Here is a 288,358-nt window from a genome sequence, read left to right on the forward strand (position 1 = left end):
CTGCATGTCTGTAGAGAATTCAGAAATAATAATTTTAAAAAAAGCTATTGAAAGTTGCCTACATTTTTACCATCTCCATGTAATGGCAATTCTAAGCAGTATCTCCCATTCAAAAAAGTCATTTGTTGGTCTAAATTCTAAATAACTTAGATGCACGTGGACTTGCATTTGTTTTGAGATTAAATTTATAATGGTTTTGAATCAATTAAATCAGTTTTGGATGGAGTTTATGTCTCCAATCCTTGTGGTATTACCCGTTCTTATGTTTAGATATAAGAAGTAGATTTGAAATGAACAGCTTTGCACTGATCCTAAAGATGATGAGATAGTTTTTCACTGGTGAAATGGAGATTCATTCACTTAGCAAATATTTAGTAACAGTAAGCTAAATACAAGGCACTGTTCTAGATGTTTGTGATACATTAATGTACTAAACAAAAAATCTTTGTCCTAATGCAATGTTGACTTTGTAGACAAGTGCAAGGGCCAAAATAAAAAGTATTTCAAGGTGTTGGGAATGAAACGGAAGAGTTGTAACTTTAAATAGGTGTTTAGGGAAAGCTGCATCACAAAAGTAAAATTAGTTTAAAGGTGCTTTAAAAGATGAGGTAAGTTAAAAAGTGGTCTGCCCAACTCTGACATATAGCAGTGAAGCAAAGATATGCTCTACATGTTTGTTTGCAGGCTACAATGAGGTCAAGCCTATGTATCAGTGACTATTAATTGTGACCTGTTAATAAGTTCCAGAATCAAAAATAATTAAACAATTAGAGAATTAAGGCCCTAACTATTATTTACTGTTTGTTTTATTTCCCAAAAGGTTATATTTAGTATAGTTTGATGTATGGAGAAATTAAAGAAAAGAGAGGAACTGAGTTCCTTCTATAGGAAAATCTTATTTAATTTTTAAGTCATCTGATCATGTATGCAGGGGTGGAATGGAGGAAGTGTGAGTAGAAGAGGGAGAATGCGTGCACATTCTGGAGATACATATGCACGTGCTAAATATCAATTCACTGTAATTTATAGTAAAGAGTTCAGTAATTAGAAGCAAATGAGAAAGGTGCTAAATTACTTTATGAGTAATTCTTAGGTTCACTGAACTGAAAAGAAAAATACAATTTTGAACCACCAAATAAATCTCTGAGCTTTTTTATATGAATTATGCATTGTCTGTAGGGCTTCATCTGATGTGTTATGCATTTATTCCTTCTGGACATTTCCATAAGACCTTTTATGAATGAAGAATTGCATGCCTTCCAAAGAAAAAAATTAATAAGAAATAATTCATTAAATATAAATGTTTCACAAGAGAAAGAGTTAAGCCCAAAGTATATTAGTTACAAGAAAACATGTTATATTTTGAACTTTGAGCATTTTATCAAAAAAGCTCTGAAATATCATTAACCAATAATTTGGATAGGTAACTAATCACCAGAAATATTAATATGATACAAAAAGCAAAAGAAGTTATTGTTCTTTGGATGCAGCAAGTGATTTTGAAGTAAAAGCAGTAAAGGTAGTGATTCACAGTTTTATTTAACAGATAGAATTATGTTTTTAACTGTATTTAATCAATTTTATTTATTACAATATAAATTACTTGTAATTTCTAAGAATTATGAAACATTATAAAATACCATGTAGAACAGAATTTTATACATACATAGATCGATATGTTGCAATTATATTTAAATTACTAATATAATCAGATTTTCTCCTTCTTTACCAACCCTGTTTTCTTTGTCCTCAGAAATCATTAATGTAAATATTAGTTGGAAGAAACATCTTTGATTAAATCATTGAAAATGTATGTGCCTTTAATTCAGCTGTCCTCATATTCATGTTTCCTTTTTTCTTGGTGACTTTTGGAAGAACTTAACAGCTTTCACAAAATTTGTAGCGTTACCAAAACCAGCCAGAGAGTCTTCATACCTGATAAGTGGCTAAGTATTTCATTTGGAAAAATACAAAGGAACTAGCCAAAAGATTATGTATTCTGTAGAACAGATTTTGAACAGAACTTGGTATCTAGGAAAAAAGGCTCTGGAGCTATATGCTTGCACTAAACAGGATCCTTCCTTCTCAGTTATATACTGTTCGCTAAAGCTCAATGAGAGAGATCAGATTTCCATGTCTGAAATGAAATATTCTCTCCTTAAAGAGCCTGCTTTCATCAAAATTGTGCGACAGAGCGGAGTACTGGTATCCAAATCTGCAGGATGCTATGCACGGCCAGAAAAGACTAGCCAGAGAGAGACTCTGAATGTGAATGACAATTGTCTAGAAATACCCTAGACTCAAGTGGTTTCTATCAGGTTCACAAAGTGACCAGCAGTACTGATTGTTCAGCTGTAACTGAAAGTCTACCCAGAGACAAGTACCAAAAGCATGAAAATACCGAAGCACTTAAAGAATGGAAATTGGGAAGCATTGCCTGCACCACCTTGAAATAATGTCATTGACTCACCTATGCTGCCAAAACTTTTCATAAATTTAAAATGATATTTATCTCATTTTTATATTAATGGAATTGCAACACATAAAAAACTGTTGACCTCTGGTATCTTGGAGGTTGCCTTAATAGACAATCACAAGAATTTTTATTTTTATTCATCTCTGTCTCTTCAAAGATGCAATTCTCTTGAATCTCTAAAATTCATATGCATGTTTGCGTGTATGTACATTTGTGGGTATAGGTATGTGTGTATGTATCTAAAAGAAATTTTCTTCTATCAAAATAAAATTGAAAATCCAAAAGTAAAAAAGCACTGAGAAGTAGCATGGTGTAACATGCAAGCTTGGATTATTAAACTCAAATGGAATTTTATTTCCAGCTCTTCCTGTGGCTATTAGTGTAAAGTTAAGGATGTCTCTTTGATTGAATTTCATATTGCTGTTATGGAAATGAGGAAAAATAAAACATTCTTCATAGGAATGTTTTGAGAATCAATGAAAGTATTAAAAAATGCTAGGTATTCTGCCTCAGTTTCCTTTCTTTTTTATTCTCCCCTAAGGACATTTTCTATATAGTTCTTAGATTCTCCTTCAATTCACATAGTGAGAATTCTTCACTCCAACAACAGCACAGACAGTCTGAAAGGAGGCATTTAAAATTGTCATTCATGATTATCTCTCAAAGAAACATTTTGAGATAGGTGTGTGGGGAATTGAGGGATGGGGGTAGAGGCTCAGTGCAGAGGTGGGCTTGCATTGTAGCCTTATAGAGTTTGGTTTTTCTGTCAAGCATGCAGTCATATATTTGGCCAATTTTGAATGAATTAACATCTTGGACAAAAATATGGAAAGTATCTTAAATATTACTTCAAACAATCCTTTGGACAACTCTATAGAGTATAATGTCACAAACAAAAAAAGTCCTTTAAGATCTTTATTTTCAAATTGGGTATAGAATTCTGTTTTGTTTTCCTGGTAAAAACAGTGTCTTACAAATTTAACTGGATCGTTAATGCAGTCTTTCTCATTTAGTTAGCAAGACGACCAAAATACCTGCTGAAACAGTTTCAGTTCAGTGGTCTTTTTGCCTACCTATGGTTTTATGATTTGGTCACTGATCAAAGTGACAGGTCTCGGACGGTCATTATTCAGAAAACAATGAAATGGCAAAAGGGAAGAGCTGTGAGATGAGAACTTGAAAAGCCATTTAAACTACCAAATATTAGTCAGTTCTTGAGATACAAAGAATGGCTAGTAGTTGAACTATCAGGAGTTAGTGATCATTTGCTATAAGCTGCTAGATAGTATATTTAAAAAACCTTCATCGATTGTTCTCGCTAGCTATTGCACTGAGAACAGTGCTAAACAAGACAAAAATCATTCCTTCGTTAAGCCTTCTAATGTAATAACAAGAAGCTTGCTTGTAAAAAGCATGCAAATTAAAAAATGAAAGTGCAATTAAATAACTAGATGTTTACGATAACATAAAAAACACTGATTCTTTTTGAGTTCTTTATGTCAGATGCTATGTTAAATGCATTACCTAGGTTACTTTAAAACAAAATCCTTTCAGCCACGCTATGAGACTGACACCTTTATTATCCCCCATTCTTACAGCAGGAAAATACAACTTTGAGAAGTTTCAGAATTTGCCCAAAGTTATGTGACCAATAATTGGAAAAGAGAAACAAGAGCACAGTGATGTCTGATGGCCAAGACTGAGGTGATGTGTACATTTTGGGGAAAACCAAGTAAAAAATAAAAATAAATAATAAACAATCAAACAGAATATGATGCTAGAATTGGTTTTGATGATTTTTTGAAGTTCTAAATATACTTATAAGACTGCTACTCCCCTGAACACAGCAAGCTATTAGAAAAAGTCCAATAAAAATATAATATAGATTCTAAAACAAGGTTATATACCCAAGTAATTGAATGATATTCCAACATATTGTTCCATTGCAAATTTAGTTTTATATAGATAAATATTTCAACATATATTAACAGTTATATACAATACTATTTTTAATATCATTGTACATCAGTAAATATTCAGCTTTTTGCTTTTGGGATAAACACTATCAGATTGGCAGCTTTCTCCTTTACTTGATTATTATTCATTCTTTCGGTAAATTGGATCTGTGAAAAAAATGATACCCTTGAACAGTCAGGCATAATTAAACTTATGATATTCTTTCATGACTATTATACTTATTATCACTGCTTTGCTGACTGTAGCAGCTGCCACAATTTACTGATTTCTTAGGCTATAGTTAGAAAATAATTGCTTCTTTCTGCATTATAAATCTAGATTAGCATTATATTTGAATTAAGAATATGCATGTTCCAAGTATTTAAATTTAAACTCTAGAGAAAATACATTTTTAAGGATATATTCTATAAAAGATTAGCTTTATGGTTTTTGAATTAATAAACACTAATAAGTAAAGGTGATTTGAGAGAAAACAAGGGTTTCAAAAGGTTACATATGAATCAGATGGTCTATCCTGAGTTATTAAGAATAAGAAAATGTGGTAATTCTTTTATTTTTCTTTAAGACTGAGGACTCTGACCTCAGAATTTTAACTGAACTCTTCAACTGAAATATTGGCCTCATGAACAGAGCCCTGGCAGAAAGAAGCAGCAAAACCTAAGACATTTTTCTGACCAGATTAGAAGCTGTTAGTATATAAACCATGCAATAACTTATTTTTCTACGGACTCCCAAAAGATTAAAACAATTTAAGAAAGTAAACATCAGAAGAACATGTTTTTCCTTTAAAGTTTCATAAGTATATAGAGAATGATTTTATGCCATGACAACTCCCAGTGTATAGGAAAGTAAGGCAAAACTGCAAAAGCAAAACTTATGATGAGCTAAGCGAAATAGTAGAGATACTGAAATTCAAATAGTAGAGATCTCAGGTAACATATTAATGGCTATTGCCAATTTCTGAGGATAAGTGATAGGTGTTAAACCTGAGGTCGTATAGCCAAGAGTTCCTAACTAATAGAAAATATGATAAGAGACAAAAGATTGTGGAAACCCGCAAAGGAAGAACAGCAGTAATTACTAGGGCAAATCCTTAAGAAAAAAATTCATGGCTACACCATTATAGAATGGGGTGGAATTGACCCAGGTCAGAGTGACTTAACGTGCTAGGAGAAGATGGATTAAACTGACAATTGTGAAGATAAGTAGAGGAGTAGGTGGAAGGAGAAAAAACACTTCTAGTTGCAGAGATTCTTCTATGTTGGGGCAAATTTGAGTTGACGCTCCAAAGACCATTTTAGGGAGTGATGATGAGCAGAGAATGAATCAAACATAGGAGAGGCACAGATACTATAAGGAGAGCTCATTGCACACTTGGTATTTGTGCAACAGCAACAGGTTTGCCAGGTCAAAGCATTAGACGTTTCTGATGGAATTTAGGGCTGTAGGTTAAAAATGTGATTTGTAACCGAACTGTATGAGGATTCTTTCTACAAACATGTCTTTAAGCGTATTGTTAATAAGTGTGTAATTTACTGTAGTGCTATGCTGGAAATTAAGGACAAACTAATTTAGTAATGGTATTGAATCAGTGGCTCTGCCATGTTACTCAAATTACTTTAGGCAGCTAAAATTGGATGCTTACATTTTTACTGCAAATTGACACTTTAGGAAAGCCCAGAATTTAGTCATTACTTAGTGTCATGGCTTGTATCACTCACAATAATTTCTCTCGTATTTTGAAAATGGTTTATTGTACTCTTTTCTTAAAGACTCGGAGACATTGGAGATATGGGAATCAAATCAAATCAAGCAAATGGAGACACTGAAGAGAGTGTAGAGATTTACCAATTTCAGATTATAATTTTATTTAAAAGGAAGGGCAATTTAACAGAGATAAAATAAGTAAACTGCCCAGAATGAATAGCAAGCTAATAAAAGTGGCAAGGAAAAGGCAAAATACACATGTCTCTAGAGTTCAATCTAGCAACTCTTCTGACGGATTTTAGGGAAAAGTAAGAGAATGATGACTAAACCTGCAGCTATTGGCTTTAGACAATGTTTGCAAAAGCAAATTTTTATGGATAGGAATGCAAAGCAGAGAACTGTGATATGTATCTTGCTGTCAGATCTCACCAGGTTCCTAATTATACCCCCTTAAAACCAGTGGCTATAAGGGAGACCCTGGCAGTCAGTTGATTTCCTAGAGGAGTCATTAATTTCACCTCCCTTGACAGCTGTTTTGATCCCTAGGGATATGAAATTAATCTGTTTTGGGTCCTGGCCTTGGAAGAACTGATGAGGTGGGAAGGAACAGTGTCTTCACTTCCTTCCTTGAAATTGACCTCACGGTGTCCACTTTTCAGTCTTCAAAATGATTGGAACACACAAGTGGGTAGGGAGGTTTTATTTTCTGTAAACTGTTTCCTCTACTTAGATGAAACAGTTGATCTTGAAAGCCGTCTTAAAAATGCTTCTGAATCTCAAAACAAAAATAAAACCATAAGAAAAAGCATAGCAAAGGGCGATATGACGGTGGCTCAGTGGAAGAGCTCTCACCTGCCATGCCAGAGACCCGAGTTCGATTCTTGATGCCTGCTCATGCAAAGGGAAAAAAAAAATTAAGAAAAATTCCTCCAAATCTCAAATTTCTTTGTATAGTAAACCCATTTTTTATACTTACCTCAAGAGGCTCTTCTGATTATCAAGAGAACTCATTTGCATAAAGGAATTGCAAACTGAAAGAAAAAGCCTGTAAAGACATATTTTCTGAGTAAAGTTCTATTAAGAGTTAATTATGCTTTTAAAAATTATAAAACATAAAAAAATGGTATGTTCTTACCTACTAAATATACTTCTAATAATTCATAAAATGAATGAGGAAGAGTGAGAATTAAAATATAGATTACCAGTTAAAGAATGGGGAGTAGATGCTTAATATGTACAGAATTTCTATATAGATTGATTGAAAAAGTTTGGAAATGAATGGTGGTGATGGTAGCACAGAATTGTAACTGTGATGAACAGCACTGAATTGTGTAGGTGAATCTGGTTAATAGGGGAAACCATAGAGTATATATAGCACAGTGAGCCCCATTATAGATGATGAAATATGATTAATAGCTCAAGTATAAGCATGTTATTTCATGGATTATAACAAATGTGCAACACTAATATAATAAGTGGTATATGGGAAAAATATATCCAATGTAAAGTATAGATGATAGTTAATAGTACTATTTTAATAATCTTTCATCATTTTTAACAAAGGTAATAACTGTAAGAAATAATACAATTACAAAAAAATACAATCATCAATTGTAAGAAATGTTCCACACGCATGCGAGGTAATGGTTGAGGGGTAGTGTATAGGAATCCTCTATGTTATGCATGATTGTTCTGTAAACCCACAACCTTTCTAATTAAAAAGAAATGAAATTCGTACGGCAAAGTGAAAGAACCCAGTCTGAAAGATGACATATTTCCAACCACATGACATTCTGGAAAAGGCAAAGCTATAGAGAAAGTACAAAGATCAGTGGTTGCCAGCAGTTCAGGGGAAAGGGAGAGGGAAGGATATGTGAAGCACAGGACATTTTTAGGGCAGAGAAACTATTGTGTATAATATTCTGTAATGGTGGATATATGATATGTATTTTTCAAAAGCCATAAAACTGTGCAAAATGAAAAGTAAGCCTTAATATAAACTATTGACTTTAGTTAATAATAATGCATAACTATTCATTCACAAATTATAACAAATACAGTATTCTAATGAAAGATCTTATTAGAGGGGGAGGTATGTTGGTAAATGGCATCTCTCTGTAATGTTTGCACAATATTTCTGGGAAACCTAAGTACTCTAAAAAATAAAGTATATTAAAATTTAAAAAGTTATTTTTTTTAAAAGTTATAAAACATGAATAAATCATATATTCTTACCATAGTAAACATACTGTTAATAATTCATAAATATATATAAGAGGATTCTGTAAGGAATGATTTAAAGTATTTACTATAAAAATTTGAAATTCAGTGGATGCTAGGGTAGTTCAGTGGTAGAATTCTCGCCTGTCATGCAGGAGACCCGGGTTTGATTCCCGGACCATACACTTCTCCAAAACAAACAAACAAACAAAAATTCAACAAATGGTACTGCAATAATGGGATATTCACATGGAAAAATACTGAAATGTGGCCCCACCATACGGCATATAAAAAAATTGGAATTCATCTCAAGATTTTTAACGATCATGGGCATGAAATGTTTTAGGTTTTAAATGAACTACATGAAATTTAAAATACATTTCATTCACACTTCCAGCATGACCCTTTGCTAGGCACTGTTGTAAATAAATAGAAGAAGTATTTGAAGGCAGAAAAGTACATAAGTCTGCTAAGGGCTATGCCCAAGGTACCATCAGCATGCTTGGTAGAATGCAAAAGATAGACATATTTTAAAAAAAAGAATAATTTGGGAAACTGAATAATTTGAGATATGGCATGAAGAACAAACAGACTTCTAAAGAAAGTGAGAAACTGAGTGAGTTAGAAAAGCAGTTAATCTTTAATGTTGCTAATTAGCCAAAGACCTTGTTCCTACCTTATATTTTCCCTCTGCCAGTGAATTTCCAATTGCTCTCTTCCGCACCACACTTCTGAAGTGCACCTCTTCCACTCTCCCCATCCATGCAGAGCTCCTCAGTTGAGCCAGTCGGTTGCCATGACACAGCTTAAATATAGACTCTTCTGCACTAACTTGTGACTGGCTTAGTGCCATCTCACAAAACAGATTTCAGCACTAGGGTGTTATGCTTTTAAATTTCATATTTCTTTTGCTTAAATTGAATTCTCCTTTTAGCACATCAACAGGATAGTTTTCATGGCAAATCTTCTTTCCTACTCCCCGGTGCAGAAATTTTAAAGATGAATATTACTTCACAGATGTTATAGAATAGTTGGTAATTGACAGAAAACAGCAAAATTAACCTGCTATATATGTTCTCATTTTATTGCAAGCGGACTGCATTTCTAAATAATGTATTTGAACTGGGCTCATTACCTACGTTAGGGTGTAGAGATCATCCTTTTAGAATATTTTAAAAAGTTAGTACTATAAAAATACTTTGTCAGGAGGTGGAATCTCTCTTTAGCACTAACATGGAAAATGTAGGTGGGTCTTCCAAAAATGATTTCTTTCCTTGGCAGAACAAATTATGATCATGAGTCTGTCTTCTCTGAAATGATTATGCCACTCTATTTTCAAACTGTATGAAGAAAATTAAAATACTTTATAGCTGTATTTTTTTCAGTTTGCCACAGGGCACTAACCTATTTAAGTAAAATCTGCATTTCTGAAAGTGCTTTGTTAAGTTGCTAGTAGGAGGTATGGTTATAAACTGCTACTGCACACTGTAAGGAAAGCAAAAGGTTTACTCTATAGCATCATCTCCAGGGCCACAAAATACAGTAAGTATTTGGAAACAAAAATATCCTAATTTTATATTTTCCATAGAGTTAAAAGAGTATTAAACATATCAATTGTTTTACGTGCCAAAATGCAATGTACCAGAAATGGGTTAGTGTTTCCAATCTGGATTTATTAGCTAACAAATTTACAGTTCTAAGTCCATGAAAATGTCCAAATCAAGGCATCATCAAGATAATGCTTGGACTCTGAAGACAGGCTACTGGGGATTCTCAGCGCCTCTGGCACATGTCAGGGCATTTGGTGGGTCTGCTGATCTCTCTTCTCCCAGTTTTCATTGTTTTCAGCTTCTGGCTTCTCCATCTGTGGCGTTCTTTCTCAACTTTGGTGATTGTTTCTCTTAGCTTCTCTGTCTTTCTCTCTGTTTCTCAACCTCTTATAAAGGATTCTAGCAAGGGGATTAAGATCACCTGAGTCATGCCTCAACTTAAACAACCTAATCAAAAAATCCTCCCCACAATAGTTCTCCACCCACAGAAATGAATCAGTTTTAAGAACATGATCTTTTCTGGGATTCATAACATCATATCAGTCAAAACCAGAAATTTGATTTAGAAAATGTCTTCATTCTATAGGCTACTTATCACAAATTAAATAATGTGATTACTCTTCTTACACTTGTTACTATCAGAAAGATAACTATTGTTTCTAATGGTAGTGATTCTTTTTATACTGTGCGTGATTTCTGCCAGCATGCCAAGAGCTCAGAAACAAGAGGTCTGGCCAAGGTTAATACCTAGATTATATAGTCTGTGTGAAAGCTATTTCATATGCGCTCTACAACCACAGACATTCCCGTTAACTTCACCTGCTTGAAACTATCAAAACCTATCAGAGAGTATCATTCATTGCAATCTTCCTACCATGGGCTGGTTGCTGCCAATGCAGAGGGGGAAAAAATGAAAACATAAAGGAAAGAGAAAACAGGAAAGCAAGTGGAGGCAGAAAGAAAAATGTGAGCCCAGATTGTGGGGTTCTCAAAATGGAAGGAAATAGAAAGGTAGACACAAGTTGATTGTCTCTGTAGAAAAACAATCGAAAGTCAGGTGTGATTTTTTCAGCTGCTGCTGAGTTGCCCACTGGGGCTTCACTGAACTTCTCCATTTGCATAGGATTGTCTCAAAACTCCAAATCCAAAGGAATGGAGTAACCTAAGCCTCTCAGGAATGTCTTCTTTTTTCAGGATTTTGTACCTACTACCATTGACTCACTTTTATTCTGCCTTTATTAGGAAAGAGGAAAAGAAAGAAGGAGAAAAGGAAGAATGAAGGAAGCCAAGAGGTTAAGATCAGTAGAGAACTAAAGACATCTCTGATCTTGTGATATGCGAGCAGTGATTGGAAGGAAATAATGGAGTGAAATTTATGGCTACGGGGGGCAAGAGAATTGTATCCAAAGAAAGAAGCAGTGAATGCAGAGGCTCTGAGACACTGCACCTGTTTTTGTGCCCTGTTATTGAGCTGTTAGAGGATTAGGAGTGGCATTTGAGAGAAAAAGAAGAGTCTAGGCTATCTCAAAAAATTTTCTTACAAGCAAATGATAGGATGATGGTAATTTCCACTGAGGTGCAGAAAACCAAGAAGGAAACTACTTTATAAAGGAGTATGGAATCAAAACCAAGAAGTTGGTTTTGTATGTCTTAAGATTGAAATCTTGACTACTGTTTAGGTAGCCCCATGAATTGTATAAGATTTTGTCTCGAGCTTTAAGGAGAGGTCCAGGCTATAGATTTAATTTGAGAGTCCTTAGCATGTAGATCACACATAAAGCCATGGGACGAAAAAGTGCATTTAGAGTAAGTTTAGCTACAGGAGACTGAGCCCTGAGATTCTGTGATATATAAAGTTAGGGAATATAAGGAGGATATAACAAAATAAACAAGAAGACAAGGTAAATAACATAACATGAGCATTAAGAGAGAATGGTATCAGAAGGGCATATGAAGAAAGTGTTTTAGAAATAAAGTGTGAAAAATGTTATTAAATGCTGCCTTGTATGTAGACTAGGAGGTCTGAAAATTACCATTTTATTTAGAAATAAAATAATGGATGTCCTTGGTGAAAGAAGTATCAATAGAGATTAAATTTTGTAGTTGGTAGAGAATGGAAGAAGAGAGCAAGTGGCTCAAGGGAAAAATGTCTAATAAAAACTGGATTCTTCATTGTTTAATGGCATTTCCAGAAGATCACAAAATAGAGAAGACTGGAGTCTTCCAAAGTGGAAAGAATACTTTTGCAACAGAACAAATGCTCCAGCTGCAGACAGTTTCATTCTTCATTATGTGTTTCCTTTATCCTTCCTCTACCGGTCTTTAGAAAGTATTGGTTACTTGTCATGCTGGAAGGGGCTGATATTGATAACACAATGGGAAATCTGACTGATTATATTTTCACAAAATCTTCCCTCCCTGAGTAAAATTTGAACCAAGACATTGTATTCAACTTTAGTGAATGATGGGCTATGTATTAATAAAAATGTTAACTAGTGCCTGGTTGGCAGTGGTGCTAGCTGAGCCCTGATTCCAGTTCATTAATCCTGAAACTGGAAAAATTTAGACACTAGAGGGCCAGTAGGAACAAATAATAAAGTTTATTAAAGAAAAGGAGAGAGAGTACACTTAAGGGAGGTTAATGTGGACTTGCCCAAGGGAGGGACATGCACTGAGGAGTGGGCCAGCTTGTTTAATAGGAAAACGTTTTTGGTAGCAGGTATCCATAGTTACGTTTGAATACTAGGCGTCTTCTTTGTTCTAGTAGGAGAAAGGCTAACAACACTCATGTTTTTTTTGTTTTGTTTTTGTCACATATCTAAAATTTGTCTTTTGGCAAATGGTTAACAATCTTTACTACCCTCTGCTTCCTGTCATTAACTAAGAGCTTGTTTTGGGTCCAGAATTTTATGAGCTTTTATGGTTTCCATGATTTGGGGAGATTTCAGGATTTAAGGGAAATTTTTGTCCCAGGAAGTTTGCAGCTCTGTCTCAGTTTCTTTGGTGCTATACAAGAAACAAGGGACTTGCAGTTGTCTGTTAACTCTTTCAGAGCTGAATGGGAAACCAGGGACTTATAGTTGCCCTAATTTATCCTGCTTCAGAAAACGGCTGATTTTGACAACACAATGGGAAAATCTGGCTGATTATTTTTCCTAAAATCTGTTCTCCTTGAGTAAACCTTGAGCCAAGACATTGTGTGGCACCCATAATTGAATGATGGACTATATATCAATAAAAATGATCCTAATGTTTTACTGGCAAAATGTCTCAGTCCCCATGACTTTTGAAGACATGACTATGGAAAGGGTTATTTCTAAAACATGTAAGTATTTGTTGAATTGGGCATTAGAGGTTTGAAATTCCAATAAATTAATTTAATTAATATATTTATTATATAATTTTTTAAATTAATTTATTAGAATTTCAAACCTCTAATACCCAATCAAGAATGTTTGGTTTGTAATCATCTTGACAATTCATCAGGATTTCCATATGCCATATGTTTAGATATAGGAGCATCAAAATAAATACATAGCCCTGTTCTACCTTTAGAGTTTGTTATTCTTAAGATTAGTCAATTCTAAGCAATTCATATCTTAGGGTTGAGTATTGTATATAAATCAAAGCTCATACAAAATTGACCTCTTTTAAAGCAGCCTTATTTGGTAACTCTCCTGATTTTCTTCTTTTAGAAAATAAGCCTCCTTTGAGTGTTGTTAGTTTTAAAATTTGGAAAGCAGATAAATCTTCACTTTTTTAAAATTGTTACCTAAATCTGTTAAAACAGTTAAGAAAAACTGATGTAATACAGGTACATTTGACAAATGTCTCTGGGTTTAGTAAATTAGATGACTTACCAAAAAAGGAACAAATTTAAGGTTAAAATAATTATAATGACTGCAATGCATTGAAATGTTTGTCTATAAGTTCCTAATATAATAAATATAAACAAAAATGAAAAAAGAGAAAATACATTGCTAGCATTCATCTACAGAGATCAACCATTATTCAAGCCATAAAACTAAAGTCACAATTTTTAATGCCATGAATAGAGAATGACTCATCAGCTGCTTGTGAACCAGAAAGAAAAACAAAATGCAAAATCAGTAGAGAAGATGGAAAAATTATTAAAGAAACACAGTATCATTCAAGTTCTATTGTTCTTTGGAATTCACTCTGGGAACCAAGATAAAATATTCTTAGATTAAGCAATTCAAAGATTCCATTTCTCCAGTAGTGCACAGAAAGTGGGTCTATCAGATAAGTCCATGTGAGCATTTTAGTAGGATCTCTGAAACTTCTTTAGATTAATTTTCAGAAAGATAAAACAATAACTGTCATGCAAACATCAAATAAAAACCTGTCAAATATTTTATTTATCCCATTAATTAAGGGGATCAGTTAGATGTCAAAAAAAATTCTAATGTTTGGCTTATAGAAGTATATATTCTCTACCAGACAAACATAATTTTCATTTGCTAATAGAAATCATTTACATTGCCTTGGAAGGTAATACTTGCATAATCAGTTTTTTACAACTTAAATTCCATTTCTTCAAGATCTTTAAATATCAAAGTCTTTCAAAAGTGCACTGTCCTAGAAGATCAGTTAGTCTCTGGAGGATCCATTAGACATCACCCAGCGTTCCGATGAAAAAATGCTCAGTAATCTTGTTTTTGCACATTCACAATTGTTCAGTGATATTTCCTGAAAAGGGCATTATGAAGAGGTTAAACCCATCCAACAGACATTTAATTGCTGTGTCAGACACATATTCTTTAGAAGAAAAATGTTTCAAAGGATTGTGTATCTTTACACATCCCAAAAGTTAACTCTGTATTCCACAGCTTGTCTCAATATTGATGTTGAAAAGATATGCAAGTAAAAAGTCCTCTGTACTTATTTTAGATAGTGTTTGCTGGGCCTAGACAAAATAAAAGTGTGACCTTGGCTATGTGGCTCAGAAATTCAGTTACCTGTTCAGTGTACACGCTTCTTTACTACAGTAACAGAAGTTCTATAATTACGGCGGTGGTAATCTGCCCAGATAATAAATCATGTTTTTGCCAGCTATTTGGCAGATTGGGGTAGCCAATGAGATGTAACTAGGGACAATTTCTTGAGACCCCAAGAAAATATTACAGACGTGAGACTCCCTCAGCTAGAAGATATTTTTGTCCATAAACATTCCTCCTTCTTCCTGCGTAGAGTGTGGACTTGATGGCTGAAGTAGGAATATGAAGGGCATGGGGACAATGTAATGACAGAGGAGCAACCATGCCATTTTTAGGCTGCCTATCTCTGAATTACATGACAGGAAAATGCATATTTGCATTATTTAAGATAGTGTTAGTTTGACTCCCTATTAGCAGCCTTCAAATATAATTACTAACTCATCCCATCTTATATTCCATAAGGTCCGAGTCATCTATACTGAGCCATTTTTCATGTACCAACCACATTTTACAATAGAAATTCTGTCTTATTCTAATATGAAAATCATTGAATGCAAAAAACTGAACAGATGGGTAGGAGAAATGATAGATATTTGGAACTGATACTGAATGGAAATTGGCTGTGTTACATTTGTAAATATGTTTTATCACTTTCTCACAGGAATGTTGGCTAGTCCTTGGGCTCCCACTGTGCAGATGTTCTTTCCTTTCTTACTGAATTAATCTTTGGTGCAAAAGGAAATCCTATGTCCTACAGTCATTATATGAGAATGAATGCTAACCAGAAACTTTTCAAAATCTCTCATCTATGGACTTCCTAGGATGACTTAATTTTCCCCACTATTATTTTGTCATTAAAAACTCATAATTATGGAAACTTTTAAACATAGAGAAAATAACAAAAGAACCACCATATTGCCAATATTAATTTATTTGTGCCCTTCTCTTCTTCCTCTCTCCCGAGTCACTTTGAAGAAAATTCCTGAAATCATTTTATTTCATCCATACATCTTTTTTTTTTTTTTTGCATGGGCAGGCTCTGGGAATTGAACCTGGGTCTCCAGCATGGCAGGCAAGAATTCTGCCACTGAACCATCATTGCACTGTCCTCATCTGCACACTTTTAGCATGCTTTTATTTGTATGCACAGGCACCAGGAATCAAACCCGGGTCTCCTGCATGGCAGGCAAGAACACTGCCTGCTGAGCCACCGTGGCCTGCCCAGTATGTTTGAAAGGTAAAAATTTTCTTTTTCTAAAGTTTACCACAGTTTCATGTTCCCATCTAACATTTTAACCAGTAATTCCCTAATATTCCTTTATTATTTTTTTCAAACATTTTATATGTTGTAAAAATGGTGTGTATCCAATAGATGTTCTCAAAGTCTGGATATTGGTAATTAAATTCACTTGGTGGTGGTTTCATATGTTCCTTCTGTTTCAGTGTTTTTTGTAAATTGGTAATAAAATTTAGAGTTTACATCGCATTCAGATTTTATTTTTTGACAGGCTACATCATAGGCAATGTCTTAAATTTCATTAGAAAGCACACAGTATTTGTTGTTGCTTTTTCTATTATGTTAGCAAATAATGATCACTCTACCATTACATCCATCATTTTATTAGAAGTAGAAAATTAGTTATATTACAATTCTAGCATTCAATATTCACTTATAAGCTAGAATACTTCTATAAAGGAAATGTCTTTGTTCAACATTTGGTAAATTTGTGGTAGTATTCACTTGTTAAAGCAAGATAAATGCTTAATACTTTCTACTTATTATTATCATTATTATTATTTTAGTTTTCAAAAGAAGCGACTTGACAACTTATTAAAGCAAGGATCAGCAAACTTCTGTAACTGGTCATGTGGTCATAGTTCATATTTATCACTATCTTCTTTTACTACCCATTCCATGTTTCCTTTACCCTCAGCAAACACCTCAGCTGGCCATGGTTCTTTGCTAGGTGGGGTGACCCAGAACATAATTCCTGAAGTTTCTGGGCCATTGGTAGTCCTGCTTATCCTGGGTTGTTGCAGTATTCCATTGACTTTAATCACAGGGCATGATAGTACTAAGATCTTAGGGGATCTCCGGTATTCCAGGAAAACTCTTCTTTACCTCCATTGTGTAGTTGCAGTTCTATTTTCCCTTGATAATCAGGATCAATCACTCTAGACAGAACAATAATCCCCTTTTGTTCCTGTTGATTCAGTGACATGAGAAGCCCAAGTGGCCTGGTGGCAGTCTTAACTTCCAGTTCAATGCAATCGTTGCTGTGTCTCCTGGTAGGAGCATTCCTCCATTTGGAACTAAGACCTGTAGACAAGCACAGCTTAAAGTTTCAGGGACAGGAAGCAAACATTTTCAGAGGATCACTAGGGGTAACAGTGAGTGGTGCCACTCCTATTTCCACTCCTTCATTCCTGGACCCATGAATCCTGGCTATGGGAGAAATAGCACCGAACAGCGCACACTGATTCAGAGCATCTGCAGCCACCTGGGAACATTGCCACAGTCCTGCAAGGTATTGCCACTTAGTTGGCACCTTAATTGCATCTTAAATGGCCATTCCACCAGTCTATCAACCGAGCTGCCACTTGATGATGGGTACAGTGGTAAGACCAGAGAATTTCATGAGCATGTACCCATTCCCACACTTCACTTGCTATGAAGTGGGTTCCTTGATCAGAAGCAATGCTGTGTGGAATAACATCACAGTGAATAAGGTATTCCATAAATCCATGGATGCAGTTTCTGAAGAAGCATCACATGCAGGGATGGGAAACCCGTATCCAGATTTTCCAAATAATCTGGATATGGGTTTCAAGTTAAAACAAATCACTGACCCTTCCATGATGGAAGCGGTCCAATGTAAGCAAACTGCCACCAAGCAGCAGACTGATTACCTCAAGGAATGGGGCCATATAGGGGACTGAGTGTGGGTCTCTGCTGCTGGCAGATAGGGAACTAAGCAGTGGCCAAAGCCAGGTCAACCTTGGTGAGTAAAATCCATATTGCTGAACCCATACATAATCTCCATTCCTACCACCATGACCACTTTGTTCATGCTGAAGACACCCTCTGGTAAACATTCATATGGGACACAAATATCTTTATGTTCTTTGCCCACTCAGAAAGGTCTATCCATATACCTCTTCTCCAGACTTCTTTGTCACCAATTTTCCAATCATGCTCCTTCCAAGTCCCTGACCATCTAGCCAAACCATTAGCAACAAGCCCATAAGTCACTATACAAATGCAACTCTGGCCACTTCTCCTTCTAAGCAAAATAAACAACCAGGTGCACAGCTCTAAGTTCCACTCACTGGGAGGATTTCCCCTCACCATTTTCCTTTAAGTACACCCAGAAAAAGTTTGTAGTGCTACAGCTGTCCACTTCTGGGTGTTCCCTGCATGTTGTGCAGAACCATCTGCAAACCAGGCCCAACTTTTCTCTTCCTCAGTCAATTGACTGAAAGGAACTCCTCAAGAGGCCATAGCTCTGGTCTCTGAAAGAGAAGGTAATGTAGCAGTAGTGGGGGCCATGGGCATTTGCACAATTTCCTCATGTAACTTACTTGTGCCTTCTAAACCTGTTTGAGCCTATCTCTTTATACCATTTCCATTTTATGATGCAGTGCTGCTGTGCATGACCAACTTCATGGCTTGGTGGGTCAGACAACACTCAGCTCATAATAGGCAACTCAGGTCTCATGCAAACTTGGTGACCCATGGTTAAGTATTCAGTTTCTACAAAGGCCCAGTAGCAGGCCAAAAGCTGTTTCTCAAAAGGAGAGTCATTATCTGCAGTGAATGGTAAGGTTTTTCTCCAAAAGCCCAAGGGTCTGCATTGTAATTCTCCAACAGAAGCCTGAAAAAGGCTCCAGACAGCACTCCTATTTACAATGGAGAATTCTAGCACCATTGGATCTACTGCTTCCTATGACATAAGTTGCAGAGCAGCTTGTACAGCAGACTGGACCTGTCTCGTAGCCTCCTCTTCTACCTGTCCCCATTCAAAGCTAGCATCTTTTCTGGTCACTCAGTAAATGGGCATACCTTAATTGAGTCTTAAGTGGCCATTACACCATTCTATCAACCGAGCTGCCACTTGATGATGGGAACAGTGGTAAGGCCAGAGAATTTCATGAGTATGTACCCATTCCCACACTTCATTTGCTATGAAGTGGGTCCCTTGATCAGAAGCAATGCTGTGTGGAATAACATCACAGTGAATAAGGTATTCCATAAGTCCATGGATGTAGTTTCTGAAGAAGCATTGCATGCAGGCAAGGGGAACCCATATCCAGATGAAGAATCTGTTGTCTCCCAAATCCAATGAGGCTAACTAGGTGTTGTGCCTCTTTTTGGTCATAGGTGGGGTAAAAGGCAAGAAAGTGTCCTTCACCTTAGAAAGGGTATCTCAACATACCCCACACCACAGGAGACATAGAAATTTCACTGAGATGGAAGGCCTCTGTATTTTTGTTGAATTTATCTCCCAACCCCTGACAAGAAAATGTGTTACCATTAGTCTTGAGTAATTTCTGATTCTTGCTCACTAGGTCCAAACAACATGATATCATCAATATAATGGACCAGTGTGATGTTTTTTGGGAGGGAGAAATGATCAAGTTTGCTGTGGACAAGACTGTAACATAGGGCTGGAGAATTGACATACCCCTGAGACAGGAGAGTTAAGGTATACTGCTGGCCTTTCCAGCTGAATGCAAAGTGTTTCTGGAGGTCCTTACAGAAAACTATTGAGCAAAGGCATTTGCTAGATCATTATCATACCAGGTATCAGGCAATGTGCTGATTTGCTCAAGCAATGATACCATATCTGGAACAGCAGCCTCAATTGGACTTATCACCTGGTTAAATTTCTGTTAATCCTTTGTCATCCTCCAATCCTCATCTGTTTTCTTCAAAGGCCAAATAAGAGAGTTGAATGGGAATGTGGTGGGAATCACCATCCCTGCATCCTTCAAGTCCTTAAGAGTGGCACTAATCTCTGCAATCCATCCAGGAATATGATATTGCTTCTGATTCACAATTTTGCTAGATGAAGGCAGTTCTAGTGGCTTCCACTTGGCCCTTCCTAACATAATAGCCCTCACTCCATGAGTCAGAGAACCAATATGGGGCTTCTACCAGTTTCTGAGTGTGTTGTTTCCAATTATGCAGCTAGAAACTTGGGAAATGACAATAGAATGGGCCCAGAGACCCACTAGACCCATTATGAGATGGACCTGAGCTGAAACTCCATCAATCACCTGACTTCCATAAGCCCCTACTCTGAGTGGTGGACCAGAGTGATGTTTTGGGTTTCCTGGTATTAGTATCACTTCTGAGCCACTGTCTAGTAATCCCCCAAATAGCTGATCATTTCCTTTTCCACCGTGCACAGTCACCCTAGTAAAAGGCCATGGATGTCCTTGGGGAAGGCTGGGAGGAAGGTTAGCAGTGTAAATTTTGGGCTCTGTGAAAGGGCCCTTCCCCAAGGCTACCTGGCCCTCCCTTCATTCAATGATATCTGTGTCTGTAAACTGTCTCGAGTCTGGGAGTTGATTAAGGATCCATGACTCTGTTTTTGTAATTCAACTTAAACTTCTGTTCACTGGACCTAGAATTTTTTTTGCTTATACAGCTTGTTCTAGTTTGCTAGCTGCCGGAATGCAACACACCAGAGATGGATTGGCTTTTAATAAATGGGGATTTATTTTGTTGGTTCTTCAGAGGAAAGGCAGCTAACTTTCCACTGAGGTTCTTTCTTACATGGAAGGCACAGGATGGTCTCTGCTGGTCTTCTCTCCAGGCCCCTGGGTTCCAACAACTTTCCCCGGGGTGATTTCTTTCTCCATCTCCAAAGGCCTGGGCTGAGCTGCAAGTGCTGAGATGAGGAATGCCAAGCTGCTAGCAGTGCTACCTTGCAATCTCCCATTTAAGCACCAGCCAATTAAGTCAGACGTCACTCATTGCAGCAGACACGCCTCCTAGCTGACTGCAGATGTAATTGGCAACAGATGAGGTTCACGCACCATTGGCTTATGTCCTCAGCAACAAGACTAGGTATGCTCACCTGGCCAAGTTGACAACTGAATCTAACTAACACATGTCCACCCCTTGACAACTTGGCAACTTCAAGCATCACCTTAAACAGATGTAAAAAATTCTCTTGCTGTGGACCTGTGAATCTCAAAACAAGCCCAGTGCCAATAAGCAAAGGAGAATATTCACAGGATACAGATTTTCATTTCCATAGGGAGAAATTGGAAGAAACACAGATGTAAAACCTGCAGGGCAAGCGCCGTGGGATTTCAAAGTCCGAAAGTCATTCATCCTTGGGCTATAGGAAGTGGCAGTCCCACCCCTTCCAAGGGCCTATGCAGTGGCCGGCCTCTTTCCAAATCAACCTCGGGGAACATCAAGGAGACCACCTCTGGGCTCCACTCTCTCCAGGCATCAGGGCCACTCCTGGGCTTTCTGCCATTTCTGGGGCACACGCTCAACCCCTCCACATGGTGGCAGCCAGGCTCTCCCAGTCCCCCCAAGGAGCGTGCTACGCCTTTTCCAAGGCCCGAGGCTGCACAACTATTCCACTGCAATGAGAGGGGAGACTCATCCTCGCCCTTCAGGGTAAACTCACCCTCTCCACACATACAGGTGGGTCCACTCTCCTGGCCGAGGTTTCTTGGCTTCAGACCCGAACTTCCACGGTTCTCACTCTGCAAACTCCAATCTCTCCCTTTTGTGTCCTCCTTTGTCAAGATTGGCAGTGGTTCCATTTACACCAACAGTCTCTTCAAGCCCTCCAGGACTTCTCCATCAATCTCTTCACAGTTCCTCCAGAGTCTTCCCCTTAGCCATCCCAAACACAGTTCCAACAGAGCTGGCATTTGCAAACCGCAGCAGCACCCCACTCTCCGGTACCAACTCTGTTCTAGTTTGCTAGCTGCCGGAATGCAACACACCAGAGATGGATTGGCTTTTAATAAATGGGGATTTATTTTGTTGGTTCTTCAGAGGAAAGGCAGCTAACTTTCCACTGAGCTTCTTTCTTACGTGGAAGGCACAGGATGGTCTCTGCTGGTCTTCTCTCCAGGCCCCTGGGTTCCAACAACTTTCCCCGGGGTGATTTCTTTCTCCATCTCCAAAGGCCTGGGCTGAGCTGCAAGTGCTGAGATGAGGGATGCCAAGCTGCTAGCAGTGCTATCTTGCAATCTCCCATTTAAGCACCAGCCAATTAAGTCAGACGTCACTCATTGCAGCAGACACGCCTCCTAGCTGACTGCAGATGTAATTGGCAACAGATGAGGTTCACGCACCATTGGCTTATGTCCTCAGCAACAAGACTAGGTATGCTCACCTGGCCAAGTTGACAACTGAATCTAACTAACACACAGCTCAAACAAGAATTTTGTACTTTAGGTACCCCATGATCTACTAGCAAATGCCACACGCTTCTGGAAGCCAGATTATTTTGACTGCTGCTTTGAATCTGCTGTCCATTATGGTGGCTACACCCACATTGTCTATGGTGATTATCTGTCACCACATGACTTCTGCCAACTTGGGATTCAATCATTCACATTTTGTTTAAGGATTCCAGCTCAGTAACAGCAAGTTCCACAGTAATATCTGATCTACAGGAAAGGGTGACCACAGAGTTCTTCAGGGATGATGGAGCTAGTCTCACAAAATTATTTTTCAAGGTTCTGGTGGAAGATGTGACCTCAGGACATTCTTGGGTTGTGTGAGCAGGTCTTCCTTGATAAATTCACTCTAACATTCCAATCTCTCTAAGCTTCTGAATCCCCTCATCTACATTATACCAGGGAAGTTCCAGTATTTTGACCTCAGGTAATATTGTCCACCTTTCAATCCACCTTTCAGCTAATATTCAAACAAACTTTTAATGCCCTTTCTAACCCCTTCACCAACAACACTGAAAGCAGAATCTCTGTTTACTGGGCCCACATCTATAAATTCAGCTTGATACAACTTCATATTCCTTCCACCATTATTCCACACCCTTCATATCCATTCCCACACATAGTCCCAAGATTTCTTTCTATATAGATTGGAAAACTCATGCAGTTCTTTTGGAGTATCATGTACCTCCTCATGGGTCACAGTTTGTACCTCACCTTTCAGGGCTTGTTGGGACTTTAGTATAGTTATGGTCTTAAAGAAAAGAAGGGTTGTGCAGGTGGGTCATGAAAAGAAATAGAAATGTCTTTAAAGCCAATTCCCTCAGGGCATTCCATTGCACTTACATCTTGTGAAACAGGATTAGTCACTCCAAACAGAGGAGAGAGGGCTGTTTCCCCAGGGGAGGTGGTTAAAGCATCAGCAGGCACTGAAGGGTTACTCTGTTTAAGTGGAGGTTGGATGGCAGACTCCTCAAGACAGGCTGGAGCATGGAAGCTATTTCTTCAAGGCCTGCGGGAGGCCAGGAAGCTTTCCTCAGGGCAGTTCACTACAGGTCTATCAGCCACAGATACAATCAACTGACTGATGATTAATACACCAGACTTCCGGTTTATCAACCAGCCATGAAATATTTTCGAATTAACCTTCAGGCCAGTGCTTGCCTGACTAGACAACTGGGAATCATCACTTGGCAAAGTTCACACCAGAACCTAACCAGCACACATGATATAATAAAATTACATGTAAAAATCTTAAAATATTAATATCATCATTGTCACCAATGAAATGATTGTCTGCTTTTAACCAGACTGACAAAGAAAAAAGGAGAAAAGAAGAAAATAACTAAAATCAGAAAAGAAAATGTTGAGAACCGTAAAAAGGATTATAGGAGAACACTATGAACAACTGTACACCAAAAATTTAGATAATCTAGATGAAATGGAAAAATCTCTGGAAATACACAATTTACCTAAAATGATTTAAAGAAGGAATTGATAAATCAAACAAACCTATAACTAGGGTAGAAAGATTGATAATAATAAGAAATCTTCACCGAAAATAGAAGGCTAGGATCAGACAGCTTCATTGGTGAATTCTACCAAATATTTAAAGAAGAATTAACACTAATTCTTTTCAAACTTTTCTAAATAATTGAATAGGAAAGAACACATCACAATTCATTCTTGAGGCTAGCATTACCCTGATATCAAATTCAGAAAAAGATATGGTGAGAAAAGAAAATTACAGGCAAATTTCCTTATAAATATAGATGCAAAAATCCTTTAAAAATATACCAGAAAATCAGTGAACAGCATATTAAAAAGTTTATTCACTATGACAAGGTAGGATTTATCTCAAGAATACAATGATGGGCCAGCATACAAAAATGAATTAATATAATAGATAACATGAAAAAAATGAAGGGGAAAACCCCATATTCTTATCTCAATAGATGCCAGAAAAATATTCGTCAAATCCAACACACTTAATTGATAAGAACAAATGGAAGTCTAGGAATAAAAGGGAATTTTCTCAACATGATAAAGACATTTATAAAAAGCACACAACTAACATACTCAGTGCTGAGAAACCTAAATCCTTCCCCCTAAGAGCAGGAACATGACTATGATGTCTGATTTAACTACTGATATTCAATATCGTATGAGACATTCTAGCCAGAACTGTTAGACAAGAAAAAGAAATAAAAAGAATCCAAATTGGAAAGGAAGAATTAAGCTATCTGTATTTGAAGATGACATGATCTTGTATATAGAAATTAGATTTCAAAAGTGGCAGGGTTATAAGATCAGCACACAAAAATCAGTCACATTTCTATACACTTACAATGAACAATCAAAAAGAGGAAATTAAGGGAACAATTCTATTTGCAATAGCATCTAACACAATAAAATATCTAGAAATAAATATAACCAAGGATGTAAAAGACTCAGACACATTAAACATAAAACATTGCTAAAAGAAATTAAATACCTAAATCAATGGCAACACATACCATGTTCATGGATTAGAAAACTTAATAAACTTCACATTAGGATGTCAGTATTACCCAAGCAATCTACAAAGTCAGTGCAATCTTGTAAAAATTCCAACAAACTTTTTTAATAAATGAAGATGTGAACCTTAAAATTCATATGGAATTGAAAGAGATAACAATAGACAAAATATTTCAAAAATAACTTTTTCTTCCACAAAAAATTAAATATAAAATTATCATATGACCCAGCAAATTCCACTCCTAAGTATATACCTGTCCTGGTTTACGAGCTGCCAGAATGCAAAATACCAGAAATGGAGTGGCTTTTAAAGATGGGAATTTAATAAGTTGCTAGTTTACAGTTCTAAAGCTGTGAAAAATGAGCAAATTAAAACAAGGCTATAGAAATGTCTGATATAAGGAATCCAGGGAAAGATACCTTGGTTCAAGTAGGTATTGGTGTTCAGAGTTTCCCTCTAGGCTGGAAGGGCACATGGCAATGTGTGCTAGCTTTGTCTTCCAGCTTGTTTAATGAAGCTCTCTCCAGGCATATTTCTTCTTCATCTCTAAAGGTCTCTGGTTGTATGGGCTCAGGCTCTTATCATTCTTTTGGCTCTAAAAAGAAACTCTCCAAAATGTTTACTCTTTTAAAGGATTCTAGCAAACTAATGAAGACCCACCTGGAATAGGTGGAGTCACATCTCCCTCTAATCAAAAGTTTATAGCAGCGTTATTTACAATTGCAAAGAGATGGAAACAGCCAAATGTCCATCAACAGAAGAATGGCTAAACAAACTGTGGTATATACATACGATGGAATATTATGCAGCTTTAAGACAAGATAAACTTATGAACCATGTAATAACATGGATGGACCTAGAGAACATTATGCTGAGTGAGTCTAGCCAAAAACTAAAGGACAAATACTGTATGGTCCCACTGATGTGAACGGACATTCGAGAATAAACTTGGAATATGTCATTGATAACAAAGTCCAGCAGGAGTTAGAAACAGGGTAAGATAATGGGTAATTGGAGCTGAAGGGATACAGACTGTGCAACAGGACTAGATACAAAAACTCAAAAATGGACAGCACAATAATACCTAATTGTAAAGTAATCATGTTAAAACACTGAATGAAACTGCATCTGAGCTATAGGTTTTTTTTTTTTTAACTATTATTATTACTTTTATTTCTTTTCTCTATATTAACATTCTATATCTTTTTCTGTTGTGTTGCTAGTTCTTCTAAACCGATGCAAATGTACTAAGAAACGATGATCATGCACCTATGTGATGATGTTAAGAATTACTGATTGCATATGTAGAATGGTATGATTTCTAAATGTTAGGTTAATTTCTTTTTTTCCGTTAATTAATAAAAAAAAAAAAATTTGGCCATCTGGCATTCAGCCAAAAAAAAAAAAAAGTTAATGCACACTGTCATGGTGAGGCTCATGTGTCAACTTGGCCAGGTGGTGGTACATGTTTGTCTGGTTGGGCAAGTGCTGGCCTGTCTTTTGTTATGAAGACATTTCATAGGATTAAATCAAGATCATGTCAGCTACATCCACAGTTGATTCCATTTGTAATCAGCCGAAGGGAATGTCTTCTTTGATGAGTGATACTTAATCTAATCACTGGAAATCTTTTAGGGAGAATTAAAAAAATACAGACTCTCTTCCTGCTTTGGCCAGCGAACCTCTCCTGTGGTGTTCACCCATACCCTCCACTGGAATAATCACCTTCACAGTCTGCCCTAAGATTTTGTACTCTATGTTTCTCCAGTTATGTGAGGCACTTTTATGAATTTTATATTTATGAATATTTCCTGTTGATTCTGTTTCTCTAGAGAACCCTAACTAATGCAACGTAGTACCAGAAGTGGTTCTTAAGAAACAGAATCTTAAAAATGCTTTTTTATGAATGGTTTTCTACTCTGACTGGACTCAAAGGCACTGAAGATTCTGATTCCTATAATCAGAATGACGTTGTAAATCCATGGAGTGAGTTAGCAAAAGAGATAGTCAAAATATCACCGTTTGATTCTTCTTATCTGTTGCTTGTATGAAGCCAGGCTCTGGGGGATAATGTTTTTGGCATCTTTATGGAGTTTTGTGGAAGTGGGAAGTATAGAGAAGTTGGCTGGTTGTTGCTAGATACACTGTACATATTAATGAGTGAAAGGGATGGGCTTACGGCTTCAAATGAGAAGCTTAAGCAATGTCTGATATAGACATTTCTGTGAGTGTCCTGAAAGAAAACCTTATTTCCTGTAGCCATAGACTTGAGATCTCTTCAAATCAGACTCAGAATCTTATTGTTAGAGTAGCAACTTTACAACACAAACTGAAATCTCAATCTTGCATGGTGTCTGCCATTAAAGTGAGGGCATTGACTGGAAAGGAATGGGACCCTGAAAAATGGGATGGCAACATATCGATTGATAATGATGTCAGGGGAGAGGTTGAAGCCCTAGGTCATGCTGAGTCTTCTCTAGATAACCCTGTAATAGTCTGCCCTGAGGACATAGCTGCTCCACCTCCAGTCTGCCTTGAGGAGTTGGCCACCCAACCTCTATCTGAAGGGATTAACCCTAGAGTGATTAATTCTGTTTCACCAGTTGAAACTGCAAATGAATGCCTTGAAGCAAATGGCTTGGAAAATACTTCTAATTCTTTTCATGACCCATCCCCACCACCCCTCACTTCTTCCATACCAACAGGCCCCTAAAGGTGAGGTACAAAGTATCACACGTGAGGAGGTACATTACACTCCAAAAGAACTGTGTGAGTTTTCCAATTTATATAGACAGAAATCAGGGGAATATGTGTGGCAATGGATTTTAAGGGTGTGGGATAATGGTGGGAGGAATATAAGGCTGGATCAGGCTGAATTTATTGATATGGGTCAACTAAGCAGAGATTCTGCATTCAATGTCACAGCTCAAGGGGTTAGAAAAGGTATTAACAGTTTGTTAACAGTTTGTTTGGATGGTTGCCTGAAACATGGATCAAAAGGTGGCCAACATTAACTGAGATTGAAATGCCAGAACTGCCCTGGTATAATGTAGATGAGGAGATGGAGAGGCTTAGAGAAATTGGAATGTTAGAGTGGATTTATCATGCAAAGCCTGCTCTTACACCCCAGGAATGTCTAGAGGATGCACCTTTCACCAGAACAGTGAAAAATAAATTTGCAAGACTAGCACCATCATCCCTGAAGAGCTCTGTAGTTGCACTTCTATGTAGGTCAGATATTACTGTGGGAACTGCTGTCACTGAGCTGGAATCCTTAAACACAATGGGGATGACTGGATCCTGAGTTGGTGGAAACCAGGTAACAGCACTTAATTTCCCAAAGACAGAGTGGATATGGCTATTATAACAGACACAAACTCAAAGCAGGAGTCAAAATAATCTGACTTGCAGAGATTTGTGGTGTTGGCTAGTAAATCATGGGGTACCTAGAAATGCAATAGATAAGCGGTCTACTAAATTTTTATTTGAGCTGTGTAAACAAAACAGTTCTAGGTAAAGTGAACAGAAGTCTAACCTGAATTACAAAAACACAGAATGCTATTCCTCACAGCATTGCTTCTGATCAAGGAACACACTTCACAGCAAATGAAGTGTGGGAATGGGCACATGTTCATGGAATCCACTGGTCTTACCATGTTTCCCATCTTCCAGAGGCACCTGGATTGATAGAATGATGGAATGGCTTTTTGAAAACTCAATTACAGTGCCAATTAGGTAGAAATACCTCCAAGTGGTTGTGTATGCTCTGAATCAGTATTGTATGGTGCTGTTTCTCTGATAGTCAGGATCCAGGAACCAAGGGATGGAAATGGGAGTGGCACCATTCACTATTACCCCTAATGATCCACTAGGACAATTTTTGCTTCCTGTCCCTGTGACATTGAGCTCTGTTGGTCTACAGGTTTTAGTTCCAGAAGGGGGAGTGTGTTCACCAGGAAAAACAACAATGATTCAATTGAGCTTGAATCTAAGACTGCTACCTGGTCACTTTGGGTTACTCATGCCCCTGAATCAACAAGTCAAGGGGATTACATTAATGGCTGGTGTGATTGACCTTGACTGTCAGGGGGAAGTAGGACTGCAACTACACGAAGGAGGTATAGTAGAGTTTTCCTGGAATATAGGAGCTCCCCTAAGGTGTCTTTTAGTACTGCTGTGTCCTGTGATTAAAATCAATGTAAAACTGCAACAACCAAATCCAGTCAGGACTACCAATGGTCCTGAAAGTTCAGGAATGAAAGTTTGGGTCACCTAACCAGACAAAGAACAAGTGATTGCTGAGGGTAAAGGGAGCATGGGATGGGTAGTGGAAGAAGGTAATGATATATATGAATTACAACCATGTGATCAGTTACAGAAATGAGGACTGTAATGCTGTTTTGCTCATGTTATAGTATTTAAATTGTAAGATGTCAAGTTTAAGAATGAATTTTACTCAAGGACTTGCACCCTATTCTGGAGAGATTTAATGTGTTTCTGGTTATCTGCAGGACAGTTGGGTATTGTTAGGTGAGGAAAAAAATGTGTCTTTTATTGTTTTCTATTTACAAATTAGGTATGGTTTAAGTTGGTGAGTATAGCTGCCAAGTTGACAATGGGTGGGCTGTCATGGTCAGGTTCATGTGTCAACTTGGCCAGGTGGTGGTACCTGTTTGTCTGGTTGGGCAAGTGCTGGTCTGTCTTTTGTTATGAGGACATTTCATAGAATTAAATCATGATCATGTCAGCTGCATCCACAGCTGATTCCATTTGTAATCAACCAAAGGGGAGTGTCTTCTTTAATGAGTGATACTTAATCTAATCACTAGAAGTCTTTTAGTGAGAATTCAAAAGAGACAGTCCCTCTTCCTGCTTCAGCCATCAAGGCTCTCCTGTGGAGTTCATCCAGATCCTCCATTGGAATCGTTGGCTTCACAGCCTGCCCTACAGATTTTGGACTCTACGTTCCCATGGTTATGTGAGTTACACTTACAACTTTTATATTTACATGTATTTCCTGTTGATTCTGTTTCTCTAGAGAACCCTAACTAATACACCTACAACTGGGTGAGTCACATCTCCATGGGAACACTCAAAAAGCTCCCAGCCAGCAATATTGAATGAGGATCAAAGGACATGGCTTTTCCAGTGTCCACCACAGATTCAAACCAGCACAATACCTGAAGAAAGTGAAAACAGGTCTTAAACAAATACTTGTGTACCATTATTTATAGAAGCATCATTCACAATAGCCCAAAGGTGGAAAAAACATAAGTGGCCATCAAATGAATGGATAAGCAAAATGTGGCACATGAACATACTGGAATATTATTTTTCAATAAGAAAAAATAAAGTTCTGAAACATGCTGCAATATGGAAGAACGCTGAAAACGTGCTAAGCTGAGTGAAATAAGCAAGACGTAATAAGGATAAATGTTGTATGATGCCACACAGGGACAGAAAGTAGATTAATAGTCACCAGGGGATGTGGGGAGGGTGGTAATGAGAGTACATGTTTGGTGTGGATATGGAGTCTGTATAAATATAATTCATTAAAAAAATGTGGTCGTCTTTTGTGAACTTCTCTTTATAGTCTTTTTATAATTTACAGATGAAAAAATTACTATGTTTATAATATTAAAATTATTTTAATTTTACATTAATTAAAGATTTAAGATCAAAGATTTAGGTCTGATTCCAGACAATTCAGACTAATCATTGCACTATACTTATACTTTAGATGAAAATTCCAGAGAACTAGAGAAATAGAGAACTAGGATCCCCTTTGAGTCAAAACAAAGAAGAGGTAGTTTCAAGTTTCCTGAAGTTCATTGGTGTTTACTTGCTTTTGATATTTAGGATCCATGAGGTATATACCTTAATTCATGAGACACATTTTCTTCATGTGCCAATTTGAACTATGAAAAACTACCACCCAGTGTGCTATATGAGATAACACATGTATGATAGCTAAAATAGTTTATGTCATACTGTTTTCCAAATGCAATGAATCAGGACAGGATGAAAACCTGTTTATCAGGATATCTTCTCATAACTAAGACCCTCTTTTCTTTTTCTTTCATTTTTTTGTTTTCCTATTTTTTTTTTTAATTTCTAAAACCTTCTTTGAGCTTGTTTCACAAGCAGCCAAACTTGACAACTAGCTATATAACTTGTGCATGTACAAAGCACAGGCTCTTGTCCTTTAGGAGACTTTTGTCCTTTAGGAGACTTTTGAGACACCAAGAACAAACGTTTCCTCCCTTGGAACCAAGATTATGAGGATAAGGAGACATCAGAAATAAATCAAATAAGAAAGGTCCTTCATTAAGGAAAATGTTGCCTAAAATCAACTGTCTCACATATAGACAATTTTATAATTAACCAACTGGGCTATACCAAGTCAAACCTCCACATTTCTGTCCCCACTCCCACCTCCCATTTCCATAATACTTCCCTGAGTTTCTCAGGTTGGAGAGACAGGTTTGAACCTTATCTCCTTTCTCTTTACCAGTGGACCTCACAACAAAACTCTTTTCCTTTTACAAAATCCTGATGATGTAGAATTGATCTCTGTGCATATGTCATGCAGTGAGCCCTAGTCTGGTAACAAGTAACTGGTAGCCATATTAAGATCCATTAGATTGCCTGGTTTCTCCTTCGACCTGGACTTTAAATGAAAGGGGTCTATCATATTAGTTTTGAGATTTACAACCTAATATCATAGTAGACAAAGGAGTCTGATTTTTTCCTACTCTGAGTGCTATTTCACAGTATGGTGATTTAAACTGTGTTAAGGTAGACAGAAATACAAATGTAAAAGAAATATTTTAGAGTCTGTTCTTGTCAGCTGGGTCCCTTCCAGCTGCGAGACCAAAGAAAGCACTAGACATGGACTGAGGCATGAACTTTATCATAGGAATTTACATACAGGAGTGAAAGAAGGAAGTCAATCAGGGAATTGAGCTACTCTGATGGCAGCTGGTACAGAGCTCAGTGTGAAAATATTCTGGAATTGAAGGGGAATCTACAGGGTCAGTTATAGGGGCCTGAGACAAAGACAGCAGAAGGGTCTCATGAAAAAGATTATAGGTTAACAGTGAATCTGATTCCAGGAAAGGAGTGTAGATTATAGATTAACATCTTGCAAAGAGAGTGGTCTGGTTTCTTGGGTAAATTGATCAGCTGCACTTTCTTCCTTTGTAAAGAGGTTAGCTTAAAGCACTAACTGACCCAGGTCATGCAAACAGCTACATGCTCTAGAATTTCACAAAGATTCAGAGAATGGCTCCACCCTAGGCTTCCACAGAGTTTTTGACAGATTTTCCCAGTGTGTAAGTGCTTTTCCCAGTGTAAGTTGTGTTGAGAGCAGTAAACAGTCAGGTATTTTCTCAGGGATGCCAGCACTCTTTGTTCTTTTGAGTAGTAGCCTGCCATTTTGACATCTCCTCAGTAAACCTAGATAAATTTGCTACTTTATGACACACATATACACATGTATGATTATGGCTGAGAGTTGAAGTTCTGGAACAAAATCCACTACAAGATTCCCATCACTGAATAAGAAAGCACATGTTAAGAAGCCATTAATAGACAATGGACCTCATGCAGACTTTCTAGATACATATAAAACTTCATCAAAGCAACTATAATTTTATATCAAAGGTTCATGTATGTCATGATTCTGCAAATGAGGTAGTTCATAATTTTTTACTCTTGAGAATAAAAGGTAATGTAAAATAGTAAGCAAACTTATCCTCAAATTAAAGTAAAATATTCAATACGGTAATTCAGTGGTTTTATGTTATGGCTCCTAATAGCTTATATAATTCTTACCAATATGTTTACCACATAGCAGCAAGGCCATAAAAGTAGCAGTTAGTTGTAAAAGGTATTTTCCCAGGAAATCAGCTATAAATGCTACCATTTAACAAGCAGATGTTCATAGCTCTGATATCTGTTGTGCTAATAATCCAAGTGGCTAAACTTGATTTGCAAATGGAATGCTTCTCACACCTGGCTACCTGTCCTTGTTTCCTATAGGACTCCCCTACAAGTATTTTCCATGGGGAAATTAAGTTAACACATCATTCTGAAACTCAGTTGTTTATGACTCTGCTAGGAAAAAAAAAGCAACATTGACTCTGGAGACAATAATCAAACAGTATAAACATTATAGACATCTAGTATGCAATTAGACTCAATTACTTTTAGGCATTCTCTGAGTGAAGGATTCTCTACTCTCTATTCTCTTTTCTACATACATAACAGTAAAGTTTTTAGCTATATGATACTTTCCTCCTGTGAAATCTGAAGTGGAAACCCAATATACAAAAAGATGAAAAATTATCTCTTTGAGCCAGAAGTAGGGAGAATACAGTTACCCATATATTTTCAATCTCTCTTCCTGTGTAAAAATTTGAGTGGTCTGTGTGTATGTGTACAAGTTTTGGCAATTATGAAGAATGCTGATATTGCAGGCAATGAAGGGACATTTGCACACTGGTATTTATGGTGGCAGTGTTGGACAATTGTAGTGGATGGAGGTGACCTAAGGGTGCGTTGATGAAGAACAGGGTGGGACACTGGTTTATACACACAATGGACTATTGAGTGACTGTAAGAAGGAATGAAGGCATGAAGCATGCAACTATGTGAATGAAACTTGAGGGCAATATGTTGTAAGAAATAAGCCAGAAAGTAAAAGACAAATATTATTATACCTCACTAATATAGACAACTCTAATATGCAAACTCTGAGAATTGAATTCGAGAGCATAGGTTATTGGAGGAAGGCTTAGAGTAAAGATTCTTAGATTGTAAACTCTTACAGCAGTCACATCTATTCCTGAGTTGTAACTGCTATTTCTAAATTCTGAGATATTGAACTCTTTGAGTGTAACCTGGTCATTCCCTGGAACTTCAGGTATTTGTGAGACACCTGAGACTCAGAGCTAGAGTTCTGCTACTACGAAGGTCTGAATTACCCCATGCGGCAACTGCTAAAAACACCAAAAAAGAGATCAAACTTCAATCACAGAAGTAGATGAAGCTGTTCCAAGTAGGACTAAGGTGAAGCAGACCAAATGGTAAATTTTAAAACTTCAACTTCTATGTGTGACCAAAGAAAGAGGTGCTTATTCGGTACAAAATTTATATCTATCTAATTTGTATGAGCACCATAATTACATGGAAACTTGAATAGGGAGTGAGATCTTGTTGCTTTGTACAGGTTGGTGTGATGCCTTGATAGATCTTAGAGTAATCTGGGCAGAAGATTAAAAAGTATTTGTAAAGTCCTTTGGTGGACTGGGGTAAAGGGCAGAAATACTAAACTTCCCCACCTAGGGAAGATCTGATATTTTTGCAAGCATTGGGGACTACCTATTTGATGGGATATGCCCTCAATATTGGGGCTTGCCCTTATGAAACATATTCCTACAAAGAATAAGCTAAGCTTACTTATGATGATACCTAAGAATCACCTCCAGAGAACCTCTTTTTTTGCTCAGATTTAGCCTCTCTTAGTCAACTCCACAGGTGGACACACTTCCCTCCCCCTTATGTGAGACGTGACTCCAAGGGGGGTAAATCTCCCTAGCAAGATGGGACATGACTCCAGGGGATGAGCCTAACCCTGGCATTGTGGGAGTTGAGAAAGTGTTTTTAACCAAAAAGGGAAGAGAAATGAAAGAAAATAAAGTTTCAGTGGCTGAGAGATTTCAAATAGAGCTGAGAGATCATTCGGGAGATTATTCTTATGCAGTACATAGATATACCCTTTCAGTTTCATGTGTATTGGAATAGCTAGAGAGAAATACTTGAAACTGTTGAACTATAATCCAGTAGCCTAGATTCTTGAGGATGACTGAATAACTATAGAGTTTTTATTGTTTGGCCATGTGACTGTGAAAACCTTGTGACTAGTACTCCCTTTATCTAGTATATAGACAGATAAGGAAGAAAGAAAAAGACCCTAAGTAAATAAATAACAGGAGCAGGGGGGAAATGGGATGTCTTGGGTGTTCTTTACACTTGCATTTTTATTTTCATTCTTATTTCCATTTTTTTAATAATGAAAATATACAAATTTACTTGTGATAATGAATGTATGGCTATATGATGATACTTTGATCTATTCATTGTACACTTTGGATGATTATATGCTATGTGAATATAAAATATATCTCAATATAATTGCATTAAAAAGAATTCTGATTTTGGAGTTAGACTTATCTTTTAATCTTTTCTTCAGATCGTATTGTGTATTGTCTTAAAATTATTTAGGTTACAGAAACCTCAATTTTGTCATCTGTAAAAATGTGAATAATGCAATTTAGAGCAAAGGGTTTTTAAGATGATTAAATGGGTATTTCATCAAAATATCTGACAATATAATAATTTTAATTAGTGGATTTTCTTTTAACTCAATGATTTTTAACTGTTAGAGAGTTAACTATATATATAAATTGATAAATTACTAAATGATGTGATTGTTTCAAATATTTTTGTCCTATAACTTTAGACTCATAGTTTAAGAAAAAAAACAAGAATTGAGAAATGAGGAATAAGATTTGAGAAACAAAGTGAAGGAAAAGATGGGGTTAAGGTTTGCCTATTAACACAATATGGACAAAGGTAAAGTGAAGGCAATGCCAGTGGGCCAGGACTGTGTACTACAGTTAAATTCAACATATAATAATTTTAAATTGTTCTGCTGATTATGAATATAAAATTGACTATTTCCAAAGAGTTTAGAATCAAATAAGGAAAACATATACGAAAAGGTACGATGTTCCTATAATGTAGTAAGTGCTATGATAGAAATTAATGCACTGTGTTAGAACAGCATGACTTTCTGGGGAGGACTGCACATAAAAGGTAATCAAATAAGTTATTAAATTATTGAATGAGATGAATTATTACCTTAGCCAAATTTTAAAGGACAGACACGGCAATCAGGGTCCTTATGCTAAGAATGCAATCCCCGTTAGATTGTTCAAAGAGTGATGGTTTTATAATAGGCCATTAAATGCTATTTAATCATTGGGAACACTGAAGGAATGGACTCTTGTATAAGCTACCAAGAACAATTCCCAAATCACACTACAGTACTGGATTTTTAATAGAGTTGTTATACCTGCCATCACCAGGATGCCATGCACTAATCTGAGTAATTATCGCTACCGATCTCAGCTTTAGAACTATGTTCTGTTATAATCAGGAAGCTGCTGCTTCCATGCAACATTTGTTTCCATGTTTCACATGCTGACTTTCCCACTGTATCTAGTTAATTACCTTCTAAACTGAAGATCTGCATGTTTGCAGGACTTATATGAGTGGCAAGGGATTTAGAAAAAATTCACTTAAGTTTTCTAACTTCTGCAACTTAGGAAGTCATAACAGAGAGACGTTGGCATAGATGATAAGCAATCATATGCACAGGAAATAGTCTGAAGAAGGAAACAGTCAGAAGGAACATCACGCAAAGGTATTGGCATGGACTAGGATGGAGTGTCTGAAAAATACTAGCATGGATATCACGACATTAAGTACAACAAAGGAAATGAAGGAATAAGTAAGTAGAAGCTACAATGCAGAAGGTCTGTACTACCAAACCAAATGTTTCATTCCATGGTTCATAGGAGTGTTCTCCTTAAGAATGGATGGTGAATTCGGACACTGTGTTCCTGTATGCCTGGTATTATGATTGGAAAAAAATATTTCCTCTTCAGCGACATTTTTCACACACTCTTTGCCTAAAGATGTTTTCTACTTACTTGTAGGTGATACCAAGAGTGTAAGAGATTAAAGGAGAAACCGTGGTTTTGTTTTTGGAAACAGCCACATTTAGAGTTTACAAACATGTAAGTCTTTTTTTTTTTTTTTTCTAATTTTGGCCCTTCTAGTTCTTTGTCTACTTATATAAAATTCATACTTATAAAACTGTCTATTTATAAAAAATATCCTCCTTGATTGGGTTGAATCTATTGGTAAGTTTTGGGAAAATAGATTTTTTCACAAAGTTGAGTTTTGCAATCAGGAACTTGGTATGCCTCTCCATTTATTTAGGTGTTCCTTTATTTCTTTAATTAATGCCTTGTACATTTCAGCATTTTTAGTTCTACTACCATTTAGTACATTCTTGGGCATTTTTTATGAAGACAATCATATCATCTGTAAACACAAACTGGTTTATATCTTAACACCAAACATATGTGACTTTCACTTATGTTTCTTATCCAATTATACTGGTTAGGACCACCTGTACAATGCTGAGTAGAGCATAAAGAGACGATATCCTTGTTTTGTAGTCCATCTTAGGGGAGAAACAATTCAACATTTCACCCTCCACTATAATATTAGCTGTAGATTTTTTTGTGGATGATCTTCATCAAGTTTAGAAGGAGTTTTTAATCACCACTATAGAAAAACAAGAATAAACTGGGACTGACCCATGTAAATATATTTAACCACCCTACTGATAAAGTGAAAGCTAAAAATGGACAATTAGATTTAAAAATGTGAAAGTAAATGGTGTTTTGACAAAAGCATTTTTAGTGGAGTGATAGAACAGCCTGATTTAAGTTGGTTTTAGATAAGAGGTATTAGAGAGAGTAAGTTGAGGCATATTTTTAAGGGTTTTTTTTTTTTTTTTTTTTTTGTAAATGGAAGAGGAAGCAGGGAAATTGGTTTAAGAGAAATGAAACAAACTAAAATGGAGAGATGATGACAGATCTCTGGCTATGATCTGGAAAAAAGAGAAATTGTGGTGATGTAGGAGAAACAGGAAAGAATTACTGAAGCAATGATCATTTGTGGGCAAGAGGGAATGGTGGGGTGAAATTTCAATAGACCATATACAATTGACCTGAAATAATAGATATGAAACTAGAGAATAGAGGTATGAGAAGTAGGTATAGATTTGGGAGATTGTGGAAGTTCTCTTCTAATTGCATTAGTTTCCCACTGGAATAGATAAAAGTAAAATCATTTATGGATAATGAGAATGTGAAAAGAGGTTTCTGAGGTTGGAAGGAACAGGATAAGACAGGAAATAGATATCTGAGAGATGGAGAAAGGAAAATGGCTTGAGGAAATGTGGTATAATGAACTATCATAAAGGACAATTGGCAGTTCATTATTATGAATTGAAATTGAAGAAAATAAGGGTTTATTTTTCTTTATACACATTCACATGTAGCAAAGAATAGGTAGAAATTTGGATTTAATAAGGGTTGGGATTTTGCCAAGAGAGTATTAACAAATCAAGAGGAATTCAGGAGAGTTAAGAGTGAATTCAAATGATTGATTAGAGTTACTGATTATGAATTAGGTTGAGTGAGTAGGGAAGGATGCAATCTGAGGTGGTAGTGAAAACGTAATAAGATCAGTGGATTGGAGGTTTTGCTGTGATAGAAGTTTTAGAATTCTGCCCTCCATTTCTCTTTATGTCTGTCATTAACAGAACTCCTGACCCCCTGGGGGTCATTCATTGTATCAATATACTATGAAGAGTGAGGTGAGTGAAGCAGGGTATTGTGCAATTGAGATTTTAAAGTGTCATAGATATTGTTAATGACCATGGATTTATTGTCATAATGTGGAAATGAATGATGCAGGTAATGTGATTGACATGATCTTTGGAGTAGAGGAGTCCATGAAACCAAGAGACAGTATTAGGAAAATCATCTAGAGGGTGTTGAAAGCCCAAATAATCTAGGTAGGGGTGGCAGGAGCCAGGAACTAAAATCATCAAGAAAATGAAGAAGGTCAGTAAATGACAGTGACAGTGAATGGTGCTGGATGATAAAATCTTATGAATGACATCTGACTCAGATATGAATGGGAGAATGTTACAGTTTGAAAGAAAAAAATGGTGTGGAATTGACAATGGTTTGAGGGCTATAGGACAAAGTAGCACTTGAGAAGACAGCAGAGAAGCATGTCTGCATGGGGGAAACAAGTTTCAATTAGAATAAAAAAGTAAAAGAACCACTTAGACGACAGGTTGGGAGCATACTGGAATTTGCAGTTGATAAGCCATCAATTCTGTACTGCCTGGTAGATAACACCTGCCATTGGGAGTCATTGTAGAAAGGAATTGCATAGGCAATGCATAGAGTCTTAAGGCACTTAATGCAGAGAGGAGTGACCCAGGGCATCAGGGGTTCTGTTAATGGCTGACATAATGAGAAGTGGAAGGTAGAATGAAATTAACCCTGGTTATCTCATAGATAGTGGTAACCATGATGTGAGTGCTCAGGAGTAGGGTGGGGCTCCCTTCCAATCCTGCCTATGAAGGGCAAGGAAATAGAGGGTAAATACCCTCTTAGTTCCAGAGCCTGACCTTTCCCTCAGTCACTGTCAAATGAATTTTGTGAACTTCCCCTTGACCCCTGTTATGGATTTGAAGATATCTGGGGGAGGTGGTTGCTCCACAAAGTACTCTGTAAACTTGCTTCACATCCTGTCTTCCCAAATAAGTGACTGAGTTTATTACCATCAACTCAGTTCCACACTCCTCTGGTACCCACACGTATTTCATATGTTATGACCTGGTGCATCTTTTATTTCCTTATTTCTATGCTTTCTTTCAAGCCCTCAATTTATGTTGGAATTGTGCAGCCATCTCATAACTGCACTACCTGCCCCTTCAGACCAAACAAGGTTGTGAAATGCTCCTTGGAAATCTTTGAAAAGTCCAGTTTCTCTCCTACTCAGGTGCCTTTATTGGTTCCCCATTTTCTATTTAAAAAAAAATCCTTAGGAAGTTACACAAAATCATCCCTTCTCTTTAGTCAAATCCTCAAAAAATTTCTAGGCATTTTTGAAATGTACTAAGAAAGAACTCTTATCTATCCCTTCAAAACTGTACAATTTCACATCTCCGTGCATTTGGCCATGCTTTTCCTTCTGCATAGAATGTCACCTGGTCCTTGATATTTGTACTCATCCATCAAGATGCAGGATAAATATTATTTCCTCCATGAAGTCTCCCATGACTGTATTTCATAGCTGACTTCTGCATTCATCTGTGCTGAGCAGGAGGGACATTATTTATAAGTCTGTATAGCATTCATGTTATATTATCTATGTCATTTATGTTCTGGGCAATGAAATCCTAAGGGAAAGGGAAAGTGATTAATTAACCTTGGTATCCTCAATGACAAATAAGGGGTCCAGTATATATATTTCCAATTAAAATACACTTGAATAAAGGAGATAAGAAGGTGAAAAAGATATATTTCTAATTTATGGATGTTAGCTGTATTCTAATAATGCATTATATAGGAGATTTAAATTAAAAATGAAGAACCGTAATCAAGAAGAATTCATAAACTTTAATATTTATAAAATAACACATTTCTTTTGTCACATAAAATTCTCTATGATCTATTTTTTTATTTTTATTTTTTTACATGGGCAGGCACCAGGAAATGAATCCAGGTCTCCTGGCATGGCAGGCAAGAATTCTGCCACTGAACCACCATCACAGCACCTGAGATTTTCATGTTTAAGGGATAGCAGACTAATGTTATGACATCCTTGATTATACTTTTGGAAATAAGGGATTTTGAAAGTGGAAAGATCATTTGAATCACTAAACAGCAGTCTTGATATGCTTTAAATGGCATTCAAATATTGTAAAACAAATTAAAAAGAGAATTTTAGATATGTTATGAAGAAAATGGAAAAAGTAGTGTTTAATTTAATTTTCAAGGAGTACTAACGTTTTGACAATGCAGTGATATAATGTAAGTGCCCTGAAAATGATAACTTACTAAATGTTATTTGATAACATCGTAGGATCATTATAGCCCTGTAAAATGAGAAGCGTAATTCACATTCAACAATTGATGTTGATAACTTTATCTTTGTTGCCTGATATCTTTGTTTTTATTATACCATATATCCTAGTTAACCCTTGATAGAATTCAGTTTACATTTTTGAATCCAAGGAATAGCTTAGGCTTCCTGGAACCTGACTGATTCTTTGCACTTACACATGTGCATTTCCCTATTGGAATTGTCCAAATGTTTTTTGAGTAATAGTAGAGTACAGAATGGGACTGGAGTTCTCAAGCCAGTGTGAGTTTGATAACATACAAAAGGTAAAAAAGAAGAGGGAGAAATTACCACAAGGAGGAACAAGGAGAGTGGGAAATATATAGAAGGAAAATTATAGAGAGTAAAATATATAGGAAAGTGAATAGTAGTGGAACAAATTTGTCAGACACTTTAAAGGAAAGGAGAAAGACAAAATTAGTGCTTCTTTAGGAAAAAATGCCATTCTACTCCATGATAAGAGGAAATATTTGATGTCATGAGAAAGAATAATAGGGGACTTTCCAGAACCCCAACTTCACAGAGGAAGGCAGGGAGCAAACCTGTCTTACTGTATAGGTAACAAAAATAGACAATGAGTCTTTATAGATCAGAGCAAGATAATTTATTATTCATGGTACAATAAATGACCTGAGCAACAGCTTAATGGTCTTTTCCAAGACCTGGGAGTGGGTAGGAGTGGTATCTGGTGGGCCCAGTTGGGAAGCTATGCAAATGGTGGGTTTGCATTGCAGTTGAGCAGTCCCTGGTGCGCCATCCCAGTATTCTTTCTTGCAACCAGTAAGCAAGCCTTCTCTGTGTCTGAATGTGTCTGACCATTGTTAGGTCAGAATACTTGAGGAATCCATGCAGGACAGCAAGTCAAAACTTAAGAGATTTATTGATAGGAGGAAGTAGGAAGAAAAAAAGGTAGAAACCAGTGAAACCTGCCAATGAAAGGAAGGAAAGTGACTCTGGCTCTCTTTCTTTTTTTTTTTTTTTTTTTTTAAAGGAAAGACAGAGAGAAGGAAGGAAGGATAGAAGGAAGGAAGGAAGGAAGAAAGGGAAACATCTTTAAACATTTTCTTGTTTTATTGTATTCTGTTTCTCCGTTTTTGTTACATGGGCTGGGGCCGGGAATCGAACCGAGGTCCTCCGGCATAGCAGGCAAGCACTTTGCCCGCTGAGCCACCGCGGCCCGCCTCTGGCTCTCTTTCTGAGAGCTGAGTTTTTAAAGGAAAAAATGCACTGGGAGGTAAGGGTTATCAGGCAGAAACAGTCCTTGACTGCATGTCTGTTTCTTCTGATGGGTGTGATGCTTTCAGGTGGGTGCAATGCCTTCAGGTGGGTGCAGTGCCAGCATGCTTAGGGATCTTGCTGCCATATCTGATTCTACAAAAGAAACTGAGGGACCCCTGAGTCAAAAAGTCCTGTTATATTTCAAGTTTTTTTTTCTGGAACCTGATATTCCTGCCTTTTTCTTTTAATAAAATTGAATGAAGCTGGGGTTGGGGTTGGGTTAAGGCTTTAGCTTAGCTCAAAGCAATTTTTTAGCAGAAGCAGGGGTGCCACGTTCTTTCTTTAGCTACTTCCAGCCGAGCAAAGGGCATAGTTGTGTGTGGGGGGTGACGGGTGGGGAGATTACTTTGAGCCAAGCAGAGTCATTACTAACTGTGTTTCTGGGCATCTTCGGTTGGAATGGGCTGATAGCAATATTTTTATTGGGACACGGACCAGATTTTCAAATTTCTGTTGTAGCTGGAGTATGTTTTTAGAATTTTGCTGGTTGCTTATGGTTGCTATTGACCTGTGAACAAACTTAGTCAGACATCATAAGAGGCAGGGGGCTAGGCAGAAAATTGACAAAAGGATAATTAAGGGCCCAGTGAGGATGAACAGAATAGCTCATAGAGGGGTGGAGAAGAATGAAAGAAAATTTTAATGTTTTCTAGCCAAGATAAACCTTAATCTGCATTTACTAAGTTATTATTTATAATGGCCACATTTTCTTTTAGTATTTTAAAATTTTGTTCTACTTGACCTGTATTATTGATGTAAAGACCGCAAGTTTCATTTAGTATTGCACACGTCCCTCCACTGCTGTGGTTAAGACGTTCAGGGGTCTTCTAGTTTGTAAGACTATTTCAGCTAGGCTGTCTAAAGATTGTTCTTGTTCTTCTAAAGCTTGGATGGTAGCATTCCATGATTGCTGCATCGTTTGGGATATGTTTAAGATAGAGGCTTCTAGTAGGTGGATGCCAACAAACCAGAAAAAGCTTTGATATGTAGTATAACCTACCCCTGGGTTCTCTAAAATAGGGTTGTGGAATCCACAGTGGCTTAATGATGGGTTTTTATATAATTTCTTAGAGTTATGTTTTAAAAGTTTGTTGAGATGTTTTTCAAGAAAGGATCCAAGGTTGGGAATTTGTGCTGAGGAAGTCATTTTATTGAGGTATTAAGATTTGGGCTTCAAGGGTTAATGTAATGATAGCACAGGTTCCTGTCCAATCACCAGGTAGTAATAGGTGAGCTGTGTTTCCACATAGGAAATAATATCCCATGCTTATCATAGAAGGAGCTAAAGAGGCTTCTCTAAGTTGAATGTGTGGGGGGGGAGTTAATAGGGAGGAAGGCAGCTTGGGGGTTAAAATTTTTCCAGCCCATAGAAAGTTCATTGTCACATGCAGGGAATAGAAGGGCTTATAAGTCAGAGATGTCTCTTGTATTGGGCTTTGACACAGTATATTGTGGAGGAGGAGTTAATTGTTTCCTTTTGGTACTTCTGGGAATAAGGCATTAGCAGTTGGGTTGGTGGGACCTTCTATTGCACTACAGTTGGTAGCTTTTGAGGCATAGGAACAGGTAAGAATTGTGACTTGATGGGTTTTATCAGAAGGCTTTGAATATTGGACTGGTTTGATTTTCAGTGATATTATGACTGATTAGGTTGAAAAGTTGGCCTGAGCAGGTTCTTAGCTCATGTAATAGGGTATTATTTACAGAACTATGTAATAGGACTATATCTTCAGCATATTGGCCTCTAGAATGACCTAATTTGGTACCCAAAAATAGAATACTAGTTTGGCTAGTTAGCATGGTCAAATTTTTTAGGGTGTCATTTGTGGAGGATTGAGTTAAAAATTAGAGTATAATTGCAAAAGGAAGTATTAAGATGTCCTAAATTGGTAGTTTGGATTGGAAAAGTGGTGGGAGAAGGATAGGTAGGTTCTATCCACTAGCTGGGGTCCTATTTCAGTGGGACCTGGACCTTTTGGTTTGGTGTTTTTCTCTAACTTTAGTTCTTTCTTATGACGCTTCTGGGGTTTGGGTCAGCTTCCTGTATTAAATTCAACATTTTTAGGGAGCTATTTATTTGTATTAGTAACCTGTATAAAGTAATTTAAAGTTGGGTTGGTCACCTGCATAAAGTATTTTAAATCCATAGTATTGGGGAGTAATTGTAGACAGTGTTTATATGCTTACTGGAAAGGCTGAGATAGAGAGGGAAATAGAGTATATAGACTTTGACATATCTAGCAATTTGTTTTGTTAAAGTTTGTGGCAATACTTTGGATACTGGGTGCAAATGGATGCTGAAGTTGAGAAGATAGTTGTGTTATTGTAAGGAGGGATGTTGTAAGCTGGAAAAGTAACATGATGGAAAGATGCTAATCATGCAAGAGATTAGCTGTTATAAGGTGATTTGATCAGGGATGTCATCTTGCAAATCTCTCTGAAGCCTACACTCAGTAATGAATTCTAAAAGGGCTGCAGAGTGAGAGGACCTTCAAGGGATGACCAGGCTAGATTGTTAGAGATTATTTGCAAAAATGTGAAAGCAGAGGAAAAACCACTCATAAGGCTAGAGAATTGAATGTGCCATAGCATAGGAAAGAGGAAGAGGAGTTATTTTGTTGTGGATATTTCCACTACCAAATTTGGGTAAAGTTAGTTTCCAGGAAATAGCTAAAGAGGACTTCTTCTAGGAGAGCTTCTTCTTCCATCTGAAGAAGGAATGCAAATGCAAAGATAAAAAAATGCCAGGCTACAGATATGACAGGCCAAAGTAACCACCCTATGCTGGGGTTGGTCTTGGAGATCTTAAGTTTAAGTAAGCATGCATGGATATTGTTTGTTAAGGTCCCTCATCTGTCTGGTGAGGATGTCAGGGTCTGTTTCAGCTAGTTGTTGAGTCAGCTTAAGCCTGGAGAGATGAATCCAAAATGTTAACCCTGATAATTTAGCTGCTTTGGTGTGATGAGTAAAACTAGGTATGGTCTTGTCCAAGATGGGGCTAAAGATTTTGGTTGGAGATTTTTTTAAAGATATAATAGTCACCTGGGGATATGTGAGGATTGATGGGCATTGGGTAGGTTGAGGTAGGTTGATATTTGCATAATCCCTAAGTGTTGCCTGAATTTGAGTCAAAATGGAGAGGTAGTCTCAGTAGGAGGAGACTGGAGGAGGGAGGTTGCAAGTAATAAAGGCATTGCATTACATTATTTTAAAAAGGCTTACAAATGGGGCTTGTGTGGGGCATCTCAAATCTTGAGAAATGCAATTGGTAAAAGTTTAAGCCATGGTAGTTCAGGTTCTTAGTTTAGTTAAATGCATCTTAATTATGTCATTAATTCATTCTACTTTGTCCAATGATGGATCAGTATGGGGTATGTAATACCCAATGTACACCTAAGGCTTGAGACATTTGCTGCATAATTTTGGAAATAAAGGCAAGGCCATTGTCTGTTTGTATGGATGTAGGGAGATCAAACCTAGGAATAATACTTTATAATAAAACAGTGGTTACTTCAGAAGCCTTTTCTGAGGTGGTAGGGAAAGCTTCAACCCATCCTGAAAAAGTTTCTACAAGAACTGGGGAGTGTACAATGATAGTGACTAAATGTACAAGTTAAAAAATATTTTTGTATGAGGAGGAACAAAGAAATGTGAATATTGCAGGGTGTTGAAAATAGATGATAATTCATATTTTAAAACTTTAACTTATGTGTGAGACTAATGCAAAAAATGTTTATTTGGTACAAAATTTATATTTTGACTAGTGCATTTTCTAATATAACTTATGTTGACAGCTTAATTGAACACCATAACCATGGAACCATGAGTAGGGTGTGAGATTTTGTAGGTTTGTCCAGAGTGATGTCGCGATAAATCCCAGAGTAATTTGAACAGTGAATAAAAAAGTATTTGCAAAATTCCCTTGGGCGAATGGTGAGAAAGGGGGGACATTCAGCTTCCCCATGTGGAGAATTCCTGATGGTCTCACAAGCAGTAGGGACAACCAAGCAATAAGCTGATCCCTCAATCTTGGGGTTTGTTCATATGAAACTGTCCCAAAGGATAGGCTAAACCAACTTAAAATTAGGACTGAGTCATCCCCAGAGAAACTCTTTTGTTGCTCAGAGGTGGCTTCTCTCTCTCTCAGCCAACACAACAAGCAAACTCACTGCCCTCCCCCTCTCTATGAGAGACACGACTCCCAGGGGTGTAAATCTTCTTGGCAACATGGGGCAGAAATCCTAGAATGAGCTGGGACTCAGCATCAAGGGATTGAGAAAACCTTCTTGACCAAAAGGGGGAAGAGCGAAACGAGACAAAATAAAATGTCAATGGCTAAGAGATTTCAGAGTCAAGAGGGTATCCTGAAGGTTATTCTTGTGCATTATATGGATATTGCCTTTTTAGTTAAGGTATGCTGGAGAGGCTGGAGGGAAGTGCCTGAAAATGTAGAGCTGTGTCCCAGTAGCCATGGTTCTCAAAGATGAATGCATAATGATATAGCTTTCACAACGTGACTGTGTAATTGTGAAAACCTTGTGTCTGATGTTCCATTTATCTACGGTATGGACAGATTAAAAAAAATAAATAAATAATAGGGGGAACAAATGCTAAAATAAATTGAGTAGATTGAAATGCTAGTGATCAGTGAAAGGGAGTGGTAAGAGGTATAGAAAAAAAGGCTAAAATATATTGAGTAGATGGAAATGCTAGTGGTCAATGAAAGGGAGGGGTAAAGGGAATGGTATGTATGAGGTTTTTTCATTTTTTTCTTTTTATTTCTTTTTCTGAATTGATGCAAATGTTCTAAGAAATGATCATGGTGCTGAATATACAACTATGTGATGATAGTCTGAGTTATTGATTATATACCAAGAGTGGAATGATCATATGGTAAGAATGTTCATGTTTGTATGTTGTTGTGTCAATTTAAAAATTAAAAAAAGGAAACAAAAACTAGGAGGTATTTAAAGTTTTTAACTTGTGGAAGGTTAGTAAAGTCAGTTTGCCAGTCTTGCCCGGGGATTTATCCTCATTCTTGATGGAAAGTATAGGGAGCCAGTTTGAAATTGCCCTGAGGGGTGGAGTACTGACAGATGGAGCATATTTGAGTGATATGCTGGAGCTCTGAGTAAAGATTAAGATAACTTATGGTTTCGCATAAGAGAGAGGCTAGCAGCTTGGTGCCGATATGGAATTGGTCATGCAGGTCAGTTAAAATTTTCTGTGCATGCTGTTGAGGCAAGATTACTTTATCATTTAGGTAAAACCATCCCTCAGAGGTTTGGGCCTGTCTTTTTGCTTGTCATCCACTCTGTTATTACCTATTGAGATGCGGTCCTTTCCACTTTGATGACCTTTAAAGTGAATACTACTACCTGGGCAAGGGTTTGTTCAGCCTCAAGGAATTTAAGGATGAGGGTTTTATTAATAATTGGAGAATTTTTAGAAGTAAGATACCGTCTCTCTTTCCATATAGCTAGGTGTGAATGAATAATATGGAAAGCATATTTAGAGTCAGTATAAATGTTAGTAGGGGTACCTGCTGCTAAACTGAGAGCTCAGGTGAGCTTTGCCTGTTGGGAAGTGGTGCCAGGAGGTAAAGGTCTGGATTCAATTACCTCCTTGGCAGACACTATAGCATATCCGGCTTGCTTAGAGGGGTTTTTAAACACATTACCATCAATAAACCAAGCATCAGCTGAAGGAAGCAGATGGGAATCTTTTATGTTGGGAAACAGATGAAAGAAATGATCTATAGCTTTTATACAGTTATGCATATGTTTCTGATGTTTTAGAGGAGTAAGGAATTTTGTTGGGTTAGAAATTATAGGTGAATAATATTTTAACCTGGGGGTTATAAAGGAGCTGTACATGTAGAGATTGAATACGAGAGGGGGGGCACTAGAAATATTTGGTGAGTAAAAAGAGAAGGTAGGTTATGAGAAGAGAGGACAGATTATTGAGCATATGGCACAAGTCTGAGAGATACTTGTATGAGGAGTGTTGCAGAGGCTAAAGACCCTGAGACAACATGGCCACCCTAAGAAAGGGGAGTCTAAAGCTTTGGAGAAGTAAACAATTACACAGGTGTCTGGTCCACTTGTTTGGGTTAAAATTCCAAGAGCAAAGCCATTTTTGGTGCCTACATACAATGTAAAAGTCTTGCGAGGTTTGGAAGAGCTAAGGCAGGGGCCTGGGCAAAGGCTGTTTTGAGCCATTTAAATGAGTGTTGGATAGCTAAAGCATTGTCCAGTAGGTCCCAGAGGTCTCCTGTAGTGGCCTGATACAAGCTTTTAGCTACTAGCCCAAAATTAGGGATCCAGGTTCAGAAAAAATTGGCTAAACCAAGGAAGAAGAGAATTCTTGTTTGGTTTGGGGAAGAGGAATGTTTAAGATCATCTCTTCATGTTGAGTGGTAAAGCCTTTTTTAGTAGGGGAGAGAAAGAGTCCTAAGTAAGTGACCTGAGGCCTAGAAAACTACCCTTTATCTTTGGAGACTTAATATCCTTTAGCTATAAATAGTTAAAGAGGGTGACTGTGTGCTCTTGGGATAAGGCATCAGAGGGATTTCACAGTAGGAGATCACCTACATATTGAAGCAGTTTATTGGGATGTAAATTTAATGTTTATAAGTCCGAAGCTAATGCTAGTCCAAGTAAATGAGGGCTGTCTCTAAAACCTTATGGTAAAACTGTCCATGTCAATTGCTTAGAAATTCTGGTAATGGGGTCTGTCCAAGTGAAGGCAAACAGATCTTGAGAGTTGGTGTGAAATGGAATAGCAAAGAGAGCAACTTTAAGGTCTAAGACTGTTTAATGTGTAGTATTTGGGGGTATTTGGGAGAGTATAGGATATGGATTAGGATCCACAGGGGCAATAGACATGGAAGCTTGGCTTATTGCCATAAGATTCTGGACTAGCTGGTAGGAACCATTGGCTTCTCTACTCTAAGGTAAGAGTGTTGGCTGGGGAGACTGCTTCTCTGAGGAGCCTGGAGGTCAATAGCCTCTCTACTATGAGTTTTAGACCCATGAGCTCATGGGGTGATAGGATATGGAGGTTTGTTTGGGAATTCTCTGGGGTCTTTTGAGAGAAACTTGAACTGGAGCATGATGTTTAGCAATGGAAGGGTGGAGGTGTTCCATATCTGGGGATCTGCTTTTTCTAGCCACAGGGACAGAACTATTTCCTTAGAGGAAGAGAGTGTTTCTCCCACAGATAGGAGCAGGATGGCCCAAGGCAGTTTATTAGCATACTTTATTTCTGTTAATTGAAGGGTTGCTTTAAGTGTTGCTAAAAGATCTCACCCTAATAAAAGAGTAGGACAGCTAGGAATTATTAAAAAGCTATGAGAAAAGTTATAATTTTCTATACTGCAAGCTAGAGGTGATGTTTTAAGGGGAACTGAGCATTGACCTATAATACTTATGACTGAAACTGAGAATGGAATGAGCTGCCCCAAATGCTCAGGCAGGAAAGAGTATGTAGTGCCCACGTCTAAAATGAAAGAAATGGGCTTACCTGTCCCCTCTAAGGTGACCCTGGGTTCCGTGATGGTGGTGGTCACAGTGAAGGCTATGCTGGAACCCAGGCCTTGTCAGTTGTCTGTGGCTAGTCTGAGGAGATCACCCAGTTCTGGGGCTGGTGACATCTGTTTAGGAGGGGCAGGCCGCCCGAACCCATGGTTAGAGACCATGGGACAGTTGGCTTTCCAGTGGCCTCTCAGTGGCACCATGGGTAGGAGCCCAGCAGTGAGCCCCTCTCTAGATGCTGAGTGCAGTGTTTGGCCCAGTGGCTTGTTTTACCACAATGAAATCGTGGACAGGATAGTATTTTCTCACCCCCAAAAGTTTGGTTTCTATTACCAGTGCCCTGGGTTGTCACAAGATGTTGGCCAGGAGAAAATAATGGGCATCATCTCTCTCCTGTCTGACCATTCTTTGGGCTGCCTCCTTTTCTTCCCTTTCTTTTTTTTTTTTTTTCTTTATTTCTTTTTCCTGTTCTTTTTGCTTTTCTGCCTGTTCTCTTTCTTCCTGTCTATTGTTAAACACTTCAAAAGCTATTTTCTTAAGTTTTCTTTGAGGTGCCTGAGGACCTTGTTCTATTTTTTAAAGTTTCTTTCAAATGTCTTGGGCTGATTGGGTGATAAAGTGAGTACAAAAGTTCTCCTTCTTTAGAGGAAGGGTTAATATCTGTATGTTTTTAAAATAGCCTTGGTCAAATGATTTAGGAAGGAAGCTGGGTTTTCTTCTTTTCTCCTGAGTGATTTCTGAGATTTTATGATAATTAACAGCTTTGAAGCCTGCATTCCTCATTCCTTCAATAATACAAGCAAGAATATGTTCCATTCTCTTTTTATCTGGGGACTGGTCCTAATAGTTCCAAATTGGGTCTGCTGTGGGAACTGCATTTGTTCCTGGCATGCCATGGAAAGTAATAGGGTTATCTGCAAAAAGTTTCTTGGCATGGGCTGTAGCCACAGCCCAAATGTGATATTTTTCTTCTGGTGTTGTAGTGGAAGCTATAATAACATAAACATTCTGATAAGTTAAGTCATAAAACTGGTTGAATACTTTTTGTCAATTTATTTGGATCTGCTGAGAAAGACCTGAGCTGATTTTCAATTTGACCTAGGTCTGAGAGATAAAGGGGAACATAGACTTTTATTATGCCTTCCTGTCCTGCCACATCTTATAGGGGAAATAAACCCTTCAAAGGGGGATTACCTACATATGCCAGACCATGAGATCAAGTGAAAGGAGGTGAAAGAAGTTGGGGAGTTTGGGTAGAATCAGGGAGCGGGGGATAAAAAGTGGGTGTTAAAGTAGGAGAGGGCTTATTGGAGATGAGGAAGGTCTGGGAGGGGAAAGACTGAGGAAGAAGGAGGGGAGCAGAGGGATTGGGGAGGGCAGTGGAAGGGGGGCATATTCAGAAGGCGAATAGTCAGCAGGATCAAAGGAGGAGAAGTGATTGGAGGATTCCTCATTGTTAAGGGGGTCGGCGGCCTCCATAGAGGGAGAGGCAGCAGAAGACAGAAGGTTTTTCATGAAGGAGGAGGATTTGGTACGAAGTGACAGAATGGCACAGAGAAGGTTGAGGTCTGAGGGTCCAGAAAGCCTGAGAGAAGGGAGTTTCATACCATTTGCCATTGCTGCCAAATAAAATTATTAGATTTGGTGAAAGTATGCCAATTCAAAGTGCCATTTTCTGGCCAACATTTTTGTTGTTCTAAGGGGTATTGCAGCCAAATTGTATTGCAGAAAGAAAGAAGTTTCTTTGGTTTTATTTCCCCTTTTAATTGGAGTTCATTGAGATTACAGAGTAAACATTTGAGGGGAGTAGATTTAGGGGGTAGAATAGTTTTAGAGTTACTATGAAGTAACTGGGTGTTACCCATGATTATGTGAGGAAGGGAAGGTTTATGGAGGTCTGCTCATGGGAGGCTTATGGAATTTTGCTTATGGAAGGGTGATGAGTTACTGCTCCCTTGGAGGCTCTGGGAACACCCAAGATTTAGCTCAAGTGAGACTAACAACCTAGATCCATGATCCTTTGTGGTGACAAAGCCGGCATTCCCAGTTTGTTGTTGGGAACCTGGAAATTGCATGCAGTCTTTTGCTCAAGGCATCCCCAGAACTACTTTTGACTGCTGCAATGGGGAAAAATGCTCATGGAGTGTGGAGGGTTTTTTGACTGAGCACTCAAATTTTTTAGAATGATAGAGGTTGGGGGGGCTACATTAAAGCAGGTCTAGATGCCATGCTGGGGTGGGCCAGGGTGTCCCTGGGACACCTAACAAAACTCTCAAAGGTAGGATCTGGGCAGAAGACACCCCTTACCTAGCACCAAATCAGTTGTAGATGCTTGAGTGCCATGGAGGTGAGCTGGTGTTGTGTCAAGATGGTCTGAGTCAGTGGACTCAAGCCATCAAGTGCATGGAAACCTGAAGGACTGTGTGGAGTCAACTGGAAGATCCCAGGGGGAGGGCCAAGCATGAACAATGTTAAGATGGGATGAACCCAGAAGTCCAGTGAAGCTGAAGGGCATTGAAGAAGGATCTGGGGTGGAAAATAATGTTTGAAAGGTGAGCAGGTACACGTCATGCATGAACTGGTGAACCATATTAAGGATTTTTATCTTTATAATAAGATTAGTGGGAGCCATTGAAGGGCTTAAGATGTAAAGGTGGGACTATTTATTAGAATAATAAAATTACTCTTTAGGATTTTGACAATCAATAATAGTTTTTCAATTCTAATTAAGACTACGAAAAGATTATGTGTGGCTTAGATCATCTGCAACAGGCTTCCTGTTTTCTTTGAGAAATTTCTGATTAAGAAATAGTAGAAATTCTAATCAAATATTGTTAAAACAAAGTATAGTCTTTTCAGTTAACTGAAATTGACTATGTCTTTTTAAAAAAAAGGAACAGAAAAGAAGATGAATTATCCTATATACTTAGGCCTTGGCCCTCAACTACACCTTGTTCTATCTCACACTGCAAGCAAATTTTTTAGCAACCTACATCAGACTACAAACTGACCCAGAGTTTTGTTGCTCTGCTTTTACCTGTATAGAAATATAATCCTTATTTTTCTTCCAGGGGGACTCTACACTGCTTAAACTCATGGCAAGTTCTTAAAACACAGAATTTTACTAAGGAAATGATCGTCTCCTTTTAACGAATTAAGGTAGACTGGAATGCAAAACATATTTGAATTTTAAGGCAATGTCTGTTGCTTGAAAGCAAATGAGAATTTTCCTTAGTTAGATTTATTGTCATGATATTAGTGCTGATAGTACTTTGAAAGTTAAATATTTCTTAATGAAAGTACACAAATCTATTGTTTATAAATAAGTAGATGGTAGAGTCAGTCAAGTGTCAGAGAATAATGCCTAATATTGTGAATATCAATGGTAATGCATTTTTTTTCCTGGAGGGTTTGTCAGAAACTTCAGTTGAATTAGGTAAATATGAATATCAGTTTATACAGACAGCAACATATGCTATAGGATATGAAGTACATGGTAGATTATTATAGATTTAGAAAACATAGTCCTAACTGAAGAAATTTATTTCAGTCCTTAAATTTCTTAAATGCTTTTAAAATAAATGTGGTTTATTTTAGTTTTTAAATTATGAAATAGTAATCTCTGAATTCTTCCTATAAAATTATGTCAGCATAATAAAATTATTAGGAAAATATTTATGCTACTTTATTAAGGCATTTTCTGACACAGAAATTAGCTTCCCAGAAGACAAGGTTGAAAAGAATTGTGGGGAAGAAAATAATAAAGTTCTACCTCTTTCCCAAATACATTCAGACATTTCCCCCTCTTTTTCACTCCAAATATTCTCATATCACTCATGGTTTTCCCTTATTTTTCTTACATAGATGTAACCATCTATACCTTCCCATTAAAAAACTAAGAAAAGAGACCAAACATTAATGTTTCAAATGAGCACATTCCACCTCTGGATCACAAAAATCCAGGCTACATTTTCCACATTTAGTTCAGAAATTTCCTCATTTAAACATCCAAGCCCATTGTCTTCAAATTTTACCTTCCTTCTAACACCAGCACTCAATAAAGTGGCCAAATTCTCTGCCACTTTAAAACAAGGATCGCCTTCCTTCCAGCTTGCAATAACAAATGCATATTTCTATTTGAGGCCTGATGAAGCATCTTTGGTGTCATATTTCTACCAACAGTCTCTTCCAAGCAATCCAGGCCTTTCCTATTCACCTCCTCACAACTTTTCCAGAATCTTTCCCTTATCCATGTAAAAAAGGTGTTCCAACATATTTCATATTTGCAAACTGCAGCACCCCCCACTTCTCTGTTACCAAAATCTATTTTGGTCTGTTACTGCTGCTGGAATCCAATCTACAAGAAATGGACTGGATTTTATAAAAGGTATTCACTAATTTATGAGTCACAATTCTAAGGCAAAATATTCAAATTAAGGCATCAAGAAGAGGATACCTTCACTCAAGAAAGGCTGATCATGTGACATGGCCGATCTTGTCACATGGCAACATCTGTTGGCCCTTTGCTCCCAGGTTCCATTGTTTTCAGTTCTTGGTTCCAGCGGCCTCCTCTTTGAGCTGCTGTCTGTCTCCAAGCATCTCCAAACTTCTGTGTTTGGTTTCACCTCTCTGCTCTCTGTGTTCGGCTCTTTTAACAACTCCAGTAAACTAATTAAGACCACTTTCAATGGGCAGGGCCACATCTCCATGGAAATAACTGAATCAAAAGATTGCACTCACAATAAGTCTGTACCCACAAGATTGGACTAGAAGAACTTGGCTATTCTGGGTGTACATAACAGTTTCAAACTGTCACAGCAAACTACCTAGATGTTTCTGATCCCTCTGGATTTATGAAAATAAAATTCTAAATTCTCTATTATCTGCTTTCCCAGGCCCATCTAATTTGAGAGCTATTTTTGTGCCCCTTTCACTTTTAATGTCTTTCTTTATCTTCATCATTCTTTTGAAAGGTTTCCCTGCACGTAGTGTTCATGATAGACATTTTAAAGCCTAGAGAGTGAGAGAGAGAGAAAGAATTGGAAACAGAAAAATCAATCCAGTTTAAGGCATTTATGCAAATCTTCTTTTATAGATAATTATTTCCAGCTCCCATCTACTGGGCTTGACCCATACAATCCCAAGTTGGCAGGATATGGAGCGGTGGGGTGGGTTAGGAGTAGATTCCAAAGGAAAACATAAATGGTTCATAGTATAAGAAAAATTACCTATTTTTATGATCAATCCTACCAATCCAAAATAACAATCTGGCTCACGAAATATGTTTTCCCCACTTGGATCAATTTATTTGATCCAATCTATTAGACCACCTCACTCAGGCATGGAGGAGTTCAGAGAAACAAGGCAATGAGACACACCCTGACACTTCTCCAACGATGGCTTCCTATGTAATTACTTTGAGAGGAATGATTATGCTTATCATAGGAGCTGGGAGAGACAATGTGGCATTGCAGGTTCACCTCATTAGATTTTCAATCTGAAAAGAAATCCTTCATCAGTTTTATTTGGGTTGGAAATGATGGGGACCAACACTGCTCAGTTGTGCTCCAGAAGGGCTCATTAACTTGGTTATCAGAACCCATATACATTCAGAGGGGAAGCAAACTTAGACATAGGCAGAAGACTTCTAAACCCACGCTTCTCAAACTGTAACGTGCACATAACCACTTGGAATCCTGACAAAATGCAGGATCAGCAGGTCTGGAGTGGGCTAGACTGTCTGTATTACTAAAAAGCTTCCAGGAGATGTCAATACTGCTGGTTGGCTGGCTGCAATATGGGAAATAAAGTTCTTAGTGGATGGTGGTGTAATCTTTTTGTTTGTTTATTTCTCTCTTGGCTTCTTTTCCTGAAGTGAAATGAGATGAGCTATTCCATTTGTCTTAAACACGGAGCTGAACTAAGGAGAATGGGAACAGGCTGTCTGTAATTAGTTGGGAGTTCCTCCACATGGCTGAAACACTCCATGCCCCACTCGCTGGGCTGCAGTATGAAGATATAATTAACTTATTGTATAAACTTGGACTTCATAGTGGCAAATAGGGCACTTTTAATAATTACATTGGGTCAACAAATTGCTCAGGTATTCTAGTTTGCTAGTTGCCAGAATGCAATATCACCAGAAATGGAATGGATTTTCAAAAGGGGAATTTAATAAGTTGAAATGTAACAGTTTTTAGACAGTGGAAATGTCCCAATTAAAGCAAGTCTACAGAAATGTCCAATCTAAGGACATTTATGTCCAGGGGAAGATACCTTGATTCAAGAAGGCTGATGAAGTTCAGGTTTCTCTCTCAGGTGAGAAGGCACACGGCAAACACAGTCAGGGTTTCTCTCTCGGCTGGAAGGGCACATGGCAAACACGGTGTCATCTGCTAGGTTTCTCTCCTGGCTTCCTGTTTCATGATGCTCCCCCAGAAGGCATCGTCCTTCTTCATTTCCAAAGGTCTCTGGCTGGTGGGCTCTGCTTCAGGGTGTTGCAGCATTCTCTGCTCTCTGGTGGGCTCTGCTTCAGGGTGTTGCAGCATTCTCTGCTCTCTCTGAATCTCTCTTATTCTCCAAAAATGTTTCCTCTTTTATGGGATTCCAGTAAACTAATCGAGACCCACCCAAATGGGCAGAGACACACCTCCACCTAATCTAGCCGAACAACCACTCTTGATTGAGTCACATATCTAAGGAGATGATCTAATTAAAGTTTCAAACACACAGTGCTGAATAGGGATTAGAAGAAACAGCTGTCTTTACAAAATGGGATCAAGATGAACACATTTTCTAGGGTAGATACATTCTTTCAAACCAGCACATCAGGATGTATTTTCATCCTAGTTAGAATAACCCTGTGTGAAAGAAGCCTAGGTAGTTTATTTCAGCTTTACCATAGAGAAAATCAATTTATTTATTTATTTTACATGGACAGGCACCGGGAATCCCAGGTCCTCTGGCATGGCAGGCGAGCATTCTTGCCTGTTGAGCCACTGTGGCCCACCGAGAAAATCAATTTTATTTTAAGTGACCCACCTAACTGCTGTCCTTTCCCATTATAGCATGCTTATAAATACTGCTGCTTCCTTTCTTCATACATTTTTAAAAAGTCATCCTCGAAACAGAAGGGACTTTTTAAAAAACACATTCCTTTATAATTCCATTTTTCTGAAATCCACAGGCATGCTATAATTTTACCAAAGCTCCCATGAGATAATTAACATGAAATTATTTGATCTTCTCTAATAATTCATTGAATTGGTACTTTTCCTGATGTTTTGGGTTGAAACTTTTCTATATTTCTGCATCTACTAAGAAAAATGTGAATATTATTCTCCACATTCATACTGAGAAGCCATGTGTTTTGACGGACCATTGGCAGGTGTTCTGCAGCCCCAATTGTGATGTTATGATATGATGATAATGAATTGCTGTTGTCTTTTCTAAACAGGCAGGTAGATGGTATTCTGGTCATGTGTTTGGCATTAGTGATGCATTTAATATGTTTTATGGTCTGTCATGATGTTGTTTTATCCTGCATAAGGGGTATCTCTTAATTCCACAATAAATGTTGATTTACCTGCAACCAATTTTTAAAGCTTAGCCTTATAAATAAACTTCATATGCTCCTAGTTTGCCTTGTGCACCATGGGTTTCACTCTAAGTTCATGGCTCTTAAAAAGCCAATAAAAAGATTTGTTTAAAAATCATTTTCATTTTATCTCCAGTGATTTACTTTTAAATCGTCTGACTGAATTTTATGTTTATGCAATTGCTTTGCATCAGCTTTAATATCACACTATGATGCACATTTTAAAATCCTCTAAATCTTAAACACTGAAAACAAAATTCAATTACCTGCAGGTGGGTTGTCAGTATAAATGAGGCAATGGCTGTTGTTTTCCAGCGTAACTGAGTGGTTGAAAGCCAGCATACAAAAATTTGTCACCTGAAGATAACTCCTTTTTAATGCATTTTTAAAATATAAATTTTAGATGTTTCTTACAAGAAATTGGTAGTTCAATTTCCTTATTTTCTCCTTAACCCTTATTTTTTCTTAAGTTCACAACACCTAGTTTAAATAAAGAGTCATAGAATCCAGTTGCCCCAAATATGATATTCCTTCTCATCTTTATAGTGTTTTTTAAATAAGAAAATGAGTACTTAAAAATTTTTAGCTTGCTCTAAAATTGCCTGTCCTTTCCTTATAAGTTACAGTAAAAATATTTAAGTGGTATTTTGGGAAGATTTGAAATTTTTGTCCTTTAATTAGCAAAACAACTATATGTGTGAACATATTTAAATCATATATAAAAGTGTTTTAAAAAAATAATACTGTGAGATGGCTAGTTAACAATAGATTACCTTAACTCCCATGGCCTCATTAATTGACCAAAAATTTGCAGTTTTATTTAAACATCTTAAAAATATATGTTATCAATTATCTTCATTTTTCTCAAGCAATTTACATATAAAGCCCCTGAGATAAATTTTAAGTGTAAATCATGCTATTGAACTCTTTTTATCTAGATATTAACACAACCTCATTCCTAAATGCTTTTCTTTCTTGGACTATATCTCAGAAATAAAAAGTTCTTTGATGAAATTTATTTTACATGATGCAAAGTTGTTCAATTATTTGGTTTATTTAGGAAAATAGCTTGCCTTAATCTAAAATTCAGTGTTTTTTAAAAATTCTAGTTCTAAAAAGTTTTAAAAATATTGCAAAGGTTAAATATATTGTTTGTTTATTTGGTTAAATTTTCAAAAGCAAAAACAAGACAGGGATTTAAATTTATTAATTAGATATACTATTTTTCTCATCCCCACTTCAGTAATTTTGGCTTTATTTTTATTTCCTCCTTTGTACTTTCTTTTGGTTTATGTAAACATTTGTTTTCTTGTTTTTGAGATCCACATTAAATACATTTTTTATTTTTTCATATTAATTATTTAATATTAAATTTTACAGTTTATCTTAATTCCTTAATTTTTACTAAAAAGTGTTTACTGCTGTGAATTTTCCTCTGATCACTGCTTAAATATATACCATAAATACATGAAATTCAGATTTTTTTATTTTTCTTTTCGCCTAAGTTATTTGGTACAAGGTTTTAATTTCCTTTTTGGCTTGTATTTGGCTAATGACTTTCAATTTTGCCCTTGTAAACTATTTGATCTCTTTCCTTGTAAGCCTTTAGGATTTTTCTTCACTGTTCAAGTCAGAGTTTTGCTAGGATATTTCTAAGAATCAACCGCTTTGTTTAATTTTCTCAAAAACTTACTGGGCCCCTCCAATAACTATATTAAGATCTTCTGTTTCTCAAAAGTTGTCTTAGGTTATAGTTTTAAAGTTTCAATGTGTTCAATTGGTTTGTTCTTTTTCAGGGACAGCAGTTAATATCAATGTTACTCATTCTTTGTCAGTCTTCTATTTCACCACTTTTTCTCTGAACTTTTAGTTTTTACTTATCTCATATTCATTCTCGTGATTTTTTGCCTTTGTTCAATAATCTTATTATATTTTCATTTGAGTCTATTATGTCTTGGTAACTATGTACTTATAGTCATTACTTCTGAGATAATCTTTCCTTTGTTTTCCATGTTGTCCTTAAGTTAAATCAACTCATTTTCATTTCCTAACTTTTAATCATTTCTGGCTTTAATTTTTGAGTTTATGAGAAACTGTTTTTTTTTTTATGTTCCCCCAGTGCATATACCCAAATTGAGTATATTTATTTCAATTTATGTATTATCCTTAGTTTTTTTCTGCTTCCTGGTTGTTTTCTTGGAGGCAGGGGAGTGAAGGATCATTAACTGAAGGATGTTGAATCTCATTTTAAAAATTTTTATGACTTCGCATGGATTTTCTCTATTCATTTTAATGGATTTGAGGTGATTTTCAAAATAAATTACTCCATTGGAGACCTCTTTCTAAGTGTGGCAAGGTTTTTTAGTTGGGTTCTTTTTTTTTTTTTTTTTTTTTGGTAGTCAAGTAGGTTCTTTGTCCTCTGATTTTGTATTCTCTTTGGTCTTTTTGAACCCTAAACTTTTATTTTTGCTTCATACCCAGTTCCCAATGAACATGAACTCACTTTCTTTCTTCTTTACCTCCCCTCTTGAGAAGCCATACATGTCATACTTCAAAATCTGTGTACTTTCCAGCTCCTCCTTTGTCCCTTGTGCTCTCCACTACCAGGATATTTTGTGCTTTTCACACTTAGGGTCAATTTACTCTTTCTATAAATGCTACTATATCCACCCTGGTCTATGAATGCTGTTCTATCCACCTTAGTCCTGTTGCTGGATTCCCCTTCCTTCTTTCCTGCAAAATTCCTTAACCTGCCCTTTCGCTCTGCAAATATGTGGCAATGTAAGAGAGTGATCACTTGATGGGAGTTGGTGTGTTTTCATTTTATGCTTATTCTTATTTTGATGTTTGTGCATTCTTTTTCTTCACATTATACAGAGGGCATGCTTGAGTGTGTGTATGTATTTAAGTTGAGAGTATAAGCAAACTAAATTTCTTTTCACTGCTGTATTACCCTGAGAAATCTCAACAGCTAAACTTGGAAGTGAAATTTATTGTAAAAGTCTTGAACATGTTTCGTTCTAGAGTCAGACACAGTAAATTTATATCAACCATGTAAAATTGTGTTGCCTAAGGTAAGTTTTTCAACTTCTATCTTAATTTGCTCAACAAAATAAGAATAGTAATGTACCCACATCATGGGGTTGTTGATAAGATTAACAAAATAATGAAAATAAAGCAATTGAAACAGTCTCTGACATAAAATCATTGCTCACAAAAGTTCAGCCTTTCTGTTGATGTTGGAAGCATATTGGAAAAATATGTCCCCATTTCTACATCAACACAATGTTTCACACTCAGAATCCAGTTATTCTAAAATTTTTAAATATTGGAGTTTAATATTATTTTATTCCCTTCAGACTTGGAACTATAGTGTGGCCTTCTAATTACCCTGATTAGCTAGTATTGTTAAATAACTACTGTAAATTTTCATTAAATCACCTCTCATAAAGTAAAAAATCATAACTCTGCAGGGAGTGGTGGCTAACACGGATTTAAAACATAGAGGCATGCTGAGCTACTGCTGATTGTGTTGTTGCAAACTATTCTTCTCTATTCTGTAAATAAATCAATTCCCTTTAAGAACATTCAGTCAAGAAATAGTATCACAGGGTGGGCTGAGTAACAAAATGCATTCGACATGTATTTTTTAATGAAAATCCCTGCTGGAAGTTGGAAGAGTCAGAAGAAAGTGTTCCCAAAGAACTTTATTTTATTGGTTATTGTAAGCCTAAGGGATGGTTTCAGGTAGTATCTTATGGCAGAGAGATTTTTAAACTTTGTGTGTTTCAGAAAAGCTTTTTCAAAAGTCGCTGAAGAATATATCCTACTTGTAATAAGATTTTTTTTTTTTTAACAATGGCAGGCACCGGGAATTGAACCCAGGTCTCCGGCATGGCAGGCAAGAACTCTGCCACTGAGCCACTGTGGCCCAATAAGATTTTAAAAATAACAATTAGAACAATCCAAGTGGAATTTCCTGTCCCTGTAACTTATAATTACTCTTTCAATAGATTTACTTTTATTGAATGTGGCTTAGGGTGTGAAGAATTCAAAAGAACATGGTAGAATTATGAAGGAAATTATTTCAGTCGTTTGAATTTGTATGTATTTATTTAATAGATACTTAGTCATAAACAATATGCAAAGAATGCTATTATTATTGAAAAAAATGTAAACAAGCAAGTGTCTGGCATTTGGTGGAAGAAATGTGAGATATCCTCATAAACAACTAAGCTTCAATTCCAAACACAATGGAACCAGGACTCCAACAGGAATAAAAACAAATGGCAAAAGGACTCATGTGTGAACTTAGCTATGTCATGTTGCCCAGTTGTTTGTCAGGCAAGAACTGGCTTAATTGCTGCTATGAGGGTATTTTGCACATGGATTTGCATGTACAATAGGTTGATTGCATTTGTGGCTGATTGCATTTATAATCAGCAAAAAAGATTGCTGTCAGAAATGTGGCATCTCTTCACCCAATCAGTCGGAGGTCTTAAAAGCCAAAACTGAGGATTTCAGAATCAGAAAGAATAATTTCTGCCTTACCTTCAGTCAGCCATACTCTCTGGTGAATGTGGACTTACCAGCCTCCCAGGTCACTTTTACAAGAGTTTCCAGATTACAGCCTGCCTCAAAGGATTCAGACATGCCAACCCCCATGGTTTTATGAAGACAATTCACATAAAAATTCCCTTTACATATGTCCTGTGTGTTCTGTTTCTAAGGAGAACCTAGACTAATACATTCCTGATACGAGTTTGAATAATCCTGAACAAATTAAAAAACTTATGCCCTTAAAACCATTCTCTTTTTAAACAGTTTATAACCAAATGGTCTCAATCAAATGTCCTCAGAACTGCCAGAAGTAATCATGCCCTTTTGTGTTGGGGGCTGACACAAATTGATAGGCATAAACTGTTAACTTTAATTAGCATAAGACCTAAAGATCTGGCACTTCAAAGCATAAGTAATCAAATCATGTGTTATTAAATCACAATAATAAGTGTGGCAATTATTTTAACATTACCCTAAGAAAACATTTTGGGCTGGAGAATACTGTTATTGACATTTTTGGAATCATTAATTGTGGTGATAATGAAAGTGGGTTAATTTAGTTGGCATTTTTATGCTTTTACATTCACTTTAGACAGTTTACCCCATTATTGACTACACTTTGAGTAGATCAGGTCTCATCACCTCACCACCTCTTTGCCAATGTTGGAGTGTTCAAGGGATGCTGGATTTTATACACTGTGAATGGAGGTTCCTTAGAAGGGAGAAGCGGAAGATAACAGTTCTGCTTTGTTTTCTAAATAATCTTTAATCCAATGTCTAATAGACAATAAGAAATGACCTAACTATAAATAAATGATCTAAACAAGAAATGGTGTTTCTTGGGAACATGGCTCAGCACAACAAAGACTTTCAGCAAATGACCACATGATTGCTTACACACCATCAAAGTGTCCAACTGCCCGAGTTAGAATCAATGGATGATGGCCCTGCATGCTTCACTTTGCTTTGAAGATGAGAGGCACCTATACTGACTGAAAGTGGGGTATTTATACATCCCAGGGGGAGGAGACTCTGCTACTGAGCAAACAGCAAGATTTATGCTGTTCCCACCCTAGCAAGCAGCTGGGACTGCTTATTCCTGGTTTGGGGTCTAAGGTATGGACAGGCTTTCCATTAGATCTAATATTTAACCCAGTCTGTGGAATGAAAACATACCAAAACATATGTACCATATAAAAAGGTGAGGGCTAGAAGATGGCCAATAGATATGTCCATGACTTCCCCAGCACTGTACAATATTATATGACAACATTAAAGAGAATTAGAATAGAACTTAGATAGAAGAAACACACTACATACTGCCCAAATGGTATTATCACTACATATAGGCTAGAAAAGCATTTACAGACTGGAAAGTATAAAATTGTTTTGGAGTTGAGAAAGACCTTAGTAGAAATGCTAGAACTAAGAAATATAAATTATATTGATAGTTTAAGAGCGTATTAGGCAGAACTGAAAAGCAAATGAATGAACTGGAATGCAGATGAGAAGAAATAATCTAAAATAACACAGGAAGGTGAAAGGAGTAAACATAGGAAGTAAGATTCAAAGAAAACATAAAGTGCACTTCTAATATGTGTTTTATTGGAGTCTCAGAAAAAAAGACATAAACTGTGGCAGGACAAAATTTGAGCAGATGATATCAGAGACTTATTCAAAATGATGAAAACAAATCATAGAATCATCAAGCCTAAAAATTCCTGAAAGGACAAATAAAAAGAATGTACATGCAGATATATCATAATGAAACTATAGGAGACCAAAAACAAGGGGAAAAACCTTTAAATTAGCCAGAGGAAATATGGACATTAACTTTTGATAAGGGCAATGAAACTTACAGCTGATACCTAGATAGAATATTTTTAATGGTCTAAACAATATGAGTTTGCACCTAGATTTCTATTCCCCATGAAATGGTTTCAGGCATAAGATAAAAAATATGTATTTTCAGATAAACTTAATCTGGGTGAATTTACAACCAGGAGACTTAGTCTAAAGTAACTAATAAAAGGTACCTTTCAAGCAGAAGAAAAATTACTCCAGCTATAATGCAAGAAATAAGAGAGGAATAAAGGAAAGAAAGAAGGAGAAGGATAGGTAAATGTGTGGGTAAATTTAAATGAATATTGATTGTGTAAAGCTATCTCATGGTGTTGTATGATTAAATTATATTATTAAAATACCGTATGAAAAGGAGAAGTTTAAATGGAGTAAAATTATCGTAAGGCCCTTGCATCAGAAGTACCAATTACTATTGAAAAGTCAATATTATTTTGAAAAGTCAAGGAAGTATATTGTAATTTCTAGGGTGACAAGTAATGTATTATTTAAATATTAGCAAAAATGTCAATCTTTTATAAATATGAACAATAAAGATAAAATATTAAGAATAAATATTAATTTTTTATTTAAAAAAATTAAATTGAATTTTAAAATCCCAAAGAAGGCAATGATCATTTCTAAAGATGATGGTGTAAAAGCTTTTGAGAATTTCACTGTTCTAGAGTTAGAAAAATTAATATTCAATGCTACCAAAAAAAAGTAGGATGTGAAGGGCTAATATTTCCAAGTAAAGTGAGACTGAAATAACTACACAATTTCTGCATAATTCCAAGCTGCTCATACTTTGAGTGATAGGCTAAAATTTTCATCATACAGTTAACCAGTTTCACAACAATGGAAAAAAAATGGAATCTGAGACTCTTCAAAGAAGAGGATTGTTAATAACTACCTAAGATTTTCAAGAGAGATGCCAAGAGTATTTCCTAGGATAATGGGAAAACAAGCAATAGGTCAGCCGTCACAGGGCTGAAACCTACATGCTGAAACCTAAAAACTGATTGAATAAAGATTAACTTCCATTGATCTATCAATGTACCACAAAAAAAAAAAAAGAGTCCTCTGTGGATGTTAGCCAACTACAATCCTTTAAAATTGTTTTAAAGAGTAAATGTACAGCGTTCACTGTAAACTTTCCAAGCATGGCAAGGGAAAGGACCAAATTATAAAAAACAAGAGAACAAACACAACTGACACAATTCAAATGTGACTCAGATATTAGATTTATTAACATAAATTGAATAATGATTATGATAAAAAGAAGTTAAAGCTCTAAAAGATAGAGGACTTCCAGAGAATTTAAACTATAAAAATAATCAAATGTAAGCTGTCAAACTAACAAATGCAACAAAACAGATGAATAATTCAATAGATGTGTTACCATCACACTAGATACAAAGACTAAAGAATTCATAAATTAGAAGATCATTCAGTGGAGAACATCCATATAGAAGCATGTAGAAATAAAGGATGTAAAGCACATAAGAAAGACATAAAATATGTATAGGGAATTAAGCAAAGGTTTAAAACATAAATGTATCTTCCAGGAGAGAGAATGTGCAAAATAAATACTTAAAGATGTAATGGCGGACAACTGCAAAAAAGAAGAAAAAGAAAACATAGAAGACTCAAACATCTTAATCAAGAAGCTTTACAAAAAACAAGTAAGCTCAATACAAAGAAACTACCCCTAGGAACATCAGAGTGAAACTGCTGAAATGTTCTTGATGCTATTATTGAGACACAGGGGAATGAAATATATAGATTATGTTTAAACCCACCGAGTATGATTGGGCTGTGGCAATCATACAGTAAGGTGGTGAATTCCTGTTTGAATTAAAGATAGGGATCTGGGAAGTGATACTGAATGAAGGATCACTTTTCCCCAATATCCTGGATGTGTGGATGGTTGCTATATGCCTGAAACTGGGCAGTAAGTACAAGGGTACATTGAACAGTGAGAGCAACATGTGATTTTCTGCAGCTGGGTTTGTTGTCAATGGAGTGAAAAATTCTCTGGTGATCTATGAGCCCCTCTGAATCGGTAGTACCTGGCTAACATGGAGAGAAAGCATCTGATAAAAGCATCTTTAGATTAAAATTATATTGCATCCACTATTGCCTAAGAGTAAGGTTTATTTTTGTTCAATTTTCTGGACATTACACGTATTTCCAAGCTCTTAAAGGAAGCATTACTTCCAAAATGTGTAAGGTGTGATTCTTCACCAACCCAGGGAAATGTGAATTGGGATGCAGCACTGATTTAGAAAAATAATGTTAAATCTATTGCATCCCAGGGTTAAGGAGCAAATTTATGTTGTTACAGTCTACAATAACATTGTCCAATAGAAATACAGTGCAAGCCATATATAAATTTAAGTTTTCTGGTATCAGATATAGTGTAGGACAGATGCAAAAGTTCTCTTTGGTTCCTTATAGTCGCAATCTCCATTGTCCCATTTCAAGCTTCCCTTTCCAACATTAGACCCTACTAACTAACAGTGAACCCAGGGTCATGAGCAGATATTTTGCTGTGAATTCACAGACACTTTCATTCTATCAACATTCAACAAATTATTAAGTTAATTTTTACCATCTTATTATTTGTTTTCTAATAAAACAAATTTCATCCCTAAAGTATAGGTACCATTAGCAGTTCTGTCTGTGTAGGTAGTTAGAGCTTTAAAGTAGCTTTAAAAAAAAAAACTTTATTAGAGTAAATTTAAATATTACAAGTTGCATCTATTTTAACAGATCAGCTTGAATAGTTTTGTCAATTGTGTACACTTTATAACACTATATATCTATCAAGATTATATACATAAAGTATATATTTTTATATATCAAATATATTATATTATATATTAATATACTTTTTAATGTATTTAAATTAATATATTAAATATTATATCAATGTTCTCTTCCTGTGCATGACTCGTCCTTTTGTTTTAAGTGTTTCATAAAGAGGCAAATTGATAAGAAACAATTTGTCAATATTTTGCGTTTTATGATCCTTGTGTCTTCAGTAATAAATCTTTGTCCATCCAAATGTTGACAAGATATTCTCATATATTTTCTTTAAGATATCTTAGAGCTTTAGATTTAACATTTAGGTGTATGATACAATGTGAGTTAATATTTCTGCATAGCATGTGGCAGAGGGTTGAGGCTCATCTTTTGGTATATGGATATCCAGGTATTCCAGCACAATTTTTTGAAAAAACTCAGGTGTTCATATTCTATTTCCAGATTTTCTATTCTGTTTCCTTGATTCATGTGACCTTACTTATGCCAACATTTTACGAGATTAATTTCCATATTTTCATAGGAATGCATTAAATCAGGTCATTTCTTCTGCAAACTTCGTATTGCATCTTCAAAATCGATTTTACTATTTTGAGTTCTTTGGTTTTCCACACATATTAGAATCAGCTAGCCAATGTCTATAAAACAATCTCTGCTGTGATATTGAGATTTTATTGAATCATAGTTATGTTTAGGAGGAATTGGCATCTTGAGAAATATTAAGATTTTGAATCCATGAACTTGATATAACTGTACTTTTACTGAGAAAATCTTTAATTTCTCTTTATAGTGTTCTTTAGCTTTTAGTGTCTGTCACTACCAACTTTTGGTGGTAAGTGATAATACAATTTACTTCTCTTTTCTTTGTGTGGGCAGGCACAAGGAATCCAACCCAGGTCTGAATTCTGCCACTGAGCCACCATCGCACCACCCTACAATTTACTTTTGAATGCTGCCTCTGTATCTTAAGATATTGATAAATTCACTTATTGGCTCTCATAACTTTGCCTTGGATTCCTTAAAAGTTTCTGTGTAGCCATATGCACTATGAATAAAGTCAGTGTGATGTTTCCTCTCTTATATGCTTAAATTTTACTCTTTTTGTTGCCTCATTGCAAGGGTTAAGATTCCAATTATAAAGTTAAAACATGGTTGATATGTGATGATATTGTGATCCACTGATTGTATAATATGATTGGACTGTACATTGTGTGGGTATTTCTCAATAAAAATTTATATAAAAAAGAAATGGTTGGAACAGTCATCCCTTCTTGCTCAGTGTTTCATTAATAGATAGGAAGCTAACTATAGATGGTAGTTCAAGTTGTTTGGAATTTTTCTTTCTTTTATATGTTCAGTTATCTATTTATTTTGCCTATAAATTATTAATAGAGAAGTACTGAAATTTTCAATTCCATATTTAGATTTGTTTAGGAAAGACATTTTTATTAAATCTAAATCCCTATTCAGTTTCCTTTTGCTAATCCACTAGAAGCTTGCTTTCTTTGTATACTCTCTGAAAATAACATTAGCAGTTGAAGCCAGCTTACTATTATTCTGGCTCTATTGTAAAATATCTAAGGGGTCTTGTTCTTGTCTTCATCACTAAAAATAGATTTTTGCAATAATCTTTCAAATGATCATAGAAACCAGTGGCTCATTTTTATCTCTAATATTCAGCTCTCAGAAGTGTCAAATAAGAGACTCAAGGTTAATTTGCCTTTGGCATATGAGTGATGACTGTTCAATATGATTGACTACTTTTCTCCTGGATTTCAAGCCTTTAGATTTGTGTTTAGTAAGTGGTTTCACTGTGTATTTTTATCAGAGGTAGAGGAAAATATTAAATATTTATGAACACTCTCAAAATATAAGAATCATGCACTGTGTGTAAAATTCATGGTGGATTTTTGAATATTTGAAACAAATTCAAATATATAATTAATTAAAATTACATTGATTATATATTGAAATGATATTTTGGCTATGTTGAGTTAAAATATATTATTACAAATAATTTTGACTATTTTCTGACACTGAGCCACCTTTTCACCACCCTAAAATACATTGTTTTATTCAATTTTTAACTATCTATTTCTGTAACTATTTTGGAGGCTTTAATTGCTAATTCTAGCATATGGATTATCCTTGGGTCTGCCTCTATTGATTAATTTATGCATTAATTATCTGTCACTTTTTTTCTCCTTCTTATGCACAATAAATTATTTTTGTTAGGTTCAATTTGTAGAAAAATATTTTAGAGAGTTTGGTTTAAGTTATCTTCTTCTACAAATGGTTGAATTGTTCAGGATAGCAGTTAAATTGTGCAGATCCTGTCAAGTGTTGTGTTTAGGCCTTGTTAAATCATGCATCTTTCAGTTTTCATCTTCCTTTTAAAAGTAGTATTTTCTCCTAGAGCATAGCTGTAATTCCTAGGATGTAGCTATTTAGGCATCTGTCTTGAAAGTGCAATGTAATCTGGCTATGCCTGAAATCCAAAATTTTCTTGTGATCTCACCTTCCAGGAGTTCTACTCTGCCAATTCTCCATGTGTATAAGTACCATGTAGAAGTTGACTAGATACTTGAGGGAACTTTTGCAAAGATGTTTTTTGGTTCCTTGCAGTTCCTTTATCCCTGAGATCATGCTCCCCAAATCCCAGCTGCCTTGTCAACCTTACAGTGATCACTTTCTTCTATGCAATTGTAGCATCATTCTAAGTCCCTGTGCTATGACTTGGAAAATGTCCTCAGGAAGAAAATATATGTAAATGTTGACCTCACCTCATGTGTTCTCCTTCTCTTAAGGGTTGTAGATCCATGTTGGCTACTTTTCAAAAAATGCTAACATTATTTTTTTCAAACTTCATCATTTTTCAATAGTTCTTTTAGCGTGAAAGCAAGACATATACCAGCCACTGTGTCATGGTAATATTCCAAAATCCTTGCCATATATTTTGATAAGTCTGTTATTTTTTACCTCAATTTTAAAGTTTTATGAAAAAAAAATGCAGCTTCTTTTGTTGTATATATTTTTATATACACTTTGGTTAGTAAGGGAACTATCATCTTTTGACTATCTGTATCTAATTGATTTTATGTCATTCTTACCTTTTTTGTATAAATTAACAACTAATATCTTCACACACACACAACACACAAATATCCAGGAAGATGGATTTCATACATATGTGCACATTTTTAATAAGTGGATACATGTGTACATACAACTCTACCTATATTCTTCCCAGGGAAGTTATATGAAGAATTATAGACTAGCACCAGGTTAACAGAAAATTTATGAAAATATATCACTGTTAAATTTTTGGCAGCTTTATATGGATACTTATTTCCTGGAATCATTTATAAGTAACTCTACATATCTTCAGACACAAGATCAAATTCCTTGGAGACTACTAAATGCCAGTTTTACAAATATGTTTAATATCTCAATGGCATTTTAGATTCAACTTAAAGTAACTGAAATTTTGGATCCCCATGAATATGAGGGAATAATTTGCCATAATAATAAAATTTAAGAATGTCTCCTTGAAACCCGCTTTGTTTTACCCCTTAGCACCATAGTTACTGACATTACTAGCAGTTTAGTCCTATGTATTCAGAGTAGGTATTCTTAACATGTTTACTTTTGGGTATCACTTTGTAAAATGCTATCCAGATCAAAAGAAGCAACCTTATTCTCGTCTCAAAACCCTATGTTTTGCCAATGAGAGGCATGAAATTCTAGGAATATAATTTTCTTGAATCCAGAACCCTTGCTTTATTAGTTTGTCAATAGTAAACAGCCAGGATTCAGAAGATTTTTTTTAAATGTCTGATGAATGAACTGGAAAATAAACTTGAGAATTTAAATTTTTATATCTCTAGAAGAAAAATAAAATGATATTTTCTATGGCATTTTTTTTTAGAACAAAAGCTAGTGTTAAGAGAGATAGTTCAGCCATTCTCCTTGTAACATTTTCACACTGCAAAGCACCAAATGTCATAGCCTATCACATTCATGTTGTCACTTCCATAATTTTAATGAGTGAGCTTCTGTGATAGATATAAACACTGTCTGCATTCCCCAGAGATTCAAGTCTTCTCCAGATTTTCTTCTTTCAATTGGTATGTTAAATATACTTCTTATCTAAAATATGTTTACTACATCAAGCAAGTTAATAACACTGAGCTTCATTCTTCATTTTTGTCTAAGCTTTGGCTTTGTGTATTTGTAATTTGCTTTGTGAATAGGTATGCAGCTAATGTTTCATTACAAGTTTGGAGCCAAGTGTTTTGCTTTGCCCTCTTATTCCCCAGTGGTCCAGATTTCTGCATGAATATTTTACAAAACTGAACTGAAAACAACTTTGGAAGTTTTAAGTTAATACTTTAATATATAATAACTAATGCTTATCCCTAGGGACTGAACCATCCAGTCTAGCCATCATGGATGAGTATCTGTGACAGCAGTAGTTTAGGTCAGGAGAAATGCAGCAAAGCTTAGCCAGAAAGAATGAGTCACAAAAAGTGGACAAAGTGGAGAATGAAGTGATTTTGATACCTATTTCTTCCCTCAGACCAGTTTTTGAAACTTAGAATTAGGAACTTGAAAAACTTCTGGTGGATTATGTCATCTCATGTAACATGGTAGGCCAACATGATGAATTCTCCTTGGGTAGAATCTAAACTTAGCCATAGTTCAGGGTAATTGATATCCTTCCTATAGTCCCTTTCACCAAATTAATTTTTCTATGCTACTCAACTCAGGAAAAGTCTGTCTTCCTATCTCTTAAAATAAATTCCATTTAAAAAACATCAAATTATATAATAAGGGTAAATTATATAATATGGGTTAGCATAGGTCCTGGCCCATAGTTAGCATTCAATAAATAATTGTTGCTGTGAATTTATAATTATTATTCTACTTTGTTATTTTGCTATTTATTTCCCATATCTACCTTAGGTTATGGGAATGGTGAATAAGAGGGAAGAAGACAATAACTCCTTGCAACTGTTCCCATCATCTCCTACTGTTTGCTTGGAAACACGCTTTTAAAAACCTTCTCATCGTCTGCCTGTTAGGTCCTAACCAGTATTATTTCCTTCAAATAATTAGATCTGATTCAATCATCAGTTTTCTTTTCTCTGGGGTTCGGGAACCCTTAAATAGATTAAGTTAAGTGTACTTGTATGAAATTCAACATTAGTATTCTCATAAAATAATCTAACTAGTACGGATTTTCCCCTCATGGATGCTAAATGGGAGGAGCATGGTAATATAATTCAGGAAGCATTTATTATAGACAATAAACTTTCCTCCCCCAGTTTCCATGATATGTTGTAAAAAACATCTTCAATGTGGGAAGTACAGTGTGCTATGAGCTGGCTTCTGCTGTCACTACATCTATATATCTATAGCAGGATCTCAGTTCACAGAAGCAAAGCCAGTGCAATTAGAGCTCTTGACGTCTCACACAAAGACTGATTATAATTCCTCAGACATGTACTTCACCCAAATAATGCAGCTGCTATTCAGTGGAAAAAATCCTGATGGATTTTATGATTTAATCATTAGCACTTAAAAACAACCACAATTTAAATCCAAACACCAGTTGCAAACCATCCTTAAAATATTTATGTTTAAGAGAGGTATCTTTTATTAGACAATTGTACATAAGACTGTAAAACAAAGGAACTAAATTTAAGCACAGGATTAAAAATGAATGGGAAGATTATAAAATGCCCATTTAGGCCCACCATAGAGATTTCTAATATTCTTTGTGGAATAGTGAAGAGTTTAATATATTTTCAATATTTACTTGACAAGTGTTTATAGAAAAAAGGAGTTAGAGCCAAATGATTAGCAATATTTCTTTTATTTTGAATTATCTACACTGATAAATTAATTCCTTAAATTCTCTGCGGAGTATATCAGTCAGCTATATGAACATGGCCAAAAAGTATAAATTAGTACATGTTCATATTATCATACCCAATTTCTCTCTCTGTTTATATTACTTTCAGTCTGAATATTCACTGGCAACCTTGGAAAAGAATCATATTGTTGGTAAGACACCTGTTTATTTACTTTACCTATGAACTGTATAAATTGGTAAGATGGATGAATAATCAAACAAAAATGTTTTCACTGATTTATTTTATTGTAGAAAATAAACATAAAAATCATTTGAAATATTTTATTATCATATAATTTCCAGTACTCTCTATTTTCAAAGAGACCCTTTAAAAATTATTAAAATTTTTAAAGTGTGAAGAATGCTATGGCTAAGAGACTAAAAATGAATTTATAGAATACACAATATCTTTTTTTAATGTGTGCTAATTTTTTTAAAAGGATCTTTTTAAATTGCTTTTTAAAAACAATTTTTTTAAGTGTTTGCTAAAGTATTTACTCCTAAAAATTTGAGATTTATTCACAACGCACTTATTAGAGAATCTGCAGGTCCTTGGAACTGCAGCCCATCTGTCTCTGCCATACAGAAGATTGAGGTGGTATCAGGTAACAATGTGTCTCTGAATGAGCTTTTATTCTTGAATTAGATACACATAACTTTGTGAATATTTAGGGATTAGAAATGGACAGAAAAACAATAAAATGTGAAAACTGCATCATTTTGTATTTTTAAATAGGGAAAGAATTCTGAATCAAAACTATTTACATTTTAGTATTTGGATTTTAAAGCAATTGAATTTTATTTATGCAAGACACATTACAGGGCACTAGGAGTATAAAGATGGAATCACGTAGGTGTCAGTTTGAATCCTGGTCTTTCCATTATGCTCAAGAATTCTGGAAAATTTACTTTCAATGTGAGCCTCAGTTCTTTTTTTACCACAATAAGCATCTTTACTTTTGTGAGAATGAAATCATAATCATAGCAATAACAATATTATGAGTTTTATAGCCAATGTTTATTAAAAGATTATTATGTGCCAGATTCTTTCATAAATATTTAAAATATATTGTCTGATAATATTTTATTCCAACTTTATAGTGTTTTTTTTTTGCCCCAGATAATAATTGCCTCACATAGAGAGTTCATAACTTAAGAAGTTGCAGTGAAATAAAATGATTATGAAAAAAGTTTCTACTTTCATACATTGAGCCTGGGAAATGATGGTACTCAATAAGTATTACTGTCCCTCTTTTTGTTATCATAAATTATTTCCCCTTTTATGATTTATGGGAAAGAAGCTATGACTGCAATATTAGACCAAGTTTCAACCTCTATTTTGTCACCCTCTCGGTATGGCACTTCAGTGAGTCATCTAGGCTGCATTTCCCAAATCTGTTAAACAGGGTGTTCTAGTTTGCTACCTGCCGGAATGCAATATACCAGAAATAGAATGGCTTTTAAAAAGGGAATTTAATAAGTTGCCAGTTTATAGTTCCAAGGCCGAGAAAATTCCCCAATTAAAATAAGCCTATAGAAATGTCCAATCTAAGGCATCCCGGTAAAGATACCTTGGTTCAAGAAGGCCGGTGAAGCTCAGGGTTTCTCTCTCAAGTGAGAAGGCACATGGCGAACACAGTCAGGGCTTCTCTCTCGGCTGGAAGGGCACATGGAGAACTTGGCGTCATCTGCTAGCTTTCTCTCCTGGCTTCCTGTTTCATGAAGTTCCCCAGGAGGCATTTTCCTTCTTCATCTCCAAAGGTCGCTGGCTGGTGGATCCTCTGCTTCGTGGTGCCTCAGCATTCTCTGCTCTCTCTGAATCTCTCTTCTCCAAAATGTTTCCTCTTTTATAGGACTCCAATAAACCAATCAAGATCCACCCAAATGGGTGGAGGCATGTCATCACCTAATCCAATTCAACAACCACTCGACTAAATTACATCATCTAGGCAGATGATCTGATTACAGTTTCAAACACACAGTATTGAATAGGGATTATTCTACCTTTATGAAATGGGATTTTGATTAAAACATGGCTTTTCGAGGGGGCATATTTCCTTTCAAACCAGCATGCAGGGTTAAACACAAATTGTAGAATAGTTAGTGAGGCTATTAGAAGTTAATTATTATTATAGAGAGACACTTCTACCTTAATGCTATTAGATTTTTTTTTTTACCATATCAAAAAGTAAGTAAATAAAAATGTTTTTGCTCTTTAGAATATGATAATATTGATCTAATAATACTATTGATAACAGCTAAAGCTATGGAAATATGTGCATATCCCCAGGAGATTTGGGCTAATCAGCTATATATATACATATATATATATATACTAGAAAATCAGCCATAATGGCCACAAACATAGAATTTTTCTCTGATAAATGGACCTAGGGATCACATGAATATTCTTCTGTTATGTGAAGATAGTTTGTAAAATTTGCCCCAAGACTAAATATCACTCATGTTACTCCACAGTCTCTTCACATTGACTATATGTTTCTACAATAACTATTCCATGTTTCTAATTTCATAATTTATTCCATAACTTATTTCATGAATATCATTTTATTGCTGATATCTCATGTTAAGATCAAATGGTTAAATTGTTTTCAAATATATTTTCTCATTTATTATCATTTAAATCATTTAACTCTTACTGAGTTTTACTCTGCCTATTAAATAGCCATAATTTTAATATTAGTACTTGATCTCCAACTCCTGGCTTTAAACCCAAATTAACGTGATTAATTTTTCATCACATATTTGGTTCCTACTTTATTGTTTTTACTTTATTGTTTATTGCCCTATTAATTCAAGTTCATCTAACTAATTGATAAATCTTCCTCAAAGAAAAGTTGTGAGATGGAAACAGAACCGGCAAAGGAAGAGGGTAGTACTCAGCATACTTGAAAAAAAACAAACACCACACAACACAATTAAGACAAGGAGGGAATTGATCACTAGTATGTCTGTTTTTAGAAAACATGGTTAATGTATATATGATGAATAAATATTTTTTATGTAAATGATTTTAGAGTTTACTTCAAGGAATTTTCTTTACTTAGAAATCAACAAAGAAAATAGAAGCAAATGTTTAAAAGTAATTATTATTTAGCGCCCAGATTCTGAAGGGGCATGTGATGGTTGAGTTCTGGTGTCAACTTAGCCAGGTGATGGTGCTATCTGGTCAGGCAAGCATTGACTTAACTGTTACTGCAAGGATATTTTCTGGCTGGTTGATAAACCAGAAAGTTGGTTTATTAAGTCATCAGTCAGTTTACTGTCACTGTGGCTGATTACATCTGTGATCAATTACGGGCACATCTCCCTCAAATGAGATAATACAAATCAGTTGGATTTGGTCCAATTTGAAGACTTTTAAGGGAGAAGAGGGAATTTTTGTTTCTTCTTCAGCCAGTGAGCCTCTCTTGCGGAGTTCATTGAAACTCTTCATTGGAGTTGCCACCTTCACATCCTGCTTTACAGATTTGGGACTGCTGCATTCCCATCGTTGCTTGAGAAATTTCTATAAATCTCATATATATATATGTATATATATATATATATGTATATATATATATATATATATATAAACCATATATATATATATATATATATATATATCTGATTTTCTGTTTCTCTAGAACCCTTACTACTACAGCTTCACACTGGAAATACTCTTTAAGAAACAGAATCTTAAAAGTGTTTTTAAAATTGGTTTTCTATTCTGTTTAGACTCAAAGGCACTAGCAACTCTGTTTCCAATAATCAAGATGGCACTGATAGTCCATAGCATGAAGTGGTAATAAAGATATGCAAAATATCACGATTTGATTCTGCTAATTGCATGGTTATTCAAGGCAAGGCTCTGGATGAGGGTGTTTTGACACCTTACGGAGGTTTGTAGAGTTAAGAGGTATAATGATGTTGACTGGTTGTTCTTAAATATGCTAGATAACAGTTGTGAGGGAAAGGGATGAGCTGAAGACCTCAAATTTGCAACTTAAATGCTGTATGAAAGACATAAAAGTTTCTCTGTATCTTGAAAGAAAATCTTATTTCTTGTGGCTGCAGACTTGAGGTCTCTAAAAACTAGACCCAGAGTCTTATTGTGTGAGTAGAAGATTTACAATGTAAACTAAATTCTCAACCTTGCAGTTGGGCTTTGATTGGAAAAGAATGGTAACCTGAAACTTGGGATGGGGACATTTGGGTTGGCAATGATGGCAGTGGAGACATAGAAACCCTGGATTTGACTGAGGCTTTGCTTGATAGACCTGTGATCATCTGTCCTGAGGAAACAGCTGCCCAATCTTCAGCCTGCACACTGAGGAGACAGCTACCCAACCTCCAGCCTGCCCTGAGGAAAGAGTTTCCCAACCTCTGGGCTGCTTTGAGGAAACAGCTTCTAGGCCTCCGGTATATCCTGAGGATTCAACCCTCCACCTACCACTTAAATAGATTAACTCTTCAGTGTCTGCTAAACCTGTAACCACCTCCCTAATCTTCACTCACTTGTCTGGAATAATGATTCTGTTTCGTCGGGTGAAAATGCAATAGAATCCCTGAAGTAATTAGCTTGAAAGACAGTTCTAATTCTTTTCACGACCCACTCCAACCACTCCTCTCTTCTTAGAGAGAGAGTCTATAACTAGACTAAAATCCCAAAGGCCCTGAAAGATGAGGTATGATGTGCGATCTTGGAAGAGCTATGCTATACTCCAAAAGAACTGCATGAATATTCCAATTTATATAGTCAGAAATAAGGGGAATATAGAGGAAATGGATATTAAAGGTGTGGGATAATGATAGAAGGAATATAAAGTTGGATGAAGCTGAATTTACTGGTATGGATGCACTAAACAGAAATTCTGCATTCAATGTCAAAACTTGAGGGGTTAGAAAGGGTGTTAACCACATGCTTGGTTGCTGAAACATGGATCCAAAGGTGGCCAACATTATCTGAGGTAGAAATGCCAGAACTGACCTGGTATGATATAGATGAGGAGATTCAAAGACATAGAGAGATTGGAACATTAGACTGGATTTATCATGGAAGAACTACTCACACACCCCAGGAGTGTCCAGAGGACACACCTTTTTCAAGAACTTTGAGGAATAAATTTGTGAGACTAGTTCCATCATCTCTGAAGAGCTCTGAGGTCACCATTCTCTGTAGGTCAGATATTATGAGACCTGCTGTCACTGAGCTGGAATCCTTAAACGCAATGGGGATGATTGGATCCTGATTTGACAAAAACCACATGGCAACATTTAATCTCCATAGACAAAGTGGGTGTGGCCACCATAATGGACAGTAAACTTAAAGCAGCAATCAAAATAATCTGACTCACAGAGACTTATGGTGTTGGCTAGCCAAGGGGGATACCTAGAAGTAAAGTAAGTGGTAAGTCTATTAAATTCTTGTTTGAGCTATGTAAGCACAAGAGTTCTAGGTCAAGTGAACAAAAGTCTAACCTGAATTACAAAAACAGAGAGTCATAACTCCTTAATCCATCTCACATTTGAGATAGTTTACAGACCCAGAGCCCCTTGAATGAAGGAGAGCCAGGTGCCCTTGGGGAAGGATCCTGTAAAATTGCCCAACATTTACACTGTTAACCCTCCTCCCAACTTTCTTTAAGGAGACCTACAGCTCTTCACCAGGGTGACTGTGCATTGGGGAAAAGGAAATGATCAAATATTTGGGGGATTAATAGACACTGGATCAGAAGTGATACTAATTCCAGGAGACCCAAAGCATCACTCAGGTTCACCATTCAGAGTAGGGGTTTTTGGAGGTCAGATGATTGAAGAAGTTTTAACTCAGTTCCATCTCACACATGGGCTGTTGCTAATGGTTTGACAGGGTGGTCAAGGACATGGAAGAAGCATGATTGGAAATTGGAGACAAAAAGGTCTGGGGAAGATGTTTGTAGATAGACATTTCTGAGAGGGCAAACAACCTGCAGGTATCTGAGTTCCAAGTGAATGCTCACCAGAGGGTGATATTAGCAGTGTGTTTTAATAATCAAGTGGATAAACTGACCCATCCTGTAGATACAAGCCATCTTCTACCCTAGCTACTCCTGCCATTGCCCATTGGGCTCATGAACAAAGTGGGCATGTAGGTAAGGACAGAGCTTACACATGGGCTCAGCAACATGGACTTCCACTCACCAATGCCAATCTGACTATACCACTGCTTTGTGTCCAATCTGCCAGCACCAGAGATCAAAACTCAGTCCCTAATTTGGCACCATTCCCCATGGTGATCAGGATGCTACCTGGTGGCAGGTTGATTACATTGAACCATTTCCAACATGGAATAGGCAGCAGTTTTTTTTCTAGCTGGAATAGACCCATACTCCAGACATGGATTTTCCTTCCCTGCATGCAATGTTTCTACCAAAACTACCATCCAGGGCTTAAAGATTGCCTTATCCTCCATCCTAGTATTCCATGCACCATTGCTTCTGATCAAGGAACCCACTTTATGGCAAATGAAATGTGGAAATGAGCTCATGGTCATGGAATTTTCTCATCCCGCCATGTTCCTTATCATCCAGGGACAGCTGGCTTGATAGAACGGTGGAATGGTCTTTTGGAGACCCAATATTGGCACCAACTAAGTGGCAATACCTTGCAGGGCTGAGGCAACGTTCACCAGGTGGCTGTGTGTGTTCTGAATCAACATCTGCTCTATAGTGCTGTATCTCCCATAGCAGGATTCACAGGCCCAGGAACCAAGGGGTGGAAATGGGAGTGGTACTACTCACTGTCATAACTAGTTATTCACTACACAAATTTTTGCTTCTTGTCCCTGAAACCTTAAGCTCTGCTGGTCTATAGGTTTTAGTTCCAAAAAGAGGACTGTTCCTACTAGGAGACACAACAATGATTCCATGTGAATTGGAAGCTAAGACTGTCACCTGACCATTTTGGGCTTCTCCTGCCTCTAAATCAGTAGGCAAGGAAGGGGTTACTGTAGTAGCTGGGGTGATTGATCCTGACTAGCAAGAGGAAATAGGACTGCAACTACACAGTGGAGCTAAAGAAGAGTTTTTCTAGAATACAGGAGATCCCTTAGGGTTTCTGTTAGAACTACCATGCCCTGTGATTAATGTCAGTGGAAAACTGTAACAACCCAATCCAGGCAGGACTACAATGGCCCAGAAACTTCAGGAATGAAGGTTTTGGTCACCCTACAAGGCAAAGAACCACAGCCAGCTGAAGTGCTGGCTCAGGGTAATGGGAACATGGAATGGGCAGTGAAAGAAGGTAGTGATAAATATGACTATGACCACATGGCCAGTTACAGAAACAAGGACTGTGATGGTGTAAATATGTCCTCCTTTTTTTATGAGTAGGTTTATATCTGTACATGAAGCATATATCTCATTTCCTTTGCATCATATGACATAAATTGTGTTGTTGATGTTATAGTATTTAAGTTCTAAGATATGAAGTTTAAGAGTGAATGTTACCTAAGGATTTTGCCCCTATTCTGGAGAGATTTAATGGATTTCCAGTTGTACACAAGGCAGTTGAGTATTGTTAGGTAAACATATGTCTGTTGTGTTCTATTTAGAAATTAAGCATGTTTCAGGGTGATGTGTTTAGCTGTCAAGTTTGACAAGGGGTGGATAGTGAGGGCTAGGTTCATATGTCAATTTGTCCAGGTTATGATGCCCAGTTTTCTGGTCAGACAACCACTGACCTAACCCTTACTGCAATGACATTTTGTGTCTGGTTGGACAAGGCAGAAGGCTGGTTTATTAAAACATCAGACAGTGGATTGCAGCTGTGGCTGATTAAATCTAGGCCAGTTAGAGATGCATCTCCTGCAAATGAGGCAAACCAATGAGTTGTCTTTGACCCAATCAGTCAAAGACTTTTGAGGAAGAAGAAAATTTTCACTGCTTCTTCAGCCAGCAAACCTCTCCTGTGAAGTTCACTGAGACCCTTCATTGGAGATGATAGCCTCACAGCCTACTCTATGGCTTGGAACTCTTGCATTCTCATGGTTATGTGAGACACCCTTATAAATCTTATATTTACAGGTACCTCCTTTTGGTTCTGTTTCTCTAGAACCCTTACTAATACAGTGCACCCACTGTTTGAATCAAGTCAGAATTAAACAATTAGAAGAAAACTGTACACTTAGCTTTCTAATAATATTTTATGGAAATATCAAAGAAAATGATCATCTTATGTAAAACCTTTTTTTACAGGTGAAATAAAGACTTTTGCAGGATTTATATTTTACATGAATACATTTTATTAAAAAGTCTGATCTTATTGGAGATTTTTGAAATTGATTTGTCATGGGTTATGTGGCTTAATTATATGGCTTGACTGCACAAGGACTATTCCAAGTATATGTTGTATAGCTCATGTTGTCATATTACAACATGGAACTCATTTGTGCTTGCTAAATGACTTAATTGTTATGGTAGCAGAGCCAGAGTCATGGTCATTGTTAAAATAGTGTTATTATTTTATGTTTGGAATTAATTGGGAATAGTTATTTATGTCATCATTTAATTAACATGAATATTAATGAGCTTCCACCCCTCCATTACATCAAAAGTTTTCTAAAAATGCCCTCTCTAGTGCTTGATTTTTGGATCTTATGAGAATTTGGATTAGAATAGGTTGTAATAAAAAGATGTATACAATGTTTGAACATTGTATTTTCAACAAATTTACCATTTTAAAAAAGAAAAGTTGCTCTTGCTTTTAATGAGAACTTAATATTGACATATTCAAGTGTCAGGGAAGTCAAAGACAATTAATTGTTAAGCAGCCATTGCCCGGAGCTCGCATACCCCCACCTCCTTTGCTGGTGACATTACAGGGTAAGAGGCCATCCTTCTGCTTTCTCTTTCTGCTACCCGCACCACCTTTTCTATTGTGTGCCATTCTACCACCCGGGGGAGATGTTAAGTCTAATGAAAAGGCCCTGCCAGTCCTTAAACTTGGAAAACTGGGAACAAGTAGCCCCAAATGCTTATCAGAACAGGAATTCTCAGTTACAGGGCCCCTTCCCTCAAGGTGGATGAAAACCACACTAAAATAATATATATTGGTCTTTCTTCTCCGACACAAAGAGAAATATACGGAGTTACCATCTATTGAGCCAACCTGGAACAGTTTTTGGTCACCCTGGGACTTTTTCCCCTATTTTTTTCTGCTCTTTGTACTATGTAGGTTGACTGACAAGGAGATTGGCCCTTTCTGGACTCTTTAGAAAGTAAGGGATCATTTGTTGAAAGTTTCTGTCATATCATGAACCTGTGTTCCCATGGAACACCATTGTAGCAATTCACTCCACACCAGGCAATTGCAAAACTGTTGAAACTTTACTCTTGCTACTTAAAAAACAGTCCATGGTCCAACAGCAGTGACATCTTTGAACAGGAAAATATCAGGCACAATCCAACCTACTGGTTTAGAATCTGCATCTTCATAACATACCCGGGTGGTTTGAATGGATATTATTTTGAGAAGCACTGTAAAGTCACACATTGGTTAACGTTGAGTTTGCTTGGGTCCAGCTGTGTGATTCTGAAATACAAGTTGTTACCAATACAAATTCTGGAGCCTCTGAACAAAATATGAGTGTAGGTGAGTCTTCAATCATTGCTAGATTTTGAAGTTATTCAGAGGAAAAGTCCCCTAACAATATAGAAAGTGAAGAGCACTTAATTAAAATCAAATTTCATACACCGTTAATTATTATATTCAAACTGCTACTTTTTCAATCAGTCGTCACTAGTAATTTTCATTAAGAGATGCTATAATACGGACTGAATATAAATAGGTCTAGAGTTGCAATAAGCTAGTGTTCATGTCCTCTCATGTCAAAGCCTGACCTGAAATCTGGGCATTTCCATTAACAACATCAAGAAACCCAGAAGATCTCACTGATGACAAAAATGTAATTTATCATACGGCTGACATGTAGAAAGGTCCCCGTTATTATTTCTTTCTCTCTCTTTTTCTTTCTTATTGCTTTAAACATATATAGACAAAATTGTGGTATTTAAGCTTGAAGAGAGCATTTGATTCTAGTGCCAAAAGTTGGTCAGAATCATTTAACATTTCTTTTAACCTTTCCAATTTTCTCAGGACATTTGTCATCAAATTACATTTATTTTGTCTTTTAATTTTAGAATTAAAGGGCTTTTAAAACATTTGTTTCCACAGTATAGACTATCCTATTTCAACTCATTTCCTAATCTTGACATTGTTCACGTGAGGTTAGTATTGTTAAAAAATTAACTTCATTTTCAACTTTGAAATTGACTATAGAAAACATAAGGCAATTTAATACTGATCAATATATGGGCAGATTCCAAATACAAAGGAGATTCTATTGCTAAAATAGATTCATCGGTTTTATTTCTTGGGACATTTAGAATTTTATGAATAGTAATGATGAGGATAAAAATTCCATAGGAATTTATGCTACTAGGAATATTTTCCTATCAAAATATGGACATGGATATTGAACTATTTTTAAAAATGGTACACAGTATTTTAAAAAAATCAAAATCAAGACTTATGGTTCCTGTATGTTTGGAATCACAGGGTCTAAAAATGAACACTGCTGTATTAAATTACATATATTTGTAACATCAAATATTGCTGAAACATAAATAACAGTTAATGATCTTACTAATGTCTTTTACTTTGACCTTTATTAACCATGAAACTATAGATATGAAACTTAACCTTTACCTTGACCCTCATCAGTAATTAATAGAAAGCATATATTCAACTGTAACATTTTTGGTGATTATTTAAATATAAACAAAATTAAAACAACAAACAGTACTAAAATATGATATATTTTAACATGGAAAACACCAGTGCAAAGTTTAAAAAGCTAAAGCTTTAAACGGGAATTTTAGATTCTCATGGAACATTCAAGAGAGGAAAATTTTACATACATTTTCAAATTTATTGTTCACTCAGGAATTTTTTTCTCCATGACCCAAATGGAAGTTAGGACATTTAAGGACTGAAATCTTAACAACCTAGTTCTGTAGCTAAATAAAATCCTGCAGGCACAGTTGTGCTCAACTCATCTAGGTTATGTAGAGGAAGCAAAAAGTAACTTGCAATGGTTGCAGGGTAACAACACTATATGAAATTATTGGAAAATTAATTAATATCCTCTAGAACTTCACAGGTTTTAAAATATCTGTTATTAATTAGAAATTCCTAAAGGCATAGCACTAGAGGTGTAAGATGTGGATTTGGATTTCTTTTGCCAATATTCTTGCCAACTGAACACTGAAAATAGATTATACTAGACCGTGGTCTTTAACAATGCTTTCTTAGTAGAATCACCTGTGACTTTTTACAAATATTCATGTCTCAGGGATTCTGATGATTAAAATGATCTAGAGTGTGTCCTGATGTATGATATATTTTTAAGCCTCCCTGGTGGTTCTAGCATGCAACCAGGCTTGAGACCCCTAGTTTAGACATGGAAGAGTGCATCTCTCACAAAAAAAGGTAAAGCTAAGAGATGAGATGGGAGGGTGACTGAGATGGTGATTCAAGAGTGCAACTGACCTGGGAGAGTCTTCTGTACCACATGCAAAAGCTGAGGAACTGCAAAGCAGAAATCTGGAGCCTAATGTGGAAGCCCAGAGTCCACAGGAGTGCACAGGGAATGGGAAGTAAGTCAAGTAACGTTGCTTGAATGTGTTACCCTCACTAGTCATTGACCCATGACTCACTCCACACCCCACAAACCTGAACACCATTACCAGTCCCCACTCCCCCGCTCCAAGCGACCCTGCCCCACCAACCCCCAGCATGCATACCCTCACCCCAAGTGCAGCCCAACCCACCTTTCTTGCACCCCTTCTAGAATTACCTTCCCCTCCCTGCTACCTGCAGGCTGTTGCCAGCACATAACAGCTGCGGGCGCATACCTTCATACCCAGGCTACCCCCACCTCCCACCCATAGTGTTGTACAGCTTCACCCTGCCCCCTTGGGCTCTATGCATCAGTTTACTGCACTCCTAGACCTGTGCATGCACTCAGTCTCTGTCACATGCTTCAGCTCTGGGAACATCAATTTACAGCATTCCTAGATACGCACATGTTCATGGCCCTCAGTCAAGCCCTTCAGCTCTGAGAAAGCCCTGACCTGTGCAGCTGGGTCACATCTGCCCCCAGCCCATGCAGGTATAATGCCAACCCACTGCCATAGCTCTGTGCATGTGCCCAAAGGGTCCCACACCTTAGTCCAGCACACACCAAGTTTGTACCCCCCAGACCTGCGCACCCACACAGCTACATCCTCCCTGGTTGCTGGGCACCCACATTCACTAGCACCAGCATAACATCTCCAACCTGCACCTACACATGTGCTGCAATGCATCACCTCACTGTTGTGCCCCACCCTGTACCCCGCATCCTGCTACATATCCACCCCACAAACACAAGGCTTTAAACTATTGAAGGAAATCAACTACCAAAGTAAGTCAATAAAGATATTTACATGTGAAAAAAACAACAAATCACTAAACATATCACAATGCAGGCAGATATAGCCCAGCCTAATGGCCAAATTAAAACATCAGAGGAGACACAGACATTGGAACAACTAATCAAAGATGTTCATATAACTCTACTTAATAAAATAGGTGGGATGGCTAATGACATAAAGGAGATTAAAAAGACATTAAAAGAGCGTAAAGAGGAATTTGAAAGAATAAATAGAAAAATAGATATCACAGACATTAAAGACTGTTGCAAGTAAAAAACATACTAGTGACACAGAATAGCAGATTTGAAGAGACAGAAGAAAAAATAGGCAAACTAGTGGACAGGACAACTGATTTTGAAGACTCAAAATAACAAATGGCAAAAAAGATGGAAAAATTTGAATTGGATCTTAGGGAAATGATAGACAAAACAAAGAACACAAATATAAGAATCATTGGTGTGTCCCAAAAGGAGAAGAGAGGAGAAAAGGGCTAAGAAGAGTAGTTGAGGATCTAATGGGGGAAAATTTCCCAACCCTCATAAAGAACATAAACATACAAGTCAAAGAAGCCCAAAGAACTCCAAACAGAATAAATCTAAATAAGCTTTCCCCAAGACACATTCAAATCAGTCTCTCAAATGTTGAAGATAAGCACACAATTCTGAAAATGACAAGAGAAAAACAATCTACTACATATAAGGGAAATCACATAAAACTGAGTTCAGACTACTCAGCTGGCACCATGGAGGCAAGAAGGCAGTGGCATGATACATTTAAGAACCTGAAAGATAAAGACTTCCAGTCAAGAATACTTTACCCAGCCAAATCTTCAAAACTGAGGGAGAGGTTAAAATTTTCAAAGACAAACAAATCCTGAAAAAAACTGTCAACAAGAGACTGGCCCTACAAGAAATACTAAAGGGAGTTCTGCCTGTTGAAAAAATAGGAGAGGGACGTCTGGAGGGGGGCACAGAATTAAGGAGTATCAGTAAGAGTAATTTAAAGGATTAAAAAAGGAAAAGGGAAAAGAATATATAGATCTGACAAATAAAGCACAAAACATAAAATGGTGAATTCAAGAAATGCCTTTTCAGTAATAAATTTGAATGTTAACAGACTAAACTTACCAATTAAAAGATATAGATTGGCAGAATGGATTAAGAAATATAATACAGCTATATGCTGCTGTTCTAGTTTGCTAGCTGCTGGAATGCAATATACTGGAAATAGAATGGCTTCTAAAAACAGGAAATTAATAAGTTGCTAGTTTACAGTTCTAAGGCTCAGAAAATGTCCCAATTAAAGCAAGTCTATAGAGATGTCCAATCTAAGGCAGCCGTGGACAGATACCTTGGTGCAAGAAGGCTGATGATGTTCAATGTTTCTCTCTCAGCTGGAAGGGCACATGGCAAATATGGTGGTGTCTGCTAGCTTTCTCTTCCAGCTTCTTTTTCATGAAGCTCCCACAGGTGCGTTCTCCTTTTTGATCTCCAAAAGCCACTGGCAGGTCGACTCTGTGGTTCTTTTGGCCCTCGTAGCTCTAAGAAGGGCCTCTATCCTAAATATTTCCTCTTTTAAAGAATTAATGGGTGGAGTCACAACTCCTTGGGAGCTATCTGATCAAAAGTTACCACCCACAATTGGGTGGGTTACATCTCCATGGGAACAATCAAAAGCTCCCAGCCAGCAATATTGAATGAGAATCAAAGGACCTGAATTTTCTGGGATTCCACAACAGATTGAAACCAGCACATTCTACCCTTTGAACCCCTAAAACACATGTTCCTTCCAAATGCAAAATACATTCATCCCATAACAATATCAGAAATCCTTAAACCATTTCAGTAACAATACAAAGTCAGATACAGTGTAAAATCTCACCAAAGTCAGTCACAAGCATGGTTTTGTCCTAAGGCAAAATTCTCCAGCTCTGGACCTGTAAAACTCAGAACAAGTTATTTGCTGCCAACATACAAAGGAGCAACAGTCATAGGATACATATACCCATTTGCATATGGGTCACCAGACCCACACCATTTTGAAAACCCACAGGGCAAAGTTCATTAGATTTCAAAGTCTGAGAGTTATTTATCTTTGGAGGTTTAGAAAGTGGCAGTCCCACCCTTCCCAAAGGCCTACGCAGAGGTCTACCTCTCTCTGAATGCAACCTTGGAGGACATTGGGGAGACCATCTTTTTATTGGCTGGATCAGGGCCACAGCTGGGCTCTCTGCTAACTCTGGGGCACACACTCAACCCTTTCATGTGGTGACAACCAAGCTCTCCTCAATCCCCAAAGAATGTGCTTCACTGTCTGCAAGGCCAGAGGTGGCACAATTCTTCCAGTACAGTGAGGAAGGTCCCTCTTCTGCTTTTGGGGCAAATTCACCCTCTCCATATGCATTGGTGGGTCTGCTCTCCTGGCCAGAGGATTTTGACTTCAGTCCCTAGCCTCCATGGCTTTGCATCTGAAGCTCTTTTTCCTCTGATGTGCCCCTTCTCTGTACCTTCTCATTCCTGATTGGCAGTGATTCTCTTTATACAGATCCTGCAACACTCTCATTGACTTTCTATGCAGTAGCCTCAGATCATGCCCATCAGACAAAAGGAATTTCACAAATCCTTTCTAGGTAACTCCATGTCTGATCCTGGCTTTCTCTGACATAGCTGGCTGTTTCCACATTTGGTTAAATCCTCACATGGGGCACTATTCTCTGGGGTCTCGCTTTCTGGAGGCCAAGAATTTTCCAGAACTTCAATTTCTGGTTTCTTTGTACTCAAGAGTTCAGTTCTCAGCTTATCTCTTTCCTGCCACATTTCACTATAAGCTGTGAGGAGAAACCAGGCCACATTTTCCACACTTAATTTGGAAATCTCTTCTGCTTAATATCCAAGTTCATGGCTTTTAAAATCTGCCTTCCAGCCAAAATCACTAGTTAACTTTGCCAGATTATCTGCAATTTTGGAACAAGGATCACTTTCCTTCCAGCCTGCAATAACACGTGCCTCATTTCTGTCTAGAGCCTGGTCACATGTATCTTTAGAGTCCACATTTCTACCAACAGCCTCTTCAAAGCATTCTAGGCCTTCTCTATCAAGCTCTTCACAACTCCTCCAAATCTTCCCCTTATCCATTTAAAAAGCCATTCCAACATGCTTGATATTTCCAAACCACAGAGCACCACACTCCTCTGGTACCAAAATCTGTTCTAGTTTGCTAGCTGCCAGAATGCAATATACCAGAAATGGAATGGCTTTTAATAAGGGGAATTTAATAAGTTGTCAGTTTACAGTTCTAAGGCCGAGAAAACGTCCCAATTAAAGCAAGTCTATAGAAATGTCCAATCTATGGCATCCAGGGAAAGATACCTTAGTTCAAGAAGGCTGATGATGTTCAATGTTTCTCTCTCATTTGGAAAGGCACATGGTGAATATGGTGGCATCTGCTGGCTTTCTCTTCTGGCTTCTTGTTTCATGAAACTCCCATTGGGCATTCTTCTTCTTCATCTCCAAAAGTCACTGGCTTGTGGACTCTGTGGTTCTCTCAGCCTCATAGCTCTAAGAAGGGACTCTTTCCAAAATGTTTCCTCTTTTAAAGGATTAATGGGTGGAGTCACAACTCCTTGGAAGCTATCTGATCAAAAGTTATCACCCACAATTAGGTGGGTCACATCTCCATGGGAACAATCAAAGGCTCCCAGCCAGAAATATTGAATGAGGATTAAAGAACCTGTTTTTTCTGGGATTCCACAACAGATTCAAACCAGCACAGCTGTTTGCAAGAGACTTATCTTAGACACAGGATACAAATAGATTGAAAGTAAAAGGACAGAAAAATATTTTTCATTCAAGCTATAACCAAAAGAAAGCAGGAGTAGCTATACTAATATTGGATAAAACAAACTTTAAATGTAAAAACTCATGAGAGACAAAGAAGGGCACTATTTATTAATTAAAGTGACAATTCATCAAGAAGATAAATGTTTATGCTCCCAATCAGGGAATTTCAAAGTACATGAGACAGACATTGGCAAAACTGGAGGAGGTGATAGGTATTTCAACATTAATAGTAGGAGACTTCAACACACCACTCTCCTCTACAGATAGAACAACCAGAAGAAGATTAACAAAGAAATAGAGAAGTTAAACAACTTGATAAATGAATTAGACCTAGCAGATATATGGGTCATTGTGCTCCAAAGCATAAGGATATAAATTATTCTGTAGTGCTCATGGAACATTCTCCAGTATAGATCATATGCTGTGGTACAAAACAGATCTTTATAAGTTTAAAAACATTGAAATTATTCAAAGCATTTTCTCTGATCACAACGTAATGAAGCTGAATCTCAATAACTACAAAGAAATAGAACATTCACAAATATATGGAGATTAAATAATTCACTTAAAAGACCAGTGGTCTTTTCACTAGTGGGTGAAAGAAGAAGCTGCTAGAGAAAACAATAGTTATCTGGAGACAAATGAAAATGAGAATAGAACTTATGGGATTCAGCAAAGACTATGTTTGGAAGGGAAATTTATTGCCCTAAAACTCAAAAATGGACAGCACAATAATACCTAATTGTAAAGTAATCATGTTAAAGTACTGAATGAAGCTGCATCCGAGCTATAGGTTTTTGTTTTGTTTTGTTTTGTTTTTACTATTAATACTTTTATTTTTTTCTCTATATTAACATTCTATATCTTTTTCAGTTGTGTTGCTAGTTCTTCTAAACCGATGCAAATGTACTAAGAAACGATGATCATGCATCTATGTGATGATGTTAAGAATTACTGATTGCATATGTAGAATGGTATGATTTCTAAATGTTGGGTTAATTTCTTTTTTTCCGTTAATTAATAAAAAAAAATGAGAAAGAGGAAAAATTGAGGATTCAACTGCTCATGTGGAGGAACTTAAGAACACCAAACTAACCCCAAAGCAAATAGAAGAAGAGAATAACAAGGACTAAGGCAGAGTTAAATGAATGGGAGAACAAAAGAACAATTGAAAGAATCAATAAAGCCAAATTTAGTTCTTTGAGAAAATCAATAAAATTGATGGGCCACTAGCAAGACTGACAGAGAAAAAAAGAGAGAGGATTCAAATAAAATAAAAAATGAGAAGGGGTGCATTACCACAAACCCTGAAGAAATAAAAAAAAAATCATAAGAGGATACTATGAACAACTATACACCAATAAACTAGACAACTTGCATGAAATGGACAAATTTCTTGAAACATACAAGCTACACTGACTCAGGAAGAAACAGAAGATCTCAACAAACCAATCACAAGTAAATAGATTCAATCAGTCATCAAAAATCTTACAAAGAAAAGCCCCAGGCCAGATGTCTTCAAAAGAGTATTTTATCAAATATTCCAAAAAGAACTAACAGCAATTCTGCTCAAACTTTTCAAAAAAATTGAGGAAAAAGGAACTCTACCTAACTAATTTTATGAAGCCAATATCATTTTAATACCAACACAAGTAAAGAAAGGAAAACTGCAGGCCAATATCTCCAATGAGCATAGATGCAAAAATTCTCAACAAAATATTAGCAAATCAAATACAACAACACTCATTAAAAGAATTATATACCATGACCAAGTGCAGTTTATACCAGGAATGCATGGATGGTTCCACACAAGAAAATCAATTAATGTAATATAACACATTAACAAATCGAAAGGGTAAAATTGCATGATCATCTCGATTGATGCTGAAAAAGCATTTGACAAAGTTCAAGATCCTATCCTGATAAAAACACTCCAAAAGATAGGAATCAAAGGTAACAACTTCAATATGATAAAGGGAATATATTAAAAACTGATAGTCAGTGTTGTACTCAATGGAGAGAGACTGAAAACTTTCTCCCTAAGATCAGGAACAAGACAAAGATGCCCAAATGTTACCACTATTATTCAACATTGTGTTACAAATACTAACTAGAGCAATCAGGAAGGACAAAGAAATAAAAGGCATCCAAATTGGAAAGGAAGAAGTAAAACTTTCATTATTTGCAGATGACATGATACTATACTTGAAAAATCCTGAGAAATCTACGGCAAAGTTACTTGAGCTAATAAACAAATTCAGCAAGGTGGCAGGATATAAAATCAACATGCAAAAAGCAGTAATGTTTCTAAATACAAGCAGTGACGTAACTGAGGATTCAGTTAAGGAAAAAATTCCACTCAAAACAGTAACTAAAGAATCAAGTACTTAGGGCTGAACTTAACTAGGGACATAAAGGACTTGTACACAGAAAACTACATAACATTTCCAAAATAAATCAAAGAAGATCCATGTAGGTGGAAAGACATTCCCTGTTCATGGATAGGAAGGCAAAATATAATTTAGATATCAATTCTCCCCAAATTGATCTATAGATTTAACACAGTGCCAGTCAAAATTCCAAAAAACTACTTTGAAGATTTGGAAAAGCTAGTTACCAAATTCATCTGGAAGGGAAAGAGACACCAAATAGCTAAAAGCATCTTAAAAAAGAGCAGTGAAGTAGGAGGATTAATACTCCCTGACTTTAAAATCTAATGCAAAACCACAGTGGTCAAAACAGCATGGTGCGGGCACAGAGATAGAAGCATTGACCAATGGAATTGAATCGAGAGTGCAGAAATAAACCACCAAATCTATGGTCAGTTGATATTAGACAAGGGCCCCAAATGTTCTAAACCAGGACAAAATAGTCTTTTCAATAAATAGGCATAGGAGAACTGGATATCGATAGCCAAAAGAATGAAAGAGGACCCCTATCTTACACCTTACACAAAAATGAACCCAAAGTGGATCAAACACCTAAATATAAGAACTAGCACCATAAAGCTTCTAGAAGAAAATGTAGGGAAACATTTTTAAGACCTAATAATAGGAGGTAGCTTCCTAAACTTTGCACCCAAAACACAAGCAGCAAAAGAAAAAAAAAAAAATAAATGGGAACTCCTCAAAATCAAATGCTTCTGCAACTCAATAGACTTTGCCAGAAAGGTGATGAGGAAGCCAACTCAATGGGAGGAAATATTTGGAAATCACATATCAGACAAAGGTTTGATATCCTGCATACATGAAGAAATCATACAACTCAACAACAGAAGAACAAACAACCCAATTAAAAAATGGACTAACAATATGAATAGGCATTTTTCTGAAGAGCAAATACATCTGGCTCAAAAGCACAAGAAGAGATGTTCATTTTCTTTGGCTATAAGGGATATACAGATCAAGACTACAATGAGATACCACCTCACACTTACAAGAATGGCTGCTATTAAATAAACAGGAAACTGTAAATGATGGAGAGGGTGTGGAGAAATTGGGACACTTATGCCCTGCTTGTGGGAGTGTATAATGGTGCAGCCACTATAGAAGACTGTTTGGTGGTTCCTTGGGAAACTAAATATCGAGTTGCCCTATGACTGAGCAATAGCATTACTTGGTATATTCCCAGAAAGGCTGAAAGCAATGATACAAGCAGACATTTGCACACCAATGTTCATAGCAGCATTATTCACTATTGCCAGAAGATGGAAGCAAACCAAATACCCATCAGCAGGAGAATGGATTAAAAAAAATTTGGTATCTGCACACGATGGAATATTATGCAGCAGTAAGACGAAATGACATCCTGAAGCACATGGCAAGGTGGATGAGCCTTGAGGAGATATGCTGAGTGAAATAAACCAGACACAGAAGGATAGATACTACTTTTATGACCATGGCAAAGGTAAAATCAGAGGCTTATAATACAGAATATCAGGGATTTAGAGATACACAGAAGCTAGAGGTGGGTGAATGATAAGCCAGTGAGGTTGAAGTCCAATGTAAGGGAATAGATAGAAGTGAAGGCAGTTCTCTAGCTGGTCTATAAGTAATATCACCATACTGACAGCAAGATTGAAAGGGATTGTACAGACCTATACGTCCTAGTGATTAATACTAGAAATATAAATAAGTTCTTGCAAGACCTACTTCAAAAGTATGATTCATGTATAAAGAGTGTTTAAGTCCAAGGTACAGGGGGAAACTGCTATTGCATGCTATGGGCTGTGTTTAAAAGGGGAACCTCAGCACAACCACAGCAACAGCAGAGGTAAATAATGGGGGAAGGGACAAGAGTTAAGAGGAGGTTTAGATTCCCTATTTGGCAAGGATATCTGAATTGGTTTTCCTTCTCTTGGGAACAACGAAATGATCTAAAATGGAGAGTGTTTTTGGACTGTGGACTTTGGGCACTATATATGATGCCTGTGAATACAGGTAGCTGAAGGATGTACTGACTGAAAAAGTAGACTGACAAACAGTGGTGTATACTTATGAACTCATGTTGTGCTGCTGCAAAAAGGAACAAAGTCATGAGGCATGCAATGATGTGATTGAACCTGTGGGACATTTGGTGAAGCAAAATAAGTCAGAAACAAAAGGATAACAATGGTACGGTCTCCTTTAGAAAATGCTTATAAGAAAAAAGGGGCCTAGTTTGTAAGCTTTCATAGCAGACACATTTAGTCCAGAGTGGTAATTATTATTTCTGGATTTCAAGAGGCAGTTTTATATATGTATATACATAACCTGATATTTAGAGATAGAACTAAGCTGATCAGGTTGGGTTTAATGTAGTTCAGAACACAGGGGTAAGGAAGACTTGGTCTATATTTTAGACCCACATATACTCTTTGAGACCAAAGGAAGAAAGCTTTATTTTGTCTGGAACTGAAATTTTCTGTAGCACATAATCTAACTCCTATCTGTATGGCTCATTTGAACAATTGAAGCATAAAGAATCCAGAGTAAGAAAGAGGTCTTTTAATCCTGTATAGACTACATAATGCCTGGATACATCTTAGAGTATATTAAGCAGATAATAAAAAAGTATTGGCAAAGTCCCTTGAGGGATGGGAGAAAAAAATTGAAACTATTAAATGTTACCATTAGGGAATACCCTGATACTGTGTCAAATTTTAGGGACATCCAAATCAGTAGGCCATGCCCTTGATCATGAGGCTTACTCTTGCGAAGCTTATGTAGGTAGCAGAGAAGTTTAGCCTACCTATAGGCATGCCTAAGAGTTACAACACAAGAGGACCTCTTTTGTTGCTCAGATGTGTCCTCACTCTCTCTAAGCCCAACTCTGCAAGTGAAATCATTGCCCTCCTCCTTATCTGGGACATGACATCCAGGGGTAAAAGTCTCCCTGGTGGCATGGGAGAGGACTTCCAGGGATGAGTCTGGCCCTAACACCATGGGGTCAACAATTCCATCCTGACCAAAAGGGGGAAAAGAAGTGTAACTACTGAAGTATCAGTGGCAGAGAGAATATTCAAATAGATTTGAGAGGCTACTCTGGAGGATGCTCTTATGCAAGCTTCAGTTAAACATTGCTACCTATCATAACCTGCCAAACCCCAACTGGGACCATTCCAGCCAGTCCTAAAGAACACCTAGGGCAATATATGGGGTTCCACAAGGGTTCCATGCACTAGTGTAACTTTCTAGAAATCTACAACCTCCATATGGATCCCTGGACCAGATAAGTTTGGAAGCTTGGAGGGCCCAGCCTCTCCAGAACATCAGCTAGTTCCATCTCCCTACCCCATATTAGTGACAACCCCTTCCAACACGAAAAAGTTAGAATGGCCATAGCCCAAGCACCCCTGGATGGATAGAAAGATCAAAGGTGGTGGTGGAGTTATACAGAGAAGGTAGGTTTTAACTAATGAATTTGATTGCTGAATCATTAAATTGATAAAATTATAACCCCTGTCAAACTCTGAAATGTGTTCTACAACTAATTGTGGTGCTGTGCTTTGAAATGTATTGCTTTTTTGTCTATATGCTATTTTTCACAAAAAAAGTCGACTGTGATGATAAAGAAATATTTATGCCTTCTAACCTCCTATATTCTGGAACAGCTAGAAGGAAAACTCTGAAAGAATTGTGTCTTGTCCCATGACAAATTCTGGGATCTGTCCTACAATTACTTGTTGTAGAGTGCTTTGAAAACTACTGCTTTCTTATTTCTTTGCTTTGTACATATATCATACAATAAAACAGTTAAAAAAAAAAAAGGCAAGGTTTTTTTCCAGACAAGTACCCATCTCATTTCATAGTCCTATAATAAGTATTCATTTATCAAAAATTTATTGAACACCTATCATGCGAAGTGATTGAGCCAGGTCCAGAGGATATAAGAGTGAAAACATATGGAAATTACAAATAATTGCAGTATAGACACATTAATATCTACCTGCTAATAAATAAATGATAATGAAAATGCTTTGAAAGTAAAAATTTTTAAATGTGACTAATTATTGGCATGGTGATTAAGTGTATCACCCTGGTATCAAGGTCTCGGTTTGAATCCTGGCTTCTGGTTGCTCCCTCCATGGCTTTCTCTTTCTGTGACCTTGCCTATAAGGACTTCATTAATAGGATTAATACCCATGCTGGATCATGTTTTATCTGAAGTAATCTCATTGAATTATTTGCAAGAGTTTCACACCCATAGGAATGGATTAAGTTTAAGAATATGATTTTCTGGTGTACATAGCTCCAAATCACCACAATAATGGAGTCATATTGTTATTTTCTTGAGCTCTGATTATTTATCAGAGTCATTTCTCATTTGTAAATTTTTCTCTATTTACCATAATTCAAGAAAAAATACAAAATAAATAAGAGCTTTGTGTATGGAATGAAATAATCACTGGAGTAATTGCAGTATTTGTTGCATTTATTTTTTTTCTCCAAAAAAATAGCAGGAATATTTCTTCTATTAAAATAATAACTTGTAGCAGATTTCCTGGTCAATAAAATCACAGACTGACATGATTAGGATGATAGTACAAGTTCAGTATCCTTATATCCTAAAAACAAACAAAAAAAAAGCCCTCACAACTTCACATTGATTGTACATAATTTATTGTGATTGTTTGTCTCCATTACAAAGCTGTTCACTGTAGACGTCAGCTTGCTATTCTTTGTTCAGTTAAAATCATCACGAGTTTACTTCGTTAGCTTGCCTTTACATTTATTACAAATGCTTTTTTCAATGACCCATTGAGAATGCACAGAGTATACATACCTACACAAACCAATGTTTTGATCTCTACCTGTGTATATGAATATTGCCTGTAATTTGAGCTTTAAACTCTGCTTAGGAAGATCTTCTAAAGTTAAGTGATATTTTCACAAGAGCAAATGAACTCACATTTGCTACATGCTTATAAGAGTTCCTATCGATACTTATTATTAGAATCAGTGAGATGAGTTCCTTAAATAATCATTGGTAAAAAAAAAAACTACCAGCCTTAAATAAGTTTAATAAATATTTTGACTTCTGTTGTAATTCTTCAGGACACGGAAGAAATTTTATTTCCAGGAAGTATTAATGTTTATAATTTACTTCCTGCATTTTTCATCTTTTGAGTTTCCTTCCAGAACATTTGATAGCAAAGTCTTTAATCATACTGGTGGGTTTAGACATTGTCCTGTGGTCACTGAACCTCTAAGACAGATTATTGTGGAGGTTTGACAGCCTTTGAGAACAGCACCTGTTATTTATCCCTGTGGAACTGATAGTTTTATTTGGAGAAATGAGCAAAACAACCTTGTGAGATTCATCCCTTTTAGTGGTGCAAGGTTTACATTCCTCTAAAAATGAAACAGAGGCAGCTTAAGGGCAAAGTTGAAGCAGCTGGCATGAATTCTTGTCTTAATCATCCCGTTTTTAACACAGATATAACCATGCATACATTTGCATTCATATAAGAAAACCTGTGACAGGAGCTATTCCCATATTAACACAAAAGAAGACTTTGTATAGTACTTGGCAAAAAGGTGCTTAATGTAATCTTATTTACAGAGCATTCGGTGTGCTACTTCTACTTATTTCTTATATGTGAAACAACCAGCCAGCCAACTGCTGAACAAAATGGAAAAAGCACGTAAACTGTTCAGCCTATCTAGTTTCCAGGGTTTAGAAAATCACTGATACTTCCTTGAATGAACAACGAGTAGTGTATGTGTGCAGGGCGGTGCAACAGTGGCTCAGTGGCAGAATTTTTGTCTGCATACTGAGACCGAGGTTCAATTTCCAGTGCCTGCCTGTGCAAAATAAATAAATAAATAAATAAATAAAAATAAAATGAAGTAGTGTATGTGTGCAGAAAGTATGCTTTCATCCTGCCTAGTAACAGAGTTTGGAATCCATTGTATTGCATACACACACATGGCTGCGATTTTGCTGCTGGCTAATGCGCTTCCTAGGTAGAGGTATTTTCATTATCAATATTATATATGATACAGTATTCAGTGTTGTAAAACAGTGTTCAATAATCTAGACTGAAATGAGATTTAGACAGAAAACATGGCTGTGTGATAGGCAAATGGTTCTACAGACAAACTTGCGAATGGATTGACTGAACAACTGCTTGTTGTGAGAGAGTCCAGGAAGGAACCCAAAATGAGCTTGCATGAACTGAAAAAGAGGCGTGTGTTATCACGGTAAAGGCAACACACTGTTAAAGCAAGCTTTGATCTGATTATTCTGACTCCGCAGTTTTTCTTCTTGGAATGTTGTACCATGTCTAAAATTGTTCCCGATAAAATTTATTATAGAAAAAAAATGTTGGCTGCAGAATACCTTCTTCTTAGTAATAATACAGTAAAAAAAAAAAAAAGCCCAGGTGTAATAAAGTAGAAGTTCCTGGATGGAAGGTACTTTAAGCTGCAGAGTCTGGTCCTTAGTAGACACTGAATAAATACTGAAGGATGGGATGAATGAATGATTGTGATTAGTTCTTCCTCTAGGCAGAATTAAGAGAATTCCTTGTTATCACTGAATGAATATTGAACCATTAAAAAGTCAGGAGAAGGGGAAGTAATGGAATTCAATTTGCACAAGGATTATTTTCATGATTCATTCTGGCCATCAATGTGACCCAGGAATGTATATTCAATGCATCTTGAAAACCGTGCAAGAGGTAACATATTTGAGATTTAAAAAGATGACGTCCACATTCATTCATTTTTATTAGTGCCTCTTGACACTCTTTAGTTCAATGATTTGCAAAAGTTTATATTTCTTAATTCTCAAATTATGCAAATGGTTTGATAGAATTTATCTTTTCTAAACTCTCCTTCATAGACATGGACAATAACCTACCCAGCATATATGTAGTAAGCTATTCAAAATTTATGTAAGGTGAGCAACTTAATTTCTGCATATGAAAAGCACTCAAGAAATTTTAGGTATCATTTGTTATTATTAAAGCACAATTAGTAACTTTTTCCCATACCTGAGACCCGGGTTTGATTCCCTGAGCCTGCCCATGCAAAAAAACAAAGTAAAACAAAATGAAACACGATTAGTAATTTTTTAAAGAAGTTCCCATCAGGATATTGCTCTTTGATAGTTCATTATACTATCATTTTTCATTATATCTCAGGCATTAAAAATATTATATTTCTTTCTCTATATAAACATATTTATGTATATATGTAAGATAGATTAAATATAATGATTAATTAAAACCCATATTCTCGCCTCTAGCTTATAAAAATAAAATATTGCCAATAGAATGGGCTTCCCTTCAATTTCTGTTCCCTCTTCTCCAGAAAGCCTTTTCATATCATTTGCTTAGTTTTTTCCAATTGAGTTATCACTTTCTTATTGATTTGCAGGTATTTAATAAATTCTAAATGCCAAATTTTATGTATATTTAATGTAAATATATTCTCTCAGCTCGTGGTTTATATAATCTTTTACTGTTTTTTTCAGTAGTGTCTTTAAACTATTAAGAACAAATATCCTTACTTTTAATTTTTAGAATTTATCATCTTTTCCTCTATGTTTTATTCTAACCAGAAATGTTTTAAGAAACCATTCCTTATCTTGATTTCATAAAAGTAGTCCTTGGTGTTCATGCATATAATTTATTGAGCACCTACTATATGCTGGGAATATTCCTAAGATTTCAAATACAGCTCTAAATAAAAGTTCCTGAAATTTGTCTCACATTTGTTTTTAATTTACCTGAAATTCACTTTCATATTGTATGAAGTAAACTCCATTTTATTTATTTTCTTAATACATGTAATCAATTATAAGACCACTGTTCAAAGAAAAATATGTCCTTTCCCCATTGAACTGCAATGCCACTTCTGACACATACTAAATGTTGACATTTATTTAGAAATATTTCTTTGTTCACTCCCTTATACATTTCATCTCTTTTATATCCTTACATCGATATCACATGCTCTTGATTACTATAGCATTATAGTAAGCCTTGATATCTACTAGGCTAGTTTCTCTAATATGTCATTATTAAGGAATAATTTGTATATTCTGAGCTCTTTACTTTGCCATTTAAATTTTAAATCAGTTTATCAAGTCCCACATGCAAAAGAAGTTACAAATTTAATGAGAACCACACTCAACTTGGAATAACCAGGCTTATGTACGATATCTGTGAACATAGTGTATTTCCATTTCTTTTATGTATTTTAAGTGACTTTTAGAATAGTTCTATAAACAGATGTTAAAATATATTATGCCATTTCTTGAACATTATTCCTAGATGACTTCATTATGCTATGTTATTTACATGGCGTATTTAGTTTAAATATTTTATTATTTTTTTCTTGCATATAGAAATGCAGTTATATATCTTTTAATATTTTGAACTTATATTATTTCTAATATTTGTAGAGTATTTAGGATTTTCTATGTAAGCAATCATATGATCTATAAATAATGAATGTTTTATTTCCCCTTTTACAGCAGTTACATACTTTGTTTTAAATTTCCTTCGCTTATTTTTTGCTGGCTAAGGACTCCAATCAATGTAAAATTATAGTTTATTTATGCAATATATATACATATGTGTGTGTGTGTATATATATATGTACATATTTATATAAAAATCCTCATCGTCTTTCTAATTTTAAATAGAATGTTTCTAACATTTTACTTTTAGGTGTTTTGTTTGTTACTTGTTGGCAAGTTCCCTTAGTTCAACTAAGAATGCTTCCTTTTATGTGTTTTCTTATCATGAATGAGTTCTGAATTTCACTGCAAGCTTCTATAGAACAATTGTTTTTGTTTGTTTGTTTAAATTTTCACATTTAATTTGTTAATGTATAAGTTACTAAATCATTCAGGTTAGTTAGATTAAGTTGCAATAAGAAATAACCCCCAAACATCAATAGTTTAAAACAATGATGGCTTATTTCTTGTTCACGCTACTTGACTCTCACAGGTTAACTATACCCTATTCCACACAGAATAGATTCCATACAAGATCTATTCTGATGAATCAGCTTCTATCTTGAAAACTGTTGGATTTATGAATGAGAAAAATAATCATGGGAAACCATGTTGCCTTTTAAAGTTTCTTCCTTAACTTGCACTCATAGTTCATCAGTTAAGGCAAATTACATGAACAGAATAGGGAAATACAATTCTCTTCTCAGTTGGAGCAAAAACAGGAAAAATAAACACTGCTTAGCACAATGCTAATATATTAAGAGATTTTCTGTTGTTAACCCAAGACTCCAGGTTAATATCTGTCATGGTTAGGGACATGTGTCAACGTGGCCAAGTTGTGGTACCTGTTTATCTGGTTGAGCAAGTGCTGGCCTGTCTTTTGCTATGAGGACATTTCATAGAATTAGATCATGATCACGTCAGCTGCATCCACAGCTGATTCCATTTGTAATCAGCCAAAGCAGAGTGTCTTCTACAATGAGTGATGCTTAATCTAATCAGGGGAAGCCTTTTAAGGAGGATTCAGAGGAGACAGGTCCCGTTCCTGTTTCGGCTGGTGAGCCTCTCCTGCGGAGTTCATCCAGACCATTCATCAGAGTCGTTAGCTTCACAGCCTGCCCTGTGGATTTTGGACTCTGCATTCCTGCAGTAACGTGAGACACTTTTATGAATTTTGTATTTGCAAGTGTTCCCTTGATTCTGTTGATTCTGTTTCTCTAGAGAACCCTAACTAATACCACATCCTTTCCAGATTTTTGTTCTTTTACATGGGTAGGCACCAGGAATCGAACCCAGGTCTCCGGCATGGCAGACAAGAACTCTGCCACTGAGCCACTGTGGCTTGCCCCTCCAGATTTTTCTTAACAAAGAAAGTCATTGACAAGTAAATTGAATCTAGACAAGGCCATTTATTCTAGTTCCCTTGTGTTATGAATGAGGATATTTGTTATAGCATACATGACTGGTACAAATTAACAATTTACTTAATGGCCAAATCTATAGTATAAAACTGAATTTTTGTAAAAACATTACCTGTTTTTATATCTTTCTCTTTGAAATGTATATAAATGGTTCTCAACTCCATGTTGAGCAGTAAGAGCCTGTTAAGTACATTTGAGGGGATCAATTAAGCCAGAATTTTTATGTGTTCCTTTTTACTTTAGTGGACTATCTTCAAATCAAATTAATTGGTAAGGTAAACACTAGATTTCAGCAGTTTAATATATCGCCTTTCTCTTTAAGTATTATTGCTTCTTAGCTTTTTAGAATGTATTTTGGGTATATACTTCCTTTGTTGGTCAAACGCAGGTATTCTTAATCATTCTTAGTACTTCTTCAGAGCCAAGAGGAAGTATAGTTTTATTTCTTTTGAACACTGCATTGAACTAAGCATTTCTTAGCCAGACCTAATGTACTGGAAACTGAGGTAGGAGAATGAAAGAGGAATGTGGAATTTCTCCCTGTTGTACCCATTCTAAATAGCTGTGCAGTCTCATAGCAAGTGATCAGTTATTTCTAAATACAAAGTCATACAAAAAGAAATGTCAATTAATCTGAAGATAAATTAATCTTTCATCTTTTTGAAAGCTTAAATTTCTGGATATGTGACCCCTTCGAGATGGTTGCATAGTTCAAGTTCACTGACTAATAGACACTACTCCACAGGCAGGTTTTTGTTCTCAGAAAACATCTTTGTAAATTAGTTTTTAAGTTTGAACCTGGTTATTCCTTAGAAAATACCTCTTCCTTTTAATGATGATTAGCATAGGGGAAATTTCTTCTCATCTATAGGAATACTTACGTTTCCATTACACTTTTTCAAATGATCACAAGCTAAACAACTTCTTTTATCTTATATCCTCCATCCTAATTTCCCTTCAATTATCTCTAATTTTGGCCTGAAAAAAATGTTCATATATCACTCACCTAAATGCATGCTTTATGCAATTTGAACAAAAGCAAAGCCTTTATTTTTCTTTATGTGTGGTTTATTCAGAGTTTCATCTAGTCTCTGGCCCCAGGTTATCAGCTTCAGCAATTAGCACTTCTTCTTCAGAACCAAAAGAAAGTGTAGTTATCTTTCTTTTGAGCACATTGTATCTCCAGTAAGCATTTCTTTAATTGGATTTTTATTGGGTATGCTTAAGTGTATTCTCATTTGGATTGATCTCTTCTCTTTAATTTTTCCCATTAGGATTACATACCGGCTGGCATCTGTATGCTTTCACATTCACCATAACACTTTCATTTCCTTAACCACTAACAATATTACCTCAGTGTTTTGCTGTACAGATGCACTGGGTAGGCATAATTCTGTTAACCTAAACTACCTTTCTCCAACACACCCTTAACAGTTTGATAGCTTCTTCTTTACTGCTTAGGGCTCTTTAGAGAAGGTGACAATATAAAAAATAAAATAAAATAAAATAACTCACAGAATTGAAATGAGCTTACAATGTAATCATAGTTGTCTCTGAGCATTGGTTTGAAATATTAGATTTTGAAAATACATTATCCCATTGCACTTGAAGACATTACAAAATGCTCGTTTTTTTTTCTTTTTTATCATTGCAGCTATAAGTATTATTGAGATGGGAGATTTGAAAATATAAGAACAAGTTAAAATGATGCATGTAGCTTATAAGTTTTAAAATCATTTTACTGGCCAATAGCTATCAGTTGAAGTCAAATATATATCTGAGTTCTCATAACATATAAGTATTACACGTAAAATGATGTTGAGTTATACAATAGGGAATGTGTTTTGTACTTTGAGTCTAATCAGGAAAGAGTTCTTTCTGAAAGGGGTAGAAAATCATCTCCAATTACCACAGCAGAGAAAAAGTGCTAATATTCCAAGAAGCCCTAAGTACAAAATTAAATTCTTAGTTAAAGAGAAAGGTAGCTACAGTGCCATATAATCTGACAAAATGGGTTTTGGGGTTAACAAGCCAAGCCAGAATCCCACAGTTCGTGAAGCATAGAAGAAAATCAATTAATTAAAACTTGATTCTTTTTATTAAATATTTTAATTGTTAAATATACATATATAAAAAGAAAAGAAAGAAAAATCAATGATTTTCAAAGTATAAAACTGATTCTTATGGTGAATTTTGAAAAATCAGTTTAACTTAAAATGAAAGAAGTCTGTAAACACTAAGAGGAACCAGAAAAAAAATTTGCTACAGTTTGTGAAACAGGAACAAAATGAGCCAGAGATGAAAATTAGCCATATTTGAGGTAAGAGTAAGTCAAAACAGATTCCATAGGCACTTTAGGTATAGGGTCTCATCAGTATAAAAAGAACATGGGTACTGGCATAAAAACACAATGAATTGAATTCATTATTTTCATTATTAAAATTTTCTTGGTTGGAAAATACAGACAGTGAATTTGGTTCTCAATATGTATTTAGTTTTTCCCATTTAAAACAGAATATTCTTTTATTTTTTTTTGCCTTTATTAGAGAAGTTGTAAGTTTACAGAAGAAACATGCGTAAACTACAAGAATCCCATATACCACCCTATTATTAACACTTGGCATTGGTGTGGAACATTTACTACAGTTGATGAAAGCACATTTTTATAATTGTACTCGTGGCTATAGTCCATGATTTAACTTAGGATTGCTTCACTGTTTGTGAATTTTTATTCTGTTACCATATGGACAACCCAACATTTCCTCTTTTAACCACATTCAGCTATATATTTAAGTGCTGGTGATTGAGTCCACAATGTTGTGCTACCATCACCACCAAAACATTACCAAAACATTCCCATCATTCTAAATAGGGACCCTGTACATGTTAAGCCTTAACACCCCATTCCTTACAACCTCTTACTCCATCCCTGGTAACCTATTTTCTATCTAGGTTCTTATTCTATGAGTTCGCTTATTCTAATTATTTTAAATCAGTGAGAACATGTAATACTTGTTCTTTTGTGTCCAGCTTATTTCACTCAGCATGATGCCTTCAATGTTCATCCATGTTGTTGCATGTGCTGGCGCTTCATTCTTTTTTGCGGTTGAATCATATTTCATTGTGTGTATACACAACATTTTGACCACATACTCTTTGTGTGATGCACATTTGGATTGTTCCAACTTTTGTAAATTGTGTATAATTATGCTATGAACCTCAGTGTGCAAAAATCTCTTGGACTCCCTGCTTTCAATTTAATCACTTTTATCAAATCATTTGGTAACCTTGATTAATTTCTGTATTAAAGAATTCCTCTAGTTTTTGCTATACCATCTGGACTGATGAACCCCAGAAATGCAAAAAGAAGTTTTACACTTTATTTTTCTTTCCATTTTTGCTGCACTTAAAATAATATTATCCTTTTCCATATCCCCTACAGACAATTCGTCATTAAATATACCTTGCCCCTATTTTCACTTTCTTGTTGTCTGGGACAATGTTTCTGATTCCACAAAAAGTTTAGCACAAAAACACCACTTTCATCTCATGAGGACTTCCTCACTCCAATCTGAAATCCTTTTTCAATCCTTTGTCCTTTAAGACACATACACATACACATATACACACTTCTGACAGCCTGTCCAAGATATACTCCACACACTGCCTCATCTGTGGCAGAAACACTATCTACTTTTCATATCATCCAAAGAGTTTATTACATCTACAGCATATTTGCTGATTCGTTACTTATATGTCTAACAAGTGTATCTATGTTGTTGATGTAGCACAAAGGGTACCATGGAAATTAGTCCAGAGAGGAAGAGTATGGTTGAGGCCATCAATGCATCATTGAGAGATCCCTTTTCCATTTACTGCTTACGCACCTTGTTCACTTCCATGATCTCCAGCTTGCTATGTTGTACAAAAAAATGATAATACCTAGTCTGCAGGAACTTTTTTTAAACATTTTGCAATACAACACAAATCATACAGCAACACAATGAAGTGGAGATTCAGTCATCTTTTCAATAAATGGTACTAGTCAAGTTGGATATCCACGTGGACAGAAATTAACCATGGCTTTTGTCTCTTACCATACAGATTAATTTTAAATTGATCATAGACCTAATATAAACACCTCTTTAGGACCTTGGAAAAGGTATAACCTCTTAAAATGCAACATAAAAGAAAAGATTCGTAATTGCACTTCATCAAAATTAAGAACTTCTGTTGGCTGAAAAACATCACTAAGCGTGGTGCGATGGTGGCTTAGCTGCAGATCTCTCACCTGCCATGCTGGAGACCAGGTTTGAGTCTCGGTGCCTGCCCATGCCAAAAAAAAAAAAAAAAAAAAATCACCAAAAGAATAAAATGTAGGCCATATCTGTGAGAAAATTTTTGCAATAAATATATCTGAAAAGGGTGCATATACAAAATATAAAGAATTCCACCTAGAATCACTTTTTTAAATGCCCAAAGAACTCTAACAGGCACTTTACAAAGTGTAATTGCTTTTTGCTCCTTCCTGAAACTTCTAACCTCTTTCCTTGATAATAACGCCAAGGAAGTTCTGATTTTCATGATCAAACTTCCAGCCACCATTTTAAAGATGATCTTGAAAAATTCCAGATATTCTTGCAAGGAAATAGAAGCTAGAGGCACTGGTGAGTGCCTCCATATTAATTATTATCCCTTTTTTCAGCTTTAATTCAACCATCATCAGTCTAATGCCTTCACAATCATCCCATTAGTATTCTCCTGGATTTTGTGAATATACCAGCAAAATATTAAAATTCCTTCAGAGGATAATCAATTTCTTTTCAGAGCAGTAACTTTTCTGGCCATTTCCAAATATTAGGCAAGGAGAGACCCATCTCTTCTGGTAAGTTATAAAGGACTGCTTCTACCAGCATGAAGGATTCAGGAATCTGAAGTTTGAAACTTCTGACTGGATGTCCACCCAAATGACCCTAGCAGAGGACCCTGACTTTGAGGGAACCTGTTGAGGCTATGCTTTCATTCATTACACTTATAGTTCACTTACTGTGAGATTCTGTGGCTGATTGCAGCGAGTCTGTTCTGTGACTTCAGTGGAAGAGAATCCTTTAAAAACTCACTATCAGTGAGTGTCCCTTGTAGTGGCAGTAGCAGCCTGAGCCTGGGAAATGAAATGAAATGGTCTTTAGAAACCTTGTGTCTTTGATTAAGCAGGATAGACCTTTGTATCTCCAAATTGAACAGTTCTGGGGCAGTGGACAGTCTCTTTGTGGGAAAAGGCTGTGATCTTCAGCGATTGTGTCTAAATGTAGAGATCACAACAGGGGGAGGGCCCTTGTGGTCCTGTGTTCCAATATGGAGATTTCCCTTCAATACCTCTTTCTACCTTGTGTGTCATATTTGACTATGGTGGTTTTATGAAGCCTCATCGGTTTGATATCTCTAGAGAATGAACTTCTTTTCTTCTATATAGCTACAGCATTGATCTGGCCATATACATTTGGTGTAATAGGAAGGTGAGAATACAAAAGAAATACAGTATTAAATGTCAGAAAAATTCTGTAAATCACTGTAGGGTCAAATATAAATATTTTAAGAGACCCAATTCCTCCTTTACAATATAATACAGTCACTATACAATCAGATATCTTTGGTTTGTTAAAATTCTAGTTTTGTGAATAAATTTCATCTGCTGCATTTTCTTTTTCAACTGACATGCGACCAAGAAAATATAGAAGTGATGTTGTTATTCCAGAAGGGTCAAAATATTTTTTATCCTAGATGCAATATACCTATCCTAAGAAACACCCACACACCGTTATTTACTTCCGCTAGGACATACTTTATCCTCAGTCCGAACTGTTTATCTCCAGTAGTTAAAAGTTAGTTAAGTATGAAAACAAAGACAAAACTTTCCACCTCAATGTCAGGGGAATTGTGATGATAAAGTGGAATCACACTTTCAATATGTGAAAGTGACATGGTGACTGCCATAGTTATCACAGTATTTCTCAAGTGGTTGATTCAGTGAAAGATTAAAAGGCAGTTTGTTGAAACTGGGTGAGAACTTATGTCTCCGAAACCACGGGAGATCCAGAGCAGTTGCATATGGTTGATTTCTAGAACATTAGTACAGCTCATTTTATGGAGGAAGAAACACACCATTATTTTAGAAGTGCGAGTTGAAGTAGATATCAATGCTTCAAAGAAAATCAGTTTGATTTACATACCAAAATCTTTTGCCTTAATAGATTTAATATTTCCTAAATACCATTCATTTGTCAAGAGATCTCATTATTTTTTACTTATATGATGAAAGAAATACTTTCAATTGTGCCTTTGGGTATATAAAGAAAGGATTATTAATTTTAAAAACTATCAGTTTGAAAGTGAGTTAAGAGATTCAGAATTTTTTTTTAATTTGGTTTCTCACTTCGAACAAGCTCTCCAGAACTGATTTTTGTGTAATCTATATAATTAATGTGCTTAAGGCAGTATTTGAAGCTTAAGAAAAAATCAGATAAAATAATCTGTATTTAAATCCTTAATAGGACAACTAGCATAATTTTGAAACTGAATGAACTTTCCCCTGGGTTGTTTAATCCAGCTTTCTGCACTGAGAAGTGTAAGGTTTTTCACACTAAGCTGTTGGGCCATCACTTATGGAGTCTCCACTGATGCGACATTTTCTGCCATATTTCTAATTCATCATTATGCAGACCTCAGATTATTATTATGAAGAACCTCGTCTCTCAGAGTCCACAAGTTCTTGTAAAAAATATCTAAAAGTTGAGCGGGCCACAGTGACTCAGCAGGCAGAGTTCTCGCCTGACATGCCAGAGACCTAGGTTCAATGCGTGGTGCCTGCCCATGCAAAACAAACAAACAAACAATAACAAAAAAACCCTAAAAATGACAGCTTCTATTTGATCTAATCTCTTTATTTCATAACAGCATGGTCTTTTATCTCCATAGAGAAATCACCTTTACATGTTACCTCTTTGGAATCTCCAAGAATCCTCTAAAGATCTGTGACTTGTAATTTTCCATTTGAGAGAAAAAGGTTTTGTCACAGTCAAAGAACTGATAAATGGCAGAAATCAGAAGACAGGTATTTTTGACTCTTATTTTAGTGTTCATTGACTTTAATACTCTGCCTTTCTCTGTACACAGCAAGAATAGGATGATTATGTTTCCACAAGATTCTCATGAGTTTTCCTTCCTCCTTCTGTCTGCCCTCCATTTCTGCTTCTACATTACATTCAGTCTTGAGTCAGACCTTCTGACTATATTCTTTAGCCTTGTAAACCAGTTGATTAAAACTTCCCTCCAAAATCCTTCTTCTTAGTACCTTTCACCTCTCATTAACTTTTGTGCATATCTTTCCTCATAAAACTTATTCCTTATTTATCTGAATCCTGGAACTGTTTCAATCCCTTGGCCTACCCCCTTATATTCATTTTGGCACTGGATTCTTAGTGATGAGTGGTAGTTACTCTCGCATCCACACCACATGAAACTTCTTCATGTTCGGTAAAAATATTCTGAAATGTATTTGCTTCTGATATAATTTTACAAGATGATTCTGTCTGCCCTGGTTGTTAAGGAAGTAGTGTCTGCTTAGGTGCCTACCGATAAATAAGAATAAAAAGAGACAGTTTGGTGTATTATATAAATATTTCATGGGGAAAAGTAGAGATGCTTAAATGTATTTTTTTAATTTTTTGACATAATTTCAAACTTAGAAAATTTGCTAGAATAATACAGAGAACTTTTGTATACCCAATTCATCAATTTTTGAGATTTTCCACTTCTGCTTAATAGCCATCTCTATGTATACTGAGAATAAAAACTTGTATGTTTGTATATGTATAAATAATATTTTCCTTTTGTGAAAAACTTTAGGGAAGGTTACATTTGTAGAAACTTTTACAAGATGAAACTTCATTGTGCATTTCATAAGAGAAAATACATTCTCTTATAACAAAAATACAGTTATCAAATTCAGGAGATTTAACAGTGATCCAATAGTTTTACCTAATTTAGACTCCATGTTTGAGTTTTATCAGTTATCCCCAAATATCTTTTATACCATTTTCCTCTCTGAGGTAAGATAAAAACCCAAATGATGCATTAAGCTTTCTCATCACTTTCATGTCCTTTAATCTAGAGTTCCTCAGCTTTTCTTTGATTTTAATGATGTTAAGAGTTTTTAAAAATACAAGAAAATGATTCTATAGATCAGTCTTCAGTCTTAGGTTTGTCTGATGTTTCCTTGGATTTAGATTCAGATTATACATCCTCAGTCTGAATACTACCAGAAATATGTACCAGTCTGAACCTTGGTGTACCCAAGAAAACCATGTCTTTTAGTCCTTGTTCAATATTGCTGGGTGGGATCTTTTGATTATCCATGGAAATGTGACTCACACAATTGTGGGTGGTAAATTTTGATTAGTCTCCATTGAGATGTGTCTCCATCCATTCAAGGTGGGGTTGCTTACTGGAGCCCTTTAAGAGGGAATCATTTTGAAAGGAGCCACGGGATCCATGAGAGCTCACACAGCAAGAGACCTTTGGAGATGAAGAAGGAAAATGCTCCTGGGGATGCTTCATGAAATAAGAAGCCTGGAGAGAAAGCTAGCAGACATCTCCATTTTTGCCATGTGCGTTTCCAGTTAAGAGAGAAACCCTGAACATCATCGGCCTTCTTGAATCAAGGTATCTTTCCCTGGATGCCTTAGATTGGACATTTCTATACATTTGCTTTAATTGGGACATTTTCACTGCCTTAAAACTGTAAACTAGCAACTTATTAAATTCCCCTTTTTAAAAGCCATTCTGTTTCTGGAATTTTGCATTCTGGCAGCCAGCAAACTAGAACAAGGTACAAGATATTACATCTGGCAGCACCTAGTGCCATCTGCTCCTCAGATCTGATGTTAATTTTGATCATCTAGCCAAGATTATCATGTTTCTCCACAACAATTTACTATTAATCCCCTTACAACTAATAAGCAATCTGAGACAGATAACTTTAAGACTATCTCCTTTTCTATAGCACTGACATTTGAAAGATAGCTGAGCTGGACATAAAATCTTCAGCTAACATTTCCTTTTATAATATTACTTGAAAATGCTGTTCCACTTTTAACTACTTAGCATGTTGACCTTGATGAGCTGATGCCAAGCTAATTTTCTTATCCTTTTTAATAATTTGATCTTTTTGCTTGGAGTCACTGAGGATTTTATGGCTGCCTATTCAATCATCACATGTCAGCAGCACAGATTAACAGTGAGCCTTGTCAATATGAAGATTGATGTTATTTCTTATTTCTGGAAAATTGTCTTGGATTTTCCTGTTACATATTAGTTCTTTTCTTTTGTTTTCTTTCATTATATGAATGCTAGACCTTCTATGTCTGTATCTTCTTCAACCACTTTCTCTCTGATCCTCTCTCCTTTCTTTATTCTTTTTTATCTTGTCATTATGTTTTTCCCCCATTCCTCTTTTAAAACATCATTGGTTTCTTGTCATTTATTCTTCATTTCTGAGATGATTTAGTCTCTTTTTGCAATTCCATTCCTGAATTTCTTTCTTTTTAAAATCCATTTCTTTTCTTATGTCATATTTCTGATTCTAAAGTGTTTTCAATGATTTTCTAGTTTTATACCTTCTACTGACATTTCTCTTTGTGTAGGAATGCCTTCTGACAATATAATAAAATGCAGCTAATTTAATTGGTGTTCATGACAGAGGTTTAAGATAGAAAGAGATTAGTGTGCCTTCTTTCTCTTTTTGTTTCTTCAGGATCTTTAATTTTACCCTACTTTTTCTTCACTACCACAATCTCAAGGCGCTCCATCTCTTTCTCAATGAAATAAAGACAAGATTCAATCCTGAACTTGCACACTTCACCCTACACATCTTACCCTAATCCTAGCAATGTTGGATCTTACCCTTACTTAAATTTCCGTATTTTGTTCACCATGGATTTTCTGCATTAATTTTGAATTTAATCCATTGCGTCAAAATAGGATTTATTTTGATAACTGAGTTTTTTGGTATCCCCTTAAATTTTGTTCCAAGCCCCAACTTTGGCTCCATTGGGAATCAAAGTATTACTCTATTTACATATAATTTGAAGTTCATGGTTGTGGTGGATTTAATTGTGAACCCCATTTCCACACTCCTGTGGGAATGACCCCAGAATCACTTGCAGCCAGCTCCAGGACAGCACAGACTTTGGGGAGAAAGCAACACCTTAATAACCCCTTGATTTGGACTTTTTCCAGACTCAAACCATGAGTTAATAAATAGCCATGGTTTAAGCCAAACTATGTCATTTTCTAGTTACTAAGTAGCCTAGAAACTGAAACAGGTAAATAATACAAAATCTTGCATTTGAAATATATTCCAAGATATATTCTTATGTAAAATAAGGTCCATTCTTTTCAAAGCAGTATGGAAAATGAAATTTTTAATTTTTACTAGGAGAAGCAAGTATTGCTTTTTGTTGAATTTAATTATTAAACAAACAAGGTATTTCTTGGAACCTTTGTTTTTTCTTTCTTTTCTTAAATTTCTTTGAACATTGGCCTCATTACCAAATGAAGTCATACTCAACATACTCATCAAATTGCTGTATAGGACTTTTTACCTGTCTCAACAATCACTATTTGATCTCCTGCAAGGGATGCATATGCATGACTTTCCTGTACATAGTTTATTTTGAAGTTTTTTTCTCCTGTGACCTAAACACATTGATTTTTGTTTTCAGTGTTATGCCATCAATTTACAAACACAAAAGCTAAATTTGATTTATCTCAAAGGATTTTCAAGTATTAACTAAATAACTTAAAGGCTTATTTGGTTTTCTATCACAAACTGAAGAAATTAGGAGAAATAAGATGGCAAAACATACAAGATTTTGTGTTCAGACTTGATAATAGCAGAACCTTGTGTTTCTGTCCCAACAATTCCTCCCATGGTCTGTGTGAATAATTAAGAAAAATTGCTAATAAAATCTAAGTTCTCTAATTGGGCCACGCACTAACACCACCACCACCCAAAAATATCTGAGTTCTTAAGGACTGAAATTGAAAGTAACTTACTTTCTCCATAGTATGGCAAATTGAAATGTCTCTAGTACAACTGAAAGATGGAGGGAAACAAAACAAAGCTTTTACTAAAATAAATGCATAAAAAGAGAAGATACTACATTCACAAGTTAGTTAACAGAAGGAAAAACAAAACACTGATAAAAGAAAGAAAGAACTGCTTTATTAGGATGACGGCAGGGCAGTGATCCCACATGCTAAGGTGATTGCCAGCATAGAAATAAGAGGAGAGAAAGATCTTCTTTCATGCACACTCCTTTAGGTATATAGATTTTTTAATTCTTACACATCTACCTCTACACTGTGTGATTTTTAATTGGAGATGGTAGCTTATGCAAAATTAATTCTATAATTTTGTAATGTATTTTTGAAAATATAGCCATGATGCTTTCTCAAAAAGAAAAGCTTACATTGAAACAAAATATGTAAAATTAGTTCTTAGTTGCTGTGATTCAGAGGGAGCAGGAAGTATACTAGACATGAAAAGGACAAGAATATTTTATAGTTGATATATATTTAATCTATTCCTGACAACTTGGCTGACTCTCCATGCCAAGCCAACCCAAATGTTGGCTCCCCTTGTAGGGCATGGGTGTGAAGTCTCACACAGTGCCAACGGGAGGTAGACCCTTGCTGTGCATTTCCTTAGTGTGGGAAATACATTCAGATCAAACTCTTTCCCCACTTCCTAGCCCCTGCCTTTTACAGCTGACAATAGAGTCTCTTGCTCCTAGATGCTCTTAGGGAGGAAACTACCAAAACATCTCACACCCATCTAGTTTTTATGAGGAACAAACATTCCTCACCGTGCCAAATGGTGAGCACAATGATGACTTCATCTTACCACCTCCTTGTGTCCAGTTGTCTCTCTCCAACTCCCTAACTTTTAGTCAAATAGACAAAAGAAATAAACTGTACCCTATATGGAATAAGCATATAGTCAACTGGGAAATGAAATATTTATCACCTTTGTTTAGGCACCTAAATTTCATTGGATGTTTTTATTTTGAGACATTGGCTGTAAGGAAGACTGAGTCCTCCTCATTTAATACAGGGAGAAAAAGCTATAGTACGCCCCTCATAATTCTGGTGAACAATCTTCTTCCTGTCTTTTGTTTATGCAGACTGTGAAGAGAAAGTCTGGGGCAGTGACTGTTTTTTTTTTTTTTTTATTTAACTGTATTTTTTCTCAGTGGATGAGTTTTGAAAAACTGATTTTAGGCGTTTTTGAGGAAATGTCTGCTTCCCTCTTATTTTAATACTTTACACTTCAATTCAATGTATTAACAAAACACTTTTGCCAAAGGAGTATTTTCGTATTTCTAAGTATAACCAGTTTCAAAATAGCCAGTATTTATGCAAATTCATGTTTGTTTCACTTTTAATTGAACCAAATGAGGATTTGGAGAAAACAGATGGCATTTTTTCATAAGGAATAGACTATATCTGCTACTGTGGGTTTTGCGTGTGTGTATGTATTTATTTTTGGTTTTATATGAGTTTAGAATAAGAACTATTATTTAATTTGAAGATGGTTGTTGAAAGCAAATTTTATTTGCATTTCTTAAAGGAAATACAACATAACAAAATATAATAATTGTTAGTTTTTTAAAAATGCTTTTAAATTTTGTAGATATGTTACATTGTTTGTGGTAAAATGCTACATTTAGAAAGCAGGTGTATATATCTTCCAATGCAATCCATGAAATAGCTGTTAACTTTCCATCATGATCAGTTATTACTCTACAATCTTGTTTAACCATTTTTTCTTAATTAACTGAGAATATAAATACCACTATGTACAAATACCCAGAATCAATATGCCTAGCTACTTAATGTAAGGTTGTTATATAATTCATATTCTAAAAATGTGCTACCACTCTGGGTTATTTGCCTTATAGATCAGTATCACATATAAACATTTTTTCTTATAGCAAAATGAAATATGATGATAAGTTGTAAAACAGAAGTCTCTTGAGGAAATTTATACAACAAACAGTTGAATTAGCCACCTTAAGAATGAAGACTATCAAGAAAAAGAAATAAATTTCTACCTCTTTAATTGACTTTGGTAGCCTCAAATAAGAGAAATAATATAAGCTAATGTAGGACTGGGTGTTCAATGTGGAAAAGTGTAATTAAGCAGATCACAAAATAGAAAGACTTGGTCATAGAAGGATTTTGTATAAAAATTCTTATATTTTTAGTAAATAATTTGTAAGAATGCATGTCATAATTATTGAGGGTATATACTAGAAAACTTAAGAAAAAAAGAATTCTAACTGATGTTCATTTGAAAAAGTGATTTTTTTTCAAAACAGTATGTACTGTGCGTAACTAGTTATTTCCTATCTTCTGCTTTCTATTTTTGCCAACATCTATATAGAAATAAAAGCTGTCTCCCTTACAAACCTGCTTTTCCTTTCACACTCAACCAGAAGGAAATTATAATACAGCAGCTACCTCACTAGTGACAGTGGTCAACTACAACTCCAAAATGTTCAATTAAAGTGTCATTTTCAAACTGTAGGATAAATTTAGGAAACTTTATTTTACTAAGCACATAATTTATTGATTTATTATTTTCAAAATATTCTTTCAGTTGATGTATTACAGCTTTATTATTTAAAAAACTAGGATTTGATTCCATTATTGGAATTTTAGTGAGTTTAGCCTCATTATTTCCTTGAGTTCAGAAGAATATGATTCTTTCACTCTTAAAGCCCTTTGTGGTTGAAACTATATGAATCTCAACTATTTCATTTTATAAATTAAGAGCATAACGCAGAGTTATATTGTTGGCTTATGTAAGTAGTGTTTCAACCCGTATGAATGGACCACACTACTAAATTACCCTCTAGTAACAAAGCATGTCTCCATAAGTACAGGGCCACCTAAGCAATTTTCATTGGCATAGAAAAAATGTAAAGTGTAATTTATAGCATACTATATATGAAATTTAAAAATCATTAAAATTTACAATACTTTATCCAATGGATATTATATTCAATCAGTCAACCAATTTTTAGGACTTGCACATTTCTAATATGAATGAGAATTATTGGGTTAACACCAGCAATATATTTTTTGCAAGACACACGGCGTTAGACAAATCTTTTAAATATCCAAGGCCTCATTTATTTTATCTATAAGATATTTTATTACAATGCATAGCTAATAAAGCTGGCTTCCAAATTAAGTAATAACATAGCTTGCAAACTTTTACTATTCAGCATGCTGGTATTAATATTTTATGTAAAACATTAGCTAGGAGGCACATAGAGATAAAAAAAAAATGGGTTCCCTGTGACAAGTTAGTACTCTCCATCTCCTAAAATTATTTATCATATTTCATATGACTTTTCTTGATGAGCTATCTAGACATTTATAAGTGAGATACTTGGATCCCAATATATCATAGAGGGTATCTTGGTACTTATGTTAGAACTGGCAGGCCATTTCTCAAAACTTTTATCAATCTTTAAGTGTTTTATCTTTTACATTCTTGAAAGTCTAATTACGATTAGATAGTCATTTTACATCTTACTTTTTTTTATCTACTTTGAGTTTTTTCCCCTAGGCATTGTGTCAGATCAAGTATAATGACTTCCCTGTACTCTGTTCTTTCACCAAGACACTCATCCCAGGGACCTAAAATAATGACCAAAATACTCAAAAACTAAGTTTTATTTAAATTCAATCAAAGAAAATTTACATCGATTTGGGAACATTAAAAATTTAAACCACTTTCGAGAAATCTCTTGGGTAATGGATATGATTTTGATTAATAAAGATTGGAGGGCAAGAGCTATGTCAGACACATAGAAGCTCGTGACTTAGGGTAGTACTTTATGAGAGTGATGATCGTCCTGGTTTTGTTCATGTATAGGAAATACATTTAGGGAAAATAATAAATGTCTGGAACAGTGATTTGGCTTTGAAGGCAAAAATTTGTATTTTCTTTGGTAGACACTGCAGAATCATGGAAATTCTCTGAGCAAGGGACTATCAGGAAGAAAATTCAGGTAACACTGTTGGAATAGCTTCTAATAGGTGATCTGGGGGTTGATGCATCAGACAATAGAAATTTCCATAGATTTTTTTCTGCATAGATGCATTTCTGATCCTGACTTCATTGAAATTGCTGATTGGATTTATATTTAGTCGTACCCTCACAGGGAGCCCTGTTCTGAATAGGCTAAGAGGTCCTTTATAAGAGAGTGAAATTCAAAGAGAGAGAAAGGCACAGACAGAGCAGTGAGAACCTGAACATCTGTAGAATGAAGAGACACCACTGTGTGCCTTGCCATGTGACAAAGGATACAGGACAGCTGGCAGCCAGCCCCCATAGCCACAATCTTTGGGAAGAAAGCACCCCCTTGATGATGCCTTGATTTGTCCATTCTTTTAGTTTCAAAACTATAAGGTAATAAATTCCCATTGCTTAAGCTGAGCCATTTCATGTTGTTTGCTTTAGCAGCCTAGGAAATTAAAACAGTCAGGTTCTCTAGGGAAATAGAATTGGCAGCATGCATATATGTAATGCAAATATTATGAGATTTTTAATAGTTATTGGCTTATACGATTGTGGGGATGGGAAAGTCCAAATTCCATGGGGCAAGACTCAAGCTAGAAATCCCTTGAATTCACCAAAATAGATTGATTGATGACGTAGAGATGGAAATTTTCTCTTCTGAATGCTGAAGTCATCACTTCTTTTATGGTCTTCAACTGATTTGATGAGACTTTTCTCGTTGTTGAATCTCCTCAGTTGGCTGTAGATGTAATCAGCCATAGATGCAAACAACTTACTGATAATGTCAATCCCTGAAATATCCTCAGTGACAAACAGTCCAGTGCTTGCTTGACCAAACAACTGGACACCACACCTGGCCAAGTTGACACATGAGCTTCACCATCACATCCTCTAATTTATACAGGACTTAAATACCATTCCACAGTCTTGTATAAGTCTCATACTGGCACTTATACTTCATTTATATTATCCTATATTTCACTTTTCCCTGTAACCCAATGTCAGAGACAAATGATGGTGGAAAATATTTATTTTGATAAGGTGTAGGCCAAGATGAAATGACTTTCTTCTACATCTATATCAGATGACTTTCTTCTACATTAACATCAAAAATTCAGTGGACAGAGCCCCATTTCTTTATTAAAATGTTACTTAGAGAATTATAATTAAAGTACAACTCATATTGTATCATTAGGCAAGAAGATTTTTGAGGGCAGGAAAGGATCTACTGAGAGAAGTGTATGAGAAGGGTGGATGGAGGAAATTTGACCCTGAAAGTCATCATTTACTTCACAATTTTATTTAATGCTAAAGGGATATTGCTAGGTGGGGAGGCATGGCATGACTCTTCATGGGTATTTCAGCAGGCCTAGGTTTGAAAATGTCACTGTAGAAATGACAGGCTGCAATTATGTGTCAGAGGCAGACCCAGAGACTAGATATAAACTAAACACTTCTGTAATGATTGAGATAAGTAAACAACTCATTGTCTTTGGTTTGATACAACAAAGGCTTATTTTTCACTGATACAACATGTGCAATTCAGGTCAAACTATTACTAAGGGCTCCTTCTGCATGTGGCAAAAGAGATCCAGGTTTTCCCACCTCTGGCTGTACCATATGGTTATGTGATTCCACAGTCATGCGGCAGCTGAAGAAAGAACATGGAGAATTGTCAACTGCAATATATCTGCCCCAACATGACAGAGTGGATTTATACACAGAACTCATTGGCCAGAAATACTTACATCAACCCAAAATGACCTAAAGAAAGGCTAGCAAAAACAGTATTTCTGTATAGCCCCCAAAATAAATTATTTTACCAAAATAAAGTAAAAAGTAATTTGGCAAAAACAGAGCTGAAAACAGTTACATGTGAATGGAGAAATCCAAGCATATAGAAGGGGCATGATGTGCAGAGCATATCATAGTAGAAAAATATAATCATCTGTTCCATCCATCAAAAACAGGCTCTATACAAGCACTGAACAGAAGAATGTTTATAGATAGGCAGAGAGCACTCAATACGAGAAGATACAGTTTGATCCAGCAGTATATGTTACATATGCAACAATGAAAGTTAAGCCATTTAAAGGGAAAGTTCACTTTTGATTGTAATTGAACTGGAGAAGAATAAGAGAGGAATTGCTATATTAGGTCTAGAATACATATTTGAGACTTGACATCTAGATCAAGGCAGTTACTAAATTCTAGTAACTAAATTTCAGTTTCTGGAAATTAAAGTAAGACCAACTTGAAGGTTGGATCAAGTATTGGTTAGTTTGTTAATTTTAAAGCACATCAAAAAGAAAGACACTGGGGTCATCTTAAACAGAAAAATAAAATGAAATGAAATCTTTATTTCATGCAAGATTTCATGGAAAAGCAGAATGGAAAATGCAGCATACCTTGGGTTCACCAAGCCTGGAATCTAAGACAGGAATTGGAAGGATATCTGGTTTATATCATTTTAGCAACCAGATTCTGCTGTATTCCCACACTCCCTTTGCAATACATGAATGCTCTTGCTTATTTTAATGCTTCACATTTGCCAACATGAAAACTTAGCTATGTTCTATCCCTTCTTTAACTCCTGCCTCTACAAAAGGATTGACTCACATTCTTTATTTCAGGAATTCAAAATCCCCAAGAGAGTATCTGTCCCTTTTAGTCTGAGATCATATAATATTTCCTTCTATTTTAGGATACTTACCTAACGAAATGCAAAATGAAAACAATCACTCTGCTCACAATTTTAGAAACAATTCTACACATTTTTCTTGCCCTCTGTGCCACTTTGAAACTATTATGTATCCTAGAAAAGCCATATTCTATTAATCCTGATTCAATATTATAGGGTAAAAACTTTTGATTAAAGTGTTTCCATGGAAACTAACCCACTCAATGGGGTGTGACCTTTTGATTAGATTACACATCCATGGAGATGTGGCACACCCATTGTGAGTGTGACTTTTTGATTAGATGGAGATGTAACTCCACCCATTCAAGGTAGGTCTTCATTAGTCTACTGGAGTCCTGTAAAACAGGGCACATTTTCGAGAGCCAGAGCTGACAGAGACGCAGACATGTGGAGGTGCATGGACTGTCAACAGAGAGAGCAGATGCTTAGACACTGGCAGAGTCCAGCATACATCACCGGGTGCTTTCCCATGAGATCCTATGCAAGCCAGAGCCCAGAGTTGTGTCCCAGAGGAGCTAAATGAAGGCCAACAGGTGCTTAGAGAGGAAGACACTGGTATCAGAAGCTGGAAGGAATGGAACCTGGAACAAGGATCAGCAGATGCCAGCTATGTGCGTTCCCATGTGACAGACATTAGCCTTTTTTGAGTCAAGGTATCTTTCTCTGGATGCCTTAGTTTAGGCATTGTTATGGCTTTAGAACTGTAAAAACTTGTAACTGTAAGCTTGTAACTGTAAACCTGCAATTTTTATAGAAGCCATTCCATTTCTGATATATTGCCTTCTAGCATTAGCAAATGCTAATACCCTCTTATAGAAACAGGAGTTCTGAAGCCTGCACTCTGGTATAGATTATTCTTCTAGCTCTTCCATTCAAGAAAAACAAAATAGAATTTCAAAATAATAGACAAAAGCAGAAAACGGTTCTTTTTTTATTTTTGGTGTGTGTATATGTGGATGATTCATTATTAAAGTACAAAATCCGTAAGCTCCAGGCTTCTCCAAATTATGATTACAGAAAAAAAAAATTTTTTTTAACAGTCTCAAAGCATATAGTTTCATTTTATGTGTCTGAAGGTAGCTTAACTCAAAGAATCCTTTAGTAATTTGCTGTTGATATCCAGAATATTTACTCACTTATATTCTAAACCGACTTCCAAGTTCCTCTATACTTCCTATTTTATCTTGCTTCCATGTGCTGTTTTTTCCATCAGTATGCTGGCCATAGAAATCATCCATGTCCAAATAGTTCTCCATTCTTTGTTAATGGCTCAGTACTCCCTCAATTTTTCATACCATACTTGAGGCTAAGGACTCTGTCTCTCTCTCTCTAAGAAATAAATGAAATTGGGGATGTGAAAATAGAGAAAATCACAAAGCCAGAAGTTGGTTCTTTGAGAAAATCAATACAATTGATGGACCATTAGCTAGACTGACAAACAAAATAAAGAAGATACAAATAAATAAAATCAGAAATGGAAGAGGGGGAATAATCACTGGCCCCACAGAAATAAAGGAGGTAATGAAAGGATACTGTAAGCAACTACATGCTAATGAACTAGACAATATAGTTATAATGGACAACTTCCTAAAAAGGCATTGTGTAAGTATGAAGCTATTATGCACCCCAGAAAAGCCATGTCCTTTAATCCTTATTCAATATTGCAGAGTGAGATCTTTCTGATAATTTCTATGGAGCTGTGACCCCCCCCCAACTGTGGGTGGCAAATTTGATTATATGGTTTCCATGTAGATGTGTCTCCCCCAACTCAAGGTGGGGTTGCTTACTGGAGCCCTTTAACAGTGACCCATTTTGGAAAAAGCTTTAGAGCCCAAGAGAGCCAGCAGAACCAGAGAGAGTCCCAGGGAAAAAAAGGCTAAACAGATTTTGCCATGTGCCTTTTTAGTTGAGAGAGAAATCTCAAAGATCATTGACCCTATTAAACCAAGGTATCTCTCCCTGAATGCCTTAATTTGGACATTTTTATAACCTTGCTTAATCTGGACATTTTCACAGCCTAAGAACTGCAAACTTGCAACTTAATAAACTCCTCTTTTTAAAAAGCCATTCCATCTCTGGCATACTGCATTCCAGCAGCTAGCAAACTACCACAGGCATGAACATTCAACATTGATCCAAGAAGAAACTGATGCCCTTAACAAACTGATCACAAGTAAAGAGTTTGAATCAGTCATCAAGAAGCTCCCAAAAAGGAAAAATCCAGAACCGGATGGTTTCACATGTGAATTCTACCAAGCGTTCAAGGAAGAATAAGCACCAATCCTGCAAAAACTTTTAAAAAATTGAAGAGTAGGGAAAGCTATCTAGCTCATTAAATGAAGCCTATATAACCCTAATATCAAAGCTAGACAAATATATTACAAGAAAATAAAATTGCAGACCAATCTCTGTCATGAATATAGATGCAAAAATCCTCAACAAAATACTTGCAAATCAAACCAGCAGCACGTTAAATGAACTATAAACCATGACCCAGTGGGATTTATGCCATGTTTGCAAGGATGGTTCAATATAAGAAAATCAATTAATGTAATACATCATATAAACAAATCAAAGCAGAAAAAACACATGATCATCTTGATTGATGTAGAAAATGCAATTGACAAAATTCAACATCTTTTCTTGATGAAAACATTTCAAAGGATAGGAATAGAAAAAGATCTCCCTCAACAGAATAAAGGGAATATATGAAAAACCGGCAGCTAATATCATCCTCAAGCTTTCAGTCTTTCCCTCTAAAATTGAGAACCAAGCAAGGATGCCCACTGTCACCACTGCTAGTCAACATTGTGCTGGAAGTTCTAGCCAGAGCAATTAGGCAAGAAAAAGAAATAAAAGGCACTCAAATTGGAAAGGAAGAAGTAAAAATTCTCAACATTTGCAGATGACATGATACTATATGTCAAAAGCCAAAAGTCACAGAAAAATCTACAGCAAAGCTACTAGAACTAATAAATGAGTACAATAAAGTGGCAGGGTAAAAGATCAACATCAAAAATCCATAGCAATGAGCAACTGAGGATGAAATCAAGAAAAACTTCCATTTACAATAGTAACCAAAAGAAACAAATGCTTAGGAATAAATTTAATTAAGAATACAGAAGACATATAGATAAAACTGTAAGAAAGTGCTAAAAGAAATAATGGAAAACCTAAATAAATGGAAGGGCATATCGTGTTCATGGATTGGAATAATGATTTTAAAAATGTTGGGAAAAAATGCTGGTTTTGACATTTAACTATATGTAAATGTCATATAGTTAAATGTCAATTCTAACCAAATTGATATACAGATTCAATGCAACATCAGTTAAAACCCCATAACTTATTTTGCAGAAAGAGAAAAAACAATAGATAAATTGACTTGAAAGGGCAGTGTGCCCAGAATAGCTAAAAAATATATTGAGGAAAAAATGGAGTGAGAGGTTGCATACTATCTGACTTTAAAGTATATTACAAAGCTACTGTGGTCAAAAAAGCATGGTATTGCATAACAATAGATAGAGTGGCCAATGGAATCAAATTGAGTGTTCAGAAATAGACCTTCTCATCTATGGACAATTGATTGTTGATTAGGTGATCAAGCCAACCCACCTGTGATAGAGTAAACTCTTCAATAAATGGTGCTTGGAGAATTGGATACCCTTATGCAAAAAAATGGGCATCCATATCACACACCCTGTACAAAAATTAACTCAAAACGGATTAAAGACCTAAACATTAGAGTGACAATCATAAAACCTTTAGAATATGTAGGGAAATATCTTATAAATCTTGTGATAGGAGATGGTTTCCTAGACCTTACACCCAAAGCCTAAGCAAGAAAAATTAATAAGTAGGATCTCCTCAAAATTAAACACTTTTGTACATCAAAGAACTTTGTCAGGAAAGTAAAATGACAGTCTATGCAATAGGAGACAATATTTGGAAATCACCTATCAGATAAGGGCTTAATATCCAGAACATATAAAGAGATTCTATAGCTCAACAACAAAAAGAGAAACAGCGTAATTTAAAAATGGGCAAAAGACATGAACAGTCACTTTTCAGAAGAAGAAATACAAACATCTAAAATATGCATGAAAAGATGCTCAAAATTCACTAGCTTTTAGGGAAATGTAAATCAAAACCAACATGAGATATCATGTCACACCCATTAGAATGATCTTTATCAGAAAAAGAAAACAAGTGCTAGAGAGGATTTGGAGAAAGAGGCACACTTATCTACTGTTGGTGGGAATGTAAAATGATGCAACTACTCTGGAAGGCATTTTGGTGGTTGCACAGGAAACTAAGCATAGAATTGCTGTTTGATCCAACAATCCCATTCCAAGGTACATATTCAGAGGAACTGAAGGCAAGGACACAAATGGACACTAGCACACCAGTGTTTATGGCATCATTATTTATGATTGCTAAGAGATGGAAACAGCCCAAATGTCCATAAATGGAAGAGTAGATAAGCAATATGTGGTATGTAAATATGATAGAATATTAAGCAGCTTTAAACAGAATAAAGCCATGAAGCCTGTAACAAAGATCAAGAACCCAACAAGGATGCCCACTGTCACCACTGTTAGTCAACGTTGTGCTGGAAGTTCTAGCCAGAGCAATTAGACAAGAAATAAAAGAAATAAAAGGCATCCAAATTGGAAATAAAAGGCATCCAAATTGGAATGAAGAAGTAAAAATTCTCAGCATTTGCAGATGACATGATACTACATGTCAAAAGTCATAGAAAAATCTACAACAATGCTACTAGAACTAATAAATGAATACAGCAAAGTGGCAGGGTAAAAGATCAACATCAAAAATCCATAGTAATGACTAACAAGTATGATTATATAGATGTTCCATTTTATTTCATGTTATATTAAAGCAGCTAGGGGGAAGTACCCGAAGCTGTTGAACTGTGTTCTAGTAGTCTTGATTCTTGAAGATCACTGCATAACTATATAGCTTTTACAATGTGACTGCATCATAGTGAAAACCTTGTGTCTGATAACTCTTTTTTTCTAGGGTATGGACTGATGAGTGAAAAAATAAGGATAAAAAGTCAGTAAATAATAGGGTGGATAAAGGGTAAAAATTGGATAGATTGAAATACAATTGGGAAATTGGGTAGCAGTCAATGAGATAGAGGGGTAAGGGTAAGGTTTGTATGAGTTTTTCTTTTTATTTCTTTTTCTGGACTGATGCATATGTTATAAAAATGCTCATGGTGATGAATACACAACTATGTGATGATATTGTGAGCCATTGATTGTATTCTATGGATGGAATTTATGTGAATGAAGATTTATCAATAAAAATATTTAAAAAATAAAGACATAGAACAGTTCAATCACCCAGCGCCCCCCCCCCAAAAGTTCCCTCATGCCCCTTGGGAGTCGATCCAGTCCCATCACCTCCAGCCCAATCAGTTTTCTATGCCAAGAAATCAGTTTTATGCTTTTTCTAGGATGTTGTAATAATGGAATCGAACAATGTATACCCTCTTAGTCTAGAGTTTTTCACTTAGCCTAACACATTTGAGACTCATTCATATTGTTAAATATATCAATTTCTCTTTCCTTTTTATTTCTCACTGGTATTATATTTAATGGATATTCCAAAATTACTTTGTCCATTTACAAGTTGACGGACCTTTGAATTTGGTCCATATCATAATGTGTATAATGTTGCTGATTAGCCTTGATAATACTTATTGTATGTCACCTTTTCAATTATGTCTTGATAACAGACTTACCATGTGTACAATTATTCATTAGATTCCCATAAATTGTTGCCTTGAAAATACATATCTAAAAAATATTTGTTGAGTGATAAACTTTTATTTAGTTAGGGCAGCTATGTCTACCACAAACTTCTTTTGTACTCCTTTTCCTTACATTTTTCATTCTACTGTTCAGAGCTGATTTCCACTGAAATTAAAAATATACAAGAATATTAAGCTTCTTTACAAGATAATAAATTGGAAATCTGTGAAACATTTAAATTCAAAATTGACTCAAGAAAAAATGAAAAAATGTTTATATAATCAATATGCAAAGAGGGGAATGAAAAAAAAATGTTGATGTTCTATACAAACCTGCAAAAAAATGGCATTACCCAAGTGGTTTCACAAATATTATTGTTAAGTTTTTTAAAAAAAACACTAATATTGCGTTTATTATTGACACAGATGAAAAGCATAGGAAAACATACTAAACACACCAAATTAAACCTATCAAAGATAGTTACGTGTTACCTGGATTTCATTTTAAGAATGATAATGACTTTAGGTGACTTCCATATAGTTTAACAGTGATATAGCTAACAAAAAAATTACTTTAATATATAGTGGACATAGTAAGAGAGAGAAAGAGTCTAAAACACAGAAATAAACATAAAGAGTCAAGACACCTTTGCTTATGATTCTTTCTTAGCTGTGGTAACATGCACATTTTATTTGATTTTCTGACTGTTTTATTCTTCACGAATGGCATGATTTCTACCTGTGATACACAGATATTATGATGTGTGACTGCTCTGCTATGACTAACCTCATAGTCATGCTGGTGGCCTTAATTTTATAATCCCCCATTCCTGGTGAATTCATGCAAAATTAGCTAGAAATAGAAACCTTTTCAGAAGCAACCTAGTATTAACTGTGGCTTGGAAAAACTAAAACAAGAGCTAAGATGTTTCAGCTCAGCTTTTCTCAAACTAAAATACAAATATCTTAGGATAACTGACAATTTTGCAAAGAAAATGTGTGGTCAGAAGCAGAACAATGATTTTTATTTGGAAACCAGTCTTACATTTATGAACAATTTGTTACAGTCTGTATACAAACATGCATGAATTCTGGAGTTGAACATAAAATATGTCTGGAAGTTATTACAGTAAAAAAGAAAACACATGCTGGTGTCCAAACTCAATTCTCATATTACCTCAAGAAGCCTGTACACCTGTGAGAAGACCTCATGTAACTCATCCAGAGAGAAGAAAGACATTTAAAATATTATCAATGATGCAACAGATTTAAGATGCCAAAGTGCATCTTTCTGTCCTTTCCACTCAGATTCATCCAATATAGTAAGTATAACAAGAAACAGAATATAAAAATGTAAGATACATTTGAATAAGAAAACATAGAACATTAGAAAGATCTGCTAAATGTGTGAAGATATAAGAGGAGTGTAGCAAGATACCAAGGAGGATACCTCTGGCCAATATGTTCAGACAAGGTAGGCATCCTTTAAATGGAAATAGAAAAGGGGGAAGGTATTATTGGTAGGTATTTCCCTGCTGTAGTTTTTGGTAACAAGAGATGGACTGGAAGCAGGGTTGAATGGGGAGACAAATATGACATCATTTTAAAATGGCTTCTGTCCAGCAAGGTAGTGTGGAGAAGAAAGGATGAACTGGAAGTGCCACTACAGTTGCCAACTTCTTCTGTCAGTGGAAGAAGCAAAGACTAAAGAATGCATCTGTATACAGTAGGGTTTTCTTGTACAGTTCACTGGGAACTCTCCATAATTCCTGGTATCGGTCAGCACTGTTTATGTACTTCTTTCATATGAGCCTCTTACATGGTCTCCAAAAGAACTCATCTCATTCCAAGATGAGTATATTTGAAAATGAGCCAATATGTATATATAAAAGAGCACAACATGAAAAATATATGCAAAGATTATTGACTAAGAAAATATCTTCATGAAAAATATAACAAAATATATTGTACTGGATTAAAGCAAAGTACAATGACTCACTATTGCTTTTTAAGAAGGGCTGAAAATAATGATCAGGAGGATGAGTGAAACAAAAGAAGGGATGAAATTTGAGCTGATGTGACTCAAGAAACAAGTGAAAAATAAAATCATCGTAGAAATTAAAGCCAAGTTCAAAAGTGCACAACACAGGAAGGAGAACAAGGGACAAATATAAGGGGAAAATGCCCTCAAGCTCCACAAGTGATCCAAAACTTCATTTCTGTACTAATCTTTCTGTTCCTTGCAAGGTCCTGACAATCACACCGGTAGACATGCCCAGGAATCAGGGGGTATCATACCTCTGATTATTTACTCTAAGAGGAAAAATGGACACTCTCAGATACCAATTAAATTGCACCCACTAGGAGAAATTACATTCCTGACTGTTCATCATACTTACCTCCTGAGTGACATTGTAATGTTGCTCACCTCACTTCTAGGATGTTTGGCCAAAGTTGTCTCCCACCGTGGGCATCAGGTTACAGTGAACTTTCTAAGAGAGCATAGGTGTGAGTGGAGGGAGAGGTGGTTATACTGCAGACAGTGGTAGTACCATACTGAGCTACCCACTACAATGGAATAATGTTCCTCCAATGGACAGGATTACTTACACTATTCCCATTTATTCTTCCTTCAAATTAGTCAACCATCTCTCTTCTCATCTAAATCAAGCATCTTATTTTGGCTTGTATTTACTGATTTGTTAATTTGTAGGTGGGAGGTAAGTGGTTGGGGCACTATGCAAAAACATTTCAAGGTTTCTTATACACATCCCTTACAGATAAACAAAACAGGAATTAAAATTTTCTGTTGAGCCGATGTTCTTGCATAAGGTGGAATAACATGAATCAATTTCACAGAATCTAATATTTAAGTATATTTAAAAAAGTTACATTTTGGAAATTTTTAAGCTCACTTGGTTCTACAGCACAATTTTTTATTAAGTTCAAGCTTGTATTGAGGGCATATCTGAAGTAGGCCAACTTATTTTTCTAAAAAGAATTGGAATGTCAAGCAAAAACCACATGGCCTCAAGGATTTTCTCTTAAGAACATTTCCATAAAAACTATCCGAAATGTAGGAATATAGACATGCTTTTAATTTATCAATTTTCTATTTAATTAATTTAGATTTAATTTGTCTGTCATTAGTAATATTTATTTGCACAAGAATACTATAAATGACACAAAACATAACAAGCCTGTATACATAATGAAGTATTTTCTTAGAGAAAATTAAATGTCAGAGTGGCTCAGATCTTCAAAAGGTAAAATATTTTTAATAAAATTCAAACCACTGTAAATTCAAGTGGAAAACAACAAACATATTTCAATCAGTACACAATAAAAAATTTAATAATGGTAATCAACATTATAAACATGAAAACATTATACTTTTATAATTAAATATAATAACCATTAACAGAAATTAAGAGGGAGTGATTCTAAATGACAGAGTGGCCCTATTTGCTAATTAATGTCTCATTTACGTATGTGGTGAAATATTTCACTCTATCCAATATAAATGTTTAAACTTTTATCATCATAAATTATTATGTTTAGCATGAATAGGTTATTAAGTTCCAATACTTTAATAGATTTCATGAACTAAGTAACCTTCTGACCTTTAGAATTTAATATAATGCAGTCACGTACAATGTAAATTTCACAAAAATTGATGGCTGGAAAAATAAATGGATTTTTTTTCCCTTTAATGAATACTGAAAAGCCTGCTGCAAATATTCTAAGTCCTTTCTTAATATGTAAATGTCTCACATAAAACAAGGTTGCTGTCTGTGTAGGCTGGCATGCAATTGCTCCTTTCTTTGGTAGTAACATCTGCAACCAAGTGCACACTACCACTCTTTTTTCCCTTTTTCAATGTCCTCTGGTCCTAATTGAGGATTTCTGTGATGAGCTCTGAATGTGCAGGAAATGCCTAGGAGGCATGCAGACATTTGCAAACAGAATTCCTGGCTAGCTTATCATTCACTATGTATGCTAGCATTTGAGCTTTATTTTTATTAAGCTTAAATCTTCTGTGTACTAATTTAAGCCATTATTTGAGCAGTTAAAATTAAATACATAAAGCACGTAGTCTGAAATATATGGTTTTAATGTATTTTGTTGAAGGCAATAATGGATGGTCCAAGGTTGAAATGTGATGGAAATAGAAATTAGCGAAATATCTATATCTGGAAAAATGCTCCAAGGTCATGACATTTATTTATGGTAATTTAAATTTGAATCATTAATATACTTAATTAAAAATATGTATTTTCATTAAAATAATTCCCCATTATTATTGAAAGAATAAAATATCTGATCTGAAAGGATTATTTTTTAGAGCTAACAAGAATTGTATTTTTCAGAGCTGTAAAGTAATGTCGCCTTTCATAATAAGCTGTAATGAGTTGCTAGTAAAACAAAGAGCTCCTACATCATTTTAAACCAAAGAGAATGTGTTCCTCTGTAAGAGAGAGTAAGAACAAGGGTTTTACTATTATCAAAGGATGTCATGGGAGAGTGGGAATCAAGACTGGGATGGAGAAAGGCAGAAAAAGATAAAGAATTAATACATGAAAAGTAGAGTAGGTACATTATGGTTTGTAAGATTAGTGCAAACACACCAGCTCCTTTATTTTTACCCTTCTTATTGTTATCATAAGTGATTTTTTCCTAAGTTGCAGGATATCATACAGTATCAAAGTCTTATATTAATGCCATATTATCTGATCAATCTATCAACAAATCTTCAACAACTCACTCAATTTATTGGAAAGTCAGAATATCAACAAATTGACCACCTACTATGGATAAGACATTTTGCTAACTATAACAAAGTCTCATAAACTGGCATTGAGGAAAATGTACAAAGAGAAATTCTCAAAAGATTTTGTTTGATAGTAGTATCATATGTAGGGCATACAACAGTGATTACTTTGAAAGAAAAGATACATTTGGATTTATATAAAAGATGGTGTTCTTTCATTAAAGGACAGTCTAACTTGGAAATGTCACATATTGAAAATAATCACACGAGGTCCAAATCATTGTAATAATCTTTGCATCTTTCTTTCCTACAACCATTTAAAGTCTACTTGATTTTCTTGCTTACATTTCTTTCAAACCTTTTACCTTCTATTGATTTCTAGTGCTATTTTTTTTAGTTCAGGTATTTGTTACCACTCACTGGTCTATACTTCTAATCTAACTTCATGTCTATGGATTGCTCATCTCAAATCTATATTCTCCACAGCCAATTGAATGATTTTTCTTTAACTTGAAAATAATCAACTCCCTTCCTTAAAAACCTGTTGTTTCTAGAATTTCAAATGACTTTGCTTGAAAATCAAGGCTCTTCAAGTTATGCCACATCCACCTTTCCAACCCCATTTTCCCTTGTTCTTGTCTCATTATAGTTGAAAGGGACTGACATAAAACAGAAATGTGAAATAGTTTCAATTTGTGAACACCCTTTCTATGTCCTGCTTCTTAACACTCTAGACCTCTAAAGCCCTAATTCAAAGACTACTTATTGGGGCAGGCCCTGGTGGCTCAGCAGGCAAGAATGCTTGCCTGCCATGCCAGAGGACCTGGGTTTGATTCCCGGTGCCTGTCCCTGTGAAAAAAAAAAAGAAAAAAAAAAGACTACTTATTCATGGATTCGCAATGTGGCTGGTCAAAGTGACAGGAAAAACAGCCCTTAAAGTATAAATATTGAAAAATTCCAAGTCAACAGTAGACACAATTCAGTTTTTTTTCGATTATTTTGTGTTTTATTAAAGGCACCTAAATCCATGTTTAGCCAAGACATTAAAAAAACAAAAAACTTAATGTATAATCAACTTTTACCTACATGCAGCTGCTTTCTTAGTCTTCTTCATCATCTTCCAAGGGAGAGCCTTAAAATGCTTTGGACTGAGGAAACTTAATTCTCAAGTCCCTTTCCTTCCCTTCTGCAGCAACTTCTATCCAGAAAGCCTCAGCTACCCAAGATTTCTCATGGTGCTTGCTTCTTTCCTACTGTTCCTTAGTCTAGATCTATAAAAATTGCTAGTCATTTAACATGCTCCTACTCATTTCTTTTATATACCCATAAAAATAACCATTCCCTTAATGTTTTAGAACACCTGCTCCTCCTCTTGCTAAGTGAGCATCTTCTATCTTCATCCACCATATGCAGTGTCCTACATTCTCTTCACAGTCTGAAAACTTTCCACAGCCTTAAGGACATCAGAATCTGCTCTCATCTAAGCCCCTGCAAAAGCCCATAGCAAACCTTATCAAAACAGAATGGGAATGGGGAAGTAGGGTTTTGAAGAGATTCCATAACTGTCTTTACATAAGTTTAGTAGAAGAAGGGATATGGCCTCTCCCATGATTAATTGGCATATGCAAATCATATCTGCATTGTAAAATATGTTTGATATAGCTTGTGCTAGTTTGAAAGCATTAAATACCCCAGAAAAGTCATGGTTTAATCTTGAGTCAATCTTATGGGGAAAGCCATTTATTTTAAGCCTAATTCAATACTGTAGGTTGGAAACTTTCGATTAGATTATCTCCACAGGGATATGACACCCTAATTGTGGGTGTGACCTTTTGATTAGATGAGGATGTGACTCCACCTATTCCAGGTGGGTCTTACTTAGCTTATTAGAGTCTTTGAAAGGGAAAACATTTTGGAGAAACCTCAGAAATGAGAGTGCAGACAGAAATTCAGAGGAGAACTCACACAGATGTCAGCACTTGGAGAACAGAAGCACAGATGCATGCAGATGCTTGAAGCCCAGCAGATGTTGCCATGAGATGTTAAGCAAGCAAGAACCTGGAAAGAGCCAAGGGAAGCTAAGAGATAAAAGCCAGCCCCAAAGAAGCCAAATGAGGAACCCCTACAGGAACAGAGGCTGAAAACAATGGAGCTCAGGAGCAAGGGACCAACAGATGCCAGCCATGTGATTATCCAGATGGCAGATGTGTTCCTGACCCCATCAACCTTTCTTGAATTAAGGGATCTTTCCCTGGATGCAATTTTATAGACTTAGAACTATAAACTTGCAGCTTATTAAATACCCTTTATAAAAGCTATTCCAATTTTGGTATATAGCATTCCAGCAGTTTACAAACTACAGCATAGCTATTCCACATTAGGGATATCCTCAGACATATATATTTTTTTTAATGTCAAATGCCTAAATATCTGTCTTGTTAAATGTAAAACACTTCTACAAGGACATCCTCTTCAGATTCTTCTTTTGACACCCTCTAATTTTATTGGCATATGGAAATTTATTTTCTACTAAATTAAATCAAACTGTTTATGCTTTGTAATTTTCATACATGACTGTCACTCTGAAAAACAAATCAGGATCACCATCTCAAAAAAAGCCCTGATGATTATTGCTTTATGGTTCTGCCCCATAAATTGTTTAAATATAATTTTATGGACTGGTTGGACTGGTAACTGTCCTCTAAACTATGGCACTTTTCCCCTATAGATAAAAACACAGCTTAAATTTTTAACCATTAAGATAACCTAAAGGGTTAGACTGTCAAATAAAATTCACATAAATCAAAATTTTTACCCAGTACCAAGTGTTACAGATAATTCCAAAGGCACAGGCCTCCAAGAGACTTATGAAAACATCTGTAACAATAATGGTGGTTATACAAGTCCTTTCTTCCAATATTGGGCACACATTCTCTGAGCCAGAATAATAGATGAGATTACCAAGTGAGGTTTTGGGTATGTATGTCATCCAGCAGAAGAAAAGAGTTTATAATTCATGACTATTTTATACCTAAGCTTCTGTGACATTTATTTTACTGTCATGTCTCAAAAATCCACAGATTCTGAGTGTGTTTATTTATTGTGAGCTCTTCTTGGCCAGGGACATCTTATTAAGAACATTTTATAGATAATGATCTTCCTAGTGGAAACTATCATTAATCTGTTTATCCAGAGATCTAGTTATGTTGACAAAGAGATTAGAACGGATCATCGGTCTTCTGAGCTCTCACCGGGGGCCATTCTTCAGTAGTTGGAAGAAAAAATGTATCACAGGTCAGCTGTTTCTCTCCAGCGAACAACTAATAAACAAAATTGTAGAAAACACATTAGTAGTTTGAGTACTGTGTATTAAAAAAATCAGTATTGCAACATTATAAAGACCTTAAATATATAAATGGAGCTTTAAGTTTTCTGGGAACAATATTCTGGAAGACTATTTGGGCTAAATATACTGTTTGCAAATCCTTGAATGGTCATTTCAAGGTTCAAAGAGCAAGGGAATAGCTGAATCTTTACAGCTCAAATCTTTACTCTGAGTCTTTATTCTCTAATCAATCTGGAAGCTGCAAAGAGTTCCTACAGATGTGAAGCTGTATCCAAACTAAGACCTATCTAAGCAATGAGCTCTTGCCTGTGTGTTAAACTGTGTAAATATGATCCTGCTTTTATTTTTCACTGGTGTGTTCACCATGGAAGTGAGCCCAATAAAACAAACTCTCAACCCATGAGGAATGTTTGATATTATTAAACAAAATCTAGCAGAGAATCCTTAACCACTGCTAAATGAGTAGGAGCTCCCAGGTTTGATTCAATCTGAATATGGCTCTTTTAGTACAAAAATGCGAGGACCTATACACGTTCTTCTCCTGGATAGGAGAATCAGGTGAAAGAGTAAAACTATATATGGCACTGACCAAAAAGGAGTTTCTACATGGAAGAAACAAACCATTTATTGTTGATTGACCTTTGCATTATGCATGGAAATGGGAGCAAGATAGCTGGAGTTGAGATTCTGATTCTGCCTTGCACAATTGAAGAGTAACAAAGAATATGCATTGATTCATACAAAGATTTAGATATTGTGACACCTGAATGAAAAGGATTCAAATGGTGAACAAGTTTACGATGGAAGAAGAAAATAATCAGGAGTAGGAGAGTGTCTTTTTTTTTTTTTTGTCATGAGAAATGCAGTTTTATAAAACATTCCTATGTATCTCCATGGACACATGGGCACAGATTTCAAGTCGTATTTTATCATGTGCTCTTACTCACTTTCAGGTAATCATTTTAATTACATTCGTAAAGTCCTCAATCCTAGGGCTCTTCAGATGTTATTTGAAAAGTTATCTGTATGGAGGCATGTCAATTGGACAAAAGAAACCAGGTGAAACAGTACCCAGTGGAAAAAGCTAGAATCATATGAGTAACAAAATAAACGAAAAAGTATTAAATTGTAAATTATAAAATAAATATAAATGAGTCCATACTGATATAAGCAAATAATTGAATGAATACGTAAATGTAAGAAACACCCAAAGCTCCCATCCAAACTTCCATATATCCCCTTGAGTGTGAGTTGTCTTTTGTGACTTGCTTCTAAATAGTTTAGTATGGAAAGGGAGGGGGAAAGGAATTTCAGAGAGGAGAAACCTATCAACATCATTAGCGATGTCATATTGATAGCATGTACCCCTTGATCCAATGTATTGAGTATGGGAATTCACCTCTCTGGTCTTTCTCCCAGAAATCCATAGCTCTATTTTAAACATGAGAAAACATTAGATAAACACAAATTGAGGGAAATTCTACAAACGTATAACTGATCCTCTTCAAAGTGTCAGACTTTGTAGAAAACAAATTCTGTGAAATTGTCATAGAGAAGAGAGGCTAAGAAGATATGAAAATGTAAAATGCTCACAATAGGGGAAAGTGTGAGTGAAATGTACAGAGCCACTGTATACGATGCACATTTTTGGCACATCTGAACATATTCTAAAATAAAAAATAATATTTAAATTTTTTCAAAAGAAGACTCATGCAAGAGAGCTGGGCTGTGGAGCCTGAACTATCAATGACAGCTAAGATATTCATGTTCTGATTAAACAACTTTCAGAAGAAACAGCCCTTACAGACTATCTTCTTACCCAAATTTGACCTTGTCTACTTCCAAACTCTGCATTCCATGGTTCTATCATTAAGTTTATTAACTACCTACCTCCACACTCAAAGAAATTAGTATGTAGACTCCTAGGAAAGAGGCAGGTGTGACACGAAATAAACTAAATGAAAAAAGAATGCATAAATATGCCCAAAAAAATTGATCTCCAATATTATGAATTTTCATTATTATCCTCTATGCTTCTCATTAAATTTCATCAGAGACTACAACCCGATCTCAATGCATTGTGAAATTTATTCCAAAACTCAAAATTTATGAACATAGAATTATTTGGATAAGTTCCTAATCACGTTTGAGGCCAGAGTTATTTGTTTCCTCTATGCAGTCTTAAGCTACAAGATAATTGCAATTTCAGATTTTACTAATTTTTTATGTTTCACTTAATGGCCTTTTTTCACAAAGGCAAACATTAGCTACAATGCCTGAGTGTTATTAAGTGTGTGTTGAAGTTAAGAAAATCTACACTGAGTAAGGGAGATATGGGGGAAGGATCCACTAGACTTACTTTTCAGCTAAGTAATATGATTCAACAAAGAACCCTCCCAGGAACCTTCATTTAAATACATGCCTCAAAAATTAGAAATATTTTTATGACACATTCCCTCAACGTCTTCCAAATATTAATTGGGACTAAAATGCTAATCTGAAAAGGACAACAAATACAAAAGCCTTTGATCCTGCATGCTCCTTCTCCAGTTACCCAAGAACAGCTTCTCTTTTCCTTAGAGTTTATTGGGGTAGGGCCAGCAAAATCCTCAAATCAATCATACATAGGGTTATGTGTAAGAATTCTACCCTTCTTTCATGGCACTTATTGGTTTATGGCACTACTGACTTGTTACCTCAACCACTTTTCAGGGTAACTCGAAAGGATAATGGCCACTATAAAGCTAATACTATTTCAGTTCAATTTTCACACTGTTTCAGTACAAACATAATTTACAAATTTAAATTTAGCAGAACAAAAATTCATTTCTGGACATGATATACAGGGATGAAAATCTCCCCGGAAGTATGGGAGATGACTCCCAAGGATGAGTCTGGCCTAGGCATCATGGGATCAACAATTCCATCATGACCAAAAGTGGGAAGAGAAGTGTAACTAATAATAGAGTTCAAATAGAGTTGAGAAGCTACTCTAAAGGTCACGCTTATGCAAGCTTCAGTTAGACATTACCACCTATCATAACTTGCCAAGCTCTAACCAAGGCCATTCCAGCCAGTACTAAAGAACACTTAGAGCAATATATAAGATTCTACAAAAGTTCCATGCACTAGAGTAACTTTCAAGAAACCTACAACCTCCAGATGAGTCCCTGGACCATATAAGTCCTGAAGCCTTGAGGGCCCAGCCTCTTCAGAGCATCAGGTAGTTCCATCTCCTTACCCCACATTATTGACAGTCCCATCCAACATGAAAAAGTTAGAATGGCCATAACTGAAAAACTCTTAAAGAGTGGGATAGAAAGATCAAAGGTGATGGTGGAGCTATACAGAGAAGGTAGGGTTTAACAAACCAATATGATTGCTGAATCATTAAATTGATATTTCTTTTAGTCTCCATTTCTTTTAGTCTTATATTTCTTAGAGCATCCAGAAGTAAAAACCTAAAATTGTGGAATCGCAACCCATATCAAATTCTGAAATCTGTTCTACAACTAATTGCTGTGCTGAGCTTTGAAATTTATTGTTTTTTAGTATAGATGTTATTTTTCACAAAAAAAGATAAAAGTGATGATAAAAAAATATATATATATATTCCTTCCAGCCTCCTGGAAGCACATTAAATCTTCTATGTGTGCTTGTATTTTACTTATAATGTGAGAACAATATTAAACTTTATTAGTAGTTATTATGAATAGACACTGGCTTCTTCAAACTGCCCATATGTTTATTCATTCAGCAAGGGTAGCATTTTCTGGAGAAGCTGGAAGGAAAATCTGAGATAATGGTATGTTGGCACATGACAAACTCTGGGATCTGTCCTGTAATTACTTGTTGAAGAGTGCTTTGAAAACTATTCTTTTTTTTTCTTTGCTTTGTATACATGTTGCATATACAATTTAAAAAGTTAAAAAAATACATTTCTCATGGCACATTTTGAGTCTTTATAGTAACTGGTCTATCAATAATATGCCAAAGGTTTGGACACTATGTAAATCCCTCTCTTCCTTAAATATATACTATTATTTATGGAGCACCAAGGATCTGCTATACCATTTTTTTGGAAGTTGTTCAATATTATTTTGCAATATGCCTTTTTGAAAGAATTTTTCTGCCCATGTGCCCATTTTATTAAGTTTTCCTTATAATAGCTACAAAAAGAACTCACTTCTTTGAACTACAATATACTGAAAGTGAAGGCAAGATTGAGAATGTCATTTTTAACCCCTCTCAGTTGTGGAAAATGCTACCCTTGCTGAATGAATAAACATATGGGCAGTTTGAAGAAGCCAGTGTCTATTCATAATAACTACTAATAAAGTTTAATATTGTTCTCACATTGTAAGTAAAATACAAGCACACAGAGAAGATTTAATGTGCTCATCTCACAATTATGTGTCACATCTTGAACATCTTGTGGAATGCTCTCTTCTTTGGAAAATTTTGTTTAAGTGAGTTTCAGATAAGTTGGGTAATAAATTGTAAATGTATTTAAAATAACGTGGGATAAAAAAGGCTTTTGTGAACTTGCCTTGTAACTTAACCTTAATTTGTAATAATAGTTATTATGATTATAACAGTCATTATGATGAATTGTAAATACCTATCAATTTACATACCTGATTTTATAAAAAATAACTAATTTGCAAAGCTGGAGATTTCCTGTCTCTGTTATCATGTACCCTTCCTCTGTCACATTTAGTCATGGAGCCCTTCTCATTTTCTCAAACTGTCTGGGTATGTACAATGGCTCACATTCCTGTTCATGCATCTTGCCACCTACAGTTCAGGAAAAGTTTCTTTTTTCTCCACAGTCAAAAGAGATAGTAACATAAGATACTATCTCAGTGGCGTTCCCCCCAAAAAATCTTTGAACATTTAGCACAAACTGGCAGAGCTACCTTCCTCAAAACTCCAGAAAATGGTGAAATTGTTGAAGTAATAAGGAAAGTCTTGAATTAAGATAAACTGGATTTTAAAATGGTAGATTTTAAATGGTAGCCTTTTCTAAACTCTCTCACTGACTCCTCCCTGGCACAGTGTGGAAGCAGAATGCATTCCAGATGTAAGTCCCTGTTCTGGAGGGAAAAAATAATTCTTATGTGCATACTGGGTTACCTGTGTATCAGTGCCATTCTACTGAAACTGGAACTCACCTTGGATTTGCATTTCCAGAACTTGCCTTGCAGGCAGAAGCAACTTATAGTCATCTAAATAAGAATAGGAAAAATTAATTAAAAGCAGGTGGGGCAAAGGGTTACCTCTATTAAGCCATACAATAGAGCACCCAGGAGGAAGATAAAGTCTACTTCATAGGGCATAAGGGAGGAAGCAAATTCCTGTAGATAAGGGAGTTCCTGAAGCTAAAAGCAAGCAAAAACCTTGAAATTTGTTCTGTAACTACTTGTTAATATGTATTTTGAAAATTAATGCTTTTTTAGCAAATATGTTATATTTCACAATAAAAATGTTTAAAAGAATATACGTATACATATATACATATACATTCATATACATATTCATATGTATGTGAAAAGTGACTCAAAATGGCACAATACACTAAAAATCAAATAAATATGAAAGTAAGCACTGAGAGGAAAAGGAGCATAATACATGCAAAGACTACATAGCAAAAGGCCAGAAGAAAGTTTTGTATTATCAGCAGTTACTGTAATGTGAATGGATTAAATTTCCCAGTCAAAAGGCAGAGATCGGCAGGATGAATTAAAAAAACATGCCCCATGACTTAGTTATAAGTGGTGTTTGAGACATTAAACTTAAATTCAAAGATACAAGTAGTATGACAGAGAAAGGATGGATGAATATATAATATATATTATACATATATGCTAAATATAAAGCTGCATTAATATCAAATAAAGGGGGGACAAAGAAGGTAACCATATACTGATAAAGGGGATAATTCAACAAGTAAACATAAGATATAGATATGTAGATACACATATACTTCTACTGGGAGAGCTCCAAAAGTATATGAAGTAAATATTGACATATTTGAAAGGTGAAATACATGGCTCTGCATTAATATTGGAAGATCTCAATACACCAATTCCAGTGATGGATAGAACATCTAGATCTGTAAGTAAATGAAAGGCATGAATGATACTTTAAACCAAATAGACCTAAAAGAGATTTATAGAACATTTCACCCAAGAGCAGCAAAATATGCATTTTTTTCTCTATTCCACATAAATTATTCTTCAGGATAGACCCTATGTTAGATCAGAAAACAAGTCACAATAAATTAAAAAATATAGAAATAATACAATTTGTCACTCTGGCCACAGTGGAATGAAGCTAGAGATCAATAACAAAAGGAGAAATGGAAACTGTATAAATTTAGGCAAATCATACAATTCACTCAAAAACAGAGATGTGACAAGAAAACCTAGGAAATAATCTTGAAACAAATGAAAACACAACATGTGAAAACTTGCGAGAGGCAACAAAGACTGTGCCGAGAAGGAAATTTATAGCTCTAAATAATTGCACTAAAAAAAGAAGAAAGTTCTCAAATCAGAGAGAGAGCTAAACTCACAACAGGTGGATCTATAAAAAGAAGAGCAAACTAAACACAAGTGAGCAGACAGAAGGAAATAATGAAGATTAGAGCAGAGATAAGTGAAATAAAGAATACAAAAATAGAATCAATAAAATTGGAAGTTGGTTCTTAGAAAAAAAATCACTGAAATTAACACATTTTAAAATTTTTTTGAAATTAACACATTTTAATAACACTAACAAAGAAAAAAGAAAGGATGCAAATAATTAAAAATTTCAGAAATGAAAGGGAAGACATTATTATCAACCCTATAAAAATTAAAAAGATTATAAGAGGATACTATAAGTAACTGCATGACAAAAAATTAGGTAACCTAAACGAAAAGGACAAATTCCTAGAAATGAACAAGCTGCCTACAGCTACTCAAGAAGAAATAGAAGGCTTGGGGATCCAAGATGGCGTCTTAGTAAGGTACATGCGTCTTAGTTCCTCCGACTCCAAATCAACTAATAGGTGAACAGAAACAGTACAGAACAGCTCCCGGGGCTACAGCAGGGAATGGACACACAGCGTAACCCAGTCTGGGCTGGTTAGTCTGACTGCGAAACTCGGCTGCGGTGAGTGAGATCCCTGAGCGGCGGGCGATTTTCCGAGCAACCGCAGCTGCGGCGGTCCGAGCTAATCCCTCCCTCCTTCCCGGGCTGGCTGAGAGACGCGGAGAGACAAGCTTCCCAGCCAAGGCAGCCGGCGCCACACTTTTGCGGGTGGCTTCGAGTCTCGGCTTCGAGTCCGCGACTACGAGTCTCGGATCAGAGGGCTATCCAAAGTCTGGGCTGGCAAGTCTGACTGCGAGACTTGGCTGCGGCGAGACCCCCGAGCGGCCGCAGCTGCGGCGGTCCGAGCTAATCCCTCCCTCCTTCCCGGGCTGGCTGAGAGACTCAGAGAGACAAGCTTCCGAGCCAAGGCGGCCAGCGCCACACTTTTGCGGGCGGCTTCGAGTCTCGGCTTCGAGTCCGCAGCTACGAGTCTCGGATCAGAGGACTATCCAAAGTCTGGGCTGGCAAGTCTGACTGCGACTCTTGGCTGTGGCGAGACCCCCGAGCAGCATGCGATTTGCCAAGCAGCCGCAGCTGCGGTGGTCCGAGCTAATCCCTCCCTCCTTCCCGGGCCGGCTGAGAGTATCAGAGAAGCAAGTTTCCGAAGCTGAGGCAGGCGGCACCCTTCTTTTGCAGGCGGCTTCGAGTCTCGGCTTTGAGTCCACAGCTACGAATCTCAGATCAGAGGGCTATCCAAAGTCTGGGCTGGCTAGACTGACTGCGAGACTCGGCTGCGGTGAGACCCCCGAGCGGCGCATGATTTCCCGATCAGCGGCAGCTGCGGTGGTCCGAGCTACTCTCTCCCTCCTTTCCGGGCCAGCTGAGAGTATTGGAGAAGCAAGTTTCCCAAGCCGAGGCAGGCGGCACCCCTCTTTTGCGGGCAGCTTCGAGTCTCTGCTTCGAGTCCGCGGATACGAGTCTCGGATAGGAGGGCTATCTAAGCCACGGTAGCCCCCCCCACGGGAGGCTTCCTGGTCCGGTGGGGAATCCCCCAGGCCCGCTGTGGCCCGCAACCAGCCACAGGGTCCCCTCAAGCCGCAGTAGCTGATGCCCCCACCACGCGCGGCCCCTGAACCAACAGAGAGAATTGGATCCGAAATCTCCAGGCCACGGAGATCGGTGACTGGGGGAGACCCATTCCAAACACTTGAGACAAACGTGTGCCACGTGCGCCACATACTGGGCAAGATAAGAAAAACAGATCCCAGAGATTTCACAGAAAAATCTTACAACCTTGCTGGGTCCAACACCCAGAGATATCTGAATAAATGCCCAGATGCCAGCAGCAGAAGATAACTGTCCACGCTCAAAAGATTGAGAATATGGCTCAGTCAAAGGAACAAACCAATAGCTCAAATGAGACACAAGAGCTGAGACAACTAATGCTGAATATACGAACAGAAATGGAAAACCTCTTCAAAAATGAAATCGATAAATTGAGGGAGGACATGAAGAGGACATGGGCTGAACATAAAGAAGAAATAGAAAAACTGAAAAAACAAATCGCAGAACTTATGGAAGTGAAGGATAAAGTAGCAAACATAGAAAAAATAATGGATAGCTACAATGATAGATTTAAAGAGACAGAAGATAGAATTAGTGAATTGGAGGATGGAACATCTGAATTCCAAAAAGAAACAGAAACTATAGGGAAAAGAATGGAAAAATTTGAACAGGGTATCAGGGAACTCAAGGACAATATGAACCGCACAATATACGTGTTGTGGGTGTCCCAGAAGGAGAAGAGAAGGGAAAAGGAGGAGAAAAACTAATGGAAGAAATTATCACTGAAAATTTCCCAACTCTTACAAAAGACCTAAAATTACAGATCCAAGAAGTGCAGTGCACCCCAAAGAGATTAGACCCAAATAGGCGTTCTCCAAGACACTTACTAGTTAGAATGTCAGAGGTCAAAGGGAAAGAGAGGATCTTGAAAGCAGCAAGAGAAAAACAATCCATTACATACAAGGGAAACCCAATAAGATTTTGTGTAGATTTCTCAGCAGAAACCATGGAAGCTAGAAGACAGTGGGATGATATATTTAAAATACTAAAAGAGAAAAACTGCCAACCAAGACTCCTATATCCAGCAAAATTATCCTTCAAAAATGAGGGAGAAATTAAAACATTCTCAGACAAAAAGTCACTGAAAGAATTTGTGACCAAGAGACCAGCTCTGCAAGAAATACTAAAGGGAGCACTAGAGTCAGATACAAAAAGACAGAAGAGAGAGATATGGAAAAGAGTGTAGAAAGAAGGAAAATCAGATATGATATATATAATACAAAAGGCAAAATGGTAGAGGAAAATATTATCCAAACAGTAATAACACTAAATGTCAATGGACTGAATTCCCCAATCAAAAGACATAGATTGGCAGAATGGATTAAAAAACAGGATCCTTCTATATGCTGTCTACAGGAAACACATCTTAGACCCAAAGATAAACATAGGTTGAAAGTGAAAGGTTGGGAAAAGATATTTCATGCAAATAACAACCAGAAAACAGCAGGAGTGGCTATACTAATATCCAACAAATTAGACTTCAAATGTAAAACAGTTAAAAGAGACAAAGAAGGACACTATATACTATTAAAAGGAACAATTAAACAAGAAGACATAACAATCATAAATATTTACGCACCGAACCAGAATGCCCCAAAATACGTGAGGAATACACTGCAAACACTGAAAAGGGAAATAGACTCATATACCATAATAGTTGGAGACTTCAACTCACCACTCTCATCAATGGACAGAACATCTAGACAGAGGATCAACAAAGAAATAGAGAATCTGAATATTACTATAAATGAACTAGACTTAATAGACATTTATAGGACATTACATCCCACAACAGCAGGATACACCTTTTTCTCAAGTGCTCATGGATCATTCTCAAAGATAGACCATATGCTGGGTCACAAAGCAAGTCTTAACAAATTTAAAAAGATTGAAATCTTTTTAAAGGACCATAAAGGAATGATGTTGGAAATCAATAATAGGCAGAGTGCCAGAAAATTCACAAATACGTGGAGGCTCAACAACACACTCCTAAACAACGAATGGGTCAAAGAAGAAATTGCTAGAGAAATTAGCAAATACCTCGAGGTGAATGAAAATGAAAACACAACATATCAAAACTTATGGGACGCAGCAAAGGCAGTGCTAAGAGGGAAATTTATTGCTCTAAATGCCTACATCAGAAAAGAAGAAAAGGCAAAAATTCAGGAATTAACTATCCATTTGGAAGAACTGGAGAAAGAACAGCAAGCTAACCCCAAAGCAAGCAAAAGGAAAGAAATAACAAAGATTAGAGCACAAATAAATGAAATTGAAAACATGAAAACAATAGAGAAAATCAATAAGGCCAGAAGTTGGTTCTATGAGAAAATCAATAAGATTGATGGGCCCTTAGCAAGATGGACAAAAAGAAGAAGAGAGAGGATGCAAATAAATAAGATCAGAAATGGAAGAGGAGACATAACTACTGACCTCACAGAAATAAAGGAAGTAATGACAGGATACTATGAACAACTTTACGCTAATAAATACAACAATTTAGATGAAATGGACGGGTTCCTGGAAAGACATGAACAACCAACTTTGACTCAAGAAGAGATAGATGACCTCAACAAACCAATCACAAGTAAAGAAATTGAAGCAGTCATTCAAAAGCTTCCTAAAAAGAAAAGTCCAGGACCAGACGGCTTCACATGTGAATTCTATCAAACATTCCAGAAAGAATTAGTACCACCTCTCCTCAAACTCTTCAAAACAATCGAAGTGGAGGGAAAACTACCTAATTCATTCTATGACGCCAACATTACCCTCATACCAAAACCAGGCAAAGATATTACAAGAAAAGAAAACTACAGGCCGATCTCTCTAATGAATATAGATGCAAAAATCCTCAATAAAATTCTAGCAAATCGTATCCAACAACACATTAAAAGAATTATTCATCATGACCAAGTAGGATTCATCCCAGGTATGCAAGGATGGTTCAACATAAGAAAATCAATTAATGTAATACATCGTATCAACAAATCAAAGCAGAAAAATCACATGATCATCTCAATTGATGCAGAGAAGGCATTTGACAAGATTCAACATCCTTTCCTGTTGAAAACACTTCAAAGGATAGGAATACAAGGGAACTTCCTTAAAATGATAGAGGGAATATATGAAAAACCCACAGCTAATATCATCCTTAATGGGGAAAAATTGAAAACGTTCCCCCTAAGATCAGGAACAAGACAAGGATGTCCACTATCACCACTATTATTCAACATTGTGTTGGAGGTTCTAGCCAGAGCAATTAGACAAGAAAAAGAAATACAAGGCATCAAAATTGGAAAGGAAGAAGTAAAACTATCACTGTTTGCAGACGATATGATAATATATGTCGAAAACCCGGAAAAATCCACAACAAAACTACTAGAGCTAATAAATGAGTACAGCAAAGTAGCAGGTTACAAGATCAACATTCAAAAATCTGTAGCATTTCTATACACTAGCAATGAACAAGCGGAGGGGGAAATCAAGAAACGAATCCCATTTACAATTGCAACTAAAAGAATAAAATACCTAGGAATAAATTTAACTAAAGAGACAAAAAACCTATATAAAGAAAACTACAAAAAACTGCTAAAAGAAATCACAGAAGACCTAAACAGATGGAAGGGCATACCGTGTTCATGGATTGGAAGACTAAATATAGTTAAGATGTCAATCCTACCTAAATTGATTTACAGATTCAATGCAATACCAATCAAAATCCCAACAACGTATTTTTCAGAAATAGAAAAACCAATAAGCAAATTTATCTGGAAGGGCAGGGTGCCCCGAATTGCTAAAAACATCTTGAGGAAAAAAAACGAAGCTGGAGGTCTTGCACTGCCTGACTTTAAGGCATATTATGAAGCCACAGTGGTCAAAACAGCATGGTATTGGCATAAAGATAGATATATCGACCAATGGAATCGAATAGAGTGCTCAGGTATAGACCCTCTCATCTATGGACATTTGATCTTTGATAAGGCAGTCAAGCCAACTCACCTGGGACAGAACAGTCTCTTCAATAAATGGTGCCTAGAGAACTGGATATCCATATGCAAAAGAATGAAAGAAGACCCATATCTCACACCCTACACAAAAGTTAACTCAAAATGGATCAAAGATCTAAACATTAGGTCTAAGACCATAGAACAGTTAGAGGAAAATGTTGGGAGATATCTTATGAATCTTACAATTGGAGGCGGTTTTATGGACCTTACACCTAAAGCAAGAGCACTGAAGAAGGAAATTAATAAATGGGAACTCCTCAAAATTAAACACTTTTGTGCATCAAAGAACTTCATCAAGAAAGTAGAAAGACAGCCTACACAATGGGAATCAATATTTGGAAACGACATATCAGATAAAGGTCTAGTATCCAGAATTTATAATGAGATTGTTCAACTCAACAACAAAAAGATAGCCAACCCAATTACAAAATGGGAAAAAGACTTGAATAGACACCTCTCAGAGGAGGAAATACAAATGGCCAAAAGACACATGAAGAGATGCTCAATGTCCCTGGCCATTAGAGAAATGCAAATCAAAACCACAATGAGATATCATCTCACACCCACCAGAATGGCCATTATCAACAAAACAGAAAATGACAAGTGCTGGAGAGGATGCGGAGAAAGAGGCACACTTATCCACTGTTGGTGGGAATGTCAAAGGGTGCAACCACTGTGGAAGGCAGTTTGGCGGTTCCTCAAAAAGCTGAATATAGAATTGCCATACGACCCAGCAATACCATTGCTGGGAATCTACTCAAAGGAATTAAGGGCAAAAACTCAAACAGACATTTGCACACCAATGTTTATAGCAGCGTTATTTACAATTGCAAAGAGATGGAAACAGCCAAAATGTCCATCAACAGACGAGTGGCTAAACAAACTGTGGTATATACATACGATGGAATATTATGCAGCTTTAAGGCAGGATAAACTTATGAAGCATGTAATAACATGGATGGACCTAGAGAACATTATGCTGAGTGAGTCTAGCCAAAAACTAAAAGACAAATACTGTATGGTCCCAATGATGTGAATCGACACTCGAGAATAAACTTGGAATATGTCATTGGTAACAGAGTTCAGCAGGAGTTAGAAACAGGGTAAGATAATGGGTAATTGGAGCTGATGGAATACAGACTGTGCAATAGGACTAGATACAAAAACTCAAAAATGGACAGCACAATAATACCTAATTGTAAAGTAATCATGTTAAAATACTGAACGAAGCTGCATCCGAGCTATAGGTTCTTGTTTTGTTTTGTTTTGTTTGTTTTGTTCTTATTATTATTACGTTTATTTTTTCTCTCTATATTAACATTCTATATTTTTTTCTGTTATACTGCTAGTTCTTCTAAACCGATGCAAATGTACTAAGAAACAATGATCATGCATCTATGTGATGATGTTAAGAATTACTGATTGCATATGTAGAATGGTATGATGTCTAAAAAAAAATGGTCAGCACAGTACTGCCTAATGGTAATGTAATTATGTTGGAACGCTGAATGAAGCTGCATCTGATCTATAGTTTTTTTTTGTTTTTTTTTCTTTCTCTTATATATTTTTGTACTTTTTATTTTTATTTGTGTTTTCTCTGTGTTATCACTTTATTTCTTTTTCTGTTGTCGTGCTATTTCTTTCTCTAAATCGATGCATATGTACTGAGAAATGATGACCATACACCTATGTGATGATATTAAGAATTACTGATTGCATATGTAGAATGGATTGATTTCTAATGTTGTGTTAGTTAATTTTTTTTAATTAATAAAAAAAAAAAAGAAGTAATAGAAGAGTGATGACATCAACTTGGTATTGTAAGATATTCTCTGGTGTATTAGCCAGAATTCTCTAGAGAAATAGAATCAACAAGATATCTGTAAATATGAGTGTCTCACACCAATGTGGGCATGCATGAGTCCAAATCTCATAGGGCACACCACAAGCTGACAGCTCCAATGAAGGTCTGCAATGAATCCCCCAGGAAAGGATGGCTGGCTGAAGTGGAGAAACAGATTCTCTGTTCTGATTCCTCCTTTAAATTCTTCAACTGATTAGATGAATTGTGGAAGACACTCCCCTTGCTCTAGTGCATATGTAATCAGCCATGTAGACAATCAACATGCTGATGATTTAATAAACCAGGTATTTGGTTTATTAACCACCATGAAATGTCTTTGCAATAATGGTTAGGCCAGTGCTTGCTTGGTCAGACAACTGAGCACCATCACCTTGCTAATTTGACACAAGAAACTAACCACCACACATGGGGAAGTCTCCCCTCAGAATCAAAGGTAAAAGGGCAATTCTCACATCCTTGGATTTCTGGAGTGTGATGGAGAATGTAGAGGGACTTCACAGAAACTGAGTTAATGTAAAAGAGAAATAAACACCAAAATCAGTTGGGGAACTTGTGTCCCAGAGCTATACCAATCCAGATCCTTCTCTATTGCTTGGTCCTGAACAAATTGGGAATTGTATAGAGGCAGCACAGCCTCAGTCCCCCCTGCTAAGGAGGTAGACCATAGATCCACTTAGTGCAGCAAGTTAGATCACCATACACACCCAGGCACAAGGACACACATTCACACAGACCCAGGACAGAACACAAGCATTTTGAGGAATGTCACATATGAAAGTATCCACAAGAAAAAAAGAGATTGTGGCAGAACTGTTAGCAAGAGGTGTACACACTCAGTCTAGTATCTGTTTTCTTGGGCACTTAAACATAAAATAGGCCTTTCTGGACTGACCCCATCTGGCACCCTGGGGTAGATACACTAATAGAAAAAAAATGCTGTGGGGAAGGGGAAAGAAGATAGGTCCCAGAACTGAAAAGTGTGATAAAAATGGGACCCTGAGTGAAGGAGAAAATTTGAATTCATGGAAATGAAGGAAAATATGAATAGAAATAAACAATTGTGGTTATAGAGCTAAACGATATTAAGACAATCTGTGTGCATAAAGAAGAATTCAGTGTTTAAAAAGAACTATAACAGAAGAATATGGAGGTGAAGGACACATCAGTGGGATGAAAAAACAATAGAGGAATATAACAGCAGATTTGAACAAGCATAAGAAAAATAAGTGAACTAGAAGAAAGGACAATCAGTTGGAAGAACAGAGAGAAAAGAATAGAAAAAAATGAGCAATTTTTCAGGGGCTTGAGTAACATAATGAAACATACAAACATATGAGTCATGGGCAGCCTAGTAGGAGAAGAAAAGAGAAAAAGGTCAGAAGGAATGTTTGAAGAAATAATTGCCAAGAACTTACCAACTCTTGTAAAAGACAAATTTTCATGTACAAGAAATGCAACATACTCCCAAAAGAATATCGCTGATAGACCTTTGCCAAGACACATCTTAATCAGGATGCCAAATGCCAAAGATAAAAGGAGAGTTCTGAGAACATCAAGAGAAAAGAGATTCATCACATATGACAGCTTCTCAATAAGACTAAGTGCTAGTGGTTTCTTGGCAGAAACCGTGGAGGCAAGAAAACTGTGGTATTATATACTTAAGACACTGAAAGGGAAAAATTGCCAGCCAAAAATTCTTTATCCAGCAAAACTGTTCTTAAAAAATGAAGGATAGTTTAAAATATTCACAGATAAGCAGAAACTGACATAATTCATCTACAAAAGACCTGCCCTACAAGAATTTCTAAATGGGGTTCTGGAGGTTGAAAGGAAAAGACAAGAGAGGTAATGTGGGACAAAAACAATATAAAGATGGAGAAATAGAGGAATATGGAAGCAGAGAACATGTACGCTATTGTAGCTAGGGTGGTATCTTTCAAATTAGTAGGTTACTGATGTAAGTTTTGTAATACAAACCCCAGGGTAACCACAAAGAAAATATTTAGATATATATTATGAAAGAAAAACTAAAATGAGAAAGGGGTCAGACAGATACAACACAAAAAAATCAACCACACAGGAAAAGAGGCTGCAACAAAGGAAAAGAGAGACAAAAAGATACGACATATAAAAACCAAAGGACAAAAAATTGAAGTAAGTAATGACTTTACAATAATAACATTGAATGTAAATGGATTAAATTCCCAAGCCATAAGATTTTTTGGATAAAAAGCATAAACCAACTATTAATTGTTTACAAGAGACTTACCTTGTGATCCAAAGACACAAATAGGTTTAAAGTGAAAGGATGGAAATTCCACAGAAATGGTAACCAAAAGGAGCTGGGGTAGCTATACTAATATCAGTAAAGACAGGCTTTCAATAAAAGCTGCTACAAGAGACAAAGAAGGACACTATATATCAATAAAAGGAGCAGTCCACCAATAAATAGCAATCATAAATCTTTGTGCATCTAACCACAGTCCTCAAAAATGCAGAAGGCAGACACTGGTAAAATTGAAAGGAGAAATACACTACTGTACAATAATTATTGGAGACTTTAATACACCACTCTTAGCTATAATAGAATACCTAGACAACAGATCAGTAAAGAAACAGAAAACTTGAATAATATGTGGAATGAACTAGACCTAAAGAGTGGTACAGAACATTATACCTCAAAATAGAAGGGCACACAGTCTTTCAAGTGCACATGGGTCATTCTCCAGGACAGGCCACATGTCGAGTTACAAAATAAGTCTGAAAATATTTAAAAGACTGAAATTATGCAAAGCATCTTCTCTGACCATGATAGAATGAAGTTGTAAAATAATACTAGGTGGAAAATTCACAAATACCTGGAAGCTAGAAAATACATTCTTAAGCAATCATTAGGTTAAAGAACTAATTATAATGAGCAAACTCATGGAGTTAAAATCTAGAATATATGTTAACAGGATATGGAGGGTAGAGAATTGGGAACAAATGTTAAATTTGTGCATAATCATTAGAAAGGGTGATTGCAAATGTTTGGAAACGGATAGAGACAATGAGAGCACATTACTGTGAGCGTAATTCAGCAGTTCTGAATTTTATTATGGTTTAATGGGGATGTTGAGTGTCATGTATGTCACTGAAAGGAAAGCTAGAGGATAAAACATGGGACTGTATAACATAGAGCTCCCTGCTGTGGATGATGACTGTGGTTAATAATAAAAATATGACTGTTCTTCCATGAATTAGAACAAATATATGTTACTATTACAATATGTTAATAATAGAGCGGCAGGATGGGAAAAAATACAACAAATGAAACCTATGGACTATAGTTAACCGTAACATTGTGATATTCTTTCATCAATTATAATGAAGGTACTATTCCAATGTTGTGCAAATAGCAGCAGGGCATAAGGAGGTTGAGATTTTTCTTCTCAGAACAACGAAAATTGTTCTGTTGTGTATCCCAGAAAAGCCAAGTTCTTAAATCCTCATTGCTGGGTGGGAGATCTTTTATTGTTCCCATGGAGATGTGCCCTGCCCAATTGTGGGTGGTAACTTTGATTAGACGGTTTCTATGGAGATGTGTCTCCACTCATTCAAGGTGGAGTTGCTTACTGGAGCCCTTTAAGAGGGAACCATTTTGGAAAATCTTTAGTGTCACAAGAGCCACCAGAACTGATGGAGCAAAGGGAGAAGACTTACGCTCACTGACTTAGACATTATTATCAAGGCACATCTGTCTAAAATAGCATGGTGTTGGCACAAAGATAAACATATTGATCAATGGAATCAAATTTGAGAGTCCAGAAAAAAGTGCTCACATCTATGGTCAATTTACTTTGAATAGGGCCCCCAAATTCACTGATCTGGGACAGAATATTCTCTTCAATAAACGAGATGGGGAGAACTGGAAATCCATATCCAAAGGAATGAAAGAGGACCCCTACTTCACTCACTATACTGATTCAAAATGGATAAAATACCTAAATATAAGAACCAGTACTATAAAATTCCTAGAGGAAAATATAGGGAAATATCTTCAAGATCTAGTAATAGAAGGTAGCTTCTTAGACCTTATATCCAAAGGACAAATAATGAAAGAAAAAGTAGATAATGGAAAATCTCAAGATAGAACATCTGTACTTCAAAGGATTTTGTCACAAAGATGAAGAGGCAGCCATCTCAATGGGAAAGAATATTTGGTAACCATATATCTGATAAAAGTTTGATATCCAGTAGACACGAGGAATTCCTACCACTCAACAAGAAAAGGATAACAAATCCAATTAAAATATGGACAAAAGACATGGTCAGACATGTTCCAAAGAGAAAATACAAATGGCTAAAAACATGAAAAGATATTCATCTTCATTAGCTATTAACCATTAGGGAAGCGAAATCAAAAGCACAATGAGATATCATCTCACACCTTTAAAAATGATCACTATTAAACAGGAAACTGCAAATGTTGGAGAAAATGTGGAGAAATAAGAACACTTCTTCACTGCTGATAGAAATGTAAAATGTTACAGCCACTGTGTAAGACAGTTTGGTAGTTCCTTAGAAAATCAAAGACCGAGTTGCCCTATGACCCAGCAATTCCAAGACTCGATGTATCCCCAGGAGATCTGAAAGAAGGGACATGAACAGACATTTGTAAACTGATGCTCACAGCAGCATTATTCACAATTGGCAAAAGATGTAAACAAACCAAGAGTGCATCAACAGACATATGGATAAACAAAACATGTTTATGCTACAGTAAGGAGTGAGGTTCTGAAGTATGTGATAGCATCAATAAATCTTGAGGGCACAATGTTGGATGAAATAAGCCAGATATAAAAAGACAGATATTGTCTGAATTCATTAATATGAACTAATTAGAGCATGCAAACTCAAAAGTCTTATAATATAGAATATAAGACACCTAGAGATAAATAGAAACTAGAGAAAGGGGAGTGGTTATCTAATATGTACAGAATGTTAATAACGTTTAACTTAAATGTTCGGAAATGGATAGAGGGGATGTTAGCTCATTATTGGGATTATAATTAATAGTGATATTTTGTAGGTGAATTTGAAAGTGGTTGCTTAAAGTCATGTACATAAATATGTTCTTCATGAATTATGATAAACATAAAAATAGAGGAATATAGAGGAAAAACAGAGCTATTGCAATGTATGGGCTATAGCCAACAGTAATATCTTAATATTCATTCATCAACACTAACAAATGTACTACAGCAATACTATGGGTCAACAATTGTGGGGATAAGGGTCATGGAAAGTGTGCCAGTTTGGAAGTATCATGTACCCCAGAAAAGCCATTTTTTAAATCCTGATTCAATTTTGTTGAGGAGCTGTTTTCTTTTCATTCTGATTCAATAATGTAGGTGGAAACTTTTGATAAGGTTATCTCCATGGAGATGTGAAATGCCCAATTGTGAGGGTGACCTTTTGATTAGATGGAGATGTGACTCTACCCATTCCAGGTGGGTCTTGATTAGTTTACTGGAGTCCTTTAAAAGAGGAAACATTCTCGAGAGAGCCAGGAATGACAGGCCTTAAAGCCAAAAGAAAGCGCAGATGTAAAGGCTTGGAGAACAGTTGCTTCAGAGAACAGAGACATGGACATTTGGAAATACTTGGAGTCCAGTAGACATTGCTGTGTGCCTTCTCATGAGATGTTAAGTGAGTTGGAACCTGGAGAGAGCCATGGAGAGCCAAGAGATCAAAGTTAACCCCAGGAAAGAAAAGTGAGGAACCCCCACAGGAATAGAGGCTGAAAACAGTGGAACCCAGGAGGAAGGGACCAGCAGATGCCAGCCATGTGACTTCCCAGCTGACATAGGTGTTCCAGATCCATCAGCCTCTCTTGAGTGAATTTGACCTTTTATTGGTGCCATAATTTGGACACTTTCACTTCCTTAAAATCGTTAACTTGTAACTTATTAAATTCTACTTTTAAAGGCCATTCCATTTCTGACATATTGCCTTCTGGCAGTTTACAAACTGCCAGATAAAGATTTGGGCTTTATTTTTATTCTTATTTCTTCTGAAGTAATGAAAATATTCTAAAATTGATCATGGGAATATATGCATAAATATTTGATGATACTGTTAGCTAGTGCTTGTATACAGTGATTGGATGTTTTGTGTGGTGTGTGACTATATCTCAAAAAAATTGAAAAAATAGCAGCTCATTTCAAAGTCCCAGTAATAAAAATAAGATGGCACTAGAAGAAGAACAGACATAGAGAATTCAAAAATAACCCCTCCCATCTATGGCCAATTGATTTTTGTCAAGCCAGCCAATTCCACTCAATAGGGAAAGAATAGTCTCTTCAATAAATAGAGGAAACCAGGATGTCTATTTGCAAAATAATTAAGGTGATCCTCTCCCTCACACAAAAGACATCAAAAAAACTCAAAATGGAACAAAGACCTAAATATAAGAATGAGACTGTAAAACACCAAAAAAACAAAAAAAAACAGGGAAGCATCTCCAGGGCTTTGTGTTAAGCGACAGTTTCTTAGAATTTACTCCAAAAACATGAGCTAAAAAAAATAAATGGGGCTTCATCCAAACCAAAACCTTTAATGTAAAAAAGGACTTCACCATGAAAGTAAAAGGACGACCTATAGAATTTGAGAAAATATTTAGAAACCACATATCTGATAAGGGTTTAGTATCCAGAATATACTACAAGAACGCCTACAACTCAACAGCAACAACAACAACAAAAAGACAAAGAACCCAATTAAAAAATCGATAAAAGCTTTAATAGACATTTCTTCAAACAAGACACCAAACAACCAGAAAGCAAATGATATGATACTCCACACAATTAGCCATTAGGGAAAAGCAAGTGTAAACTACAATGAGATACCACTTCACACACACAGAATGGCTACTATCAAAATATAATAGTAATAAATATTGGAGAAGAAGAGTAGAAGTAGGAACACTCTTTCATTGATGGGAGGGACGTAAAATGGTGCAACCACTGTGGAAATCAGCTTGGTAGTTCCTCAGAAAGCAAAGCATAGAATTACTATGTGACCCATCAATCCCACTATTAGGTACAGATGAAAAAGAATTGAAAGCAGGGACAGGGAAAGATTTTTGCACACTGATTATCACAGTAGTATGATTCACAATTACCAAAGAACGGCTGCAACCCAAGTGTCTATCAACTGATGAATGGATAAACAAATTGTGGTATATACATACAATGGAATATTTTTCAGTAAAAATACATGAAGTTCTGGTACATGTGACAATATGGATGAGTCTTGAAGACATTATGTTAAGTGGAATAAAACAGCCACAAAAGGACAAATATTGTATGAGCTTACTTATATGAAATAATTAGAATAAGCAAATTCATAGTAATTAGAATACAGATTACCTGGGACTGGAGTGGTGTTAGAAAATGCATGTTAATGCTTAATTCATTTAGAATTTCTGTTTGGAGACATGGAAATGTTTTGGCAGTGGATGGTGGTGATGATAGCACAATATTGTGAATGCAATTAGCAGAACTGATTTATATAGTCGGATATGATTAAAAGGGGAAATTTTAAGTTGTATACATATAAGTTACTAGAAAAAAATTTTACAGAAATAGCATAAGACTTTAAACACAAACAATAAACCTTAAATGTAAACCACAGAGTATAGTTAATAATACAATTATAATATTTTTAATCAAATATAACAAAGTTATGACTAATGCAAAGTGTTAATAAGGGGGAAGGGGTTATATGAGAATTCTATAATTTTTTGCATGATTTTTCTGTAAACTTACACCTTTTCTAGTTAAAAAAAGCATAAATATAATAAAATATATGAAAACTAATTCATAAAATGAGGAAGAAAATCATTTCTTTCTACTGATTAACTCTGGTTAAGGGAAGAGCTTGGAGCCATACCTTTCAAATCCAGACTCAGGAACTTCAAAATCCTGAGTATTGCCCCACATAACAACACTAAGATTAACATTTTTATAATTATAATGCATAATATTTTTGAAATATTAAAGTCTGAAAGTCTTACTCTATGCTATATAAGAAATTATGTTTTAAAATCAGATCTTTGTGAGTCCTCTGGGAAGATGGCATAATAAGATAGGCTGAGTTCACCCCTGTCCAAGGAATAGCTAGAGTGGTGACAGAAAAAATGACCAGAACAGCAGTTCTAGGGTGTGAGTTACCTGAGAGGGTCTTCTACACTACAAAAGGAGGTCCTGGATGAAAAAGCTGAGGAATTGAGATGCAGAGAACAGATGAGTGGGCTCCATCAGGACTCCACTGGGGACAAGAGGCTGTACCCAGGAAAGTGCCTACTACTACAGCTATCTTACAATATCAGCACCTTCAGCTCTGCAGCCTGGAGCTCTCTTAGAGAACCCAGAAGCCAGTAAACTAGCTTTTCATCCTCATAGAGACCATCCAACTAATTCAGAGAGCTTACTGCTCCCCTTTCCAAACAGAGGCCCTGAGCCCTCAGGAGGCAGGCTTGAGGAAGCACACCCTGCTCCATGCCTTATGTACCATCCCCACGTCCTTTGCTCTGAGTCACACCACACTCTATACCTCATGTCCCTGCAAATTCAAATGCAAAACCTTAGATGACTGAGTGAAATCAACCTCCAAAGTAACTCTACTAAGATAATTAAATGCCTCAAAGTCAATCAAAAATCACAAAGCATATGAAGATGCAGTTAGAGAGAGCTCTGCCAAATGACCAAATTAAAATACCGGAGGGGACATAGACTTTGGAACAACTAATCAAATATGTTCATACTACTCCTAAATAAATTCTGTGGGTTGGCTAATGATATAAAAGACATCATGAAGGCATGAAAAGGGCATAAAAATAGATATAAAGGATATGTAGAAAAATAGATGTTATCTCAAAGATGAAGGATAATGTATACCAAATAAAAAATATACTAGAGAGACACAAGAGCGGATTTGAAGAGGCAGAAGAAAGAATAAATGAACTAGAGGACAGAACATTTGAATTCAAATGCACAAAAGAACAAATGGCAAAAAGACAGAAAAATTTGAATTGGGCTTTATGGAAATGATAGACAATATGAAGCATGCAAATATAAGAATCATTGGTGTCCCAGAAGGGAAGAGAAAAGTAAAGGGCTAGGAAGATTAGTTGAGGAGTTAATGGAGGAAAACTTCCCAACCCTTATAAAAGACATATATGTGCGAATCAAGGAAGCAGAAATAACCCTAAATAGAATAAATTCAAACAGACCTACTCCAAGACAGATAAAATATTTAGTCTGTCAAATGTTGAAGTGATGCAAAATATCCTGAAAGTGGCAAGAGAAAAGCAACTCATCACATACAGAGAAACCACATAAGTCTGAGTTCAGACTCCTCAATAGGTACCCATGGAGGTGAGAAAGCAGTGGTATGATATATTTAAGTGAATGAGAAAGACTTCTAGCCAAGAATTCTGTATCCAGCCAAATTGTCCTTCAAAAGTTAGGGAGAGATTAAAATTTTTAAAGACAGACAAATGCTGAGAGAATTTGTGAACAAGAGACCAGTCTTAACAAGAAATACTAAAGGGAGTTTTGTTGGCTGAAAAAAAATAAAAGACAGGAGAGGGAGGACTAAGGAAGGGCATGGAATTGAAGAGTACCAATAAGGGTAATTTAAAGGATAAAAAGAGAAAGAGGAAAAAGAATATATAGATTTGACAAATAAAAATCAAAGGATAGGATGGTACATTCAAGAAATGACTTCACAGTAATAATTTTGAATGTTAATGGATTAAACTCACCAATTAAAAGATATAGATGGGCAGAATGGATTAAGAAATATGATCCATTTATATGCTGCTTACAAAAGATTCATCTTAGACCCCCAGATAAAAATAAATTGAAAGTGAAAGAATGGAAAAAGATGTTCTATGCAAGTTGTGATCACAACAAAGCAGGAGTACCAATATCAATATCAGATAAAACAGACTTTAAATGTAAAGACATCATAAGAGACAAAGCAGGACACTATGTATTAATAAAAGGGACAATTCACCAAGAAGAAATAACAATCATAAATGTTTATGGTCCCAATCAAGGAAGTCCAAAATACTTAAAGCAAACATTGGCAAAACTGAAAGGAGCAATAGATGTTTCAACAATAATAGTGGGAGATGTCAATACACTACTCTTCTCTCTAGATAGAACAACAAGACAGAGGATCAGCAAGGAAATAGAGAACTTAAAACAATTTGATAAATGAAATTAGACCAAACAGACACACATAGATTGCTATACTCTAAAACAGCATGATATACATTCTTCTCTAAAGCTCATGGAACATTCTCGAGGACAGATCATATGCTGGGATACAAAACAATACAAATTTTAAAAGATTGAAATTATTCAAAGCACTTTCTCTGATCACAATGGAATGAAGTTGGAAATCAATAAGTACCAAAGAACTTAAGAACATTCACACATATATGGAGATTAAATAATGCATTCTTAAGCAACCAATGTGTCAAAGAAAAAATTTCTAGGCAAGCGAATAAATATCTGAGTGAAAATGAAAATACAGCATATCAGAACTTATGGGATGGGTCAAAGGCTGTGCTGAGAAGGAAATTTATTGGCTTGAATGTCTATATTAAAAAAGAAGAAAGAGCAAAAAATCAAGGACTTACTTGCTCACCAGAAGGAACTAGAGAAAGAACAGCAAACTAACCCCAAAGCAAACAGAAGAAGAGGAGTAACCATGATTAAAGCAGAGTTAAATGAAGGGGAGAAAAAAAGAACAATAGAAAGACGCAATAAAACCAAAAGTTGGTTCTTTGAGAAAATCAATAAAATTGATGGGCCACTAGCAAGGCTGAAAAGAAAAAAAAGAGAAAATATGTAAATAAGCAATCAGAAATTAGAGGGGGGGGGTCATCGTCACAGATCCTGAAGAAATAAAAATAAACCATTAAGGGATGCTATGAACAACTATATGCCAACACACTATACAATTTAGATGTAATGGGCAAATTCCCAGAAACACATGAAAAACTTACACTGACTCAAGAAGACACAGAAGATCTCAACAAACTAATCACAAGTAAAGAAATTCAATCAGTCATCAAAAATCTTCCTTCAATGAAAAGCCTAGGGCCAGACGGCTTCACAGAGGAATTTTATCAAACATTCCAAAAAGAACTAACACCAGTCTTCCCCTAAGTTTTTCAGAAAAAAATGATGAAAAAGAATACTACCTAACTCATTTTATGAAGCTAACATCACTTTAATACCCAATCTGGGTAAAGATGCTATTAGAAAGGAAAATAAAAGGCCAATTGCCCTAATGAAATAAAGATGCAAAAATCCTCAACAAAATACTAGCAAATCAAATTTAACAACATATTAAAAGAATTATACACCACAACCAAGTGGGGTTTATACCATCAATGCAAGGATGTTTCAACACAAGAAAATCAATTAATATAATACAGCACATTAACAAATCGAAAGGGAAAAAAATCATGTGATTATCTTGATTGGTACTGAGAAAGTATTTGACAAAATTCAAAATCCTTTCCTCATAAAAGCACCTCAAAAGGAGAGAATCAAAGGTAACTTCCTCAATATGATAAAGGGCATATAGGAAAAACCCATAGCCAGCATCGAACTCAATGGTGAGAGACTGAAAGCTTCCTGCCTAAGATCAGGAATGAGATAAGACTTGTCACCACAATTATTCAACATTGCACTAGAAGTTTTAGTTAGAGCAATCAGGCAGGAAAGAGAAATAAAAGACACCCCAATTATAAAGGAAAAAGTAAATCTTTTGCTATTGGCAGATGACATGATACTATACTTGGAAAATCCTGAGAAATCTACAACAAAATTCCTTGAGCTAATAAACAAATTCAGCAAGGTGGTGTGATTTAAATTAATGTGTAAAATTCAGTAATGTTTTTAAACACAAGCAATGTCCTAACTGAGTCAGTTAAGGAAAATAATCCATTCAAAATAGTTACTAAAAAGATTAAGTATCTAGGTACAAACTTCATCAAGGATGTAAAGGACCTGTATACACAGCACTATATAACATTACTAAAAGAAACCAAAGAAGATTTAAATAGGTGGAATACATTTCCTGCTCATGAATAGGAAGGTTAAAGGTAGTTAAGATGTTAATTCTACACAAATTGATCTACAAATTCAACACAATACTAATTAAAATTCCAGCAATCTACTTTGAAGACTAAGAAAAGTTAGTTATCAAATTCATTTTGAAGGGAGACCTTGAATAGCTAAAAATATCCTAACAAAGAAGAACAAAGCAGGAGGATTAACCCTTTCTGATTTTAAAGTTTGTTTTAAAGCCACAATGGTCAAAACAGCAGGGTATTGGCACAAAGTATTGCCCAATGGAATCAAATCAAGAGTATGGGAATAGATCACCAAATTTATGGTCAACTGATCTTCGACAAGGTCCCCAGATCTACTGAACTGGGACAGAATAGTCTTTTCAATAACTGGGCATGGGAGAACTGGATATCAATAACTAAAAGAATGAAACATTGGGCAGGCCACGGTGGCTCACTGGCAGAGTTCTAGCCTGCCATGCCAGAGACCTGGGTTCAATTCCCAGCACCTGCCCATGCAAAAAACAAAAAACAAAAAAAATGAAAGATGATCCTTATCTTACACCCTATATAAAAATTAACTCAAACTGGATCAAGCACCTAAATACAAGATCCATCACCATAAAATCCTAGAAGGAAATATAGGGTAACATCTTCAAGACCTAGTAATGAAGGTGAGTCCCTAAACTTTACACTCAAAGCACAAGCAATGAAAGTAAAAATAGATAAATGATACCTCTACAAAAATCAAATACTTCTGTGCCTCAAAAGACTATAGAAAAAGCAATGAGGCATTCAACTCAATGGGACAAAATATTTGGAAATCACATTAGATGAAAGTTTGATATTCTGTATACATAAAGTAAACAACTCAACAGCAAAAGAACAAATAACCCAATTATAAAATCAACTAAAGGTATGAATAGATATTTTTTCTGAAGAGCAAATACAAATAGCTGAAAAGCACAGGAAGAGATGTTCATTTTCACTAGCTATAAGGGAAATTCAGACCAACACCTCAAAGAGATATTACCTAACTTCTATCAGAATAACTGCTATTAAACAAACAGAAAATTACAAATGTGGAAGATGATGTGGAGAAATTGAAACACTTATTCACTACTGGTGGGAATATATAATGGTACAGCTGCAAAAGAAGACAGTTTGGTGGTTTCTTAGAAAACTAAATATCTAGTTGCCCTACAACCTCGTAATACCACTATTCGGTAGATACCTGGAAGAGCTGAAAGCAGTGACACAAATAGACATTTACTCACCAATGTTCATAGCAGCATTATTCACGACTGCCAAAATGTAGAAACAATCCAAGTGTCCATCAACAGATGACTGGATAAACAAAATGTGCTATATATACATATATGATGGAATATTATGGAGCAGTAAGGCAAAATAAGGTTCTGAGGTATATGACAACATGAATGAAATTTTAGGACATAAAGCTGAGTGAAATAAGGCAGATACAAAAGGTTAGATACTGTATGATTTTTCTTTTATGACCTTGGTAAAGGTAAACTCAGAGGCTTATAATATAGAATATAGGGGAACCAGAAACACATAGAAGCTATAGACGGGTAAATAGTTAGCTAATGAAGTTGAACTTAAAACTAAAGGAATGGATAGAAGTGAAAGCAGTTCACTAGTGGGTCTATAAGTAATGTTGGCATATTGAGGTGAACATGCTTGAAGAAGATTGTATAGAGCGAGATATCCCACTGATTAACCCAACAAATATAAATAAATTCTAGTATAACTACTTCAAAGGTATGGCTCTTATACAAAGAATAAATAAAATCTGAGTGTAAGGGGAAAACTACTATCGCATGCTGTGTGCTATGCTTAACAGGAAGACATCAAAAAGACTACAGCAGCCAAGGGGTAAACAATTGGGGGATGAGGACAAAAATTAATTTTCCATTTGATGATGTATTAGTTAGGGTTCTCTAGAGAAACAGAATCAACAGGGAACACTTGCAAATATAAAATTTATGAAAGTGTCTCACGTGACCGTAGGAACGCAGAATCCAAAATCCACACGGCAGGCTGCGAAGCCGATGACTCCAATGGATGGCCTGGATGAACTCCCCAGGAGAGGCTCACCAGCCAAAGCAGGAATGCAATCTGTCTCCTCTGAGTCCTCCTTAAAAGGCTTCCCATGATTGGATTTAGCATCACTAATTGCAGAAGACACTCCCCTTTGGCTGATTACAAATGGAATCAGCTGTGGATGTAGCTGAAGTGATCATGACCTAATCCTATGAAATGTCCTCATTGCAACAGACAGGCCAGCGCTTGCCCAATCAGATGAACAGGTACCACAACTTGGCCAAGTTGACACCTGTCCCTAACCATGACAGTCCACCCCTTGTCAACTCGGCACCTATATATATATATCACCTTAGACCATACTTAATTATCAAATGAAAACAAATAAGCACACATTTTTTCTTTTACCTGACAATACTCAACTGTCCTGCATATAACTGGAAACACATTAAATCTCTCCAGAATAGCATGCAAATCCTTGGGCAACATTCATTATTAAACTTGATATCTTACAACTTAAATAGTATAACACAAACAAAACAGCATTACAGTCCTCGTTTCTGTAACTGATCACGTGGTCGAAGTTCATGTTTATCAATACCTTCTTCCACTACCCATTCCATGTTCCCTTTCCCCTCAGCAAGCACTTCAGCTGGCCGTGGTTCTTTGCCTGGTGGGGTGACCCAAACCTTCATTCCTGAAGTCTCAGAGCCATTAGTGGTCCTGCCTGGATTGTGTTGTTGCAGTTTTCCATTGATTTTGATCACAGGGCATGGTAGTACTAATAGACGCCCCAGGGGATCTCCTATATTCCAAGAAAACTCTTCTTTACCTCCATTATGTAGTTGCAGTCCTACTTCCTTCTGATAGTCAGGGTCAATTACCCCAGACAATAATGTAATCCCCTTCTTGGTGTGTTGATCCAGAGGCATAAGTAGCCCAAAGTGGCCAGGTGGCAATCTTAACTTCCAGTTCAGTGGTATCACTGTTGTTTCTCCTGGAGAAAGCACACCCCGTTTTGGAACTAAAACCTGTAGACCAGCAGAACTCAGGGTAGCAGGGACAGGAAGCAAAAATTTTCCTAGTGGATCACTAGGAGTAATAGTGAGTGGCACTACACCCATTTCCACCCCTTGGTTCCTGGACCCATGGATCCTGGCTATGGGAGAAACAGCACCATACAGTGGACGCTGATTCAGAGCATACACAGCTTCCTGGAGAACATTACCCCAGCCTTTCAAGTTTTTGCCACCTAGTTGGCACCGTAATTGAGTTTTCAAAAGGCCATTCCACCGTTCTATCAATCCAGCAGCTTCTGGATGATGGGGAACATGGTAAGACCAGAGAATTCCATGAGCATGTGCCCATTCCCGCACTTCATTTGCTGTGAAGTGTGTTCCTTGATCCGAAGCAATGCTATGTGGAATACCATGATGATGGATAAGGCATTCTGTAAGCCCACGGATAGTAGTTTTGGCAGAAGCATTGCGTGCAGGGAAAGCAAACCCATATCCAGAGTATGTGTCTATTCCAGTTAGAACAAATCGCTGCCCCTTCCATGAAGGGAGTGGTCCAATGTAATCAACCTGCCACCATGTAGCTGGCTGGTCACCTCGGGGAATGGTGCCATATCGGGGGCTGAGTGTGGGTCTCTGCTGCTGGCAGATTGGGCACTTAGCAGTGGCTGTAGCCAGGTGGGCCTTGGTGAGTGGAAGTCCATGTTGCTGAGCCCATGCATGACCTCCATCCCTACCACCATGACCACTTTGTTCATGAGCCCATTGGGCAATAACAGGAGTTGCTGGGGAAAGAGACTGACTGGTATCCATAGAACGGTTTATCTTATCCACTTGATTATTAAAATCTTCCTCTGCTGAAGTCACCTTCTGGTGTGCATTCACATGGAACACAAATATCTTCATATTTTTAGCCCACTCAGAATGGTCTATCCACATACTTCTTCCCCAGACCTCTTTGTCACCAATTTTCCAATTATGGTCTTTCCAAGTCCTTGACCATCCAGCCAAACCATTAGCAACAGCCCATGAGTCAGTATACAAACGCACCTCTGGCCAGTTTTCCTTCCAAGCAAAATGAACAACCAGGTGCACTGCTCGAAGTTCTGCCCACTGGGAGGATTTCCCCTCACCACTGTCCTTCAAGGACACCCCAGAAAGGGGTTGTAATCCTGCAGCTGTCCACTTTCGGGTGGTACCTGCATATCATGCTGAACCATCTGTAAACCAGGCCCGAGTTTTCTCTTCCTCAGTCAATTCACTGTAAGGAACTACCCAAGAGGCCATAGCTCTGGTCTGGGAAAGAGAAGGTAATGTAGCAGCAGGAGCGGAAACCATGGGCATTTGTGCCACTTCTTCATGTAACTTACTTGTGCCTTCACGACCTGCTCTGGCTCTATCTCGTATATACCATTTCCACTTTACAATAGAGTGCTGCTGTGCACGCCCAACTTTATGGCTTGGTGGGTCAGACAACACCCAACTCATGATAGGCAACTCAGGTCTCATGGTAACTTGGTGGCCCATGGTTAAGTATTCAGTCTCTACTAAGGCCCAGTAGCAGGCCAAAAGCTGTTTCTCAAAAGGAGAGTAGTTATCTGCAGCAGATGGTAAGGCTTTGCTCCAAAATCCTAAGGGTCTGCATTGTGATTCTCCTATAGGGGCCTGCCAAAGGCTCCAGACAGCATCTCTATTTGCCACTGACACTTCCAGCACCATTGGATCTGCTGGATCATATGGCCCAAGTGGCAGAGCAGCTTGCACAGCAGCCTGGACCTGTCGCAGAGCCTCTTCTTGTTCAGGTCCCCACTCAAAATTAGCAGCTTTTCTGGTCACTCGATAAATGGGCCGGAGTAGCACACCCAAATGAGGAATATGTTGTCGCCAAAATCCAAAAAGACCCACTAGGCATTGTGCCCTTTTTTTGGTTGTGGGAGGGGCCAGATGCAGCAATTTATCCTTCATCTTAGAAGGGATATCTCGACATGCCCCACACCACTGGACACCTAGAAATTTTACTGAGGTGGAAGGCCCCTGTATTTTTGTTGGATTTATCTCCCATCCTCTGACACGCAAATGCCTTACCAGTAAATCTAGAGTAGTTGCTACTTCTTGCTCACTAGGTCCAATCAACATGATATCATCAATATAATGGACCAGTGTGATGTCTTGTGGGAGGGAGAAACGATCAAGGTCTCTGCGAACAAGATTATGACATAGGGCTGGAGAGTTGATATACCCCTGAGGTAGGACAGTGAAAGTATATTGCTGACCTTGCCAGCTGAAAGCAAACTGTTTCTGGTGGTCCTTACTAATAGCTATTGAGAAAAAAGCATTTGCCAGATCAATAGCTGCATACCAGGTACCAGGGGATGTATTGATTTGCTCAAGCAATGATACTACATCTGGAACAGCAGCTGCAATTGGAGTTACCACCTGGTTGAGTTTACGATAATCCACTGTCATTCTCCAAGACCCATCTGTTTTCTGCACAGGCCAAATAGGAGAGTTGAATGGGGATGTGGTGGGAATCACCACCCCTGCATCTTTCAAGTCCTTAAGAGTGGCAGTAATCTCTGCAATCCCTTCAGGAATACGGTATTGCTTTTGATTTACTATTTTGCTTGGTAGGGGCAGTTCTAGTGGCTTCCACTTGACCTTTCCCACCATAATAACCCTCACTGCACGAGTTAGAGAACCAACGTGGGGATTCTGCCAGTTGCTCAGTATGTCTATGCCAATTATACATTCCGGAACTGGGGAAATAACTACAGGATGGGTCCGGGGGCCCACTGGACCCACTGTGAGACGGACCTGAGCTAAAACTCCATTGATCACCTGGCCTCCATATGCCCCCACCCTGACTGGTGGTCCAGAGTGACATTTTGGGTCCCCTGGAATTAATGTCACTTCTGAACCAGTGTCTAATAATCCCCGAAATATCTGATCATTTCCTTTTCCCCAATGCACAGTTACCCTGGTAAAAGGCCGTCGGTCTCCTTGGGGAAGACTTAGAGGAAGGTTAACAGTATAAATTTGTGGCAGTGTAACAGGTTTCTTCCCCATAGGGACCTGGCCTCCCCTTCATTCAAGGGGCTCAGGGTCTGTAAACTGTTTCAAGTCTGGAAATTGGTTAAGGGGCCGTGACTCTGTGTTTTTGTAATTCAGGTTAGACTTCTGTTCCCTTGACCTAGAACTCTTTTGTTTATACAGCTCCAACACGAATTTAGTAGGCTGCCCTTCTATTGTATTTCTAGGCACCCCATGATCTACTAGCCAATGCCACAAATCTCTGCGTGTCATATAATTTTGATGCCTCCTTTGAGTTTGTTGTCTATTATAATACCCACGTCTACCCTGTCTTTGGTGATTAAGTGCTGCCACCTGGCTTCTGCCAACTCGGGATCCTGTCATCCCCATTGTGTTTAAGGATTCCAGCTCAGTGACAGCAGTTCCTACAGTAATATCTGACCTACAGAGAAGTGCAACCACAGAGCTCTTGATGGATGATGGTGCTAGTCTCACAAATTTATTTCTCACTGTTCTGGTAAAAGGTGCATCCTCTGGACATTCCTGGGGTGTAAGAGCAGGCTTTGCATGATAAATCCACTCTAACATCCCAATCTCTCTAAGCCTCTGGATCCCCTCATCTACATTATACCAGGGCAGTTCTGGCATTTCAACCTCAGGTAATGTTGGCCACCTTTTGATCCATGTTTCAACCAACCACCTAAACAAGCTGTTAACACCTTTTCTAACTGCTCTAGCTATAACATTGAATGCAGAATCTCTGCTTAGTGGGCCCATATCAATAAATTCAGCCTAATCCAGCCTTATATTCCTCCCACCATTATCCCACACTCTTAAAATCCATTGCCACACATATTCCCCTGATTTCTGTCTATATAAATTGGAAAACTCACACAGTTCTTTTGGAGTATAACGTACCTCCTCATGTGTGATACTTTGTACCTCACCTTTAGGGGCCTGTTGGGACTTTAGTCTAGTTATAGGTCTAGAAGAAATGAGGGGTGGTGGGGGTGGGTCATGAAAAGAATTAGAAATATCTTCCAAGCCATTTGCTTCAGGGCTTTCATTTGCAGTTTCATCTGGTGAAACAGGATTAATAACTCTAGGGCTAATCCCTTCAGGAGGAGGTTGGGTGGCCAATTCCTCAAGGCAGGCTGGAGGTGGGGCGGCTATGTCCTCAGGGCAGACTATTACAGGGTTATCTAAAGAAGGCTCAGCATGGTCTAGGGTTTCAACCTCACCCCCAACATCATTATCAATCCATATGTCACCATCCCATTTTTCAGGGTCCCACTCCTTTCCAATCAATGCCCTCACTTCAACGGCAGACACCATGCAAGACTGAGATTTCAGTTTACGTTGTAAAGTTGCTACTCTAACAATAAGATTCTGAGTCTGATTTTCAGAGATCTCAAGTCTACAGCTACAGGAAATAAAATTTTCCTTCAGGACACTCATAGAAACCTCTACATCTTTCAGACGGCACTTAAGCTTCTTGTTTGAAGCCTTAAACCCATCCCTTTCACCCTTTAATGTAGACAGTGTATCTAACAACAACCAACCAACATCTCTATAACTCTTATTCCTACAAAACTCTGTAAAGGTGTCAAAAACATTATCCCCCAGAGTCTGGCTTCGTACAAGCGAAGCATTAGGAGAATCAAATGATGATATTTTGAATATCTCCTTTGCCAACTCAGTCCATGGATTGGGAGTGTCATTCTGATTACAGGAATCAGAGTTCTTAGTGTCTCTGAGCCCAGTCAGAGTAGAAAACCATTCATAAAAACCCATTTTTAAGATTCTGTTCCTTAAGAACCACTCCCGGTACCAAAATGTATTAGTTAGGGTTCTCTAGAGAAACAGAATCAACAGGGAACACTTGCAAATATAAAATTTATGAAAGTGTCTCACGTGACCGTAGGAACGCAGAGTCCAAAATCCACAGGGCAGGCTGCGAAGCCGATGACTCCAATGGATGGCCTGGATGAACTCCACAGGAGAGGCTCACCAGCAAAAGCAGGAATGCAACCTGTCTCCTCTGAGTCCTCCTTAAAAGGCTTCCCATGATTGGATTTAGCATCACTAATTGCAGAAGACACTCCCCTTTAGCTGATTATAAATGGAATCAGCTGTGGATTTAGCTGACGTGATCATGACCTAATCCTATGAAATGTCCTCATTGCAACAGACAGGCCAGCGCTTGTCCAATCAGATGAACAGGTACCACAACTTGGCCAAGTTGACACCTGTCCCTAACCATGACAATGAAGGTGTATTCATTGGTTACTTTTGTCTTGTAAGCAATGAAAATTGTCTAAAATTGAGAGTGTTGATGATTGTACAACTATGTGGGGATAATGTGAGGCATGGATTGTTGACTTTGGACATTATACATGATGCCCAATAGATGGAGGTGGCTGAAGGATACACTGACTGAGAAGTAGATTGGTAAATGATGGTGCATACATATGGTTGAATATTGTGTGGCTAAAGAAAGGAACGAAGTCGTGAGGCACACAATGAGGTGAATGAACCTGTTTGACATTATGTGATGCAAAATAAACCACAAACAAAAGAATAAATATTGTATGCTCTCTTTTAGAAAATAATTATAAGAAAATTGGGACCTAGAATGTAAGCTTGTATAGTAGTCACATTTAGTCCCAAACTGTAATTGTTATTCAAGATTTTGAGAGGCTGTGCTATATATGTATAACCTGGTATTTCCCCAGAACATTGAGTATTTATGTGACACTTAAGTCTCAGAGTAGGAGTTCTGCATGTTTGAAAGTTAATATTGCCACATACAGTAACTGTTCAAAGAAAACAAAAAAGAGATCAGGCTTCAATTATAAATATTGAATTTCTAATTCTAGTAAGGAGGATAACTGTATTTTAAAATTTCACCTACCCAATGAGACCAAAGGAAGAGAGTTTTATTGTATCCAAAAGCTAAATGTTCTGTAGCACATAATCTAATGCAACTTGTCTGGATAGCTCATTTAAACAACCTGACATATGGACCCCAGAATAGGAATGAGGATGTGTAATTGTGTATAGCTTAATGTAGTACCCAGACACAGCCCAGAGTATGTTGAGCAGATAAATTAAAAAGTATTGAGGGACAGGAGAAAATCTATGGGACTATCAAGCTTTACCATAGGGGAAACCCCTGGTACTATTTCAAACATTAGGCACTCCCAACTCGATAGGCCAGGTCCCTGATCTTGAGGCTTGCTCTTATGTAGCTTATTTATGTAGCAGAGAAGCTAACCCTACTTAAGAGTTACCTCCAGAGGAACTCTTTTGTTGCTCAGATGTGGCCTCTCTCTCTCTAGGCTCAAGTCTGCACATAAAATCATTACACACCCCTCCACATGGGACATGACATCCAGGGGTGAAAGTCTCCCTGGCAACATGGGATATGACTCCCAGGGATGAGTCTGGCCCTGGCATTGTGGGACCGACAATGCCTTCTTGACAAAAGGGGGAACAGAACTGTAACACAATAAGGTATCAGTGACTGAGAGAGTTCAAATGGAGTTGAAAGACTATTCTGGAGGCTACTTTTACACAAACTTCAGTGAGATATTGCTTTTTATCTAGGTTTGGCAAACCCCAACCAAAATCATTCTTGTCAACCCTAAAGAACATCTAGGTGTCTATCTGAGATTCTACAAAAGTTTCATGCACTATGATTACTTTCCAGAAAACTACTATCCCCAGATGGGTTCCTAAGTCGGGGTTTCCTAAGTCCTGAAACCCAGAGGGGCCAGCCTCTCAAAGAACATCAACTAGTTTCACACCCCCCCCCATATTATCAACAGCCCTTTCCAACATGAAAAAGTTAGAATATCCCTAAAGATCGTGAGAAGGATCAAAGGAGAAGGTGGAGTTATAACAAAGAAGTTAGGATTTAACAAATGAGTATGACTGCTGAATCATTATATTGATATTTCTTTTAGTCTCTAGTGTCTTGGAGCAGCCAGAGGGAAAAACTTAAAATTATGGAACTGTAACACATACCAAACTCTGAAATCTGTTCTATAACTAATTGCTACAGTGTGCTTTCAAATTGATTGTTTTTTTATGTTATGTTTTATTTATGTTATTTTTCACAATAAAAAAGTTAAAAAAAATCAGATCTGTCTGAATTCAAATGCTATATCATACATGAATAAGCTGCATTACCTTGATATGTTATTCATCTTCTCTACCTGCCGATTTCATCATCAAAAATGTTATGTAATGCGTGTAAATCTGTTAGGACAATGGTTAAGTAAATATGCAAAAATATCAGCTTTACTACAGAAGCAATAATAATTTTATCTTAAAGATATTACAATTTGATATTTTACAAGCATTATTATCTTGTTTAAATAATGTTTGAGCCCCTTTATTTTCTAAAACCCAAATGAATAAGCATTAATTGCAAAGATGTAAAGAGGTCTGTCTCCATGCATGATGATAAATAGGCAAATTTTAATTTTAAGAATGTTAATATATCATCAATTGTTTATAATCTATCATTTGCTTACAATTGGTTGTGATTTTTAGTTAATTATAAAATGACATGTGAACCATGAAATAGCTAGTGATATTTTAGTGCAAGCAAAATTAATTGATTCTCTCACTGATAATTTGTTTTCTGTGTCATTTGCTTGGACAGCTACATTTAATATGATGAAATCACTTAAGGAGATAAAATGCTCAGGAGATACACTGTATCCTAGCAATTGTCTTTTCATAATGATTCTTGTCCTCCTTCTTATAAAAAAATATATGATAACCCATCTGAACATGTTATGTTTCAGTGTTATATGCATAGAGACATTAAAAAATAACTTCTTTCTTCACTAAGGTATTATGGTTTATGATATATTAGAGTATAATAAAAAAATAAGCATTGATAATTTTTGAAGAACTTTTATATGCATTTTCTCAGTTTTATATTTTATATAGATTTCAGCCATACGATGAAAGAGCATGATATAAATGCATCATTGCCTCTAATCTGATGTGGGTACTCAGCATCTCCAGCCCTAACAATCCCAATTGCCCCCTAATGACTCTCACCCTCCCTCAATCTATTGCCTAGGTGTTTGCCAAAAGGAGCTTTCTGTAACACCAAGGAGTCCCAAATGAAAGTGTAGGCAGCACCGTGCTGTCTGACATCATAATATCTTGGAGGTGGCTTGTTGCATAACTCAATCTCTATCGCTGTCACATAACCATCTGTCTCCTTCTGTCATCTACTCTGTCCAAAGTTCCTCTACCTTAAGGACTATAGTCATACTGGAGTACATCCCAACCATATTCATCTCGCCTCCTCTTAATAGGAACTCCCAAGGACCTGCTTACAAATGGAATCCCTGAAGATAAACATGTGAGTTAATGAAAGTATAGAGTTCAGAAATTTGCCTATAGATATGCGGTCAATTGATTTTCAGCAAAGATGCAAAGAGAATTCAGTGGGATAAGGAAAGTCTTTTTCAACTATGTTGGATCAACTGGATAGTCATATAAGAAGGAAAAAATAACAAAAACATGGTCACTTATGTCCCACCATAAAGGAAACTATAAAAATTCTAGAATAACAAGAAAAAGTAGTCACAATCCTGATATGGCAAAGGCTTCTTATGTATAACTTTAAAAGCAAAAAATGTAAAAGAAAGAAGTTGATAAACAGGACTTCATTGAAATTAAAATATTTTGCTCTCTGAAAGTGTGAGAAAAAGCAAAGGCAAACAACTAATGAGGGGAAAATAGTCATAACATATATATCACACGAAGGTATCAAATGCTATATATATTAATAACTCTTATGACTCAATTATATAAAATTTAGTTATCAGGGAAATGCAAATTAAAACCACAAATTGAGATAGCACTGAATACGAATTAGATTGGCTAAAAATAAGTGAACTGGTCAAATTAAGTGTTAGGAAGCTGTTTAGCAACTGAAACCCTTATAAACTGCTGGAGAGAATTTAAAATAGTACAGCCTCTTTAGAAAACAGTTTGGCTTTTTCATTGAAAGTTAAGCACACTCATAGCAGTGATGCATCTCTTCAATTCTTAGGTTTTTATCCAAGGTAAGTGAAAACAATATGTCTACAGAAAGATTTATTTGTGAAAGTTCTTAGGAACTTTATTTGCAATAACCAAAAACTGGAAACAGTCCACATGTTCATCATATGGGAAAAGATAAATAATCTGTGGCATATTCATATGGTAAATATAATTCTATTCAATAATGAAAATAAATGGACTATGGATGCAGTAATATGTATGAGTCTCAAAATTATAGATGATGGGTTAAAGAGGTTAGGCAGAAGCAAGTATATACTATATGATTTTTATTTATAAAATTCCAGTAAATACTATCTGATATATGGTGGCTGAAAGCACATTAGTGGCTGTCTGAAGATGAGAGAAGATGAGAAATTTTGGAGGCTGCTGGAAAAGTTCTTTAACTTTATTCTGGTGATAGCCTTATATTAGAACACCAAATAGTGTACTGTAAGTATGTGCAGTTTGATGTACTTCAATTATCTCTCAATAAATTTGAAGAATGAATAGGAAATAGAGAGATAGATAGATAGTAAAGAGATTGATGATAATGATGATGGTGATGGTGATGATGGTGATGATAGAAATCCTGTGCTGAATACCAAACATTGCATGAGGCATGGTTTTTTTCCTCATGAGACTGTTGGGCAAATAGGGAACAGAGCATATAGATATTTTGTTGTTTCGATTCTCTCTCTCTCTCTTAGAGAAAGAGAGGCATAGCTAAGCAGCTTCTATTGATTTTTCCAAGGAAGTTGGAAAAAACACTGCTTAGAAATTGAAAGAAATAGAGTTTACTTTCATCTGGGAAAGTTAAGCTACTTTCATGCAAGGAAGAGGTGTTTTCGCTTGTCTTTGAGTTTGGATAGGATTTTGACATGTTTCGAAGTAGGGAGTCAAGCATGGATGAACAGTACTCAGAAAAAATGAAAGGTCATATTTGCATAGGAAACAGAGGCCACGTCATAAATATTTACTCAAAAAAGACTAGAACAATTTGCTTGGTAATGAATGGCCTCTAACATTGCCCTTAAAGCTGTGCTAGTTAAAGCTTATCTGGAAAGAACTTGCGCTATACAACCATTTAGAAGGGGTGAGGAGACCTTCACAATGGTGGTAAATGGATATGCAGCATAAAATTAGCCCAAATAGATCATTGAAATTAATTTTATGTCAGGGTGGGGAGGGATTGCTTGATAATGAGACGATAGGTAAGAGAAATCTCCAAATTTTAATCTTGGGTGACCTAGAAAGTGGTAATGCTATTGACAGAGTCAAGGGGTTGAAATGAAAAAAAAGGAAAAAATAAAAAGATATGGTGGAGAGAAGTGGGTTTGGAGCAAATAGAGGCCAAAGGAATTTGAACATCCGTGTAGGTAGCCAAGTAACTGCTTCAGTCAGAGCTGGAGATACTGATGTGGATATCATTTACATAGAAGCAGTACTTGAAAATGAGGAAAAACATGGGGAATAGTAGTAGAGGTGATTTTTTTCCTGCTTTTTATTCGATGGTGTTCTTTTTCCTTTAATTTTCAAAGTAGTAGTAAGAAGTACATTCCCTAAACAAGCAAAAACATAAAATAGAAATTTCGGAGAAAACCATGCTAATGTGTTTCAACTAATTTCATTAAAAACAAAGCACTATAATGTAGGGTAGTTCAAGGTTGTTTTGATTCAGAGTTTCTCTCTATGGAATAGTACAAGCATCCTAGGCTCAGATTCATCTGGAGTTTCCAACAACTGAGGCTTTATTGTTAAAAATAATATCATTCAATATGGCACCCACTACTAGTCTAGAGACATTCAGTGGGAACAAAAGCCATGGAATGTGTGCTGGTTTGAAAGGATATATGCCCCTTAAGAAAAGCCATGTTTTAATATAAATCCTATTTCATAAAGGTAGAATAATCTCTATTCAATACTGTATGTTTGAAACTGTAATGAGATCATCTCCCTGGTTGATGTGATTTAGTCAGGAATGGTTGTTAAACTGGATTAAGGGATGACATGTCTCCACCCATTTGGGTGGGTCTTGATTAGTTTCTGAAGTCCTATAAAAGAGGAAACATTTTGGAGAAAGAGATTCAGAGAAAGCAGAATGATGTAGCCATGAGATGCAGAGAGTCCATGAGCCAGCAACCTTTGGAGATGAAGAAGGAAAACACCTCCCGGGGAGCTTCATGAAACCGGAAGCCAGGAGAGTAAGCTAGCAGATGATGCCGTGTTCGCCATGTGCCCTTCCAGCTGAGAGAGAAGCCCTGACTGTGTTCGCCATGTGCCTTCTCCCTTGAGAGAGAGACCCTAACTTCATCGGCCTTCTTGAGCCAAGGTATCTTTCCCTGGATACCTTTGACTGGACATTTCTTTAGACTTGTTTTTAATTGGGACATTTTCTCAGCCTTAGAACTGTAAACCAGCAACTCATTAAATTCCCCCTTTTTAAAAGCCATTCCATTTCTGGTATATTGCATTCTGGCAGTTAGCAAACTAGAATAGATGTTTAGTAAAAACTGAAACCTGTAATTCCATTCTTATTATGACAATGTGAGCTGCATATAATGTTTGGTCTGTTGAAATATGTACGGAGAATAAAATATATATCATCTCTCTAAAATACGTAGGTTACTTCAGTTAATCTAGGTAGGAAAAGAGAGCTTAAAGGAACCACATCTAAATCCTTTTCTTATCTGATCCCATACTGAGAAGAAGCTACCAGCTAAAGGGTGCTTCCATCATTTTAACATTTTTCAGAGCAGCAGAGATTGATGGGATAGAACGTATCTATCAAGCTAAACTACAACACTTACAGATAATACTTCACTCAGTATAGAAACTCTCTGCCAAAATTGAACAATATATCCTTTTATGAATGTGCTTACTATCTTTAAAAGTGCACTTTTGATGGAGTTTATATCAAAGAAGTAGAAATGACAGACCATTTTAAAAAATAATGCCCATCTTGTATAAATATGTCAAATTGGGTTTCTTTCTTCCCACTTCAGTCTATATAGTTCTCACAGAAAGAAAATGGGTGGAGGTGGAAATAGGATACGAAAATGACCTAGACAATTTCATATTAAAATAACAAAAATAATTTTAATATCCTTCAAATCATTACATTTCCATTAAGGCCTTCAGGGTATAGCAAAGATAGCTACAGCCATCTGCAACTGGCAGTCCGTAGCTCAGCCTCAGAGGACTTGAAACCACTTACAATTTTTAATGCTGCAATTTAATCTTCACTAGCCTCGACATCATTGCTATTCAAAGGGGAGTTCTAAACTTCCAAAACAATTTTCCAAGTTATGAAACAGATATGATACACTTACTTCTAAACTCACATTACCATTTTCAAGCAGCTCAACTGCAAAGCAGTTTAGTAGGAATATTGTTCTGCTCTGATGAAATACTTTACACATACAGGGACAATCCTCCACACTTTGTACAAGTAAGCAGGCATTGTGCACAAGTATAATAATCACTTCTTTCTGTAATAACCAACTAGCATATTCATAGCTAAGAAGATAAATTGGAAAGTTCTTTGTAAGCTTGTTTACACTGTAAACATAAAGGATTAAAAATGAGACATCAGTGGAAAAGACAAATGCTTGAGAACACAGTCTTTGATATTGTGTGGCTTTGGGAAAAGGCCTTCATCTCTCTAGGTCTCCACTTCTTCATTTTTCTAATAAAGATTCTGGCTTAGAGGATGCCTAAGAGACTTTTCAATCATAACATTTACAAACTCCATGATTCTAAATCCCTTTATGTAACAACATATGGAATTAGGCAAAAAGCATAAGTTAGTAATACTGCTATTTAGTAAGAGGATATGTTCATCTTCTGCTACTTCCGAATAGATTAAATGATGAGCCATCAGATGAATTACATAACCAAGATTTCCTATCTGCCCTTAGAGTTTCCTCCCTCCCCTTCAAGAGAGCTAGGCTGATTTTTGAGGTCAGAGGAAGGGCCCGAGGGTTCTTTCAGAAAGGTTCTGTTTTAGCTTGCTGCTGCTGGAATGCAATACACCAAAAATTGACTGGCTTTTATAAAGGGGACTGACTTAGCTACAAATTTACGGCTCCTTCGAGGAAAAGTAGCTGACTTCCTTTGGTTTTCTCTGTCACATGGTGTGCTGGTTTGAAAGGATGTGTGTCCCCTAGAAAAGCCATGTTTTAATCCTAATCCTTTGCAAAGGTAGCCGTTTCTTCTAATCCCTATTCAGCATTGTATGTTTGAAAATGTAATCAGATCATTTCCCTGGAGATGTGATGTAATTAAGAGTGGTTGTTAAACTGGATTAGGTGACGACATGTCTCCACCCATTTGGGTGGGTTTTGATTAGTTTCTGAAGTTCTATAAAAGAGGAAACATTTTGGAGAATAAGAGATTCAGAGAGAGCAGAGAATGCTGCAGCAGCACGAAGCAGAGAGTCCCTTGGAGATGAAGAAGGAAAACACCTCCCGGGGAGCTTCATGAAACCAGAAGCCAGGAGAGAAAGCTAGCGGATGATGCCATGTTTGCCATGTGCCCTTCCAGATGAGAAGAAGCCCTGACTGTTCACCGTGTGCCTTCTCACTTGAGAAAGAAACCCTGAACTTCATCAGCCTTCTTGAACCAAGGTATCTTTCCCTGAATGGATGCCTTAGATTGGACATTTCTATAGACTTGTTTTAATTGTGACATTTTCTTAGCCTTAGAACTATAAACTAGAAACTCATTAAATTCCCCCTTTTAAAACCCATTCCATTTCTGGTATATTACATTCTGGCAGCTAGCAAACTAGAAAACATGGCAACATATGCTGGCCTTCCCTCCCAGATTCTGGGTTCAAGTGGCTTTCCCTGGAGCATTTCTGTGCCAGTTTGAACTATTATGTACCCCAGAAAAAAACATGTTTTAATCCTGATGCATTCTTGTGGGACCAGAACTATTGTTTAGGATAGGAAACTTTGACTGGATTTTTTCCATGGAGATGTGATATACCCAGTTACAGGTGTGACCTTTTGGTTAGATTAATTCTATGAAGATGTGAACACACTCAGTTGTGGGTGTGGCCTTTTGAGTAGTGGAGATGTCACTTCACCTATTCAAGATGAGTCTTGATCAGTTAACTAGAGTCCTTTAAAAGGGGAAACATTTTGCAGAAACCTCAGATCAGATGCTTGGAGAACAGTTTCTTCAGACTTGACAGAAACATAGATGTTTGGAGATACTTGGAGTGCCGACAGAGAGAGCAGATGCCTAGACATGGGCAGAGCCCAGCAGATGTTGCCATGTCCCATCCCATGAGATGCTAAGCAAGCCAGAACCTGGAGAGAATCAAGGGAAGCCAAGACATGAGACCCTGCCCCAGAGAGGCCAAGTGAGGAACCTCCAGAGGTAACAGGGGCTAAAGATAATGGGGCAAAAAAAATTAAATTTAATTTAAAAAGAAATAAAGATAATGGAGCAAGGAGATGACAGCCACATGCCTTACCAGCTGACAGAGGTGTTCCAACTGGTATCAGCCTTTCTTGAGTAAAGGTAACCTCTTGTTGGTGCTTTAATTTGGACATTTTCATGGACTTAGACCTGTAAACTTGTAACTTAATAAATTCCCTTTATAAAAGCCATTCCATTTCTGGTGTATTGCATTCTGGCAACTTTAGCAAACCAAGACAGTTTTCTTTATACATCTCCAAACATCTGGATCTGAGCTCTGAGTTGTGCTGAGCTGCATCTCTCTCTCTGTCTTTTAAATTCTCTTTTTAAGCATCACTTATTGCAGAAGACACTCCACTTAGCCAACCGTAGACTTAATCAGCCATAGATAAAATTCACATACTGATGATTTAAGTCCACACACCATCATCCTAGCTAAGCTGATACCTGAACCTAACTACTAGTGTCCACCCTTTGTCAACTTGACAGCTACATACCCCACCTTAAATCATGCTTAATTTCTAAATGGAAAACAATAACAGACATATTTTTTCACCTAACAATGCTTGTTTGTCCTCATACAATGCACTAAATCTTTCTGTATGCAAAATATGTTCATTTCCTCACAATATCACAAAAGGCTTAAATAATTTCAGTAACAATAAAATATAATACCAACTCAAAAACAATTTAAAATCTCATTAAAGTCAGTTACAGGCATGATCTGTCCTAAAAATTTTCTTCTGGTTGTGGACTTATGCACATAGAGCAAGTTATCTGCTTCCAATACACAAAGAAGGAACAGTCATAGGATAAATGATCCCATTGCTGTAGGGAAAAGTTGGAAGGAAAACAGGGTTCATCTGACATAAACGACACTGAAAACCTGCAGGGAAAACTCCATTAGATTTCAAAATCTGAGAGTCATTCTCCCAGGGGCTTTATAAAGCAGCAATCCTATCATTTCCAGGGCCCATTTAGTGACTGTGTTCTCCCCAAACACTAGAATGAGGGTTGCAAAATTAGGGAACATTGAAGAGACCAACTTTTTCTTGGTCGCACCCTCCTCAAGGATATGGGTGGCACCCAGATTCTCTGCCTTCTCTAGGGCACATGTTCAAGCCCATCATAACAAGGGAGAGGCAGTCAGCCTCCCCCTGATCACTGGAAGTGTCTTCCATGCTCTCTGGGGAATGGGGCACCAGAACTCTTCTTGAAGATCGAGGCCAACAGCTCACCTTCTGTGTCTGGGGCAAACTCACCCGTCTCCACATGCACACCTGGATCTACTTACCTGCCCCAAGGTTTCTTGGCTTCAGACCTTAACACCCATGGTTCAGCCTCTGAGGTTATTTTTCCTTCCATCTGTCTATTTTCTGTCACTTCCAATCCAAAATGGCAGTGGTTCCTTTTATACAGGTCTTACAAAGAAAATTGTTGCCATGGCATATAGCACACAGGAATGAAAACCATCAGACAATAGGACCTCCCACAAATCCTTTCTGAATAACTCCATGTCCAATCTTGGCTTGTCTTGTAATAGCTGACTGGTGCCATGTTTTTTTTAAATCCTCACATGGTGTACTATTCTCTGTGGTCTTACTTTCTAGAAGCACAGAATTTTCCAGACCATCAATTTCTTGTTAAATTGTACCCAAAGGTTAAATTCTTAGGTTTTTCCTCTCTTGTTTCATTTACTGTGGACTGCAAGGAGAAACCAGACAGCATCCTCTGCACTTAGTCCAGAAATTTCCCCAGGAAAGCATCCCAGATTATCAAATTCAAATTCTCCCTTTCATCTAACACCAGGACTCAATTTTGCCAAATTCTCCACCACCTTAAAACAAGGCTCACCCTCTCTGTTGATTTGAAGTTGTTGTGTACCCCCAGAAAAGCTGTGTCATTTTTCCTGATCCAATCTTGTAGGGGAAACCATGTTTCTTTTAATCCTGATTCAATATTGCAGGGTAGAAACTTGGATTGGCTTGTTTCCATGGAGATGTGACACACCCAATTGTGGGGCTGGTCTTTTAATTAGATGGAGATGTTGCTCCACCCATCCAAGGTGGGTCTAATTAGTTTCCTGAAGTCCTTTAAAAGGGATACATTTTTGAGAAAACAGTTGCGTAAGAGCCAACAAAGACACAAAGGTTTGGAGATGCAGAGTTCAGCAGACATATCCATGTGTCTTCCCATGAGAAGCTTAGCAAGCCAGAACTCAAAGTTGTGTCCTGGAGGAGCTAAATGAAGGCCCACAGATACTCAGAGAGGAAATCACTGGCATTAGAAGCTGGATGTAATGGAACCAGGAACAAGGACAAGCAGATACCAGTCAAATGCTTTTCCAAGTGATGGACATTGGCTGGCCTTTCTTGAGCCAAGGTATCTTTCTCTGGATGCCTTAGTTTAGGAATTTTTATGGCCTTAGAAATGTAAACTTGCAATTTAATGAATTCCCTTTTTGAAAGCCATTCCATTTCTGGTATATTTCATTCTGGCAGCTTTAGCAAACCAAAACACTTTCTTTCCAATCTGCAATTACACATCCTTCATTTCTTCTAAGGCTTCAACAGAAGTATCTTTAGAGTCCATATTTCAATCAACAGTCTCTTCAAAGCAATCTAGGCTTTCTCTATAAAGTTCCTTACAATTCTTCCAGAATCCTCTCTTTATTCTTTTAAAAGTCCATTCCAACATGTTTGATATTTGCAAACAGAGCAACACCTGATTCCAAGTACCAAAATCTGTTTTAGTTTGCTAATGCACCTGATTCCCAGTGCCAAAATTTGTTTTAGTTTGCTAATGCTGCCAGAACTAATACACTGGAAATGGACAGGCTTTTATAAAGGAAGTTTATTTAGTTACAATTTTACAGTTCCTCAGAGGAAAAGTAGCTGCTTTCCTCTGGCTTTCTCTGTCACAAGGATGGGAATCTCTGCTGGCCTTCCCTCCTGGCTTCTAGGTTCCTTTCTGCATCTCCAAATGTCTGGATCTGAGCTTTTAGATGAGTTGTATTGGGCTGTGTCTCTCTTCTTCTGACTCCTCTTTATAAGTCACACTCATTGCAGATGTCACTTTCCTTGGCTGACCACAGATGTAATCAGCCACAGATGAAATCCATCTGCTGATGATTTAAGTCCACAACAACAGAACAACTGGGCACCATCACTGGCCAAGATACCACTTGAACTTAGCTAGTACAGGTTCCTACACTTCTCCAGTAAGGAAAATTACCTACAGAAATTTTTAAACTGGATTTTAGAAATTCTAGGGGCATATTTTTATCTAGCTAAATATGGGTCCTGGACTATTTTCTGTGAAGTGTCTGAGAGAGGACTACAGCTTCATCCTTGGCCACTTATTCTAACTAGAACAAATGAAACAATGCAGCCAGAGATTAAAACTATAATTTGAGGTCAAATGAGCCTAATGCTCACTATATATATATTATTTATATATATTTTATATATATGTATTAAAGTATGTTTTATGTATGCTTGTCTCCCAAAACTTGCAAGAATGATAAAAATCATAACTTGGTGGCCATGAGGAGTTTGTAAAGAAAAATGTTCGAGGTTGTTACAGAAATGTGCCTAGCAAATAGAGAACTTCAAACCTTGGCTACCAAAGCAGCAGCATGTTTTCACAGCAAGGAGGCCAGAGTAGAAGAAAGCAAGGCAGTTTTTCTGGAGCACACATAAAGCAAAACTCTAGTTCATTTTTTACAAATAATTAATACTTCATAATGAGACTTGAATGTCTCAATTTCATTTTTATTCATAGTTGGAGGGAGGCACCACTTATATATTACACAAAGGTGCAAAAATGGACAGCAATTTCTGAATGGTGAAACCAAGAGGATCTTCATAAGACTTTGAGTCAAAAAAGTATTTTTGGATAGAACTAGTTACAAAGAAATGGCCTTACTAGGGAGGTATCATGCTCTCGATCACTAAAGGTATTTGGTTTTAAAGTTTAGTTTCTCTCTTTTTGCTGATGTGCAGCAGAACAGACAGTCTCCAAAGAAATTATCTCAAAGCCATTAAATAGGGAAGGTATTTTAAAGGATTTGTGGATAAAGTGTCACTCTTAGGGTAGTTAGTCAAATTTTGGGAAGGTTTATAACAAGTTTTTAATTTTAAACACTTCATCAGTTTTTAACACAACAGCATGTTGTTTGGTGTGTATAGGAACAAAATGCAGTTTTTTTGATGAAAGCACAAATTTGCAAGTCTCAATAACTTAGTTTTAACTTAGGGCCAAGTGGAATTTTTCAGTTGAATGAATGGGGCCTGGGTAGAACATTATTCAATACAGTTCAGGAATGGCCCTTAAATAAACAAAAACGATTTTCAAATTACTTCATGCTAAGACTAATACAAAATTTTTAATTTCTGACATCCATGAAATTTTTGCCTACTGGATTGGTAAAGATCACAACGTTTGCTAACATAATGAATTGGCAAAGAGATGGAGACAGGGAATTCGATGCATGACTATTTGGTGAATAATTTTCACAGCTTTTATGGAAATAATTCCATCTATTTCCAGAGCAGCTGTGTGAATTTGGACAATCGTGCAACAAATTCTGAAACTCAGAGATATATTGAGCCATTGGAATGATATGATCAGAGAGTTTCAGAGGAAATAAAACCAATATTTAGAAACATGTGAAACTACTTCTCAAGTTGCTCATGCCTTTTATTTTCCTAGATAATTTTGCTAGTGGTTTGTTAAACATATACAGGTCAGAAGTTTGTGTCTGTTTTTTGTATCAGAAATATGTATGCAATTTCTTAGATTTGAAATGAGGCAGCAGCAACATTCCTAGTAAATCAGGAATTCTTCTGTGATCATGAAGAGATGAGGAAGATCATTAAATGCAAAGATCTCAAAGTTTGAGGTGGTTTCAAAGGAATCTTAGGACAGAGACCCTATTTGTCCACCAATGGATATGGAGAATTATTGATGTTGTGCTGGGGTATGTGAGAGAGAGAGCTTTCACAATAGGAAAAGGGGGCTTGAGAAGAGGTCACTGGTCAAGATGCCATATAAATTAAGCTTAATTGCACATACATGATTAATATATTTTTAATATAAGTAGGTCTTGAATACTGCATGGAGTAAAAATTTCTACAATCTCCACGGAAAGCAATTTTTACTATGAAAATTAAAAATGGTTATATTCATTAACCCAACAATTCTAATTACATATGGAAGATTGCATGGAGCATTCTTATTCTAAAAATTAGTTGTTGTTTATCTGAAATTCAAATATAACTTAGGTGTCCAGCATTTCAGGTTTCCTTTTCTTTTTTTCTTTTCTCAATCTAATATTCTAGTCATTTGTGTCTTTTTCTCTCCCTATGAGTCTTTCCTGCTGTATTTCTTAATTCTCATGACATAAGAGATGCTCTGAAGCCAAAAAAGTTTGCAAAAATTATCTTACCCAAATTGTCTACCTTTTAAATTAGTACATAACCCCCTAAATATAGATCCCATAAATCCAAAGAAAAGGGGCTCTAATGGTCAAAATTACAAGCTCTGTAAAAGGACAAAGATGTAGGACAAAGAACCACAAAAAAAATGCTCTTACCTTTTGAATGAGAAATTCACTTCTAAGAATTTTTCCTGAAATAAATACCAAGAATATCTAATATTTAAAATTATTGCCATATCTAAATACAAATGAGTTAATAAATCAATATCAAGGAAAGGAAAACAGATACATTAATTATGCTGTACACACAGGATGGAATGTCATGAAACCATTACATTTTAAATTAGAAGTATTATATAGTCATAAAGTGATTTATTATTATAAGGTCAAATTAAAATGGAGTCAAAATTTGAGTTTATATAATGTGATCACATAACTCTTTAATTTAAGATTTTTCAATATCTCCTATCGCTCAAAAGGTAAAAGCCAAATTCCTAATCCAGTCCATCTTTCCAGTATCATTTTTCAGCACTCTTCAAGATGCATCTACTTTTCCAGAATAATAGTTGGCCCCAGGATAAGATAAGTACTTTAACATTTATCTACCCTTGAATGTGCTATTTTCTCTTATTCTGATATCATTCCCCCATCTTGATTATTTATTTCTTATTTTTAAGATTCAACCTCAGCATATCCACTTCTGTGAAATCGTCCCTTTTACCTCCACTTTCTTCTCATCGGACCCTCCTTATGCTTTCCTCCATCAGAGAAATCAGTAAACTGCATTGTAATCATTTCGTATATATTTGCTTCCCAAACCAGATTGTGAACTGCTGAGCCAGATTCTGTATCTCACTGATCTTTATATCTCCAGCACCAGCTGCAGTGCTTGCTACAAAAAGGAATTCAATAATGCTTATTGTTCCTGGTCTGAATGAATGGATGAATTATAATTATGCAAAAATTCCAATATATACATATAAAGATTGACCAAAAAGAAATATAGAAAATGTGAAGATATTTGCATATATATATATTCTTCATATTAAAAATGAAAACATATTGGTTATATTATAATTTCAGCAATAAATAGGACTGATCATATATGAATAGTATTAGTGCTACAATCATGTAAATTGAAACAAAATTAAATTGGCATGATTGCATACTTCATATTGTGTTACAGGATAATTAGCAGAAGAGATAAGCAGTTCATGCTAAAGACTATAATTAGCATTCAATTTTTCAAGTCAGCTAATAAATAATTACTGGATCCATAAAAAAAAGACCAAAACCCTATCACTGACCTACCTAACCAGCCAGAAAGTCTCAGTCAGGAATCTGATTTTCAAATGAATATCTAGAGTTCCACATCCAAGTTACAGAAGTCCATAGTATAAAAAAATATATGACAACTATATTTTCCAAAGATTACCCCTTTAGAAAGGAGTCTACTCTTTCTTAATCAAAGTGAGAAATCATAAAAGTCAGGGTGTCACCCCAGTTCTGGTTATTAGAAGAAAACTCAGGAAACGTACTTAGTCCAAGAACTTTCCTGTGCCAAGATTATACATTGTCAAATAAATACAGGGGGCTGAATTGAGCTCCCAGTAGTTTTGGAATCCACATAAGGCTTGAAAGAACTTTGTCATTAACCAGTTCACTTTTTTCCTTTTCCATCAGAGGGGGTGTCATGGGCACTGGAAGAATGATGGTCAGGTAGGAATACTCCAGCTGGGTGTCCAGACACCTACATTGTTGGTGGACTGGGTCCAGGGCAAGTCACAAAGTCTTGTGTTTAGTTTTGACCTCTATATAAGGTTTGTTATATGATCACTGCCTGTCCGCAGCCGTCTCGTTCGGCTTCTGATCCCCGGCCGGCGAAGGGAACAGGAGGGGAGAAAGAGACGGACGCAGGCAAACCGACTTAAGTGATAAACACGGGTTCGAGGCACGCAGCGGTTGTGAGCACAGACCTTTACTGGAGTTAAGCTTGCATTCTCTGTTACAGGTTCCACGCGGGCCTAAGCACCCCGCGGGGAGACAACTTCTGTGCGGCCGTCAGGTACGGCTCCCTGTGGGTCGTCTCCACCCACCCTGTCCGGGTAACCTCTTATATACTGTGCCCAAACCCAATAGGTTAGTGCCACGTATACAGAGGTGATTGGAAGATAGGGTTGGTGGGCGCGTACGTCATACGCGGAAACAGGATGCGGGCGCCATCTTGACTCACTCGATGGGCGGGGGGAACTCTAGAGCAGGCTGCAGCGCGACCACTAGGCCCAACCCGGGAGGCGGCTCTCCACATCTCCCCCTTTTTTATTATTTTTGGTCCGTAGACCCTTTCTTAGACCCAGTGTCTCCATTGATGAGTGAGCTCCCATGAGCTTGATTAGCCCACTACTTGTTTTGGTGCTTTGGGGAGTCTGGACTAGGCTTGCTAGGCACCAACCAGAATGCCTCCTCATATAGAGACCGGAGAGCCCGTGAACTGGAAACCACGTGACTCTCCCTGCAGTGCTTCGCCTCGCAACTGGGCTAAGCGGGGCTCAGGAGAGCGGCAACCAGAGTCGAGGGTGTCACTAGATGTCTCTGTGCAATGGCCGGAGTCTAGTCTGGCCAGGACTGTGACTCTGCCTTAGAGATCATCCTAAGACCAAAATTATGACATCTGGTGCCGCCTTTTATACCCGGGACACAGCCATGGGCTTTGCAGCAGATCCTGTTTTCGAGCGCCCCGCCCTGAGTGGCCGGGACGGGTCACGCAGTGGGGGGGAGGACAGGGCTACGGTGCGGGTGTCGCCAGGGGCATCAGGGGCAAGTGACATAGCCAACATAGTGGTGACACGTAGCTGTTGCTGCGTCTGGAACAAGCGTTCTAACAAACATTTAACAATGAACAGAGTTACTAAGAGTCCCACTGCTACGAGAATCCAAGTAGTCAAATTGGGCCAAGAGAACCAAGAGGTGACTCGGTTCCACAGACTTTGTACAGTCTCGCCCAGTTTGGAAAGGTCGAAGGCAACGGGGGTTATTAAAACTGGTCCCCCTTCTAAACAATCGAAGGGTGACCGGCGTTTTCGTTGCCATCTCGTCAGTCGCCGCCGTCATCAGCAGAGTTGGAGACCGGATCTGGTGGCTCTGGTTGGAGGCTTATCAATTTTCTGGGCAACAGTTCCTTGGCGTCCTCGGGCGACGTCACGGTTCTCACCAGTCTTTCTGGAACCCACACAGGTTGACGTCCTGGTTCCTAGGGAAAAACACAAACAGAGCCTCTGGCCCAGCTGAGCACTGGGTCAGGGCCTTGCCATTGTCCTGACAGGACATCCTTCCAACGGACTAGACCTCTATGTGGAGGACTTGGAGTGGTGTGCTGAAGGGCAGGTGTCATGCCTTGTGAATTTTCATTTAAAAAATTATACGTAAACAAGGCTACGGACAGTTGAGCCTTTTGGGACAGGCCGTGGCCTATCCCCCCTTTTTGTTTTCTAAGCAAATCTTTGAGTGACCTGTGTGCTCTCTCAATGATCCCTTGCCCCTGAGGGTTATAAGGGATGCCATGCTTTAATTGCACTTCCATATTTTCACAAAATCTTTGGAAGGCTTTACTGGTGTAAGCGGGTCCGTTATCTGTTTTTAATATTTTCGGCTTACCCCAAGCTGCCCAAGCGGCAAGGCAGTGTGCAATTACTTGGTGGACTCTTTCTCCTGATTCGGCAGAGGCAAATAAAACTTGAGAACAAGTATCCACTGACACATGCAGGTATTTAACTTTACCATACTCTGAGTGATGGGTGACATCCATTTGCCAAATGTCTCCCGGGATGAGACCTTTAGGGTTAACCCCAACTGAAGGGACTGCTCTTTGTTGAAGTTTGAGAAAAAATGGTCTTACTGAGGAGGAGTACTTTATAATGCCTACTGTCTCTAAAACTTTTACAGAATTTACGACGTACAAGGAATCAGAAACAATATTCAGGGGGCCGGCAAATTCTCTCAGGACTGTAATAATGACTTGTAATTCTACCCAGCATACCAAAAGGTCTAAAAGTTGAAAAAGGAATCCAATTCCAGAAATGCCTCCCTGTATTGTTTGATGACGTGGGACCCTGAGGGCCTGCGTACGCAGGCGGGGGGCACAGCTGTAACTGCCCCTCCCTAGACCAGCCTGTAGGGGGTTCCGGGTCTCGCAAAGGAGGGCCACTGTAATTACCTAATTCGGCCACCAGAGGGAGCCCGTGGTGAGGGTTTTTGGCGAGATCACCAAAACCATTCACCGGAAGCCGCCGCGCCCCTGCAGCAGGCGCTGGCGGGGCGGAAGGCTGCGTGGGTGAGACAGGGGGCCTCCCCCAATCGATCAGCGGAGGCGCGTCTGCACCCTCGGTCTCATCACCATCTGACTCTGAGTCAGAGGTGTCTGAACTACCGCTTGACTCTGGCGGCTTGCCTTTACGGGAGCCGTCCGCAGACGAAACTGACTGAGTTTCTTGGAGCGCGTGCCGTGCCTGTAGCAGGGCAGGGAATGGACTAAGGCCCGTAGCAGTTTCTGCCTCAAGACAAGCACGGACGGTCTCCCAGATAGGGACTAGGATCGGGTCCATACAAAGGCCCGTTCTATGTCATTACCAAGTTTTAACCAAGAGGGCAGACTGAGGCTACCGGAATGGGCGAACCAAAGGGCAAAGGTAACAACATCGTCAAGGAACCGCAGGAGGGAACTCTTCTTAACTGAGATGCCCCGCTGCTTCAAAAGGGTTTTTAAAGGGGGTAATAAAGGTGAACTTCCTGACTGCCCCATGCTTGCAGTCGGCACTGTCTTTAATCACTCGGAGAGCTCTTCCGAGTCACTGGGGCTACCTGAACGCCCACAGCCCTTAACTCTCACGTAATAGGAAGCACTTACCCTCTCACGTTGATCAGGCGCGGAGGGTCCGCCGCGAACCCGAGAAGCACGTCCTCACCAGCTCGGGGAAAAACAGCAGAAGGTTCCCCGTACGGGCCACCACTTGTCCGCAGCCGTCTCGTTCGGCTTCTGATCCCCGGCCGGCGAAGGGAACAGGAGGGGAGAAAGAGACGGACGCAGGCAAACCGACTTAAGTGATAAACACGGGTTCGAGGCACGCAGCGGTTGTGAGCACAGACCTTTACTGGAGTTAAGCTTGCATTCTCTGTTACAGGTTCCACGCGGGCCTAAGCACCCCGCGGGGAGACAACCTCTGTGCGGCCGTCAGGTACGGCTCCCTGTGGGTCGTCTCCACCCACCCTGTCCGGGTAACCTCTTATATACTGTGCCCAAACCCAATAGGTTAGTGCCACGTATACAGAGGTGATTGGAAGATAGGGTTGGTGGGCGCGTACGTCATACGCGGAAACAGGATGCGGGCGCCATCTTGACTCACTCGATGGGCGGGGGGAACTCTAGAGCAGGCTGCAGCGCGACCACTAGGCCCAACCCGGGAGGCGGCTCTCCACAACTGCCATCATACCTTCCACTCAATCTTATCCCCTTGAAGAAAAACAATACATCGCAGAAAAATAGTTTTCATTATGTAGATCAGATAATTAAAGGAAGCATAAATCAGGCATTTCTTTGGAATTTTATTTATAATCTAGTGAAGAAGTAAAATAATGCAACTTTTATAAGAAGTTGAAGGGGAATTTTGGTTGGGGAAGGGTGATTATACAAGAGTTCTGGTCTGGAGGGGCTCCCCAAAGGAAAAGAGGAAGTGGGAATATATTTCCTTCACAAAGGCAATAGAAGAAGAGAGAGAAAGGTACATTGTCATGAAAGAAAAACAGTATGGGTAATTGGAACTTAGACAAAGAGGAGAATGGCACTTGAAGAAATTTCAATAATTTCATGATATGAAGTAGAATTGATTTACTGGAGTATAAAATAGGCTGGAAGTAGCCTAAGTTAAGAGGAAAAATAAAAATGATTTCAAATGCTCACATTTTAGAGATGAAAAAATGAAAGCACCGAGATCTCTTGGGATATTAACGAAATCCCATCTGAATCATTTTGGAATAGCTAAGATGAATTATTTTTAGACATCTGATATAAATGCCTGTGAACATTTCTACAATGATTTTTAAAATTACTCTTAGACATCTGATATAAGTGCCTGTGAATATTTCTACAATGATTTTTTAAATTACTCTATGCAGTGCAAACACCGATTGTCTTAAAAAATGAATAAAGTGTCAGAGCAAACCTTTCAAGTTCTGCATCATTCTTTAACTTAAATGATAATTTAAATGTATGTCTACCTTTAATTTCTAACATATTAAAATGCACACTCACACTCACAAGACAACTAAAATGATATATCAGTGACTGATTTATATGGAGGAGAGTAGCCTATGGTAAATTAGATATGCTGAGCCATGAAATAATTTATTAAAAAGACAAAACAGCAGAAAAATCACAGTATGATTGCATCAAGTGAGTTTAAGATAAGAAATATCATATTGCAGTCAGTCGCTTATTTTATATTCATACATATGGTGATAACATGTTCTGGAGAAAAGTAAAATAAAAAGGTGGGAGTCCACTGGGAAGAGGGGAGCTGCAATCATACCTGAGGGTCATCAGAGTAGCCTAGAGATTATATTGAAGAAAAGCCTTGAAGATGGTGAAAGCAAGTCTCTGCAATGAAGACAATTGATTAGGAGACTTTTGAAATTCTTGATTTTTTCTCCAGAATATTTTATGAATTTTAAATATTCTGTCATTAGTACATAAAATGCCAGGCATAAGTGAACTCAGAACTTTCTCCTTCAAAGCTGAGACGTGAATTTCATGCATTTCTTTCTTCTGCCACGTTTATTTTTGCTTTATTTCTAAATAAAATAGCGATAGGTTTTCAAAAACATGTCATTGAAATTCACAATATTTCCTTTAAGAGATAAGCCTTGAGGTACTTGTTCCTTGACACCTTTCTCTCTTCTCAGAATTCTCTGTTTTCTCTGAAGATTGACATCAGTCAATCATCAAAATGAAGGTCAATAACTTGTTTTATTTTGACATAACTGTTTTTTTCCAAAATTTCTAAATTTATTCTCATAACAGAACTCCAGCTCTTGCATCTTTAATTATCATATCAATCTTAAATTTCCTTTAAATTGAGCTAACACAAGTACACAGTTTCATGACTTTTGCTTTCCAGGGTTTTAAGTCTTCTGAGATAAGAAGCAGTCTCTAGCTCTCTTCCTCACTCTGCACTGCTGCTTTCCCAATAGCAAGTACTTGCAACTCTTCTGATTATTTTGAGATTAATTTCTGGGGCTCTAAATAAAATGTCTGGATGATTATTTTTCCCTTTTAACTTTTTATGCATTTTTTATGGAACTCCAATTATGAAAGATAAAGGCTTAGCCCCTTTTGTTCTCCCAGTCTAATTGTACAGTTTCCAAATCTTTATGCTTTTAACACTGTTATGATTGTGACTGGAATAGCATTCCATATTTATATTATTGTCACTATGCAATTGCTATTCCAGCCAAACTATGAAATATTTTCTATCTCCTTTTCCTGCACATTTTGATATTTTTTCCCCTGTGGTTTAATTATCTTTTTTTTTTTGCTTAGTGTGCTATGTACTTGTGATTCAAATTATTTACCCCTCTCATTGAAGTTATTCTTCTCTTGTCAGATATTAAGTGATAGTTATAGTTTCTTTATCTTTACTTTCATTTTTTCCTCTCTCTGAGTTTCTGCTGTTTTCTAGAGATTTCAATATCTTCTTCATTTTCTTATACTTCCGTTGAGCTGTACACATCTACCATCATGTTTTTTATTTCAAGAAAATTAAAAAAAAATTGTTCTTTAATATCTGCATTTCTAACATCCTGCTCTTGATTCTGGCACTTTATGCCTTTTATTTTTAACTCTCTCAGAATGTTGATAAATTTAAAAAATATATATTCTATATCCTTACATAATCTGTTTCATCCATGTTAATTTTTATTATAGTAAAACACATATAATAAAATTTATCATTTTAACCATTTTAAAGTGTACAATTCAGTGACATTAGTATATTCACGATGTTTTGTGATGATCACCACTTTCTATTTCCAGAACATTTTCAAAACCTCAGAAGAAACCCCGTATTCATTAAGCAGTTCTTTCTCCCTTTACTTCAGCACCTGGAAATTACTGATCTGCTTCTTGTCTCTCTGATACTACCTATCATGGATATTTCATATAAACTGAATCATGTAATACATGGCTTGTTGCATCTGGCTTCTTTAAGTTGGAATAATGTTTACAAGGTTTATCCATGGTGTAACACACATTAATATTATTGACATACCATCTTATTATTTTATTATTAACCTGTTTATCCTTTTTATATATTTTGCATATAAATGCATATACCTAAAGTGGAAATGCAGGATCATATAGTAGTTCTATATTTAACTTTTTAAGCAAAAGTCAAAGTTTTCCACAGTGACTGCACTATTTTACAAACTCCATTTTACACATCATTTTACTGGCCCTACAATACATGAGAGTCTTAATTTCTTCATATCCCCATCAAAACTTGCTATTTTCTATATTATTAGATGTTATTATTATTATTATTATTATTATTATTATTATTGACATGCTAGTGCTTGTGTATTGGTCGTTGTATATCTTCTTTGGAAAAATGACTAAGTCATTTGCCATGTTTTTAATTGGATTGTTTGTCTTTCTGTTGTTGAGTTATAGGCATTCACTATATATTCTGGGCATTAAACCTTAACATACATAAACAATTTGCAAAATTTTCTTCCATTGTCAAAGTTATATTTTCATTTTCAGCATCATTTGATGCACAAAAAAATTTGTCTGACATCTTTTTTTTTTCTTGCTCTTTATGATTTTGAATTCTGTTGCTTTACTGAATTTATTACCTGAAACAGTTTTTTGGTGGATTCTTTAAGATTTTTTGTTTTTTAAACATAATTAAAAAGATAAAGTTATACTTCTTCCTTTCCTACTTGGATGTCTGTTGCTTCTTTTTCCTGCCTGATTGCCCTGGCTAGAGTTTCCAGTACAATGCTGAATGGAAGTACTGAAAGTTGTCATCCTTGTGTTGTACCTGTTCTTAGGGAGAAAATATCCAGTCTTCACCACTGAGTGGGATTTTAGCTGTGGGTTTTTCGTAAATGCCCTCTATCATGTTGATTATGTTCCCTCCTATAAATACTTTGTTGAGTGATTTATCATAAAGTTGTGTTAGAATTTGTCACATGCTTTTTCTGCATCAATTGAGATGATTATGTGCCTTCCCCCCCCTTCCTTTCAATAATGTGGTGTACAACATTGATCAATTTCACAGGTTCAACCACCCTTGCATTGTTTGTTTAATTCCATTTGGTCATAGTGTATAATCCTTTTAATATACTGCTGGATTTAGTTTACGCATATTTGGTTTGTAGATTTTCATATCTGAATTAATAAGATATAGTGTAATTTACTTTTCTTGTAATGCCTTTTGCTGGCTTGGAGATCTAGGCAATCCTAGCTCCACAGAATGAGTTAGGTAGTCTCCCTTCTCATATTTTGATGAGTTTGAAAAGAATTAGTGTTAATTATTTTAAAATTTGGTTAGATTCATCAGTGAAGCAATTTGATTCTGGGCTTTTATTTCTCAAGACATTTTTGAATACTGTTTAGTTTTTTTTCTTATTCTATGTATATTCAAATTCTATCTTTCTTGATGCTATTTAGTAATTTGTGTGTTTTTATAAAATTGCCCATTTCATCCAGGTTATGTAATTTGTTGGAGTAGAATTGTTCACAGTATTTTCTTACAATTCTTTTCTTTTTTTATTTCTATAAGGTTGGTAGTAATGTCCATGCTTTCATTTCTTATTTTGGCAATGTGGTTGTTCTCTCTTTTTTCTAGGTCAGTCTATTTAAAGTTTGTCAATATTGTTAATCTTTTCAAAGTGCTAACTTTTGGTTTCATTGATTCTCTTTATTGCTTTTTTATTATCTCCTTCATTTATATCTGCTCTAATCTTCATTAATTTCTTCTACTAGCTTTGGGTCTATTTTGTTCTTCTTTTTCTGTTCCCTTGAGTATAAGAGATTGGGTTATTGATTTGAGGTCTTTCTTGTCTTTTTTTTTTTCTCTCATGGGCAGACACAGGGAATGGAACCAAGGTCTCTGGCATAGCAGGCGAGAACTCTGCCTGCTGAGCCACCGTGACCTGCCCTTTTTCTTATATTTTCATGTAGATGATTACAGCTATAAATTTCCCTTGGAACATTGCTTTCTCTGTATCCTATACATTTTGGTGTATTTCATCATTGTTTTCATTTGTCTCAATGTATTTTACAATATATCTTGTGATTCTTCCTCATCCGATTACAAAATACTTGAGAGTTTGACTCCATGTTGATTTTTAGTGGGATGATTACTTGGTTCTCTAGCATTTATGTTCAGGCTTTTCCTAGATGTCTGGAGATCCTTGGTTGTCTGTTAATATTTAAAAAATCATATCAAAATTTAAGTGAAATATGAACTTTGGAGCAGTACTTGCCACCTATGTTGTAATGCTTTCCATCTGAGCCTTTCATAGTAGAATTCTTAATGCCAGTATCTTTTGGTCTTTTTTCTTTGTTTGGAGAGATTTATCATAATAGTTTTCAAGTACCGTGCCACAGGTATGTAGGACAGGCTACCAGCAATCTGAAAACCAACAGGAATTAAGCACTGTTATCATCTCATCCACTTTCCCAAACCTTGTGGTTTTACATATGAAAGCAAAGAAGCAAACAAGTAAGGAAATGAAAAAGCAAATGCAAGCATTGTATTACAGTTTCAATGAGATTTTAAGAGGGGAAAAATGGAGATTGAATTTGCCATCAGTTTTAATGAGACAAATATAAGATGCCACTTTTGACCCTTTTATTTGGGCTCCCCAAATTTGACAGGAGGGTTATCCAAGGATGAGTAGTAGCCTGGGGATGAGAAAAACCAAGAATGTATTTGATGTACTGAAAAACCACATACAGAGAAAGCAGGGCAAGCTGGTACCTGAGCCGGAAGACAAAAGAAGAACAGAAGGACAGAGAGATCAGATCTTATCCACAGGCATTTAGCATCAAAGAAACAATAATGCTATCTGGGAAAATATTTTGGCCCACAAAATTCTTTAGCATAGCATCATTGGGAAAACACAATAGCTTTGATGTTATAACTGCTGGCAAAGAAATCTTAATAATTCAATATGGATTTAAATTGAAGAAGAAGCTCTTATTTCTAAGCTCATCAAGTAACTTTTTCCAGTTGTTATGCAAAATCAATGGGTTCCTTTATTCATTTTTTTTTAACTGCATGCCAAAGTAGCTATTCTTATTCTGAGTAACGAGACATTTAAAATTTCTTTGGGGTTTCTTCAATATCAGAATCATTGCCAGCTCACCAATTATAAAATCAGAATCTCTTTCTCTTAAGAAAAAAAAAGAAATAAAGCAATCAAAATCCTTGTGTGTATCATCGTGGGAGGAAAAAGGCAGTGACTATCCCTATTAATTATGGTTAGTAATTTAGCATCAAGAAATTTTGTTTAGGTTTTTCTCAACAGAGGTTATGTTTTAACATTTTATAAATTCAATAAAGGTTATAAGTTTTCAATGTAGAGGTTATAACCCATTACTGCTCGTAATAATTTATTAAGCCTGGTTTACCTGATTGAGAAATTCAGTACACAAAGAAAAGCTTATTTTCATTGAAGAGTAAGGGAGAAAAGTCACTTGCACCATCATCAGTTGTTGAAATTATCTGCATTTCTGGCTAAAAGCCATCGTCATATTTGCATCCATGAGTTGTACTTCATCTCCTGGACAGTCAACTCTTACAGAAGCCATCAGAGACTATGTAGCTCCTCTTTTCTCCAAATAATAATGATTTCAAAAGTAGAGTGCAGAAAACAACTGATGCTGTTGCATGAAACCAGGAATGAGGTTCTGCAAGAGTCTCCAGGAATATTACGTGAAAACAGGACTGGAGCACATAACCAGAAACAAGACTGCAAGCCTTCAGGAATGTTACCCAGAGACAGGACAAACCAGGATCAAGGCTCCAAAGTTTGACAGAACAAACCAGGATCAAGGCTCCAAAGTTTCAGGAAGTAAGTTTTATTAGTCTATGGCCATAGGGTTTAGTCAAATAACCTCTGAAAGTCTGAGCCCCAAGCAGAGACTGATACAAGATTTTGTAGACAAAATGACTTGTTTGGAACAGGATTTTTCCCAATATGGCAACTGGCGATGCTCGAGGGAGATGATTGACTGCGTGCCAGTGATCAGACCCAGAAGGATTGCAAATCTGGGTTAAAAAACGTGGATGAGCCATTATAGGGGGAGGGTACTCTTATGAAAACCACTTATCTTTGCTTATTTGTGATTTCAGCTATCTTTGGGGCTGGGAGACTTTCCAAAGAGGGAGTAGCTTGAGTAAACAAGGAACCTGCTTGCTGCCAGGGCGCTGCAGTGCCTCAATGCAAACTGTGAACTACAGTTTACAGTAACATTGTAACATTCTTGCATCAATTGTAACAAAGGTACTCTATCAATGCTAAGTCACAATAATGGGGGTGGTTTAGGGGTATGCAATTTTATTTTTTGAGCCGTGATAATGTTCTCAAATTGATTGTGGTGACGAATGCACGAATCTGGGTCTATACTGAGAGCCATCGATTGTACACTTTGGATGGGATGCATGGTGTGAGAATAAATCTGTCTTTAAAAAACAATGTGCAGAGAAATGTTCTCTCTTTTTCCCATAGATCCTAGAGCCCTGGGCCTCAAGAAGAAGCTGGAAAACACTGGGGCTATGAATTTAGTGAAAAACACCTTGAAGGTCCTGATGTGTTTTTTTATATCTCTGGGTTAACGCTTCTGTCTAGCTTTCTTTCTTTGAAAACAGCATATTTGAACTTTTCAAGGGCATTAAGCCCAATTTTGACACAGGGAGAGAAAGCATTTGACACATGGCCCTCTCTCCTTCCCCAATCCCAAACCTCATAAACTTCTTTTCAGAGACCTATTCTTCCAGGTTACTTAGACAGAATCGGTCCAAATTGCTTCTGCTAAGCTCCCCAAGGTCTACAGTGCATAATATGATCTTTACAGCTTTCTTGTGAAGGCAGTCATGTCAAACTTCACTGAGCCTTGACAGAATTAACTCTGCTAACCCTGACAGGGCAGGCTTTCACAGCCAGCATACAAAGTCCCCTTGTTTGCCTAAAATAGCAGCCTTCCCCAACTCTCAGTTCAAGTATGTCTGTGATTTATGCCTTAAAGTAGATTAATACCTGGGCATTGCATCCATGCAGTTATTGCCACAAACACGAAGTAAATCATGCTTGTGTCAAGAGAAGAAAAATTAAAATTGTTCTTTCATGCATTCGCAAGGGTTTACTAATCCCTTGATCAGTTTCACCTATAAGGCATTGATTAAAATGTCAAGTGGGAGTACATGTGAATAGACGAAGATTTTGTTTGCTTTCCTCCAGGAATAAAAGGAAAGCACAGGGCTTATGTTGGGCTTCTATTGATACAGGAAGGAAAGGGTTCTTTTGAACAGGTAAGACTATCTAAGACGGAGTCCAAGCACCATATTTCAGAGAGATGCCTGAATCTTTGCGCCAACTGTGTGTGAATTCAGTAAGATAAGAAGTGAACTTTATTTTTATCATAAAGCACCAAGATAACAATAAATACAAATCACAAAAGAATGTTAACTAATATAGATAATATAGGTCCTTGGGAAATCTTCAAAACTAATTCATCCATCAATTTTAGTCTTTTGTTGTCTCTTGACTAAGCAAAATAAATGTTGCTTTTTTGATCAAATAAATGTTGGGATTGTAATGGTTCCTTGGAGTGTTATTCTCCCATTGCTTTTAGCCTTCATCCCCCCCCCAAATTTTTTTACTATAGCATGACAAACATTCTTTCCTCCAGGAAAATTGTCCCGCTATCCCACAAATTTCCCTTCAGCAATCAGGATGTTATATTCTTGTGTGTCTTCTCATTGATGTATTTAATTGATTTATAATAAGACACTTAATAAGTGGACCTTTTTAAAAATATTACAATATCAAACATATTCAAGTTCTTAGTCATTTAAACATATATATGCTGAAAAGAGCCGTATGTATTGTTCCAGTGATGAGCGTGAGATGGCTCACACAGGCTGGAAGGAGCTGGGATTGCACACATCTTTGGAAGTCCTTGCTCAATAGAAATATGTAGATTGCTTTAAATCAACTCTGGTGGAAGTATTTGTAAAATGGAAATCAGCAAATATTACAGATTAGGACCTTCTCTTGAGACATGACTTTTCAGCACAACACTAGTTGTGCAAAATATTGATTAATAAAGTCCATTTGATTTTAATGCTGTGAGACCAGTGATTGTTAAAATATTTTAAAATTTAAAATCATGGAATTTTCTATTTCATGATTTCTAAAAGTAAGGTGGAACGTCATCTCTCATGCTTCTTAATTACTCATTGACTCATAGCAGCCATGTAATTCATTTTGGCAAAATGTTGCTCTATATTTTTAAAATAAATTAAATAATATAAAAAAAAACTAGATGCCCAAATTGTAATGAGACAATAAGCTTATTGTCTCCTTTTATATTTTAGTTTGCTAACTTTGCATTTCAAGAAACTAAGACTTTTTAAAATTCCATCCTTCCACAATTTTTTCCTGCTAAATATATATTCAGCAAGACTGCCCATATGGAATTTCATTAGAACATTCCTTTTTCTCAACAAGGTTCAGATTAAGCACTTTGTCTTTATATTAGGGAGTTTCTTCCTACTTCTCAAGAACCTTCCATTCCTCATAAGTGCCAGTACATCAATTAATACAGTATATCATGTTCAGTTCTTTTCAGTCATAATGTTGATTTTGCTTGTATAGCATCTCAAAAAAAATTTAAATTTTGACAAAGGGAATAGAAAAATTGTCAGATTATTTTAAAAGGTAATCATAGGATTTTAGACCTAGAATGTAATTTAAATTTACTTTATTAAAATAATTTTTCAATGGTGGTGGGTTTTTTGGAGATCATAAAATCATTTTTAAGTAGATCAATGATCACTTTTTCCTTTTGTTTTTTAACTGAGGTAGAACATATTCGGTTAATTCATCTGTTTTAGCGTGTTAGTTTTGATAAGTATATACATATGTGTTAACAGCAACACAATCAAGTTAAAGGACATTGTCCTCGATGTTCCCAAATACTTTCCTGCCCCTTTGAGCCAAATTCATCACCCCTATCAGTTCTCTCTCCCCATGTAGTTTTTTGCCTATCCCAGAATGTCATACAAATTAAATTATACAATATAAAGTCTTTTGAGTATGTGGATTTTCACTTAGCATAATATATATTGCTTGTGTCAGTTGATCATTCCCTTTTATCACTGAGTACTATTCCATTATATGGCTCCAAAATAGATTGTTTATGTATTCTCCAACTGAACGACATTTGATTTGATTCAGAACTTGTGATTATGAATAAAGCCACTATAAACATTCACACTGAGGTTTCTGTGTGAACATAAATTTTGCTTTCTCTTTAGTCAATAATAGAAGATGGGGTGCTAGATCAAATGGGAACTGCATGTTTAATTTTATAAGAAAGTACCAAACTCTACACCAAATTGGCGGTCCCACTTTGGCAAGTTGTTCAAATAGAAAAATCACAAGAATCTACCAAAAGTCTGCTGCAACTAATAAGTGAATTTGATTGAAGTGGTTTTCAAATATAGAGATAACCTGATATTCTTAGGATAAACCTAATTACTCATGCTGCATCATCCTTTTAAAATATAGCAGGGTTCAAATTGAGGATTTTCATATCAATTGACCTGTAGTTCTTTTTTCATGAAATATCTTTGTCTTGATTGGATTCCAGTGTAATGCTGACCTAATATTTCTTTTTTCTGGAAGAGTTTGTGTAATGATAGTATTATTTCTTCCTTAAATGTTGGTAGAAGTCATCAGAGATACCACCTGGGCCAGGAGTTTTCTTTCTTGGAAGATTTATAAATATGAATTCAATTTCTTTAATAGATATAAAATTCTGCATTATCTATTTCTTAATCAATGAGCTTTAGCATTTTGAGCGTTGCAAGAAATTTGTCCATTTCACTCAAGTAGTAAATACGTAGAAACAAAGCTGTTTGTCTTATTATCCTTTTAATGTCTCTGGTTTATAGTGATGTTCCTTCTTTCATACTAGGTGTTGTTAATTTATGCATTTTAAAAATTTTCTTGATAAATCTGATTAGAGTTTATTAACCTATTGGTCTTTGCAAAGAATCAGCTTTGGGTTTCAGTGATTTTTCTCTATTGTTTTCTGTTTTCAATTTCATTGGTTTTTTTTTCTTTACACATATCACTATTATTTCTTTTCTTCCACTATAGGTTTAATTTACTCTTTGTTTTCTAGTTTCTCAAGATAAAAAATCAGACCATTTATTTGAGACTTTTTCTTTTCTTTTTTGATCATTGGATGCTTACATATCTCCCTGAGCAGTGTTTTAGCTGCATTCCAACAAGTATTGTTGTTACTGGGTTATATAGTAAGTGCTTCTTTAACTTTCCCAGAAACTTTCAAGCTTTATATATTTTCATCCAATTCAAATTGCTTTCTAATTTCTCTACTGATTTTCTTTTTGAACCTCATGATTTATTTAGATATACATTGTTTAATTACCTAATATTTGGGACTTTTCCAGATATCATTCTATTATTGAACCTTATAACACAAACTTCCATTTCCACTTTCCCATCCTTTAGGCTAACAGTGTCATATTTTTTATTTCTGATATTCTATTTATTATTTTCTTTTAAACTATAATAATCTTTTAGAAAAATTAAAAATAAGAAAAATTAATTTTGCATTCACACCTAATTTTTCTATTTCCAGCATGTTGTATTTCTTTTTATGTAGCTGTAAGTCCTATCATGTATTCTATTCCTTGTGCCTGAGATCTTTCACATTTCTTACAGTGCATGAATGCAGATAATAAATTCTTGTCTGAAAGTCTTTATTTCTCATTCAGTTTGAAAGATGTTTTCACTGGCAACGGAATTGTAGATTAACATTTTTTTTTTTTCAGCACTTTGGAGATGTCACTCCATGAACATGTGGCTTCCAGACTTCCAGACAAGAAGCCTGTTTTAATTCTTATAGCTTTTCTCTACAAAAGTTTATCTGTTGAAGTGTCTTTCATTTCTAGCATTTCAGTTTGATTATTTCTTATGGTTTTCACCACTGTGCTGAAATTTCTTATCTGCCATGCGTGTTGTTCCCTATAAGAACTTTCATTGCATTTATCATAGTTATTTTCATTTCCCTGTTTGATGTTCCATCTGTATAATATTTGCATGTGATCATTTTCATTGCTTTGTCTCTTGACAGCAAGCTATTCTTGCTATTTTCAGTGCTTCTGAATATTTGGTTCAAAACCAGACAGCATGTGCATGATAGGAGATACTGAGATAAATAATATTTTTTGCCTGGAAATGGATATTCCTTTTGTTTTGCTCGGCCATAGCTATAGGTGGACAATCAAACTAGACAGGAATAGATCTGGTTTTACGTTTTGTTTTTGCCATATTTACCTGTAGTTAATATCAGCTTCAAACACCCCTTAGTATCACCTTGCATCTATAGAGTCCAAGGGTCTCTAAACTCCAATGGTAGCCAACCTCAGCTTTTAGCAATTCGTTAACATCTTAAAAATTGAGTTGGATATTGTAATCTTAACTTCCTTTGATTCTTTTACCCAGGTAAATCAGTATCCACATCCTTTTCTTTCTTTGGGTGTCAAAGAAAGACTTTTCTTAGAAATTAGAATAATTGATTACCTTGTAACTTCAGTTCTTTGATGTATTCAAGCAAGTTTATAATTCTGAAGATTATCTATGCTTTTTTTCTTGTGGTTAGAACTAATGCTATTTCCAGTATTTTATGTTGTAAGCAAAAGCTGAAAGTCCTTTTCTATTTTTGATTTACTCTGTATTGTCAGATCCGTCAGGAAACACATAACCAACCTAATTTGAGTGAAATGTTTTCTAAGTAGGATGGAAAGAAGCAGTTAGAATAAATGATTGTTGCTAAAATTAAAAGTGTTGTTAACATAGCAGGACACCTACAACACACACAGTCTTAACTGAATCATTTATAGAAATGCTTATTTTATAAAAAAGATGTGGCAATTAATTTATAGGAAAACTATATACCTCTGAGATATTAATCATTTTTACAACTGAAGTCCATAACGTTTTTAATCTTTTAGAGACTCAGCACTCTGTACAGACAGTATGATAGCCCAAGTTTTAGTCTGAAGTTCTTCTGGATATAAGCCTTTCTTTAAATAAAAGAGAAAAAAAGAACGAAAGAAAAGGTGGCAATTATCCACTGTGCAGCTATAGGAAGTCTTGCTATTTTAAGCACATCCTTCAATGAGTGAATTGACTTCATTTGTCTTCTTCCCAACAACATGAGGTTTAGAATGCTCCACTTCATAAAGTATTTTACAATTTTAACCAGTTGAAAAGAGGCCAAGCTCACAAGTGACTTCTGGATAACTTTAAACAATTTGATCAAGATTGTGCATCCTCCATATATTTCCTGTTGAAATTTCTGGTCTGAAGCACGCTTCAAGTGAATATATAATAAGAGTTTTAGGCATCCCAGACTGCTTTCTTTGCTTGCACATAGAGATTATTTTCTGAATGGTCTCCCAGTAGCACAGATTTCTGTTTCCTACACTACATAATTTTAATTTTAATTTTTTTTATTAGCAAGAGTAATCTGGAAACTATTTCAAAAAGGAGATATCTATTTGATTTCTCCCTTTAATAGTGCATTGAGGGCGGTCCAAAACATATAATTAATGAGATTTTATATTTCCTTGAATAACAAAACAATAAGATATTTTCTTTCAATAAGCTACAAAAATTTTAACTTTGTAACCCTGGATGCAAATCTACAAAAAGTTAGCTAGCTCAACCAAAATTTCAGTTGGGTTCCACTTTATGACCACAGAGAAAAGTTGTCTCTGCACAGTTTCTTCTTTTCTACCAATAAAATTATGGTAATGAGAATTTGAAATAGAATGCATCTTCAGCCACACTGGAAGACATCTTTGTTCTCAAATTATTATAAGAGTAAGAGGCTATCATAGCCACAAAAGTGAAAGGGAATTCTGAGTGAGACTGTCATGTTCTCAGAGTTCTATAAAGATAATTCAATAAACCAGTGAGAAGAAGATATGTAGAATTTATAAAAATTATAGATGAGATCATTTTTAAAGAAACAATAAAATGAATGTCAAAGGTATCCAGTTCATAATGAGGAAATGAGTTTTTTAAAGGTAAAACATAAAAATAAAAAATGAAAGAACTATTAAAATGCACCTTCATGAAAAGATGAAAGTGAACCTGAGGAAAATATTTGTCATACATATGACAGACAAAAGACATAATAATTTTGATGTGGAAATAATTTTTATAATTTAAAAATAACTGATAATCCAATTAAATATGAGTCAAAGAGAAGAATAGCCAGTTACCGGGAAAAACAAACTCCATTTCTTTTCAACACATACAAAGTCAGAATTTCACTATAGATAAAAAAAATTGGATGCACAGATCTTTCTTAGCCAACAAATTAACAATGATGACAAATAATAAAGACAAACTATGCTGACTATTATGTGGGTAAACAATTTTTGTAACTATTGCGAACTGTAAAATTAGTGCAGTTTCTTCAGAGGTCATGTGGGGGATAGATTTTAGAAGTTAAAATATACATATCCTTTGCCCTTGGCAGTTTTAATTTTCATTATTTATTCAAAAGAGCTGTTATGCATACAAATATGTTTATATACCTTTTTATGTGTTTATACTGCTTGGCTTTTTTGGTAACAGTGAAAGGTCAGAAACAAAATGAATGAACAATGATAGAGCGCTTGTTAAAAAGTTATGTATACTCGAAAGGAATATTCCACTAATTGTACTTCTATAAAGCAGAAAAATAACTAGCATGTGCTGCAATTTTTTGTGTGTATGTGTGTATAGATACTTATATATGCATAGAGCTTTAATGATTTACCTAGGAGGTTGACTAGTAGTCTGAAGAAAGACAGAGACTGCTTTTTTATCCTAGGCACTTTAGTAGTGTTTGAATTTTTACCAAGTGTATGTGTATTACATGTTCTGTAAAATAAACTAAAATAATTTGAAGAATGATCTATCTCTATAAACTGCTATGGATAAAAGTTCCACATATACAACAATCAAACAGAAAGAAGAAATTTAACATTCTTAGTACGCTTATGGGCACACTATCAGGGGTGAAAATACATTTTCCTTGTTATAAGTTTTTACCACTTAAATGTGTAGGTACTACCTTTCAGATGTAATGATGGATTGATAAAGATGCTAAAATAGAAAGATGTATGCATTGTTTTCCTCTTTACCCCTTTATTAGAGAAGTTTACAGAATGATCATACATAAAATAAAGGATTCCCATATGCCACCCCACCTACAACAACTTGCATTGGAGTGGAGAATTGTTACAATTGATGATAGCACATTTTTATAATTTTTTGTTCAAGTCCATGGTTTAACTTAGAGTTCACTGTTTATGTAGTGTAGTTCTATGGATTTTTATTTTTTTAAATTTTATTGCCATAAAAAAATCTACTCCCACCCCCCCTTTTAATCATACTCACATATATATTTCGGTGCTGTTAATTGCATTTAAATGTTGCTCTACCATCACCACCACCCATTACCAAAACATTTCCATCATTCCAAACAGGAAACCTGTACATTTAAAACCTTAATTTCTCATTCTCTATCCCTCTGCTCCCCCATTCCCTGATAACCTATATTCTAGATTCTGACTTAATGGGTTTGCTTATCCTAATTGCTTCAAAACAATGAGATCATACAGTATTTGTCCTTTTGTGTCTAGCTTATTTCACTCAGTATGCTGTCTTCAAGTTTCATCCAGGTTGTTGCATGTATCAGAACTTCATTATTTTTTGCAGTTGAATAATATTCCATTGTATGTATATACTACATTTTATTTATCCAGTCATCCACTTGGGTTGCTCCCATCTTTGGTCGATTTTGAATAACGTTTCTATGAATGTTGGCATGCAATATCTGTTAGAACCTCTGCTTTCAATTTTGGGGGTCTATACCTAGTATAAGTATAGACCTATATTGAGTGATAATGTAGTTCTATACTTAGCTTTCTGAGGAAAAGCTAAAATGTCTTCTACAGCAGTTGGATCATTTTACATTCCCACCAGCAATGACTAAGTGTTTCTATTTCTCTTCATCCTCTCTAAAATTTGTTGTTTATCCTGATGAGTGCGAAATGATATCTCATTGTGATTTTCAATTGCATTCCCTAGTTGGCTAATGATATTGAGTGTCTTTTCACGTGCTTTCTAGCCATTTATACATACTTCTTTGGAAAAATGTCTGCTAAAGTTTTTTTTTTCCATTTTTAGTTTTTTTTTTTATCTTTTTGTTGTTAGGTTGAAGGATTTCATTATAAAAGTGCATATCAATACTTTTTCAGAAATGTGGTTTCTAAATATTTTCTCCAATTGTGTATACTATAATTTTACTTTCATGATAAAATCCTTTAAGGAAAAAATGTTTTTGATTATGATGGGGTCCCATTTATCTATTTTTCCTTTTGTTACTTATGCTTTGGGTGTAAAGTCTGAGAAGCCATTGCCTAACATGAGATCCTCAAGATGCTTCCCTACCTTTATTTCTAGGACTTTGATCATTCTAACTCTTATATTTAGATCTTTGATCTATTTTGAGTTGATTTTGTTTTATGGTGTGAGATAGGGATCTACTTGTTTTTTTTGCAAATGGAGATCCAGTTTTCCCAGCACCATTTGTTGAAGAGTGTATCCTTTCCCAATTGCATAGTTTTTCCAGTCTTGTCAAAAATCAATTGGAAAACAAAAATCAATTGGCCATAAGCATGAGAGTTTATTTCTGAGCTCTCAGTTCTATTCCATTGTCTACATTTAAAAAAAAATTTTTATTAAATAAAAAAAAAATACAAGAAACACAAACATTCCCAACCACATACACTCAGCAATTCACAATATCATCACATAGTTGCATATTCATCATCATGAACATTTCCCAGAACAATAGCATCAATTCAGAAAAAGAAATAAAAGGACAACAGAAAAATAAAACAAACAGAAAAAAAATTTACATATCATACCCCTTACCCCTCCCTTTCACTGATCACTAGCATTTCAAACTAAATTTATTTTAACATTTGTTCCCCCTATTATTTATTTTTATTCCATACGTTCTACTCATCTGTTGACAAGGTAGATAAAAGGAACATTAGACACAAGGTTTAAACATTGGTGTGTAAATGTCCATTTGTGTCCTTGCCCTCACGTCCTTTGAGTAGAGACAGCATATCGATGGGTTCTGCTTTTTAATCCATTCTGCCAGACTATGTCTTTTGGTTGGAGAGTTTAATCCATTAACATTCAGTGTTATTATTGCATGGGTAATACTTTCTTCTACTATTTTGCCTTCTGGATTTTATATGTCATATCTAATTTTCCTTCTTTTTACCTTTACTCATAGTCTTCCTTTCTACACTCTTCTCCACACCTCTCTCTTCTGTCTTTTTATCTGTCTCTAGTGCTCCCTTTAGTATTTCTTGAAGAGCTGGTCTCTTGCTCACAAATTCTCTCAGTGATTTTTTGTCTGAAAATGTTTTAATTTCTCCCTCATTTTTGAAGAACAGTTTTGTTGGATATAGAATTCTTGGTTGGCAGTTTTTCTCTTTTAATAATTTAAATATATCATCCCACTGTCTTCTCACCTCCATGGTTTCTGCTGAGAGATCTGCACATAGTCTTATTGGGCTTCCCTTGTATGTGATGGATTGCTTTTCTCTTGCTGCTTTCAAGATTCTCTCTTTCTGTTTGACCTCTGACATTCTGATTAGTAAATGTCTTGGAGTACATCTATTTGGATATGTTCTCTTTGGGGTACGCTGCACTTCTTGGATCTGTAATTTTAAGTCTTTCATAAGAGTTGGGAAATTTTCAGTGATAATTTCCTTCATTAGTTTTTCTCCTCCTTTTCCCTTCTCTTCTCCTTCTGGGACACCCACAACATGTATATTTGTGCGCTTCATATTGTCTTTCAATTCCCTGAGTCCATGCTCATATTTTTCCATTTTTTTCCCTATATTTTCTTTTTCATGCCAGATTTCAGAACTGGCATCCTCCAGTTCACTAATCCTATGCTCTGTCTCTTGAAATCTACCATTGTAGGTTTCCATTGTTTTTTTCATCTCTTCTACCTTACCTTTCATTCCCATAAGTTCTGTGATTTGTTTTTTCAGACTTTCAATTTCTTCTTTTTGTTCATTCCTTACCTTCTTTATATCCTCCCTCAATTCATTGATTTGGTTTTTGATGAGGTTTTCCATGTCTGTTCATATATTCTGAATTAATTGTTTCAGTTCCTGTATGTCATTTGAATTGTTGGTTTGTTCCTTTGACTGGGCCATATCTTCAATTTTCCTAGGGTGATTTTTTTATTTTTTGCTGGTGTCTAGGCATTTAATTAGTTTATTCCGGAGATTGCTTTCACTTCTTTTACCTAGGGTTTTCTTGCTGGATGAATTTATTGTCTCTCTGTTCTTTGACATTCACTTCAGCTTTATCTGGACCTCTAGCTTAAGTTTTGTTTAACAGAGGAGAATTTTTCAGTTATTGTTTTCTTGTTTCTTGATCTGCTTATGTGGTGAATCCCCCCCCCCCCACATTTAGGAGGGTCTACTTAGATAGTATAGACTCCAGCCAGATTTTCCCAGACCAAACTGTCCTCCTAGCAGGATGAAAGAGTCACCTGCATCGGTTTTCCCTGAGGGTGAGACCCAGTAGGTTGAAAGACTTGCCTGTGAAGTCTCTGGACTCTGTTTTTCTTATCCTGCCCAGTATGTGGTGTTTGTCTGCCTGCAGGTCCCACCAGCATAAGATGATGTGGTACCTTTAATTTTGGCAGACTCTCCCTGCTGGGGATGTGGTGGAGACAGATGAGAGGTTGTAGGCTGGTTTTAATGGCTTCAAATTACCAAGCACTGGTGTCTGAATTCCTTGAGGGACGGATTCCACCTGAGTTGGGCTTTACCCCTCATTTGGGGAAGGCACAGGCTCCAGACAAGCCCCCAATAGAGTTCACTTCTGCCTATACCTGGGGCAGTTGCAGCCTGAGAAGTTGTCCTGCCACTATATCCAAAGGCAGCCAAGCCTTTGTAGAAACACAGCCACAAACCTATGTTTCTGTCTTTATTTTTTTCCTCCTTTTTCTGTCAGCCCTGCCCCCTTGGCGCCAGGGCAAAAATGAGCAACCTCTGCTTTGACCAGGTTCACCTAAGCTGGGGGCCTATTTTTAGTTGTCAGAATTTGTTAATTAATTCCACAGTTGGCGTTTGATTGTGCTCAGTCCTGCTGCTGGTAAAGTCCTTTCCTTTCCCCTCTGGGAAGCAGCCTGTGGGGGAGGGGTACAGCCACCATGGCTTTGGGAACTCACAGTTCTGGGGGGGCTCGCAGCTGGTCCAGTTGGTCCAGACTGGGGTACGCTGTGTGTCTGGTCACTGATGTGGCCCCAGGAGCTGTTCTGTTATGTTTTTGGTTATTTAGTAGTTGTTCTGGAGGACAAACTAAAATGCGCATGTTGTCAAGATGCCATCTTGACCCAGAAGTCTCCATTGGTCTACATTTTGGTTCTTGTTGCTTTGATTATTATAGCTTTGCAATATGTTTTAAGATCAGGAAATGTGAGTCCTCCAACTTCATTCTTCCTTTTCAAGATGGTTTTAGTTATTCGGGGTCTGTTACCTTTCCATATAAATGTGATAATTGGATTTTCTCTTTCTAAAATGAAGGTTGTTGCAATTTTTATTGGAATTGTGTCAAATCTATAAAGTGCTTTGTGCAGGATTGACATCTTAACAGTGTTAATTCACAATCCATGAGCATGGAATATTCTTCCATTTATTTGTGTCATCTTTTATTCCTTGAATAATGTCTTGTAGTTTTCTGTGTGCAAGTCCTTTACATCCCTGGTTAGATTTGTTCCTAATTATTTAGTTCTATTTGTTGCTATCATGAATGGAATTTTTTCTTGACATCTTTTTCCTATTGTTCATTGCTTGTGCATAGAAACACTGTTCATTTGGGGTGTTGATCTTGTATCCCACTATTCTGCTGAATTCATTTATTGACTCTAGAAGTTTTGTTGAGGATATCTCAGGACTGTCTGTAGATAGAATTGCACCATCTGCAAATAGGGAAAGTTTTACTTTTTCCTTACAAAGTTGCATGCCCTTTATTTATTTTTCTTACCTAATTGCCCTGGCAAGAACATCCAGGATAGTGTTGCTAACAGTGTTAACACTGGGCATCATTGTCCTGTCCCTAATCTTAAAGAGGAAAGCTTTGTCTTTCATGCTTAACTAGGATGCTAGCTGTGGCCTTTTCATATTCATGCATTCTACCGTGTTGAGGAAGTTTTCTTCTATTCCTAGTGTTCTATATATTTTTATCAAAGTATATTGTATTTTGTCACATGCGTTTTCTGCATTGTTCAAGATGATCATGCGTTTTTACTTTCCTCATTTTGCTAATGTGGTGTAGTACATTCATTGTGTTTCTTCTGTTGAATCAACCTTGCATACCAGGGGTAAATCCCACTTGGTCATAGTGTATAATTCTTTTTGTATGCTGTTGGATTAGGTTTGCTGTGTGTTGTTGAGGATGTTTGCTTCTATATTCATAAGAGATATTGGCTTGTAAAATTATTTTCTTGTGGTATCTTTATCTGGCTTTAGCATGTGATATTGGCCTCCTATAATGATTTAGGGAGTGCTCCTTTCTCTTAATTTTTCAGAAGAGTTTGAACAGAATTGTTGTTCTTGGAAAATTTAGTAAAATTCACCTATGTAGCCATCTGGACCTGGGTTTTTCTTTGCTGGGAAGTTTTTGTTATCTGACTCAACCTCTATACTAGCCATTTTTGTTGGAATCTTCTATTCCTGCTTGAGTCAATGTAGGTAGTTTTTGTACTCCTAAAAATTTGTCCATTTCATCTAGGCTATTCAATTTATTGGCATATATGTGTTCATAGCGTCCTTTTATTTCACAAGGGTAGGTCATAATATCCTCTTTTCATTTCTGATTTTCATTATTTGTATCCTCTATTTTTTCATTTTCTCAGTTTAGCTAAAGTATGTTGATTTTATTGATTTTTTTCAAAGAATTAGCTTGTGGTTTTCTTGGTTCATACTACTGTTTTGTCCTATTTAAAGTACCTTTGCTCTAAACTTTATTTCCTCTCTTAAGCTTCTTTTGTGTTTAGTTTGCTCTTCTTTTCCTAGTTATTCCAGTTTTGAGGTTAAGTCATGATTTGAGGCATGTCTTCTATTTTCTAATGAAAGCATTTAGAGCTATAAGTTTCTCTCTTAGCACTACCTTCACTGTATCCCCTAAGTTTTGGTCTGTTGTATTTACATTGTCATTCACCACAAGATATTTACCAGTTACACTTCTGATTTCCTCTTTAACCCACTGGTTGTTTAATATTATGTTATTTAATTTCCACATATTTTTGAATTTTCATTTTCTCTTTCTGTTATTGATTGCTAGTCATTCCATTCTGGTCAGTGAATATACATCAAATGATTTCAATACTTTTCGATTCATTGAGACTTGTTTAGTGGCCTAACATATAGTCTACCCTACAGAATTATCCATGTGCACTCAAGAAGAATGTGTTCTCTATTTTCATTGGGTACAGTGTTCTATATATGTCTAATTTGGGTTAAAGTGTTATTCAAGTCCTGTATTTCCTTATTGATATTCAGCTTAGATATTTATCCAGTATTGAAAGTAGTGTGTTAAAGTCTCCTACTATTAATTTAGAACTGTCAATTTCTCCCTTCGAATCTGTCAATATCTGCTTCATGTATTTTGGGACTCTGCCATTAGGCACATATATATTTATAATTGTTATATCTTGCTGTTGAATTTTTCCTTTATCAGTATGTAATGATTATCTTTGTCCCTTGTTACTGGGACAAAGTTTGACTTAAAATCTATTTTACCCGATATTACTGTATTCATCCCAGCTCTCCTTTAGTTACTCCTTGCCAGGTATATTTTTCCATCCTTTCATTGTCAACCTATTTGTATCTTTGACTTTTAGGTGAACCTTTTTCAGACAGCAAAGAGTTGGGTCATGCTTTTTAAACCATTCTTCCAATCTCTGCCTTTTGATTGGGAGAGTTTAATCCATTTACATTTAATTTTACTACTGACAATGCAGTCTTTCTTCTGCCATTTTGCTTTTGGCCTTTTTAAGTCTTATGCTTTTATTGTCCCCCAATTCTGTTAAGAGTTTCCATTATATTTATTTGCTTTCATGTGTTTTATCATCCTGGGTATCTTCTCACTTCTATCTAGACATATTTTTCTCTGTTTTCCTTGTGGTTGCCATTGAATTAAAATATAACACCCTAAATATATATATAACAATTATATTTGGTTTGATACTGATTTAACTTCAATTGCATGCACATATACTCGTCCTCTAACTGTCTGTCCCTTCATCATTTTTCAACTTGTTAGCACTTATATAGTTGTACATTGTTATGTCCAAAGACCTACATTCATCATTATTTTATATGCAATTACATTTTAGCACCTGTAGTAAGTCATAGTCAATTTACATACCAAATAATACAATGTGAAAATATTAACATTAATAATCATCCAAATGGTTGTCTTTACCACAGTTCTTTATTTCTTTATGTTAGGTTTAAACTTCTAGTATTCTTCCATTTCTTTCTGAAGAACTCAATTTAGCATTGCTTATATAGCAGGTCCAGTAGTAATGTACTCCCTGTTAATGTCTTAATGTTTTAATCTCTCCCTCATTTTTGAAAGAAAGAAATTCTCACCAGATGTAAAAGTCTTCACTGGCAGTTGTTCCCCTTCAGTAATTTACATATTTCCACCTACTGCCTTCTTGCCTTCATGTTTTCTGATAAGAAATTAACACTCAATCTAATTGGGACTTTCCTGCATGTAACACATTTCTTTCTCCTGCAGCTTTCAGAACTCTCACCTTTTCTTTGGCATTTGCTAATGTAATCAACATATGATGAGGTGTGTTTTTCTTCATATTTATCCTGTATAGATGTACCCTGAGCTTCTTGGATGTGCTAATTCATGTCTTTTATTAAGTTTGGGGAGTTCCCTGTTATTATTTCTTTGACTAATCCTTTGGTTCCCTTCTGTCTTTCTTCTCCTTCTGGGACAACCAAAATGCATTTATTTGTTGTTTGACGGTGTTCCATAGCTGTCTTAGGCTATTTTCATTTTAATATTTTGTTTTTCTTCCCACCCCACAGCCTCACTCATTTCATGCGTCTTAGCTTCCAGTTCATTGATTCTTTTTACTGCCAGCAATAGTCTAGTGTAAAAACTTTCCTGAATTTTTTTTATTTCAGCTATTTTGGTCTTCAACTTCAATGGTTCTGTTTGGTTCCATTTTAAAATTTCTGTCTCTTTTCTTAACTTCTCATATTTCTCATTCATTATTTCTCTGATATCCTTTAGCTTTTTTTATATATTTTCCTTTGTCTCCTTGAGCATTTTTTAAATCATTTTTTAAACTTTGTTCAGTATGTCCACATCGTCATCTTCTTTTTTGGTGTTTTCTTGATTTTTATCCTCTTCTTTTAGATGGGCCATCATTTCCTGTTTCTTTGTTTGTCTTTTACTCTTTTATTGTATCTGTACATTTTGATATTTTTAAATGTTAAGTCTGGGATTTAATTCCTGAGACGTCAGTTTCCTGGTTGGAAAGCAGCAGGTGATAAGACAGAGATTTTCTTGAGTCTTAGCCTCCTATCAGGAAGGTCTGCCTATGTTAAGTGCATTATGTAGGATTTTCCTTGAATTCTTGGGCCTATATCTTTTCCTAGGCTTTTGCTTTGTTTTAAAGTTCCCATGCTTACAACTTGGTTGTCTCCTCCGTTTCCCAGAAGGCAAACCTCCATCACCTGTGGATCGGAAGCCAGCAGGTTTTGTCCCAGATGTCTGCCTTTATAATTGGCAGACATCTCCTTTAATGCTCCTTTCATTGTCTCATGCTTGTTGTTTCCTGGAGGGCAAATTCCAGAGGAAGCTCATCCTCCAGCAGGGGCTTTCTCAATTTGGTCTTCCCCAGTCAAAACAGGACCAGTGACCACAAAGGGGGCCCAAACCAGCTCCAAAGTGTCTTGTTGAGGAGGTCAGGAAGGGCCCTACAAACTCTAATGGCTCCCCAAAGCTGAGCTTTCCTGATCTGCCCAGAAAATGCAACCCTTCGGCTAACTATCCCCTGGATCCCTGAGGTGCTGCATTTTTAAGTCTGCAGCACTCTACCCCTGTCCAGGAGGTTTGAAACAATGGATGCTGCAGCCTTTGCCCAGGGTGAGTTGAAACAACTGCTGCACTCAGAGCTGGGAGCCAGCAATCTATATTTGCTAGTTAAAAACCATAAACTGTGATCAGCTATGCACATACCTGTCCTTAGGGAAGAGGATTTTTTATGTCCCATACTGTTAATAGCTGCTTACCAGGAACTGGACCCCAAAGTGCCCAGCCTCAAAAATGGGGTGTGGGAGGTATTACCTGCTCATAGGAAGAGCAATTTATAGTCCTTTACCATTATTTATCAGCCTTTTTCTCCTGCTCTTCCCTGAATGCTGTACAGTATTCTTCTGTCCTCTGGAGTTTCAAAATGGTTGTCTCAGAGAGTTGTTTTGTAAGAATTCAAGAGTTTTGCCACGCAAAGGAGGACTCCAAGAGACGTTCTCTCATGCAACACGCAAGGGGTTTATTTACCACACATGCGTGGGGCTCACTGAACACGCAGGAACAGAGAGCCCCAAGCCTGGGTTTGGGGAAGCTTTTAAGGGGTAGGAGGAGGGGGGTGAGGGTCGAGCATGGGTCACAGGTGCTGCTTCATGCAAGAAGCAGATAACAAACATTTTGCAAGAAGCAGATAACAAACATTTTTCTCACATGAGTCATGGGAGCTGCTTCATGCAAGAAGCAGCTGTCTCGTTGTGCAAAACTCCCTTACTCAACCTTCTCAGTTGCATTCTTAGATAAACTTCCTCCGGCAGTTACAACCTTGCATAACCAAGGCAGCAGATAACCTTGCATAACCAAGGCAGCAGATAACCGCCCCTGGGAAGTTCCGGGTTGTTTTTCTTAGCCTGATGGGGCCCATAACTCTTTTCTTTACGATTCTTAACTCACACCAAATGCATAGCAGTGAATATAAAATGACCCAAATGCTTTTGCTGGATATTTCTATCATTCAGAAGCTAAAATATATGTAAATAGCTAAATTAAGCAAGAAAAATTAGCTACTGTTAAGCTTTATAAAATCCTTCTTTACATTCCCCACTCCTTTTTGTACATATCTCTAATCTTAGAGATTTTCTGGGTCATTTAATACAACACAGGAAAGTTTAAAAAAGTATAAACAGCCAAGAGATTATGCTGCTATTTTTCAGACTTATTTTAACCATGGGGAGACAAGCAAAATATTAAATACATTAACAGCCAACACCGGGGTTAGATTATACATGAGAGCAGAGGGGGTATTCCTGGCCCTGAACAGGGAATAAGGCAGGAGCATGGTCCAATCATTCAAGCCAGTCTCTATAGCTAATTTGGTTAGGGTCTCTTTAATTGTCCTGTTTATCTTTTCTACCTGTCCTGAGCTTTGGGGTTTGTCTGCACAATGCAATTTCCAATTAATCCCCAATATCCTGGCCACACCCTGATTTATCTGGGCTACAAATGCGGGTCCGTTATCTGACCCTATTATTTTTGGTAGACCGAACTGGGAAAAATTTTTTTACATAATTTTTTTGACTATGACCTGGGCCGTTTCTCTCTTAGTTGGGTAGGCTTCAACTTATCCTGAAAAGGTGTCTATAAAAACTAGTAAGTATTTAAGTTCATATTTTGAAGGTTTGATTTCAGTAAAGTCAACTTCCCAGAACTGCCCAGGTCGAGTTCCCCTTAGTCTTTTTCCATTAGGAGCTTTGGTGGGGTAGGCGTTTATAATTTGACACACCTGATATTCTCTGGCTACGCGATCTGCCAGTTCTTTATTTTTTTTTGAGGCTGTCAGAGGGTACAATTTCCTCTGGTCTTGCAGGAGCTGCTGTAGTTTCCCTGTCCCCAGGTGAGTGAGCTGGTGGACCTGCTGTCTGTAAGCTAGGGCTTCCAACTCTCCTTGGGGTGTAACCTCAGATAGTGTCTCAGGGGGTTGCTGGTTTTCTTTGGTTATTAGGACCAAGTTTATAGGGTCTCTTAATGCTGCCACTTTTGCTTCTTTATCTGCTCGCCTATTACCCATGGTTACTGGGTAATAGGCGAGACTCTTTGGTGGCTAGCACAGTGAACAATGGCTAGTTATTTGTTTCAGCCCTGGCGGCCATGTTGCATGTTTCCAGCATCGCTGAGGGTGGATTTTATACATGCTATTTTAATTGTCCCCAACACTTCCTCCCTTTGTTTTTTTTAAAAGGATGGAGGAAGAATGCTGATCCAGCATTCTTTTAGCATCAACCTTTGCTGGGGGAAGTAGAGGCCTCATCCCCCAGGTTGTTTGTGGCTCTGTTTTTCTGGGGAGAGGAATTTTTGCAGAGTGAACCTCTATGCAAGATGAGGCATACTTCTCAAGGAGCTCGAAAATGGCCTTTAAATGTTTTGGCCCTCCTTTGCAGTGCTTTGTCTTGCACCCAGCGGTACCAATCATAGCATAAGCTAGAAGCATATTTTCGAGTTGTATGCTGCTCCCGTAGGAGTGGGGATTCTTACCCAAGAGGGTGGGTAGCAGTCAGATATTTTGGTTTCATACCTTGGTTAGCGAGATGAAGCCGGTGATAATGCACTTGAATGGGCCTGCTTAGGGCAGAATTAATTTGGTCCTTAATTAGCTGTATTATTCTTTTTTCTTTTATTAACTTTTTTTCTCTCTCTTTCTCTCCTTTGTTCTTTTTCCTCCTCTGTTGCTCTCTTATAAAACACTTTTTTAGCTTCTTTGACTAAATCTCGCAAGGCTAGGTCCTGCAACCCATCTAAGCGCTGCAGCTTGCATCTAATATCTGGAGCTGATTGGCCGATAAAGGCCATGGCCACTGAGGATCTTTGATCCTCTGATTGAGGGTCAAATGGAGTATACCTACGGTATGCTTTCCTTAGTTTTTTTTTTTTTTTTAAAAAAAGACTGAGGGCGATTCGTCCACTCCCTGAATAATTTCTTTTACCTTGGCCAAATTGATGGGCCGGCGTGCGGCTGCTCAGAGACCCACTACTAGAGTCTGGCGATAGATGGACAGATGCTCCCTACCTTCAGAGGTGTTCAGGTCCCAATTAGGGTGGCGCAGCGGGAACCGATCGTCAATGACATGCTGGAGTTGGGTGGGTCTCCCATCTTGTCCGGGAACTTGCTTCCTGGCTTCCAGTAGGATCCGATCTCGCTCCTCCATGGTGAAGAGAGTCCCCAGGAGTTGCTGACAATCATCCCAAGTGGGCTGGTGAGAGAACATAAGGGACTCCACCAATCCAGTCAGCCTAGTGGGAGCCTCGGAAAAAGGAGGGTTATTATTTTTCCAGTTATATAAGTCAGAGGAGGAAAAGGGCCAGTATTGTAGAGTGGGCATTTCTCCCCCGTGTCCATCATCCACTGGAGGCCCGTACGGTCTGAGGGGGAGAGTGACCGCCACATCAGATGGGCTTTGTGCTCGTCTGCTTCGTGTACTATGTGCCGGTCCTGGTTCATCTGGGATCGTCTGTTGGTGAACCTGCGGAGAGGGAATGGAAGAGAGCGGGGAGAGAGAACTAGAGGAGGGAGAAGGTGAGCTGAGAGAAGGGGGGTCCTGTACCGGAGCTGAAGGGTAGGGAGGAGGGGAAGAAGGACCTGCGTCAAAGAGGAGTAGATCCAATTGGGATTCCGGTAGGACTGCAAGAGGTAAGGAAGGATAGAGTTTTGGAGCTTGAGAAGGACCCGGCACCTTGATTGGGAGTACAGAGGGAGAGTCATGTTGGCCAAGAGGAGTAAGAAATGGCCTTACCCATGGAGGTGGGTTTTCACACAGGTCCTGCCAAACCATGATGTAGGGCTGCTGGTCCGGGTGGCCATATGGGTCAGGGCGGAAGATGACTGACTTGACGGCCCGAATCAAGGGTAGATGAAAAGCTCCTTCCCGAGGCCATTCCACATTAAAGGAGGGCCACTCGGCTGAGCAGAAGGTCTGCCATTTGCCTTTTTTACAATAAGAGATAAATTCTGACCTCTTTCCCTGACCTCAGACCAGTGCCTTAAGGTCAGAGAAAGTGGAGTCGACATTCCCTGACCCATCTTTGGCAAAACAAAAACAATTCCTAACACACAAATACAGACAGACACACACAGAGCTGGCACACCACGTTTACACAGTTTCAGAGACACAGCTCAGACTGGCCTGATGACTGTGATCGAGTCTCCCCCCGTCAGAAGGGAAACAGAATCAGAGTCGGCCCTGTAGGAAGCCTCCAGGCGTCCCCAGAGGTCCCCCAATCCTGAGGCGTCCCTCGGGAGAGTGACCTGCAACCCCTGGACACGTCTGCCGGTTGCGGTCGGGGAGTGCTCACGCAACTCTCCAACAGTCACTGCCAGTCTGACAGACTAAGCGATTGCACCTCAGACAAAAAGGCCTCACTTACCCCAAGAGAAAGAGCTGTTGGAGCCTCCCCTTATGAAGAGCCGATCTCGCTGGGGCCTCCAAATGTAAGAATTCGAGAGTTTTGCCACGCAAAGGAGGACTCCAAGAGACGTTCTCTCATGCAACACGCAAGGGGTTTATTTACCACACATGCATGGGGCTCACTGAACACGCAGGAACAGAGAGCCCCAAGCCTGGGTTTGGGGAAGCTTTTAAGGGGTAGGAGGAGGGGGGTGAGGGTCGAGCATGGGTCACAGGTGCTGCTTCATGCAAGAAGCAGATAACAAACATTTTTCGCACATGAGTCATGGGAGCTACTTCATGCAAGAAGCAGCTGTCTCATTGTGCAAAACTCCCTTACTCAACCTTCTCAGCTGCATTCTTAGATAAACTTCCTCCGGCAGTTACAACCTTGCATAACCAAGGCAGCAGATAACCTTGCATAACCAAGGCAGCAGATAACCGCCCCTGGGAAGTTCTGGGTTGTTTTTCTTAGCCTGATGGGGCCCATAACTCTTTTCTTTATGATTCTTAACTCACACCAAATGCATAGCAGTGAATATAAAATGACACAAATGCTTTTGCTGGATATTTCTATCATTCAGAAGCTAAAATATATGTAAATAGCTAAATTAAGCAAGAAAAATTAGCTACTGTTAAGCTTTATAAAATCCTTCTTTACAGTTTGGGTGAGAAGACTGAGTTCTGGAGCTCCCTACTCTGCCATCTTCCCCAGAAGTGTCTATGATATATGTGGGGGGTCAGGAGCAATAAATCAGGCAATAAATCAGGCCCTAGCAAGAAGAAGATATCCGGAGTCACAAGATCCATGGCAGGAAGTTCCCAGGAGTTAAAAATGGAACAATAATCATTGTTAAGAAACAAAAAGAATGGGATATATTGTGCAACAGCAAATGGCATTTCTCTGCTTCTGTAGATAAAATTGCTTGCTTACAGCTGCAAAGCAAAATGTGGCTCAAAAAGATAATGTCCTTTTTCCTGCTTCTGTGGATATGCTTGTGGTTTTTACCTTTATAAGCCCTCCTTGAGAACTCCTCAGGACTGCTCTCTGATTCCTCTTTCTTAAGTTTCTGAGGCAGTCAATAAAGACTCCTAATTGGCTTGCAAATTGCTTTGACTTGTGTGGTCTCTCTTCTGGTGTGCCCCACAAGAGTATACACACTTTAATATGACCTTTGTATGAAAATTTAAATAAACAATCTTGATTCTCACTTTATTTCATGAGTTTCAAGTAGTAGAGTGTTTAGTTTCACCTTAAACTTAAAATATGTTAGTTTTTTTCTTTTGCTAACATAAATTTCAAAAAAATAAACAGGTTGTATTATAAATTTTTCTTTACAAAACAATCTTAAATTTTATTTAAAGTTTTGTTTTTGTATTGGTGATATGTCATGATAATTATATCCTTTCATTTTTAGTCAGCTGGGGTTGTGACACATAAAAATAAATGATTTGTGGGAGGTAAGGGTAGTTCAGTGGTAGCATTCTCATCTGCCATGTGGGAGACCCGGATTTGATTCCCAGCCCATGCACTTCCCCAGAAACAAAGAAGCAAAACAAACAACAAAAAACAAACAAAAATTCAACAAATTGTCCTGCAATGATGAGATACATGGAAAAATAATGAGATGTGACCCCACCATTAAGCATTCTAAAGAATGATTTGGGTTTATTTTTCTAATAATAATTATCAATGAAAAGAATAAGTGTTAAACATTATGTATTTCAGACATATGTAAGAAGATAAACTATTGGTAAGCTGCTTTTTCTATTATTTCTAAAAAAATAATTAAAGAGAGATCAGTGTATAATCAGAAATTCCCACAATGGGATTGAATAGGCTCTACCTACTCCATTTAACATGCACATATTTTGCTTTAAAATGAATTCTTGGTTCACTTTAAAAAATCACCCAAATCCACTATATAAAATTTCCCCAGCATTTTACAATTATTTTGGAAACTTCTTTCTTTATTTTATGTTGTATCTGTCATTTGCTATTTGACGAAGTTAATCTCCATAATTATATTAGAGATGACTGCAAAAAATGCATTGCTTTGAGAGGTACGATAAAGTATTATCAACCAAGTCATTCTCTAAACCTCTTATCATGAGCTCATGTTCTATTAAGCTGACCAGAAGAGACTAATGACAAGGGTCTAAAAGATAAGTTTAAGACTATAGAGCCAGAATTCAATCAATTTCCTGGAGAGCCAAAACATAGTTGGAACTCGAGATCTGTATCAGTTAATGAATGTTCCATTGGATCCCAAATATATCAAAATGGCAAATTTCAAACCTAGCCTTTTAGTGGTAGGAAATTGATCTGAGTATCCTTTCCTTTTACCTGTATTTATTTCAAAGCTCTGCATTTTGTTTTATGGCCTATTTAATAATATCAACAGATTCAGTAGTCAATACACACTTTAGTTTCTCCTACATGCATTTTAAAAATACTTTTTTAAAAAACCTCTTGTCGTATTTACTTTACTTCTACTTTTTCTTCATAAGCTCAAGGGGTGTTCTCGCAGACATAGAACTCTTTCTGCTCCCGGTTGTTCTGAATAGTCAGTTCATTAATTTTTCCTTGTCCCTACGAACATACATTGTAGATGTTTCACTAAGAAAATATATAAATAAAACCCATGGCGTGCCATAATAATTTATGCCTAATTTAGTATGGCCTAAGGTCATGGGAAATTTTTATTTATTTTGACTTTAAATTTATTTTGTAAAGCTATGAATATAGATAATATTCTAAGAGAGAGAATTTTTAACCAAGAATTATAATGAAGGTCGTTTTCCTAATGTGTTTAGAAAGATTAACTCAAAGATTAAATGAAGGAGGAAGAGGACAGGCTATTAAATAAAACAGAATACAATTTAGAGAAAAAGCATTCACTAGCTTTAAAATTAAACAAATGAAGCAATATATATATATATATATATATTTTTTTCTTCTATTTTGGTATGGGCAGGCTCTGGGAATCGAACCCGGGTCTCCAGCATCATATTTTTTTTAAATATATGAAAACTTTTTGATGCCAGGAATCCATGTTATTCATCACCTGACAGAATGACTAGTATCTGTGCTCTTTCCTCTTTACCCCTCAAATATATAGATTTTCTTTAAATAATTTGGAAAATATCTAACCCACTCCTTTTCTTTTTCACTCCATATGTATCTCTCCACCTAATTGGTAATATATGAACTCTCCCAATAGCAAGAAACAGTGTCTGCATAAACTCTCCAATATGATAAAAGGAAAAATAATACAAAATAATTCCACTGGCCAGAAGCAAATGATGAGAACTGTGAAAGAAATGTGTTTCTTTTTTCCTCATTCGCAAAATGAGAAATAAAATACATTCTGAGTTACAGACACATAGAGCTATAGACAATTTATAGCTTCAGTTATACAACATCGCAATAAGCCTGAAAGAGAAAGACACTTTTTTCTAGCAGGCACACAATTCTTAAATGATTTGAGCTCACAAATAGATAAACAAACAAAAAAAGAGTAACACATCAGATTATCTGTTATCTCTTATCCAACAGAGAGTAATTCTCCTTCAATTGCCCAAAAGACTAAACTTCCAGCCATTGCTGTGAGCAATGCAAAATAAGTTTTTGAACATGTGTGACTCCAAAGAAAAAAACAAAAAACAAAACCAATGGAGAGTAAAAGAAATCCTGTAGAAAGACTCATCAAATTTAAATTTCCTTTGCCAGTAGTATTCATATTTTGAGTCAAGAAAATATGTCCACTCATTAAGATGGTGGAGTGAGAAGTTTTAAGCCTCCATCTCCCAACAGAAGTTTTGAGTATCCAGCCAGCAGGAATTGGCAGAAACATCTTTCCTAAAATTCCAAAAAATAGTTAAAAGATTGAAGTAACAGGACAAGCACTGTCTCAAGAAAAAGTACACTTATAAGTGGTAGAATCCTTTGGAGCTCTGGTGGGCCCTTCTTCCATTTCCTCACCAGCTCAGTGCAGAGCCAGCCTGAACTGCCTGGGTGGGTCCCTGATCCTGGTTCCAGAGGGAGCAGAGAAACCCTTGCACATATATTGGGAGTGTGCATCTCTGGCACAACCTGGTGGTGGCCTGAGGGATGCACCATCCCAGAACTTGTCCTACGTGTAGAAGGCAGTTCACAGAGCTCTCCTACAGAACGCAGTGGGAGAACAGTCATTTTGTGCTGCCTGGGGCAAGGAATCGCTGGCTGTAAGACATACAGTGCAGTACCCAGGACCAAGAGAAAACTGTTTGGTAGGGAAGAATAAATAGAGAAATGGGGGACTTCCAAGGGCCAGAAACATATGCAAAAGAAAAGAAGATGCACAAAAAGGATCAGGGAGGAAGGGGATTATAAGAAGATGGCAAGGTAAGAAGCACCAGTATTCAGTCCCTCCACCAGAACAACTACTAAACAAGTAGGAAAATAACTTGAAGCAACAAAAGGCATGTAAGAAACAAAAGGAGGAAAGACCCACCTGGTTTAAACACATTAAATGCCCAGCAAGGTGGTATGGCACTGTGAGGTCCAGCTTTCAGGTGTCAGAATGAGACATAAAAAATCCACTTCCCTAAGTAAAGGGGTGGCAACAGGTCATCACTGATCATGGCTTTTGATTAGTGACTTCACATATCTGGGCACCAGCTATGAGGGCAGCCATTATTCCAGACAAAGGTAGCTGAGGAGACAAATTCACTGCACTTCCACAGAGCTACAGGAGACAGTTGAATGACTGCATTATCTGGGAAGCTCAAGAAAACACAGCTTTGGGGAGCCATGGAAGAAGCCTGACATACTTCCTGATAACCTCCCCAGGGCAATTTGGAGCTGATCTGGACCTCTTTCATGGGTCCCTGGTCTTGTTCTGACTAAGAAAGATTGACCTGGGAAAATCCTATCCAGCACTCCCTCCCTACTAGCATTTACTCTTCAGGGAAAATAACTTGAAGCAACAAAAGGCATGTAAGAAACAAAAGGAGGAAAGACTCACCTGCTTTAAACACATTAAATGCCCAGCAAGGAAACTCAAGGCACGCAAAACAGGATCCACAGGAAGAAAAAATATCCTGCCACCCTGGCAGAGGGAAGTCTGTTTCCTGGGCAATATGGGAGTAACTCAAAGTCCTGGGAACAGGGAAACTCTAAAATAATTAGCAAGCACAAATCAAACAAGACAGGTAGGACCGTGTATGCTGTATTTTTCTTGTGAAAGTCATTCTGTTAAGAGAGCTCCTACTCAAAAAGGTCTCTGTCTTGTCACCAGCTGGTTACAAAATCAAGAAACAGACATATCAGGAAATAAATCTCAGAGTTAACATCTTAAAACATTAAATGTACAATCCTAGGTCCCAGCTCAAGGACCTGTCATTTCAGTCTGGGGCTGAATTGAAAGAAAAAGCACAAGGTGCTGCTGGTAGAGTGATCATTCTTTATTCATTCCTTCTGCTTTGCCAACTTACACAGCAGTGGGCCTTATATACTAAATTACAGGAAAGTGGCATTTTGCCAAAAGAATACATCATATATGGAGTACATGATTGGCTAGACATGTGCTACGTCGTGGTTATATAACGGATGTTGAATCATAGTTAAGTAAGCTATGCTGAATCATTCTTCCCTGGAACTTCAGACCTGTAAGCAATTATGAGGGTCATCTTAGCAGGCTGGTTACATTTAAAATATTCCAGGCCCCCCCCCCCCTCCACCTCTCAAATGGCCTGCATTCTAGAGAACACTTTATTCCACAGGGCAGCTTCTTGGGCCTATAAACCACAACAATAGAGCAAGTAACAAAAAACAACTAAAAATTCAGCTAAGAAAGCTAAGGTGATGGTCCCTGCCATAGATGCCCACCAGGACCACAAAGGATCCTGTGAAAGGGTGTGGATAGCCTTCACTTCTTCATTCATTTCATGGAAAGCATCCTTAAGCAAATCTTGATTGTCAGGGACATATACACATGTAACACATAAATCTGCACAGGTTCCTCCTTGAGCAGCTGTTGAAAGATCTAAGGCCATGCTGTAAAACAACCTTTCTCATTTGGGTAGTTTCAGTCACCATTAGGGATAGAGCTTGTCCTGTTTGATTAAAGGCATGAGCTGTATGCTTAGCTACGGCCTCAGTTTTTAATTTTACTTTAATGGTTTCAGGTCCTAGAAGAAAGAGAGTTACAGATAAAACCAGCAGGCAGCTCATTTCTCACAGTGCCAATGGTGGTATACTATATCCCAATTGTGGGGTGTCTCTGGGAAAAACATGAGAATTTGTCCTTTGATATAGGGTTATCTCCACATGCACTGTCCTGTCCAATTAGTGGGTAGGTAGGGCTATCATCCACAAATCCACATAAAACCTTTAGGAAGCTGATTAGTTGGCTTTGTCCCTACATCAGGGTGGCCATCCCATCATTTTGGGGGGAGTGTGGATACTATGGTAATATTACAAAAAGACTTGGGGGTCCATTTTTTGACTTGCTGGGGGTCTCCCTGATGCTGTTCAATGTACCATGGTGCCTTTTCTCTTAAATTTACATGTTCATCTATAAGCCATCTCCATCCATTTTGGATGGCATATCCAAAGAGTTGGGGAGAACTGTCCATGTCATGGTGGAGCAAGCTTCAACTGCTCGCTGTACTTCTTCCCACTTGAAGTTCAGTACATATTCAGCAATGAGAGACATTGTGGACCCTTGAGTAGGTATGGGCCCATGCCACTAGGCTGATGGCCACAATTAGCCTGGTCAAAAAGATAGGACAGCTTTAGAAATCATTAGATGCAAATCTCATCCCTCAGGAATAATGCAAGCCATGCTCTCATCCTGTAAAAGGATAGAGGCAGCCAGGGGGTTTTGCACCAGGTGGAAGTACTAAAACCAGGTCTGCTCTGTCCATTCTAGCACAAACAGGATGAAGCTCTATAGGCATGAAGGATATAGGCCAGAAATTTAAAACATATGTTCCTCAAAGTAAAGAGCCTTTCCCATCATCAAATAAAGACATACATACGGAGGCTGGCCACCTCAGGATCCAGGTTTGTACCTGCAAACCTCGAGTTATTCTGTCTCCCCAAGACAAAAGACATACTGACCTGGAAGGGGCTTTGATTAGCATTTTCCACAGCCATGTCTATTCGTCTGAAGTCCCTGGTTGTAAAACACGGGGGACAGGTAGTAACCCTCCTTCCCATACACAGAGTCTTTGTAACACATCACTTCCTTCCACTTGCATATGTCAGGACAATGTATGTCTTTTGATTACTAAGTCTAAAGGAGAATGGCTTGTATGCTGAGGCTGTTTGTTTAATAAGCAAACAGCAGTAGCCAGTTGGGTAGCCTACCCCTTTAATGTTGGCTCTTCCAGGAGTAAAACTCGAAGTTTTCTTTCAAGAGGCCACTGTACTTTGCAATCATTTCCACAGCTTGCAGTCAGTGTGGGACATGCAGAATCCACTGTAAATCCAGACCTCTGGCCCAATCCTGAATCATGAACTCTGTAAATGGGAGTCCCTGTCACATGCAATTTCTAAGGGTCTTCCATACCAGGCACCTAATATTTTCAAAGCTCAGATGTATCCCCCTGGGTGGCTGCCTTGGCAGGGTATGCAAAAAACAACCCTGTAGTGGTATCTACAGCAGTCAAGTCATATTTATATCCCCAAGAAGGCTCCCAAGAAGAAGTACATATGCAATGTACTCACCAATGTTGTAAGGGTTGATCACCCCATCTCACTGAACCCAGATGCTCCCCCATTCTGTGTTGGTGAGGAGCAGTTTTGGCATATTAGGACAGGCTTTACTAGCTTTTATTGCCTCTATTGCAGATATGTCTATACCATATCACCGGGCTATCTGTAATAAAGTCCGAGGACCCACATGCCCACTTTGCTGGTGTAGCCACAAAGCCTTTTCTGTACTAGGGGTGTGCAGCAACCACACTCAGGCCAGAGCATCTGCAGCATTGTTACCATGACAGTTCTGTGGCTGATGTCCTGGTACATAATAAACAGTAACCATTTTAGTGGCACACTGGCACTGAAAGTCTTCCCTCATGGGATGCCCCCAAATATGGCGTTTGCCTACTGTCCGTTCCTGAGCCTTCCACTGTGTTAGCCAGAGAATTAATCTATGATATACTGTCCAAATGTCAGTACAAATACTTAGGGGCTCTTGTTCATGCATATTATAACCCAAGCTACCCACAGTTGCCCACTGGCTACTTTGTCCTGTACCTATTTCCAACAAGTTCTCCTCAGTACCCAACGGTATTTCCACTGCCATCTGATGGAATGGCTTGCCTCTGTTAGACCCTTCTGTGTACGAAGCATCAGCTGGTATAGGGGGTTGACCTTCCAGGTATGGGCTAGGTTGTTTTGGTACTAAAGAACTTATAGACCCCAGTAATTCTTGAAATGTTATTGGACCCAAAAGGGTGTATAACTCCTGGGTGAGGGGGCTGGTACTGAGCACCACTCGTTGCTCTAAATAAGCCCCCCATTTACCCAAGGCAGAGGTCTGGGGCACACTACTATGAGGAGTTGTTATCCATGATCATACCCAACCAGCTATTGGATGGGAGGTACTCACCATTACTCTTTGCAGACCCATAATGGGCTCATTTGCTTACAAAGCAGTTGTGCTGGTTTAAAAGGTTGTATGTATCCTAGAAAAGCCATGATTTAATCCTAATCCCATTTTGTAAAGGCAGCTGTTTCTTCTAATCCCTATTCAGCACTGTATGCTTGAATCTGTAGTTAGATCATCTCCCTGGAGATGTGACTCAGTCAAGAGTGGTTGTTAAATTGGATTAAGTGGAGACATGTTTCCACCCATTTGGGTGGGTCTTGATAGTTTACTGGAATCCTATAAAAGAGGGATGCTCCCTCTTTTAGAGAGGAACATTTTAGAGAGTGTGAGAGATTTGGAGAGAACAGAGAATGCTGCAGCACCATGAAGGAGCGAGTTCACCAGCCAGCAACCTTTGGAGAGTAAGAAGGAAAACACCTCCCAGGGAACTTCATGAAATAGGAATCCAGGAGAGAAAGCAAGCAAATGACACCATGTTCGCCACATGCCTTTCCAGATGAGAGAGAAACCCTGTGTTTGTCATGTGCCTTCTACTAGAGACAGAAATCCTGAACTTCATCAGCTTTCTTGAACCAAGGTATCTTTCCCTGGATGCCTTTGATTGGACATTTCTATAGACTCATTTTAATTGGGACATTTTCTCAGCCTTAGAACTGTAAACTAGCAACTTATTACATACCTTTTTAAAAAGCCATTCCATTCCTGGTATATGACATTCCAGCAGCTAGCAAACTATAGCAGCAGTATAAACAGCAGCTAGTTGCCACTCAAAAGGGGAGTATCTCACCTCTGCTCCTTTCCATACTCTGGAATGGCAGTGTTGTGCACTATATAGGCTCAGGATGGCAAAGGACCAATGCCAAGTACCAATGTGGCCTATCTCACTCAGACAGTATGCCCTCCACATCGGTCAATGTGGGTCAGAGGACCATCATCATATCTGTCTGGGTTTCCATACAGCAATGTGCATTCTGCCCCTGTGTCCACTACGGCTAGAATGCTATTCATTGCGGGGGAGTCAGTATATTGAGGGTTTTACATATGGCCTTCAATCTTCTCATTCACCAGCCACCCGGGCTTCTCAGTCAGCCCATCAATCAAGCAGATCCAAGTCATTTCCACCACTTTAGTGTAAGAATTCACGTAAGCATAATGGATGACTTTCTGTTTGTTTTTGTTCCTTTTTGTTTGGTGAAACATTGTTCTCAAGCAACATTCCACAAAGCTGATAATACTTCATTGGGCTATTGGTCAATTTTCTCTGGGTGCACCCTTGTGGCTGTCAAGTCCACCCACATTTGCAACCAGGATACCCTGGTGGGGCCACCAGTTTTGCCAACCCCTCTCCATTCACAGGGTGCTTTCCATTCAAGTGATGGCTCTATTCCTTGTTTTACCAGGTGTACCCCCTTCTTCTGTTTGCATACCTCCACATCCCCCAACTGTGCCATAGCGGTAGTTACTTCATGCACACTGTGGTCCACATATGGGGCCAGAATTGCAGCCAAGTTACCAAAGGTACCGGGAAGTGCCGTGACCAAAATAATATCTTTCATGCAGGTGGTAAATGGCTCATAATTAGGGGTTCCATTAATGGGCTTGGAACATCATTTGTCACATTCCCATTTCCCAGATGATTTGGACAAAGTCCATATACACAGTCCATTTACTTGCAGTTTTTGGAAGTTCCCCCAGGTTCTGCCAGACTTATCTGGCCAGACTATCAGCTTTTTGATCAATGAATGATTTCCTTGTCCTATCTGTTGGCTGCTTTGTATGCACTGTCACAAGGATGGGTGCATAGTTATGGAACCTAGTTGTGCCATCTCAATCTTTGAGAGTTCCAGGCTGTTGGCTCCATTGTCCCACAGATGTAACAGACATGCCAGGAGAGTCTCACCGGGTTTTTGCCATACCTGTTTCATGAGATCCCAAGGTCCCTCTGGAGTATACACTGTATTCATCATCTCATGGTGAACCTGTTTGGGGACACATTGGTCCACCCTCTGGAGCCAAGAGCTGGTCTTGTTCAACCTGTTGTTTTATTATGGGGCAGGCATGGAGAAAGGGGGTCATACCTGCCTAAGATGGCATTGGTTCACCTCCAATTCCCTTTTTTTCAAATGACCCCAGCACTGTCACTTCCTTCCTCTTCCAGGGCTTGGATCTGGGCTTTCAGTTCATCCTGCTTTTACTGATGCTTCTGAGCATGTGTGTGTGCTGTTAAAGCCTCCTTTGCTGTTCTTGTGGCATGGTTAAGAAAAACCAAGACACTTTCCCCGTCATACCTGGCTGGGGAATTGGAACGCTGGCACTGAGATCTTTTAAAGCCTTGGCAATCGCATGTGGTATGAGAGCCACATGATCCCAAACCTCTGGAGCAGACCAGTGCAGCAAGGCAGCTGCTACGGGATATACAAACCTGTGGGAGGGCACATTCCATCCAGTACTTCATTCTGTGGGCACATCCTCACCATATCCTGCTGACTATGCCAAGTGTCAGATCCCAGCTCAAGGATCAGTCTTTCCAGTCCATGAAAGAAAACATGAGATGCTGCCAGTAGAGTGGTTGTTCTTTATTCATTCCCTCCACTCTGCAACTTTACACAGTGGTAGGCCTTTTATACCATATTGCACAAAAGTGGCATTTTGCCAAAACAGTACATCATATATGGGGTATGTGACTGGCTAGACATTTGCTAAATCAAGTTATGTAATACACGCTGAATCATAGTTATATAAGCTATGCAACTTCAGCCCCAGAAGTACTTATGAGGAGCATCTTAGCAGACTGTTTACATTTAAAAATATTCTGGGCCTTACATACAGTATGAAAAAGCACAAGACAGACAAACAGAAAATGAGAGTCCATCCAAAGGAAAAGGATAAAATTTCAAAAAATGTCAGTGAAGTAAAGCAGACTATGGGAATACTAAACAAAGATTTTTTTTTTTAAGGACATTTAAAATGTTCAAGGAGATGAAGGAAAATACAAGGAGAGACAGAACTAAATATCAGGGAAAAAATTAATGAGCTATATAAGAATCTTAATAAAGAGAGAAATTTTAAAAGGATCCAAACAGAACTACTGGAGTTGAAGACCACATAACTGAAATGAAAAATTCCTAGGAGAGTTTCAACAGTGTGGTAGAGCTGGGAGAAGAAAGAATCAGAGAAATTGAAGACAAGCCAATTGAAACAAGTCAGGCTGAGGAGTAAAAAGAAAAATAATTATAAAAAGCAAAAATAGCCAAGATACCTGTGGTACATGACTAAGCATGGCAATAAACACATTTTGTGAGTCCCAGTAGACAAAGGCAGAGAGAAAGAGGCATGCAGAATAATCAAATAAATAACGAGCAAGAACTTCCTAAACTTAGCAAAGTGCATTAATATGCCCATCCAAGAAACCAAAGCACACTAAACAGGATAAACATGAAGAAAAAATATCCCACCATAAATTTATCACACTGTAGAATCAAAAGGTTAAGGAGAGAGTTCTGAAAGTTGCAAGAGTAAAACAATGTGTTATATACAAGGAAGCCCCAAGTAGATTGAGTGCTAATATCTTATCAGAAACCATGGAGGCAAGAAGGCAATGGGTTGAAATACCTAAAGTGCTTAAAGAAAGCAACTGCCCACAAAGAGTTTTATATCTGGTGATAACTCCTTTCAAAAATGAAGGAGAGATTAAGACATGTACAGGTTAAAAAAAAAAAAAAAGCTGGAGGAGTTCATCACCAACAGACCTGCCCTATAAGGAATAATAACAGGGTTTCTTCAGACTGAAAGGAAGGGACATGAGACAGTGGGTTAGTGATTCAAAATGGCATAAAGAAATAAATACCTCCAGTACAGGTAACCATTTGGGTAATTATAAATTCTAGAACTATTGCACTGTATTTTGGGTATGCAATGCCACTTCTTATTTCCTAAAGGTATTAAATGTAATTGGAATAAGGTAATGATAAGTCTGTGGTTTAGTGTATAAAATGTACAAAGTTATAATTGCAAGTAACAAGTACAAAATGGTTGTAGGAACAGAGAAATATAGGAAAAGTGTAGGTGCATATTATTGAATTCAAATTGTTATCAAACCAATATGATTATTATATATTTAGGAAGCTAAATTTTAAACCCATGGTAACCACAAGGAAAATATATGAAAATTATAGCCAGATAGAAATGAGAAGGCACCCAGTATGGTAAACAAATATACAAATTCAAATAAATATTAAAGTAGGCATTACTTTGAGAAGAAAAAGAAAGGTATAAGACTTATAAAAACTAAATAGCAAAATGGCAAAATAAAGTCCTGAATTTTGAGTAGGTATTTAAATATGAATGGGTTAAACTCTCCAGTCAATAGACAGAAAATGGGGGAATGAATAAAAAGAAAAAAACATGACCCAACTATGTGTTGTCTGCAAAAGATTCATTAAAGTCAAATATGCAAGTTGAAAGTTGAAAGTGAAAGGAGGGAAATATATATACTATGTGTTTAGTGACCAAAAGAGAGCTAGGGTAGCCATATTAATATCAAATAAAATGGAGTTTAAGTAGAAAACAGTTACAAGAAACAAAATGGTCATTTTATATACTGAATAAGGGATCTATTCAACAAAAAGGTATAACAATTATGACTATATATGTATTTAACAGCAGAGCCCCCAAATATATAAAGCAAATACAGATAGATATGAAGGAAGAAATTGGTAGTTCTAGATTAATGGTTGGAGACTTAAATATACCTCTTTCAATAATGGATAGAACATCAAGACATAAGATCAATAGGGAAATGTTAGATTTGAATGAGATTTTAAATCAACTAGATGTTACAAAAATATATAGACTGCTTCATGCAACAACAATGAAGCATTGTTGTTTTGTCTCAGGTGCACATGGATTATTCTTCAGGAGAAACCATATCTTAGGTCACAAAAAAAGTCTCAATAAATTTGAAATTATTGTAAATGCACAATATATCCTCTTAGGCTACAACATAATGATGTTAGAGGTAAATAACAAAGAGAGAAATAGAAACTTCAAAAATATGTGGAAGTTACACAATGTAGTTATAGACAAACAATGAATTAAAGATGAAATTACAAAGGAAATAAAAAATATCTTGAGGCAAATGAAAATGAAAATATAAAATGTCAAACTTTACCAAAAGTAGTAACGGCAGTGCTATAATGGAAATTTGAAGTCTGAAATGCTTATTTTAAAAGAAAAGAAAGGTATAAAATCAAAGTCCTAACAACTAAATTGGTAAATGTAGAAAAAGAATAGCAACCTAACCCAAAGTGAGCAGGAGGAAGGAAATAGCAAAGATTAGAATGCAGATAAATAAGACAAAAAGAAAATAATGAACGAATTAGAGAACAAAAAGAAAAGAATCAACAAACCAAAAGATGGCTCTGTGTAATTAACAAACTTTCAACTATGATGGCAAAGAAGAAAGAGAAGATGCAAATAGTTAAAATAAGACTTGAAGAAAAAGACATTGCTACCTACCTCACTGAAATAAAAAGGACCTTAAGAGGATAGTATAAGCAACTGCATGCCAAGAAAGTTGTAACCTAGATGAAATGGACAAATTCATAGAAACACATAAACTGCCTACACGGATTGAAGAAGAATTAAAAGATCTCAACAAACCAATTATTAGTAAAGATATTTAATCTTTAATTTAAAAAAATCTCCCAACAAAGGAAAGCCTAGCACCAAATGACCTATGGGGGAATTTTACCAAACATTCCAAGAAAAATTAATACCAATGCTTCTCAAACTCTTCTAAAAAATTGAAGAAGGTGGAAGACTCTCTAATTCATTGCACTAGGCCAACAGCATCTTCATATCAAAAGGAAAAAAAAATAACAAATGATCGTCTCTTATGAATGTAGATGCAAAAATTCTCAACAAAATGTTAGCAAACTGAATACAACAGCATATTTTGCATTAACTCCCAATTATCACTGCTGGGTGATAATATCTATATTGGGAATGTAATTGATACTCCTTAAGGGTATGCTTGGAAGGATTGGGATGCGAAGATTTCTGTTGTATGTTTTCAAATTTGAAGAAAGAAAGAGAAACTAAGAAAATATTGACAAATGTACTTCATGATCTGAATAGGATCGAAGCATGGAAGAGAAAAGGCTCAAAAGGACATTATTACAACTAAAAAAGAATTGGAATATAGAATATAAGCTTTGTATCACTGTCAACTCTCTTGGATTTGATAACTGCATTACTATGTAATGATATTTACAAAGGTAAATATCGTTGTTCTTAGGAAACATATATGATGTATTATATATCCAAGGTGTATGAGGTGTGCAGCCTACTCTCAAATGATAAGATAATAAGTACATAGATAGACCGTGTGGTAATTTGTTATGGTAAGTTGTTATGCACCCAGATCAGGACATGTTCTTTTAATCCATTCTTGGGGTACACCTCTCAATTGAGAGGTGATTAGCCCTTCAAGGTAGGTCTTAATCCTTTACAGGAGGGAGAATATTAAAGAGAAGAAAACCCCTGGAAAGGCAGAAAGAGAGCCACTGAAACCAGAAGCCAGGAGAGAAGGGCCAAGGATGCAGCCAGGTGCCTTCCCGCGTGATAGAGGAACCCCAGGTGTCAGAAACCTTTCCTCAGATAAGGTGTCTCCTCTTGACTTAGTTTGGATATTTTCAGGGCCTTAGAACTTTGAATTTATAAATTAATAAATTCCCATTGAAAAAGACAACCCATTTCTGCTCTGTTACATTCTGGCTGTTTTAACAAATCAAAAGAGATGATGAGGTAGGTAAGTAGATAGATAGATAGATAGATAGATAGATAGATAGATAGATAGATAGATAGATAGATAGATAGATAAGTAGATAGATAGATAGATAGATAGATAGATAGATAGATAGATAGATAGATAGATAGAATCATATAGCAAAAGAGGTGAAATATTAAAACTGATAGATCTGGGTATTTTGGTTGGTGACAATGTGGCATTCCCTGCATGGGACTTACTCATTTATTTATTTTTGCAACTGCCTTGTAAGATTGAAACCATTCCAAAATAAAATGTTTAAGAATTAGAAAAAAAGGAAAAATATGCCTCTTGTCTTGAGAACTTCTCTAAAAATGCAGTTTACTTATCTCTGTCAAGTGAGTACACTTGAACATTTGATAGATGACTGCCAACCTTTTAAAGTATAATTTTCAAAGGTTAAAAAACATATCTTTCAGGAAAATATAAAATAAACGCATCACAGATTTTAATTCAATAATTACCAAGAGAACTGATAAGGCACTAAAACTAGTTTAAAGATTGCATATAAACAAAAAGATATATATATGCATGTCTCTCTCTGACTATACATACATATATATACATACACATATGTATATACACACACATATAAGATTGCTGTGAAAGACACAAAACAATCTGAATTCTTTTTATCTCTAGTGAGCAAAAAGGTTAGCCTTTCATTAATCATTGTTCTTACAGAGTAATAAAAAAGTCTAGTCAATGGAAAATAGAGCCTAGTACTGTTCTGAAAGAAAGTCTTGTTATATCTCTTTTACCTATGTACAAGCTTTGGATAATTTTTCTGTCATTGATTTACCAATAAAAGTTTCTTTCAAATTTTTGTTAATTTAATGAAATCCACATTTTTGTAAAAAAAAGAAGTACAATAAAAATGTTAGTAAGTGATTTGATCTTTACTCTTCAAATGCTATGGCTTCAGATTCATCCTCCAATCCCATCCCCACCCCAAAAGCATGTAAATATTTTATTGTGATTTGACCATACCCACTGTTGTGGATTCAATATCTCCAGCACTAAAGAGCCAGTGGATCAGACCTAACAGAATTCCCTTATGTTGAGGATGTGGGGGTTCCTATGGTGTACAAGGCAAACAGGCTGGATTCAGATTCTGAAATATCTGAAGACTGATGTCTTTTTGAATGAACAAAGAGAAGAAAATAAACATCAAAGAAGATAAATTTCGACCTAGATGTGGCTTTCACAGAGTAAGTTATATATATCTGTCCCAAGCACCTTAAGAAGAAAAGGAACCAATAACCAACTTGATGTGGCAATAATGCCTTAGGCACGGGAAAGGGATATGTTTCTATAGTAGAGCACTTTGAATATTATTCATTTTAAGAACAAGTTTGGATCTGAAATAATGGCTTCACTTGTCCCTGAAGTTCACCGTGGCCCAAATAGCAGTAATTTAGGAAACAACCCATGGCTAGAGGAGGTTGTGGTGACCTTTAGCATTCTCCCTCCATTTGTCTATTGGTTTTTCACATGGCTTTGGCATCCATTAGGCACAGGATGGGCTAGAGTGGTGGGTCAATACACTTGGAGGGATCCATGGGAGAGACTTCACGGCTTATGGTGCAGTTTGGGACTGGGCTACAACCACTGGGAACCATGGAACACAGGTAATGATTGAGAAATGTGGAAGGTTGTGGTGGGGAGAGGTCAGGCACTGTCACTCTGGGAGCTGCTGCAGCATCTTACATAACAATATAAATCGTGATGAAATGGAAAATAAGTGAACACTGCAGGTGATGCCCAGAATACTTGGAGGGATATTTCCACATGGCTTGCATCCCTCCATCATCACTGATCACAGAAAATGGGTATTAAGATTTATGTGATCTCATCTGTATACACAAGTGGCAAGCCCCACCGTGTCCACTAGTACACATCAATTTATCTATTATTGGTGCTCTGATCTAGGTGCAAAGGATATTTGTGCTACATATTCACATATGGACAATCTTAATAAGAATATTAGGAGGTGTAGAAAAAACAATTGACCAGCATTTTTCCATGTATCAATAGCAGACAAATCTAAGAATAGAAACTCAAATATTTTTATTGAGTAGTTGATTAACTAGTGTACACTGAGTTAAAAGAGTTAAAGGACCTCGTTTTATCACAATCTGTTCATAACTACAGGTGATATTTCTGTATTCATATAGTTCATCTTTTTAATTGCATTCCTATATCCAGGTATTTTCTTACAATACTACTGTTTTACAATTATAAACTCTTTTAAGGATTATGTCTTACCCATCATTGATCTTTATCATTGATCCCTAGTGCTTGACATAGTGTGTTATACAAAACAGGCACATGATTAATGTTTATGAATATCAAAATAAGCAGATAAGTTGACTCTGAATGGTTTGGGGTAAACTTCTAGAGCCTGAAAATTACAGACATACAAATATTTCCAGTAAATAGCACAGAGGAACATTCCTCTCAACCAAACAACAAATTTGTAAATTGCGACCATCTCAAATTCATGAATTTGTTGGAATAGAAACACACTTTTGGTGGCAGTGCTGGTGGTGTGTATTTCAGTATAAACAGATATTTCATTCTGCTAATTTAATCTGTTGCAATATCAAGACTTTTGATTGAATTTCTCGATAATTTCTAGTTGATCCCAAACCAGTGAACATTTGTAAGTTCCTTCTGGTTAATGACAACAATATATACTTGGCATGAAGTTTGCACTAATCTAATAGCATTTCCAAATAAAAGAAAATAAAATGAACCAAAGTTGAGGGGAGAGTTCAAGATAGCATATTATATCATTTAATTTGCTAGGTATGCTATATTCTGCTTTTATACCAAAATTACTATGATCACAGTCCTCACTTTATTGCCAAATTAGCAGAGGAAGTATTTTGACACAGAAAAGCTAAAGATCAAGCAGTTAGAAATGTCAAGAAATGATAAATGCTTGAATTTTTTTTTGCATGGGCAGGCACTAGGAATCAAACCCAGGTCTCCGGCATGGCAAGCGAGAATTCTGCCTGCTGAGCTACCATCGCACCACCCTAGAATGTTTCTTTTAAATATTCTTTTTCTATTTCTAAATCTATTAGTTGAGCTTGGGAAGACTGAATAGATTATTAATTCCAAAGAGCTAAATGTAATAAGCTTTCATTATTATTTAAAAATTGATACAAGCAATTGTATTGGGCCCTGAATAAGTTATCTTCAAGGAAATAAAAACAACAGAATTTAGAATTCATCCTCACTAAGATTTCTTAAAAATCTTTCATTGAATTCAGTCCTGCAGTCCCAAAAGACTAATATGTCTTTTTCTGTGCCTCTCCTTCTCAGGCATTCTGCATATTGGATTTATATTGTTTAAAGTCCTCTCAGAAACAATCTGCTATTAATGTTTTCTAATATATAAGGGTTATTACTTCTCAAGTGCTGACACAAATCAGAGGTCAATGCATTATAACCTTTACTCTCCAGTTCTCTAATGTTTCTATTGCCAAAGAGATCACAGAGAAATACTGATGGAGAATACAGTCATTTGATTTTGAATAAGATTTTGTTGCTCAAACAGCTTTATTACTGATCAGTAAGCTGCCCTTGGTTGTCCTTGCAATTAGGTGCCTCTCTACCATTAACTTTTAACATTAGGCTTACGTCATGCTATTATGATTTGTCACTCATTGTTGGTGCTTCTTTGCAAGAAATTGTCATGACACACAAACACAATTTGCCTATTGTTCTTCCAGATGAATTCAGAGGAGAAAGAATAAAATTTTCTCCACTGACTATAGTCAACTACTCTTTCTTGCTAAAACAACTAATCTGGATCGATTAACCTACAAACAACCTGTCAAAAAAGTGTGTTTGTACTTTAGCATCTTAAAAGGGCGTACTTACATGGGAGCAAGGTTTTACTTGAGATAGAGTAAATTTCTAAACCCATAGAGTTTAAAAATTTAAAAGTGGGTGGCCTGAATATGGAAAGGTATATTGAAGAAAAATGAATGCTTATAACTCAAGGTTGTAAAACTAAAATCTAGTTATGTCAGCTTAAGGAAACACATGTGAATTGTTGTTACATTAACAATCCCTCAACAACACGTGTATTGAATGCCTAGGATTTTCTAGAACCAGAGAATATTTTGACAAACCAGTATCCTTGCTAAACGGCAGGTAGGCACTTAATGTAGAGAGCTATTTCATTGATTTAAGATGCTACGTTTAAATTGCCTGCTGTACTGATCAACATTGACCCTAGCAGTGATGGAGGAGTCCATGCCAAGTGTTGGCCAACTCCCAAGCAGGAGAACTAACCTCATCTCTGCAGAGCTGTTCTAGTTCCCTGTACCAGAAAGAATAGAAACTTGCAATTTTTTGAATTAGAAATCTTATGTAGATATAGGAACAATGGAAAATGGGTTGTCCTCCAGAGGAGGACAAGGAGAGGACCGTAAAGGTCTCTAAATCAGACTACGGCTGTGACCTAGGATATGCAAATATTCTGGGGAGTATGCTGAATGTACAAACTCAAATGCTTTTGTTATTCCTCTCTACAGTATCTGCATTTTTTTTACCTAGGGATATGTGAAGTTTGGTCTACTGTCTGGTGCTGTGCATGAACTCTTTGTTACTGAGCCACAACAAGATAAACACATAAATTGAGAATAAGGATTTAGAAATTGTATAGCTATTTTCCATTGCTTCAACATCCAACCATGTAATTAGTGTTAACCTCTTTCAATGAGGTGTAAAATTTAGAAAAGTCACGTGCTGTCCAATTTTCAGATGAACCATTTGTAGCCTAAGGTGCTTCCAAGTCTCTAGCAGTAAGTAGGATCATATTTGAGTGGGTGATATTTTAGGGTTAGTTTGTCTGCTGTACCTAAGAGTGTGTAAATAGAAGAAAATATAAATGCCCTATGATTTTATAAGCTGTTATTTTATCAATCATTTTAACTTTTTATGAAATCCTTTTTATAATTTATAGCTTACTACGAATGGCTGAATTAAGGAAGAAATATTTATGTATTAACTTTCAATCCTAACTTGCTAACGAAATAAGCTCAGTGGAATTTTTTGTGGAGAAGAGATACACTTTTTCTAAACTCAACAATAGTAGTAAACTAAATGATAATGATGAAAGTGATTTCAAAGAAATGAAGACCAAAAGATTTCATACCGGTTTTATTCACAAGTGTTACTCTTCGAATACTGAGTTTGAGTTGGAAGCTCATATTGGCGAAGTGCTAAACCAATGCACTATTTGTGAAGATGTATTGGATAATAATTAATAAATATGAAACTATCAAAATTTAAACAGCATTTACATTCAAAGGTTTAAGACATAACTTCAAAATCAAAATAATTCTTTGAAAGAAAGAGATTTCTTAATTCAATAAAATAGAATTAAATATCTGCTGGCAGAAGCAGATAGTCAATATTGCACATGTAAATATAACTGCTTTACAGACTTCTTATAAATTAGCATTTTAGATTCTAAGACTAAAACATCTTTATACAATTGCCAAGGCAATAGTGAAACACTGGAGTAAACATATTTCTTTGAAAATATTGGGTAAAAATGTAGCAAAAAATAGTATTCAAAAATAGAGTTCTATTGTGCTGTCCATTTTTGAGTTTTTGTATCTAGTCCTGTTGCACAGTCTGTATCCCTTCAGCTTCAATTACCCATTGTCTTACCCTGTTTCTAACTCCTGCTGGACTCTGTTACCAATGACATATTTCAAGTTTATTCTCGAATGTCCGTTCACATCAGTGGGACCATACAATATTTGTCCTTTAGTTTTTGGCTGGACTCACTCAGCATAATATTCCCTAGGTCCATCCATGTTATTACATGTTTCATAAGTTTATCTTGTCTTAAAGCTGCATAATATTCCATCGTATGTGTATACCACAGTTTGTTTAGACATTCTTCTGTTGATGGACATTTTGGCTGTTTCCATCTCTTTGCAATTGTAAATAACACTGCTATAAAAATTGGTGTGCAAATGTCCGTTTGAGTTTTTGCCCTTAATTCCTTTGAGTAGATACCTAGCAATGGTATTGCTGGGTCGTATGGCAATTCTATATTCAGCTTTTTGAGGAACTGCCAAACTGCCTACCTAATTGTAAAGTAATCATGTTAAAACACTGAATGAAGCTGCATCTGAGCTATAGGGTTTTTTTTTGTTTTTTTGTTTTTTTTTTTTTGTTTGTTTGTTTTTTGTGTGTTTTTTTTTTACTATTATTACTACTTTTATTTCTTTTCTCTATATTAACATTTTATATCTTTTTCTGTTGTGTTGCTAGTTCCTCTACACCGATGCAAATGTACTAAGAAATGATGATCATGCATCTATGTGATGATGTTAAGAATTACTGAGTGCATATGTAGAATGGTATGATTTCTAAATGTTGTGTTAATTTCTTTTTTTTTCTTTCCGTTAATAAAAAAATAAAAAAAAAAATAGAGTTCTACAATTTTACATTTCTCCAGATCAGTATCATAAAGATATCAAGTCTATAGAAATGAATCCATAAAGTCTGTGTAATTGTAAATAAATTCCTAATGGGGTTTTCAGGAACCTTGACAAGTTGAACCCAAAACACATATAAAAGATCAAAGGGCAAAAAGAACCAAGAAAATTTGGAGAATAGTAACGTAATCTATCAAATATCAAAATCTTTTGTAAATCTGTAGTTATTTTAAGATTGTGATATTGTCCCAGGGATAGAATAATAGACCAAGGAAACAGAGTAAGGCTAAGAACCAGATGCCTGCACCTGACAACATGATCATGGGGCAAAGACCATATCATGCATGAATCAGGAAACAAAAAACTATTTAAGAATCGTGCTGGGACACACACGATTACCTACCTAAGAAATAAATATAATTAAATAAATACTGCACATATAGCCAATGAATAAGCAATAAGGTTGCTGACAAATATTTTAATTTTTCAAGAGAATCACAACAGTATCTGACACTAAACTACTATTATTAATTTGTTTTCTCTAAATACTTAATCATTGCAAATGTGAGGGATTTGTTAGTTTAAAAATCCATACAGATACCAACTGTGGTGATTTGCAATGATGTATATACCCTAGAAAAGTCATGCTTTGGTCCTAGTCCCATTTTGTAAATGCAGCTGTTTCTTCTAATCCCTATTCAGTACTGTATGTTTGAAACTGTAATTAGATCATTTCCCTGGAGATGTGATTTAGGGAGTCACCTCTTGATGTGATCTTGATTTAATCTTGAGTGAACCAGAATGACTGTTAAACTGGATTAGGTAGAGACGTGTCTCCACTCATTCAGGTGGGTCATGATTAGTTTATTGGAATCCTGTAAGAGAGGAAATACTTTAGAGAAAGTAGGAGATTTCTTAGAATCTGCTCTCTTAAGAGCAGAACAACACAGTCACAAGAAGCAGAGTCCATCAGCCAGCTACCTTTGGAAAACGCCTCCCAGGGAGCTTCAGGAAAGGAAGCCAGGAGAGAATCTAGGCGATGACGCCATGTTGGCCACATGCCTTTTCAGCAGAGAGAGAAACCCCCACCCAGTTCGCCATGTGTCTTCTCACTTAAGAGAGAAACTCTGTGTTCCCCATGTGCCATTCCACTTGAGAGAGAAACCCTGAACTTCATTGGCCTTCTTGAACCAAAGTATCTTTCCCTGGATGCCTTAGATTGGACTTTCTATAGACTTGCTTTAATTGGGACATTTTTTTGGCCTTAGAACTGTAAACTTGCAACTTATTAAATTCCCCTTTTAAAAGCCATTCCATTTCTGGTATATTGCATTCCAGCAGCTAGCAAACTAGAATACCAACTAAGGTCACTGTGAACTGGGAAATTCAGGGAATCTATGCATGATACCCAGAAATCTACAAATGTTGATTAAGGAACAGGTGTGAAAGGTAAAATTTTCAATCTTTAAGGAAAAATTAGGATAATGTATTTATGACTTCAGAATTGAGGAGATCTGCCAGGAACACAGCTCACAAAATGGATGCAGGATATATGAAGAATTATGGTAAATCAGTAAGAAAAAGATAAATACCCAACAGAAAAGAAAATCTATGAAACAGACAATTCAAGAATATCACCAGATAATTTATAGAAGAAATCAAAACGGCCAATAAAAATACATAAATATGATCAACTGCATGAAAAATCAAGAAAATGCCAATTAACAATGAAAATACATTTCACAAACAGTGAAAAATGACAATGTCTGACAATACCAGGTAAATTGGTACTAATATGGCACAGAGACTGATGGGTTAGTTCAAATGAATCCTGAAGACAAACAATTTGCATGAATACATGGAATACACTTCCAAAATGACCATTCTTCAGTCCCTTTCCTGTTTTTGCCCAGTTTTTGTTTTCATTTGTTTTTGTCCCGACTTGTGGAATGTCTCCCTATCTTATGGCAACTTATTATTTGCCGAAAGGCTCAAGGGGTTCCCTATATGTTTCCCACTCTGTAAAACTCCCTTTTTCCAATATTTTGTCCACAAACTCAACCCACCTTAGTAAGAACAAGTTTCTATCTTCTCTGCTCAGAGTCTCATCTTCTTCTCTTTAGGCTCATAATCCGTGTAACACAGCACAGGAGTGCCTCCAGGTAGGAGCCCAGAGTCATCACTTTGTTTTTTTCCCCTATTCCTAGAAAGCATTTTTATTTGTATTTATTTATTATTTGTTATTTATATATTATAGTATATATTGGATATATGTATTGTATGTTGTATATAATTTTGTTTGTTTTGTGTATATCACAGATTGTAGATGTATCATGTTATTTATGTTTATTATTTTATTTTAATTTATTTTTTCCAATGAAACATATGTTTTATGTATTTTATCCAGCTCAAACTTGAATATGAGAGTTTAATAGGAAGTAATGACATTTCAATAAAGAAAATTGATTTTTCTGCTTTTATAACCAAGGTAATTACTTTTTACCTTTTAAATTTAAACCATCTAATTATGATAGTTAAAAATTTTACAAGATCTGCTAGTGCATGAAGACCACTTACAAGAACATAAAAGCAGAATCCCTCACAGATGAACTTTTTGTTGCCTCTACCACATCCACATAATAATTAGTTTTTAACAGTTTCTGAAATAAATCCTCTGCTCTTTAATTTGCACAAAGATCTAATTAAATAAATGTACTTATTTCAGGTTTTTATCTGCATTTTATAAAATATATGTGGTTATGGAGATCTTAATTTGAATACCATCCTAACATGAATTATAAATGATATGAAGAATGAAAGCAGTTAACAAATTGCCCAAAATTAAATATTTCAGAAGTAGAAATTAACATATAATAGGAAAGATCTTATCATATTTAAACATAATCTTATACATGAAAATTACAATGATTTTCTGGGTTTTTTTTTTGAGTGCATGATCTGGGACTAGAACCAGGGTCTCCTGCTTGGAAGGCGAGCATTCTACCACTGAACAACCCGCACACCCTACATTGATTTTTAGCAAGAATATACTCTGCAGGGGTGTTTAAAAAGAAAATATTAATTTGTTTTTATTTAATGTACACCTGCTCACTTTGTAGTTGTAGCTAATGCTATTAAAAACAGGTGGAATTCTTAAAACTTCCAATTCTTTTGTCTGACAATTAGGACGATAAGTAGTAAGAATATTATGTTTCCTCTACCAAAAAAAGGAATATACAATAATACAAGAAGAATGATATTAAGCAAACATTAGAAAATATTGTGTCATTTTAGGATAGGGAAGCAGACATATGTGGACAAGGTTGTAATTGCATGTCCAAAAATAAGTCAAACAATTTATTGGACATGCAGTTTAATAACAAATGATACTGACCTTAGTCTGAATTGTTCGACACTAAATCCTTTATTTGAATCACTTAATTTGAATTGAGATAATTAATGACCTTGGTAAGACATTTAAGGGGTATATCACTTAAGATCATCTTAACATACTTTAAGATCTTTTGATTAACTTGTAATTTTTTATCTCTTAAAATCACTTAAAAAATATTTTTATAAGTATAAATAAATTGTAATTATTTTGGATATCAGTAGACCACCTACAGCAGACAAATGATATATCCTGTGTGTATGTGTGTGTGCAAAGAGAAAAAAAAGCAAGGATTTATTTTATTGATTCCTAGTAATTGATAACAAATTTGGATGTGAACATTAGATTTTTGTCCGATTGAAGACAAACAAATCTCCTATGATGGGAAAAGTTGCAAGACTTAGTACAGAGACCACCTTTATGACTCAAGTCTGTTTTCCAGAAAGTATCTAGCCTGTTCAGATTATTTTTTTCAAATAATGTTTTGATGACCAATAATAAATCTAAGTAGGAGAACACTAAAAGAAGATTGTCAACAGAAGAAATCTGTATAAAGCACTGTAGAAACCTCAAAAAGCTCATTAAGTTGTGGAACGCTACAACTGTGGGTAAAGTATGAGTTAAAACAGGAGAATTGGTTAGGAGTCTTGAAGGAGCAGTTAGATGTGGATAAACCTTTCATGCTTTTCATTTCTTACCAGGCAAAAAATAGAGAAAGTAAAGCATAATGCTTTTTAAGTGGGGTTGGTTACGACAGGTTGATCATGCATCTGGAGAAGCACAAGGCCTTAATCTTCATCTGCATATTCCTGTGGGTGTGAATCCATTGTAATTAGAATCTCTTGAAGATGTTATTTTTTGTAAAGGTGTGGCCCCACTAAATGCAGTTGCTTCATAATCAAGATTGCTGGGGTCCTTAATAAGCTGAAAAAATTCAGATCGCATGCTCAGAGATGGGGGCCCAAAGCAGCCCTATCAAGGATCTTCCCTGAGCTTCGAGGAAGTGAGTCCCTAGAAAACAAAGGCTCCATGTGAGGATTTAACTGAACAATCATTTGCTAAAGAGGTTGCAACTGAGCATGGATCCAGTCAGCTGTTTCAGAGGAAATCAGAATTGGAAGTAGTTATCCAGGGGGGATTGGTGGAAAGTCCTTTTGTATGATGGTTTAAACTCCCTTTATCTGATGCAAAACCAACAAAGTTTTTGCCAAATTTGCATGTAAGGACACTGCCAACCTGGACAGAAAGGGACAGAGAAGAGATAAACTGAAGTAAGAATGGAAATAAAGGGCAGAACTGTGGTAGTGGAACTCTGAACCAAATGATCTTCTCAGGCCACAAGCTCTCATGTATGTGGAAAGTGTAGATCTGTTCAGAGTTTGGAGGGCATAAGCCATCAGCCCTAGTTCTTGGAGAAGGTGGGGCTCCCACCCTAATGTTTGATGTTTGAGGAGAATTTGACTGCTACCCCAATCCTTGGAAAGTGGGATGCACAGTCCCAACAATTGTGAACAGCATGGCTATTATACAAGTGCTTGGAAAGAGTAGGGCTGCTGCACTAGCATACCTGGAAAACAAACATCAAGCAAAAACGACTCTCAGACTTTGAGACCTAATGGGGTTTGCCCTGCTGGGTTTCAAATTTGCTTGAAATCTGTGATCACTAATTTCTTTCTTTCTTTTTTTTTTCTTATGGAACGGAAATGCTATCCTATGCCTGCCATACCCCACTGTGTCTTAGAAATACATAAATTGTTTTCTAGTTTCTACAGGTTCACAGACAGAGAAGAACTTTGCCTGAGGATGGACTAAACCTATGAATGACTTTGCTAAGGATTTGCACTAAGAGTTCTTACTGAAATGACAAGTTTTGGGAAACAGTGGTATTACATGAGTGCATCTTGCATGTGGAAAGAGCATGTGCTTTGGGGGCCAACAGAGTCCTGTGATAGATTGAATTATGTACCCAAACAAACACATTCTTAATTTTAATCCTCATTCCTGTGCATGTAAATGCATTTTATGTAGGATCTCTGGCAGATGTTATTTTAGATAAGATGTGGCCAAACTGAATAAGGTTGAGTCTTAATCTGGATTACTGGTGTCTCTTATAAGCAGAAGAAAAATTTTACATTCACTGTAGGAGAAAGCCATGAGGGAGCAGTCAAAAGATGGAAGTCAATGAAACCTGGAAGACTAAAGAGAGGAAATCACTGTGTGTCAGGAAAGCCAAGGACACTATGGAAGTCTAATCAGTCAGAATGCTACCGACCCGAGAAGAAGCAAGCATTCTAGCCTCTGAAGCCAGGAGCCTATCAAATCCTGTTATTAAACTAACCTCTTGGGCAGTATTTATCTCAGCCTGGGAAACTAAGACAGAGGCCAATAGGCAGTATAGGAATATCATGTTAGAATCAGGAGAAGGAAGTAAGAGTTATGTATACCATGTTACTTCAGCTTTGGAAGGAGGTAGATCATTTTTGTATCTGGAAAAGTCTTCTCTGGGGAATATGACCAGATAAGGGTCAATATTTGGAGATAATGAAGTGAAGCCCATTCTGTAAATTCACATGTACGGAATTCTACTAATCTTTGTAGTGCCTTACTCATAAATATAGAAAAAATGCCAATGATTACCAGATATTTGAAGAAAATCTCTTTTATGAAAGAGGCCATAAAAAGCAGATTAAAATGCAGCTGAAGAGAGGTGCAAGGGTAGTTCAGTAGTAGAATTCTCACTGGCCATGTGGTAAACCCGGGTTTGATTACCAGCCTATGCAAACAAAGAAACAAACAAAAACAAACAAACAAAAATTTCAACAAACGGTGCTGCAATAACAGGATACCCATGTGGAAAAAGAATGAAATGTGACCCTGCTATACAGCATACAAAAAAATAAATGCAGCTGAAGGAAAGAGATGAAGAAAGTTAAATAAAACGAACCAAGAAAAAAGCTATTACTAATATTTTTTTTAAAAAAAGATGCACTATATAGTAAACAAGAAAAGAATACAATAAAAAAAGTATTTGGAAAACAATAAAATATTTCTATACCACAATTTGCATATCCATTTATCAATTGATGTCACTTGGGTTGTGTCTATCTTTTAGCAATTGTGAAAAATGCCACTAAAAACATCAGTGTACAAATATCTGCTCAAGTCCCTGTTTTCAATTATTCTGGGTATATAGCTAGTAGTGGAATTACCAGGCCATATGGTAGTTCTATGCAGAATTTTCTGATGAACTGTACAACTGTCTTCACAGAAGCTGCTTTGTATCTATATTTAAAAGGGCTATTGATCTGTGTGTTTTCTCTTCTTATAATATCTTTGTTTGACTTTGGTATTGGAGTAATGTTAACCTCATTAAAAAAATAAGTGTTGCCTCCTCTTCTATGTGTTAGAAAAGTTTCAAGTGTTGGTATTAATTCTCTAAATGTTTGATTCAATTCAGTTTGAAGCCCTCTGTCCTTGGGCATTTCCTTTTTGGAGGGTTTCATTGCTGATTCAATATATTTATTATGGGTCTGCCCATATTTTCTATTTGTTCTTGAGTCAGTTTCAGTAATTTAGGAGTTTCTAAGAATTTTTCTGTTTCTTATAAAGTTATGTAGTATTTTTTGGTTTATAATCGTTCACAGTATTCTCTAACACTGCTTTTTATTTCTATAAGGTCCATAGCAATGACTGCATTTTCATTTCTGATTTTAGACAGCTGTATTTTCTCTGTTTTTTTTTTCTTAATCATTCTAAGTAATTAGACGTTAGGTATAGAGGTAGGGTTTGTCTAATCTTGTTGATTTTTCAGAGGACAAACTTTTGAGTCTGCTGATTATACTCAATGTTTTTCTATTCTTTATTTCACTTACCTCAGTTCTAATCTTAATTATTTCCTTCCTTTTGCTAGCTAAGGGTTTGAGAAAAGTGTTGCTCTTCTTTTCTTGAGATTGAAGTTCATTTTTTGATTTGAGAATTTTCTACTTTTTAAATGTTGGAACTTTACAGCTATAATTTTCCCTCTGAGCACTGTTTTTGCTGCATATCCTAAAGTTTGGTATTTTACTTTTTATTTACATTCATCTCAATGTATTTTCTAATTTCCCTTGCAATTTCTTCTTTGGCCCTTTGGTTGTTTAAGAATGCATTGTTTAATTTCCACAACAAGTGAATTCCAGTTTTGCCTCTCATTGATTTCTAGCTTTATCATTTTGAATTTGGACAAGAAGCTTTCTATGAATTCAACTAAATTCAATTTTTAATATAAATTAGATGAACTTTTGTATAAAGTATCCAGCAGAAAGTGATTTAAAAATCTAACACTTGTAGAACAGTATTAGACATGACATCTTCAAATTCCCACTCTGTATTTTGTGAGCAATGGAAATTGTAGATTTAATCATCTGAAATGATATAAAATTGCAACAAAAAATAAAAGTGGTAACTTTAGAAAATGCATTCCTTATATAATTAAATCTTCCCATCTTTACATTTCTAGCTTCAGTGTTTCTTGTCAAGATTAATATGGTATTTCCACTCTGGGACTATAAAAATATTGCCTTTAATTTTTTCATTTTTTATATTAGATAATAAATGTATTTGGAAAATATTTTTAAATAAAAGTGAGTATTCTTATTTCATTATCTTCCAGGTAGATTTTTCATTAGGTTGGCATAATTTGCTAAGTGAACTATTTTTCTCTAAGTGTATTAAAAAAAAAAAGTAGCATATATTCAATTCCCAAATGAACTTGGATCTGCTATATTTTATTTCCCTTTCTATGTAAAACTACCATATTATTTTATATTAAAATATTTATATGAAAGGCTAAGGTCCACCCAATCTTTTCTCACACATTTTCTTTTCCATATGCTATTTAAAATATTTCAGCCAATTACTTCTAAGGTGGAATTTTATAAATCTCTATTTATTAAGTAAATGTGCTTTAAAATAAGATTCAAAGGATAAAAATTATGATGCCTGTCTCATTTACTGCATAGTGTCTCCCTCTCTCTCTCTTCCTCCCTCTGTCTCTATAGCTTCTAGAGTTTTTTCTTTATTCTTTTTATCCTTCAACTTCTCTGTAGCGTGCCATGGTAAAGATATTTTTTCATTTATGCTCTTAGGTTCTCAGTTCACTATTGAAATCTGAAAAATAAAGTAATTCTGACTGGAATTTTTTCTTATTGCTTTTTTGTAGGACTTATCATTTCTTTTCATTTTAACCTGGTTTATGGATGTAAACAGTGTATTTCTCTGAGATACTAATTAGACATATTGTTTACAAATTATTTTCAATATTTCCACTAAGTCTTTGTACTTATTCTGACGATGTCTCAATATTTGGTAGTTATTGATGTAATTTTCGTTCATTACATCTACTAATTGGATTAATGCTAGTAAATACAAAACTTCAAAAAATTGTTATTTGCACAATTAATCATATATTCATTTATTTATGCTATATATTACAATTTAAAGATTAATAATAAAATAAATTTCTATATATTCATTGCTCAATTTAAAAAACAAGAGAGTGGAGACTTTATGAATCTTTCTTATATCTAATTCCCCCCAATAATAGCAACCTCTTTTCTATCTCCACAAGTCCTGAATCCTGTGTTTATAAGTTCTTTCATTTTCACACTAGTGTATGAATCTCTAAACAACATATTGTTTAGCAGTGCATGCTTTGTAATAAATGCATTTACCTTATGTATTCATCTGTGACTCTTTGCTGATTATATTTATTATGTTCTGCATATTAATATATGCTGATGTAGTACATTCATTTTAACTGCTTTAACTATTTCATTTTAACTTCAAACATTTTTATTAAACTTTTCATTTTAACATTAATGCGTACATACATATATTTGTTTTAATTGTCGAGTGTTACTTCTTGTTTTCCCATCTAGATTTTCATGGAATCTTATTCTTGCTTTACAGGTTTATACCATCTTTCATTATATTTTGTTTCTTGCAGTAAAGCTTCCTTTTTCTCTGTATGGTTTGATATTTGTCTTTTTCATTGGAGGTGATTCTTGCTTGCTTACCATTTCATATGCAAGATTAAGTCATCAAATGCTGCTTTGGTCTACACTTAATGGCAAGGCCAGTCAAGAGACCAGTATCTCCCCAGTGTCATCATGTAGGAAAAAGCACCTCATGTGGACACCCACATGCCAGTATATGGATGTTTTTTCTCCAATTGGTGAAACTTGAGCACAATTTATAATGCGTTGGTTTACAGATGAGCTTGGATCTGAATTTGTGAGTGTGTGTGTGTGTGTGTGTGTGTTCAACTTCCTTCATTCATCTCATCACATGATAAATTCTATAACTGAAAATTTCCGGGAAATTATTTTTTATTTTATTATTTCCTTCTTTTAACCCTCTCTTCTGTGTTATAGATGCCCTCATTGACAGTTATTGGAACAACTGTAAATTATTCCTCTGGTCAGATTTGTTCTTATGCTTCCTACTTCTTGGTTATTTTATACAATGTTAAGAAAACTTCATTTGGTATAACTTTCCAAATTATGAATGTAATCTTTATTGCGTCTATTATGCTATTCAGTGCATTTATATTTTCGTTGGCTTTAGAGGTATAGTTTGCTGTTAAACAGTCTGTTTCTTTTTATAGCAGACTTTTTTAATCAACTGAGAGCCTATGCAATATGAATTAGTATCTAATGAAACTTATCATAGTATTAAATAAAATAATGAAGCATTTTTTCTATTTACTTTAAGTTGTTTTTTCTTTGGTTATTTCTTCTACATGTATTTTTAAGATTTATGACTTTATGACCCTTTTTTGTGTAAATTTTCTTCATATATTTGTCAGGTCTAGGTTGGCTATTCATATTTGAGGTTGAAGGACTCAAACAGTAATGGTATTGGGATATGTTTTCTCATTACAGATAGGAATATATATGTGGTTGTTGATGAATGCAAATTTGTACCACAGAAACCTGTTACCAATGATTATGGAGACAATATAGGTAGTTGGCCAACTAGAATGTGTCGGTGAATATTATTCTTGGTCTGAAGGCTTCCCATCACTTCTAATATTGCATCTAGAAATTTCAATTAGAGAAAAATTGTTAAAATGCAGCAATGTGTTCTTAGTAGTTATCTTTGTGGAGTGGAATTACAGGGGGTAGCTTTCTGCATTATTCATTTTGGAATGATTTGAATGCCTTATAAGTGCGTATTTTAACATTTATGATCAGTGTAAATAAGGAAGGTTAAGTTGAATAAAAAGTACTCTGATGCATACAATTTAAAAATCCAGTCAAAAAAATATGTAGCTGTCTATCAATATTTAAACATATTCCAACACATCATATGTCAAATATAGAAAATGATAAAAATAATTTGTGGTTCTCTCAATATATTTTATCAATGGTATCTTTTTTATCAATTTTTCCAGACAAGAATGTTGTAGGATATTTCTTTTTGTCTTTGCAAGTCTTTCTTTAAATCAAGACATACTCAAATTTTTCTCTTTCACACTCCTCTTGTTCTGAGTTCCACGTACATTGACTCTCTGGATTAGAATCATCATTCTCTGGTCTTATTAGAATTTTAATTATTTCCACATTCATGGCCTCTTGGCACACTTCTCTCCGTCCTTGCCCTTCTACAAAATATGCTCAGTGAGAACATTTGGAATGATCCATCTTAAACATCAGTCAGCTATGTCCCTGGTACTCAAAACACTCCAATGACTTACCACCTGATTCAGAAAAGTAAAAGTTCCAGAAGACTCCATGAAAATATATTCTAATCCTCACACTTATCAGTCTCCCTCTTGCTGACTCCACTTGAGCCACACCAGGCTCTTTGCTCTTCCGTAAGCATACTACACACGTTTCATAGAATATACATTGCCTTAACCCCCTCCAATTTATGAAGTTGAAATCACCAAAAAGAGAAGTATCACTTATTCCAGAAAATTAGTACCATTATTGATTATGTGTTCTGACTTTAGCTTTTAGTTTTTGGTTCCTTTTGTTGTCATTACTGCTTGTCTTTATTTTTACATTTTTTTAAAATTGTGTTTCTCATTTGTTTTTGCATTTCAGGTACCCACCCATCAGGCATCTTCTTTTTGCCGTCACAATTAGAGTGACTTTATATTTGGGGACTTTTGTATAGTCTATTGTTACACATATTACATCAACTTAATGATCATGAATTACTTCCTTTTCATTTTCAAATGTAGCCCAGTTTGATAAACTACTCACAATCAATATTTCACATCATCAAAAACATAGTTGGGTGGGCCACCGTGGCTCAGTGACAGAGTTCTTGCCTGCTGTGGCAGAGACCCAGGTTTAATTCCTGGTGCCTGCTCATGCAGGGAAAAAATATATATATACAGATAAACAAACAATCAAACAAAAAACACAGCTATATTTCTCAAATTTTTGATACCATCAGAAATTTTTTTCTACAACAATAGCTGTTTTAAAGCAGTAATATTTTGCTTACTTCACTTATTTAACATAAATGTGTGGGCATTGCAATGAACAGGAACTAACTTTGTGCCTCCTGTTTCTAGCATGTGCCTGACAGTTAATAGGACTTTAGGGAATCCCTATGGAAGTTGGACTTTCTTCAACCTTCATTCTCCTATTCAAGGATAAAAAAAATCCATATGAGAAATTACAGATACTAATATTCAAGTTTTTAAATTTATATTTTTAAAAATAGTATTTCATAATTTGTATTTCAGGCAACAATTCAGATGATGAGTATTTTTCCTTATATTCTGCCATTTTAATAGTTTTACTTAATTTGTGTGCCTGAAACATGAGATTCAACTTTAGGTCACTGATTAGGGCTGTAATAATTGTTTTTCCTCTGAATGATATAGTGAATCATTAAATTATTAAGATCATAGAACTTCATATTATAATAATAACCTGAAAATCAAGAGACATTTTACTTTTAATATATTTATATATTTCAGTTTTATTTTCCCTTTATGCACTGCTTATGCCTAAAAATGGTGATGTTTTAAAATTGAACTACATTTATCTCCTACTTGTAATTTACTCTTGCAAGATGATGAGGTATACTGAAATCAAATCCTCATAAGCTATTCTGGTTTGCTAGCTGCCAGAATGCAATATACCAGAAACAGAATGGCTTTTAAAAAGGGAAATTTAATAAGTTGCTAGTTTACAATTCCAAGGCTGAGAAAACATCCCAATTAAAACAAGCCTACAGAAATGTCCAATCAAAGGCATCCAGGGGAAGATACCTTGGTTCAAGAAGGCCAGTGAAGTTCAGGGTTTCTCTCTCAGCTGGAAGGGCACAAGGCAAACACAGCATCATCTGCTAGCTTCTCCTGGCTTCCTGTTTCATGAAGCTCCCCAGGAGGCATTTTCCTTCTTTGTCTCCAAAGCGCTGGCTGATGGACTCTCTGCTTCATGGTGCTGCAGCATTCTCTGCTCTCTCTGACTCTCCTTCATTCTCCAAAATGTTTCCTCTTTTATAGGACTCCAGAAACTTATCAAAACCCACCCAAATGGTGGAGACATGTCATCACCTAATTCAGCTTAACAACCACTCTTGATTAAATCACATCTCCAGGGAGATGATCTGATTACAGTTTCAAACGTATAGTATTGAATAGGGATTAGTCTACCTTTATGAAATGGGATTTTGATTAAAACATGGCTTTTCTAGGGGACATGCATCCTTTCAAACCAGCACATAAACATATCAAGTCAGCCATTGCATATCAGTAACAGAGCAGATAATTCAAGACAATTCTCTGGAGAGCATGGACAAATAAGCATCAATAAAAGAAGGAAAATGGAAGATCATATTCTACATGGTATATATCTTCCCTTTAGAACATTAAAAGCAGTCATCAATGTTTTATTCTCAACGCAATTTGTAAATTTTTTTCACAAGAGAAAAATTGAGTTAAATGAATATTTTTCACACTCACTATTATTTTTGCTTGCGAATTATTGGGAGGTGTCTTAGTTTCCAGGCTGATGTGACAATTAAGACACAACTGGTTGGCTTAAATAGCAGGAATTTATTGTGTCATGATATCAGAGGATGGAAGGCTTGTTTTCACCTGGGTTTGATGGCATTCTGTCTGGTTGACATCCTTTGGTTCCTTGTCTTTCCTGACACATGGTGATGTCCTCTCATTTCTCTTTGAGGTTCTAACTGACTTTTAGCTTCTGACTCTCCCTTCCCATGGCTTTCTCTTTATAAATCCTCCAATAATAGGATTCAGACCCATCTTGATTCATTTGGCCTTACCTTATCAAAAAATAACATCTCAGATTTTCCTATTTATAATGAGTTCATACCCATGGGAAGCAGATCAAGATTAAGAAAATGTTTTTTTCTGAAGTACATAACTCAATGTACCATAGAAGTGCTTAACAAACTACAATGCAACACTAAGATGTAATCATACAATGCTACCTGCCTAATTAACTTTCATTAGATGAATAAATAAAAAATCTCCCTGGAGAAAAATGGAAAGCTCAGAATTTGATAAGTCCTGTTAAATTGGTCCTATCCAATAAGTGGATGCCAAAATAATATTAGACTTTCTGGATGATTTAGTCTACAACTTTGCCTGTGAGAAATTTGGGGACAGGATGGTATACATCACTATTTCTTGCTACCTGACAAAACCTAAAGGAAAAATCCATTTCATATTTATTTAATTAGGTATTCAATTCACCAAGACGATTATACTTTTGCAGTAACCACTTAGGAAAGTTCAATTATTTCAGACTGGCTGAAAATGAGTGTAGAAAGTGGATCAGTGTGTTATACACAAAATTAAGCCAGGGGTCAGGCACTTGGAAAACAAAGCACATTTAATTTTTTTTTTTTTGGGGTAATCTATGTTATCATTCCTTTATGTGTTTGAGAATCTACAATCTGTAGCTAGATAACGTGGGATAACACTGCCCCTCTACGCCTTGCTAGCAGTGCAACTTTTGACAATTTATTTAATCTTCCTGAGTCTCACTTTTCTCTTATGTAAAATAGCGATGTATCTATTCAAAAGGTTATTGTGAGAATGAAGTGAGACAAATGTTAAGAATTTAGTTTGGTGCCTGGCTTATAGTAAATGCTTGAGAATTGTAATCTGGTGAAATATATTTGTTTGTCCTAGACCTGCAAGTAAAAAATAGCTCCAAGGGAAAATACAGCTTTTGGGATTTTATAACAAGCAAGAATATGAACTGAAATCCTTTTATACCACCAGGGGATTATCCATTCTAGCTGTCTATGTGATGTGCCCACTGTATTTGGTATAAGCATCCTAGGTAGCATAAAGGCCAGACTGCAGATGGGTCACTAACTACAACTACAGATGGGTCATTGGTGACTAATACTCAAAGTTTTTCTCAGAGAATGACTTGACAAATTATAAGCTGCCATGGTTTAAATGAGATTAATCTAGGCAATTTCTCCCTCACAATTAAGGACTAGTGAAGGCCTATTTTTCTCCTGCTTGTTTTATATTTATCCAACACTTCAATTTAGGTTTTCTATGGCAAAGGGCCTTCAATAAAGTGCTTCTTAGAAACACCGAGCTTTAGGTGATTTCCAGAAGCTAGTTGGTGGATGACAAGAGGCAATTCTGTCAATGTCTTCACTTTGTCAACAAATTATATTGTTATGCCCCTTCTGAAAACCTTATCATACTTAATATTAGTTTTTACCTTGACAAAATAAATCCGTAATATCTTTTATTGGACTATAATGATAATCTGCCATAGTCATACCTAATGGGCTGAGGATCTTTGAAGGCTTTGAACTAATTACCAGCCACATAACAAGTAATAAATAATAAATATTTAAGACAATTGATTTACCTGGATATGAGTAAATCGAGTTCCATTTAAAATTTATTCCTTCATAGTAATTCCCAACCTTTCAAGCTCAATTTTTTATTCAACTGGGAATTAAATGATACTAACTTGGAATATTATAATTTAATTATATAATTTAGCTATACTAATTAAGAATTAAATTATACTAACTCCATTTATGCTTGTACAGAGTATATACTTTCCCTAGTTAAGAGATATCTGGGTTGTTTCCAGTTTGAAACAAGAATAAAGTTTCTGTAAACATTCGTATATAGGATTTTCTTTGAACATAGATTCTTATTTCATTTGGATAAATACCTGAGAGTTGGACTGTTAGTTTTTGTAGCACTTTTATGTTTTTAAATTTTAAGGAAATAATTAAACTTTTTTCAAAAGTGTCTATATCATTTTGAATTTGCATTACCAATATATGAGAGTGCAAACACATCTTAGCCAGTATTGGTATTTTAGTTAGATTGTTTTTGCCATTTAACAAAATATCTGCAAGACATGTACAAGAAAAACTATAAAAAATAAATGAAAAAAACAAAAAATATCAAAGTGAAAGAGATACCATGCTTATGGACTGGAAGACACAGTACTGTTAAGATGTCTGTTCTTCCCAACTTGATCGATACATTCTAGGTGACCCCCATCAATACTCTCAACAGCCTATTTTGCTGATTTTGAATATTTTTTCAAAAGTTTTTATGGACAAAGGACTTAGAATAACTAATACAATACAGAAGAAGAACAAATTTCAGGGACTCATACTGCCTGGTTTCAAGACCTACCTATAAGGCGACAATAATCAAGTTAGTCTGGTGTGGGTGAAATAATAAACACACACGAAAAATGGAACCAAGTAAAGGGTCGATAAATATACTCACACAACTATAACCAACTGATCTTTGACAGAGGAACAATGGTTATTTGAGGGAAAAAAGGTGGATTTTTCGATAAGTGATGCTGAAACAATTGGACATTGATAAGCAAAAAAATTGAACCCAGACACAGACCTTATGCCTTATGCAAAAATTAATTCAAAATTGATACTAAATCTAAATTTAAAATGCAAAATATAAGACCTCTTGAAGAAAAAGTAAGAGAAAAATTCACATGACCAGATTTCCTGGTGATTTTTTAAATATACAACAAAAAAATGACCCAAGAAAGAAAAAAATTGATGTTAGATTTTATTACAGTTAAAAGCTTCAAGATTGTGGGAAGGTGGTGGAGTAGAGAGCTCCAGAACTCAGCCCTTCGAGCAAAATCAACTATTAAAGGGGCAGGAACTCTGAAGCAATGATTTTGAAACACCAAAGGCCAAAAGAACATTTTACAGCATTGAGGAAAGAGCAGGATGAAGAGGCTGAAAGAATATGGTAAAGAGCAGTAAATTGTTTTCTCAGCATGGAGGCTACTGCTGCTCATCCCCACTCTCATTGCAGGCTGCCTTCACCAAGATCAAGGACGAGCTCAGCCAAGCAGTGATCACATTTTTTGATAAATGACTTCTGGTTACTGGGGACACAGCTCTGAAGGCAGCTATTGTTTCAACCTGCCCCAATAGGGGCAGCAGCTGTGGAAACGTAAAGACTCAGTTCTTCCTTAGGCCTGCTAGAGACAGTGAAATGTAGGGCTGCATTTCCTGGGCAGGCCAGGAAAACCCAGTCTTAGGGAACCATTGGAGAAGCTCTCAGAGCCCATCATGAACCCTCCCCAGAGAAATCTGAAGTCAATCTATGTTCTCTTCATGGGTCCCTGGCCCTGTTTTTGCTGGGAAGACTGAGTTGGGAAAGCACTTACTGGTGTGCTCTCCTTACAGAATTTGCTCTCCAGGCAAAAGCAGCTTGAGACAATAATGGGAGTGTAAACAAGTATGGAGGCAAACAGTGCCTGGAACAAAGGTCTGCTAGCTTCAGACATCCAGGAAAGGGAGGTCTCTGTCTTCTGAGAAACAGAAGGGATAATTAAACTCCTCCCCACTTCTGTAAACAGGGGGACTTCAAAAAACTAACAAGCAAAAGCCCAGGATGAGCCAGAGGCCCAGAAAGAAAAGGAAAACCCTACAGATTGCATTCATTTTGGGCAAATCTTCCTGAAAGGAGGGCTGAAGTGCAAGAAAATATCTCTTATCACCAGCTGGTTAGAAAACCAAGAAAGACATCTCAAGGAATAAACTCCAGACTTAATATTTGGAAAAAAAAAAAAACAAAACAGGAAATGATGGCACATCTAGGATAGAAATCCAGACACAGGAACGTAGATGAGAATACTGACATATCAAACAAAGCCTTAAAAAATCTTAAAAATGGTTAAGGAAATGAAGGAAAATACAAGGAACTAACAGATCCCAGGAAAAATGATGAATGGGACACTTAGTAAAGAGAGAGTTCAACAATGAACCAAACTGAACTACTGGAATTGAAGACCACAATAACTGAAATGAAAAAAAAAAAAAAAGTGCTCAGGAAGGTTTCAAGAGCAGATCAGAGCTGGCAGACGAAAGAATCAGTGAACTTTCAGTAAAGACACTGGAAATGAGTCAAGGAGGCCAAGGGAGTCCCAGCAGAGGCTGTGTATGCACTGGTCCCCCTTCCCCACACCACCATTCACTGGCTTTGGGCTGTGTCATAGTCAGATTCATGTGTCAACTTGACCAAGTGGTGGTACCTGTTTGTCTGGTTGGGAAAGTGCTGGCCTGTCTGTTGCAACGACGACATTTCATAGAATTGGATCATGATCACATTAGTTGCATCCACAGCTGATTCCATTTGTAATCAGCTAAGGGGAGAGTCTTCTGCAATGAGTCATGCTTAATCTAATCACGGGAAGCCTTTTAAGGAGGCTTCAGAAGAGACAGGCTCTATTCCTGCTTCAGTTGGTGAGCCTCTCCTGTGGAGTTCGTCCAGACCCTCCATCGGAATCTACAGCTTCACAGTCTGCCCTGCGAATTTTGGACTCTGCATTCCCGCAGTCACATGAGACACTTTTATAAATTTTATATTTGCAAGGGTTCCATGTTGATTCTGTTTCTCTAGAGAACCCTAACTAATACAAGCTGCTTCCCCCAAATCCACCCTCCCTTAGGCAGGGAGGTCAGGAAGGTGGGGGACAACCAGAGAGGTAGGAAGCTGCAGCTTAAAAGGGCAGCATATACCTGCCATGTGGGAGATCTGGATTCGATTCTCAGCCCATTCACTTCTCAAACACACAAGCAAACAAACAAATGAAAAACCAAACAAAAACTCAGCAAATGGTGCTGCAGTAAGGGGATACTCACATGGAAAAAGAATGAAATATAACCCCCATCATATAGCATACAATAAAAAAGGCAGCATAAGGGCTTTTCCTCCATCTGCACCAGGTCTCAGCACTCGCCATGCAACTGGCCCACATGCACCTCCTGTATTCCAGAGGCCTCTGCCCACTGCCATGTACCACTGCCTCTGCAAGCACTGCACCTGCTGCTCCTGGTCTTCCTTGGCCTAGCTGACTGGGTCTAGCTGCTAAGCCAGGCATGGGTGACTGAGAGCCACCGAATCCCAATGCTGCTACCTGCCCAGTAACACTACAGTTAGGTTGTGGCTGACTGCTGGGATGATCCCAATATCTACAAGATGGTAAAGGGCTTCTTTGATTGCAGGGCTGGTATACTGAAGGACAAGTTGGTGGAGGACCTCAAGACTTAGGAGAGGGAGGATTAGAAGCAGAATTGAATGCATGGCATCCTGCAGGTCATCAAAGCCTGCAACCTCTGCTGGGTCTCTCCTCCATCCATTGCAACAAGGGCTTCTGGGAAGTTCATCAAGGGCTACTGGCTCCAAAATAGCCAGCACCACATGCCCTGCAAGGGAAGCATCAGTCCCAGCACAGATGTGAGTGTAGTGAAGTGAAAGCTTTGGCTTCTCTGATGATGTACATGAGCAGGGGTTGGTGTGTGGAATGGTTAGTGTGTCATTTTGGGGTACTAAAACTGGTGCTAAGATCAATTCCAAGAACTGTATACTGGTTCCCAATTGGGAAAGATCACAAGGAGTATATCAAAGAGTTGGCAAAGTCGGGCTTTATTGGTCCTGATATAGACCCGCCCACCCCAGACATGAGGCCAAGTGAACATGAGCTGTCCTGGATTGAGGACACCTGTACCAGCAACAGAAGATATTTCCTTTCTCTCTTGGCTTCTCCTGGAACATTTGCTTTCTGAGCACTCTCTCTGTTAGAGACACCAGTCTTAAATGACACCAGTAAAGGATTAAGACTCACTTTAAATCGGCTGGGTCATCCATGGAACCAACCTAATCAAAAAGTCCCACCTGTAGTAGGTCTGCCCCACAGGGATGGATTAAAAGAACATAGTCTTTTCTGGGGTAAATAACAGATTCAAAGCAGCATATTCTACCCTCTGGACCCCTAAAAGACATGTTCTTCCCTTATGAGAAATATTCATTCCATCACAATATCACAAAACTTAAATCATTTCAGTAAGAATATTAAGTATAAAATCTTATCAAAATCAGTTACAAGCGTGGTTTATTCTAAGGCAAAATTCTCCTCTGGATGTGGAACTGTAAAACTCAGAACAAGTTGTCTGCTTCCAAAATATTAATAAGGGACAGTCATAGAATAAGTGCTACCATTTCCATAGAGAGAAAATGGAAGGAAAACAGTAATCAAAGGTTCCAAACAGTTCTGAAAAACTGTAAGGCAAACTCCATCAGATTTTAAAGTCTGAGAATCATCTACTGAAAGATGGCTTATCCTAAGGGTTTGAGGTAGAAGCAGTCTTACCCTCTCCAAGGGCTTATGCAGCAGCCCTGCTCTCTTCAAACACTGAGAGGAATGTCTTAGGAGAAACAAGCAAGGATCCACAGAAGGCCAGAAACATTTTGGAGACAAGGACCAACAGATGTCACAATGTCTTCTCATGTGACAGAAGAATCCCAGATACCAGCAGCCTTTTCCTAGAGAGGGTATCTCCTTCTTGATGCCTTAACTCAGACATTTTCATGGCTTTAGAACTGTAAATTTGTAACATAGCCTCTTTGTAAAAGCCAATCCATTTCTTGTATATTGCATTCTATCAGCTTTAGCAAACTGAAATAATTCCTTTCAGAAAATCTGAACTTCTTTGTAACTGCATAACTTAACCTGGTGATAAAAGCAGTTATTAAAAGGCTACCTAAAAAATGCTCAGGAGGGTTTAAAGAGCAGAGTGGGTCTGGCAGAATAAAAAAACCAGTGAATATGAATCAAGAACTTGAAGTGAGTCAGGTTGAGGAGTAGAAAGAAAAAAAATGCATATTATAAGCAAAACTCTGGAACACCATCAATCTCATCAATATACACATTTTGAGGGTCCCAGAAGCAGAAAGAGAGAAAGGGACAGAAGTAATATTCAAAGAAGTAATGACCAAGAACTTCCAAAATTTAACAAAGGACATGAATATGCACATCAAAGAAGCCCAGAGAATACCAAACAAGATATACATGAATAAAAATACAACCCATAATATATTGACCACATTATCAAATGCAAAAGACAAGGAGAATGTTGAAAGCTTTAAGAGAAAGTAATATGTTATGAACAGGAGGGTCCCAATTAGGTTGAGTGTTGGTTTCTCTCAGAAACCACGGGGAAAAGAACACAGTGAGCTGAAATGTTTAGTGCTGAAAGCAAAACAACTGCCAACCAAGAATGCTGTATCCAGTGAGACTTTCTTTCAAAAACAAGGGAGAGATTAAGACATTCCCAGATAAACAAAAACTGAAGGAGTTCATCACCACTAAACCTACCCTACAAGCAATGCTAAAGGGAGTTCTTAAGATTGAAAGGAAAGAGCATTAGACAGTGGTTCAAAGCAGCAGCATAAAGAAATAAATGTTTACCTGGTAAACATTTGGGTAATTATAAATGTTAATATTATTCTAGTAGGAATCATTTTGTATGTAACTCTACTTCTTACTTTCTAAGATGCTAAAATGTAAATGCATAAAAACAATGATGAATATAGGTTTTTGAACATACAATGTACAAAGATACAAGTGGTAACAAGTATAAAAAATTGGTGGGGGCATAGGAAAAGTACATGTGCATGCCATTGAAGTTAAGTTGTTATAAAACTAAATATGATTTTTATATATTTAAGATGTCATATTTTAACCCCATGGCACCACAAAGAAAATAAATGGAAAATATATCCAGAGAGAAATGAGAAGACACTCAATATGGTACAACACAAGCAAGGAAATAAAGTAGCTTTAATGAAAGTGAGGGACAAAAAAGGTATAAGACATAAAGGCTAAATAGCAAAATGACAGAAGAAAGTCTTGTATTGTCAGTGTGACTTTAAATTTAAATGGATTAAACTCCAATGAAGAGGTAAAGATTTGCAGAATTCATTAAAAAATGAATGACCCAGTCTTCACAAGAGACAGGGCAAGATGGAAATGTAGAGAGGTGTAGAATTCAGTTATCATCCTATAGGGTAGCTAGTAAGTAGCCAAGAACTGTCTGAAACAGCTGTTTGGAGGAATTCTGTGACCATACGCACATTGTATACCAGTCAGGAATAAGTGGAATGGCTGAGATCACAGTGGAGAACTGGAAGTAAAGTCTGTGGAGCTGGACCCCTTCACCTGCTGGCATGGCAGGGTGTTTGGAACACACTTCCCATAGGAAGAAGCATTGTCTACCAAGAGAAAGGGAAGGTAGCTCAACCAAGCTCCAACTGCAGAATTAATTAACAAATTAGGACTGCTGAATTAGAACAGTTCCAAGCACAGATATACTTGTGGAAAGCAAGAAAGGAACTTGGAGTTTCTCCCTGACAGAGAAGAGGCAGAGCTGATTTTTGGAGTTGACTGAGATCAGAATGCTGGAAAAGGGCTGTGTCTCAAGAAAAGGGACAAATAGAGTGGCATAACAACTCAGATCTCTATTGGTCAACCTGGGTAACTGGAGTCTGGTTCTGAAAAGGATTTTCCTTTTTTTTTTCACTTCTTAAGAGCCCATCAAATAAAGCTGCAGGCATTCTCAGATTTGAGCACTGCCCCAGGCAAAAGCAGAGTGAAGTCTTATCTGAGAGATAAAGTAACTACTTAGGTGAAGGAGATAATTTTCTAAAGGGCAAATCTTCTTCAAAAAAGGGAGGAGGTATGCAGAGGCCAGAATAAGTGGCAGCTCTCAGTCAGAGAATTTGTACCCCAAGGGCTAGAAATCAGAAGCAATTTAGGTGCAACTACTGCATCAGCTTCTGTCTCAACCAAAAGCCTGCAGGTCTACTGAGAATTAAAGGCACTGTAACATTTTATGGCAATGGTGAGCAATGGGCTGACAAGTGGTACCTTCTGGGTTGCATAGGAAAAACTCAGAATCAAGAGACCTCCCAGGAAAAACGGGAAGCTTACTGGATCTCATCCTCAGGGAATCTGGATAATGATTAAATCCTCTTCCTGAGCCCTGGGACTGGGAGTGTCTGGGAAAATCTGATTGGGGTCAATCCTATATGGCACTGCAGGAACCAGAAAATACAGGAGCTGAAAAATTCTGATCAGTTATATGGAAACTGAAAATAAGTGGAACTTAATGTCAATAAACAGATAGAGAACAAAGCTAATGAACAAGAAAACGCTAGGTAAAAGAAAAAAAATGGCCTCAGAATAAACTACCCAAGGAAATAATATATATCAGCAAAAAAGTCACAAGTCACACTAGAAAGAATGAAGACTTGGCCCATTCAAAGGAACAAACTAGTACTTCAAATGAGATACAGGAGTTGAAACAACTATTTAAAGATGTTCAAATAAATCTAAATCAAATCAATGAGGTGAAGGAAAATATAGTAAAAGAAATGAAGGATGTAAAGAAGACACTGTGCAACCATACAGAATGATTTGGAATCTTGCAAAAACAAATAGTAGAACTTATGGGAATGAAAGGCATAATAAAAGAGATGAAAAACACAGTGGAGACTTACAACAGCAGATTTGAAGAGGCAGAAGGAAGGATTAGTGAATCAGAGGATATCTGAAATCTGATACACAAAAGAACAGAAAGGTGAAGGAATGGAAAAACATGAGCAGGGTCTCAGGGATTTGAATGACAATACAAAGGACTGAATATAAATGTTATGGGTGTTCCAGAAGAAGAAGAGATGGGAAAACGGACAGAAAGAATAATAGAGAAAATAATCACTGAAAACTTCCCAACTCTTATTGCCATGACTAGCATGGCTCAGTGTCAGGATTGAATGGAGGCAAAGGTGAATTGAGAAAGAAACACAAGAAACAAAGATATAGTTAAAGCTGGGACCAGGTGAGACTCTGAGCTTGAATGGCGACTTAAAGACCCTGAGAGGTTCAGCACTGTTTATTTTATAGGACTGTGAGGTAAAGAAAGTAAAAAATAAAACTAGAGAATGGGGAAGGAGGAAGTATGAGCTGAACCATCTACTTCCTTGTGACCGGATGAGTCCAAAGTTACACGTGTTTCCCAAGGCCGCTTTTCACCCAAGACTCAAGCTGCTTTGCAACACTTTATTCTTTTCGGGACATCAGGTGCCTTTTTGCACAGAAACAGCTTTGCTATATCTCTGCAGTGAGCATGTGACCTCTGTCTCATCCATGCCCAACATCTTATGAAAGACATAAAACTATAGATCCAAGAAACACAGCATACCCAAAGCAAAGTAGATCCGAATGGACCTACTCCAAGATACCTACTAGTCGCATTGTCAAACATCAAAGAAAAAAAAGGAATTCTGAAAGCAGCAAAAAAAAAAGTGATCCATCACATACAAGGAAAGATTGATATGACTATGTGCAGTTTCTAAGTGTTTACCTTGGAGGCCAGGAGGCAGTGGTATGATCTATCTGATATACTGAAAGAGAAAAACTGTCAACCAGGAATATCTGGCAAAACTGTCTTTAAAAATGAGAGAGAGTGTTCTTCAAAAAAGAGTTAAACAAACAAACACTGAGAGAGTTTGAGAATAGGAAACCTGCTCTATGAGAAATATTAAAGAGAGCACTACAGGCAGATGAGAAAAGACAGTAAGGGGGGGTGTGGAGAAGAGTTTAAAAATTAAGGCTACCACTAAGAGTAAAAAGAGAGAAAAAATAAGATGACATGTAAAATCCAAAAGACAAAGTGGTAGAAGAAAGTACTGCCTTCCAGTAATAACATTAATGTTAATGGATTAAAATCCCCAATCAAATGACAGACTGGCAGAAAGGATTTTTAAAAAAGAAGACACATCTATATGCTATCTACAAGAATTCTTGGCTGGCAGTTTTTCTCTTTTGCAATCTTAAATATGATCGCTACCTTTTTGCCTCTATAGTTTCTGCTGAGGAATCCACACATAGCCTTCTCGAGCACCCTTGGTATGTGATGGCTTGCTTTTCTCTTGCTGCTTTCAAATTTCTCTCTTTGTCTTTGACATTTGACAACATAAATTTATAAAGTAAATTTCTATTGCTATTTGGATCTATTCTTCGTGGGGTGTGCTGCACTTCTTGGATCTGTAATTTTATGTTTTTCTTAAGAGATGGGAAATTTTAAGTTATTGTTTCCTCCATTAGTCTTTCTCTTCCTTTTCCCTTCTCTTCTCACTCTGGGAAATCCATAACACATATATGTTCATGTGCTTCATGCTGTCATTCAATTCCTTGAGACCCTACTCATATTTTTCCTTTCTTTTTCCTATATTTTATTTACATTTCAGATTTCAGATATCCTGCCCTGTAGTTCACTAATCCTTTCTTTTTTTTCCCATCCATTCTATGGGGAAGGAGGAAGTATGAGCTGAACCATCTACTTCCTTGTGACCGGATGAGTCCAAAGTTACACGTGTTTCCCAAGGCCGCTTTTCACCCAAGACTCAAGCTGCTTTGCAACACTTTATTCTTTTCAGGACATCAGGTGCCTTTTTGCACAGAAACAGCTTTGCTATATCTCTGCAGTGAGCATGTGACCTCTGTCTCATCCATGCCCAACATCTTATGAAAGACATAAAACTATAGATCCAAGAAACACAGCATACCCAAAGCAAAGTAGATCCGAATGGACCTACTCCAAGATACCTACTAGTCGCATTGTCAAACATTCCCACAAATTCTGGATTTGTTTTTTCAAACTTTTGAGTTCTTCTTTTTGTTCACTTAATGTCTTCTTATATCCTCCCTGAACTCACTGATTTGGTTTTTGATGAGAATGTCCATGTCTGCTCGAACATCCTGAATTAGTTATTTCAACTCCTGTATCTCACTTGAAGTTTTGGTTTGTTCCTTTGACTGGGCCATATCTTTGATTTTTTCCTAGTATGACTCTATTTTTTGCTGACATCTAAGCACTTGATTTCCTTAATTAGTTTACTCTGGGGCAGTTTCCACTCTTTTACCTAGGGTTTTGTTTTCTATCTGTTCTTTGACATTCAGTTCAACTTATTCTAGACCTCTAGCATAGGTTCTGTTTAACTGATCAGAATTTTTCAGCTCTTGTTTTTCTTTTTCTTGTCCTGCCCATTTTTTTTAAGAGGATCTCCTCAGCTATTATAGACTCCAGCCTGAATTTTCCAGACCAGCCTGACCCATGTCTAAGGAGGAAAGAGTAGCCAGCATCAGTTTTCCCTGAGGATGAGACCCAGGAGGTTGTCAGATTTTCCTATGAAGCCTCTAGATTCTGTGCTTTCCCTGTCCTGCCCTGCATGATGTGCTTGTCTGCCCATAGTTTTCCACCAACTTAAACTGATGCAGTGCCTTTACTTTTAGCAGCCACTCCTTTCCAGGGGCATGGTTGAGATAGAGGAGAGGTAGGAGGATGGCTTTAATTGCTTCTGTTTTTCAGCCTCTGGGGCTGAATTTCTTAAAGGAGGGATTCCACATGAGGGAGGCACTGCACCCTTTTTCTTGAGGAAGATATACCTTTAAGGAATTAACTTCTTTCACCTGACTATTTACTTTGTCTCTCAAACAAAGTTAATTCCACCCTTGCCTGGGGCAATGTTGGAGTCTGAGAGTTCTTGTAGCTCTATATAATGAGTTGTTTAAGGAATACAAAGAAGAACAAAACAGGCTTTTCAGAGCCAGAACTCTGCTCCTTAGTTATACCAATCAAGAGTATGAGCTGATACATGGCTCTATGTATCTCCAGGCTTCGTGTACCCCCTTTTCTTGGGGTTCAGCCCTTTTCCGGTATTTTGTACTGTTCAATTCAAAAAGCTTCTGCCCCCCCTTCATCAGGGCCCCCCTCTGCCAAGGTAAAAACTTCTGGTTCTTTCAAGCTTAGTCCAGGTTTATCTGTGCTGATGGCCTATTTTCAGCAGTCAGAATTTGTTAATTAATTCTGCATTTGGAGCCTGGATGAGCTAAGCCTTTGCTGCTAGTAAAGTCTGTTTTCTTTACCCCTAGGGAACCAGCCTGTTGTTCTTGTAGGAAAGGGGGGCATAGGTCTCCACAACTTATGGGACTTGTAATTCTGTGTGGGAGCTCAGCTTTTCTCCCTGGTCCAGACTGCTATACAGTGTATGTCCAGTCACTGATGTTCCCCCAGCAGTTGTTCTTTATCACTCCTGGCTATTTACTAGCTGCTCTGGAGGATGAACTAAATTCCAAAACTCACTATGCCACCATATTGTCCTGTCTCTTTCCTACTATCTACAAGAGATTCACTTTAAACCCAAGGACAAAAACAGACTGAAAGTGAAAGATTGGGAAAAAAAAAAGATACTTCACTCAAACAGCAACCAGAAAAAAGCAGGGATAGCTATACTAATATCAGACAAATTAGTCTTCAAATGTAGAACAATTAAAGAGAAAAAGAGGACACTATATATTAATAAAAAGGACAATCCATCAGAAAGACATAGCAATCATAAACAGTTATGCACCTAGCAATATGGTTAAAGTATTTGTAAGCTTGCTCTGTGTTTACATGTCCTCAAGCAGTGGAAAACCACTGTGGTTGTCTGTTTGCTTGTCTGTGGACTTGAGAGCTGAAAACAGCTCAAGATGTTTGTCTGCTTTGATGTGTCATTTGCATATTTGTCTGCTTGGATGTGTCATGTACACATCCGTCTGCTTTACTGATCTGTGACATCTGCTTATCTGGAACATATCCTCCTACTCATGGGAAAATTCCTGCTTTGTTCTTAAAATTAAAGCTGCCTCCTCAAGGCAAACAAGAACCTCCCCTGGTGTTCAATGGATAGCTTTACTCCAAATGTCCTCTCTATCTGATAAATAGCTAGCAAAGAATAAACTCAAGGCTCTGGCTTGGGATAAAGAATTCCTTGCTTTCTGACTGTGTGTCACAGGTTTTTCTCCCCATACCAATTCTTTGCTGGACAAAGAATAACTGTCATAGATGGTGTCACCAACATAGCTAGAGTGCCCCAAAATACATGAGGCACACACTGACAACACTGAAGGGAGAAGTTGGCATCTCTAAATAACAGTTGGGGATTACAGTACACTGTTCTTATCAATGGATAGAATATCTAGATAGAGGATCAATAAAGAAAACAAGAGCTTGAATAGTATGATAAATGAACTAGACTTAACAGACATTCGTGAAAGAGCATGACTTAACCATATGCTGTCTGAAAAAGGCCCACCTTAAACTCAAAGAAACAAGTAGGTTGAGGGTGAAAGGAAAAGAAAAATGTATCATGCAAGTAGTAGCCAAAAAAAAAAAAAAAAGCTGGGTTAGTTACACAACTAGAAGTTAAGACAAAAACAGTTAAAAGGGACAAAGATGGTCATTTGGTCATTATATACTGAAAAAGGGAAATTCAATAGGGAGGTGTAATGATTATAATATATATGCACCCAATAATAGAGTGCCCAAATACATATACCAAATACTGACAGATTTGCAGGGAGCAATAGACAGTTCTATATTAATAGTAGAAGATTTTAATACACTAATCTGAATAATGGATAGAACATGTAGTCAGAAGATCAAAATAGAAGTACAAGGCTTGAATGATACTCTTAACTAACTAGACCTAACAGACATATATAGAACACTGCACCCAATGAAAAGAGAATCCCACATACTTTTCAAGTGCACATGGATTATTCTTCAGGATGGACCATATGCTGGACCACAAAAACAAGTCTCAATAATTTCAAAAATATTGAAATCATGCAACATATATTATCTTGCCACAATAGAATAAGTCTAGAAATCAATAACAGAATAAATGGAAAATTTTTAAAAGGTAGAAATTAACCAAAGTTCCCTTATCCAACCTAAATATAAGAGCTGGAACTATTGAACTCCTTGAAGAAAACAGGAAAAACATCTTTAGAAGCTTCTGTTCAGCAGTGGCTCCTCAGACCTTATATCCAAAGCACAAGCAACAAAAGAATGAATAGATAAGTGGGACCTCATCAAAAGAACTTTTGCACATCAAACGAATTTATCATGAAAGTAAAACCTCAACCTAAACAATGGGAGAAAATGTGTGGAGACAACATATCTAATAAAAGTTTAACATCCAGAATATGTACAGAAATCTTTCAACTTAACAAAAATCCAATAATCCAATTAAAAATGGGCAAAATACTTAAGTAAACCATTTCTCAAAAAAAGATAAACAAATGGCCAGAAAGCACATGAAAAGATACTCAAAATTATTAACCATCAGGGAAATGCAAATCAAAACCAAAATAAGATCCATTTCACACCTGTTAGAATGGCTGCTATTAAATTAAAAGGAAAATAACAAGTGTGGGATAGGATTCAAAGAAATAGGAGCATTCATTCATTGCTGGTGGGAATGCACCACGGTACAGTGCTATGGAAGACAGTTCGCGTTTTCCTCAGAAAACTAAGTATAAAATTACCATATTACTCACTAATCCCACCACTATGTATAAACTCAAAGAATTGAAAGCAGGGACTCAACCAGATATTTACACATGAATGTTCACAGCAGCATTATTCACAATTACCAAAAGATGGAAGCAATCCAAGTGTCCATCAATCGATGGGTAAGTAAATAAAATGTGGTATATACATACAATGGAATATTATGCAGCCTGTAAAAAGGAATGAAGTCCCAATACCTGCAATGACATAGATGAAACAGTTACATAATGTTAGCTGATAAGGCAGACACAAAAGAGCAAATATTGTATTATCTTACTAATTTGAAACAACTAGAGTAAGTAAACTCACAAAATCAGAAACTAGAATATAGGTTACCAAGGGAAAGGTAGAGATTGGGAATGGAAAGTTAGAGCTTAAAATATACAAGCTTCTTATTTGAAATGATGGAAATATTTTGGTAATGGACAGTGGTGATGAGTAGCACAACATCGTGAGCACAATTAACAGCACTGAAATATCTGTCCTAACATGATTCAAAGGAGAAATGTTCTATTATATTTATGATAGCAGAATAAATTAAAAAAAGATTTATGGAATAGTGCTACACAAGCAGTGAACCCTAAGTAAAATCATGAATTTTTATTAGTAGTACAATTATAAAAATGAGCTACCATCAGTTGTAACAAGTGTTCTACACCAGTGCAAGTTGATGGGGTTGGGTTGGTGTATGGGAATCCTGCATTTTATGCATGATTATTCTGTAAAACTGCTTCTTAAATAAAAAATTCTATCAATGCAAGAAAATAAAATTTAAAATTCTGCTCAGTGAAAGATACTATCAAGAGAAAGAAAAGACAAACCACAGATTGGGGGAAAAGTATACTCACAGCAGATATCCAAAGACTTGTATCCAATATATACCCAAATAACTCTCAAAACAACAAAATAAGGACACAAACAACTGATTCAAAAATGTGAATAAAATATCTGAACAGAACCTTAACCAAGGAAGATATACAAGTATAAAATAAGCCTGCAAAAAGGTGATCAAGATCATTTGTTATTAGGGAATTGAAATTAAAATAATGAGATACCTATTAGAATAGCTTAAATCCAGAAAACTTACAACACAAATTGCTGATGAAGATGAAGAGCAGTAAAATCTCATGTTTATTTCTGATGGGAATACGATATGATACAGTCACTTTTGGAAGATATTTTGGGATTTCTTATAAAGGTAACATAGTCTTATATGATCTAGCAATCACATTCCTAGGTTTTTACCAGACAGATTTGAAAACGTATATCCCAACAAAATTCTGTGCATTGATGTTTACAGAAATTTTTCATAAAAAAACTTTTTTTCATAATAAAAAATGTTTTTCACATCTGGGAAACAACCAAGATGTGCTTCATTATGGGATATTATGGTATATAATAATACAAATTGTGGTACATCCATACAATGGAATATTATTCAGCAATAAAAAGAAATTAGCTGTAAAGCTATAAAAGGATATGAACAAACCTAAAATACTTATAGTTAAAGGAAAGAATTCAATCTTAAATTACTTATTGTATGATTATAATTACATGATAAATTTGAAAAAGGAAAAACTAGAGAGAGCAAAGGGATCAATGGTTACCAGGGGGTTGGTGGAGAAGGCAGACAGCGCTTGAGCAGGTAATCCATAAGGGCTTTTCATGGTGGCGAAATTATTCTGCATTTTGTGTAATGGTGAATACAAGACATTATGCATTTGTCACAATTCATAGAATTTGCAGCACAAAGCATAAACTTTAATGTCTGCAACTTTTAAAAACAGAATTTGGATAGTTAGGGGATCTGAGGATGGAATGCATAATATGACAAAAATAATGTACAGTTATTTATGAAATCACTTCACTAAAAAGGAAGGCATAATAAAGTACTTACCCAAGTAACTCTGGAAATGTGTGCTGGTTATAAAAACTAATGTCAAAAGGGACTGTGCATGTGCCCTGGGTGCTAATTGATAAAATTGTTTCCCATGGAGGTATAGGTTAACAGTTCTGAAACTACTATGCAAGTGTGTGGGAATTTATCTAAATGGTTAATGGGTGGCAGAAATCAAGTTTCTTATCGCTTAACTGGGAAGTTACTGATAAACAAGTTGAGGAAGCTAGGATGACCCATATGGTAAGTTGGATCCATCAGTACGAACTCATATTTAGCTCAATAAATATGCTAAAATAGATAAAGATAGAAGTAGTCTTAGATATGTGTGTATACTTAGGTTAGTGTATGCACATATTTCCAAGCTCTCCCAACTGAGAGGGACTAGAAGCAATGATAACCTAGTAGCAACAAGCGCACCTACTTCCCAAAACTTGGTTTGATAGCATTCACCAATGAAAGGAAACAGGTGTTCCTGGAGAAATAGCTGATTCTAGGACTGGTACAAGAAAAGTAATATATGAATGAAAGCATATTGTTGCCCCAGAAAATAAGAAATTGCTAAACACACACACACACACAATGATAAGGGTATATCAAAGGGATGCATAAACCAATAGAAAGAGCTCTTAAAAGCCAAAGCTGGAATGATATGAGCAACAAAATAACGAAATATTAGATTATAACTCAAAGCATAAAATAAATATCCAGAACCCCTGTTGATATCTGTTGATAGGAATCAATGATTGAATTAATTTGAAAATATATTGGAGAAAATAGTCAAACCTTTCACGCAGAAGAATTCAAAATAATTTACATAGATCACCCACTCTTAAGAAATGGAATATAGTACCCCACTTCTTAAGTGAGGGCTGTGCATAGTGACTTTTTTTCCAAGGAGTACCTTATGGAAATGAAGAAATAAGAGTCACTTCACAGTGGAAAAGCCTGAGAAACATTATTTCAAAAAGGTGACCAAGATTATCAGCAGTTGTGATTAACTGCATTTGTAGCATGTACTCCTGATATGATGTGATGAGAATGGCACTTTACCCCCATAGCCTTCCTCCCCCAAACACATTACCCAAGTCTCATCATGAGGAAGACATCAGACAAACCCCAACTGAAGGGCATTCTGCAAAATATCTGACCAGTAACCCTCCAAACTGGCAAGGTAATCAAATCAAAGAAAATATGAAACTGTCACAACCAAGAAGAAACATGTAATGAAGTATAATGGATTGAATCTTGGAACCAAAAAAAGACATGATGGAAAAACCAAGGAAGTCTACATTACTTAATAACATCTTACTATTGGTTCATTAGTAGTGAAAAAGGTGCCTTACTTATGAAGTATTTCCCTTATCAATAATAGGGGAAACTGAGTATGGGGCACATGAGAAGTTTCTCTACTCTCTTCACAGTAATTCCATAAATTAAAACTGTTCAAAAATTAAAAGTTTATTTTAAGATTGAATAAAAGAGAAACTAAACAGGATGGATATCAAAAATTAAAATTTTGACTTCGCTAAACATTGAACAAACTTGTAAAATATCTAGAATGAACTGGAAAAGCAAGAAAACACAAAGTATTTATGCCAGCAATGAAAGGGGACAATGACGCTGATTAAAAAAAAAAAAGATCTTAGGAATAACGTTAGGCCATTGCATTTGAAAATTTATATAAAATATGAAAGAAAAAAATAAAAGAGCCAAAAATAAATATAATTACTTAGAAATGAAGAAAGAAGATTGAGGAGTAAAAACATCTAACAGGGACTTTATCACAAAAGTCAGGAAAATGTTACCTTGAGGACAATTATGAGGGCTCATTAGGGTATATTGAAAGTTGGCAATATTTTGTTTTATAGCATGGGTGGTGATTTCATGGTATGTTCTTCATAATTATTTTCTACCCTTTGTAAATGTTTAATACAGTCTCTCTCTATATATATATATGTATCATCAGAAAATATATGTCACCAGAAAAGACAACAACAACAACAAAAATAAAATAAAAGAAAGATGTTAGCTACAGTGTGTATTATGCAATATGGATTGGAGTAATACAAGACTGGAGGAATGGACATTATTTGGGAGAATTTTACCCAGTTGAAAGGTAATCAGTATCTGAACAAAAGTCAAGACATAAGCCCATGCAGGCGGAACACAACACATCTCTAGAGGGGAACCATTAACTTAGAATCTGATGTATTTTTCTCCTTGGAATTGTGCTACACTGTGACTGTCCAGGGAGATGAATGTAGGGTCAGTTCAATGATAGCTAAACATGGATTTGAAAAATATAGTTAGAATGTAGAACCGTCAAGGCTTAATGAAATAGTATAATGGCATATATTATTATATAAACACCAAAGAAGGGATAGCTTATCTTTACCAAAAGGTTCTGTTGTCCTGATTCCCTTTTTTTTTCATTATTAGAGAAGTTGTGGGTTTACAAACAATCATGCATAAAATATGGGATCCCCCATATACCACCTTATCATTAATTCCTTGCATCCTGATTCCCTTTTTGAATGCATTTCCTCCCCCATTTCTGCTACCCACAATTTACTGAGATAACCTTGTACTTTTAACTTCAATAACTATGTTTTTCCTTCTGTGTACATCTATATCAAGCATCCTTATATAACATTTTATTATATGATTCCAATTATTCTACTATGGCCTGTGTATCTTCATTGTTCACTAGTATTTCCTCTGCCTCATTTGGCCCATCTAGGGATGCTTTCTGCATTACTTAGCATAATGTTCACTTGAGTATTTTTTTCTGTTGGATATGTTCTCCATATATAAACACATACACACGCAAAAAGCAGGTTTGGATTGGAAAACACCTGTAGTATAAGGGATTTCTCCCAGATTTCCGATGTGGGCAGAATATATGTTCATGGAACATCTGAAAAGAATCATGTTCGGAAGGAAAAACCATAAGTTTAATCTGGGCATTGTTTAGTTCAGTGGTTCTCAACCAAGGGCAATTTACATTTGGCAATGCCTGGAGACATTTTTGGTTGTAGCACCTGAGGGCTGTGCTACACAATCTTGTGATTAGAGGACAGGGATGCTTCTAAACATTTGACAATGCAGAGAACAGCCTCCCACTTCGGATCAATACCCCAAATGTCAATAGTGGCAAGATTTAGTCCCTGGTATAATTTAAGGTACCTGTGCAGAAGTGCAGTCTGAGATTTGAAATTTTGATCTGACGCTCAGAAGAGAACTCTACTGGCGAACTATGGAGAAGCTGCTTCTCCAGGGACTGAGTCCATTCTTGTTTCCATAAATGATATCGTAAAAAATTTATTGACAATTTTGTGCCATAGACCATAGTGTGAAATCACACAATTGATGAAAAGATTTTAAAGAAATATTCTGCTCCTCAAATACATTTTCTTTTCAGGTTTATTTTGAAATAGCAACAACTGGCAGTCTTCCAAATGGCTTTGAAGAGAACTACCAAAAAAAGGTTAAAACTTTGACAGCACAGCACAAGGAATAATTATTGAGAATTTTAGAGAAAGGTTTTTGCAAGTATATAATTATTTTGGTTCTGCTATCAAAAATGCCATTCTCCCTGAAAGAAATGGTTATTATTTTCACCAAGTTTTATTTCCTATTCAGTCAGAAATGAGGAAAATACTTGTAAATGCTTTGAAGAAATTTTCTTATCAACGCACAATCATGGCATCCTTTGTCCATGATAACCATTCACGGTAAAGTCATTTAATCGGAGTCTTCAGGAGATATGGAAAAGAGAATGTTTGGATGCAATACACTCATCTAATTCATTTCCCATAAACCTCCTTTTGGATGCCAGGCGTTTTATGTAGACAACTGCAGGTTTTTTCCTCGCAAAAATCTGCTTGGCCATTCCTGTCAGGGTTTGGAGGGTTTAAAGGGTTTCGGTATGGGGGTAACTATTTACTTGTGCGTGCAGCAATGAACCGTTCCTTCAGAGTCTTTGGTATCCTCATTTCTTTCCTCTTCCCATTGTGTAAAAAGAGACACGTTGGTTGCCTTTCAGAAACCCAAGCACTTCTGGACAAATACCCCCCAGGTGGAGGTGCACTGTCCTGCTGCTACCTGGTCCACCGTCATGAACTCTTTCCTAGGGAAGAAAAATACATAGAAAAAAAGAAATCAGAGCCATTTCTTATAAAATTCAGTCTCTGAAAATGGTCTTGGAATGAACTCTGATGCATTTGACAGTGTTTTTATATTTGTTTGAGGCACTCAATTAAATGTTCATCCTTGAGTTAAACCAACTGGTGCTCTAGGAAATGGGAAATTAAAACCTTCCTAAAAATTCCTTGGGTAAGTTGTCCAAGGCACACATGTGCACACACACGCAAACACACATACATACACATGCTTGGGGATTGACACATGTCCTTCATAAGACATATTCAATTCCTAACACCTAATCCTTGGATGTGAAATTATTTGTGAATAAGATTTTGAAGATTCTCCTAGATGATGCTAAATTGAATCAGGATGAGTCTTACTCCAATATGCCTGAAGTTTTACAAGGAGAGGAAATCTGGACAGAGACACAGCCAACTGAGCAGGTGGGACTGAAAGATCAGGAGACAAAAGGAGACCCGTCACCTGGGATTGGAGGCAGAGACAGGTTGGTAGCAAGCCATCACCAGAATGTTCCAGGGTTCTGAGAAAGCATGGCCTGCTGATGCCTTGACTTTGAACTTCTTGTCTCCCACACCAGGAAGCCGTAAATTCCTTCTCTTTAAGCCAGCTCAGTCTGTGATATTTGGTTACAGAAGCCCTTGCAAACGAAGACACATGCACATGAAAAAACAACCCAAATATCTAGCAATAAATGGAATAATGGAAGAGTAAGATGGGATATTCTGAAACCATTTTCAAGTGTCTATATATATTTTAATTAGCTTTGCAGAAATACAACATACATATGGAAAGGTAGCAAATTGTAAGTATACAGCACACAAAGTGAGCACTTTCATGTAATCACAATTTATGGAAAAAATGAATAAGAACATTATTTTCAAGATAAGAATTCAACATCTTTACATTTAATATAAAATTTATTATGCCAATTTTTTTCCATCTGACTTTACTAAATTCCCTTCTTTTATTAGTCTTTCCTTAATCTTGATACTTGATCATATTACTATTCCATTTTTTCTACCTCTTGTGTAAATGTAGAGTTTCTTCTGCTCTTTGCAGTTTCATTTATGGTTCCCCTGCTTTTCTTTACATCATAATCAAATATATAATATATATACATACATACCAAATATATGCATTTTTGTCTTTTTGCTGACTTCCATAATCCAAGGGTCTGACACATAGCAGACATTCAATAAACATTTATAGAACTGATTAATATATCAGTACTGTTATGAAAATGCAAAATGCCAAATATTTTACTTCACTAAAAGGCTCAATTTATCCTGTCCCCTTTCTGAAGGCTTTTACTTCTCCATTTCAGCCACCTGTCAGACGATACTTTTGCTGAAATAAAGTCACACTTTTAATTTCAACTCCTGTGTTGCTCCTTGCATTTTGCTCCATCTGCATTAAGCATAGTCATGGGACATTTTATTACACAACAGTTACTATCATGATCCATATGTGCTCATTGTTCCCCAGCAGCTCTTCTCCTTCATCTGTCTCTGACACGTCTAATATAAATTTTAACTGGGTATTTTCTTTTGTGGGTAATATAGTCTCTAAATTCCTTCACAAGTGTATATTTCCTTCACTCTGACTGGTGATTGGTATCTTGACTGGAAATAGGCTTCTTGGGTGGTAGCTATTATTGCTCATACTTATTCATCTTTATGATGTGGGTAGAGTCTCACCCACTGTATCCTATCTTCCAGTGTGCTAATGAGAAGCCTGATGCCAAATAACTCTCAGTTTTCTTTTTAAGTAGCTTTCTTTGATCTGGAAGCTTATGTATTTTTAATCATAGACTCATGAATTTTATCAGAATAGGAGTGGATTCTGCTTATATTTTATCAGAATAAGAATTGATTCTGCTTATGACAGGAGATTCTCCTCTCCTCCACTTTTTACCTTTTCTATTATGTTCTTTTCATTCTTATGAATTCAATTTACAAGCCTTATATGTTTTCCCTCATAGATTTCGTTTCTTTGCATTTTTGCTTGGTTTAAGATATTTCTTCTCTTCATCTTCCAGATTACTTTTTCAGTTCTCACCAGGGTTATTACTCCTTCCGTTAAACTCTGAAATTTTGACATTCAGGAATCATGGAATATTTTGTTTCCCAATAGTCTTTGTTGTTATAATCAAATCTACTAAATGTGCTTTATTCACTTACTATCAAATTGTTGTCTGCCTTCAGAAAGTCTATTTTACTAGAAGCTGAGTATTTTTGTGTGTTGTTCTTCTATTTGCTTAGCACTATAGTTGAATTATTATTTTTCATTAACGATGATGTGCAATTCAGATTTATATTTGTCTTAGGGGTGAGTGAAATAAAAAAAAGCCCAAGCTCACTCTACAATCTGACAATGAACCTCTTTTCTCCCAATCCTCCCAGGTGCTGGTGAAAATTCTGTATTGGCCTTAAAACTAGAGAGTATTCAAGAACAGATTCAATCTCTCAGTAACTCAGAAACCACATCCAACCCCATCCACCACCACCCAAGGGATGCTGACAAAGGCTGGAGCTACCCTCTTTCCTCTCCTGGGTCTATGGAAGTTAATTCTTTGTAGACTGTGAGAATATGCTTATTGCTGCTAGACTGCTGATCACCACCCTCTCCTTAGGTCCGGAAAGCAATAAATATAGTGCCTTTATTAAAATGTGTTGATTGTTCTATTCAAAATACGATGATGTGCTATAGACAGCAGTGTCTTTGCTAAAATAAAAACCATACATTTCACTACCAATAAAATAAAAAATAAACATATATATATATATATAGACATAACTGTGTATATCCTCTTAATGGTGGGTTTGCCATAAAAAGTAGCAACTTGATAGCATTCTGTATATGAAAGGGATAAATCAATACCAAATACCTACTTTTGCTCCATATTATTGACTTTATTAGGTGCGGCCAACAGGGTTTGAAAACAAATGACATTCTAGTTGTTTAACTGGATATAGTGATATCCCCTATAAGCAGAGAACTTGAAAGTAAATCTAGAACAAACTAAAAATACCTCCATTTTTCACACTGTATTATTAACATTTTTTAAAGACCGAAGAACAAGGGAATGCTGTGAAGATAGTGGAGTAGGAAGCCCCAAGAATAAGTCCCTCCACCAGAAAAATTATTAAACAGGCAAGAACTGTCTAAACCAACTATTTTAAAAGTCCAGAATCCAGTAGAACACTGTGCAACATCCAGGGAATAGTATGAGGAAGAGGCTGGTAAATGGTAGTAAATGCCAGTGAATTCCTCTGTCCGTGTGGCAGTTACCGTCGTCCATCCCCACTCTCATGGCAGACAGCAGTGGGGTCTGGAACTTGGTAGACCTCACTAGTGCCAAAGAGAGACAGAGAAACACTGTCCCACCAAGATCCAGAGTGTGGGGACACAAACCAATAGCTGATCATAGCTTTTGATTAGCTACTTCAGATTGCTGGGGGCCCAGCTCTGAGGGAACCCAAATAGTCCTGGAAAAAGACAGCAGAGGAGACTTAAAGATGTTACACTTCCTCAGAGCTGTGGAGGGGAATTGAAGGGCTAATTTGCTGGGAAGGTACTGAGTCATGAAAGCTAGTTTTGGAGAGCCATGCAAGTAGCTCGTTATACCCATCCTAGCTCCTCCCCAGGACAGTTTGAAACTGGCCATGTTCCCTTTGTGAGTCCCTGGCCTTATTCCTGCTGGGAAGGATTGACTTGGGAAATTCCTCTCTGACACTCTCAATCTCCCAGATTTTCCCCTCCAGACAAAAGCAGCTTGAAACGAGGAAGCTTGAGACAAAGAAACCTGGGGCAAATGTTGCCTGCTTTAAGTCTGCAGTGAACACTCAGAAGAAAGAGAAATTCTGTTTTCTGGGAAGTAGAGAGAGCCTTAATAGTTCCCCTATTTACAGGAACTTGACTGCAGGACTTTGACTGCTTTCTCTATGGTAAGTAAAAGCCCAGGAAAGGTCACATGCTCCTAGAAGACAGGGAATTAATTTGCATTTTGCCTTTCACTGACCTACCTTATGAGAGGCCTGAACTCTGAAGGAGAGCTCATCATGCAATTCAAAGCAAATTTGTTAAGATGAGCAAAGATGCTTGCTGCTTAGGTTTCTTCGGTTTTGTTAGTAGCTGACACTCAAGAAAATCTCTCTCATATCATGATCTGGATGCAAACTCAAGAACTAGACATCTCAGAGAATAAATCCCATCGTTAACATTTTAAAATATCAAAATGTACATTGATTAAAATGTACAATGTGCAGCAAAAAAAATTAAAGGAAAAACAGAAAAACAGTAAATGATGGACCATCCAAAGGAAGAGGAAAAAAGTACATAAAACATTAACAAAGAAGACCAAGCTGTAGACATACCACCCAAAAACTTTAGGAGAACAATCTTCAGTATGTTCAAAAAAATGAAGAAAAACACAGAGAATGAACAAAAGAATATTAGGAAAACAATGAATGAACAATAGGAGAACCTCAACAAAGAGATAGAAAATTTAAACAGGAAGCAAACAGAGCTACTGGAGTTAAAGATCATAATAACTTTAATGGAAATTTCCCAGGAGGGTTTCAACAGCAAATTGGAGTTGGCAGAAGAAAGAACCAGTGAACTTGAAGAAAAGACAATTGAAGTAGGTTCATGAGCAGAAAGATGAAAGAATTATAAAAAATACAAATGTACTAAGAGACCTCTGCGACACCACTAGGTATACACATGTATGCATTATGGAGTCAATTCAACCAGAAAATGTAACAATTATAAATATATATGCACCTAACATCAAAGACCACAAATATGTAACATAGATATTGACAGATTTGAAGGGAGACATTCATATACCACTTTCGATAATAGATAGAACATCAATAAGGAACTAGTAGACTGGAACATTATTATAAAACAACTAGACCTAAACAGACATGTACGCAACACTTCGCCCAAAAGCGACAGAAAGCACCTTCATCTCAAGTGCAAATAAGTCATTCTCCAGGATCACCTTTCATCCAATGCCAAAATACACTTCTTCTAAAGTGCACATTGCTCATACTCTAGGTCACCAAATGAGGCCCCAAAATCCAAAAATATTGAAACCACACAATGCATCTTCTCTGAGCACAATGGAATGATGCTGAAAATTAATGAGAGGGAAGAAATAGGAAATTCACAAATATATGAAAAATAAACAATGTGCTCTTAAACCACCAATGGCTAAAGAGGAAATAACAAGAGAAATTAGGAAATATGAGACAATGAACATATAAAATGCCAAAATTTATGGGATGCAGTGAAGACAGTTCTGAGAAGGAAATTTATGATTTGAAATACATATTTTAATAAAGGAGAATTTCAGGGCAGTGCAATGGTGATGCAGTGGCAGAATTCTTACCTGCCATGCTGGAGACCCAAGTTCATTTCCTGGAGCCTGCCCATGCCAAAAAAAAAAGGAGAATTTCAAATCAGAGGCCTAACCTCAAAACTGGAAGAACTAGAAAGACAAGAACAAACTAAACACAAAACAAGCAGAAGGGAGAAATTAACAAATATTAAAGCAGATATAAGTGAAATAGAGAACAAACAAAAATTAGAATAACAAAATCAAAATTGGTTCATTGAAAAAATCAATAAAATTAACAAAACATTAGCTAGATTGTTGAAAAAAGAGAAGGAACTCAACTAAAATAGGATATGAAAAGGGGGATATTACTACACCCCACAGAAATTAAAAGACTATAAGAGGATATTATGAACTGTACACCAACAGATTAGATAACCTAGACAAAACAGACAAATTCCTAGAAGCAAACTATCTACACTGACTCAAGAAGAAATGGAAGACTCAACAAATCAGTAACTAATAAAGAGATTGAATCAGTAATCAAAACCCTCCCAAGAAAGAACATCCCAGGACTAGATGGCTTCACAGCAAAATTCTATGGAAGATTTCATGAAGAATTAACACCAATTCTGCCAAACTCTTACAAATTGAAGAGAAGACAATATTCCCTAATTATCCTATGAGACTAGCACACCCTCATACCAAAGCCAGATAAAAATACCACAAGAAAAGAAAATTAAAGATCAACATCTCCTGTGAATATCAATGCAAAAATCCTTAACAAAATACTAGTAAATTACATTCAACAGGGCATTAAAAGAATTATGCACTATGATCAAGTGGGATTTTTCCGCATATACAAGTGTGTTTCAACAGAAGAAAATCAATTAATGTAATACATGACATAGGCAGAATGAAGGGGGAAGAAAAACCATGATCACCAAATTGATGCAAAAAGGCATCTGACAAAATATGGTATTCTTTCTTGATAAAAACACTTAGAAAACCAGAATTAGAGGGAAATTTCCTCAACAAGATAAAGATCCTATTTGAAAAGCTGACAATTGACATCATACTTAATTGTGAACGATGCAAATCTTTCCCTCTAAGATCAGAAACAAGATAAGGTGACCACTGTCATGAGGTTGGTACTGGAAGCTATTCAGATTTGTGCTGAAAGTTGTAGCTAAAACAATTAGGCAAGAGAAAGAAAGAAAAGGCATCTAAGTTGGAGAGGAAGAAGTAAATCTTTCTTTCTTTGGAGATGACATGATCAGAAAATCCTGAAAAATCCGCAACAAAGCTCTCAGAGCTAAGAAATGAATTCAACAATGTAGTGGAGTACAAGATGAATATCCCCAAATTGGTGGTGTTTCTATACACCAGTAATGAGCAATCTGAAGAGGAAATCAAGAAAACAAATTGCATTTATGTTAGCAACTAAAAGATCAAATATTTAGAAATAAATCTAACCAAGATGTAAAGGACATCTACATAGAAAACTGCACAGTTTGCAAAAAGAAACCAAAAAAGACCCAAATAAATGAAATAGCATTTTGTGATCATGGATTGGAAAACTAAATATTGTTAATATGTCAATTCTACCTAAAGTGATTTATAGATTCAATGCAATTCCAATGAAAATTCCAACATCAAATTTACATGGAAGGAGAAATAACCCTGAATAGCCAAGACCATCTTGAGATACAGAACAAAGTTGGAGGATTCACACCTCCCAATCTTATAACTTGCTGCAAAACTACAATAATCAAAACTTGTCGTACTGGTACAAGGACAGACATAAAGGATAATGGAATCAAATTTTGAGTTCAGAAATCAACCCTCACTTTTATGACCAACTGACTTTTCAAGGAGTCAGAGATCACTCTTTGGGGGAAGAATAGTCTCTTCAACAAATTGTGTTAGAAAACTGGATTTCCATATACAAAAGAATGAAGGTGGAACCTCACATCACACCACACACAAAAATTAACTCATAATGGATCAATGACCTAAATTTAAGAGCCATAACTATACAACTCCTAGAATAAAATTTAGGGACTCATCCTGAGGACCCTGTGTCAGGTAATGGTATCTCAAACTTTACACACATAGCACAAGCAACAAAACAAAAAAAAATTGATAAATGGGACCTCATCAAAATTACAATCTTTCTTGCATCAAAGGACCTTATCATGAAAGAAAGGTGACAACTCCACAGCGGGGAAAAATTTTGGAAACCACATATTCAATAAGGGTTTAATATCCAGAATATATAAAGAAAGCCTTCAACTCAACAGCAAAAAAAGACAGACAACCCATTTAAAAATGGAGTAAAGAATTGAATAAACATTTCTCAAAAAAAATACACAAATGACCAAAAAGCACATGAAAAGGTGACCAGCATCATTAGCCATTATGGTAATGGTACAAGTCAAAACCATGAGATACTATGTCACATTCACTAGAATGGCTATCATATAAAAAGTGAAAACTTACAATTGTTATACAGGATATAGAGAAATAGAAACCCTTATTCATTGTTGCTGGGATTGTAAAATGATGGAGCCACTGTGGAAGACACTGGCAGTTCCTCAGAAACTTAGGTATAAAATTACCATAAGACTCAGCATTCCCACTTCTAGGTATATACCTAAAAGACCTGAAAGAAGGGACTCAGACATTTGCACACTGATGTTCATAGCCACATTATTCAGAATTGCCAAAAGATGAATGCAATCCATGTCCATCAACTGATGAATGAATAGCCAAAACGTGTAAAAGAATTGTAGTCCTGATACATGAAACAACATGGATGAACCTTGAAGATGTAATTTTGCATGAAATAAACCAGTCACAAAAGGACAAATATTGTACGATCTCACTGATATGAAATAATTAGAATAAGCAAACTCATAAATCAGAATCTAGAATGTAGATTAAAAAGTAAAAGTTGGAAATAGGAAATTAATGCTTAAATATACAATGTTTCTATTTGGGATAATTGAAAAGTTTCGCTAATGGATAGTGGTGATGATAGCAAAAAACTGAACATAATTAATGGCACTGCATCATATATTTCAATGTGGTTAAAAGGAGGCGTTTTAGGTTGTGTATATATATTAGTGGAATACAGTTTTTAAAAAATTCATGGAACTTTACAACACAAACAGTGAAGCCAAAGTTAAACCATACGTGATACTTAATATGAAAGTGTACTTTCATCAATTGTAACAAATGTTCCACACCAACGCAAGGTATTAATAATAGGGTGGCATATGAGAATCCTGTATTTTTTGCATGGTTTTTCTGTAAACCCACAACTTCTCTAACAAAAAATAGACCAAAGACCAAGGTAGAAGAACATAGAAAAATAGCAAAATGAAGACCCCTCTGTTTACATGTCTCAATAATCAACACTAAACTTATTTCTTATATGATGTTTTTAAGTAAAAATATGCATAGTCATTTGAACTTTGTTTTTAACAACATGACACATATTCCTTATTTGTATTTGTAAGTCAGTTATGTAGAACAATGCTTCTCAAACTTTAATGTATACATGAATACCTTGGATCATGCTAAAACACAGATTCATACATCTCAGATGATGTTGATGCTACTGATTCATGAACTACATTTTGTCAGAATAAAGGAATCCCACTATGCCTTAACTAATGCCCATGAAGGTAAAACTAGTGTTTCAGTAATATGACATTTGTAACTGAGAGCCTTGTGTATACACACTATATTGATCTGAGTTTGGAGAGAAATATTCTAGAGCAAATGATAGTTGACCTAAGTCATTTTTACCTTCTCTTCTATTGCAGCCTACAAACAGAAAAGCAGAACATTAATGTAAAAACCAAAGTGGAGAATGATGCAAAGAAATGTCAATTGTTGAGTTAATTCTTTTCCTAAAATTTTAAAATAGGGTTCATTCTGTTAACAAACACTGTTCTTAAAATGTAATGTTTGCTGCAAATTTGGAGCCATTTTACTATTGAAAATGCTTCTATAATTCGTGTCAAATCTGATTAATAAATTGAGATGGGTATGTCAGTGGGTGAAAGCTGCTCGATTTTTAATTTCACTTTTGGTCCTCGATATTGTGTGTGTTCCTCCTTGCTTGTGGTAATGTATTAAAGGTCTGCCCAGATCTTTTCTCCAATGGTTATTTGACTAATAAACACCAGCTTCTTCATTTTCTAACCGTGCTTCTGGATTTAAGCTGCATGACTTCTCTCTCTTTTTTTTTTTTCTAATGGGTATCATGCAGTTTCAACCCCATGATTTTTTTCTTTGAAAATCATGGAAAGTGAAAGCTGCACTTTATTTCTGCCAGGTTGTGTTAGGCTATTCCATTATGCTTTGGTATTTGAGTGGGAAACCTGCATGATGAATATACCCTGTAAGTGCAGTATTTCAAATCCCACGTGGCTTAGAAGTGCTCTGGGAGCTAAGGGGTTTATTTATTGAACGGTTCTAAAATGGTTCTCTGAAATGCTTTGTTGTTGTTGGCACTTTGTCTTCCTTAACCACCTAGTGGATGTGTTTTGTTTTATAGTAAAGATATGTTAAAATAACCCTTCATTCCCCATAGATACACAGAAGGCCATTTCTGAGATCAAGAATGACCTTTTAGCTACCTAAATGGCCTGTCACCTCTTGTTTATTTCGCTTTCTCCCTGGGGCAGAGGTCTTACATGTATTCTCTTGATTGTTACTTTGTTTCTTGTTGACTATTTTAACCCTGGACTTGCCTTCCATTTTTATTTTGATGGGATATAATTAAGTAAAAGACTTCCAATTTCTCTCATTTTCCTTCCTCACACTCCAAGTGTTCATTCTATCATTTGTAGTATGTTTTCATGTGTTTTTAAATATACAGATAAATGTTAACTAAAATAAGAAAAAAGGAGACAAGGAAAGACATTTTTGTGAAGATACTTTAAAGACTCTTTTGACAAGGCTATGTAGATGTGTGTGTGTCCACTTCCAGATAGATAGACAAGCAGGCAGACAGACAGACAGATAGATAGAGAGATAGATAGATAGATAGATAGATAGATAGATAGATAGATAGGTAAATAGATGGATGTAAATGATAGACAGAAAATGAGAGACAAAGAGAGAGAGAGAAAGGAGGAAGAAAAGGGGTGAGAATGTTTGTTATTTGGGTAAAAAAATAGCAGAAGCATTTACTGCCCCACTATGTCACTATTAGAGTGACAAAAATCAGATTTAAAATATCTTGTAACAAGAAATTCCAAATGTATCCAACACCACAAAAAATGTCTTCTAGTCCCAACTATTTGGTATTCATTGCCAAAATATGAATATATGTGAGTCATTCCAAAACTCTAGTTTGCTTAGGTGCAAATTTATTTAGAAAGTCACACAACACAAATTTGTTATTGAACCTATTTATTTCTCTTTCTGCATGAAATAATTTCCTTATCTTGATTGTTCTAGTTTGCTAGCTGCCAGAATGCAATACACCAGAAGCAAAATGGCTTTTAAGAAGGGGGATTTAATAAATTGCTAGTTTACAGTTCTAAGGCCAAGAAAATGTCCCAATTAAAGCAAGTCTAGAGAAATGTCCAATCAAAGGCATCCACGGAAAGATACCTTGGTTCAAGAAGGCTGGTAAAGTTCAGAGTTTCTCTCAAGTGAGAAGGCACATGGTGAACACAGAGTTTCTCTCTCATCTGGAAAGGCACATGGTGAACACGGCGTCATCTGCTTCTTCTCCTGGCTTCCTGTTTCATAAACTCCCCGGGACCATTTTCCTTCCTCATCTCCAAAGGTCGCTGGCTGGTGGACTCTGCTTCTCGTGACTCTGTTGTTCTGCTCTGCTCCCTCTGAATCTCCCATTCTCCAAAATGTTTCCTCTTTTGTAGGACTCCAGAAATTTATCAAGACCCACCCAAATGGGTGGAGACATGTCATCACCTAATTCAGCTTGACAATCACTCTTGATTAAACCAAATCTCCAGGGAGATGATCTAATTACAGTTTCAAACATACAGTACTGAATATGGATTAGAAGAAATGGCTACCTTTACAAAATGGGATTAGAATTAAACTGATTTTTCTAGGGTACATATGTCATTTCAAACCAGCACATTGATGCAGGGAATAATAAAATAGAAATGCTATAAATCTGGTATCAAGGGGATTAGAGGTATTGGTACAACTGTGTAAATGAAGCTAAAGCATTCTAACTCACTCTCCTACTATGTGTTTTGCATTAAGCATATGGATTATTCAAATTTTGAACTAGAAGAAACTGAATAAATCAACTGAGTTAAACCATTTAAACCACTTTCCATAAAACAGCGGCAATAATATCACTTAGAAGTTGTTACAAATTCATATTCTCAGGCTCCAACCCATACATACTGAAGAAGAACCTCTGGAGGGGGCCTGGTAGAAACTGTGCTTTAAGGCCAAGATGTGAACAAGGTCACAGAGCTAAAGAGTTGCAAAGCATAAAGTGTAGCACATGGTACCCAGTAGTACAGCTTGACCCGTGGTATTATTGAAGACATGCAATAATTAAATTTAAAATAAGAAGATCATATTTTATATCTTAATCACTTCTTAAATTTGGTTATACTGCATGATTCTAGTATCAAAAGTAGATCAACAGTTGAAGCTAATCAGTAATTTCACATAGTATAGTTATTAAACAGCTGCTGCTGATTAATTGTTTTGAGTGGGATTAGGTCCTACTAATAAGAGGATTTTCAGAGTTATTGGGGAGGATTTCTGCTTGCTTTTGCCTCAGAGCATCATTTGAACTTGAACTCAGGAGGTTTTTGGTGTGTTTGTTGGGAAGAAACTGAAGAGGGCATACAGCTGAGAATAAGAAATGAAAGCAAATTGATTCTTCAGAGAAGTAATGGAAGGAGTTAATGTATCTTTTTGAGCCGAGAGGATATCAGTGATTATTCTAAGTCTAAACTTCTTGTTGCCTTTGAGTATGTGAAATACATATGCTTCTTCATCTTTAACTCTCATTCTCCTTCATTTCCTTCCCAATTGCCTACAAAAATACTCCAAACACCGCTACCTTAAAAATAAAATTGTCACAACTCTAAATCTTCATATAACCCACCTTGCTAAGTTTATTTTCTTTACTGCTAAATTGATTTCTTTTAATGCAAAAGATGTATTTTATAACTGCAAAGTAATACAGATTCAAAGTTGACAACTTGGAAAGTACAAATCAAAAGTAAAGGGTAATCTTGGTTTGAAATACTTTTACTTAGTATTTGTTCTTAGAGAGTATACTTTTTAGCCCAATGGCATGATATTGTATATATTGCTTTGATATTTATTAAAAGAATATATATATTTCTTTCTTTTACTTGCTAAATTTTGAGTCTTTCCATTAATAACTAATAAATCACCTTTTAAAGACATCATTTTAAGGGATGTTTAGTATTCCATTTATGAGAATATTATAATTTACCAATCTCTATATTTAGACATTACATCGTTTCCAATTGTTCATTATCATGCTTAACCCCATAAAGACAAGCATCTTTGTAGTATATGAATAAAATCTTTGTGTAATTTATCTCGATAATACTCTTAATATAAAATCTAAGAAGTAAAATTATCAAGTCTTTTTAAATTTTGCCAAATGCTATGCATTGATTTGCACACATCTACAGAAGTGTATATACTTTCCACCCAAAAAGTAATATATAAAACTGTTTATTCTTTTTTATCTTTAACAAATTTATAGAGTACATAATTGTATTGATTTTTCTGCTTTATTAACTAGATTATTGCTAACAAAATTTGTAATTATGAACTGAGAGACTGACTGGATTATTGCAAATGTTATAGTTTAATGGAGCTATACCATATAGTTACTACTTAAGTCAACTTTGCCATATGAATAAAACTGTTTTTAAAAAATATAAAGAAGCATGATTAAAGAATGAACAGCATCTATTCTGATACATATTAAAAAGGAATTTACTGGGCCCCAAAACAGATATTCTGACTTGTAAAACTTGAGTGAAACCCAGGAATGTGAATTTTAAGCAAATACCCTAGATGATTCCAAAGCAAGAGCCACTAGCATCTTGAGAAACACTGAAAAGTACAACACTAATACTTGCTAGAACACAATCTCAGAAGATTCTGAGACAAATGTACACTTTGCATAATATTATAGAATTAAAAAAAACATACCATTCAAAGCTTAATCCTACAGGGGATGTCAGTTATGTTTAAAAGCACATTTGAAAAATAATATACCAGGACTAGAGATATTTATATTAATATTTTTGTAATTCCACAGGTACATTTTAGGAGAACATTTTCGATTTCATTATTTTTCCTTGGATTACTGCCATATACCTCTTTTTTTTTTGCTACATTTTCTGATTTAAGGATTTTTCTTATCCAAAAATTAAATGGTTTCTCCTACTCTTGTTTATAACATAATCTAGAACATTTTATCTTATATATATATCCCTTTCTGTAAAACAATTAGCTCAAAAACTCTGGTCTGAATCTGATCTCAAACATAAGCAGCGTAACATTCCCACTCATTTAATTACCACTCGATATCATGCATTAAGTATAATTATAGTACAAGAATTAGGGCTCTGATGAAGAAAAGTTCTCCTGGCTAATTAGGAATTTAGTAGGTCTGCATGAAACTGAGACGTATAATCCCAACTAACTTGATAAAGTATTGAATATGAAAAACTGCCTTAAAGACAATTAATTGTGAAGACAGTAGTAATTATATTTGTACATTAGGTATACATAACACCACATTTTTTCTAACAGAGTCACAGTTTAGGGTCCCATTTTCTTTCTTTCATTTTACAGCCAGCTAGAATTTATGCCTGGAAAGGAAGCATATCTCTTCATTCTTTAAGTTAACTTCAGAAGGTAAAATCTTACACTTGCCATTGTTGTATAGCACCAATGATATATTATAAACTTAAATACTTCTTATTACTTTGCACTTCCTTATTTGTGATCTTCTGAGGAAATAGAACAGATGTTCAACTCCATCTACAAAATGAGTCTTCATATATTTGAAACACAATTATACCATTTAGTTGAATAATATTAACACTTGTTCATAATCTTAAACTGTTGAAATTTAACAACAAATAAAATTCAGTTGTGTATTTAAAATGCAAAAAATATGTGGGGTATTTATTCTAAAGAGTAGAATATTGACAGTTGTATAAGAATTAAATATAAGAAATATTCCAGGGACACAAAATCTCCTGTTTTCATTCACACAGCAAATTGTTTCTGTATACAATTGCCCACTGCTCAGTGCACCATTATTTTCCTGAAAAAAAATTCTGCACATTGTTAAGATGAATCAAAATGACCCTTTCTGTTTAAATCTTTCCTACTGTTTCCATGGAGATATAATCTCACTCCACAGTTATAAATCTATTTGTTATAAGCACAGCGTATTCTGCCCTCTCAAGCATGAGCTTTTAATTTAAATATGTTTTATATTGTTCTTCCCAGAGTACCTCCATTACTCCTTCAAACCAAGGTTACTTGTCCTAGCCAATCAAGACTAGATTATAGGACTGCCTGGGACATAGCAAGTTTTCTGTACTTCTTACAAAGGTAATCCTTATGTCATTTTGCCATTTGCCATCAACTCAGGTTTTTCTTCCTTTTCTTTCTCTAAGAAAGATTTTATTTTTTGCCTGTCAGGATTTCGTTTCAACTTTACATGAATGATAATTCTAAATCTATTTTCGTGTCCCACGTATTACTCTAAATTGCTTATAAAGTCTGCGTTTGCATGGTTTGAATTTCTATATCACTGTGAAAACCATTCTTGTTTGTTTTCCTTTCTGTGAGTGATTATAAGTACAATTAATAGTAATACCTCACCATTTCCAACAACCTTGATGGCTTAAGATATCACCATCATCATCAGTTTACTCTGATAGGAGAGATAACCAGGGTATGAAGAG

The 288,358-nt window shown here is 36.4% G+C and overlaps 1 long non-coding RNA gene across 2 annotated transcripts; it reads left to right on the forward strand.

The window, feature by feature from the left end:
- The first annotated feature begins 63,442 nt into the window (after positions 1-63,442).
- LOC143666033 (uncharacterized) lies at positions 63,443-170,435 on the forward strand. Of its 2 annotated transcripts, none has more exons than XR_013167323.1 (4): positions 63,443-63,780; positions 65,070-65,186; positions 72,354-72,396; positions 170,388-170,435. It is a non-coding gene; the product is annotated as an uncharacterized LOC143666033 (long non-coding RNA). The 2 variants fall into 2 exon arrangements; XR_013167324.1 differs by lacking the exon at positions 170,388-170,435 and adding an exon at positions 76,523-76,846.
- The last annotated feature ends 117,923 nt before the right edge of the window (positions 170,436-288,358 follow it).

The sequence above is a fragment of the Tamandua tetradactyla genome, chromosome 22, assembly GCF_023851605.1.
Source record: "Tamandua tetradactyla isolate mTamTet1 chromosome 22, mTamTet1.pri, whole genome shotgun sequence".
NCBI classification, from domain to species: Eukaryota; Metazoa; Chordata; class Mammalia; order Pilosa; family Myrmecophagidae; genus Tamandua; species Tamandua tetradactyla.